Genomic DNA, 288,358 nt, shown 5'->3' on the forward strand with positions numbered 1-288,358 from the left:
ACAGGTGAAGCTGGGTCCCCAGGGCTCCCGGTGTATGGATAATGATGGTGGGTGCTGCAGCAAGAAACGTAGGACACAGGTTTGCAGTCTCTTTACCTGGTTTACTGATGAAGTCAGGCAGCCACAGTCCAGGGTACCAGATCACCGTGGTACAGGTGTGGTCTGGCCGGCTTGAAGTGAGTTGGGAGTCCCCCTTACCAGGTGGGGTTAGAAGCCTTCCCTATAGCGCTGTGGTGTAGTCCCTTGCTGCCATAGGCCTCTCACAAGGTCCTCATGTGTTCTCTCTGTCCTCCTTGCAGGTAGGACACTACCCGTACAACAGGTAGCTCGGGCCTTTTTACAGGGCCTCTATCACGACCCGGGCTCTATGCGCTACTGTGTCCTCAGGTTTCTATGTCAGACAGGTGACTTGTAATCCAGCTGTCCTGCCGGTTTCTGCTGTGAGACGTGGAGTCCGTCACAACCTCGGTCTTCCGGCTACCGGTATCTGCACTTTGTAGGAAGGTAGCTCAGTCGCAGCTAACCTCCCAGCTCTTCACTCTCCTGCTTTCCACTTCCCCTCCACGCTCTGTACAGCTTGTTCTGCCTTCCGTACAATCTCCTTCCAGTAGCTGCAGCACCCTCGTGGCTGCATTGCCCCTCACTTTCCTTTCTGCCCAGACTGCTCCAGTCTGCTGTCTGGCACTCACTGAATGACTGACCACTTTCCCTCCAGACCAGAATATATTTATAGGGGAGCCACCCACAAGCTGGATCAGAGCTCCCCCTTCTGGCCTGGAGTGTGAACATGTTGCATGCTTGTGGATACCTGATAAGAGAGATCCTTCCTCGCTTCCAAGCGTGACATCACTCTCCCCGTGAGGAAAGCAATGCCACTGACAACCAGGAACCTTGGGCATCACATTCACATGGACTATGCTCGCATCACAACACCCGTTCCAACCTCCAGGTCTCATAGGCAAATATTATGCAATTATCTGCTTAGATCAAGAGAGTTAGCCCAATAAATAGGTACACAAATATCTTAACACACCACTCAAGGAAAGAAAGTAAAAGAATAACAATTTTTTATTGAAATATAATTAATACACATATCACATATATGGAAAATCAATTATTAAGAGGAAAGAATTTTTACCCAAGCAAAGTGCACAAACAGGATGGAGGAAATAAGCATATTCAGGTTCATTCTCTGTCCTCCATAGTACACGCCTGCGCAAGGCAAGATTGCCTTGTGCAGGCATGTACTACGGAGGACAGAGAATGAACTTCAATCCCATATTGCAGCCAGCATGCAGCCAGCGGATAAGGAAAGGGTGAATCAAACACCTGAAAACCCCGCCCCTATGGCTAAAGATTGTTCCCTCCAAATTCAGGTGACAGTGTCCCTTTAATCTTTAAAGTGCATAGTGCAAAATTGCATGGAGAAAATTAGTCCAAAATTAACAACCAACACATACCCATATTGTCTGCCTGTCCTCGCTATCACTGACGTCCCGACGCGCGTTTCGCGTATCGCTTTATCAAGGGAAGATAAAGTTGTGCCTGTTTAGATCAAGAGAGCTGGTGGTCGTTGTGACATGAGTATGGTCCATATATCACAATGACACTGGACTAAGTAACATTAGTAATTATCCCCTCTACTCCTGCTTGGTCAGACTTCATCTGGACTGGATGCTGTTCCATATTTTATTTTGTAGTTACTACGTCCAATTGGGTCTGTGGACTTGGAGCGTGCATCTTTTTTTCTGATGTGCGGTCAGCTGTCTTTTTATTTGGAATACTGTGTCCAGTTCTGGGTACCACATATTAACAAAGACATTGAAAAACTGGATCAAGTCAAGAGATCTAGCAAGATGGTGAGCGAACTGCAAAGTATGTCCTATGAGGAACGTCTAAAGGATCTGGGAATGTTTAGCTTGCAAAAAAGAAGACTTAATAGCTGTCTACAAATATCTGAAGGGATGTCACAGTGTAGAGAGATCATTATTCTCATTTACACATGGAAACACAAAAAGCAATAGGATGAAACTGAATGGAAGAAGATACACATTAGATATTAGAAATAACTTTTTGACAGTGAGAGTGGTCAATGAGTGGAACAGGCTGCCACAAGAGGTGGCGAGTTCTCCTTCAATGGAAGTCTTCAAACAGAGGCTGGACAGACATCTGTCTGAGATGGTTTAGTGAATCCTGCATTGAGCAGCAGGTTGGACACAATGACGCTGGCGGTCCCTTCCATCTCTAACATTCTCATTCTATGATTTCCCTCACAATCAAGAGGATTTTTCAGGGCAAGAATTTTGTGCATTTTGCCTAACAGAGTCCATTACAACCATATGTGTCTGTATGTTAGCATTGTATAGCAGCATTTCATATACACAGGTTATGATCCTTTATTTAGAACTAGAGAGACACTTTATGTAGTAAAATACAGTATGTAGAAGAAGCTTCAGATTTATTCCTTTCCTCTCTGGCATCCAGTACATGGGCAGATACCCTGGCAGGCCTCTGTAGCCACTCATCCGCACAGTGGTCAGGCTGTAATGACCATTAATAAAACATTATACACATGACCTACTAAAGAGTAAAAATGAACAGGCGTCAAAAAGAAGGATTTGGTTATTGCTGCTGACGATGCTCTGCGATGACATATATGCAATTATAAGAGACATTACATAAAGTAAAATAGAATAATGATGAGGTGGTCTACTTGTGGAATCAAAAAGCAAACTACTATGGTCATTGCCTTTAAATGTGATGCTGAAGTTTATCCATTGTCGCCTCCTAGTGGAATATTCACATACTGCAGCAGTTCATTATTACACAGACCAGCCATATTAGGAAAATGGTAAAACTGAGGAAAAGTATACTAGGAACTAGTGATGAGCGAGTGTACTCATTGCTCGGGTTTTCTCGAGCACGCTCGGGTGACCTCCGAGTATTTGTTAGTGTTTGGAGATTTAGTTTTCATCACGGCAGCTGAATGATTTACAGCTACTAGCCTGCTAGATTACATGTGGGGGTTCCCTATCAACCAGGCAACCTCCACATGTACTCAGCCTGGTTGGTAGCTGTAAATCATTCAGCTGCCGGGATGAAAACGAAATCTCCGAGCAGTCATAAATACTCGGAGGTCACCCGAGCGTGCTCGAGAAAACCCAAGCAACGAGTATACTTGCTCATCACTACTAGCAACATATTGTGTGTGCACAGTGATAATTTATAAGAGTGCTTAGAAAGATCCTGAGAAATCCTGGCCAACATGCTCTTACAAGTTCTTCATGTTTAGTGCAAGCAGAATAAAGCTGGAGGCCAAGCTGTGCAGAGGATGGTGGAGGCAATATACAGTATTTACAGGAACTTCTCACTAAATTAGAATATCATCAAAAAGTTAATTTCAGTTCTTCAATACAAAAAGTAAAACTCATATATTATATAGTCACTACACACAGAGTGATCTATTTTAAGTTTATTTTTGTTACTGTTGATGATTATGGCTTACATCCAATGAAAACCCAAAAGTCATTATCTCAGTAAATTAGAATAATTAACAAAAAACACCTGGAAAGGCTTCCTAAGCGTTCAAAAAGGTCCCTTGGTCTGTTTCAGTAGCTTCCACAATCATGGGGAAGACTGCTATTTTGACAGATGTCCAGAAGGCAGTCATTGACACACTCCACAACTAGGGTAAGCCACAAAAGGTCATTGCTAAAGAAGCCGACTGTTCACAGAGTGCTGTATCCAAGCATAGTACTGGAAAGTTGAGTGGAAAGAAAAAGTGTGGTAGAAAAAGGTGCACAAGCAACCGGGATAATGGCAGCATTGACAAGATTGTTAGGAAAAGGCCATGCAAAAATTTTGGGGAAATTCACTAGGAGTGGACTGCTACTGGAGTCATTGCTTCAAGAGCCACCACACACAGACGTATCCAGGACATGGGCTACAAGTGTCACATTCATGTATGAAGCCACTCATGACCAATAGACAACGCCAGAAGCATCTTACCTGGGTCACGGAGAAAAAGAACTGGACTGTTGCTGAGTGCTCCAAGGTGTTGTTCTCAGATGAAAGTAAATTGTTCATTTCATCTGGAAATCAAGGTCCCAGAGTCTGGAGGAAGAGTGGAGAGGCCACAATCCAAGCTGCTTGAGGTCTAGTGTGAAGTATCCACAATCAGTGATGGTTTGGGGAGCCATGTCATCTGCTGGTGTAGGTTCACTGTGTTTTATCAAGACCAAAGTCAGCGCAGCCGTCTACCAGGAAATTTTAGAGCACTTCATGCTTCCCTCTACCGACAAGCTTTTTGGAGATGGAAATTTCATTCTCCAGCAGGACTTGGCACCAGTCCACACTGCCAAAACTACCAATACCTGGTTTCAAAACAACAGTATCACTGTGCTTGATTGGCCAGCAAACTCGCCTGACCTTAACCCTATAGAGAATCTATGGGGTATTGTCAAGAGGAAGATGAGAGACACCAGACACCACAATGCAGACAAGCTGAAGGCTGCTATCGAAGCAACCTAGGCTTCCATAACACCTCAGCAGTGCCAGAGGCTGATCGCCTCCATGCCATGCCGCATTGATGCAGTAATTGATGCTAAGTAGTGCATTTACTGAACATACATTTCAGTAGGCCAACATTTTGGATTTTAAAATAATTTTTCAAGCTGGTGTTATAAAGTATTCTAATTTACTGAGATAATTACTTCTGGGTTTTGATTGGCTGTAAGCCATAATCATCAACATTAACAGAAATAAACACTTGAAATAGATCCCTCTGTTTGTAATGACTATATAATATGAGATTTACTTTTTGTATTGAATAACTGAAATTAACTTTTTGATGATATTCTAATTTAGTGAGAAACACCTGTATATGGGAGCAGGACTGGTTTTGCACATGGATTTACGTCTCTTGACCTAAAAAAGAATGGGTGAATTGTATGAATTGTGACTGGCTGCCAGAGCGACTCCTCACAGCAAACTTTATATCTGTGAAAGAGCCTGATGTGACCAGACATCATGCCATGGAGTAGGGACCAGCTGAGGCAACTGGTGAAGAAAAGGCGGGATCTTAGTTATGTCTTTATTAGTGTTGAGCATTCCGATACCGCAAGTATCGGGTATCGGCCGATATTTGCGGTATCGGAATTCCGATACCGAGTTCCGATATTTTTGCGATATCAGGATGCATATTCATGTGTAAAATAAAGAATAAAAAATAGGGATATACTCACCCTCTGACGCGCCCTGGTTGTAACCGCTGCAACCGGCAGCCTCCGTTCCCAAGAATGAGCGAGTGAAGGACCTGCGATGACGTCGCGGTCTTGTGATTGGTTGCGTAACCGCTCACGCGACCAATCACAAGCCGCGACGTCATCGAAGGTCCTTCACTCGCTCATTCTTAGGAACGAAGGCTGCCGGTTGCAGCGGTTACAACCAGGGCGCGTCAGAGGGTGAGTATATCCCTATTTTTTATTTGTATTCTTTATTTTACACATGAATATGGATCCCAGGGCCTGAAGGAGAGTTTCCTCTCCTTCAGACCCTGGGAACCATCCAGGATCACTTCCGATATTTGTGTCCCATTGACTTGTATTGGTATCGGGTATCGGCGATATCCGATATTTTTCGGATATCGGCCGATACAATCCGATACCGATACTTTAAAATATCGGAAGGTATCGCTCAACACTAGTCTTTATGTCTGTGTTCTGCTGAAGTCTTCCCTGCAATTTCAGATGACCAATTAAATTCTGATTCTGGAGATTGTTTGTCTCCAGGGCTTGTTTCTGGTGTCCAAAGGCATACAGTGGATAAGTCTGATATTGTCTTTGCTGATTAGGCCAGAGATGTACCACTAAAGGAAGTCTGCAGAGTGCATGGAGGCCAGCAGAGCCAGCACCCAGGGCAGCTGAATAGCCTGGCACCCACAGCGTACACAGAGATGCAAGTCGTCCATGGTACTGGTCTCGGATGTGGACAGTCCTGTGCCCGGAGGTGGATGTTCTGTGCCCGGAGGTGGATGTCCTGTGCCCGAAAGAGGACTAGCATGTGCAACGATTGCAAACAGGTGGATATGGTGCCCGGCTGCTATCCGGAGGATATCCTGAACTGTGTACGACTGCGTGAGTAAAGAGTCTGTAAGAGACTTTGTCTTATTTGTACCCGGCTGCACTCCAGAGGATAAAGAGTGCAGTGCGCTGAGTGAGTACAGAGACTGTGATACAGCGATGCAGGACACCCACAGGAACTAGTCAGAGGAGGGCTGGCGTGAGTAGTGTCTGCAACATATGAGGCTGTGTGTATGGAGACGTATAGAGTCTGAGATGGCGTGCGGTCGCCCAGGGAAACTCGACAAGGGAAGTCTGGCCTGTTTAGGGACCGCAAATCTAAAGCCATGTGAAATGTATTGCATTGAACTGGTGTAAACTGGCCACTGAAGTTATATGCATTTATGTGAACTGGACTTTAATGCTGTGAAGAAACACATTAAAAGAGACTTTTCTGTTTGAATTTGTGGGTCACTGCTTCTTCACTGCGTACGATGCTACTACAGCTTTATACCTTGTATTATGACATCACTGTGTGTTATCCTTGTATTATGACATCACTGTGCGTTATCCTTGTATTGTGACATCACTGTATGCAATATCCTTGTATTGACATCACTGTGTGCTATCCTTGTATTATGACATCACTGTGCGTTATCCTTGTATTATCACATCACTTTGTGTATTATGACACCACTGAGTGTTATCCTTGTATTATGACATCACTTTGTGTATTATGACATCGCTGAGTGTTATCCTTGTATTATGACATCACTTTGTGTATTATGACATCACTGTTATCCTTGTATTATGACATCCATCACTGTGTTATCCTTGTATTATGACATCACTCTATGCAATATCCTTGTATTATGACATCACTGTGTGCTATCCTTTTGTTATGACATCACTGTGTGCTATCCTTTTGTTATGACATCACTGTGTGCTATCCTTTTGTTATGACATCACTGTGTGCTATCCTTGTATAATGATGCTGTTATGACATCTCTGTGGTCCTTGTGCCTATCGGTGTGCAAAAGATAAGTTAGCTGAATAAAGGTTCATCCGATCGTTCAGCTGACAGCCATCTCTCCCCACTCCTTTGTACACTGGTTCCTGTTTTCTATGACAGAGCCACTGCCAGACTCTGGTGGCAGCAGTTTATTTACCCGTGATCAAAAGTATTGGCAGTCCAAAATTGGGCATGCTGGATCCTGCACTCCCCTGCCATGATCTGTCAGGGGAAAGTCCAAAGGCCTCCATATGTATTAGACTATCTGCTGAGCCATCCGATATCGACAGGTTCGTCTGGCTTTAGTCTGATGTATATGCGGCCATTTTGCAGACCCCACTATACATTATGCCCATACTGTGACATGTCTTTGGACAATCACTCCTCCACATTATCTCTGCACTATGACATCACTATCTTTATTATGCTTGTGCAAGAATATGGCTGTATATACAGTACCTTAACATGACTGTGTTTAGTGTGGAGTGTTATATACAGTAGTCGAACATCAGTCAACTTATTAAGCTCTGCTCAGGGTGGGGAAATTCAGAAAATAACATTTGGAAATGATACATCATGGGAGATTACTAAACTAGTAAACTTTGTGTCTGTCAAGTAATAAAACGCACAATACAATGCAGTAACACATTTTATTATTGTACGCTCAATCTATATACAATTGAGAAAAGTAGTGAAACCAAAGAGCGGTATATTAACAGGATGGATACAAGATGCAGTAAGGCAGTGTTTCTCAACTCCAGTCCTCAAGACCCCACAACAGGTCATGTTTTCAGGATTTCCTGAATCAGTAAAAGGGGATCTAAATCAAATCACCTTTTGCTTTCAAAACATCAGCAATTGTTTTAGGTTCACTTGCACACCATTTTTTGAAGGAGCTCTGCAGGGAAGTTGTTCCAAACATCTTGGAGAATTACTACAGATCTGTGATAGGCTTGTACAAGCACTTCTGTCTCTTTATGTATTCCCACATTCATATTGTTGATCAGGGCTCCGTGGCATGGATATTATCACTTCCAGGGCTTTGTTCTTTTTTCATGTCACAGGTTATACACCATGGCATGGCTGAGCATAGCAACAAGACACAAGGTAGTCATAATGCATCTGTAAGGCTAGTTTCACACTAGCGTTTTGCTGAGTTGCGGAGGGCTGCGGACTTCCTCTGTGAAGTCCCACCCACGGCTGCACCTCCGCCGCTCAGCTCCGCCTACGTTCGCATGCGGCCTGCGTACCTATTTTTAACATTAGGTACGCAGGTCATGAGGATGCGTCGTTTTGACAATACGGCGACCTGTGTCTAACGCAGCTGGTTGGAATTTCTTTTTTTCTCTGCATCGTCAAAACGACGCATGTGGAGGCATCCGCCTACATCTGCACGACCTGCGTACCTAATGTTAAAGATAGGTACACAGGCCGCATGCGGACGTAGGCGGAGCTGAGCGGCGGAGGTGCGGCCATGGGCGGGGCTTCACGGAGGAAGTCCGCAGCCCTCCGCAGCTCAGCAAAATGCTAGTGTGAAACTAGCCTAAGGCGGCCAGGGTGGTAGTCGTGGCAACTGGCTGTATGGTTCCCACACCCTGGTGCCCCACAGATGAAATGTAATGACTCTCTTGCTGTGTGTGCAATGTGTGCACCAGAACACTTACGGTCACTGCCAGGTTCTTCTTAGGTGCTGTCACTCTGGCTTCACAAACGGTTCAGAGTCACAAGTCTTTTCAAACAACACAACTGTACTGGACAGCAAACACAGAGTCATCTTCATCTTTCCCTGCCGTCCTGACAGGCCCTATTCTCTCCTTCCGCTTCCTTTCCCCGACAAGCCCTGCCGAGTCCTTGGACAGTTCTTGTCCCATCTGTGCCTCTTTCGTCACCAGCTCCTTATCAGCCCCTTGTCCAGATTTTATACAATTTACGGTTTCTAAAAAAAATCTACATTTTACCATGAAAGTTGGCAGCACATATACTTTTCTACAGCCAAGTAAAACTCCTAATGTCTCCCTTATTTCCAAACATTTTGTAATTTGGCCATTAATGCAGAAAAAACATTAAACTCGCATTTAGAATTAATACATTTATTTACAGCATTTCTTGTAATAAAAGTGCAACATGCAATTGAATTAAAACAAGAGTATTTTAATGATCCAGTATTGCAGTGTTTGTACCGTGTGACACTGTAGTGTTGTAGAACAAATGAACAGCAAAAGCATCAATGAATTCCAACATGTTGAGTCCGGAGGTGAGGTATATATATATATATATATATATATATATATATATATATATATATATAGGTGATGGTATAATGCGGCAGACCTGTGCAGTCAGAGCTCGAGCTCGCCATTCCAGGGAGATCAATACATGAGTCTGTATGTGAGGAATGATAGCCAATCCAATAATTCAGATGTGTATGATAGCCTTTTATAATCTGAATATTTCAGGAGACGTTTTATTAAGTGTCATCGGTGGTGTCGAGCCAAGGCCTCATCCACACATCCGTGTTGCATACGTTTTTCGTCATGGAAACAACAGAAACCTATAAAACTCTATGGGGCTATTCACATTTTTTTCATGGACAATGTATCTGTACAAAACTCACAGATACAGGTGCTTTTCACATGTCTGCTTTTTTTCCGCCAGCATGGAGGAAAAGGGCCAAAACCGTTATATGACATATGACAAATGTAAATTAAGACTCCTCCATGCACCTTTGGGGTGGCCAAGGGCTCAGTGCACTGTTCCACTCACTTAACTAGCATCTTCCACACTTGTGGAGCCTTAATTCATTTCTTGGCCCTGCGTCCGTACTGACACTGCATAAGCCGAGTGCATGCATAGAGTGTCAGTGTGGGCATGCTCTCCTCCATCTCTCCTGTCTGCAGCAGCCACATGAAGCACACTGTATCACAGAGTCGCGGCAGCCGATGGTGACCTGAGTGGGGGATGAAAGCGTGCCAGCACTGACATTGTGTGTGTGTGCTCAGCTCCTGCATTGTCAGTGCCGGTGACCTCTCATCCCCTGCTCCTGTCAGAATCGGCAGCCTGCTACTGACATTTGCTGCAGACAGGAGAGCGTGATGAGAGCGCTCCCGCACCGACACTGTTTGTGCTCTCAGCTCCTGCAGGGTCAGTGGGTGCAGAGCTGGGGATTCAAGTCAGGCAGCAATCCTAAGCCAGCGCTGTCAATCAACATACGGTGAGGCGCGGTGGATTGTAATTGAGGGGGCAGAGCGGTGCGCTGAGCTCCTGGCTATGTCAATGGTGCACAAAGGACCACTCACCTATATATGAAATAAAACAGTTTCCATATAAATCGGCAGTAGTGAAATCTGTACTGCAGGTATGATATTTATAAGGGTAAGTCACCTGTATGAATGTGAAAGTGGTTTTGGTGCCAGACTCCCTTTAAGTAAATCTAGAGAAAACAAATTACATGTACAGGCTGTCAAACATGGGGACAACATTCCCAGTTCAAGTTAAAATGTCATCTATGGAGAAATGGTCTCTCGTTACAGCATAATTTCACTGTAAAACCCATGTCCTATAATTTATTACTAGTATTAACTCTTACTCCCTGTGGTTGTGCATTCTCCATGTTCTGCAGCCTCCATCCAGCTGCTAGTGACTTCCCCTATCTGTGACCACTATGTCTACACCCATAAAGGGGCTGTTTACTTGAAAAAATGGTTTTTAGATTTGTTTGACATAAGCTTAATACTATCTTTTATATTGTCCCAATCTTCAGATATCAGTGCCCTTCACATCAGCTCCATTGTGTTCAAGGTAGCAGAGCATTTACAGTGTTAACATGTCATAGATGTATGTGAAGGGGCTGGTTGACTGCACATTTCAATAGCTAAGCCAGCCCCCCTCTCTCTCAATGCATCATCTATGACAGAAAAGGGGATGGCTTAGCTGTTGAAATAAGCCGGTTAGACAGCCCTCTTCACACAAATGGCACAGGAAACTCTGCGTATAACAGGATAACTGGGTATAACAGAAGCCGGAGGTGGAGCTGCCGGGTCCCAGGACCGACGTTGACATCTAGAAATTGGGCCATAATATAGGCATGTGGCATCCAACAATGGTTTACTGAGAAATTTCTGTGTCCAAATGCAATTATGCTTTAAGGAGAAAGACTAAATATAGTGACACTGGTACTGAAATAAAATAGGATCCGCATGATAAGATTGGAAAAATCACAATCTTTATTCCGTCCGATAAAATAATTAGGATATCCGTAGCCCAATTAAGCCGTGTTCATCCTCTGATGCGTTTCTGGCCGAAGCTCTCAGTATATTATTTATTGTTATTAATTCTATGACTAAGGGCTTCGGCCAGAAACGCGTCAGAGAATGAACACTATTTTAGTTGGGCTATAGATATCCTAATATTTTCATCAGATGGAATAAAGATTATGATTTTTCCATTCTTACCAGGCAGATTCTTTTCTTTACCGATTACCAGTGGTCAACGGTTATTGGATCTACGCAAACCTAAGGACACAACCATACTTCATATTACACAATGAGGCTTTTTCCACTAACTTTTCCATTGAATCTGGCACTATTGTGCCTGCACCACATAGTCAAGAAAAGGCGAGGAGATTTACTAAAACTAGTGCAAAAGAAAAGTCGCATTTGTCTCACTACAGTTCTTGAGGACATGACTATTTATGACCAGAAGTGCTCATCAGGCCTCTGCCAACTTCCACTGTCCCTCATGAAACCTGCCAGGGTCACTAGAAAGTCATCACACGCCAGGAATCGCATGCATAAAACTAGGTACGTCACACATCTCATCTGTCTAGGTAGAAATACATCTTGTGCTCTATTATGGCAACTGCGCCCCTTATTGTGTCCTAAAGCTAAAAAAGAAAATCTCAATAGTATTATCATATTATTATATAGCGCCTGCAACGTTCAGTACATCAGGTAAATCTTCTTGATAATAACTTAACGTGTGTGAATCAACTTTTAATTCAATAAATATGTAAAAAATAGATTGTAATAAAACATGCCGTGTGTGAAATTCCCAAATAAAGATTATAATCAGTGCAAAATCCTAACAATATCCTGATGGGGGCGCCACCGTGTCTGTGGTCATGTCTAGCGCAGACCCTAAGTGAATATTGATGTAACAGCGGCATTTTATCTCAGCGTATCTCTGCCGCGGAAGCTCCGAAATAATTCTCGGAAGTGTTTCCTGGTGACAGAGGTCACACACGCGTAGTAGTCCTTCAAGCCATGCTTTGGTTTATCCTGGTGAGAAAGACACATAGGTTAGTGTCAAAAATATATGTAATAAAAATGGCATAAAATTCCGGTATTCATGCATATATATCCTATAATGGTGTATGGATGTCACAGGGAGGGGTACTCGTCCTCTGAAATACTAATATACTGATATGGCCCCCCATTCACATGTAGGAGTGTTTCTAGAAAAGGGAATGGATTAGATGCAGCAATTCCATTAAAGATAATCTATCACAAGTGGAACTGCCTCCCCTGGATGGATGGAGCCATGCCGTCCTGGCATTACTAGCCCTGGCATAACTAGCCAGCGCATTCCGGGGCCTGTGCACATAGAAGAGACAGTGAACGCCTTGAGACTCTTCATCAGTCACATACCACTTTGTTTGGCTAAATTTTACTTTATTTTTCAAGATCTCTTTCAGAGGGTAAGATCTTTAGAAGTTATTATCTCGAAGTCTAACACTATGGCGGTGCTGTGTACTTACTGCCACGTTCTCTTTCCAGACAGCAGTTTTTCTCGTACAAGCCCTATCGATGCTTTCCACAGACAGAACCCGTACCTATGATGGTCTATGAGGCTGTTCACGTGTCAATGCATTTTGTGGACTGAGTGGTCCACACAAGGTCACGGAGACATGTCCGATTTTGATCCCAGTCGCGGATGAATTTCGTCAGCACAAGTCTATGGACCGGTGACAAAATCGGACAACACTCAGATGCCATCCCCGTTCTGTCCTTTTTCCATGGCCTGTTTGATTTGGGAAACTTGAGAAAACTACAGCTTTTTATATGAGACTAAAAAATTTGACGGTAAAAACTGACCAAACGCTGATGAAAATCGGATCAACAACACAGATAAAACTCAGCGATTTTTGCATGTGAGAAAAATCTGTGACATCTGAATGAGCCCTTAGACATACACAGGGCATATAGAGGGACCGAGACCTGTGTCCCACCGCACTCAGCGACCCCTCCTAGTAATCCACTCTACCATCCATGCGGACAGAATGCTGATCACATAGAGATCCTTCCAGGGAGGTCACAGAGCACATTTCCCTGCTCTATAGAAATCCGATTCCAAATATTGGTGACATCTGATTGTGAAGAATGACTGGCAGACACATGCAGAGATAGCGGAGACGTACTTATCTGTTATAAAGCTGCTTCTTCAGACAGGCTCGGAAGGTGGTATATTTCTGGACAGTACTGTAGCCCTGTGAAGCAGAAGACAGACGTGTGCAGATGGTGGAGCAGGCGCAGAGTGTGCAAAGCCAAAAGAAAAGTGACGTTAGCTAGCTTTAAGGTGAAAAACAGTGCTCACTACAATGGCGGTCACATACCATAGTGCACAAAGCTGATGCCACCCATGGCCAGATGGTGCCAGGCTTCAGGTGATAAGCAAGAGTAGAGAAACTCCTTGTATTTCTTGTAACCCATTATATATATTGATTTTTATATAGATTTTTTAATCCAACAACAGGGGCAAGGGAGCTTCGAAAGGTCCCAACTGTGTTCTAATCATGGCATGTCCATCAGAAGGCATACTGAATCTTTACCTAAGGTGGAGGAAAGTCTATGCTCTGATCACAGACCTGGCACATTGCTTTGTCAGATGGCAGCTAAGGGGCATCCTATAACGTTGTCTTTTTTAGAGCAATACAGCATGAAACTAACTCCCAGTGACTACATGCACATATTCCAGGAGCTCTCCATTAAATGATGTGTTAAAGGGTTTGTTTCACCTTGAGTCTTCAGGAGCTCCCCACTCGCCTGCCTCCCAGCTCCCTAGTTTCCAGGGACAATGCGCTCCTGACGACTAACATTTCAGACCAGGTGTCCAAACAGCTTAGCCACTACAGCATCAGAGGAATGACGCACTGACGCTGGCTAGATCCAGTGCTCCGGCCAGCTTCAGAGCAGCACTTACAAGCTCTAGAGCAAAAAGCTTGCAAGTGCGTGCTCCTTGCCTAGAAGACCGGCAACCACTGATAATGATAGTCCAGAACGGCCAAAGAGCTGGAAATTGTGGGATACAGCACATAATAGCAACCACCCCCGCACAGCCTCTCAAGGTAAATGGTCTCTGCAACTTCCGATTGCAGACACTGAAGAATACAATGGTGGTACAGGGAGCGGTCAGTTCCCGCTCCATCATCCAGTGTGTGCGTCAGAGCATCAGGCGTGATGACCTCTTTAAACTCCACATGCTGAGCCTGTAGTCTCAGAGCATCGGAGATTGGGGGCTAAGTGAGAAGTTTTATTTTACATTTTTCTTGTCAATCAGTTCTTGACTTGGGCTAAGTTATTGTGTGGGGGGTTGTGTAGACATCATTCTGTGTGGGGACCTGTGGAGGCCATCATAATACGTATATTCTACTTCAATGGATGATCTTTGTTAACTGAATCAAGAGGAGTTTTGCTTGTTTGGTAAACCCTATAATAATGTGGTATTGTGAAGGGGCATTTCCTGGCAGATTTGTAAATCTCGGTAGGATGTTGAATAATTCAAGTATTTATCCGTGGTAAATTAATTCCATTAACTATCATGTACGACGAGTAAACGGATAGAGTTCATTGATCATTATTTAATAATCTCTTGACAAATTCTTAATCTTAGCTCATGGGCTGTGAGGGTATCATACTTTGTGGGGCTGTTGCGCCCACCATAACATGTGGGGAGCTGGGGGACTCTCATACTGTGTGTGTGTGTGTGTGTGTGTGTGTGTGTGTGTGTGTGTGTGTGTGTGTGTGTGTGTGTGTGTGTGTGTGTTGGGGGCATCATACTATGTGTGTGTGGGGATGTTGAGGATGATGTCATACTTTGTGTGGAAGGCTACGGAGGCATCATATGTGATGTAAGAGCTGTGCGGTATCATACTGTGTGTGTACAGTGGGAGTATCATATGTCCAAGAAAAATAAAGTTGATCGTCACATAAAAAAATAGATAAAATCTTACATTTTTACTCCATATCTGCCAAATAATTAAAATCCATTTTTCTGAGCTTAAGGCCTGTGGCAGATCGGCTCACTCAGCTGCACATGGACGTAGAGACAGGTACACTTTCTTTTTAAATCTTCTGCTGGTTTATTAGACATGTTGCATAAACCAACGCAAGTGAAAATAAACACGGCCCTCTGGGCAAAACAGGAAAAATACAAAATGGTATACATTCTCTGCAGCTGCGGGGATCCGCTCGCTCAGGATTTCACAACAAGGTTCAGTATAGTTAACATAAACATAAACCACTTCTCTGGAGCTGCCAGCTCCAGACCCACTGAACACTGAATGCCTCAGGAGGCTAATTATTTAAACCCCAGACCACACCCTAGGGTGGAGATAAGGTGGACAACCTCCCACCCACTCTATGGCTGTCCACACAAACTCAGCCCTTAAAATGGCCAATTAACACATAGTGTGCTGAAGCAAACTTCTGGGTTTCAATTCACTGTAGTAAATAGCCTTAGTAAAACGTATCTCCTCCAGCACTTTACCAGTGACCTTGTCACAGGGCCCACACAGCACCAGAAACCCTTATGAGTGTTGTTTTTCTATCACCAATATGAGGATTTTAATTGGTCAAATAATAAAATTTGAAGATTCTATCTATTTTTTTAACATACTGATCTACTTTATTTTTTTTGGACATATTTTCTTGTGGTCACCAGTATTTGAAATGGCACCCATCGCATTAATTGCATGGTGAGGGATTTATTCAATAATTTTTCTTGGGGTATCATACTGTGCGAGGGTGACTGGGGTCATCATATTGTGTGTAGAAGGCTGAGGCGGTATCATACTATATGGGGGTGACTGGGTCCATCATATTGTGTGTGGAAGGCTGTGGAGGTATCATACTGTTCAAGGGTGGCTGGAGGCAATATTATTGTGTATAGGAGACTATAGAGGTGTACTGTATGGGGGGGGGTAGCTGGGGCAATATTTTTCTGTGTAGAAGGCTGTGGAGGTATCATACTGTGTGCGGGTGGCTTGGGGCAATATTACTGTGTATAGATGGCTGTAGTGGTATCATACTGTGGGGGGGTGGTGGCTGGGGGCAATATTATTGTGTGTAGAAGGCTGTTGGGTACCATACTGTGGGGGGGTGGCTGGGGGCAATATTATTGTATGTAGAAGGCTATGGAGGTATCATACTGTGTGGGGGTGGCTTGGGGCAATATTACTGTGTATAGAAGGCTGTGGTGGTATCATCCTGTGTGGTTCTGATTCGCTGCTAATTGTAAAAACACACATTACAATAAGCCCTATCCCAACATATCTTAGTAGTAGCAGCAGCAGCGAGTTAGCATACTTAAGTCTGCTGATTATTAAGTGATAGAAATTAGTTATAAGAATAATAATATTGTGAACAATTAAGTTTGTCCTGTTGGTTTGGCCCTGCACAACAGTCAAGGTCAGTTATGTGGCCCCTAATGAAAGTGAATTGCCCACCCCTGCTTTCAATCATTATCATTTCCAGCACTGAGGTGCAATGGCCCCAGATTGGTCAGCAGGTGGCAGCAGAATGCAGCCAAGAACTCAAGTACAGCTCTAGTCATTAGCGACTGCTGTGAGGGGTAAAATAGTCCTAGAGGTGCAGGACTGTATGCACTCAATGTATGATCTCCGGTACTGCCTTTCTATAACATGCTATATACTATGCATACAGTATATATTAGTTTAACTATTGCATATATTTTTCTAGGTTCAGTACTGAAGAGGTTAACGGAGAACCTAGCTGTGATGTTAGTAGCAGTGAAATATTAGCAGATTGTAAATCGGAGCTTCTTACCCTGAACCCTCGATGTAGCCGGTCTTTCATAATACCAATAAATTCTTTATAACTTAATTGATCGTCTCTGTCGACATCAAAGATCTTGAACACAGTGTTCACTAGATGTGGAGACAACTTCAGGCCTGTAGCGACATACACGGCACGCTTGAACTCATCTGTGGAGGATCAAGACATCAAAAGAGTCAAACCAATCATTATGATAAGAGGGAAATCTCCCATCTTGTTTTGTCATTGCCTGTTCTTTAATGGGAATTGGTCATGGAGAAACGTGGCGACGCTTCAGGGTGGAGAAAACCCCAGGCTTGTCTTTAATGTGGTGGGTTGTGTGCTAACCCGGAGTTTAGTCCATGAGGACGTCATCGATTTTATAGAAAAACAACTTTTGTAACTTCATGAACTCATCGGCTGTCTTTACGTTGACCCAAGCTGCTGTTCATGGCGCCAGCTCTTCTGGACCTCTCCATTACTTTTGACGGTGCCGGCCCCTATCATAGGTATCGGTACTGGAGGACACGAGGACTACTGGCCAAAAGGCCACTGGAGGGAAACTATAGTCTGGCAACTATTCAGAAGCCAAACAGCCTGGTACAACTGGGAAATGCACGAGTTTTCTTACTGGGATGACTTACCTTGGCCAATAGATCGATTGGCAAAGTTGTACATTTGCATTGCAATGGCAAAATCTTCTAAATTGTTCAAAAACTGGAAGAAAGACCTAAATTCATCAAACGAGATTCCCTGAGAAGCAGAGCAGAAAGGCAGCGTTAGGTCCGCTATGATTTTAACTAGATAAGTAGATGAAAGTATCAGCAGGTGATGAATAAAGTCATTTAGAAGGTTACAATATGGAACGTGATACTTCCTTTACCAGTCAGACCCTTCTGAAGTGAGTGCTGCGGCCGCACCAGAGCTTAATGCACCAGAGACACGGGAATATGTAGCCTCCGAGACCATCCACAGCCGCCGGGGCAGGGGTCGTGCCACATGTACAGAATGTAATAATCGGGAAAAGATGGGCTGCACAGGACGCCTTCAGCCAATTTATCAGACTGCCCTACAGGTCCTGATCCTGGTCTACCTTATACCATGGGGCTGTGACTAAACAATAACCCAAAGTGCCCCGTTAGCCTAATATATGATAGATTACAGGGGTTGGACCCTCTAGATGTGCCAGAACACAGAGCCGCCTCTGGTGTCATGGACCCTCCCTACCTGTACATTATATCTCCACCATGTAATGCTACATTCCTTTTGAGAGGCCAGGAGCTGCAGAAGATGGGTCTGGCTACTAGCCAATACGTGCTTGTCCTTGTGGGGCATTGTTATTGCGATCTGTGTAATTTATTAGTAAATTCCAATAAGAATCTGACTCTTTGGAAACTAGTGGAATAGGTCATCAGTGTCAGGGGTCCGACTCCCAATATACCCGCCGATCAGTGAGCGTTGAGTTCCTTTCAGTGTCTACCATATATTACAGAGTGGCTTGGTCTGGTATTGCAGCTCACTGCAATCATTCTCAGTCTTATTCACGCAGAACAGTCCCTTTAATCAGCCGATTAGAACCGGATCATATATTAATGGTCTATACAAAGGATAGACTACCAATATCAGAGTAACATACGAGTATATAAAGGGGTTGTTTCATTACACACCTCCCTTTGTTCCAATGAATTGTTATTTGGCTTTCTATCATTAAAAGATTTGTAATTTCTTCTAACAAAGACACAATTCATTAATACTGCATCCTTTTAGCGTTAAATCAAACATATTTCTGGGCAAAGCTGCAGCCAGTCAGATATTTTCCCTGTGGTGACCTCTCCGAAGGAAATATAATATTACATGGCGGCCTGAGCTCTGCCTCTGGTTAGAGGATCCTGACTCCGAAGCTTCGGCGCTCGAGACCTCCCTCTATGCCCATATCCATATACCTCAACAGAACATATGAAAACCTCAAAGGTGTCATCCTATTAGGTTGACTGTTTTTTATATTATTACCATAATGGTGAGTGCTCTAAATATATCATGGGACTTTTTCCCCCACAAAGTGCATTATCTAAGTGTCCAAAAAAGGGGTTAATGGGGTAAGAAAAGAACGGATGTTTGACTGAGCAGGTATTTTCATCATTTATGAGCCAGGGAGAAAGAAGAATAAAACTTGAAAGGAAGCTTCAGTTTACTGACATGAAAGACACACTGGGTAAACATGCAAGCAAACACCTTCACATCCCAGCACTGGCAAACTGGTCTGACCAAGGAGATCGAGTCCAAAGTCATGGACAAAAAGGAAAATCTAGAATTAAGGAGCAGTGCTGCCACAACATCAGCTTAATTCTACATCAAAATGCCGACCGGAGAGCGTCAACTTGTGCTAACCCACTAACCACTGTGTCCAAGAGTAAAGACAATGGCTTCTAAGCAAAAGGAGGAACCAACTACCGTATATACTCGAGTATAAGCCGAGATTTTCAGCCCAAATTTTTGGGCTGAAAGTGCCCCTCTCGGCTTATACTCGAGTCATGATCGGCGGTGGGGTCGGCGGGTGAGGAGGAGAGAGGACTGTCGCATACTCACATAGTCCCGGCGCTCCTGGCGCTCCCCCTGCCCGTCCCACGGTCTTCGGTGCCGCAGCTCTTCCCCTGTTCAGCGGTTACGTGGGACTGCTCATTAAAGTTATGAATATGGACTCCACTCCCATAGGGGTGGAGCTGCATATTCATTTCTCTAATGAGCGGTAACGGTGACCGCTGACAGAGGAAGAGGCTGCGGCACCCGGAGACCAGCTGTCCGGGATAAGGAGCCAGGGATGCCAGGAGCAGGTGAGTATGTCATAGTTACCTGTCCACATTCCACACGCCGGGCGCCGCTCTGTCTTCCCGTCCTCTTGCAGTGACTGTGCAGGTCAGAGGGCGCGATGACGTACTAGTGTGCGCGCCGCCCTCTGCCTGAACAGTCAGTGCGGAGAGACGCCGAGACGGGACGCTGAGGAGCTGCAGGCAGCAAGAGAGGTGAGTATGTCATTTTTTTTTTATTGCAGCAGCAGCAGCATTATATATTGCACAGATTTATAAGGAGCATCTATGGGGCCATAATGAACGGTGCAGAGCATTATATATGGCACAGCTTTCTATGGAGCATCTATGGGGCCATACTGAACAGTGCAGAGCATTATATATGGCACAGGTTTCTATGGAGCATCTATGGGGCCATAATGAACGGTGCAGCTTTATATGGAGCATCTATGGGACCATAATGAACGGTGCAGAGCATTATATGTGGCACAGCTTTATGTGGAGCATCTATGGGACCATAATGAATGGTGCAGAGCATTATATATGGCACAGCTTTATGTGGAGCATCTATGGGGCCATAATGAACGGTGCAGAGCATTATATATGGCACAGCTTTATGTGGAGCATCTATGGGACCATACTGAACGGTGCAGAGCATTATATATGGCACAGCTTTATGTGGAGCATCTATGGGGCCATAATGAACGGTGCAGAGCATTATATGTGGCACAGCTTTATGTGGAGCATCTATGGGACCATAATGAACGGTGCAGAGCATTATATGTGGCACAGCTTTATATGGAGCATCTATGGGACCATAATGAATGGTGCAGAGCATTATATATGGCACAGCTTTATGTGGAGCATCTATGGGGCCATAATGAACGGTGCAGAGCATTATATATGGCACAGCTTTATGTGGAGCATCTATGGGACCATACTGAACGGTGCAGAGCATTATATATGGCACAGCTTTATGTGGAGCATCTATGGGGCCATAATGAACGGTGCAGAGCATTATATATGGCACAGCTTTCTATGGAGCATTTATGGGGCCATAATGAACGGTGCAGAGCATTATATATGGCACAGCTTTATGTGGAGCATCTATGGAACCATAATGAACGGTGCAGAGCATTATATATGGCACAGCTTTATGTGGAGCATCTATGGGACCATAATGAACGGTGCAGAGCATTATATATGGCACAGCTTTATGTGGAGCATCTATGGGACCATAATGAACGGTACAGAGCATTATATATGGCACAGCTTTCTATGGAGCATCTATGGGGCCATAATGAACGGTGCAGAGCATTATATGTGGCACAGCTTTATATGGAGCATCTATGGGGCCATAATGAACGGTATGGAGCATCTATTTTTATTTTTGAAATTCACCGGTAGCTGCTGCATTTCCCACCCTAGGCTTATACTCGAGTCAATAAGTTTTCCCGGTTTTTTGTTGCAAAATTAGGGGGGGTCGGCTTATACTCGGGTCGGCTTATACTCGAGTATATACGGTATGACTCCATTATCACTATCATGCAAAACCTCCAATCTACAAAGCCCCTTGGTGACCGGTCAAGATTTAGTATTGCGTTATGTGTGATTCATTTATCATTAATTGTAATGTTCATCTCAATTGTTGCATTTTTACCCTTTCAGTTTTTTTTTTTAAATAATTTGGGGCAAAGGACAGCTTTACTTCATTCGTTATAACATGTAATAATTATCCATTGAAAATAAAGCAATATTTATTTTAGAAAATTACATAGTAATCCTCTAAAGACATGACTAAATGAGATGCCTTCTAGATCAACAAAGGACATTTATACAATTTATAGAATTCTGCAAATACGGTTGTTTTATCTATACCGGCCTCACACTGTCATCTAAAGACTACGAGCAAGGGACAATGGTGCCACGACCCTGAAATATTTTTTAAAAGCATATTCCACGTTAAAGGAGAAGATACACACTCCTAACATCCTTAACTAAATTGTCTACTTAAAGCAAAACTGAAGTGTTGAAGCCACATCCATACTGTAGTCAGCCCAACTACATGCCCAAGGATACTGTTAGTTGGGTCACAAGTCAGTTCAGGACGAAGTACAGGTGAATATGGCTACTAACAATCATGTAAACTGTGCTTCTAATAACAGAAGAACTACTACAGCAATACCCGTACAATTGTACCACATGGTTCCACCATAGTTTTGCACTGATGTCTTCTCCTGTTACAGGAGCATACATATGTAGACAATCAGCAGGTCCTCGAATTCACCAACTTCTTCCAATGCCAATCTACACTCAAAGACCCAAAGAGTTCATCGGGCACAAGTGACCATGACTGTCTGGCTGAGTTCTGGACATTTGTTAGTTTTGGGTTGGGGAGAGGCTCACAATCTTTGTCGCTGAAAATGAACTCTCAGGACCTTCTCATAAATTAGGGACTTGATTGGCATTGTTCAAGCTGAGTCAGATGGAAAGAAGCCAGGGAGGAACCAGAAGACACCTATTTTGAGCTCACTACTTATCCTCCGAAATGTTACAGAGTAAGGCCTAATTCACACGTCTGCGTTGCACATATAATGGCAAGTAAAGGTTTGTTCACCCCCGGTGTTATTATGAACAGTTAACCAAGATGAAGATTAAATGATTGCTAAAAGGAATACAATTAAAGATGACACATTTCGTTCATATTTTAGGCACAAAAAAATAATATATACATTTTTTTTTCCATTTTAAAAATTACAAACAAGAAAATGGGACGATGTTAAAGTTTGGGCACCCTGGAGATTTGAGTACTCTGATAACTTTGACCAAGGTTTGAGACCTTAATTAGCCTATTAGGGTTATGACTTTTTCACTGTCATTGTTAGGAAAGGCCAGATTATGCAAATTTCCTAGCTTTATAAAAACCCAGGCTTTTCTAACCTTGTGCCAAAAATCAGCAGGCATGTGTTCCTTCTAAGCAGCTGCCTAGAGCTCTGAAAACGAAAATGGTAGAAGCCAAGAAAGCAGGAAAAGGCTATAAGAAAATAGCACAACCAAGCACAGTCCCATTGAAAATACATGGTTTGTGTGCTCAACTCCTGTTCCATCCAGACAGCGCTCTTCAGAGCCCCATTCGCAGGATTGAAGTGACTCCCAGCAGTCAGAACCCCTATGGATAGGGGATGACTTCTAAATGTGGCACAAACACCTTAAAGTGTTCAGCTTAGGCATTATTTTTTAGACCGAGACTAAAGGTACCTTCACACGAAACGACTTTGTAACGATATCGCTAGCGATCCATGACGTTGCAGTGTCCTGGCTAGCGATATCGTTGTGTTTGACACGCAGCAGCGATCAGGATCCTGCTGTGATGTCGCTGGTCGCTGAATAAAGTTCAGAACTTTATTTGGTCGTCCGATCGCCGTGTATCGTTGTGTTTGACAGCAAAAGCAACGATACCAGCGATATTTTACACTGGTAACCAGGGTAAACATCGGGTTACTAAGCGCAGGGCCGCGCTTAGTAACCCGATGTTTACCCTGGTTACCAGTGTAAAATGTAAAAAAAACAAACAGTACATACTTACATTCGCATCCCCCGCCGTCTGCTTCCCACACTGACTGAGCGCCGCAAAGTGAAAGTGAAAGCAGAGCGCAGCGGTGACGTCACCGCTGTGCCCTGCTACTGCCGGCGCTCAGTCAGTCAGTCAGTGCAGGAAGCGGACGCCGGGGGACGCGAATGTAAGTATGTACTGTTTGTTTTTTTTACATTTTACGCTGGTAGCCAGGGTAAACATCGGGTTACTAAGCGCGGCCCTGCGCTTAGCAACCCGATGTTTACCCTGGTTACCCGGGGACCTCGGCATCGTTGGTCGCTGGAGAGCGGTCTGTGTGACAGCTCTCCAGCGATCAAACAGCGACGCTGCAGCGATCGGCATCGTTGTCGCTATCGCTGCAGCGTCGTTTCGTGTGAAGGTACCTTAACACTAGTCACTGTGAAGACATCTGTAAAGTAAGCAACATCACAAGATAAATACTATACCAGGCAAGGACATAGTCTGCCACATATATAAGTGGTCAACGTTCAACCCTCAGTCATTGACATTTCAAGCACAACTCTTCTGCTTACATGACAACAATCAAGTAAGACAATGAGGTGTTAAACTGGAGGTGAAAGCCAATAAATACTATGTTTCACATACTTTCCTAAATTATACAACAATCCTTGCTTTTATATGGTGAGAAGAGATGAGAAACCATTTACACACTACTCAATTATGGGCCATTCAGCTTCTGACCAAGAGGCAAGATGAAAGTCGCCCTAACAATAGGTCTTGCACTAAGTACACTTTAGGTTTTCTGGTTCCTCAAGCTCCACTGTCAACACTGCCAAAGTGTAGCCATTTCAGGCAAAGACAAGCTGTTTGCAAGTTTTCCTTAGGAAGGATTAACCTGATCCCACCACAAATACAAACAGAAGAATACATCCAAAACATCCCATGCCTCAAGGACTACTTGTAACATCAGCTCTATTGGTTTCCACTCAGGCATTTTCATGCCAACAGCTCTTTCTATTAGCTGGGCACCAGGCTCACAATTCATCTTACACAAGAAGTCAAGCAGTCGGACACAAAAGCGTCTCGGCAATCGTTCATTCTCTGGAATCCCTTTGAGCTTGAAGCTTCAGATTTCCTTATATTTCTAGGGAAATTTACCCAAAATAATTCTGTCCCAAAGAATTAATAAATGTAGTCGGCATTTTCCTGTAGAAAATAATAATATACTTTTGTATAATATCAATATAAATGTGTGGGATTTATGTTTTTATGTACAGTTAAGTCCATATATATTTGGACAGAGACAACATTTTTCTAATTTTGGTTATAGACATTACCACAATGAATTTTAAACAAAACAATTCAGATCCAGTTGAAGTTCAGACTTTCAGCTTTCATTTGAGGGTATCCACATTAAAATTGGATGAAGGGTTTAGGAGTTTCAGCTCCTTAACTTGTGCCACCCTGTTTTTAAAGGGACCAAAAGTAATTGGACAGATTCAATGATTTTAAATAAAATGTTCATTTTTAGTACTTGGTTGAAAACCCTTTGTTAGCAATGACTGCCTGAAGTCTTCAACTCATGGACATCACCAGACGCTGTGTCTCCTCCTTTTTGATGCTCTGCCAGGCCTTCACTGCGGTGGTTTTCAGTTGCTGTTTGTTTGTGGGCCTTTCTGTCTGAAGTTTAGTCTTTAACAAGTGAAATGCTGCTCAGTTGGTTTGAGATCAGGTGACTGACTTGGCCATTCAAGAATATTCCACTTCTTTGCTTTAATAAACTCCTGGGTTGCTTTGTCTTTATGTTTTGGGTCATTGTCCATCTGTAGTATGAACCGACGACCAATCAGTTTGGCTGGATCTGAGCACACAGTATGGTGGCTCTGAAGACCTCAGAATTCATTCCTGTGTCACATCATCCATAAACACTAGTGACCCAGTGCCACTGGCAGCCATGCATGCCCAAGCCATCACACTGCCTCCGTTTTACAGATGATGTGGTATGCTTTGGATCATGAGCTGTACCGCGCCTTCGCCATACTTTTCTCTTTCCATCATTCTGGTAGAGGTTGATCTTGGTTTCATCTGTCCAAAGAATGTTCTTCCTGAACTGTGCTGGCTTTTTTAGATGTTTTTTAGCCTTTTTCTTCTTGATGCTTATGAGTGGCTTGCACCGTGCAGTGAACCCTCTGTATTTACTCTCATGCAGTCTTCTCTTCATGGTAGATTTGGATATTGATACGTCTACCTCCTGGGGAGTGTTGGTCACTTGGTTGGCTGTTGTGAAGGGGTTTCTCTTCCCTATGGAGATTATTCTGCGATCATCCACCACTGTTGTCTTCCGTGGGCGCTCAGGTCTTTTTGCATTGATGAGTTCACCAGTGCTTTCTTTCCTTCTCAGGATGTACCAAACTGTAGATTTTGCCACTCCTAATATTGTAGGAATTTCTCTGATGGGTTTTTTCTGTTTTCGCAGCTTAAGGATGGCTTGTTTCACCTACATGGAGAGCTCCTTTGACCGCATGTTTACTTCTCAGCAAAACCTTCCAAATGCAAGCACCACACCTCAAATCAACTCCAGGCCTTTTATCTGCTTAATTGAGAATGACATAACGAAGGGATTGCCCACGAAACAGCCTTGGAGTCAATTGTCCAATTACTTTTGGTCCCTTCAAAAACAGGGTGGCACATGGTAAGGAGCTGAAACTCCTAAACCCTTCATCCAATTTTAATGTGGATACCCTCAAATGAAAGCTGAAAGTCTGAACTTCAACTGCATCTGAATTGTTTTGTTTAAAATTCATTGTGGTAATGTCTATAACCAAAATTAGAAAATTGTTGTCTCTGTCCAAATATATATGGACTTAACTGTATGTAAACCTATTATATGTATATATATATATTATGCAGTAGATATAAAATGTCTGCTGCCCTTGTTTAAATGGCAGATTTTTGTCATGTAAAAAAATTATACCAAGAATCATTTCAGAACTTTCTCTATGTTTATGCTATCCATAATCTGTACAATTCAACTGAATAATCTGAACTAAAGAACTAAAATAATGTGGTTGCATGAATACTTTGTTGCAGTACCCTTTGAATTTATGGCAACATTCAGTCTTTTTTGGTAGGAGTCTATCAGCATGGCACATCCGTAATTGGCAATCTTTGTCGACTCTTCCTTGTAGTAGCTCCAAATCTGTCATACTACGAGGGCATCTACTGTGTACAGCGCCCTCTTCTGGTCACTCCACAGATTTTCAATTGGATTTAGGTCTGGGCTTTGACTGGGCCATTTCAAAACTTTCATCTTCTTCTGGAGAAGTCATTATTTTTCTTGATTTGGAGGAATGCTTAGGATCTTTTTGTACTGAAAGATAAAATTCCTCTTCATCTTCAGCTTTTTAGCAAAGACCTGAAGGTTTTTTGCAAAATTAACTGATATTTGGAGCTGTTCCTAATTCGCTCCACCTTGACTAAAGCCCGTTTCAGAAACCGAAAATCAGCTCCAAAGCATAATGCTACTTCCACCATAGTTTACTGTGGTATGGTATTATGTTGGTGGTGTGCAACGTTGGATTTGTGCCAAACATACCTTTTCGAATTAAGCAAAAATGTTCACCCTTGGTCTCATCAGACCACAAGAAGTTTTTACATATGCTTTTGGTAGCCTTCATGTAGATTTTTAGCAAAACATGCAAGGGGTTGCCACCCAAACCCCACAGGCTAAACATATGAAGAATACGAGAGCTTGCTGTCACATGCAGTACACAACCAGTAGTTGCCAGAAATTCCTGCAGCTCCTTTAATGTTGTTATAAGCCTCTTAGCAGCTTTCCAGACCAATTTTCTTCTTGTTTTTTTCCATCAATTTTTTAAGACATCCAGTTCTCTATCACTGTTGTGCCAAATTGAATCCACTTCTTGATGACTTTAAGTGTTCCATGGTATATCTAATGCCATGGACATTTTTTTATGGGCGAAAGTAAAGATGGAAAAAGTTCTGAAATGATTCTTCTCTGCATAATTTTTTACATGACAAAAACCTTTTAACATTAGCATTTTAACAGGAGGGTCTAAACTTTTTATGTCTCCTGTATATGGTGTGCTACCCCATGGCTATAGAGAGGGCCACATAGAGTGACGTTTACTCCTGAGTGAGTGAACAGTGCACCCGCCAACATTGTGAAAGTATCTATCTATCGCAATCAACGACCTCATGCTTTCCCCTGTACCCGAAGTCCGCTGCCTTGGAGTAACCTTCGACTCTGCCCTGTCCTTCAAACCGCACATCCAAGCTCTTTCCACCTCCTGTCGCCTCCAGCTCAAAAATATCTCCAGAATCCGTCCTTTCCTCAACCCTCAATCTACTAAAACGCTTGTGCATGCCCTCATCATCTCCCGCCTTGACTACTGCAACATCCTTTTCTGTGGCCTCCCTGCTAACACCCTTGCACCTCTCCAGTCCATCCTTAACTCTGCTGCCCGACTAATCCATCTCTCTCCTCGCTACTCCTCCACTTCCCCCTCTGCAAATCTCTTCACTGGCTCCCATTCCCTCAGCGTATCCAGTTCAAATTACTAATACTGACCTACAAAGCCATCCATAACCTGTCTCCTCCATATATCTCTGAACTAATCTCCCGATATCTTCCCTCACGTAATCTCCGGTCCTCCCAAGACCTCCTTCTCTCCTCCACACTTATTCGCTCCTCATCCAATCGCCTCCAAGACTTCTCCCGGATATCCCCCATCCTCTGGAACTCTCTGCCCCAACACGTCCGACTATCATCCACAGTCAGATCCTTCAGATGGAACCTGAAAACTCATCTCTTCAGGAAAGCCTACAGCCTGCACTGACCCTGCTGCCTCCTCATCACTACCGAAGCTACCGCCTCACCAACACTGGAGTTCCTGCAACCCCCAACCTACTGTCTCCTTCCCCATAATCCTGTAGAATGTAAGCCCGCAAGGGCAAGGTCCTCGCCCCTCTGTATCAGTCTGTCATTGTTAGTTTGTTTACTGTAAGTGATATCTGTAACCTGTATGTAACCCCTTCTCATGTACAGCACCATGGAATCAATGGTGCTATATAAATAAATAATAATAATAATAATAATAATAATCTGCCCAAAAGGGCCAAGAACACTGGTGCCTGGGTGTGAGGGATTGATACGTGATAACAAAAACAGTAGGCCATATGAGTGCCAAGACTGACAGACACGTTAGGCTGAGGAAAGGTGACTTAGAGGGGAAAGTTCTGAGGTATGCTGGGCTGCATTGAGAGTGACACATGGACAGTGCTAGTGCAAATCCTAATGTTTTTTAGAAATATCAACTGTTTATACCAAACGATTGCCTCTTGTAAGACTGCTTAAACCATCAAGCTTGTGGCCTTTTGTAAAACTCTTTAACCATCAAGCTTGTTTCATGTTCATGACTAAAGCGGATACAGAATTGTCCCCAATGTATGCCTGTATTCTTTTCACCATCCCTGATGGAAAAACAACTTTATCATCAAGAGCCACTTTAACCTGTATATCTAAAGAGATAAATAAGTTATGCCACTTTGGTGGAGTAACTTACGATGGATTTGAAGTGACCATATGGGCGTAGCTGGCCGGGATTGGCATGTAAACACCAAAACTCCTAATATTTTTGTGAAACTGTCGAGTTACGACTTATTAAGATTTCTGGTGTAAATACCCCCGCTGTGTTATAATAAGAATTGCATTTACTGTAATTGTAATTTCCAAAGTTTAAAAAAAACAAACTAATAAAGAAGCAATGGTTGTGTCAGTACACACAAATTATAGAACTTTTCTTAACAATTTAGAAATGTTGCTGTCACAATTAGAATTTTTTTATTAATTTTTTTCATTTACTTATGAATGGACCCGAACATTGTACAAAATTACCTTTTCTTCTGGAATCCTGAAGCGCACATTCTCCAAGTAGCTTGATGTGTTTTCGACATTTGTGTATCGTAAGAGAATGCGGGCAAAATCTTCTTCACTGATTGTACTCATGCCTTTAGAATAGGAAAGGAACTCAATTTCAAGTACCTCAGTCTGGAGGTTATCCATAAACCTATTAAAGATATAAAAAGGGTAAAACGGGTGCATTTCATTTTCTACATGTTTTGAAAAAGCTTGAAAGAATCGAAGGGTTGACTGGGTTGCACAATCGCAATTTTCATCCATATTTTAGCCATTGCAGGGCAAGTGAAAATTCAGACCTGCCAATGAAACAATCTCCATGCACCAAAAGTACTGTATGTCTGTTCTAAACATCAATATAAAGGGCCGATGCATGACTGTGCTTTTGTGAGAATTCTGGCATAAAACACCTTCAAATGTCACAAAATTGACTACTTGAAGATACACAGTGTATGACTTTTGGCTTTATTACACCCACCCATGACAGATTTGTTAAAATAAAAGGGGCTGGGGCCAGAGGGATCATGGCGAAGGCTCAACGGGGCATGGTGAAACCCACAGGGCAAAATTTTCAAAATTTACACCATTGCTGTGGCATAAATTATGCCAGAAATGTCCTCCAGTCCCTGAAAAGAGCAACATTTCTGGGAAAGCACGGCACTTATAACATGCGCCTAATTCATTAGGAGGCATGCACCTCTTCATAAATTCGAAGCATCATCGTCGGTATCTGCTTCCATGTTTGTTGTATGACCTGCGTGCCATATTTTGTGCATTAATAAGTTCACTTGTCCAGGTTTAGGTGTTGTGTTCCATTTTAGTTCTGTCAAGAATTCCTGCATCAATTATTTTTGTTGTGTTCCATTGTTTTGTCTATTTATTTTCATTTCCATGTTTTCACGTTGGTGTATCGTGGTCCATGGTTTTTTACATGTTACGTTTTTTAATGTTTTCTCTGTGTCCCATGATAAAGTGTTATACAATAACAGTTTATTGCTCTTGTGTTACATGCTTGTGGGATCTGCAGCTTGCTGTTTGTAGGTTGTGTATCTTATCTTTCGTCATAATCATATTTAGAAAATGTATTATGATTACAGGTGACTGAATGGTGGGGTTATTATTTAGGAAGAATACAGCTTTATGTGATTACATCAACATATAATTTAACTGCATATAATAATAGATATCAAAGTGACTTACCGATAAAAGTCTTCAAAGTTAAGTTCAATTTTTCCTTTCTTCCCAAAAAAGTGCACAAGCAGCGTAGTATGTATCATGGAACTGGTCAGCTCATCAGCACCCTTCATAGGGAAGATACATTACATTGTGTGAATGGCCAGAGCGAGAGGCACCATGCAATGTAAAATATATCGATTATACTCTGGCATGTAAAAGTTTGTGCACCCCTGGTCAAAATTATTGTTATTGCGAACAGTTAAGCAATTTGAAGATGAAATGTTCTCTAAAAGGGCTAATGTTAAAGATGACACATTTCCATTGCATCTTAGGCAAAAAATATATATTTTCATCTTGAACATTTTAAAAATTACAAAAAGCAAAATGGGCCAATGCAAAAGTTTTGTCACCCTGCATGATAAGTACCCAGTAGCAACCCCTTTTTCAAGTATCACAGCTTGTAAACGCTTTTTGTAGCCAGCCAAGAGTCTTTCAGTTCTTATTTGAAGGATTTTCATCTATTCTTCTTTGGAAAATTCTTCCAGTTCTGCGAGATTCCTGGGTCATCTTGCATACACTGCTATTTTGAAGTCTAGCCATAGATTTTCAATGATGTTCAGATCAGGGGACTGTGAGGGCCATTGTAAAACCTTCAGCTTGCGCCTTTTGAGGTAATCTATTGTGGATTTTGTCATGTGATTAGGATCATTATCCATTTGTAGAATCCATCCTCTTTTCAACTTCTGCTTTCTGCTTGAAGGTGTTGTTTGCATCCAGAATTTGTTTAAAATTCCATTTAATCCATTCGTCCCCGTGCCAGTAGATGCAACACAACTTCAAAGCATGAGTGATCCACTCCCATGCAAAATGGATGGTGAGATGTTCTTTCCTTGAAATTCTGTGCCCTTTTTTCTGCACACATACCTTTGATCATTGTGGCCAAATACCTCATTGGTCCACAGGACTTGATTCCAGAATTCATCAGGCTTGTTTAGATGTTGATTTGCATACTTCTGACACTGAATTTTATGGTGAGGAGCCAGGAGAGTTTATCTTCTGAGGACTCTTCTATGAAGGCCATAGGTGTGCAGGTGTCTCTTAATAGTAGAACAGTGTACCACATCTCCAGAGTATGCCAATATATTTTTTAAGGTCTTTGGCAGTCAAGCAGGGGTTCTGATTTGCCTCTCTAGCAATCCTATGAACAGCTCTCACTGAAATTTTGCTTGGCCTTCTGATCCTGAACAGTGATCATCTTGACCTTCACTGTTCCTCTTAACTGACATTTTTTAATTACATTTCCAACTGAGGAAAGGGCAAATTGAAAATACTTTGCTATTTTCTTATAACCTTTTCTTGCTTTGTGGGGCTCCTGTTATGACCCCAATGGCGAGGGTCTCAGAGATATCAGCAAGTCTGCGAAGTACAAAAATCCAGCTCATAGGGCAGTGGTAACTGGGTTGACCATATATCTACTCCTAACGCCAACACTAGAAGTAGCCGGGGAACATGCCTACGTTGGTCGCTAGATGTCTCGCGCCAGCCGGAGGACTAACTACCCCTAGAAGAGGAAAACAAAGACCTCTCTTGCCTCCAGAGAATAGACCCCAAAAGTTGGATACAAGCCCCCCACAAATAATAACGGTGAGGTAAGAGGAAATGACAAACACAGAGATGAACTAGGTTTAGCAAAGAGAGGCCCACTCACTAATAGCAGAATGTAGTAAGATAACTTATATGGTCAACGAAAACCCTAACAAAAATCCACACTGGAGATTCAAGAACCCCCGAACCGTCTAACGGCCCGGGGGGAGAACTCCAGCCTCCCTAGAGCTTCCAGCAAGGACAGGATACAGATTATGTACAAGCTGGACAAAAATGCAAACAAAATCAATAGCAAAAAAGCAAGAAAGCAGACTTAGCTTAATCAAGCAGGAACCAGGATCAGTACACAAGAGCACTACAGATTAGCTCTGATATCAACGTTGCCAGGCATTGAACTGAAGGTCCAGGGAGCTAATATAGCAACACCCCTGACCTAACGACCCAGGTGAGCATACAAGGGATGATAGACATACCCAGAGTAAAAACACTAGTAGCCACTAGAGGGAGCCAAAAGGTAAATTCACAACAGTACCCCCCCCCCCTTAGTGAGGGGTCACCGAACCCTCACCAAGACCACCAGGGTGATCAGGATGAGCGGCGTGAAAGGCGCGAACTAAATCGGCCGCATGCACATCAGAGGCGACCACCCAGGAATTATCCTCCTGACCATAGCCCTTCCACTTGACCAGGTACTGAAGCCTCCGCCTGGAGAGACGAGAATCTAAGATCTTCTCCACCACGTACTCCAACTCGCCCTCAACCAACACCGGAGCAGGAGGCTCAGCAGAAGGAACCACAGGCACAACGTACCGCCGCAACAAGGACCTATGAAATACGTTGTGAATGGCAAACGACACCGGAAGATCCAGGCGAAAGGATACAGGATTAAGGATCTCCAATATCTTGTAAGGACCAATGAATCGAGGCTTAAATTTGGGAGAGGAGACCTTCATAGGAACAAATCGAGAAGACAGCCATACCAAATCCCCAACACGAAGTCGGGGACCCACACCGCGGCGGCGATTGGCAAAACGCTGAGCCTTCTCCTGTGACAACTTCAAGTTGTCCACCACATGATTCCAGATCCGCTGCAACCTATCCACCACAGAATCCACTCCAGGACAGTCAGAAGGCTCCACATGTCCCGAGGAAAAACGAGGATGGAAACCGGAGTTGCAGAAAAATGGCGAAACCAAGGTAGCAGAACTAGCCCGATTATTAAGGGCAAATTCAGCCAACGGCAAGAAGGTCACCCAATCATCCTGATCAGAAGAGACAAAACACCTCAAATACGCCTCCAGAGTCTGATTAGTTCGTTCCGTTTGTCCGTTAGTCTGTGGATGAAAAGCGGACGAAAACGACAAATCAATGCCCATCCTACCACAAAAGGATCGCCAGAACCTGGAAACAAACTGGGATCCTCTGTCCGACACAATATTCTCAGGAATGCCGTGCAAACGAACCACGTTCTGGAAGAACACAGGAACCAGATCAGCAGAGGAAGGCAGCTTAGGCAAAGGAACCAGATGGACCATCTTGGAGAAACGATCACATATCACCCAGATGACAGACATGCCTTTAGACACCGGGAGATCCGAAATGAAATCCATAGAGATGTGTGTCCAAGGTCTCTTCGGGACAGGCAAGGGCAAGAGCAACCCGCTGGCACGAGAACAGCAAGGCTTAGCTCGAGCACAAGTACCGCAGGACTGCACAAATGACCGCACATCCCTTGACAAGGAAGGCCACCAAAAGGACCTGGCCACCAGATCTCTGGTGCCAAAAATTCCCGGGTGCCCTGCCAACACTGAGAAATGAACCTCGGAAATGACTCTGCTGGTCCATTTAGCAGGCACAAACAATCTGTCAGGTGGACAAGAGTCAGGCCTACCAGCCTGAAATCTCTGCAACACACGTCGCAGATCTGGAGAAATCGCTGACAAGATAACTCCTTCCTTAAGAATACCCTCAGGTTCAGCGACTCCAGGAGCATCAGGCACAAAGCTCCTAGACAGAGCATCGGCCTTCACATTCTTAGAACCTGGTAAATACGAGACCACAAAGTCAAAACGGGAGAAAAACAATGACCAGCGGGCCTGTCTAGGATTCAGGCGTTTAGCAGACTCGAGATACATCAAATTTTTGTGATCAGTCAAGACCACCACCCGATGCTTAGCACCCTCGAGCCAATGACGCCACTCCTCAAATGCCCACTTCATGGCCAATAACTCCCGATTGCCCACATCATAATTTCGCTCTGCCGGCGAAAACTTCCTAGAGAAAAAGGCACAAGGTCTCATAGTATAGCAACCAGGGCCTCTCTGCGACAAAACGGCCCCTGCCCCAATCTCCGAAGCATCCACCTCAACCTGAAAGGGAAGTGAGACGTCAGGCTGGCACAAAACAGGCGCCGAAGTAAACCGGCGTTTCAACTCCTGGAAAGCCTCCACGGCAGCAGGAGCCCAGTTAGCTACATCAGAGCCTTTCTTGGTCATATCCGTCAGCGGTTTAACAATGCTAGAGAAATTTGCGATAAAACGACGGTAGAAGTTAGCAAAACCCAAGAACTTCTGAAGACTCTTAACTGACGAGGGTTGAGTCCAATCATGAATGGCTCGGACCTTGACTGGATCCATCTCCACAGCAGAAGGGGAAAAAATGAACCCCAAAAAGGGAACCTTCTGTACACCAAAGAGACACTTTGAGCCTTTTACAAACAAAGAATTTTCACGCAAAATCTCAAAAACCATCCTGACCTGCTCCACATGCGAGTCCCAATCATCAGAAAAAACCAGAATATCATCCAGATAAACAATCAAAAATTTATCCAGATACTTCCGGAAAATGTCATGCATGAAGGACTGAAAAACTGAAGGTGCATTAGAGAGCCCAAATGGCATCACCAAGTACTCAAAATGACCTTCGGGCGTATTGAATGCGGTTTTCCATTCATCGCCCTGCCTAATGCGCACAAGGTTGTACGCACCACGAAGGTCTATCTTGGTGAACCACTTGGCACCTTTAATCCGGGCAAACAAATCTGACAACAACGGCAAAGGATACTGAAATTTGACAGTGATCTTATTTAAAAGCCGATAGTCAATACAAGGCCTCAAAGATCCGTCCTTTTTGGCCACAAAAAAGAATCCCGCACCAAGAGGGGAAGAAGAAGGATGGATATGCCCCTTCTCAAGAGACTCCTTGATATATGAACGCATCGCGGTATGTTCAGGTACCGACAGATTAAACAGTCTCCCCTTAGGAAACTTACTGCCAGGGATCAAATCTATTGCACAGTCACATTCCCTATGAGGAGGCAGTGCACTGGACTTAGACTCGCTGAAGACATCCTGATAATCAGACAAATACGCCGGAACTTCCGAAGGCGTAGAAGAAGCAATAGACAAGGGCAGGGAATCTCCATGAATTCCATGGCAGCCCCAACTTGACACTGACATAGCCTTCCAGTCCAAGACTGGATTATGGGTCTGTAACCATGGCAAACCCAAAACAACCAAATCATGCATTTTATGCAGAACAAGAAAACGTATTACCTCCCGATGTTCGGGAGTCATGCACATGGTAACCTGTGTCCAAAACTGCGGTTTATTTTTTGCCAATGGCGTAGAATCAATACCCCTAAGAGGGATAGGATTTTCCAATGGCTCAAGAACAAATCCGCAGCACTTGGCAAATGACAGATCCATAAGGCTCAGGGCCGCACCTGAGTCCACAAACACCATGACAGGATACGATGACAGTGAGCAAATCAAAGTTACAGATAGAATAAACTTAGGTTGCAAATTACCAATGACGACCGGACTAACAACCTTAGTAAGACGTTTAGAGCATGCTGAGATAACATGTGTAGAATCACCACAGTAGTAACACAAGCCATTCTGGGGTCTATGAATTTTCCGCTCATTTCTAGTCAGGATTCTATCACATTGCATTAATTCAGGTGCCTGTTCAGACAACACCATGAGGGAATTTGCGGTTTTGCGCTCCCGCAACCGCCGGTCGATTTGAATAGCCAGGGCCATAGAATCATTCAGACCTGTGGGAATGGGAAACCCCACCATCACATTCTTAATGGCTTCAGAAAGACCATTTCTAAAATTTGCAGCCAATGCACACTCGTTCCACTGGGTCAGCACGGACCATTTCCGAAATTTTTGGCAATACACTTCAGCCTCGTCCTGGCCCTGAGACATAGCCAGCAAGGCTTTTTCTGCCTGAATCTCAAGATTGGGTTCCTCATAAAGCAAACCGAGCGCCAGAAAAAACGCATCAATATCAGCCAATGCCGGATCTCCTGGCGCCAGCGAGAAAGCCCAATCCTGAGGGTCGCCCCGTAAAAAAGAAATAACAATTTTCACTTGCTGAGCGGAGTCTCCAGAGGAACAGGGTCTCAGGGACAAAAACAATTTACAATTATTCCTGAAATTTCTAAACTTAAATCGGTCTCCGGAAAACAGTTCAGGAATCGGTATCTTAGGTTCTGACATAGGATTTCTGGTAACATAATCTTGTATGCCCTGCACACGAGCAGCAAGCTGGCCCACACTTGTAATCAAGGTCTGGACATTCATGTCTGCAGCAATCACAAGCCACTCAGATGTAAAGGGGAAAAGAAAAAAAAAAATGAGAGAGAGAAAAAAAAACTCAGAACTTTCTTTCTTATAATCCCGCTTCTGCAATGCATTTAACATTTAATACCGGTCCTGGCAAACTGTTATGACCCCAATGGCGAGGGTCTCAGAGATATCAGCAAGTCTGCGAAGTACAAAAATCCAGCTCATAGGGCAGTGGTAACTGGCTTGACCATATATCTACTCCTAACGCCAACACTAGAAGTAGCCGGGGAACATGCCTACGTTGGTCGCTAGATGTCTCGCGCCAGCCGGAGGACTAACTACCCCTAGAAGAGGAAAACAAAGACCTCTCTTGCCTCCAGAGAATAGACCCCAAAAGTTGGATACAAGCCCCCCACAAATAATAACGGTGAGGTAAGAGGAAATGACAAACACAGAGATGAACTAGGATTAGCAAAGAGAGGCCCACTCACTAATAGCAGAATGTAGTAAGATAACTTATATGGTCAACGAAAACCCTAACAAAAATCCACACTGGAGATTCAAGAACCCCCGAACCGTCTAACGGCCCGGGGGGAGAACTCCAGCCTCCCTAGAGCTTCCAGCAAGGACAGGATACAGATTATGTACAAGCTGGACAAAAATGCAAACAAAATCAATAGCAAAAAAGCAAGAAAGCAGACTTAGCTTAATCAAGCAGGAACCAGGATCAGTAGACAAGAGCACTACAGATTAGCTCTGATATCAACGTTGCCAGGCATTGAACTGAAGGTCCAGGGAGCTAATATAGCAACACCCCTGACCTAACGACCCAGGTGAGCATACAAGGGATGATAGACATACCCAGAGTAAAAACACTAGTAGCCACTAGAGGGAGCCAAAAGGTAAATTCACAACAGGCTCCACCATTTTTATTTTCAGAGTGCTAGGCAACTGCTTAGAATAACCCATGGCTGCTGTTTTTTGGCACAAGGTTAAAGGAGGCTGGGTTTTTATAAAGCTAGGAAATTTGCATCACCTGGCCTTTCTGAACGATGATAGTGAAGAAGCCATAACTCTCCCAGGCTAATTAATGTCTGAAAGCTTGGTCAAAGTGATCTAAGCACACAAATCTCCAAGGTTACCCAAACCTTTACATTGGCATATTTTCCTTTTTGTAATTTTTAAAATGTAAAAAAATGACTATATATGTTTTTGACTACAATACAAAGGAAAGGTATCACCTTTTAAATTTAGCCTTTTTAGAGATAATTTCATCTTCAACTTGCTTAACTTTTCACAGTAACAGTAATTTTGAACAGGGGTGCCCAAACTTTTACATGCTACTGCAATATTGTAAAGCATCTAATAAAATAAATGCAAACAGGTGACCTGCAAATATAAGCTTATATATTATTAGAATGTGCCTTTATAAGGTGTTAATGGGGTATTCTCAAGTGTGTAAGTTATCGCCATTTATATACAGTGGCTTGTGAAATTATTCATCCCCTTGGCATTTTTTGTGTTTTGCTACCTCACAATCAGGAATTTCACTGTTTTTTTCAGGGTTTGGATCAGTTCATGTAAAGAACATGTCTACAACTGCGAACATCTGGTTTTCCTTTTTTGTGAAGCAAACAAGAAACAGGACAAAATAACTGAAAACTTCAGTAAGCATAACTGTTCACCTTCCTAAAGTCAGTACTTTGCAGAGCCCATTTACAGCTGCAAGTCAATGGGATTTTTGCCTAAAACTGCTCCAGATCCTTCAAGTTAGATGGTTTCCTCTGGTGAAAAGCAATCTTCAAGTCTGACCATAGATTCCCTAACTGAATTAAGGTCTTGTCTTTGACTAGGCCACGCCAAAACATTTACACATTTCCCCTTAAACCACTCGAGTGTTGCTTTAGCAGTATGCTTTGAGTCACTGTCTTTTTGGAAGGGTAACCTCTGTCCCAGTCTCAAATCACTGACAGACTGAACAGGTTTTGCCCAAGAATATCCCTGTATTTTAACACCATCCATCTTCCCCTTGACTGTAACTATTTTCCCTGTCTCTGCTGCTGAAAAACATCTCCATAGCATGAAGCTGCCATCACCATGTGAGGATGGTGTTCTTGGGGTGATGAGCTATGATAGTTTGGCAGGAGACATAGGGTTTACCTTGGTGGCCAAAAGGTTCAATTTGGTCTCATCTGACTACAGCACCTTTCTCCACGTCTTTGGGCAAACTAAAAATGCGGGTTACAGTTTTTGTGTGTAAGAAAAGGCTTTTTCTGCCCATTCTTCCATAAAGGTCACCTCTATGGAGTGTACGGCTTATGATAGTCATATGTACATATTCTCCAATCTCTGCTTGGGAACTCTGCAGCTCCTTTAGAGTCAGTGGCGTATATAGGGGGGGCAGCCGGGGCATGTGCCCCAGGCGCAGCTGGCAGGGGGGCGCAGTCGGGCCGCCTAATGCGGTGGTCCGCAGTGTCTCCCCCAGCAGCTGCATTCTGCCGCCCCCCGGACTGGAAGTCAGCTGTTCTCTGTGCTGTCAAGCTGATAGCCGGCACAGAGAAGCTGCAGCACGCCGGCTCCCAGTATTTAATTGCATAGCTCCCAACTGTCCCTCATTCTGCGGGACTGTCCCAGTTTTGAGCCTTTGCCCCGCACGGGATGCTCTGCTTCCCGCAGACAGAAGCAGCCGACACGCCCCCTTGTTTTAGGCCATGCCCCTTCCCCTTCCATATGCAGTGCAGTACAGCTGAGAGACAGAAAGGGAGAGGGGGCATTTGAGGTACATAACTGTAGTTAGTAACAGCTTACCTGCCGAACGGGTGCCAGTGTAAGCAGCAGTGGAGCTAATGCCTGGGTAAACCTGTGTGGAATGAGTGGGGCTGATCACGGTGGGATGGAGACTCATCACAGGCTTCCTCCTCTGTAACTGGCCTCGGCTGCTGAGTGCTGTGATTGCAGAGGGACTATCATCAGTAGTCGATGTCACAGTCCAGTGAATGCTGGAGGAGGAGCAGCAGCAGCTCCCTGGGAGAGCTAATTAATGTGGCTTGTTATTTTTCCCCACTGGCAGCCTCACCAATAATTCACATGCAATTGAGCCTCATTGGGTGCTGCAGCCTTGTAAAGCCTGACATTAAGCTAAGCCTGACACTGTCTGCTGGTTGTCATGGCGCTGGACGAGGGTAAGCATATGTGTGAGGTCAGGAGGTGTTTACAGTGTGGATGTAGCAGAGCCGTGTGTGTATGAGGTGTATGGATTGGAGCAGCGTGTGAAAGGTGTATGGAGCGGAGTCGTGTGTGTAAGAGGTGTACGGAGCCATGTGTATGAGGTGTACGGAGCGCAGCCGCGTGTACGAGGTCTACGGATCGCAGCAGCGTGTGAAAGGTGTATGGAGCGGAGCCGTGTGTGTAAGAGGTATACGGAGCGGAGCCGTGTGTGTAAGAGGTGTACGGATCGGAGCAGCGTGTGAAAGGTGTATGGAGCGGAGTTGTATGTGTACGAGGTGTATGGAGCGGAGCTGCGTGTGTACGAGGTGTACGGAGCTGAGCCATGTGTTTACGGAGCGGAGCCGTGTGTGCACAAGGTATACGGAGCGGAGCAGAGTGTGCAATGTGTATGGAGCGGAGTCATGTGTGTGTACAAGGTGTACGGAGCGAAGCCACGTATACGAGGTGTACGGAGCGGAGTCGTATGTGTACGAGGTGTACGGAGCGGAGCATCATGTGTGGCCATTATAAAGTATAGAACATCATGTGGGGCCATTATACAGTATGGAGCATCATGTGGAGCCATTATACAGTATGGAGCATCATGTGTGGCCATTATACAGTATGTAGCATCATGTGGGCCCATTATACTGTATGGAGCATCACGTGGGGCCAGTACACTTTACGCAGCATCATTTGGGGCCATTATACAGTATGGAGCATTATGTGTGGCATTATACAGTATGGAGCATCATGTGTAGCCATTATACAGTATGGAGCATCATGTGGGGCCATTATAGAGTATGGAGCATCATGTGTGGCCATTATACAGTATGGAGCACTGTGAGGCCAGATTTTTTTTTTGTTTATAATTATTGTTTATGAAACATTGTGATCAGCAGTGGTAAATGGGTGTGGTTGGGGCATGACTAGTTGTGAAATGGGTGTGGTCAGAGGCGTGCCCTAAAATTGGGGGGATGATGGGGGCCTGTGTGGGGAATGGGTGAGTGATGAGGGGCTGTGTGGGGAATGATGAGGGGCTGTGTGGGGAATGGGGGGAGGATGAGGGGCTGATGACAGGCTGTGGGGAATAGGGGGCTGTATGGGGAATGGGGGATGATGGGGGCCTGTGTGGAGAATGGGGGGAGTGATGAGGGGCTGTGTGGGGAATGGGGGGATGATGAGGGTCTGTGTGGGGGTGATGAGGGGCTGAGGGGGAGATGGGGTCGATGAGGGGCTGTGGGGGGTGATGAGGGGCTGAGGGGGAGATGGGGTTGATGAGGGGCTGTGGGGGATGAGGAGATGGGGGTGATGAGGGGCTGTGTGGGGAATGGGGGGATTTATTGTGTGGGGAGAATTGGAGTGGGAATGGGGGATTTAATGTGTGTGGGGAGATTTGGAGTGGAGATGTGGGGATTTAATGAACATTGAGAGCATTAGGGAGAGGAGCTCGTAGGTACATGGCAAAGTGTGCAAATCGCATGCGTGCTCGGGGGGGGGGGGGGGTGTGCGCCAAAATGAACTCTTGCCCTGGGTGTCAGAAACCCTAGATACACCTCTTACCTTTCATCTCTGTGCTACCGCTCTGATTAATGCCCTCCTTCCCCGGGCTGAGAGTTTTGTTGGGTGGCCCTCTCGTGGCAGGTTTGTTGTGGTACCTTGTTCTTTCTATTTGATGATAATGGATTTGATGGTGCTTTGGGGAATCATCAGAGATTGAACTATTTTTTTTTTATAACCCAACCCTGACTTGTACTTCTCCACAACTTTGTCAATAACTTGTTTTGAGAGCTTCTTGGTCTTCATGGTGTTGTTTGGTTTGTTGTGCCTCTTGCTCAATGGGGTTGCAGCCTCTGTTGGCCTTCAAAAAAAGTGTGTATATACCGACAAACCATGTGACAACCATTGCACACAGGTGGACATCCTTTCACTAAGCATGTGACTTATGAAAGTAATTACTTGCACCAGAATTTTGTAGGGGCTTCGTAGCAAAAGGGTTGAATACATTTACACATGCCAATTTTCACTTATTTTATCTAGTATATTTAATTTTTGCCTATATTTTTCTAATTTCTCTTCACAAACCTGGACTATTTACTGCTGATGCATCACACCCAAATCTAATAAAAACATTATTTAAACACAGGTTGTAATGTAAAAAGCCAAGGGGGGGGGACTTTTGCAAGCCACTGTAGTAGGGCATAACTTTCCGATTGTTGGGGGTCAGACTACCAGGAGCCCCATCAAGCCAAAGAACCAGGGCTCTGAATAGCCCCGTCTGAATGGAGTGGTGGTTGATCATGCAGATTGACGATCCATTGTTAATGATACTGCCGGAGATAGTTGAGTGTTGCACGCCGCTGGTCTTTGGCACTCCTGTACGAATAAATGGAATAGAAGTGCAAATGATCAACCTGCACTCCATTCACAAGGGTCTCTAAAGACCCCCATGTCTCATCCTCACATGTAACTTTGCACACACTGAGGCAGATTAATGTGTTCCTAAAGTTACAATTTAGAAGTCTATAGTTTAATCTGCTCCAAATTTATCACAATGATGTCTGCCGTAGACAGTTCTCTCCTTACACTATGTCCTGACTTCCGTAACGTACGCCACCATTGGCAATGTTGTGTGCTATTTATAAGGCTGCCACATTTCTAGCATATCCTTCTTTCCAGACACTTTTGAAAACTGTCAAAACTCTGGAGCATTTTGCTTAGCAAATCTTCCCCATTTCCTTATTATTTCCATTTATTCTATTAATGCCTTGATCACATGGTTAATTTTAATTAAGTTTTTCATGCGTTTTGCTTCAGCCAAATATTCTATTCACTTTTTATCTCATCAGGATCTAAACTTAAAGGGGTTTTCCTACAAGTTACATATTAATTCACAGTTCTTGGAATATTAATAGGCTCCACAATTGGATGCGTTAATAAAATACGTTCCTGTGCTGAGATAATCTCATAAATGTGCTCCTGCTATGTACTTTTAATTGCCGTGTCCGATCATGTACAGCTGCTCCAGTTCATGGTTGGCACATATTACAGCTCCTGGCCAGGGGAAGAAGCATAAGTCTCTTATGATAAGTTTGTATACAGAGAAAACAGAACAGGCTCACAACTGCTACCTTCTAAAACAACACATTTCCCTGCCTCTAAAATATTGCAGGTTTCTAATCACAGGAGTGAGGGTTTCTGCAGCGCCCCCAGTCCTGTGAGCTCATCATAAAATTAAGTCAGTGACATATATGCTCAGTGGCCCACTAGAGCTCCTTTATCACTGACTTGATTTATGAGCTTAGGGGGTCTGGAGACATCACAGAAACACTCCTGTGACAAAACAGGCAGGGAAATGTCCTTTCTCAGACAGGGAAATGTGTTACGTTAGAGAGCAGCAGATGTAAGCGCCTTCTGTTTCATCTATATACTCACTTATTATACTTGACTTATGCTCCCCCCGTGGACAGGAGCTGTTGTATGCACTTGGGCAACTCTGTATAAGCAGTCATTACACAGTAAAAAGGTGGGTCACATTTATTTAGATTATCTCAGCACAGGAACATTTAACACATCCAATTGTGTAACTTATAATTAATCCAAGATTTATTGATTAAAATGTACTTTATTCATGGGAACACCATTTTCATCTTACAATTAATATATAAAGATTATTAAATCTGACTTTTGCAAATCTTGAGATTTTTGTCACAGAATGTGAAAATACTTCAGAAGTTACCAAGAGAGGACATAGAATAGAAAAACAAAAAATAAATTAATGATAAATGCATTTAACAAACACACAGTGATTAAACGGATTCTATCCTTGAGTAATTCTATAAATACACTTTGTTACTTATATTGCACTGATCCTGAGCTACATATAATATTTAACATTCAGCTGAGATGAGATCTTTTAGTGCACTGGAAAAATAGTGTTTTCAAACATAAAGGTGGCCATGCCCGTTAGATTAAGGCCCCATTCACATTCTAGACCGTTGTTGGCCGAACCATTGTTCGGAAGGCAGCTACCTTGCCAGACTTTCCAATTAGTGATGAGCGAGTGTGCTCATTACTCGAGATTTCCGAGCATGCTCGGGTGTTCTCCGAGTATTCTGGGCGTGCTCGGAGATTATGTTTGAGTTGCCGCAGCTGCATGATTTGCGGCTGTTAGACAACCTGAACACATGCAGGGATTGCCTGTTTGTTAGGGAATCCCCACATGTATTCAGGCTGTCTAGCAGCCCAAAATACTTGGAGCATGCTCAGAAACCTCGAGTAACGAGCACACTTGTCCATCACTATTTTCAATACACGAGAGCAGTTGCTTTGCCAAGACCTTCTGTGTTCTCTATGAGAAAAGCTTCTGTCAGACATATCAGGCAGCTGTTTATATCATTAAGTGCAAAAGGTTCAGCAGTCCAAAATCAGACATGCCGAATTCTTGTCCAAAGCAATCACCTGTCAGGGGACCCCATACACATTAGACTGGCGGCTGAACCCTTAGATATTGGTGGGTTCTGGCGATATTAATTTAATGTTTATGGGGCCTTTACATGGGCTGAAAGCAGACAACCATCTAATATTTATGAATTGCTCGGCCAATGGTTGGTCTGTCAGGACAGTTGGACCTGTTGAATGCTGACATGATTGATTCTTCGCTGTCATGGGAGGTAAGCCACCACCATAGGTGTCTGTGTGAGGCTTTCTCCCCTCTCTCCATTAATAACGTACAGTAGCATTCATGCTTGGCCAAATAAAACATACTGGTTCAAAAGGAAATTGTTAGGACTATATCTGTCGGCCAAACAAGTACTCAGCCAACATCTATTAAAATGTATGGCCAACTTATATGTGATTCTTCAGAATTTCTTTTAGTCTTTGCCTGATGAAGAGACGTATGTAGTCTCGAAAGCTTGCAATTTGTTACCATCTTTTCAGTTAGCCATTAAAAGGTATCAACCACTGAGGACTCTCAATTCTAAATATTTTTCTATCTACTGGCTAACACGGTACCAAGATATATTTCTTTCCTGGCCAACTTAAGAAGCTGAAATCCATACGACACTTTCCAATATGCAATTGCTAGAGGAAACAGTGCAGGAATAGTCTGAGATGAAAGGTAGGGGGTTTCAGCTCTAAAGCCATCAAAATTGGGGCTACAGTTTTACATTTCAAGATTTCAACCTACATACGACTAAAGGAATGTATTCATAGAGTTACTCTATTTTTTGGACATGCCAGGTAATAATATGGACATTAGGAATCACATTCTGGAAGAATAACCATGAAGTCTAAATGGCAATATACTCTGGTTTCTATCAATGTGCAGAGTACACTAACCCCTGTGCTTGTACTCAGAGAGCTTAGTACTGGCGCATCTTCTGACCTCCTGGCATATAATTATGGCACAGACACAACACATATGAATACATCACATATACATGTAACAGAAAAGAAAAAGCAAGAGAAGGAGCCATCAGTGACATGCGTAACTAGCAATGAAGCAGAACTCAGATGATGCAGGTTAATGAAGGGCTAATGAGATGTAAGGTGTCTTGGACCAGAGGTTTATTTGTACCTCTGCAAGGTCTGAAAAGAGGGCTTGGCTTGTGCCACGTCTCAGAGTGTCCCAATAGCTTCTGGAGGCCTGATCTTGTGCATCTGTTCTATATACCTGCAGAGGTTGCAAGAAGATAAATACTTGGAAATACACACACTTAAGGAACGGTACAATATTTAAATGGGTTGTCCCATTAAAACAAATTATCGCCTACCAGCATAAGTGAAACCTTGCTGATCGGCAGGTGTCCCACTACTGAGACCCGCATCATTCGGCAGACTTACATTTTTATCCATTACAAAATGGCACAGCGAGTTGTTTTCCCTTTGGGGCTGGAAGAAGCCGAGCGGAGCATTCGGTAGCCCCATAGGGAGAGAATGGGGCAGAGGTCGAGTATGCAAACTGCTGCTCCATTCCAACGGAGGTAAAGGTGCTCTGTCCTGCCGACTGGTGCGGATCCCAGCGCTGGGACCTCCAACAATGAACTAGTTATCACCGATCCTGTGGATAGGTGATGATTTGCTTTGGCTGAACAATCATTTTAAGGATTAAAAATTAAATAATACTAAATTATCCTCACATTTAGTACCAAGTTATTAAACATGTACACTATATTCCTGTATTGACCAGTGTGGGATATATAATACAGTAATAGCAATGCTATAAATTTGTCAGGATAATATAATGTATGCATAACACAGGGGTAGCACGGTAGCTCAGTGGTTAGCACTGTTGCTTTGCAGCAATGTTGTCCTGGGTTCAAATCCCACCAAGGACAACATCTGTAAGGAGTTTGTATGTTCCCGTGTTTGCGTGGGTTTCTCCGAGTGTCCAACTTAACTTCCAAACCCCAAAGACATACTGATAGGGAATCTAAACTGTGGATAGGTGATCTCTGTAAAGTGCTGCAGGATATGTTAGTGTTATATATAAGCAGCAATGCAAAAAGTGGTGCTAATATATGCATAAACGGCCTATAATATTATTTATGGGTCACTCACGGAACAACAATACTGTACAATGCTGCAAAGTGATTTAGAAGGAGCGTTTTAAGGGGTTGTCTCATCAAAGACAATCTTTTGAAACAGAGCTGCCAGACCTGGAACAAGTTCTCTATACCTCATAGATGGGTGTTCCCCCCCACATGACGCCCATATGCTATCTCCATAGAAAATATCAGCTAGGGTAGTCCTGATCAAAAGACTTAATTGCTTGTTTAAAGAGAATATTTAACACTCAGTTTTTTACATGTTAATATATGATCACATCATGATAAAGCAGCTGAATATCTTAAAATATATTTTTCACTTCTTATCCCTGTTGCAGAGAAATTAGCTTGTAAAGTTTATATGCTAATTTCCCCTTCAACCTTGGGGGTGTTAGCAGAGATTTTGCTCTGAGGGTGTTTACTTTACCCCTTTTTAATGTCACCCTATCATAAATAGATAGTGTCATGCAGGGAAAAAAAGGAAAATGTTTTCAGAGACTCTTAGAACAGGCTTTCTCATTGAAATATGACGAGACTGATGTGTCTAACCACGTCACAAAAAGATCTCACAGATGGCAATTAATGCCAGTAGAAGTGCTAGGGGAGGAGAGGAGAGTTGTATGTTATTAAATACTGTACTTATTCTGCATCTACCCCAGGCATCAGGGTATAATGTTCTGGTACCAGGAATAGGTGCAGAACGGTGCATGTAACACACTGCAGCTCTCATCTCACAGCACTGTCATCTCTGATCTTCTCCCCCTGTATTTGAAATCACAACAGGTTCTGACAGTGAGATCTGTGTGACCTGGAGAGGGGAGCAGAGCTGTTTGTCATTAAATAATCTGATAAAACTAGCATATAAACTTTACAAGCTAATATTTCTGCAACAAAGATGAGAAATAAAAAAGTTTTGCTCAGATCTTTAGCCATATTTTCATGATATGTACAGTTTAGCATGTAAAAAATGTTGAAAGACCATCTTTAGAGGTTTAGCTGTCATTCAAAAATTGCTTGAATTTTAGTTTACAATTTTTTTATATGAACATTTGTAGTTCATACAGGTAGGGCCCATGAACTTGGCCATAGTTTAGATCTGTAGCAGGCTGCTATGAGACCACAGTATCCTGTGTGCTACAGTAATCATATTCCCTTGAAGATTTGCTTCTTGGGGAGAATATGCTGCTGAAAGAAAAAACTATGGAAATTGGTGGCAAAATGGTCAGCACCCATTGCCTTGACATATTTGTGGGCATTCTGATATCCCAACATTATTTAAAATGTATTTTTTCTAGAAATCCAAATTTTTAAATGTTTGGATTGTGGGACAAAATCCACACAAAAACGAGAAGAACAAAGAAGTCTGCAGAGCAACATGCCATAAGGTCCTCCTGTAGTATCTAAAGGGTCTCTACTCGTCTTGTCTACTAGACTACTACTCTTTTAGTACAAGAAAACATTTCAGTAGCCACAGGCACATCTTATTTTACAAGAATCTTTACATGGCTGTCTAAAACCTCATTGTAATAAAGTGTCTAGTTTTCTACACCAAATGTTTAATGCAAAGGGTCTCAACTTCAAATCCGGCAGAATGACTCACATTTTTAACAATGCTATGTAAATGCATTACATTATGCGACCCTGAGTAGTGGAATGGCCCCTATCGATGGATCTGTATGTAAAAACCGTAATGATGGATGGAAAGTCATATGAAATAGTCTTTTGTCTGATCGGTTATTTCCTCAGGTATCTCAAACATGAGAAGCTCCATGAAAATGTATGAAAAGTCGGCATTGTACTTTATTCCCTCCCGTACAAAAGAGAGAGAAGAACATGCACGTTATGTTAAAAGATTAGTGGAGCCTGGGAAACAAGTATGTGGAAACATAGCGAATGTGCTGCCGTCATTCCTGTGTTAGTGGGATTAGTAGCCGTAATTGTTAAGTCAGGTAAAATATCTCACAACAAAAGTGGGTTAAAAGAAAATGAAAAGGTTACCAGAAACAAACTTCTGCCACTTCTGGAATGGAGAATGTAATATTACTGAAGTCTGAGCAGACACGGCCTATGTACAGTATGGTGGAGGGCCTCCTGTGATGGTCCTATCACTACTCTATGGGTAGAGGGATTTTACTAATTGGAAATCAATGAAAGGTCTGGGAGGAAAGAAAGTTAAAGATGGAAAAGGCTTTCCTATGCTGAGATGAGGCCATGATGGTGTGAACCACCACTAGAACTAGGGTCTCATTTCGATTGTTCATAATTGCTCCTTATCTGCTATGTATACCATATCCCCCAAGATTTCATGTCTGCACTTCTTTTGTGTAGACCATGTTGTTATACTAGGTCAAAGTGAATGGAGTTAAAAAATGCTCTTTGTAAGTTTGTGTTCCTATCACCTTGATGGTCCCTTGAGATGCCCAGAGGTTCTTAGATAGCCCACACAAGAATAAAAGGATTAGGCATGAACTTAAACTGCCCAATCAATCCTTCTCTCTTCGATCAACTTTCAGAAGTCATGGGGATCTCATACACATTGTATGTTGGCTGGTTCCACCAAAATTGGTGGCTTTAGGCTACGTTAGTTTGAGGTGTAAGGAGGCTTTAGGGAGGGCTCGGTTCACATGACATATGAGCTTGGATATAAATGTTAGGAGTCCTACCTATGACAGAAAGCTCTGACATATCACACTGTGTAGGCATACAGTGGTATATGTCAACAAGAACTAAAAAATATATATTGGGCAGTGTAAGCTTTTTGTAGGATGCCTCAGTAAGCACAAAAGTCAACACTTTCCAGTAAAAAAAAAATCCAATGTTATATTGGTCTATCAGATTTAAAACACTTTTTTGGGGCACACTTTGGGTAAATAGGGCCTTAAGGATAAGTTTGGCATAAGCACTAGAAACTTTTCCGTTGAATATGGCAAAAGTACAGGTGAACTGTGATGTGGACAGAGGCTAGTGTACGTATCAACTCAGGCTATCAATATTCTATGCTAGAAGTGTTGGATATTAGGCTCTTGGTGCTAGGGCTGTGGAGTCCGAGTCGTGGAGTCAGATAATTTTTGCTGAAGTCAGAGTTAGTGGAAAGGTACCGACTCTGATTCGAGCTTTATAGAAAAAAACATTATCTGTTATTACTATTGTATAATTAATTTAGAAAACTTTAGAAACTTAATAATAATCATCACATTTAGATATATTTTATATATTTATTTTATGTTCTTCAAGCTAAAGCGCCTATCTTTCCAAAAACACAGGAATGATCAGGGTATTCTTGTGATGATAGAATCAGAGTTTGGAAAAATAGAGGTCCTAGACTTCGGCTTATAGATCACATGGTACCTTAAATGTAGCAAGAGTGACAAACTTTTTTTTAAAGCAGTCTTGTGACCAGGGGTGTAACTACAATAGGTGCAGGGGTTGCAATCGCACCTGACCCTGGAGCCTAAGGGGCCCAAAAAGTTCTTTTGACCTATATAAAAAGACCAATACTATTAAAGACTTGTAATAATCGGTGGCTCTGTTGGAGATTCTGCATTGGGGCCCATGAGCTTCGAGTTACACCAAAGCCCGTGACTCATGAAGTCTCCAAAGACTATAAGAAATAAGTATGTTTATGCACTTATTACAATAAGAAGACATGCAAGTTGTAGAAACTGAAGCTTCTGTCTAGTATTACAGTGCAATATAGTGCGCGGAGCTAAAGTCTTGGCTGGGATAAAGTTATATGACATCAGTAAAGAGAAGGCAGAAGTGAGCGGTATGGAAACAAAAGGCATTCACATTACGGCTCTGGCTTTCTGACAACTACATGATACGGTGGCACTGAACACCACTTTGTAGCTACTTACAAGCACTGGGAAAGTTGAAGTGTGCAATGTATCTTTGATCACAAAGAAGCCCATTCAATTGCTAATATAAAGGATTCCTTATGAGGGAGGCAGGTTCATGTTTTTCTCTGTTTGTAGCTAAACTAATGTATCTTACACTGTGATATTCTCCCGTTTCTGGATATCCATAATAACTATCCAAGTTGGACAAAGTTTTCTAAGCCCAAGACAAACTGTGCAGCTACAGTAAATTTAGTATATTTACTGGAATAGAACTTTCTAAAATAACTTCCAGTTCTTAATGGGAATCTGTCCCCCAGACGTCACCCCTCAAACTATTTATATTCTCATACAGCTCTTTAAAAGACAAGTCCAGCAATATCTTTATATGGCCAGTCCATTGCTCTGAGAAATCAGCTTTAGAACTGATATGCAAATGAGGCTGAAGGACTATACAGATCTGAAGCCTCTGCCACTCCAGCTCTATTCCCCACCCTGCTCCATCTCCTCTCTTGCTTAACTGACAGCTTCTATGTTGGGTGACTTCAGGCAAAGGAGCTGTCAATCAAGCAGGAGGAGGTGGCACTGGGCGACGAATAGAGCTGGAGTGATAGAGGCTTCAGATCTATCAGATCTACAAATAACTCTTAAGTCTCATTTGCATATCAATTCAAACGCTGATTTCTTCCTAAAGGAGGAACCAAGTAAAGGTATTGGTGGACTGGACTTTGAAAGAGCTACATGTGCATATAAGTAGTCTGGAGGGTGAAGTCATGGTGACAGATTTCCTTTACGATTTTTCGTTTCTGCAGTTCCATAGAAACTTTCAGTTCTGATTGCAGGGTGCATAGTTCATCATTACAGGTAACGTTTCTAGAAGTTGAACTGCAAAAAGCAGAGATCTTAACAATGGTGGATGTCATGGTCTCAATGGCAAGAGAACATAGCATAAGCATATATAGGAACTAGCTCTTGGAAGATGGGAACTGAGCTGACCATGAACTAAACCTAACGCACAACTAGCAGTGGCCGGGTAGCATGCCTACGTTGATTCTAGATGCCCAGCCCAGCCGGAGGACTAAATAAAGCTAGCAGAGGAAAATATTAGTCCTAGCTCACCTCTAGAGAAATACCCCGAAAGGAGACAGAGGCCCCCCACATGTATTGGCGGTGAGTAGAGATGAAATAACAAACGTAGTATGAAAATAGGTTTAGCAAATTTGAGGTCCACTTACTACATAGCAGAAGACAGAAAGGACACTTTCATGGTCAGCTGAAAACCCTATCAAAAAACACCATCCAGAAATTACTTTAAAACTCTGGCATTAACTCATAACACCAGAGTGGCAATTCCCGTTCACAAGAGCTTTCCAGACACAGTAACGAAACTACCGCTGTGAACTGGAACAAAATGCAAAAACAAACATGGACAAGAGTCCAACTTATCTAGTAGTTGTCTAGGAGCAGGAACAAGCACAGAGAGGCTTCTGATAACATTGTTGACCGGCAAGCAACTAACAGAGCAGCAAGGTTATATAGCGACTCCCACATCTTGATGGGAACAGGTGAACAGAGAAGATGAAGACACCAGTTCAATTCCACCAGTAGCCACCGGGGGAGCCCAGAATCCAAATTCACAACAGGTGGAGAATAAATATAAAATATGTTTTTCATCATTGAAGTACATTTTATGTGGTGAGGCATCTTTGTAGAAAGCTGGCAGGGTTTTTCTGCCTCTATGATGGTATTGCTTAAGTATTTAACTCAATCCGCGCCGCCTGACCCGACCTCCCTACTAATCTTGGGGAGTTGGGGACACCACTCTTTTCAACATGTTGACTATCATTCAGTTTCACGCTGAATGTCTGCACAAGTGTTTTAAGTTTGGATATAAACCGCCTTTATTTTTATTTTTGCATTGGCCTGGTATAAAGTAGTAATTCACTAGGAATGTGGATACTGTACCATAATCACAACATAAATAAAGATCCCTATGGAAAAAGCAAGGAGACAGACATGTCCTATTTTACTAATGTCATTCTGAATGAAGGAAAGCAAAAATAACAAGTAATTAGCAACAGTAAAAATATTGACATATCGTCATTAAATACCGATCTCAAAAACACTTAAAAGTGGACTGTAAGGAACGCTCCAGTGACAGGAGAAAAAGGAAAGAAAACAACACTAACTTTTGACACTGGGGAAACGTGCAGCGGCAGGCAGCGGGCATTTACACATGATCTCAGGGGGATTGTTACTACTGGGTTATAAGACGGGATTGGGGGACATTTCAGTTGGAATAAAGGGTGTGTGGCTTTAATAGGGATAAGTAATACTTGTAGCAAAATCAATAAAATAATCGGAATAGTTTGATCAGCCAGAGATTACGGTCTGAACCTGGAAACCCTGAATATTAAGTGTGAAAATGACAATGTTGCTAAGAGAAACATTTCATGTCTTCATATAGCCACCTTTTGTATATACATATATGGCGAGCGGCTGACCAACTGTTCTAGCTGAAGTGCAACAGAAAAAGAAGTAAGATTTACTAAAAAGAAGTTCTTTAAAGCCTCAGTGTAGCCCCATGGAGTTTATTTATAAGGAGAGACCAGTCAGTGTAGGAGAAGCTGCTGGGGACCCACCTTGCTCGAGTCATCCGAGCCGATCCATCAAAGCTTTTATTCCAAAAATCTGGTGTAAAAGCTTGGAAACGTTGCTACATTTTTGCATATCTTCCAGTTACTGAAAAATGTTGTGACATTTGTTGGTTTCACACTGAGAAGAAGCCAGGGTGGGATGTGGGTTTGGGTATGACTACCCGTTGTTGACTGGAGTAGCATTTCTTGCGTGGCGCATGGAGCCGCTCGCCACTCAGAAGAGCCACTAAATTCACTAAGTGAATAAATTTGGCGTCTTTCACCCCAGGAAGACTGGCGCAGCTCAGCAATGTGCTACATTGGTCTTGATGAGCTCAGCCATTTTCTCTAAGTATAATGTCTCTGAAATGCTGCAGCATTTTGTAGCAAAACAGGCACAGCTGCTTGGGATTCATGCTGCTGGTCGTTCGGTGGTATGAATTTGCTGATAGGTTCCCTTTAAATATTAAAAAAAAAAAAAATTTGCTGAATAACTTGGATATTAGACAACTAAACATTTATTTACTAATGTCAATGAAATCGTCGGAGATGCAGAATAGTACTGAGCACCCAGAGCAACCAGACTGTCGGATCTGACAATCCTAGAGTGCCAAGTCAGCCCGGCAGCAGTCAGACGATGGGGTTTTCCAGCTTTGGTGGTGATATTATTCTCATTATTTAAAAAACTGAATTTTAGAGGTGATATGACATGATCTAGAATGCCCTGTATCCATGGTGACTTCCATACCTGTGACTAGGAGAAATGAGCTGATGAATGGTGGGATAACCTATTTCTTGGTTTGGGCCTCCTGGGTATATATACTGGTGTACTGAAAGTTGCTGGCCACCGAGCTTTTATGGCTCACAACCTGGAACAGTTTGATAGCTTCTGATGAACTTATTACCATTAAGCCTGACACGTACAGTGGGGAAAAGAAGTATCTGATACACTGCTGATTTTACCAGTTTTTCCACCTACAAAGAATGGAGAGTTCTGTAATTTTTATCATAGGTACACTTCAACTGAAACACAGAATTTTAAAATAAAAAACAAAAAATCACATTATATGATTTTTTAAATAATTAAATTGCATTTTATTGCATGAAATAAGTATTTGATCAACTACTAACCAGCAGGAATTCTGGCTCTCATAGACCTGTTAGTTTTTCTTTAAGAAGCCCTCCTACTCTATACTCAATACCGGTATTAATTGCACCTGGGTGAAGTCATTACTGTACCTGTATTAAACACACCAGTCTACACACTCAATCACACTCCAACCTCTCCACCATGGTCAAGACCAAAGAGCTGTCTAAGGACACCAGGGACAATATTGTAGACCTGCAACAGGCTGGGATTGGCTACAGGACAATAGGCAAGCAGCCTGGGCAGAAGGCAACAACTGTTGGCAAAATTATTATAAGATTGAGGACACATAAAATGACTGTCAATGTTCCTCCATATGGGGCTGCATGCGAGATCTCGCCTCGTGGTGTAAGGAAGATTCTGAGAAAGGTCAGGAATCAGCCAAGAACTATACAGGAGACCTGGTCAATTACCTGAAGAGAGCTGGGACCACAGTCTCAAACATTACAGTTAGTAACACACTACCTCGTCAACCCCAAGAGCACTGTCCCAACTGGGAAGCATGGATACATCATACTTTGGGGATGCTTTCTGCAAAGGGTACAGGACAACTGCACCGTATTGAAGGGAGGATGGATGGTGTCATGTATTGCAAAATTTTGGTCAACAACCTCCTTCCCTCTGTAAGACCTGTAGATCTGGAGAAGATCTGTATGGAGGAGTGGGCCAAAATCCCTGCTGCAGTGTGTGCAAACTTGGTCAAGAACCACAGGAAACATTTGATCTCTGTAATTGCAAACAAAGGTTTCTGTACCAAATATTAAATTCTGCTTTTCTATTGTATCAAATACTTATTTCTTGCAATAAAATGCAACTTAATTATTTAAAAATCATACAATGTAATTTTCCATTTTTACATTCTGTCTCTTACAGTTGAAATGTACAATACCTACAATAAAAGTTACAGATCTCTCCATTATTTGTAGGTGGGAAAACTTGTAAAATCGTCAGTGTATCAAATACTTATTTTCCTCACTTTATTTTATACTGTTTATTTCTTTCTCATTTTCTTTTTGAGACTTAACAAACCTCATGTACCTACTGCTTAAAAGCATCTGCCTAGGAACATAAAAAAATGATTTATGGAATCAGCCCTTTAGAGTCACTTGTACATTGTATGTATATGCCTGTCATCTAGAAATTGGTATTAGTCCTAATGCATGCAAGTGACTAAATCTACCATACCCTATGGGTCATCACAGAACACGACATGTAACACTGGTAACGAGGTGAGTCTACCATAAGAACAGCAGCGGTTCTAGTAAGCAGTGACACATTGCATGTTAAGGTACATACACCGTTAGTTGTTGCAAGGTATCCATAAAGTTGTAGACGCTTACATACACCAACAAGGCCCAAGTGAAGTGTCACATTTCAGAGTCAAGTCGTGAACAGCAAGATAAAAGGGAAGAAGACAAACAGAATAGGTTAAGGCATGCACATCTTTCAGTATTTACAAGCCATAGAAAACAGACAAATGGAGCACAATTTACAACGTACAGGGGCAGAAACAATTTAAATTCTGATCATGACACAATTTCCCAAATATTTCAGAGTAGCCGTAATACAAAAAAAACACTAAACGTAACTTACCTTCTATAAAATAGCTTCAAACACACTAAAATAATATGTTCCAAGGCTTCATCACCTTGATTGTCCTGTATCATTCACCTTATCACGCAGGAGTTCTTCAAGGATGTAGAAATCGACATAATTGTGATACATAGCCCCCAACAGTGTTATGATGCCCATTAAATCATAATCTGAACTATCAACATATTATTCTATGTTTCTAATACATACGAATATGAAAAAGGCAAGTACAAATTGCCACTTTCCTCCATAAAATGGTCAGCCTTTTTCCAAAAAACAAGTAAGGTCTTTGACTTTTAAAAAATGAAGCTTTCTGCTTCCAAAGCATACAAATTAGATCAATGTTGAATGAAGGCTTCCTGGATGTCCCTGATGGAAAGACAAATCTGGAATGTTGCAATTCAACATGTCAGACCATTTGATGTAGGGGGGTGGTCTAATAGCAGCTTAACCCGTTCTCCCCCACAGAAAAAATTATGGGGGTGAATCATTGACTGACATTATGTCTTTGCACTTTTCACTTGTCCATTGTGGAGTTCATAACGTATTACCATTGAGAGTACTACTTTATGTGTCTCCATGGTTACAGACTACAAACACACACTGTGTAGTCAGGTCCTGCAGTCCATCTTTACTCTTCATCTTGCTAACATGAAATTAGCTTAGCCAAAAGTGGGGAAGAGATGAAAGTGAATATTACTGCAATGTCAGACTATACCAGGTAAGTTATTGTGGAAAACAAGCCTACTATAGTACTGTAAGAACCGTGGAAAGAAACAAAATGGTAGGACATCTTTAAAAATGAAAATAATAGCCTCCAAAAAAACTAAATTGCCAGCTCCCCAAAGATCTGCAATGAAAATGACTTCCTACAGGACGTCTAAATAGGTGCAAAGTGGGAAACAGATTTCCCACATAGCAGTCCTTGGCCTGTTTCTCATTCTTATGGCAAAGTTGTGTTGCCTGTGTGCTACATACCATGGATACACGTCTTCTGCAGTTATTAAGCATCCGCTAATTGTTGTAGGGCTCAGCTGGTTCACACATGCTGGGTGGTCCCAAACAGAAACCTCCACAGAAATCCACTTGGCAACAGCCAATAGCATGTGTACGGACTGGTTTTTCATGACATAGGTAACACTTTTGCGTGCATCATGAGCACTTGTGAGGCACTTAATCCTCTACAATAGAAATTTGGATTATTTTGTGTTTTACACGCAATCTACACAGGATAGCTAATATCAAGTGTCAGTTGTCTAGATTCCTATGTGATAAGGTAACATACATATATATGTAGTGGACCACTCTGATATCAGCATTTATAGGTGATAGGGTAAAGATATTCAGGCATGTAGGGTTCATACACAGGATCTGATAGGGGAAGGTCTAACATATATCAAAGTCCTTCATCCTTTGGAAGAATGGAGGTTGTGTGACATCAAGGCGGTTGTCAATAGCTGTTTTCTCATTGAAATCAGATCAATTGAAAGACACGCACAAAAAATGCAACCACTCTATTGATGCAAAACAAAAATCATTCCCCATCAGTTAATGGGGTTCATGTGTTCCTCAATTTTGGATTCCAGACATGGGAATCAAACGTATCCTAAAACGCTTTAGCACTGCAACCTCTCCATTGATTCAGTGGAAAGAATGATCACGAGCAGTTAGCGTGGTTCACGTGACCCTCAACTTCATAACAGTTGGGTACCAGACATGGCACGTGAAGGTATCCGACATTTATGGCATATCCTGTGGGTTCTGTCTTTCTTTGAATCTATGGATAATGCTACTGACCTTAAACACCTTTCTCTGTGGCAGAGTTACACAATTCTGTAAGCTCTGCCAACAGCATTCCCATCAAGTAGAAATATTTACTACATTTTTAAAGTATCTAGTGGATTTGCTCTAGAAAGACCTTCTAACGACATGTCAATATTTTATTTCTAACACTAAGAATGGAAGAAGAGCTCATGAAAAAATCTACAACCGCTTTCCTTCGGTTTAACCGGCATTCAGTGTTTGCTCCATCGAATGGAAAGTTTTTATTTGGCTTTTTCTACTGTACAAAATAACTGGAGCATAAATGCATCTGAGATAACACATCTGTCCTATTGTACATTAAGCAAACATTGGTTCAGAAAAACAATGCGCAACAAAAGGACCAAGTTTACTTAATGAATGCAGGCTTCCACATAATTGCAATGATGACGTACAATGCTAAGGAAGCAGCAGCCATGTATGCAATAGAAGTATCTCTGCCGTGCTGCCTAACATGTGGAATTTATAAAAAGGAAATTGTAAAATGAAATTAAAAACACTGCACAAAAAATGCATTTTAGTCAACAGATAAGTCTGGAGATTCAACAAACTCGGGGACCTCAACAAGCAACTAGTGGAAGTAGGAAGTCTGCCTTGACCTAGCAGACGTTGTTTCATTCAATTAGGTGGCACATTTTTTAATGTTATTTTTTAGCCAGGATTGGATCGAAATAGAAGAAGCATGAACGAAAGACTAAGGCTATGTGCACACGATGCGGATTTGCTGCGGATCCGCAGCGGATTTTACCGTGCAGAAACGCTGCAGAACCGTACTGTGATGTACAGTATAATGTTATTCAATGGCCAAAAAAAAAAGATGTGCAGATGGTGCGGAAAAATCAGTGCGGAATTGCTGTGGATTTCAAAGTGCATGTCACTTCTTTTGTGCAGATCTGCAGCGTTTCTGCACCCCTCCATGTTAAAATTCCGCAGTGGCAAAATCCGCAGAAAATCCGCACAAAATCCGCAGCAATTCCACATAAAAACCGCACAAAATCCACATAAAAACCGCGGCAAATCTGCTGCTGCGGATTCTGCCAGGAGATGCGGATTTTGTGCAGAAAATTCTGCACCTCTTTTCCTACGTGTGCGCATACCCTAATACTTCTCTCTTTTGTATCCGCTCCTGTGTTTGGTGCAAAAACTGCACGCGTGATTCCAAGTCTCAAGGTATATTCACATGTACCATATTGGCTGCCAAGATTTCTGCAACTGTCCCATTCAACCTGTGGAAATCCCTGTTTTGTACCTAGACAACCTGTGGATTATGGAACTGGCTTTTAGTAGCAGAAATCTACTAATTGGAAAGATACATGATACTCAATAGGAAGAAAAAGTCTACCATGTTAGGATTGCTTAATGGACACTTTTTTCAAAATTTGTTTTTTTTGTATGTAAAAAAGAGCATAAAATGCAGATGTTTCCCTTGCGTTTTTTGAGCAATTATGCATTTTTAATGAAGTTTTCCATGTTTTATAAAGAAGTCTATGGGAAATATGCCCAAAAATGCATACTTAAGGAATGTTGCATTTTTAAAAAAGATGCCATGGATTAACAAAAAATGCCACTAAAACACTACAAAAAAAGCAATGTTTATAGTGCATGTTATATTTCACTAAAATATCTAGTTGCCCCTAAAATGAGCCAAAACGTGGTGAAATCATTTGTCCTCCCTGCTACATTTTTCACAAAATCACGGTGTGTCGAAACTTAATTTTCTGGCAGGGTGACTTTCACCTTACATTCACTTCTGTCTCTGAGACAAACAACATCCATTGCAGATGTTCCTCATGATCAGCTTGGCAACTTGAGTTTCACCAGCCCCAGACAATTGCAGTATTTCCCTCTATAGTTGTGATGTGAGGTTAGAAACAGGAACTTCTCTGCGAGGTCATGTAATCGCGTACAATTTACCGGTACAATCCCTACTTATCGCAGACAATAAATAACAGCCGTGCTTCTGGTGACGATAAATGGACGGGTCGACTCTCCTGAGTCTTGTTCCATAAGTAACGGCACCGTATAACAGGAAGGGTCTGCTTGTGAGTGACGATAGACCACCGAGTCTACACACTCGTTCAGTTCTGCCCCTGTCTACTTGGACCTTCTACCCCGAATGATCGAAGGCACTCCGTGTCATCAACATTTGTGATATGAGGTTACTCCACCGACACCGAATAAAATGGGATACATGTGAATCAACATTACCCAATAATCCAATATATGAATACCCTTTTCCATCACTGGCAGCCTATTAATTACTATGTGAGCAGGAGCAATAATAAATACGTTACCAGCTGAGCACACTTTTCCTCTTCTCCTTTCCGTTCTTTCTTTTCATTTTTCTTTCTAAATATTTCCTGTAGCTGGAAATAAATAGAACAAAGAATAAGTTAGTTCTACCACCATATACTGTACGTTCTGATTATATTGGGACCAATGCTGGCCACTAACTGCAGGTCTGGAATTGACACACTTCAGGCAGATTTTGGAAGCGGACGGTATTATAATGGTATAATTATACTTGCTTTATGCCTGTACTGTCCGGGTAACACCCTGTGAAGCCTATAGTGATCACGCTGGTAACATTACGTTACACTCACGCACAATGTCTGTGTACAGGGCTGTGTATGGGCGTGACTTGTTTTTATCTACATATACACAAGACAAGTAGGTCAGAATTGGTATTCTGGAGGAAGCTGTGTTAATCTGGGGGAATACGCCACTGAGAAGCAGCAACTCGAGTATCATCTCTCCACACCGAGTCATTTGTCTGCACAGTAGGCACCAAGCAGACCTACAGATCTGTTTTCATACTGTCAGCACAATTCAATTAAATGATTAAGATTTTTTTGTACGTCCGTAAGATTCCTTTGTGGTGCTGTACAAATCATTACTTAATGGATATACAACTTTTAAAGGGGCTTTAATAAACAATAAATATGTTATAAAGCAAATCATACAGCAGTGTAATATCAGGACTACAAGAACCAAAATAATGGATTATACAACAGTGTAATATTTATTTTACTCACTTATACAGCGCCATTAATTCCACAGCGCTATCATCACTGTCCCTATTGGGGCTCACACATCTAGATTCCCTATGAATATGTCTTTGGGGTATGGGGGAAAAACGGAAAACACCCTCACTAACATGAGGAGAACATACAAACTCCTTACAGATGTTGTTCTTGGATGGATTTGAAGTGCAAACCACTGAGCCATCAGTGTAATATCAGGAATACAAAAAAAAACGGGAAAAATTGGTGTAAAGAATTGCTAGCACCCATATACAGTTTTAAAGTCTTTTATTTGAAATAAAAACAAAACACACTTTTCCATTTTTATTTAAAAACTAGCTGAAGAGCCCGGCGTTGCCCAGGCATAGTAACTGTGGTTAGTTATAACAAATTATAATGATTACATTGCACAAAAAAAATTTCACTTCATATATTCAACAGAGCTAAAAAGAAATTGTCGCTGTTGAACATAGCAACGCTCCCGCACTGGTACATGGAACACAACAGGCACCATTTTGTTGAAGCAAAAGTTTTTTTTTTAACACAATATTAACCCCTTAACGACTGCAGATAAAACGTTTAACAGCGGCAGTTAAGGGGCCTTATTCCTCCTGCACCTCATGCTCCTTTTTACACAGCCTCTTCCTGCACCTCACGCTCCTCCTTTATACACAGTGCTTTTCTGCAGCACAGCTTTTCTCCTTTATAGTCGCCTCCTCCGGCAGCACCTCACACTCCTCTTCCATATACAATTGGAAACACTTGATCCCGAGAGAAATTGCACAATAAAGCGTATCGTATACACAGCCTACATCTTCTGCAGCACCACACTTTTCTCCTTTAGACTTTGTTCACACGTTATTTGGTCAGTATTTTTACCTCAGTATTTGTAAGCTAAAACTTGGAGTAAAACAATCAGAGGAAAAGTATATTAGATACACGTCACCACTTCTGTATTTTTCTCCCACACGTGGTTTTGGCTTATAAATACTGAGATAAAATACTGACCAAATACTGAACGTGTGAATGTGGCCTTGTACACAGCCTCCACCTGCAGCAGCACCTCACTTCTCTCATCACGCTTCTCATTTTCCCCCTCACATCTGTCATTTTATCCCTCACATCTCTCATTTTCCCCCTCACACCTCTCATTTTCCCCCTCACTCCTCTCCTTTTCCCCTCACATCTGTCATTTTGACCTTACACCTGTCATTTTCCGATCACTCCACTATTTTTCCCTCACTCCTCTCATTTTCCACTCACACCTCTTCATTTTCCCTCACTCCTCTCCTTTTCCACTCACAACTCTTTATTTTCCCCTCAGACCTTTCATTTTCACCTCACACCTCTTTTTCCCCTCACTCCACTATTTTCCCCTCACTCCACTATTTTCCCCTCACTCCACTATTTTCCCCTCACTCCACTATTTTCCCCTCACTCCACTATTTTCCCCTCACTCCACTATTTTCCCCTCACTCCTCTCATTTTCCCCTCACTCCTCTCATTTTCTCCTCACTCCTCATTTTCTCCTCACTTCCTCTCTTCCCCTCACATGTGCACAGCAACTTCCTGTTATGAGCACAGCAGTGTAATCCATGAGGCTCCTCCCTTTCCCTTGACATCATGCCTCACAGGAGCAACTCCATTCTAGACACGACGGAGCTAGATGTTGTCTGTGCCTGCCTCGCACTGATACTCTGAAGGTGGCAGCCATGATTGTAGCTCGCAGCAGCTGGGACGTCGCAGCCGGTGAGTTTTGCAGGGTGGCTTTTGAGGTGAATGTGTCTCCGCCTGTGTGCGCTAACAACGTGGGCCGTGTGGACGGGGCTTTGCGTGTGGAGTGAGTGTGGCCATGTGGAGTAGGCGGGGCTCTGTGGAGTGGGCATGGCTTGATACATACATACACACACACACACATACACTCAGCTTTATATATATAGAGATATCAAACACAGTTATACTTACCTAATGCCATTTCATTGAAGCCCTCGTTTCCTGTAATAAAACAAAAATAAAAGAACAACCATATCCCTCACTTGTCCGATGTTCTGTCCCATGCCGTAATCCATGTCTGGGGATTAATAGTTTTCAATCTGGACGGTGCCAAGATGCAACTGTACAGGCTGAGAACCACTGATGAATGAGCTGCTGCTCAATCATATCAGTGAGCATCGGTGACATCATCAATATTTACAGAAATATTTTCCCTTTTTTTCTATGAGTACATATTTTCAAGGTGAAGTATCTGGAGTCATTGTGTGTAGTTTTCGTGCATCAATGTACTGTAGCTTATATGGTGGCTCAGAAAGCCAGTGAACCACTGGACCAATGTTCATGGTGTTCGAATATTAAAGGGATTTTCCCACAATGGACATTTATTATCTGTCCATAGGACAATTACATATGGTCTGATCATTGGGCGTCTCACCACTGGAACCCTTATTGATCACTAGAGTGAATGCCCTGAGCTCCCCGTTCCTCATCACTGCCCAGCACTGAATGGGGGAACAAAGTGCGTTATTCTCCTCTTTGCTGGTCATGTAGTGAGAATGAAGGGGATCTCCAGAAAATCATTCTAGTGATGGGTTGTGGTCTTGGAAGATCAGACAATTATCACCTATCCTGTGATTGGTGACTAATGTTCATTGTGGGATTACCTGTGTAAGTCAATATAAGGCGTCCTTGCACAAGGCAACATCTTTTTTTACACTGATGTAAAATTGTGATGGGGCTGTCATCGGAAATTAGCTGAAGAGTGCTGGCTGTTGGTTTAGCAAGTTTTTCTTGTCTCTCCATTTCTTCTAATATATACAACACACTCCAGGAATCCGATCATCTCATGCTCAGCTTGTAACATGATGAGGAACCGCTCTCTAAATTGCCATCTTCCATAAAAGAATGTTTCCTTTTCACATTTTCACATTCCTCACAAGCGTCATTATCCAACAGTCCCAAAGCAATGATCCTTTTCTTTTTTCAGAGTTCATTTGCTGCCATAGAACATTTTTGGATTTGTCAGCTTCCATGTCTGGTTCTTTGCTGCGAGTCATTCAGCTCCTGATAGCTGTCTCACCCTTGGCTCTCTAAAAGTCTTGTATTACAGACACCATGGACGGTGTGCGGTCACTGTCGGGTGACTTAGATGTAGCTAATTTAGTTCCATTCAGACATGGCCATTGTTGTTTTTACATACATTTCTTTCATGCATTATCTCTTCAAAGAAGATGATACAGATAACAAGGTGAGACTAAACTTGGAAGTCTTGCCATCGCCAGATTATGGTTTAACATCCACGTCAGTGTAAACTTAAGAGCCATAGGTTACAAACCTCGGCCTAGAGATTCTTCATAAAGGTGGCCACACACAGGCTGATCCTGTTTAGACTGCTAGGATTACTTTCATGTTGGCCACCTAGAAGAGATCTGAATACCTAGGTCTCTGTTCACATCCACAGTTGGGAATTCCTATTTCTGTTCTGTCATGGGAACAAAACTAAATGTATGCAAGAGCAGATTTGTTAATAGACAGACACAGGCACTGACTATAACGAATTCCATTGGGTTTCTGTTGTGGCATCCATCATTTTATTAGGAAAAATTCTGGTAAAAATGACAAAATCTGCATGGAAAAGATTATCACGATGTTCGAGCTGAACTCACGGAAAGGTTTTTTATTCACACCCATGCGTTTTGCCATCGGACATTTGAAAGGTTTCAGAAACAAATCAAGGAATCTGTTATATTATGAAAATATTCTACCCGAGCATCATTGATCATTTGGTGCCATACAGAAAGGAAGGACAAAGCAAGACATAGGAACCCACGTGCCTCAGAACAGCGTCTACTAGGCCTATGAGTGGCCATGGTATGACAAGAGTAATGTACAACTTATTATGACAGATAAGAAAGCCAATACAACTATTGATGTGTCTTTATACCAATTGTAACTGACTAAACAGAAGGAATAAGAAATGTCTCCAACCAAATTCAATGTGATGCTCTCTAATTGATTAATGGATTAATATAGCTGATGGTGGAGATACTAGTCATGAATATGAAAATATATAAATTAATTCATGAAGGGCAGGATGGACTGGGGAATACCCAAATTTTCCAATATTTTATTGTGCACTATAAAAAGGGCAATTCCTGGGTGCCAGCAGGTTCCTTAGGGCTCATTTCCACTGGCGAGGAAAACGGATGAGTGCAATCCGATAAAAAATCAGATTGCACTCGGACCAATGTTATTCAATAGGTGTCTTTTCATTTGCGATTTATTTCTCAGTCGAAATCGGACTGAGAAAAAAATCGCAGCATGCTGCGATTTGCTGCGAGTCTCGGACGAGACTCGCCAATGCAAGTCAATGGGTGCGAGAGAAAAAACGGACGGAATACGGACCATCCGTATTCCGTCCGTTTTTTACGGATACATCACCATTCTGTGGCCTAGAACACTGTCCATGGTCCTTTAAATGACTGTAGAAAAATAGTTGCAGAGAAATAAAACGGATTGCATACGGATGTCATACGGATGTAAAACGGATGGTGCGATTAAAAATCGCATTGCACTCGCATTACACTCGCATTACACTCGCATACGCTACATCCCTTTTTTCGGTCCAGATTACGGACCGATTTGTCTCTCACCAGTGGAAATGAGCCCTTAGTGTGGAAACGGTGGCAATGAAGTTTCAGCAGCTGTTTTACTGTATCTGTTGGACAAAAGGAACCATGAAATAGATATTTATGGAAGGAGCCAGCCATACAATGAGCCATGTTAATCAATATGTGGAAGTAAGAGGAGGGATTGACCTTTGGAGACTGGTTAATTAAGAATGCTCTCACTTTGGGGCAAAGAGTATTTGAGAATTTTACAGAATAAGTAATGCAGCAAACATTGCTTACAATCAAAACCTACTATTTTATGTATTCTAGTATCCTCGAGAACATGCAGCGCAATAGAATATAAAATAATAGCATTCTGTATGAAGATGCTATAACTAGAAAGAAAAGGATCTTTTACACTAAATGATGTGGTAATAAACAAAATATCGATCATCATCTTGTTTGGTGATCGGTGGTTGTTTAAAAGCCTGTTTACACAGGGAGACTGCTCTAACGAGGTGCAATGAACAATCAATAACGATCTCGGCAGCACAAGTCCTGTTTACACCTGATGTTGAGCTGTCAAGAACGAAGATCTTTAGTGCAGCACCAAACATAATTTTACCAGATGATTGAACGTTTTGCTCCTTCAATGAGTGATCATCAGTTTGTTTTAACTGCATGATCATCGTGAATGAACGTTCGCGATAATCGTGCAGTATAAATGGACCCTAAGGCTATGCTCATATTAAGATGTGGTTTGCGCTGAGCTCTGCCCAGGAGGAGGGTTATGTCTTTTAGCTGGAAAATATTACACTGACAAATAAAGTGATAATGAACATTTAGATGCCGCTTGACCTCTTTTCCAGTGGCTTTAGTTTTTTAATCGACTACACTATTGTGTCATTCAAAAACTTGCTTTGGACTCCGCTTGCCCTATTGTAAGAAATGAACAAGTCAGAGGTCACATCTTGATACTGTTTTCTGGTGAAAATACATAACTCCCTGATTGAGTGCTCATCACAGAGCACATCTTTACGATGAAGTTATCATTTCAGGCTTAGATTAGCTCCCATCTGCACTAATACTTTCTGATGCAGCAGAAATGTGGAAATAATGGCAGTGCTGAAAACCCACATAGCTGAAAACCTACATATTGCAGAAAGTAATGGCCCCATTTTGAAATTCCAACACTGAGAAGGACAAACCGAAAGGTTATGCAAATCGTAGAAGTAGCAAGTGTCGCTAAAATCTGCAAATTACCAAATTTTCAAACCCCTTTCTCCAATCTGAGGCATGTGGGAGGAGCATAAAAGTCACCTTAAAAGCAAATTTATTTTAGCCATATGAAACCTTAAAAAAATTTGGATAAAGTATTAGGGGATGATTGTGTGATGCTTCCTGTTTGTGGACATGTTGCAAATTGAGAGGGTTTATTACTCCAGCAGATCACAACATGCATAGGCCGAAATGTCAACATAGTTGAATGTTGCGTGTCCCAGTGGTTGGGAAAACAATGAAAAGCTAAACCTCTCCACCGTCGTATAGTGAGATTTGAAGAATGGCGCATAGTGATCCAATCAGTAGGAAAATTTAAAAATTGGACTTCACATACCAAGCCTAAAGGCATTAAGCGACGCTGCAGCGATAGCGACATTGATGCCGATCGCTGCAGCGTCGCTGTTTGATCGCTGGAGAGCTGTCACACAGACCGCTCTCCAGCGACCAACGATGCCGAGGTCCCCGGGTAACCAGGGTAAACATCGGGTTGCTAAGCGCAGAGCCGCGCTTAGTAACCCGATGTTTACCCTGGTTACCAGCGTAAAAGTAAAAAAAACAAACAGCACATACTTACATGCGTCCCCCAGCGTCTGCTTCCTGACACTGACTGAGCTCCGACCCTAACAGCACAGCCGTGACGTCACCACTGTACTTTCACTTTCACTTTTAGGGCCGGCGCTCAGTAAGTGTCAGGAAGCAGACGCTGGGGGACGCATGTAAGTATGTGCTGTTTGTTTTTTTTACTTTTACGCTGGTAACCAGGGTAAACATCGGGTTACTAAGCGCGGCCCTGCGCTTGGTAACCCGATGTTTACCCTGGTTACCAGTGTAAAACATCGCTGGTATCGTTGCTTTTGGTGTCAAACACAACGATACACGGCGATCGGACGACCAAATAAAGTTCTGGACTTTATTCAGCGACCAGCGACATCACAGCAGGATCCTGATCGCTGCTGCGTGTCAAACTAAACGATATCGCTAGCGAGGATGCTGCAACGTCACGGATCGCTAGCGATATCGTTTAGTGTGACGGTACCTTAAGGCTTCAACCAGTATCTACACAAACCATCAGAAGGCGTTTGCACGACATTGTGCTATGAGCTATTGACCTCACGCCAAAGTTATCATGGAGGACAGCAATGGAGACTGGAATGTAGGTCTGTCCTCTTCAGCAATGAGTTCTCTTTTGTCTAGACCGCAAAGATAGCTGGAGATGAGTCTGAAGACTAGATGGCCTTTACAAGAGAATGTCACACTAGTCCTACTCCCAAGATTATGTTTTTTCCAACAACATAGAAGATTATTCTTTACTGAAAGGGCAGTGAGAATCTGGAATTCCTTGCCTGAGGAGGTGGTGAGGTGGTGGCGAACTTGGACGAGGGGTTCAAGAGAGGCCTGAATGTCTTCCTGGAGCACAACAATATTGTATCTTACAGTTATTTGGTTCTTTAGAAGGACGTACAGTAGATCTGGGGATTTAGTCTGACGGAATATAGGCTGAACTGGATGACAAATGTCTTTTTTCGGCCTTGCTAATTATGTTACTATGCTAGCTACACCTCTCTTGTATTAATTCCAGGTATACTAACAGCTAGGCTTTAAATTGATTTGGTCATGGAACCAGTATTATGGCCATTTCTTCAAAGTGTTCAGGAAGCAGTTTTTCAACACATCAATCCAGTTTACATGTTACCTCTGATACTATGAGCAGCCTGCATGGCCTACACGTTACCATGGCCCACAGTGTCTCCGGACTTGTCTTTTATCGAGCATATTTGGGACGACATTGGTCAGCAATAGCAAACAGAGCTGTCAGCAGCGGATCTTGATGACTGACATTTCTAAGTACATTCAGCTTGGCAGAACATTCCTCAGGCAACCATTAATAATCTCACTGATGACATGCCAAGGCATGCAAGCGTAGGCACTTCTGCGTGTGGTGCTCACGCTTGATACTGAATAAATCGAGATTTAAACATTTTATTTCCATTTTTATTATCATTTGCATATTATTAACATCACCATGGAGCCTGTGAGTTCCATAATTCCATGATTGTTCCATCTTGGTGTTGCAGTTTCAGTGTTGAGGAGTTTATAAGGGCATTTGAAGGGTTTCTGTCATGGTTTCAGTCATTGTACAAACCAGGTTATAGCAGGAAACAGCACCATTTTGTGTACAGCACATGTGAACACAGCCTTATTTAGGCTATGTGTTTTAAAGGGCCACTGTCACCCCCTCCAGCCGTTATAAACTAAAAGAGCCACCTTGTGCAGCAGTAATGCTGCATTCTAACAAGGTGGCTCTTTTAGTTTTAGGTGCATGTATTCCCAAAATAAAGGGTTTGAGTGACGGCAATGTGGCGTTACAAGCAGGGGGGTGAGGACCTGCCTCCCTGGCTAAAGAAAGGTATTTTGGCGAAAATACAAAACCCTTTATTTTGGTAATACATGCACCTAAAACTAAAAGAGACACCTTGTTAGAATGCAGCATTACTGCTGCACAAGGTGGCTCTTTTAGTTTATAATGGCTGGAGGGGGTGACAGTGGCCCTTTAAAGGAAAACAGTCGGCATGCTTTTACATATGATAGTATTGGTATGGCTTTTCCATGAAATTAAAATTATACCTTTTGAAAACAGATCTGATATGCTGGTCATAAGAAATCTGGATCAGAAACCATTTGCAAGTGAAGATGAAGGTTCACTTGGTGCACTTCCAAGCTGTTTTGCATACAGCTTCTAAAATAGATTACTCATGACTGGCACATTGGATCTCTACCCCTTTTTAAATGTCCCTACGAGCTACGTATTTCAGAAGGATTAGTTTAGTAAGTCCCTGCAATCAGCTTTTATCAATAGAGGAAACGAATGCCGGTAATACATTTTGCATCATTGTTTACTTTGAGCAATATCAAAGAATATGAATCTAATCATCATGTCAATAAAATTGAAATATTTTTGTTATTTTTTTTTAACACTAAAAAGGCAAAAGTTGAAGAACGAACCATCTGAGGCTATGGTGCAACTATCCAGACTACCTTCAACCATGGTCCCTGGATTATTTGTTACAGCATGAGTCTATAAGCTTTCCTGGCTTTTGCTAGTCAACACACTTCTGTGTGGGAAGAATGCCAACATTAATCTGTTAACTATTCAGGAATTTCCACAGTCATGATACGACAAAAATATGAAGCTCGACACCAGTATATCCTCACTTGCCCACACTACACAGTTAACAGTTCTTAGCCACTGTGAAAAAATTATATTCAATTTATTCAATGTACCCAGGCTCAGAGTACAAGTCTGCAGTCACTGCATGTGACTTCAGACTTGTGAATCCTCACAGCGTGAGCACTGGCCACTGTGAGGATTTGCCAGGCGGGTCATGTGACTGCAAGTATGTGATCTACATACTTTCAGCCACAGTCCAACTAGACATATGTGGCCTCGCTCAGTTGAATCGTCTAGTCAGAACATAACCTCATGCATGCAGATCGCATACTTGTGGTCAGATGACCGCTATTCCCAGTGCCGGAGAATCCTCCGAATGCACAGTGCTCTGTGAGGATTCACAAGTCTGCAGACACATAGGGTACAAGTCTGCAGTCACTCTACAGCTGGACAACTCCATTATTGTAGATTGTAAGCTCTATTGTAGATTTTAAGCTCTCACGAGCAGGGTCGTCTTATTTTGCTTCAATTATTGTATTATTTTTAATGTTGTTACTTATGATTTGTGTATCAACTGTTAAACTCTAAAGCGCTGCGGAATATGTTGGCACTATATAAATAAAGATTATTATTATCATCATTATTATTGTTATTAAGGCTCGACTTAGTGAGTTATTGTTATTAAGGCTCGACTTCGTGAGCACTCCTGTGCTCGCTATGAGGGGGGCCGCTGCCACAAGCTTGTTACAAAGGTTTATCTTCCTGCCAAACAAAAGAATAGGGGAATTACATTATAAGTGTACTTTCCTTATATACTTGTCATGCTGGGTGAGGGAGAAGTAAGGTGTACAACAATGGGGAGAGGGAAAGGGAAGCCAAAACGCTAGGGAACCCCCTTCCCTAGCGTTTTGGCTTCCCTCTCCCCATTGTTGTGCACCTTACTTCTCCCACACCCAGCGTGACAAGTATATAAGGAAAGTACACTTATAATATAGCTCCCCTATTCTTTCTTTTGAGTGGAGACTCCTAGGCAGATCTAACAACACCCTGTCTGCCCTAAACGTCCCTAAATAGGTTCTGCACCTATCGCCAAGCAGGAACCTAATCCCTGCATGAACCTAGCAATAGGCCCTGGATAGGGAGGGGACAGGGTATGCACTAGTCAGCTCCCACTACAACTAAAGACAGAGAGGGTGGACAAATACACTTTTGATACACTTAGCTCGAGAAGACCTTGCCAGCAATCCTCCAAGAGGCTCCAAGAAGACACTAGCCGACTGCTAGTACTTCCACCAAGACAAATTAAGCTAACATCAGCTGCAGAAACTGAATGTATTTAAACCTTCAGCAAAGGTGTGTTAATTAGCAGCAGAAGGTGGAAGTAACTGCTGTATCCTAGAGCGAGAAGGAAATCAGTCCATAACAGAGATGCAAAAATCAAAGAGGTGCTTGTAGAGCTAACTGCAATGACCTTCTACAGCTCGATCCTGGATAACTGTCTGTCATATCTGACACACAGGACAATACTACCAACATAATCATAGAGAACAGACAGTTGACCAATCCCGCTAAAACATTTTTCTAATATGTATGGGGGCTTTAACTCACAGACCTCCAAGATGCATTGTACACATGGTACCCGTCTATAATATAGTGGTCGTAACGTATTCTACATGTTAACTTCCAGTTGAAGTGGCTCTTTCATGTGTGGACTCCTCAAAACTCCTATATCTATGGCTTTAGGACACTTGGGAGTAAATGGGATATGAAAGGGGGAGGGAGAAAATACTGGGAATAACTGCAAATATAAGTTTTATAAATTTAAGTGATAATGGACTTGTCAGACATGAAAAATCTTCTTTTTTCAAATGTAAGTAATGTGGATGCAAATTAAATGTCTAAACCATAATGTTTAATTCCTTTTTCTTCCAGAGTAACAACACTGTCTATTACTAATCTTCTGGTGAAGCTCAGTCCCTCCATTATATCATATACACTGCAGCTCTGCCTGTTCTGATTGACCACTATACATGAGCACAAGCTCTTCACAAGTAGGCAGGGCCTACAGAGCGGTTTTCTGTTGCAGCAAGGTTAATGAAGAAAAGACTACTACTAGTGATAAATGACCAAGCTAGGATAAGGTGCTCTCCGAGAATGCTCGTGTGCTAACTGAGTGTCTTTGGAGTGCTCAAAAAATATATTTGAGTCCCTGTGGCAACTATGTCTCACGGCTGTTCAACAGCCACAACACATGCAGGAATGTTTGCTCATCACTACTGGCTACTTCCAATATGCCTCATGGGGAAGTTGCTGTAAAGATATATGTCTACATAAGCAGCAAATGACAAATAAATATTTTATTAATTACTTCTCCCTCTTGTTAAGAGAATAATATCGATATTCGGATAATGCAGTCTAATACCAAGTTTTGGGCTACGTAGAACACTAAAAGTATGGAATATTACATGTCTATATCATCAAAATGTGCTCCCTGTAGTAAGAGATAATAAGATTGAGTCTTCAAGGTGAGGTTTCTACATAATACCCAGTAATTATCAGCCAAACAAAGAAGTTATTTTCATAGCTGGTGACATGTTCAATTCTAATAGACGTCACAGCATTATATATGTTCACGTAACCTTATATTTACTAAAATGGAGAATTCTCTGATCTTGTTCGGAAAGTCAAAGCAGCATTTCTTTTGATGTCAAAGTAAGGCAAGTTCTACACTTTGATTACAGACAATCCTGTTTGAAATACAGTTAAAAAAATTATCCATTGCGAAAAGGAAGCTGATAAAGAATGGCCAGTTTCCTGGTATGGCAAGTAAACATTAATCTGTCCTGCAACATCGGAACATGTGTGAAGACAAAGAGAAGGACGCCTATCCTTGTGTGGCAGGATGGCCTTTAATGTTCCTCCACTTACCTGTAATTAGCTTTCTTCACATCTGGGCAATTTAATCTGTCCTAGTTACTTACTGAAGACATATTTTATTTTCTTTTGATAGTAGAACTTATGATGTGGTTACGTTTAAAGAAGGAACAACTTTGATACTGAAAACGCTGTTGAAAAGCTGAAGCAAGAGTTGGCATCAACGGGGCAGGTGTAATCTTCTAATGTGGACTTAGGTAACAAGACACATCTGATTATATATCAATATTTCTGCCAAGTGCATAGCATAGCGTTCAAAATACACAATATGGTGTCGGAAGCATGAAACTTACCACCAAAAACTCCTCTCTGTCCACCATCTGATTCCCATCTGTATCAAACATATTGAACGCAATCTTGAATCCGGCATGAGGTTCTGGAGAGAGATTTAATGGGGTTTGTCAAAAAAATAACACATGATATATATTTCCACTTCATATAACTCTCCAAAATTTATATATTCTTCGAAGGGGTTCTCTTCCGTGAGCTCTTAATGGAGAAACTCTCAAATTCTCCTGTCAAAAGGTGGTCTTTGAACTACTCATGGTTTTTTGGAGAGTTTCTGCTCCAGAAACTCCTGAAAAAAACACCAGTATGAACACACTCCTGATGGTCAAAAAACAATACTTTACTCATCTGCCCACCAGTACTACTCCTCTGCAGTCTGTAATGCGAAGGTTCCCTGGTATCAACATCCAGCATGGAGATCACGTGCCCACTGCAGCTGATCAGTGGAAGTTCACATGACCACTGCAGCCTTCACATTTTGTCCAAACTGTTCATAGGAAATGTGAAGGCTGCGAAGGATCAGTATTCACTTGACACCCCTTTCAGATATTCACGCCAGAAGACCCTGTGGGAGGGGTGCACAACAGTAGCGTTGGTCTGATTGATAAGTATGTTTTTTTTTCTCACACTGCCCTGGGAGCATTAAGTTTAAGATTTATTGTACTAGAGAAACCCATAACATTCAATGTTTATTAATACATAGACCTCACATAAAGCTCCACTCATATCATGATCAAATCATGTATACATCATGAGAATTTCCAAATGTAAAGCTCTGATGGAAGGCTTTGATGTATTCCATTCTACAAGCAGTGCAAGGCATACATAGACCCAAGGTTTCCCTGTTATAAAAAAAAAGTATGCCTAGGCTTCTCATGACAAAAAATAAAGGGTATAGTAGTAGTTAAATTTGCGTTCTAAACACATACACCAAATGCATAGTGTAAATGCAGTGTGAACATAGTTTTAGACTATCACTAAGGAGCAGGAAATGGTCATCAATCTTGGTCACCAGCCAAAATAAGTCACTTAGTATCAAGCCAACTGTGGGGTACCAAACCTAAGACTTTCAAAAATCAGCTTTAACCACTAGAGGTCCTGCAAATTGATAAAGTGTTAAACTTTACCAACTAAAAGCTGCTGATGGTCCTATAAAACTGAGAACCATACTTGATATGGTTCCCTGTTCTGGCAAATCATAGGAGTTCTGGATTAGTGGATCACTTTTATCACTACGTAGAATTTAAAGAATGTTACATTCATCTAAATGGTGCTTGCAGGAATAATGTGCTCGCTGCCATTACAGCCCCATCTAGGTGACCAGACTGGATCTATCATTATAAAAAGTTCCATAGCAAATCGGCATATTCGATAAGTGGTCTACAGCTTTTTTTCTTATACATTTTTAAATGGCGTTTCTCTTTTACAGGATAAATTTTCTGTCCATTAGATACATCTATATGACACGCCAGTTGTAAGAGATTATAATGACGCAAGAATTTTAATTTTTTTTTTAAACCATCAAATTTTCTAAACATTTAAATTGGATCTGAAGTTCAGAGTGTAGACATGGAATTGTCTTTGCTGTCAGCTTTTAGCCAAAAGTTGCAGTTAATGAGGTGGATTATCTAACCCTTAAGAAGATGGTTAAATCTGCAGGTTCTTCATGGAGCACTGTTTGTACTGAGAGCTTTTCAATTAGCCATACAAGATTACTTCATGACAAGTGAGTTTAAAGAGACTGGGTATTAACACTTTTACACCTTAACAGGCTTAAATTTAGAATATGAAAAAAAACCTCCAGCAATTTTTTAATTATTATTATTTTTGGGGCAACAGCTAAGAACCTAATTTTTCTAAAATGATAATTATCAACTACTATATAAACACCACTTATAAAGCCCCGTACTTGTATCATTGCAGAGCCCAACACTGAAATATCACAAATAGAAACAAGCAAGCAGGGATCAATCTTAAAGAATAATTAATATTTATGATAGCAATGAAATGAAGGTATAAACATAAAAAATGATAAAATCACGCAGAAATAGGGTAAGTGTACACATACACAATGTTTTTTTTTTTTTCGGTAGTCAAAATCATCCGCTTTTCCAGCAAAAGATGCTGCAGGAATTGCTCCTTTTCTCTGAAGTTTAGTAAACCTCCACTGTCTTTTTGGGGTTTTATTTAGTTATTTCCTCAGCGCTTTTTCAGCTTTTTTATGCAAGCATTTTTCCAGTTTGTTGGCTGTCTTTTTATTGGCGTATATTAGACGTTTTTTCAAATCCAAAATATGGAAAGTGTTAAGAGCTTTTTGAAGAAAAAGGCGTCTTCTGGGCATCTTATTAGCCTTCCATTGACTTTGATTGTAAAAGTATTGGGCATCTTCATAGAGGAAAACACCAGGAAAATTCAATTGTTACTTCTTTTAAACGCTTGAACCTTTAAAAGATGTTCAAAAGCCAAGACACAAGAGCAGCAAATCGTTTCCCACACAATTTACTAGGACCATTCTTTTGATTATTTCGTTAGTGCTCTTATTTATATTTTTTTGAACGGATCCACTCAAAAACAATGGAAAAATATGCAATGTGAACATACCCTAAAAGCTGAGTCTGCACAGATAAAAAAAGGAGAACCCTTGTGTGGTGAAGTGAAGGAAAGTAAATCCAATGTAAAGTATAGCAGCAAAACAGAACTAAATTATCAATAGATTTAATAAATGAATATATATACGGTATGCAACAGAAAGTAGACAAAAATATAGTAGTGCCAATAAAAGTGCTAATAAAGCAGAACAAATTTTTATGGAAGTATAGAGATTGGACAATAGAGGACTGTGGTAAACTTATGTTCTCTAATGAAGCCCCTTCACACTGTTTAGGACAACCAGAATGATTGTCTGGAGGAGAAAAGGAGATCACTACCATGAGTCCTGCAAACAGTAAAGTATCCCAAGACCGTTCATATGTAGGGTTGATTTTCATCCAAGTGTTTACTCCCATCAATAAAGAATGGTATCTAAACATCCTCCAAGAGCAACTTCTCGCAATTTGGTGATGAACAAAGCTTTTCCAGCATGATGGGGCACCATGTCACTAAGTAAAAGTGATAACTAAGTGGCTCGGTGAATAAAAGTTTTTGGGTTCATGGCCAGGAAACTGCCCAGATCACAATCCCATCGAGAACCTGTGGTCGATCCTCAAAAAGATGGTGGAGAAAGAGAAACACAGGACTTAGCAGGGAAAATTAGCAGGAAAGTAATCGAGCGAGCATATCACCGAGTACAACATACGGTAATAAAGACATTTTTTTCTACAAACGGCATTATATAAAAATATCGCTGGGCAAATTTAATAATTATAAAAACAGCAGCGACAAAACGCACAGGTTTCTGGTACAGCTCTGTTCACATGGCCAGTTGTATTTAAAGAAAAACCCGGATCCATTACAAATGGAGCAAAAATGTAAAATGGAAACCAAAGTTTGTTCAGTTTAAATGATACTCAATACTGTCTAGTACTCCATAAAACTAATTCTTTTAAATTAATTATTGCTATGATTTCAGTCCTGGCACATATTTGTGTGCTTTGCGTTTTTCCGTTTCCGCAGTACCTTTTGGGACCACCTCTCTTTTCCACGGTTGAAATTTTGTATATTTTATTTGTTTTTTTGCCTGGACAAAAAAAAAATGTACAGATGTGATTGCAGCTGCAAAGGAGACAAACTGAAGACATTCTATCAAATAAATAGATCCTTTTTAGTGATGAGCGCGTGTACTCGTTGCTCGGGTTTTTCAGAGCATGCTTGGGCAGTCTCCGAGTATTTGTTAGTGTTCGGAGATTTAGTTTTCATCGATGCAGGGAATGTTTTTTTTGCGTGGCGAGCTGATATTTTTATTGAGAAAATTCGGGGTAGATACAACAATTTAATAGATTGTTTACATTGTTTGCTTTATTTTTAAATGCGCAGATTTGATTTTTTCATATTATGAAAATGTTTTTATTTTTTTACATTTTTTTTAATCTTCTTTCAGCGGTCACATGAGGACTACAAATAAACTGCAAATAAAAATCTGCACTGCAGGTCAACGTCTACCCACAACATGGTCCTAGAATGTGAATGTAAGAAATATGCATTTCTGATCTACTGAGATTTCCACCCAAAAATCCAGATGGAAAATCCATGGCATTTATGATAGGAGTGAACACAGCCTCCATTACTGGTATATGGCCTGCTTTGGCAGACCGACGAGTCTATAGGACCTCCAAGTACTCGTCAGTCTGCTGGTCCGAGCCAATGATCTTCCTAAAAATGTCAGAAAACTTCTTCCCAGTTCTGTTGATTTTCCGTGCTGGGTATTCTGATGTGCAATGTGTGTATATTTGTTCTGTAGCCTCTATAATAACATCGGCCATTCATGAAAGGATTCATGTTCACATAACAGAATGTCACACCAAGCAACAGTAGTTTTTATGCTATGTTACTTACATGATCAATGCGCATTTCAATGCCTGTTTATACAGGTAGACCGCTAAATGATGTGCACTGAACAATTACGGTAGTAATAGATCGTTCGGTGCACATAGGCTGCCATAATTCTCGGCAGCGTGAGTTCTGTTTACACAGGACAATGCGCTGCCGAGAGTGATGATTTTTAATAAAGCTTAAAAATAATTTAATCCGATGAATGAGCGTTATGCTCGTTCATTGGGTGATTGAAGCCTGTTTACACAGAATGATTATTTCTAATGATCATTCCTAGGACACTCGTTCACGATTATCTTTCAGTGCTAATGCACCTTGAGTCATAGAAACATTGGCATTAGGTTGCATCTTTTAGTAGTTCACCATTTAATTCTGCTCTTAAACATCATTTTTTAGATTGATCAGTCAATTTAACTATTTACATGGATATTTGCTGAATCCAAGGAGTTACATTTCTCTCCTTACTCCACAGTGGGTATGGATACACTGACTACCTTTATTGCAGAGATATTTTGTTGCTACATTCCATATAAAAGTGATTGAGGGATGCACTTACTTGTTAATATGCAGAGAAGGAACAGATACTCTGTGTAGGAAACCATGCCTAAAAAGGAAGAAAATGGAAACCGTAAAAACACGTTCTTTTAAGAGAGGCGCACTTTATAGATTCCAGCTTTTGTCCAGCGACAATTCTAAACCTTAAAAAAATATACATTTAAATAAAGGGATAAAAAAATTCCATTGATTCCTATTAAAACTTGTATGCTGTTTTTACGCCTCGCTCACAAGAGCGTATACATCAGACGAGTGCTTAGCGATGTTTTATTGGATAGCTCTCGGCCCAATGTTATACTGTGGGGCAGTGCTGATCAGAGTTTTCTTCTCACGCGGACTTGGCAGATGCTCCGCAAACCGGATCGCACTCACACATTCAAGTCTATAGGTGCGTGAACATATCGGACTGCACTCGGATTACATATAAGTGTGATCCAATTTCAACTGATTCATACAATGGAGAAGTTGGAGAAATCTTGGCCTCCATCTTTTCCACACCTGTGCTACCGATGATTTCATCACAGAGAATCCGCTCACACCAAGCTGACACTCGGCTCAGACTCTGATCAGAGTTTGATCCCAGTGTCACATAACATAATCAATCCGATTCTCTGCATGAGAGAATCTACAGTCATGTGACTGAGCCCTATAACACAACCATCATTATAGGCATAGACACAGTGCAAAATCATGTGATACACATAGGACATAGGATGACGAAGGGGTGCAACACAGGCTTAATGGAAGCTTTCAGCACATGCATATGGAAGGGCTGGTATGGCTGTGTAGGTGCTTGTCACCAATAAAAATAATAAAGATCTGATGTGCCAGTCACATGAAATCTAGTGTACAAACCATATGCCATCTAGGTTGGAAGTGCTCTAAAGTGTGTCTCGGAGAAGGGGGGAGGGGGTCTCTGGAGGTTTGTACATGAAGGTGTGTCCTTGGAGAGGTTTCTCTGGGAGTGTCTTCGGCGTTATTGGAGATGTTTATCTCTGGGGGATGTTTCTCTGGGGGCATGTCTATGGAATGGGGGGGGCAAGAATAAGTCTGCAGGGTGCATGGTAAGCTGTAAATTGCCCATAAGTTCATTCATGATAATACATGAACATATCAAGCAAATTACTAATATACAGATGTAAATATAAATATATACTGTATATATATATATATATATATATATACTAGATGGTGGCCCGATTCTAACGCATCGGGTATTCTAGAATCTGTATGTAGTTTATTTATGAAGATTTAAGAATAATGCGATGAATACAAAGGATTCGGCTGGACGGCGCAACCAATCAGCGAAGCGTGGTTCAAATCCAGCGCCAATTCGCGGCCGGACTGCGCCTGTCGCTGATTGATTGGTCACGCCCGGCCGGGCGCGACCATTCAGTGAAGCCAAGGCCAGCTCCAGGTTTTTGAGGGCCCCGGGTGAAAGAGTCTCAGTGGGCCCCTCCTTTAACACATACCACGATTCATTATGCACAGATACAGCAGAGAAATATAGCACAGCCATATAGCATATAACACAGCCCACGTAGTATATAACACAGCCACGTAGTATATAACACAGCCCACGTTGTATATAACACAGCCCACGTAGTATATAGCACAGCCACGTAGTGTATAACACAGCCCACGTAGTATATAACACAGCCACGTAGTATATTGCACAGCCACGTAGTATTTTGCACAGCCACGTAGTATATAGCACAGCCCATGTAGTATATAACACAGCCCACATAGCATATAACACAGCCCATGTAGCATATCACACAGCCCACGTAGCATATAACAGCACACGTAGCATATAACACAGCCCACGTAGTATATAGCAGTCACATAGTATATAGCACAGCCACGTAGTATATAACACAGCCACATAGTATATTGCACAGCCACGTAGTATATAGCACAGCCACGTAGTATATTGCACAGCCACATAGTATACAACACAGCCCATGTAGTATATAACACAGCCCACGTAGTATATAGCACAGCCCATGCAGTATATAGCACAGCCAAGTAGTATATAGCACAGCCCATGTAGTATATAGCACAGCCACATAGTATATAACACAGCCCACATAGTATATAACACAGCCCACATAGTATATAACACAGCTCACGTAGTATATAGCACAGTCCACGTAGTATATAACACAGCCCATGTAGTATATAGCACAGCCCACGCAGTATAACACAACCCACATAGTATATAACACAGCCCACGTAGTACATAGCACAGCCATGTAGTATATAACACAGCCACGTAGTATATAGCACAGCCCATGTAGTATATAGCACAGCCACATAGTATATAACACAGCCCACATAGTATATAACACAGCCCACATAGTATATAACACAGCTCACGTAGTATATAACACAGCCCATGTAGTATATAGCACAGCCCATGCAGTATATATCACAGCCACGTAGTATATAGCACAGCCCATGTAGTATATAGCACAGCCCACGTAGTACATAGCACAGCCCACGTAGTACATAGCACAGCCCACGTAATATATAGCACGGCTACGTAGTATATAGCACAGCCCACAGAGTATATAACACAGCCCACATAGTATAGAACACAGCCCACGTAGTATATACCACAGTTCACGCAGTATATAACACAGCCCACGCAGTATATAACACAACCCATGTAGTATATAACACAGCCCACGTAGTATATAACAGCCCACATAGTATATAGCACAGCCCACGTAGTACATAACACAGCCACGTATATATATATATATATATAGCAGTGTGGGCACCATATCCCTGTTAAAAAAAGAATTAAAATAAAAAATAGTTATATACTCACCTTCCGGCGGCCCCCAGATCCAGCCCAGGACTTTAGCGATGCTCCCGCCAGGTCCGTTCCCAGTGATGCTTTGCGGCAATAACCCGTGATGATGGACTGGTCTCGCGACACCGCTAAGTCACATGGGATCATTACCGCAAAGCATTACTGGGACCGGAGAATCGCAAGGAGCGGGAAAAGCTGCTGGGGACGCCGGAAGGTGAGAATATCACGTTTTTTTTTTTTAATTATTTTTAACATTATATGTTTTTACTATTGATGCTGCATAAGCAGCATCAATAGTAAAAAGTTGGTCACACTTATCAAAAGCGGTGGTGCAGGCAGCATTTTCGGGTCCTTCACAGAATGACGGCACATCGCTAGTGCATGCCCAGTATGGCATGCGTTGGCGATGCGCTCGGTAACAGTGTTAATGGCAGCGTTAATCGACTGCTAAAACGCTATGTGGGCGCTGACTGGAGGGGAGTATGGAGGGGGCACTGACTGGAGGGGAGTATGGAGGGGCCAATTCGCAGCTGGACTGTGCCTGTTGCTGATTGGTCGCGCCCAGCCAGCCGCGACCAATCAGCGACGCGGGATTTCCGTGACAGACAAACAGACGGAAGTGGACCTTAGATGATTATATATATAGATATACAGTCATGGTGAAAAGTGTTGGAACCCTTGAAATTGTTCCAGAAAATGAAGTATTTCTCCCAGAAAATTATTGCAATTACACATGTTTTCTTACCTTCGTCTGTGCTAAAAACTAAGGAAATGTGAAATATGTGAAATGTGAATAGCATACTGGCTTATGAACTTTATGAACAAACACATGAGATTTTTAGCACAAGATTTGCAAACGTTGTGAGCCCATTCACCAAAACGTCAAGGTAATCTCAGATCGAATGGGTAACTACACTGACTGTCTGGTGTGAACACTTACCTATGGTATCTGAGTTGACTGCCTAATGTGAACACTTACCTATGGCTAATAACAGGATAAAGCCTACTTATATAGGAGGCTCAGAACCAACTGTGTTGAGATGTAATTAAAACCTGGAGAAGGGCGGGACGTTCAAGTCAGAAAATAGTATATAGTAAAATAGATCAACTGACTGAACAATATATATATATATAAGTAATTTGTAGCCAAAAAAAGTCAAATACAAAAATAGATCAATGGCCACCTTCGTCTGTGCTAAAAACTAAGGAAATGTGAAATATGTGAAATGTGAATAGCATACTGGCTTATGAACTTTATGAACAAACACGAGATTTTTAGCACAAGATTTGCAAACGTTGTGAGCCCATTCACCAAAACGTCAAGGTAATCTCAGATCGAATGGGTAACTACACTGACTGCCTGGTGTGAACACTTACCTATGGTATCTGAGCTGACTGCCTAATGTGAACACTTACCTATGGCTAATAACAGGATAAAGCCTACTTATATAGGAGGCTCAGAACCAACTGTGTTGAGATGTAATTAAAACCTGGAGAAGGGCGGGACGTTCAAGTCAGAAAATAGTATATAGTAAAATAGATCAACTGACTGAACAATATATATATATATATATATATAAATAATTTGTAGCCAAAAAAAGTCAAATACAAAAATAGATCAATGGCCACCTTTGTCTGTGCTAAAGTGTTCACACCAGTCAGTGTAGTTACCCATTCGATCTGAGATTACCTTGACGTTTTGGTGAATGGGCTCACAACGTTTGCAAATCTTGTGCTAAAAATCTCATGTGTTTGTTCATAAAGTTCATAAGCCAGTATGCTATTCACATTTCACATATTTCACATTTCCTTAGTTTTTAGCACAGACGAAGGTGGCCATTGATCTATTTTTGTATTTGACTTTTTTTGGCTACAAATTATTTATATATATATATATATATATATTGTTCAGTCAGTTGATCTATTTTATTACATGTTTTGTTATACACATGTTTATTTCTTTTGCGTGTAGTGGAACAACAGGAAAAAAGGCAAATTGGACAGAATTTCATGCAAAACCCCAAACATTGGCAGAACAGCAGAACATGTGTAATTGCAATAATTTTCTGGGAGAAATACACTTTATTCTCTGGAACAATTTCAATGGTGCCAATACTTTAGGCCATGATATATATATATATATATATATATATATATATATATATATATATATATATATATATATATATATATATATACAGAGAGTATGAGTCAGAGACTGTTGCATGTAGGATGTTAAGAGGCCTGGCACTGATTACCTGTTAGCAGCTCTCTGGCTGTACACAGTGCAGAGTGGAGGTCCGCTGGCCCACACACTGTTTAGTGGCCACTCCCGGTTGCTGTATATCAGCACCTATAAAAATGAATAGGATCTGATCTGCAATACCTAAGGTCGGCCACTACACAGTGTACACAGTTTCTATATACTGTAGAACCACTGGCTGTGATAACAGCTGACTGGTGGGGGTGCTGGATGTTGACCCCCTATCAATCTTATATTGATGACCGATATCAAAATAGTGGAGAATCCCTTAAAGAATTATCAAAAACATAAGGTAAGGCTAGAATTGTGTGGCCCAGGGCATCTGCCCCCTTGGCCTGGTGGGATCTGCCCTTACAATGCTTTGTTCTTCAGCATCTTTTGCACAATGTTTCAGGTTTTCAGAGAGGATCATGTTGTCAGTCAATAATGTTACAACCGCTACACTAAGCTCACTGATCCTACCAAGGCTTTACACCTTAAATGGAAGGATTGTTTTCCAACAAACACAAACATACCACCTCCTCTATGTGGCCTTATGGCAGTGTATCACCTTGCAGTAACAGGGCATTAGCTACATAATTAGTCTGATAAATACTTAGAGGCCAAATGGGAAAAAAGCTTTGAGGCAGGATCTCCCTAGGATATCAGATACAGGAGCGTTTTGATAAAGTGGTGTGAGCCGAACGTTAAAATATGTTAAACCCATTTGTTTTATCGCTGATCCCTTTGTTTGATGCCACTCTCTTTGTTGGAAAACAAAGACAAGCTGAGCAACTGTCAGGCGGCATGTCAGCAGAAGAGAAGGCCGCTATCTAAGAGGTCCTGAAAGCATTCCCTCCTTTTGTTTGTTACCTTCAGAAAGAGATAGTTCTGCTTGACTTACCTGGATGTTATGGGAGAAAGACCCTGGAATGGTTATGGCTCAGTAGGCAAGTCCTCTGCATGGATGGGACTGAGGTCACAAAGGAGGGATTCCCCCCAAAAAAAGTACATAGCTTTAAGAAACATCAATTTCATCTTCTACAAACAATGATGGATATGTCTTATCACTTACATAGTGCGCACATGGCTGTTAGTGATACACGCGATTTTCTTGCAGCCCTATGGTCCATGGCTTCTGACCACACAGCAATGTCAGCGTGGAGTTTCTACACTCTTACTATCATGCTGCAAAAAATACGACCAGCTTCACCATAAACATATTTTCTTAAGAGTCTATATTCTTTACAATGTGAGAAACACTAAGGACAAGGACTATATGAGAAATGGTATTAAAGCTACCCTTACTCTGGTTGTTTGCCTACATCACAGAGAGGAATAAGTAGGTAAGTGCGTGCCAAATCCAAAAATATCTGCTGCATTCAAGCTAAAGAAGACAAATATGAATTGTATCACAGCCCCTGATCATCTCGTCAACAACAAAACCCACAATTATGGACCATAAGGCTGTTTTCACAAGGCCAATGAGGCAGTTTGCTCAGGTCAGGAGACTTTGAGGCCAGGTCTTCTAGCCCGAGTACAATCCATGTTTCATGGAAGTATGAAACCAGCCTAAGACCAATGTGTGTGGCTGCCCTCAGCTCTGAGAATTATTACCTTCAAGGAAAACTAAAGGAACAATTTAAGGACCACATATGCAGCCCTCCTCTAAAAGTTTCTTTACATAGCTCGATACGCAGTGTTGGACGATCACCAGTAGGCAGCATGCTTGCCGGTTGGTGGTGATTTACTAGCTTGCTTACGCAACCCAAACTGGTTTTAGATACGCACTCAATGATCTGTAACAGATTGTTCAGTGCACAGATACAGACATTGTTCTCAACAGCTGATTACATAGGATGATGTGCTGCTGAGAACGATGGTCATTTGTGCAGCACAAATTATCATCTCACCCAACGAATGGAGTGTTTTGCTCGTTCATCTACTAATCGGCAGCCTGTTTACACTGCAAGATTACCAGTCTGGAGAAAGTAACACAGATATTGAAGACGTCTACTCAGAATTAATTCATAAATCAAGCCTTAACACAACAAGGTCTATAGTGAACAACCATTTCTAGGAATTGTGCAGTGTAAATGCCCCTTACCTAACTAACAGAATTCACTCCAACTCATGCTACATTCTGCCATGTACTATGATGCATAGAGGCTGCTGAAACCATACGGTACAGCATTCTTTACTGAAACTCCACTGCAAAAATGCCCTTTGGATGAAAATACATGGATTTAAGTACACAAAAAAAACTCAACATCCTTTAAATATTCCACATTGACATGATTTTCTACATGACTTCTCTAAAAGGAACAAGCAGGTATAATCTTCACATCTTGCTCCAATACACATAGAGACTCTGCATTATGCTGGTAAATCCATGAATGATGGTGACGATCACTCTTTCTATTTTATAACAGATAATGTAAAAGTTGTATATACATTCCCTGGATAAGGATTGTCATTTTGCTCTAGAATGTCAGATGACCCAACCATCACAAATCTACAAAAAAACTAATACCACAAAGCTCAGCATGAAGCATCTTAACATTCTAGTGATAGAAATATCTTTTTAGGTATGTCCATGTGTGACATGCACATTAGATTTCTGCTCTCCTGGATGGAGAAATGATTGAACAAGTCAAGTGTATGTCAATACTAATCAATAGGATATGAGGTTATAAGCCCATGGAGAAGGAATGTGCTTTTTTTATGTCAGTCTGGAGAAAGTGACACAGATATTGAAGACGTCTACTCAGAATGAATTCATAAATCAAGCCTTAACACAACAAGGTCTATAGTAAATGACCACCCACACTCTTACCTCCCTCTCGGCTCCTTTCAGATACACAAAGTTCATTGTTTCCTGAGATACAATTCTTTCTAGTGGGATATAATGCCAGAAAATTATGTAACTTTTCTAGGGCTATACTGAAGTGAGAAATAAGAATGAAAGCAAAGTCTACATAATGCCGGCAATATTTACAATTATGTCCGCTGGTACAACAATGCCTCTTCCTTCCACTTATAACCGGAGACCTTATTAAAAAGCACCGTAATACAGAGAAGTGAGGAATTACACCTAAAGGAAAACATGCAGTCTGCCATACCTTCACTGTATCATCTGCATAACTGATTGCAGCTTTTACCCAAATTGTTCAACCCAATATTAGGACTTTCTGATCAAAAAACTGAAACTATGAAAGATCATTGATTGAAGATTCATATGATGATAATTCAAGTTAAAACTTACAGATTGTTGCAACACAGAGAAAACCATCCCCCCAACAATCTCATAAGCGTTTTAAACACAGTCCTTGTGTAAGGGGGTGCGCTATGAAGAATAAGGTTCCTCAGCGTTGTGAAGCATTTGTGACCGGAGACTTATACCTACTAACTAAACTGAACCCAGCGGAACTGAAAGAACGGAGAAGTGTTTCAGGATGGATGAATCAAAAGAAAGCACCGGGTCAGGTGACACCTGTGCCGCAGTTACCTGATGTAAAAAGCTGAAATGACAAGTCGGGAAGTCAGTTAACACCAACAAGTAAAACCAAAGAGACATCTGGGCAATTAAGTCACAGGATGCACTTGGAGAACGAGCAATGCGGGACGCCATGAGCCAGTGCGTGAGATCCATATGATGCAAGTCAAGCCCTGGGATCCAGACTATGCCAGTCAAGAACGGAGGCCCAGCCCTTATCCGACAAGGCCCGATAGTTGACCGTTGCAATTCGAGCACCTGTGGTGATCCGAAGGCGCAAGAAAGCTGGCCGTCACTTTCAACGCTGACATAAGGTACAGGGTTTTGTCCGGGGCTGTGCAGCAGATGGGACGGGGACCAGCCAGTGTGAGGAGGGCCCAGAGAGCATTACTTGACTTTGTGAGGAGGAATTGAGGTCTAGCGGAAATACCAGTGTCGGATATGATAGAGAATCCACACTGCAACTGTTCAAGTGTGTTTATTGTCATTTGTGCTAATATTATATTATTTAATATCCTGTATTTGAATAATTGATTCCTTTCAAAACTAACCCTTTCATTCCCGTGTTAAGAGAGTAAATAGTTTAGTTGGTTACTTCCGCCTTGTCCTTGTCTGCGTGTTGCATCCTAATAACCTGTTTACACTTGTTCACAGCAATAACTTGAAATGTAATCCAGATGCACTATAGCAATTTCATTAAAATCCAAACTTTTTCTATGTAAGTCCATAAAATTGTTATTGTACAGACAGGCAGACAACTTAGCAGAAGGGTGCCATAACCTGCGCCTTTCGAACTATTAGGTTCTTAGTAATGGTAAACTGTTGACTAACATGATAACACTCTTTTGAAAAGTTGAACACTAGTATAGACCTAATAGATTTACCAGACAAATCTTTGGTTTCCAGTCTACACTATTCTCTATGTGCTAAAGACATCAGTGCAAATCTCTCTGCTGTCCTTCGTTATTGTAAGGTTACCTACTAAGCTCTTCGCTTTAATATACATAACATACAAAATACCCATAAAAAAAAAACAACTTTTTGTAAAAAAATTTTTAGTTTTCAGAGCGAGGAGAATACAACAAAAAATCGGTCTAAAAGCAATAAATGTGCTGATAAATGGAAGTGGCATGCACAAGCAAACAGACCTACAAGACTCATAAAATACATATTCTAAATTAAGGAACAAATCAATTTTCAGTCTCTCACCATACATAAAATACATGGAATTGGGCACAAGCAAGACTAACAATCTAGAGCTGCTTTTAATAAGTTGTCCACATTTATATAACGTGTGAAAGAAAATTAGAAGAAATAAGGCTAGAAGAGGGTGAACATGGAAGCACTTATCTAAGTGTAGTGTTAGATATCACTATTTGAAATTACAGTGGACAAGATATATACTAACCTGACTGGGTTGTGCAAAATTTGAGCACATCATCAATGTTTTAATATTTGATAAACCATTTGCTACTCTTCAAAGAGTAATGACCCTCACTGAAACCAGCACAGGGCTAAGGGCAAGTCATCCTCCTCCTGTCTTACTCAGCTGTACCAATGGAGATGTCCCAAAGAAGACTCATTATGAGCGGAAACTCATATTGTGGATGCTCAACGAACAACGCTAACCATCAATGAAAGTCAAGCAGCACTAAGGGTAAGTTATCTGCATCTAATCTTACTTAGCTTGGAATGAAAGGAATAATGTGGATATTACCCACGCTGCTGAATAAAATTCCAATCCAGTCGAGATGAATGAAAGATGGTGGTTTATTTTACGCATTTCGAAGTATTCATTTACTTCTTCATCGGGAATTTACCGCTTGTATACAGAGACCAGGAAAAGTAGCTGTTTAAATAGTCTTACTGAGATATTTAAGGCTACGTTCACATTTGCGGTGTGCGCCGCAGCGTCGCCGCCGCAACGCACAGCGCAAATGTGAACACATGCACAACGCTGCTTTTTGCGCCGCATGCGTCCTTTTTTCCATTGATTTTGGACGCAGCAAAAATGCAACTTGCTGCGTCCTCTGCGCCCCGACGCGGGCGCCGCAGGGACGCATGCGGCGCAAAAAGCAAGTGCACCGCATGTCCATGCGCCCCCATGTTAAATATAGGGGCGCATGATGCATGCGGCGCCGCTGCGGTGCCCGACGCTGCGGCGCTAGCCGCGAATGTGAACGTAGCCTAAGAAGGTAATACAACAATGATTTAAGAAAAGTCAAGAGGCTGTATAAAATGGAAAGAAAATGAAAATGTAGTGATTTGGAAATAATTTATAGCCATATTTTATTCACAAGAGAACATAGAACACAGATCAGAAGGAGAAAGACATTTTTCCATTTTAGTTGAAAAAAATTACTCATTGAGAAATGGATTGTAACACATCTCAAAAAAGTTATGACATTATCATGTCTACTTTTGTGTAGAAGCCATTCTCCCTTTTGATAACAGTCTTATAATAGAGAGTAATGTTGTGCCATACTTGTCTGATGTAGACTTCTCTTCTTCTGTGAAGCCGTGGTGTTGTGATGGATGAAGTATGTGCTTCACCATTGTCTTGCTAAAATATGCAAGGTCTTCCCTGAAACAGACATTGTCTGGATGGGAGTATACGGTATGTTGTTCTAAAACTTTTCAACAGGTGGAAAGCTCAGCATGCCACAGGTAATAATACAACCTCATACCATCAGAGATGCAGTACGTTGGACTGTGCGCTGATAAGCTAGATAGTCATTCTCTCGTCTTGAATTTTCAGGATACGGCATCCGTGGTTTCCATATTCGTGGTTACCGGAAAGAATTTAAAATGTATTTTCGTCTGACTTGAGAACAGTTTTCCATTTTGCTTCAGGCCATTTTAAATTAACTTTTGTAAAAAAAAAAACAGCAGGAGTTTTGTATTGCGTTGTTATATAGCTTCTTTTTGCATGATAAAACTATAACTTGCATTTATGGATAGCACGACGAATGTGCTCACAATGATTTCTGGAAGTATTCCTGAGGCCATACATTGATTTGTACAACCGACTCAAGTTTGTTTTTAATGCAGTGGAACCTCAAGGCCCGTACACTATAAGCATCCTATTTTGACCCTTGTGCACATAGATTTCTTCAGAATTTTTTAATATTATGTACTGTAGATGGAGGAATATTCAAAGTCTTTACTATTTTAGGCTGAACAACATTTTTCTTGTATTGTTCCACAATTTTTAGACGTAGTTGTTCACAGATTGGTGATTCTCTGACCACCTTTGCTTCTGAGAGACTCTGCCTCTCTTACATTAATAGACCTGGAGCAGTTTGCAAAAGAAGACTGGTATACAGCATATAATCTATATAAAACATTACAGATGTTTTGTGTTTGTTGCTAATGGGATATTTACCACTTTAATTGATCTAGTAAAAGTTAAGTTTTAGATCCACATTATATTCTGTATACTCTCTGAGATTAGCAGATTTGGCACAGTGGGGACTGTAGAACAGACAATTCCCCTTTTTTGCTTTATACAAAAGAAGTGTGGTCCAAAATTCCAGGAGAGAGGTGTAAGAAATGTTGATGGTTATAGGAAGTGATTGATTGCAGTTATTTATTCCAAACGGGGGGCAACCAAATATTAAGTTGAGGGTGCCAACAATTTTGTCTGGCCCATTTTGTGTAAAATTATGTCCAATTTACCCTTTTTCTCATTTTTTTGTTTTGTTCTAATACACACAAAGGAAATAAGCATGTGTACGACAAAACAAATGTAATTGCAATAATTTTCTGGGAGAAATACTGCATTTTATGTAACAATTTAAAGGGTGCCAACACTTTCGGCTTTGACTGTGCGTCTAACTTTCAACTTCTGCTATGTTTTATATGTTCTCTTGGGAATAAAATATGCCTATTAATGATTTCTAAAATATCGCATTCTTGTTTTCATTACACTGTACACAATGTCCCATCTTTTTTGGAATGGGGTTGTATATAACATATTCGGTATATTGTCAAAACTGACACATGCCAAAATATTTCATATCACCTACTGGGAATATGATTCCTAATGCTACTAATGTGTTCCTATTTTCAGAAATAGTACTATTCTTGGTGTGTGGGCAATTCTTAAAAATGTAGAGAAAGCGCAAAGACCTTTTCTTTTTACGGATCAAAGGTACGCCACCACGGCGAAGTGTGCTAAGCCCAAAGCTCCCTAGCAGACCATAACACGGCTAGTATGTCTGCAATGCACATAATGCTTGTGCTTCAAGAGTTTTCCTTGTCAAGTGACTGACACGAGCATTTATGTATTAAAATGTTGTGAAAACATCCAGCCAGTTTGCTTATCCCAAAGTGTGATTAGTATCTCTAAGTATGACACAAAGCTTGCACTTACTTTATTATAATGGTATTGCTTTCTTTAGTGGTTCACGACCATGCACTGAATTGGATAGCTTTCCGCTTTGATGAGTGTGGCTCAGGCTTAAAAAACCAGAGTAAGAAAATGTTTTAAGGACAAAAAAGAAAAAAAAAAAGTTTGTTTCAAGAAATGAAATACAATGCCTCTCTCTGACTTAAATCTGTCTGTGATAATCAGGGGAATCACATACAACTGTCTATCTGTGTCCAAGAGGCTAAGGAGAATGTCAACATTTTTTCATACCTTTCTAAAGGCGCTTTGTTTTGGGGGAGCCTCCTCTGCTATTCTGTGGAGACTTGCTCTGGTTTGAAACTCAACACCAGGATTAACAGGTTCCATCCCAGCATAGGTATTTGGCCAGAGTACAGAAAGCTCCCTACCGCCTGAATACGCACGGGACATGGGGTTTACATCTTCAAAGATCTGAAAGTAGAGGAATCTGGATACACCAAATAAAGCACAGCGTGCTGATCACCTGAGCTCCACAACAAGCAAATTCCTTCTTGTTAATTTCTTTTGGTCCTTATACAGCTCCATTTATAAATATGCCAAAAAAATAATAATAAATAAAATGGAAACCTAATTTGGCTTCTGCATTTTTCAGGATCTATATTAAATATTGCTAAGATTCCTTATCAGGATGCACATCTATTATACAGAACTGAAAACCTAAAACAAATGAAATGGAGAACCTTCTGATTTCAGTGGGAACTGTGTAATGCTTGCTGCTAGATCCCAGCAAAGATTGCAGCTTAGTCTTAAGACATTACAATCAGTGGCATATATAGGGGAAGGCGAGCTATTTGCCCCGAGTGCAGCCGGCAGGGGTGTTGCCAGCCCGCCTGATGCCAAGTTTTGAGATGTCTACCAGGAGGCGGCATTTTGCTACCCCCTATACTGAGTTTTCGCCTTTCTCTGATCCAGTTGTCAAACTGACAAATGGCTCAGAGTAGTAAATTAAATTAGACAGTGAAATGTCAGCAGTGGAATGCGGTCAGCTAATAACACAGTTGACATTAGTCTCCTGCGTGGCAAAGGTAGTAAACATCAGTACGGTAAGCGCTAAAATGGAGCCAAATAAACTACACTTTTAATGTCATGGGGAATCTTGTGCGTGAACTATAGTGGGGAGGAGACAGTGTGGGTAGGGGAAAATATGTCGGAACACAGTATGGGGGGGAGGAAATGTGTAAGGAAACAGTATTGGGAGGGGCTGAGAATGTGTAAATGTACCATAAGAAGGTCAGTGCGGGTGTCACAATTTGTGCAGGGAGCACAGTGAGGGGCAATTATTTATCAAGGGGAAAAGTATAGGGCAGATTTTTTTTTATTGAAGAGCATTATAAAGACCCTGTTAATTTTTAAGGGCATAGTGCCGGGATTTGTTGCAGAGCACCGGAGAAGATGGAAGTCTGCAAAGATAGGCTGTGGATGTAAAAACTCATCATGGCGTCTGGATCAGATGGAGAAGAAAATAAATAAATCTGATCAGAGAACATGTAACCTATAAGGTACCTTGATATACACTGCGTGCAGAATTATTAGGCAAGTTGTATTTCAGAGGATTATTTTTATTATTGATCAACAACTATGTTCTCAATCAACCCAAAAGACTCATAAATATCAAAGCGTAATATTTTTGGAAGTAGGAGTGGGTTGTTTTTTTTTTAGATTTGGCTATCTTAGGAGGATATCTGTTTGTGCAGGTAACTATTACTGTGCAGAATTATTAGGCAACTTAATAAAAACCAAATATATTCCCATCTCACTTGTTTATTTTCACCAGGTAAACCAATGAAACTGCACAAAATTTAGAAATAAACATTTCTGACATGCAAAAACCAAACCCCAAAAAATTAGTGACCAATATAGCCCCCTTTCTTTATGATGACACTCAGCAGCCTTCCATCCATAGATTCTGTCAGTTGCTTGATCTGTTTACGATGAACATTGCGTGCAGCAGCCATCACAGCCTCCCAGACACTGTTCTGAGAGGTGTGCTGCTTTCCCTCCCTGTAGATCTCACATTTTATGAGGGACCACAGGTTCTCTATGGGGTTCAGATCAGGTGAACAAGGAGGCCATGTCATTATTTTTTCTTCTTTGAGACCTTTACTGGCCAGCCACGCTGTGGAGTAGTTGGAGGCATGTGATGGAGCATTGTCCTGCATGAAAATCATGTTTTTCTTGAACGATACCGACTTCTTCCTGTACCACTGCTTGAAGAAGTTGTCTTCCAGAAACTGGCAGTAGGTCCGGGAGATGAGCTTCACTCCATCCTCAACCTGAAAAGGTCCCACAAGTTCATCTTTGATGATACCAGCCCATACCAGTACCCCACCTCCACCTTGCTGGCGTCTGAGTCACCTGATTTACTTCATTTGTAGTTGGCTCTCAAGCCTGAACAGCTTGGAGTAGGACAACATGTATAAAAAGTATCATGTGATCCAAAAAACAACTTGCCTAATAATTCTGCACGCAGTGTAAATGTTTATTTGTGATACTGACTACATCTTAACAGTTCTGTGATTCTGTATCGTCTGCAGTGTGATGATGGCTGGTAACAACAACTCCCAGTACCAGTATTTCTTTACCATTGTTAAGGACATTACAACTGATTTCTGTACTAATCTGTATGATGTATTCCTGTGCTGAGGATGGTTCTGGTGATGTTTTCCCAAGCTGATGGTCGTTCTGGTGATATAGTCACGTACTGATGATGGTTCTAGTGATGTATTTCTGTATTGATTTTGGTTATGATGCTGTATTTCTGTACTGTTGTGAGTTCTGGTGATGTATTCTTGTGTTGTTATTGGTTTTGATCCTGCACATATGTAGCAATCCATAGTTTGTCTGATAAGATACATGTTAATAAAGTATTGTATAGTCTGACAAGTTAAGGGTTACTACATTTGTATTTGTGTTTGGAGCATTAAAGGGGTTGCCCAGGTTTGCGATGAAATTTGGCAGTCACTATGTGACTGCAGACTTCTGATTCCTCACAGCAGCGAAAGCGGGAGGTCACATGAGCATAAGAATGCAATTTGCATACATGTGGTCACGTGCCAACTAGATGTGTGTTGCCTCACTCAATTCACTTGTATTGAGTGTGGCCAAGCACATCTAGTGGGAATGTGGCAAGGACTATGCAAATTGCATACTTGCAGTCACATGGCCACTCTTGCTGTCGCCACCAGAGAATCCAAACAGCATATAGAGAGAATTCAAACCTGGACAACCCCTTTAATTAATAAAATTAAGCACTATAGCATGCCCAATCCTAACAGCGCGTAATATACTCACTGTCATGATTCGGTGCTGCTTGCAGATTCCAGCAGTCAGCACATGACCACACTTACAGTCACGTGACAACTAGCTTCTCTTCCTGCTTCTCTCAATGAAGCAGAGGCTGTAGTATCTCACTGAACACATCGAGAATTAGGAAGAGCAGTTTTTTGGCACACGACAGTAAGCATGAAAATCACATGCGAGAGGTCACATGATGACTACTCAATCCGCTTAAGCTGTGAATAGGAGGGGGCGCCAAACTGAATTTTTGTTTTCTGGAAAACCTAGCTTCGCCTATTATAACTTGTGATCAATTCATCGTTGGGTCACCATTTTGAGGTTGGCCATAGATATGAGATAACTGTTGGTTGAACAGCTACCCTCCAAAGAACGCAATCTTTCCCGACTTCATGTGTTTTCAACGGGGAGAAGGGAGAAAGTCTCCGTCAAAGTCATCTGGCAGCATCTTATCCACCCTGAAAACAAGTCAGCCATTGAAATTCTAATTGCCCAATCCTTCTGTAAAAGTCAGAAAACCACATATGCATCAGATGGTTGGCTGGTCCCACCAAAATCCATGAGTTTGTCCATCTTCCATCAAATGTTTATGGGGGCCTACAAAAAGGACTGTCAAAAGCTGGTAACTATTTTAATACAGAAAGATACATTGTGGTAAAGTCTTCCAGAGAAGGAGATCACTATGTGTCCATTTTTGAAATACCGTATGTCCCTCGCATGCGCTGCTACATACTGTATATAAAAAAAAGAATGAAGGCCAATAAAATATATTGCACAATGTTCTGACTCATAATTTTGTACTGTAACTGGAGATATGCTATCAGACTGACGGTTTAAGGCTACGTTCACATTAGGCATTTTTGTAGTGTTTTTTATGCATTTTTTAATGTAAATTTTCAGTTGCGTTTTACAGTACCAGCAAAGTCTATGAGATTGCAGAAATCTCATGCACACACCTTGTTTTTTTTGTCATCAGGATTTTGACCTGTGCATGGTATTTTGGCGCAATGGAGCATGTCACTACTTTCAGCTTTTTTCACCCATTGAAATGAATGGGTGAAAAAATGCTAAACCCTCCCCCCAAAAAAATGCAGGTATCAGGTTTTGCTGTGTTTTTATGTGCAAAAACCTGTTTATATAGAATGGGACTTTTTTTTTCAACAGTAAACTTTATCAGCATCCACAAGTGACAAATCTAGCATGCCAAAACCGCAGAAAAACTGCAAGAAAAAACAAGGAAAATATGATTTTTTTCTGCAGCTTCTTTCCTGCCAAGCTTTGCTGCAGAAAAAAAGCGCTGAGAAAACGCCTAGTGTGAACTTACCTTAAAGTTGAACATTTTCATTTTCACTTACCAAAACGTCATATTTCATGTGTTTCAAAGGCAATAAAATAAAAAGTCAAGAAACTTTGGAATGGTAATTAAATCACATTTATATAAATAGCTGCAGCAAAGTCTGTGTGATCTAAGAGTTTGTCACTAATTGTGTGACTGTCATCTTAGCTACGCTGTCCCCTGTATCCATAATCCAGCAGAAATGGTATTCAGCATTCCGTCTGAACAGTGTTAGTTAAAAAAAAAAAAGTACTTTAAGAGAGCAAAACATCTTGTCATTAAAAATCAAGATACAGATTGGGATAATTGTGGTCAATTTCTGTGCTGCTGAATCACTAGAATTCCAGAATTATTAGTACATGTGGCTTTATTATTCTACGCGTTTTAGAGTTCAAGACTCCATCATCGGGAAACACCACAGGAACAGATGTCTTGAACTCTGAAACGCGTAGAATAATAAAGCCACACGTACTAATAATTCTGGAATTCTAGTGATTCAGCAGCACAGAAATTGACCACAATTATCCCAATCTGTATCTAACGGCTGGTCCTTCCTGGACTCGTGGATCTGCTGCAGCGAATCCTTTTAATGCTTCAACTCAGCTACATCTGGTGAGTGCAATCCTATGGATTCATCTTTTAACCTTCTCTTTCCTTCAACAGTTTTCATAAAAATCAAGATAGGAACATCAAAGTACTTACAAAGTTGCTAAACTTTTTGTGTACTGTGTACGATGGCAAAATGGCATTCTATTTTTGCCTCCATTCCAACCAGCACAGGGCCATAATTCTAAAGCCTAATCCATACCTATACTGTGGGGCTGCACATTACTGTATTATTAAAGGGAACCTGTCACCCCCAAAATGGAAGATGAGCTAAGCCCACCAGCATCAGCGGCTTATCTACAGCATTCTGTAATGCTGTAGATAAGCCCCCAATGTATCCTGAAAGGTAAGAAAAACAGGTTAGATTATACTCACCCATGGGCGGTCAAGCTGCGATGGGCGTCGCGGTCTGGTCCGGGTCCTCCCATCTTCTTAGGATGACGTCCTCTTCTTGTCTTCCTGTCACGGCTCCGGCGCAGGCGTACTTTGTCTGCCCTGTTGAGGGCAGAGCAAAGTACTTCAGTGTCCAGGCGCGGGAAAGATCAGAGAGGCTTCTCCTGTCTCCTGCTCGACCACTAGAATATATTACATTGTCCAAAACTGGGATCACCAAAGATCCTCTGTTACTCTGGTGGGCCTGACCTGACTCTATATGCATTAGCCCCTTAGTGACCGAGCTAATTTTGACCTTAATGACCAAGCCAATTTTTACAATTCTGACCACTGTCACTTTATGTATTATAGCTCGGGAACAATTCACCAGATCCCGGTGACTCTGAGAATGTTTTTTCATGACATATTGTACTTCATGTTAATGGTAAAAAATTTTCGATATCACTTGCGTTTATTTATGAAAAAATTTAAATTTGGCAAAAATTTAGCAATTTTTAAACTTTTAATTTTTGTGCCCTTAAATCCAAGAGTCATGTCACACAAAACAGTTAATACACAACATTTCCCATAAGTCAACTGTACATCAGCACAATTTTGGAAACATTTTTTTTGTTAGGACGTTATAAGGGTTAAAAGTTGACCAGCGATTTCTCATTTTTCCAACAATATTTACAAAACCATTTTTTTAGTGACCACATCACATTTGAAGTGAGTTTGGGGGGTCAATATGACAGAAAATGCTCAAAAGTGACACCATTCTAAACATTGAAACCTTCAAGGTGCTCAAAACCACATTCAAGAAGTTTATTACCCCTTCAGATGCTTCACGAGAACTAAAGCAATGTGGAAGGAAAAAAATGAACATTTTACTTTTTTCACAAAAAATGTACTTTAGACCCAAACGTTTTTATTTTCACAAGGGTATCAGGAGAAAATGGACCCCGTATGTGGGGGAAAGCTACTGTTTGAGCATGGCTCAGAAGGGAGGGAGCATAGTTTGATTTTTTGAACGTAAAAGTGGCTGGAATCAATGGTGGGCACCAAGTCGCGTTTGGAGACCCCCTGATGTACTTAAACAGTGGAAACCCCACAATTCTAACTCCAACACTAACACAGCCCTAACCCTAATCCCAACCCTAACCCCAACACCACCCTAACCCTAATCCCAACCCTAACCCCAACACCACCCTAACCCCAACACCACACTAACCCAAACACCACAACCGTAACCCCAACACAACCCTAACCCTTACACCACAACCGTAACTCCAACACCACAACAGTAACCCCAACACAACCTTAACCCCAACACAACCCTAACCCCAACACCACCTTAACTCTAGTCCCAACCCCAACCCTAGCTCCAACTCTAACCCTAGCCCCAACCCTAACCCTAGCCCCAACCCTAACTCTAGCTCTAACCCCAACCCTAACCATAGTCTCAACCCTAACCCTAGCTGCAAAGAAGGGAAAAAAATAAATTTAATTTTTTTTTATTATTTTTACCTAAATAATGGGGTGACATCGAGGGTCTATCACAGTGATCAAAATTAACTAATAGGAAATAGTATTCAGACTCTTTGCTCAGTATTAAGTAGAAGCACCCTTTTGAGCTAGTACAGCCATGAGTCTTCTTGGGAATGATGCAACAAATTTTTCACACCTGGATTTGGGGATCCTCTGCCATTCTTCCTTGCAGATCCTCTCCAGTTCCGTCAGGTTGGATGGTGTACGTGTTAGAATCTGTTTTGTTTTTGACCATCCACGATCTTGTTGTGGTTTTCTGGCTGCTGGTCTTTTTCCCCTGGTGCTGGGTTGCCTTAGGTCAGGTGATTCTATCACCCTTTATTACCCAGCACCTGCCTCCCATTCCTTGCTGGACAACAGTGTTAATCGGCTACAGTTCTGGCAAGGTGCTTTGATAGTTCTCTGTGTTTGATATTGTGCAGTTCTGGGATGCAGTTCTGGCTTCCGGTCACACCATTCCACTGAAACTGCCCTAACTAAGGTCACCAACGACCTCTTAACCGCCAAGAGCAAGCGACACTACTCTGTCCTCCTCCTCCTCGACCTGTCGGCTGCCTTTGACACAGTGGACCATTCCCTATTATTACAGACCCTCTCATCCCTTGGCATCACAGACTTGGCCCTATCCTGGATCTCATCATACCTAACAGACCGGACATTCAGCGTCTCCCACTCACACACCACCTCCTCACCTCGCCCCCTATCTGTCGGAGTCCCGCAAGGTTCAGTCCTTGGGCCCCTGCTCTTCTCCATTTACACCTTTGGCCTGGGACAGCTCATAGAATCTCATGGCTTTCAGTATCACCTCTATGATGATGACACACAGATCTACATCTCTGGACCAGATATCACCTCCCTACTAACCAGAATCCCTCAATGTCTGTCCACTATTTCATCCTTCTTCTCCGCTAGATTTCTGAAACTTAACATGGACAAAACAGAATTCATCATCTTTCCCCCCATCTCACGCGACCCCCCCAATGAACCTAACCATTACAGTAAATGGCTGCCCACTCTCCCCAGTCCCACAAGCTCGCTGCCTCGGGGTAATCCTTGACGCTGATCTCTCCTTCAAACCACATATCCAAGCCCTTTCCACTTCCTGCCGACATCAACTCAAAAATATTTCACGAATCCGTTCATTCCTCAACCAAGAATCTGCAAAAACCCTAGTACATGCCCTCATCATCTCTCGCCTTGACTACTGCAACCTCCTGCTCTGTGGCCTCCCCTCGAACACTCTCGCACCCCTCCAATCTATTCTAAACTCTGCTGCCCGACTAATCCACCTGTCCCCCCGCTATTCCCCGGCCTCTCCCCTCTGTCAATCCCTTCACTGGCTCCCCATTGCCCAGAGACTCCAGTACAAAGCCCTAACCGTGACGTACAAAGCCATCCACAACCTGTCTCCTCCATACATCTGTGACCTCGTCTCCTGGTACTTACCTACACGCAACCTCCGATCCTCACAAGATCTCCTTCTCTACTCCCCTCTTATCTCCTCTTCCCACAATCGTATACAAGATTTCTCTCGCGTATCACCCCTACTCTGGAACCCTCTACCACAACACATCAGACTCTCGCCTACCATCGAAATCTTCAAAAAGAACCTGAAGACCCACCTCTTCCGACAAGCCTACAACCTGCAGTAACCACCGATCGACCAAACCGCTGCATGACCAGCTCTATCCTCACCTAGTGTATTCTCACCCATCCCTTGTAGATTGTGAGCCTTCGCGGGCAGGGTCCTCACTCCTCCTGTACCAGTTATGACTTGTATTGTTTAAGATTATTGTACTTGTTTTTATTATGTATACCCCTCCTCACATGTAAAGCGCCATGGAATAAATGGCGCTATAACAATAAATAATAATAATAATCTCTGGCTCTGCTATCTTTGGTTTCTGTTTTCAGTTGGTTTCTGCAGCCATCTCTGTATTTTCTATTAGGAGGTGACCTGTTTTTATACCCAGTCCTTAGATCTTTCAGGGACCTCCTTCCCCCCCATCTACAGGTCTTCGATGAGATTAACCTAAGATCGTCGGTGGGTCTATTCGCAAGGAATGGGTTGTCCACTCCATCGTAGGTATCAGCCTAGTCTCATTGCAGGGTCAGTTTTCCCCCTTCTATCCTAGTTCTGTGTTGCAGTTCTGTAACAGTACGTTGGACAGCCATTTTCAGGTCTTTCCAGAGATGCTTAATTGGGTTTAAGTCGGGGCTCTGGCTGGGCCAGTCAAGAATGGTCACAGTTGTTCTGAAGCCACTCCTTTGTTATTTTAGCTGTGTGCTTAGGGTCTTTATCTTGTTGTAAGGTGAACCTTTGGACAAGTCTAAGGTCCAGAGCACTCTGGAAGAGGTTTTCATCCAGGATATCTCTGTACTTGGCCGCATTCATGTTTCCTTCAATGGCAATCAGTCGTCCTATCCCAGCTGCTGAAAAACACTCCCATAGCATGATGCTGCCACCACGTTTCCCTGTTGGGATTGTATTGGACAGGTGATGAGCAGTGCCTGATTTTCTCCACACATACTGCTTAGAATTATCACCAAAAAGGTCTATCTTCATCTCATCAGACCAGAGAATCTTATTTCTCATAATCTGGGAGCACCCTTTCTAACATCTCCCTGCTGCATCTCTGAAGCTCAGCCACAGTGATCTTGGGGTTCTTCTTTACCTCTCTCACCAAGGCTCTTCTCCCACGATTACTCAGTTTGCCTGGATGGCCAGGTCTAGGAAGACTTCTGGTGGTCCCAAACTTCTTCTATTTAAGGATTATGGAGGACACTGTGCTCTTAGGAACCTTGAGTACTGTAGAAATTCTGTTGCAACCTTGGCCAGATCTGTGCCTTGCCACAATTCTGTCTCTGAGCTCCTTGGCCAGTTCCTTTCACCTCATGATTCTCATTTGGTCTGACATGCACTGTGAGCTGCAAGGTCTTATATAGACAGGTGTGTGCCTTTCCAAATCAAGTCCTATCAGTTTAATTAAACACAGCTGGACTCCAATGAAGGAGTAGAACTATTTTGTGGAGTCACCTGTCTTACCAGGTTCTCCCCGCTGTGGTTTAATAACAATTTACCGGAGTTTATGGCAATGGGATGTTTACTAGAATGGCAGGCCAGGGGGATACGATATGTCTATCATGTTCTACAGCGGCGAGAGCTGAAATCCTTTTCCCAGCTACAATTGGAATTTGGTATTAGGGCTTCTGGGGGGATATCAATATGAACAGGTGAGTGTCAGGACTCTGAACATTTTTTATTACCTTTTTGTGCATTACTGCCTTTTTCCAAGATGGCGTCTTTGGTCTCATGTGCACTGTGTCTTCCTGCTATAAAACTCCACCCCAGCCTTCAGTCTGTGCTAGAGTATTCTGCCTTGCATCCAGCTCCTGACCTCTGGTGACTCCCTGGCTATATACCTGCTCCGGTGAACCTGTGGGGTTATCCTGCTACTCTGCTCTGAGTTCCTGCTGCATACACCAGTTCCAGTAATCCTCCTTCATCTGCTGCTCGTGTTTGCTTCAATCTGCATTTGCTGGACATGTAAGCTGTTTCTGCTCTGCAAGAACCTGAGACTATTACCCAGACCTCTCTGGTTGAGCTAAGATATTATTTGAACTGCCTTATAAGCATATCTATCTGTGTTGTGGACTAAGCAAGGACTTATTCGTGTCAAGTATCCTCAAGAATAATTGTGCTTCATAGACTTTCTGCGTGATTGCATTTTCCTCTGAAGTTTCCTATAGACTGCTGAGCTGCATTTGATATTTGCACCAAGTGTTGTGGACTTGAGTTTCTCTCTGCACCTGTTTGAATCACCGTGTGATAATACAGACTTTACCACTTATAAAACTGTGTCCTGTAGTTGTCTTGTTCCACACAAAGAGTCTCCTGAGTTATCTCCTATAATTATTACAATGAGACATGCGTTTAATGCCCAGAACAGGGGAGACTGTTTTAAAATTCAAGGCGATTTAGTGTTGGAGTATGTGTGTGGAGAGGGGGCAAAGAGAGGGGTTATTTCCACCTTATACAGAGACCTACTACATACTCATTTACTGGGTTTCCCGATTGGCACTAGAACTAAATGGGAGAGAGAATTGGGCCATTTAGAGGATGAAACATGGATGTCTGTGTTAGAATGGATACCAAAACTGTCACTGAATGAACCGTACAGACTATCTCAGCTTTATATCCTACATAGAGTGTACAGATCTTCAGATGTCTTGTATAAGGCCGGATTGCGGTCTGACTCGGAGTGCCCTAAATGTAGGAATGACAATGCTGGATTGTTTCACATGCTCTGGACGTGTCCGAGGTTGGCTGCTTTCTGGTTGGTGTTATCAGTCGAATAGAGGGGGCTTATAGATGTGTGGTCCCAAGGGAACTCGTGGTGTGTTTGTTGGGATATGTAGAGGAGATAAGATTAGATAACAATTTGAAGATAGCAATTGCTAGAATATTGTACATGGCTCGGAAGGTCATAGCAAGAAACTGGATAAAAGAGGATCCACCTTCGAGAGGAGAATACCTTCAATATGTGAAACATGTTATTACTCTAGAAAAGGGGGTTTACCAGAAAAGAGGGAAAGTGGAGTTATATAATAAACTGTGGCCGCCTTGGCTGGAATTGGGGTAGGGGAGGGATGAGGGAAGAACGTTTTTTGAAGTTTTTTCCTGTTGTTTATAGGGGGACAGTAGGAGTCATCACATAATACTAAAGTATATGCCGGTATACGATATGCTAAGGGAAGAGCATGAGCTGTCTAAATGGGGAGAAGGGGAAGGGGGGGGGGGGTTTGGTAATGTTGGGATATATTGCGGCGGGGGGATATCTTTTCAAAATCCCTGTATTGTTGTAAAATGTTTATTGTGACTTTATGCTTAATAAAAATCTATTTGAGTAAAAAAAAAAGGAGTAGAACTATCGCAAGGAGGATCACAAGGAAATGGACAGCATGTGACTTAAATATGAATGTCTGAGCAAAGGGTCTTAATACTTATGACCATGTGATAGTTCAGCTTTTCTTTTAACTAAATATGCAAAAAATTCTGCATTTCTGTTTTTTTTTCAGTCAAGATGGGGTGCAGAGTGTACATTAATGAGAAAAAAATGAACTTTATTGAATTTACCAAATGGCTGCAATGAAACAAACAGTGTAAAATTTACCCACTGTATACTCACCCTCTGACATCTTCACCTTTTTTGCCGCCACTCCAGACCCGCGGCACCAACTTGTGATCAGAAGTCAGAAGTTACAAGCTCTCAATCTCAATGAAAGTCTAGGAGAGCCAGAACGAGGCTCTCATAGACTTGTAATGAGTTAAGACCTCCGTGCCACTCCATGAAACACCTGAGTGATCCTGCTGTTGCCACAAACTGTCGGAGACCAATGGGAGCAGAAGCAGTAAAAGGTGAAGATGACAGCAGATACGTATTGAGACTAGGGTCAGGGACCTTAAATTAGAAGCACCATTCCAGCGGTAATGTAAAAAAATTCTGGAGTGGTGCCTTAAAACATCCCTGCAGCCTCACATGTCGTAATCAGGACACACCAGCACAAAGTATTTTGAAGATAAAAAACAATATATTTTAGTCTGATCTGACCTCTTTAACCTATAAAGCATGCTGCAATCAGAAGCTGGCCCAAGCTGGAATGGGTATATGTACTGCGTGTACCCGCCAAGATGCTTAGCTGGCCGGTATTTTACAACCTATTAAAAACATGATGTTATAAAGCAGAGAGGAAATCAGTTTTTGAAATCTCCAAATTTAGATGGAGAATAGACAATGCTGTACTAATGCTGAGTAAATGTTATCCCATAATTATTCTTATTACTAGCTTAGCTGTTTAATACAAGGACATAAACTATTATATGGCCTGAAGTGTTCCCTAACGCTAAAATAAAAATAAAAGCAATCCAAGCCTGACAGCACCATATAGATAGTGGATATCTCCACAGGTTTGGACTTGCCCTGGCACAGGTGAGGAGTCATTTATCATGATCTGATAATACTAAAATTGGGTTGAAACTTGTAAGGATTTCTTAATTTTTCACAAATGCTAAATTACACAGAATACAAAGTGGACATGAGTCATGCCCAGGTAAAAAGGACAGTAATTGTAGAGAGAGGAAACCACGTAGTATGACATCACATTGTGTTCACAGAAAATTACCCTACTATCTGTGGAGGGATTTCACCGGAATCATTTATATCTTTAGGATTATGATATAATACAATTGATGTACAAGGGGAAATCGCACTTTAGTTTTGGTGACAATTCTTGAGTTTGAAAAATAGAAGCCTAAAATTACTTTAAAAAAAAAAAACACTGGAGCCCATGTTACAGGATATTTTGTGTTTGCCACTCTGTAACAATACTCAAATCTTTAAAAATAAACTAATAACCAAAAAAAGGACAAACAGAAATCAAATTAATGAGAAGCATGAGAACCCAACGTGTGAGGATACTCAGGAGAAGTGTCCATTCATCTGGCCCAGCACGCCATGGCCAAACCCTTGTTAGTCACAGACCATTTGGTCTTCTCAGCCAAACGTTAAGGTTTTCTAGGTATCATCTTAACACAGACTTGGCCCTCACACATACAGTATAGTGAATATTTAAGAAAACATCTTTTAACTGCTCCAGATTACAATTGCAGTGTGTGTTTCATGCCTCTCCATCCTAAATTTCACATTGACACGGTGACCTCAGGCTTGAATATAGACATTAATCCCTAGAAACCTAATTCACAAAGCTACAGGTGAGCAGTTCTCATGAAAAGGTTATTTCCAAGCACAATTAGGTGCTTAGTAGGGACTGATGCAACACAAAATTTCAAAGTAGCTGACAAATTTATAGCATAATGATGGGATATGCAATTTGTTTATGACTGACTGTGGGCCCTTCATTCTTGGAGAGTCGGGGTCCAAGAAGTTGGACCCTGTAGGCAGGTCAGTTCATGGATTATAACCCAAAACACAATACCTGACTCACGCAAAGGGCAGGTACTGATACGGACATGCCCAGTTGTCACCTGGAACAAGTGTTACTTGTGGCAACTCAGCATGGCGATTACAGTCTCCCAACGAGAGATGGAGTATCCCAGAGTGATAGAGAATGCCAGCAATAAGCCATCACTTTGTCAGATAGGAGTACTTCTTTTCCATTTAGTGGTCTGTGCTTGTGTGGCCTCTCACACTGCATCTGCTACTGCTCTTAGATGTAAGAACAGAAAGTTAATGGAAAGGTGGCACCATATTGTTCCATGTCTGATCCACTCTGTGCGGCATCTCATATGCTATTCATTGACTTTTTATTGGGCATGTTGCGGTGAATATCTAAAATCTATATCTGTAGTTGTTTGCGATGGAGAAAATTTGTGATATGTCTTTGAAATGAAAAGAAAAATATTTCACAGTTGAATCATCAGTTTCCGTGAATGATTGTCTCCAATGCCTCCACCTAGTGCCAGTCATTGCACTGGTTGTCCATCTGCTGCAGATGACTATAGAAACTTTTCTCTCTCAAACACAAAGCTCTCCACAGTTCTTCACCACCATAGATATCTTCCCTCATCGCTTTCTAAGGGCTCACTCACTCAAATCGGGAAGAATGGAGAAAAATCGAGAGAATCGGGGCACGGACAATCAGCTCAAATGCGCAGCGGAGTTTAATCCGAGGGTCATTAGCATATCACATCCGATCCAAAGTCCCTCCGGCATTACACCCCCCCCCCCCCAGCGCATTCTGTTCTGTAACTCATCTAAAAGAAAATCATAAATCCAATATTGCCTATAGGTCAAAAGGAATCAAGAGCATATAACAAGTGACCCAAAATCCTTTTTGATATAGTAGATAAAACATACCTTTAATCAATATCATTAAAACCATGGAAAACAACCACAAAAACACACATAACAAACAACCGTGCTCTCTAGATATAGCCCTGTAGCAAACCCTATTAATCACTACCTGACAGCGGAGGTTGGCACCCTAATATATATCGAGATTGGCGCCCCCGCTCACCGTAGGCTTACCCTAAATCTCCTGTTTAAACCCTAGGTTAGTGTACCACTTGGGCTATCAATTACTCAACAGGAATATTGATAGAGATAGGATAAAGCCAATTTTGGCTATAACTTACCCAAAGAGAGGGCAGTGTCAGGGTGAGAGACACAGTTAGAAAAGTGCAAAAAGTGCAAAAAATAGTGCAAAGTGAACATAGATACCTTGCTAGACTGCTCCCTGCTTCTCAAATGCCTGCCTAGCTGTGGGGGTCCTACTGTACAGCGGATATCGGATCATCAGGAGGCTAATGATATATGGATGCTTCATGGAGTCATCCACTCTATCCCACATATATAGATTTTTTCTAAACTTAGTAGGCGGTCTTAATTAGTGGACCTAGAGGAATAGCATTTCAGATCCACGTTTTGTCTCCACTAAGGAACCATTATCAGCACATATCAATTAGAAACCTCAGATAGTTCACCACTGAGCCTGCGCCATATTTCAATGGCGCTTAAAGACCCACATGCCTTTATTGTCTACCGGTAGATATTACCTCTAGTGCCCTCCTTCATCGGCGCTATTGCTGGCGTGCGTTCCAGCTGGAGCGCATATTGTCCCGCCTGCAGCAGTGCGCCTGACCGGAACTCCACCGTGCGCAACCGGAAATCCAAGCCCAGCAGAGTGCGCATGCCCGAAATTAACATAGCGCTTGCCAAAAATGGGGATTGCGCATGTCCGGACGTTCGGTTGCTATGTGACAGGCAACAGAAACCTATCTCTGTGCTGCACAGTGCGCATGCCCGAAAATCACATAGCGCTTGCCACATCTAGGGATTGCGCATGTCCGGACGTTCGGTTGCTATGCAACAGGCAACAAAAACCTATCTCTGCGCTGCATGGCCATCATTACTTGTAAAGCTGCGCGTATCAATATTAACCACAGCACCCTGTTATTGGCATGTCCGGACGCACCGTTGCTAAGCGACGGTCAACAAAAACTGGCACTGCGCCAAGATTAAAGTCTGCGTAGCAATCCTTGCTTATAAGATTGTGTATGTCCACGCTAACCACAGCGCCCTGTGATTGCCACATAAAAAATAAATTATGCATAACACATTTGATAAATATTATATATATGGGATTAATTAACATGTTCTGGCGCATATCAATAAAAACAAGGATCTACTCGCCACTTCTGTCTCTAATATGCGTCTGTTGATCATTACACCAACTGCTAGGCACAGCAATGAAAAGATGACACCGCCACTGAGCTCAACTGGCCACTGAGGGTTCCCAATGGACGTGATGATGGAACACTGCAGCCTGAAGTAAGTTTGGACTATACCTTTGTAAATGACGCTCTATAACATGGAAACTAACACATTCACTACAAACTATTCTAATGCTAAATTTCGCCCATGAACATTTTTGGATGCATTTCTTTAATGGGTTAATCACATACATTTGGCCTTGTAGGGTATGTATATGGTACAATCTGCAAATTCATTGTGTTTATATGGTTCCATTTCACATATATCCTAGATGTTTTGTCAGTGCAGGTAGGAATGGACACAAACAGTAAAGAGAAAAAGGCTTCTGGACTCGCCACGTACTGTATATTGCAATCTCTCCACTATTGAATGAATGGCACTTCTGGCTGGCATAACATACGAAAGGACAAAGAAAAAGAGCTGGCATTTCCAAGAACATTAAACATTCGGTTTCCTTTATTCGTGCACTTCTTTAACAGTTACACGCACGGCTCCATATTGCAGAAACTTACCAGCATCCTATAGAACCCATCTGTACACAGGAAATTAATATGCACCTAATTGTTTTTGGGAGTGAGTTATATTATGTGGTCTATCAGTTATATGTACTAAATGAGAGGTGAAGTAGTGGGGGTCCGACACCATGCACACCACCAATCAGCTGTTAGCGGCTCCAACGGTGACCTGATGTACACAGTGAGCAAAGCCGGAACAGCAAAGCTCCATATACTGAGCAGAGGAAGTTTTTCAATATTGTAGCTGAGTTCCAGTTGACTTAAACAGGAGCTGAGCTGCAGTACCCAAGTATGGCCACTATGCAGTGCACAGGGGCAGAACAGCACAGCTCCTTACACTGTGTAGTGGTTGTTCAGGGGTACTGCAGCTAAGCTCCTATTGAAGTAAATTGAAGTTCAGCTGCAGTACCCAAATACGGCCACACACAATTTGTGGAGCTGTTATGTTCTAACTCTGTACAGTGAGTACATCATGCCACCATAATAGGTGGGAATGCCGAGTGCTAGACCCAACACAAACCTGATATTGTTGACCTGTCCCAAGTCCTTGGTCTGTCAGAACCAGAGATCTGCCCCAACCAGGGCTGTTACCCAGACTTCATATCGAACTAGACTAGTTATACAGTCATACACATGATTTTATTGTCAACTGATATTTCAACAACGAGAACTTGTTTTACAAACTAATTTTTGTGTTAATTTTTGGAGAACAAGCCTTTAATCCACCTGTAAGGTTTCACGTACAGAGCCTGTAAGGCAGTACATGATGGCCATATCGGTGCTACTTAGTTGTACACACTTCATGTGCCGCTGTGTAGTGGGTCACTGCTCATGGCATTGTACACTACTCAAAAAAATAAAGGGAATACTAAAATACCACATCCAAAGGGTTGTCTTGCTAATTGGCCCTGACTCCAGAACTCTCTACCCCGGAAAACACATCAGACTCTCGCCTACCATAGAAACCTTCAAAAAGAACCTGAAGACCTTCCTCTTCCAATAAGCCTACAACCTGCAGTAACCACCAAACCGCTGCACGACCAGTTCTGCCCTCACCTACTGTATCCTCACCCATCCCTTGTAGATTGTGAGCCCTCGCGGGCAGGGTCCTCTCTCCTCCTGTACCAGACGTGACTTGTATCGTGTAAGATTACTGTACTTGTTTTTATTATGTATACCCCTCCTCACATGTAAAGCACCATGGTATAAATGGCGCTATAATAAAAAATAATACTACTGATAATAATAATTGCCTATTATTTCAACCAGTTTTCTGTTCCATTTGCACAACAGCAATTAAAAAGATGGCAATGGAAGGATAACCTGTCAAAACTTCAGCGATAAAAAGTGACTTTAGGAACACATGATAGTTGACGTGTTTCGAAATAAAAAAAAGACTCTTATTCATAACCAGTATAGGCTTTTTGGCTTTGAAATGCGTCAACTATTGTGTTATCCTAAAGGGACTTTTCATGCCTGAAGTTCTGACATACGGCAACGGAAGGATGGTGCTTTTAACTGCAAGAAAATAAAGCTTCCTGTTTTTAAGATGTGTTGGATCTCTTTCTTGGATTTTTCTACCTGCTGATCCCGTGCACTTTTCAGGACAGGTGAGCCGGATGCTCTATCTACTTATATATTACATGTGCCTAACATCAGTATTGCTGGAGTATACGAGATAAATCTAAACTATTTCCATATAGGCCAGTGTGGACAAGCCTCGTGCAGCATCATAATATGCCTCCTGAAGAAAGGCAAAAGCTAACAAGCTCGGAGTTCTCATCCCGAATGTGCAGCGAGGTTTACAGCCCAATCCATAGAAACAACCTAAAATAACAAAGGAAGCAATAACACGTTTTCTGGCAAGAAAATAAAGAAGGATCGTCTCAGGTGTTTGACTGGGAGTCAATGTGAGGTTCTTACCGGAGAGCCAGTAAGTGACAGATTAGAAACAGCAGTGATTGTTAACACATCTGGAGATCATGATGAAGGGATGGCTATCAGAGACCATTCATGTCAGAGCTGCCATATTTCTGGGTGTGTAGGGGATAAAATGACACAATACTGTATCCTATAATAACAGGTATTCTACCCATTCCTCTCTTGTAGATAATTCACTGTTATGAAAACAGAGCGGCACTTTAAACGTCCGGGCCGACAACCAGCTACATCAAAGGCCGGCAAGGTGTATGCTGGTATGTCTACAACACGCTTGGTACTGCTGTTATTGAGGCATGAAACGCACCAGATGTGTGCAAGGAAAGATCTCCTTCTAGATCAGCCCTGGGAAATTGGATTACATTGGGTCAGGGATACAGGGAATCACAACCTCCGATCCTCACAAGATCTCCTTCTATACTCCCCTCTTCCCACACATCCCCCTTATTCTGGAACTCTCTACCCCAACATATCAGATTATTGCCTACCATGGAAACTTGAAGTCCTACCTCTTCCGACAAGCCTACACCCTACAGCAACCCCCGATCCACCAAACTGCTGCACGACCAGCTCTGCCCTCATCTACTGTATCCTCACCCATCCCTTGTAGACTATAAGCAGGGTCTTCTCTCCTCCTGTACCAGTCGTGACCTGTGTTTTTTAAGATTACTGTACTTTTATTATTTATACCCCTCCTCACATGTAAAGCTCCATGGAATAAATGGCGCTATAATAATAAATAATAATAATAACCCCAGCTCCAAGTGTTCCTTGAGGGAACATTGCTAAGTATTGTGGTTGCGCAATGTATGCACTCTCTCATGCTGCAAGAACGTTGCCTGTGAGGCATTAGAAGAGAGCAGGGACTTATCTAATGATCCAACCTGCTTCAGAGCAGCGCTTGCAAGCTAGATAGCAAAGAGTTTGTAAGTGCTGTGCTCCTGGCCTAGGAGACCGGCCACCACTGACCGACTGCAGTAACCTAGGCAATGAGCAGAACTCAATAAAATTAAAAAATCTCTTCGATCTTGAGAATGGAGAGTATTGTTAATCACAAGTGAATTGCAAAGTTGCAATTTTACCCATTTAGTTGATGAGACAACCACTTTGAAGGGGTAACTAATAATTAGAAGACATTCTGTCAATACCAGTAGTGAGAGAGACCAGGATTTAACATGAGAGTGGAATATTTAGGACTTTTTGGTATTTTTAAACCTTCTGAGTTTTTGGGGCTGAGTAACCTCTTCAGAGCAGTTTTACATGAAACCGTTTGATTAAAATATATTTTGTGGCAGGATTTCATAGTACTTTTAATTTATTTTTGGCTGCTTCTTGTAGCGGTAAAATGCCATATTAAAGTCTATAGTCACATATAAAACGCAATACACACAATGCTTTTTACAGGTTTCAAGACTGTATTTTGTTTTGTTCTTTTAATGCATGCCACATGCTCGGGGCATTATGGTTTTCTGGCATATGTAATGTCCTATCAAGAAGCCTATTGAAAACAATGCATATAAATCATGTACAAAAGCCATCAGAAAATGGATGTAAAAACAGATGTAAAAATTGTCACAACACAGCTGCCAGGTGACCTGGGACCAAGGGCTCCTTCCCTGTCCCTAACACTAGGGGCGCCCTAGCTCGCTCTGCTGCCCGGTATACTTCAAATGGCCAAGATGAAGGGGCCTCCGCCCTTGCCTTATCTCCTAGCTTAGCCCTCCTTCTGTACTCTTCCCCCACCCAAGGAAGAGGGGGCGCTACTGTGCACCGTAGTACAGCAACCTGGCAACAGTCACAGATAACTCCTCCAACTCTCCATCTCATATGTGCTCCTCTCCCACAGATAGCCATGCAGCAAATGCTAGCTCTGACGAGGATTAGTAACAGAGCCCAGATTATAAAGGGGAAAGGAGTGGCTAACCGAGCTCAGCTGAGCACAGGGATTTCCAACATGGCCGATTAACCCCTGTTCTGTCAGAAGAAATAAATACATTTAAAATGAAGGAGAAGTTCTTCATCTCAGCGCCGGAGTAGGTGCAATCAGATGCTGCAGTCTTCTGGCTCCACACTGTTGCGGTAACCAAGTGACAAAAATAATTTAAAAAAAGTTACCACTTTTCACAAGGGATAAAAAAGGCTGACAAAAATAGTGTACGTATATCACATCAGACAAAAATAGTGTACGTAAATCACATCAAACGCAAATGTGTACCCACAACAAATGGTGTATAAGTGAGTGGTTCCTCTGATCCAAAATGAAAATGAAAAGCTGCACTAAAAGCCGATTTACAGACCACAACTTTTGCACAATCCAGTATTTCCCCATTTCTCATTTGCCTTTGGTGCTGAGATGTGAATAAGTGAGTTCAGGATGCAAATCTTACATAATAGAATAAAATCCAGAACAGTAGCTAAAATAATGCTTTTTACTTTACATATCATACCCTGGACATCTTTCTACAACACAAGCCATGCAAATAATAAGATTTACGCCGGGGTGTAACAATCATGGTCGCAGAGGGTGCGACAGGGCCAGTCTAGCTAGGGGGCGGCCAACACTAGTGCCGTGTTCAGTTGAATGTGCATCCTTAGAGGAACATTCTGCTAAAATACCACAGCTGGCGTCACTGCCATCCGCACGTGTCCGGAGCTAAGGGAAGAGGCGTGGCAGTGGGCGGGGCTTAACGGAGGTCCTCCGCAAAGCCCTCATCCGCAAACGTGAAACTAGTCTAAGGCTGCTGTCTACCATGCTACAGGGTGTGAGTTTGTATCCTGGGGTGGCAGAGTATACCTCATTCATATATATAATGAATAATATTCATTATTTAATAAAGGGGGGCCAAAAGTATGTAGGCACTATATGACTGCAGACTGCTGAATCATGACAGTGAGAAATGCATACGCTGTCACTATTCTCCAATATTACTGGTGCAAGCGGGCAGTCACGTGACCGTTCTATGCAATTTCTCTCAATATAAATGAATTAAGAGATGTATGAGTCTAGTCGGCGTGTGACCGCTAGTATGCAAATCGTATACATACAGTCACGTAATCACCTGCTCACATTGGCAATATTGGGAATCATGATAGAATGATTAGCGCACACTGTCAGGATTTAGCAGCCTGCAGTCACATGATCCTCCTTCAGACTTTCATCCCAAATCTGGACAACCCCTTTAATCCGTCGCATTTCCAACCATTTTTCATTTTTATGGTTTGCATCTTTTGCGTCCCTTCTTCGAAAAGCTACAGTATTTGTACACTTCCATCGACATAGCGGTAAAAGGGTATGTTTTTTGCAGGATAAGTTATAGTTTTGAATGACACCATACATTTTCCCATGTAATGTACTAAAAAATGGGAAAAAAATTCAAGTACAATGAAATGCTACAAAAATGCAATTTTTTGAGGTTTTGTTATTATAGTATGTGCTGTTTTTACAGTATTAACTTATCACTTTCTAACATTTTGTTTATCTGAACGTTGTAGATGAAATGGTAAATAGGTGTGATTAGGGGTGTGACTAAAGGTGTGACCTAAAGTTTTGGCTTGGACAGCAAGCTGTATAAACTATCCGTTTTTGCTTTTTGGACACTTGGGAGGTATGCATACATGAAAAACAAACGTCTGAATGAGGTCGTGTATTTATGCAAACTTACCTTTCTCTCCAAGAGTTCTAAAAAATCTGGATGAGCCCTTCCATACTGGTGGTGTATCTAACAGCAGCTGATTCAGGTCCTGGAATACAGAGAGATTGTTCAGGCCACAGGCATTAGAATAATCTGGAGAAACACATACAAAGATAACCAACGTCTCAGCTTTATAGTATTGAGGTGAGGGCTCGGTCATAAAAATATCCTCAGACGCAGCTTATTACTACCTACTGACTGTTTTATTCATTTTTTTCTCCATGAACCTGCAGTTTAGCAGCAATTTATTTGGAACATTTTCTCAATTTACATTGCACTTCCACATACAGGATTTTCAGAGATTTTGCACAATTTATGGCAAAAGATGAAAGAAAGGTATTCAAGGTAGTCTGAAATCAGACAGGACCAAGTGCATTACAGTGGGAGGGACGGGGTATTGCTCTTTTATCTTACACCAAAACATTTGCAGGATTTGCTCTGGATCAGGAGGTGATAAGCAACAAAATCCACAAACATTAGGATCTGACTACACATTTCTTATTCCCTGTTGACTTCAACTGGGAAAATCGGCAACAGAAATCCACACCGCAAGTCAGGTTCTCTGTGGTCAGTTTCTATAGTCTGTTATGGATTTTACATATGCAAATCCCTATATAAAATCTACAACATGACCGTGACATGTTAACCAGGACAACAGTTTTTTGTCCCGTATGAGGACGTAAGAATTCTGGTTGTGCCCCTATGAACTGGATAATCAGCTGGTCAATAACTGAGAATACAGTTGAGCAAAAAGATTTGCACCATGAAGTTAGCAGGAACTTGTTTTTCTGGTTTTGCTGCCATGGAGTACTGACACAAAGGAGTACTGTCACCATGGAGTACTGTCACCATGGAGTACTGCCACCATGGAGTACTGCCACCATGGAGTACTGTCACCATGGAGTACTGTCACCATGGAGTACTGCCACCATGGAGTACTGCCACCATGGAGTACTGCCACCATGGAGTACTGCCACCAAGGAATACTGCCACCATGGAGTACTGCCGCCATGGAGTACTGCCGCCATGGAGTACTGCCACCATAAAGTACTGCCACCATAAAGTACTGCCACCATGGAGTACTGCCACCATGGAGTACTGCCGCCATGGAGTACTGCCGCCATGGAGTACTGCCGCAATGGAGTACTGCCACCATGGAGTACTGCCGCCATGGAGTACTGCCACCATAAAGTACTGCCACCATGGAGTACTGCCACCATGGAGTACTGCCGCCATGGAGTACTGCCGCAATGGAGTACTGCCACCATGGAGTACTGCCGCCATGGAGTACTGCCGCCATGGAGTATTGCCACCATGGAGTACTGCCGCCATGGAGTACTGCCACCATGGAGTACTGCCGCCATGGAGTACTGCCACCATGGAGTACTGCCACCATGGAGTACTGCCGCCATGGAGTACTGCCACCATGGAGTACTGCCACCATGGAGTACTGCCGCCATGGAATACTGCCGCCATGGAGTACTGCCACCATGGAGTACTGCTGCCATGGAATACTGCCACCATGGAGTACTGCTGCCATGGAGTATTGCCGCAGTGGAATACTGCTAGTCCAGGGTCCTGGGAATCTTTTTGCTCATTTCTACAGTGGAATAAGGCCTCAGTGAGACTTCCTTTTTTGGGCTTAACAGGATTTTGCTATGTAATCTGAAGACAGCATGATGTAGGGGTTAAAACACAGATTTCAGCAATGCCTCTCTTTTCAAGCTCTGTGGTTTTGTTTGCTTGCAATGATTGTTTTAGCACCAAGAGCTTATCATTGCTGGGACACAGCAGCGCGAGTGTGCTAGTCTGGCACACCCCCTGCTGTGATAGGCAGCTCACTGTCTACAGACATTGTACTTGAAGAGCCTGGTGTAGGAATTATTGTATCAAAACTGCTGCACCCAGTAAACTAAGTGATACATCGTTGGATTCAACTTCTCTTTGCCTACATCAGGCTGCTCTCAGATGAGGTAACAAAAATCTGCTGATAGATTCCCTTTAAAAAACAGAATGTTTTAACCCAGTATTATGGATTTGATTTTCAACCATTTTTGGTCCATTTTTTATCATCCATATTACTATTATTATTTATTTATATAGCACCATTAATTCCGTGGTGCTGTACATGAGAAAAGGGGTTACGTACAGAGTTATAGATATTGTTGACAGTAAACAAATTTACAATGACAGACTGGTACAGAGGGGAGAGGACCCTGTCCTTGCGGACTTACATTCTATGGGATAATGGGGAAGAGACAGAAGGTTGGGGGTGCGGCAGCTCAGGTGGTGGTGAGCCGGCAGCTCTGGTGGTGGTGAGGCGGCAGCTCTGGTGGTGGTGAGGCGGCAGCTCGGGTGGTTGGTGAGGCGGCAGCTCGGGTGGTGGTGACGTGGCAGCTCGGGTGGTTGGTGAGGCGGCAGCTCGGGTGGTGGTGAGGCGGCAGAATGGTTATTGAAGGCTGTAGGCTTTCCTGAAGAGATGGGTTTTCAGGTTCCGTCTGAAGGATCCGAGGGTGGTGGATAACCGGACATGTTGAAGCGTGGAATTCCAGAGAATGGGGGATATTCGGGAGAAATCTTGGAGGCGGTTGGGTGAGGAACGAGTAAGTGTGGAGGAGAGTAGGAGGTCTTGGGAGGACGGGAGATTAAGTGATGGAAGATATTGGGAGATTAGTTCGGAGCTATAGGGAGGGGACAGGTTGTGGATGGCTTTGTAGATCAGTGTTAGTAGTTTGAACTGGATTCGTTGGGGAACTGGGAGCCAGTGGAGGGATTTGCAGAGGGGAGAAACAGGGGAGTAGCGAGGAGAGAGGTGGATTAGCCGGGCAGCAGAGTTGGGGACAGACTGGAGTGGTGCAAGAGAGTTAGCAGGGAGGCCACAGAGGAGGGTGTTGCAGTAGTCGAGGCGAGAGATGATGAGGGCATGCACAAGAGTTTTAGTAGATTGTGGGCTGAGGAAGGGATGGATTCTGGCATCTGTTATTCATATTTCCTACCCATTAAAAAGTTTGAGACAGACAGGACTAGTATGTCATTAATGTGTCCTTTTACTCTGGAACCCATAACTCGTATGATTTTTTTCTTTTTTCAGACACTCAGTCCTTGATTCATGAAAGTATTCTGGCATAAACTGAAAAGTCACCAAATTTTGTAACTTTTGGTGTTTTTTGGAGTTTCTCCCAACTCACTCAAAATGGACGAAGCTGGGCTTTGACAAGATCACAACGGTGGGTGTGACACCACAGCTCATCTAATTCATATCGCATTCTTTACACCAGAAATCTTACTCCAGTCAGGAATTGGAGTAAGATTTCTTCTGGCGTGCCGCATGGACGCCACTTGTCAGATGCAGACTTTCTCTACTACACAACAGGAACCCTAGACAATCCCAGGTGGATGGTCCAGTTCCCACACAGTTTTCTGATATATATAACTAAGGGCAGCTGCATAGAGTTTTTAACAATTATACATCTATTTTTAGGAGGAATCCAAGCATTTTCTCCAATATTGCTTTCCCTTCAGTATAATCCTGGTCTGCTATTTCCTGTCGATGGCAAATATAATAACGTACAGTCTAGAAACATCAGAATAACTCCTTCTGTACACGTCTGTCTTCTCTGCCCTGCAGAAATCACTCTTCCTATTGATTTACAGGACTGAGGACAGATGCGCTGTAGATAGAAGGCTCAAATCCCATCATCACCTCTTTCCAATTTGTCAGTCCATTCGCCTAGTAAATGGAAGGCAGTGATTTGCACAGTGACATTTTAGTATTATCAGATATATATGTATTATTCATTAGAGCCAATGTTCTGCACAAAAAATGAAAATGCCTCCTGCTGAATTATTCACCAACTCCCTTTTTGGTGATTGAAGAAGTTAAACCAGGATTATAAAGTCTTATTTCTTACATTTTATCTCAGAAATGTGCCACTTCTATTAAAATGCCTTAAGCCTCCATGAATAAAAATGGGAAAACAAGAATAACTAACACTGCTATAATTTTACAGCCAAGTCTGTATCAATAAGTTCTGCAAATAACGAAAATCAGTATTATAAAAATAAACAAGAAAGCCAGGTAATCACCCTCATATTTTGCTTTTTATGCTTTTTCTTTTCATCTTCACAAGAATTGCAACATTTCGAGTTTTCCTCCCACATACGGTAGCTTGTTTCTTTTTGCCAGTTTTACTATCTCAAATACTTATAGCATACCTGTAAGGTTTGCCATAAAATAGATAGATATGCGATAGATAGATAGATAAATAGATAGATAGATAGATAGATAGATAATAGATAGATGACAGATAATAGATGATAGATAGATAATAGATAGACATAGATAGATGATAGATAGACATAGATAGATGATAGATCTATAAATAGATAGATGGATGACAGATAATAGATAGATACATAATATATAGATAGATAATAGATATATGATAGATCTACAAATAGATAGATGATAGATAGACAGATAGATAAGTAGATAGATAGATAGATAGATAGATAGTAAGTTGGATAGATAGACAGATAATGTTAGTATATACACTTACTTGTCTTGACAGAGATCTCCACTTCTTAGAGTCTAAAAAACAATAAAGATATCAGTGCAATATCTGGTTACATGTTACTGCCAAATGGGGAGTTACTAAAGAAATCCCAAAACACAATCATAGTTATTGAAAATAATGGATAGTGTATATACAGTATACAAGTGCTGTTACTGGGACTGTAATAATTGTGTAAACTGACTCATCATGCCAGACAAAGGGGTCTTTAAAGGGGTATTAAAAAAAAACAAAGCTGGTAGCTAAAAATGTTATACAGTACATGCTCTCAAACAAAATCAAGTATCAAAAAGCAGCAATTTGTATTGAACTACATGCAAAAACACCAACAACAAGGTAAAAACACCAAGATGCACAGATCTGCAAACCCTGAGAGTTAACAGCAGTGACTGGAGATCCTCGGATGGCTGCTGTTACGGGTATACGCTGCCATATGTGGAGTGCCACATATCCACCATGGAACATTTATGGGTTCATATGTTTTCTTTTCAGCTTTATTTTTCATGTGTTATGACTTGGCAAAATATACGAGGCTTGGTCCGGGAGATGGCTGCTCACTAGGGTTTGTATTCTGTGCATTAACAGTATTAGTTTTCAGGCCGTCTATTGAGCGCAGGTGAATCCGCATGCGATCACTGAACCGTGTGGATTCACCACGTCCAACAAGTTCTATGGGTGAAAAGTCTCTTGTGGAGACTAGCGTCTGGAGAGACGCACCGCATGTCCGTCTCCACGGGTGAGCCACAGACGTCTCTGGATACCTATTGGGCATGGGATTTCTTGAAATCCCATCCACTATGCTGTAATATCTGGACGCTGTGGGCTGGACGCTGCTGAGGTACGCAGCATCCAACCCGCAGCGTTTACTGACCGTGTGCACCTACTCTTAAAGGTAACCTGTCATGTCCAGAAATGATATGCACCTGCCAATATTGGGTTAACCTGAATGTAAATAGTGTTAAAATAATGCTTGCTTCTGCGCCTGGAGCATCGGCTACAGGGAGAAAATAAAGTTTTGATTGAGAGCCTGCCCTGTGATTGTCAGCCTGCTCTGCAGCACGCATGTGCAGAAGAAACTGTCAATCATAGGGAGGGGAGCCATAACAGAAACCGCTCACAGTACAGTTACTGTATAGTTCCTTGCACCGCCCCGATGACTAAAGGCCAGTGGCTGCAGAGAGGATCTAAGTTGATTTTCTCCCTGTAGCTGCTCCAGTAAGGCAGGATTTTAACATTATTCACCTGCAGATTAACCCTATCTCTCTAGGTAAGTAATATTGCTGGTCATGACAAGTTCCCTTTAAATGTTTTTATTATTTTTTTCAGTATTTTACACTTACTCTTTGATATTGTTTGCGAGTATTTCATGCATTTTTCATAGACCACCCTTGTTTCTTGTGTTTATATATTGTTTTCAGGTGTTCAACATTTCTTGCCCCAGGCTACAATCTAGTGATTATCTCCACCTCCATCTTTTGATCTAGTCCTTATCTCAGACATTTAGGATACAGGATTTCTGTACCTAGAAGTAAATAAAATAGGATACGTGCATGTGTGCCCACCACTCCATCCACTCATTCTGGACATAGATGTGGAACACAATACTTATCCTGGGGACCAAACTGATGATACGACAATAATGGATGAATGCCGCAGCCCAACATCGCTTCCCTCTTGTGCATGCAGCAGTGTCTGGCGCTGATGTACCCCACAGCTCGGCCTCATTACTCAGAGGGGCTGAGCAGCAGTACCAGCCGCTGCCACATACACATGCATGGCGCTTAGTCACGTCCTATAGCACCGCTGCCTACTTATATTGATGGCCGTGGTGGTTCGGGGGGTTGTGTCCCCACCAATCACACACTGAGAACCTACTATAAGATATGGAGTATATTATTCTTACTACATACGAGATCTGCTCAATCCCAGCAGGTGTATAGTTTATATACAGTGCCGAAATCTGCCACTGCCTGTTTACAATGGGTGCAAGATTAATGATCTATTGGACTAAAGAAGGATGAGGAACACTTACGTCTCGGCTCATCAGTAGTCACGGATTCCAAGAAATCCCTTGGCGTCATGTACAGTTGTCCTTCAAATTCTAGAGAGGCAAATACACGAAACCTCTGCTCCCGGGAGCTAGCAAACATGTCCAGATCCTCAAAATCAGATTTTTCTGCTGAGCTCTGTAGGGAGAGAAAGCCATATTTATATAACTGCTGTATGCAAACACTTAGGGCTCATTCACACACGTCAGTATTTTTTTCTACATACGAGAAAATTGCCCGAATATTCTAATCATGGAGAGAGAAAAAGATAATTTCCCCACCTTCTCCCTTCTAACAGTCCGTGACGATTCGATTGCACTCTGATGTCATCCGAGTGCAGAACAATCTTTTCATGGACCCAAAGACTTGCATTGCTGATATTAATGCTACGCTCGGACCAAAATCTGACGTCTCTGATATTTTGGTTGAAGAAAAAAAAAATTTGAAATGTGCACAACCTCCTAAAATATCATAAGTATGAGTGCTATTCCTGAAAACCACTCATACAAGAAAATCGGACGTGTGAACAAGCTCTTAGGAGTTTTAGTTATACACTCTTTTCTACTGACGATGCACCAATAATTTTCGAGAGGTGTCCACGGCTTTACTACAGAAACTGAAACAATTAGAGGAAAAGTATAATAGAAACACGTCACCACTTCTGCATTTATCACCCACTCCTGGTTTTGGCTTACAAATACTAAGGTAAAATACTGACCAAATACTGCTAGTGTGACGACAGCCATACAGTGGGGGAAACAAGTATTTGATCCCTTGCTGATTTTGCAAGTCTATAATTTTAAGGGTAGGTTAATGTTAACATTGAGAGATAGAATATCAAAAATAAAATCCAGAAAATCACATTGTATAAATTATATAAATGTATTTGCATTTTGCAGTGAGAAATAAGTATTTGATCCCGTACCAGCCATTAAGAGTTCTGGCTCCTACAGACCCGTTAGATGTTCCTAATCAACTCGTTATTTCCATTAAAGACAGCTGTCTTAGACCGGTTTCACATTTGCGTTCGGGGGTTTTGCGGAGGGCTGCGTGCGTCCTCCGTTAAGTCCAGCCTACTTCCGCATATTTCTGCATGCGTCCTGCGTACCTATCTTTAAAATTGGGTAAGCAGGACATGAACTTGTTGTGCTCCTGTGCGGCCGGCAGGCGCGTCACAACAACGAATCCGCATACATCTGCATGTCCTGCATACCCAATGTCAAAGATAGGTACACAGGACGCATGCAGAAGTATGCAGAAGTTGGTGGGGCTTAACAGAGGACACACGCAGCCCTCTGCAAATGTGAACTTAGCCTTACATGGTCACCTTTATAAAAGACTCCTGTCCAGACTCAATCAGTCAGACTCTAACCTCTACAACATGGGCAAGACCATGTCACTGAATGCAAGCAGAGATCTTGAAAATGGTGGGAACTGAATCATGAAATTAAATAATAGTTAGGTTTTATTTAAATACAACCAAGAAAACCTTCAATAAGTGTCACTTCTTCTCGGCAGACCACGCTGGTGAACTCTTGGTAGCACTCAGGGCAGAGTTGTCCAGGCTAAGAATTAAGCAAACAGACGAGCTGTCATCCGTGCTTTAGTCACATCACAAATACATCGCTTAGTTTGTTTTGTAATCTAATTGATTTTGAAGCTATTGAATGAAAGGCAGCAATTAGAGGATCTTTGAACTACCGTCCATGCTTCCTTTTAAGCCAAGCGCAGAGAACGGCACAGAAGAAGTTTGTTGCTAGAGAGGAACCAAGACACGTTCAACAATGGAAACATGCTGAAAAGATATTTGCAGGCAGTGTCCAGCGGCAGATGACTATCTCACTAAAAATCCACCATCCAGACACTCTAGGGTGAAGGAAACCTACTCTGGATAATGGAAGCTGTAAGGGTGGTGTTACAAAATGTGGACTCTCTTAGTGAGGTGGATCCTCTAAGCCCAAGGTGTAGGGGGGTACACCGGCTATGGGAGTCAGTGCAGCAAGAAAGTAAGGCACGCAGGACACGGAAAGCAGATAAGAGACCTTTAACAGAGTTAATGAAGGCCGCAAACACATAACTCAGGGACTGGAAGCCGCAGGCAGACAGATGATGTCCTGGAGACTAAAGACATTTAGCAATGGTACTAAAATCCACTGGCAGATTGCAGAGTTACCAGAAATCGCAAGAAGATTGCAGAGTTCCTGAAGATCTCAGATGTATTTCAGAGTTACTGAAGAGCTCAAATAGATTGCAGAGTTACTGAAGACCGAAAGAAAACTGGAGACTCAAGGATTGGAAGACGCAGGCAGACAGGAGGTCTCATGGAGAACACAGACAGCTAGTAGACAAAACTGCGAAGTAACAAGGAAGTCTAAATACTATGGCAGCCGCAGGTGGCTAGGCGACGTCCTGGAAACCGCCAGACATGCAGCATAGGTCCTAGACGACAGGGAACAGGTAGCAGACAGAACTGCAGAGTAACTAGAAAGTCTGCAAACCATGGATGCAGAAGGCAGATAGGAGACATCCAGGAGAATCTAGCCAGTTAGCGGTGGTACTGAAAGCCGCAAACATGTAAATCAGGGACTGGAAACCAAGGTATTTTGGAGGCTGTGGATGGGAATAATACACAGACAAACTATAAGTCATGCAAGAAAGTATTTTTTCACGCTGGTATGTATCTTGGGAGGCCTTATAGGCTTAGGAAATAAACACATGGGAGCAGGCTGGGCCTGACATGGAGCACAAGAAAGTTTAGCGGACCAGAGCAGGTGCGTAACAGCGGGATCACATAGGGCCATTTCATTCAGTTTTTTATGCTTTTATTTTTGTCAAAGCTCAGAGTGGACCCAATAGGTGGAGAAATAAAAAGAATGATTAATACTTGAAGAATAACTGTATCCACCAAATTAAAAAAATACAAATTGTGCAATATGTAAAAATAATCTAATATTAAAGTGGACTTGTCGTCAGGTAAAAAGTGGCCAGTTTTTACCTGACTACAAGTCCTCTTTAATATTAGATTTTTCTTTATGTTATTTTATGCCTGCTGTTCCTGAGTATTCAGATTTTTTTTAAATCGTACATTTTTATTTAGTGCTAATTTTCATGGTCTTTGCCAAAGAGGCAGTGCTTGTAAGATCATCCGGAGGTTTGTCTTTAGGCTTCTCTGCATAAATACCCTGTGATCAACTCCCCCTTGATAAAGACCATAAAATTAGAACCAAAGACAAGGCCAATATCTCTGGAACCCTGTATTATTAGGCATCAAAGCAGCTGTGTCAGGATAGACACTGGTGGCATATTGTTAGAATAAGCCATCAGTGTCCGATCCTGCCAGTCACAACGAGAAAGAGTCTGAGCCAATAGAAAATAATTTGTTAAAGGGGATATCCGGAACGTTACAAAAAACAAAACATGTATTAAAGCATTAACAGGCAGGTAGGTGCTACTTACCTGCCTGTTGTGCATGGCGCTGTTCTCCCCAGGCACAGAGCGGTCACAGACGCACAGATGTATCTGCTGATGCAATTGGGCGGGACTTCCGAGGTCATTCTGACTGACAGCCAGTTCCCCCAGTTAGGCTACTTTCACACTAGTGTCGGTACGGGGACGTCGCCATGCGTCGGCCCGACGTTCCGACACATGCTGTGAAATAAAAGCACAACGGGGGCAGCGGATGCAGTTTTTCAACGCATCCGCTGCCCCATTGTAATGTCCGGGGAGGAGGGGGCGGAGTTCCCGCCGCGCATGCCCTGTCGGAAATGGCGGACACGACGCACAAAAAAAGTTACATGTAACGTTTTTTTGTACCGACGGTCCGCCAAAACACGACGCATTCGTCGCACGACGGATGCGACGTTTGGCCATACGTTGCAATGCGTCGCTAATGCAGGTCTATGGAGAAAAAACGCATTCTGCGGGCAACTTTGCAAGATGCGTTTTTTCTCCAAAACTACGCATTGCGACATACAGCAAGCGACGCTAGTGTGAAAGTAGCCTTAGGCAGCAAGGATCCGGCTGTCAGTCAGACTGCCTTCAGAAATCCAGCCCCGTCTACAGAGCGAGTCGGAAAAGAAGCCTCCGCTATGTATACGTGAAGTCAGCAGAGGCTTCTGAATCCCCGGCAGGAGTGTCTGTGACTGCTCTGTGCCGAGGAAGAAGGGCAGGAAAGTAGCAACTACCTGCAGATACATTTTTTGTTTTTTTGTAAAGTCCCGGACATCCCCTTTAATGAAAATCCAAAGTTTATGAGCAAAAGTTCACCAAATGTTTCATAATGGCAAGACTAAACAGAGAGCTCCAGTTACGCCAGCGACGTATAGCTCACAAATGTCACTTGTATGCTTTTTCCTTTATATGTTTCTAAGGGCGTATTCAGATCTCCACGCCAATCGGTGTGATCACGAACCGCTAATGCATGGACTGGCCACGGCGTTCTGGACCCAAACATGACACATTCGGGTTGGGAGACCCACGGCCAGGCCATGCATTGCAATCCGATCTCAGACTCCACAGTATCCTGGTTGGAAAATATTAATATACCCATACCCACTAATTTAATCACATCTTACATAATGGATTATAAATTGATCAGCTATTCTACTGGTATCATCAGGAAAGGGGTTTTCCAGGCTCTAATCACTTTTCTGCAGTTACTCTATGTGACTGCAGGTTGCCGAATCACACACTCTCACAATGTAGTCCCAGTTCAAGTGGTCAGTCATGTGCCGACTACACCATGTTCCAAATTATATGCAAATTACATTTTTCTCAGATTTTCCTAAATGGTTGGTGCAAATGACAGTCAGTCTAATAAAAGTCATCACCCGTTAGCGAATACATCGAATTTTACTGAAGAAACCTCCCAATGATAACAGTATAATCTCCAAAATGAATAAAACCTCAAAATGCATTGTTCCAAATTATTAGGCACAGTAGAATTTCTAAACATTTGAAGTCTAAGGGGTAACGTTTCTCCTTATGGAGAGTGACATACCATCTCTGGCTTGTCAAGGTAAGGAGGCTTATTTGCCGTACAATGCTCCTCTGGGAATTTAAATATGCAAATTGCCTCTTCTGAGAAAAAGAGGACTTAACTCTATAGCGCCACCTGTTGGAAGTAGCGATATAGATATATAGAGTTAAGTCCTCTTTTTCTCAGAAGATGCAATTTGCATATTTAAATTCCCAGAGGAGCATTGTACGGCAAATAAGCCTCCTTACCTTGAAAAGCCAGAGATGGTATGTCACTCTCCATAAGGAGAAACGATACCCCTTAGACCCCAGTCCAGAGCCTCTCACCTAGCCAAATCAGTTCTCATGCTTCGCACTGACGAGGGCCAACAGCCCGAAACACCGTGTCTGCGAATTGAGATACTGATTTGGCTTTTATCCTAAGTCATATTGCACGACTCGTTAAAGGGTTGATTGTGACTTGTAGGATCGCTACTTCCAACAGGTGGCACTATAGAGTTAAGTCCTCTTTTTCTCAGAAGAGGCAATTTGCATATTTAAACATTTGAAATGTTTTAAAGAACTGAAAATGCTCATTTGTGGAATTTGCAGCATTGGGAGGTCACATTCACTGAACAAAAAAGCTATTTAACTCCAAAACATCCTAACAGGCCAAGTTACATGTCAACATAGGAACTCTTCTTTGATATCACCTTCACAATTCTTGCATCCATTGAACTTGTGAGTTTTTGGAGAGCTCCTGCTTGTATTTCTTTGCATGAAGTCAGAATAGCCTCCCAGAGCTGCTGTTTTGATGTCAACTGCCTCCCACCCTCATAGATCTTTTGCTTGATGATACTCCAAAGGTTCTCTATAGGGTTGAGGTCAGGGGAAGATGGTGGCCACACCATGAGTTTATCTCCTTTTATGCCCATAGCAGCCTATGACTCAGAGGTATTCTTTGCAGCATGAGATGGTGAATTGTCATGCATGAAGATGATTTTGCTCCTCAAGGTACGTTTCTGCTTTTTATACCATGGAAGAAAGTTGTCAGTCAGAAACTCTATATACTTTGTAGAGGTCATTTTCACACCTTCAGGAACCTTAACGGGCCCTACCAGCTGTTTCCCAATGATTCCGGCCCAAAACATGACTCCTCCACCTCCTTGCTGACGTCGCAGCCTTGTTGGGACATGGTGGCCATCCACCAACCATCCACTACTCCATCCATCTGGACCATCCAGGGTTGCTCGACCCTCATCAGTAAACAAGACTGTTTGAAAATTTGTTTTCATGTATGTCTAAGCCCACTGCAACCGTTTCTGCTTGTGAACACTGTTCAGGGGTGGTCGAATAGTAGGTTTATGCACCACAGCAAGCCTTTGAAAGATTCTACACCTTGGGGTTCGAGTGACTCCAGAGGCACCAGCAGCTTCAAATAACTGTTTGCTGCTTTGCAATTGCATTTTGGTAGCTGCTCATTATGCCTTTATCTGCATGAACTCTGTCTGTGCTCTGTTTCAGTCACAAATCTCTTCACAGCATGATGATCACTCTTAAGTTTTCGTGAAATATCTAATGTTTTCATATCTTGTCCAAGGCATTGCACTATTTAACGTTTTTCAGCAGCAGAAAGATCCTTTTTATTTCCCATATTGGTTGAAACCTGTGGCCTGCTTAATAATGTGGAACATCATTTTTAAGTAGTTTTCCTTTAATTAGAATCACCTGGAAAACTAATTATCACATGTGTTTAAGATTGATTTCAGTGATCCATTGAGCCCTGAGACACAATACCATCCACGAGTATATTTGAAAAACACAACAATTAAATCTTTATGACACTTAAATCCAATTTGCACAATAATTTGGAACAAGGTGTAGATTCTCATCCGTTTCTCTCAATGTTCTATAAATCTCTTGTACTGTAAACTAAGATTGTCTAGTATAAGGCTGCACTTAGCCTGATCAAAATTGTTAATACAGTTGTGTGAAAAAGTGTTTGCCCCCTTCTGCATTTCCTCTTCTTTTGCATGTTTGCAAAATGTTTCACATCACCAAATTTAAATATTAGACAAAAATAACACAAGTAAACACAAAATGCAGTTTTTAAATGAAAGTCTTTATTATTAAGGGAAAGAGAAATCCAAAACTACAGGACCCTGTGTAAAAAAGTGATCACCCCCTAAACTTAACAACTGGTTGGGCCACCCTTAGCAGCCTCAACTGCAATCAAGAGTCTGTGATGACTGGCAATGAGTATTTAACAACGCTCTGGAGGAATTTTGTCCCACTCATCTTTGCAGAATTGTTGTAATTCAGCCACATTGGAGGGTTTCCAAACATGAACTGTCTTGCTGTGGCAGACTTCGGTAAAGAAGGGGGGCCTCAAACTGGCTCTGGAATTGGGACCTTTGGGACCTATTCCTATCTAGGGGGTAGTCTTAAAGGTAGAGAGGACCTAGTCTCCAGCCTTACTATGCTCCTGTTAATGTCCTAAGCTGTCGCCTCCTCCTCCCCCAGAAGGCCTGAGGCAGATATGTTAGTGTATATACACATAAGACAAACAAGGGTAACAAAAAGCACCTTACATACAAAAACACTCACCAAGGGTAGAGAGGAATAAAGTGAAGGATAGGGAGATACAAATCAAATGGGAATAGGATAAAGGAGAAACCATACACCCAAAAACAGCAGACAATAATCTCCAGCAGCAACTACGAACTCCAACTTCAGCACACTAACGCCAGCAAGTCAGGAAGCAAAACTTTCACAGGCAGGGATGAGAAGGTCTGGCCCGATTTTACAGAGAGAAAATTATCAGGTCAGGAGAAGCGAGAAGAGAGGTGAAAAGGAGCTGCATGTCTCTAACCAGCATACAAAAAAGAGTCATTAACCTCTTCAGCGCCAAAGGAAACAAAATCCATTTAATATGAAGAACAAAACAGATAGGCTAAATGGAAGATCTGCAATTAACAGTACGTAAAGATCGTCTAACCCCAGATCTACCAGGAAGATGTGACACACTTTTGACATGAACTACCTTTTTAAGGTCATGACATGTCATCTGCTGGTTGTTTTGAATCATTGTCCTGCTGCATAGCCCAAGTGCGCTTCAGCCTGAGGTCATGAACAGAAGGCCGGAAATTCTTCTTCAAATATTTTTGGTAGACAGCAGAATTCATGGTTCCATTTAGAACAGCAAGTCTTCCAGGCCCTGAAGCACGAAAACAGCCCCATACCATCGCTATGCCACCACCATATTTACTGTTGGTATGATGCTCCTTTTCAGAAATGCTGTGTTATTTCTATGCCAGATGTAATGGGATATACACCTTCCAAAAAGTTCAACTTTAGTCTTGTCAGTCCACAGAGTATTCTCCCAAAAGTCTTGGGGATCATCAAGATGTTTTCTGACAAAACTGAGACGAGCCTTTATGTTCTTATTGCTCAGCAGTGGTTTTCATCTTCGAACACTGCAGGCCATTTTTGCCCAGTCTCTTTCTTAAGGTGGAGTCATGAACACTAAACTTAACTGAGGCAAGTGAGGACTGCAGTTCTTTGGATGTTGCTGTGGAGTCTTTTGTGACCTCTTGGATGAGTAGTCGCAGCGCTTTTGGGGTAATTTTGGTTGGCCGGCCACTCCTGGGAAGGTTCATCACTGTTCCATGTTTTCGCATTTGTGGATAATGGCTCTCACTGTGGTTCACTGGAGTTCCAAAGCTTGAGAAATGGCTTTATAACATTTCCAGACAGATAAATCTCAATTACTTTGTTTTTTCATTTGTTCCAGGGTTTATTTGGATCATGCCATGTCTAGCTATTGAGGATCTTTTGGTCTACTTCACTTTGTCAGGCCGGTCCTATTTACGTGATTTTTTGATTGAGAACAGTTATGGCACTAATTAGGCCTGCGTTTTTCTAGGGAATTTGAACTCAGCTTACCAAACGTGATAAACCACAGTTAATTTATGTTTTAAGGGAGGGCAATCACTTTTTTCACACAGGGACCTGTAGGTTTGGATTTATTTTTCCCTTAATAAAGACTTTTATCTAAAAACTGCATTTTGTGTTTACTTGTGTTATCTTTATCTAATGCTTAAATTTGTTTGGTGAACCTGAAACATGAAAAATGCACGTGGTTGCAAATTAGTCAAGAGTTTTGGGCCCCTGAGGTAAAGAGGCCCCTACCCTGTATCCACCTCTACAATACTTTTTCAATTTATCAAAAGGCCAAATAGCATCAGGATACCAAACCTTGAGGTCTGCCCCCTTATTTGTGAGGTCAGTAAGAGGTTTAATAACATGAGAAATCCTCCTAATGAATTTCCTATAATATGTCACGCCGCAGCTATGTAGGTAGATGCAAGCTCCAATAGATGGCAGTAGAGTGGAGGGAAGGCTGCAACACTTTCCAGAGCAGACCTGCAGCGCTGCAGCAAGGCCACCAACAGGTGACAACAGGGTAGTCAAACAAGCCGTGTTAAAACCAGGAGAGTACGTAGTACAAAGGGGAAAATCAACTCAGAATCAGAGACGCGCCAGAGAGTCAATACCGGATGAAAGCAGAAGTACCAGGAGCAAAAGACAGTCAGGTCAGAGACAAAGCCGAGTCAAGTACCAGAGAGTCCAAACACAAAGGGAAAACACTGAGTGGGAATGGGGAAGGGTGTCATGGTTCCCAATGGCAAGGGAACGTAAGAACGAGCTCTCGGGTGATGGAAACTCGAGTTGACCGTGAGCTAAATCTACCACACAACTAATAGTAGCCAGGGAGCATACCTACGGCTTCCTAAATGCCACGCGCCAGCCGGAGGACTAATTAAGCCTGGTAGAGGAAGAAACAGACCTGGCTTACCTCTAGGGAAATACCCCAAAAGATGATAGCAGCCCCCCACATGTAATAACGGTGAAATAAGAGGAAAAGACATACACAGTATGAAAGTAGATTTAGCAAAGAGAGGTCCACTTACTAGATAGCAGAAGGATACAAAAGAGGACTTCACGGTCAACTGAAAACCCTTTCAAAAAACCATCCTGAAATTACTTTAAGACTCCTGTGTCAACTCATGACACAGGAGTGGCAATTTCAGCCCGCAAGAGCTTCCAGCTACAGAGAATTACAAAAACTGCAAACTGGACTAAAGATACAAAACAAAAGGACAAAGTCCACTTAGCTGATCAGCAGACTAGTAGCAGGAACATGCAACCGAAGGCTCTGGTTACAATGATGACCGGCAAGGAAATGACTGGAGAGCAAGGCTAAATAGGAAACTCCCAAACGCTGATGGAAGCAGGTGAACAGAAGCAGCAAAGTGCAAACAAGTCACCAGTACCACCAGCAACCACCAGGGGAGCCCAAAAAGCGGATACACAACAGTACCCTCCCCTTAAGGAGGGGGCACCGAACCCTCACAAGAACCGCCAGGGCGATCTGGATGAGCCCAATGAAAGGCACGAACCAAATCCGAGGCATGAACATCAGAGGCAGTTACCCAAGAATTATCTTCCTGACCATAGCCCTTCCATTTAACCAGATATTGAAGTCTCTGTCTGGAAATACGGGAGTCCAAGATCTTTTCTACCACGTACTCCAATTCACCCTCCACCAGCACAGGAGCAGGAGGTTCAGTAGAAGGAACCACCGGTACCTCATATCTCCGCAACAGCGACCGATGGAACACATTATGAATAGCGAAAGATGCCGGGAGGTCCAAACGAAAGGAGACAGGGTTAAGAATCTCCAAAATCCTATAAGGACCGATGAACCGAGGCTTAAATTTAGGAGAAGAAACCCTCATAGGGACAAAACGGGAAGACAACCACACCAAGTCCCCAACACGAAGGTGGGGGCCAACACGACGACGGCGGTTAGCAAACTGCTGAGTCCTCTCCTGGGACAATTCCAAATTATCCACCACTTGTCCCCAAATCTGATGCAACCGATCCACTACCGCATCCACTCCAGGACAATCCGAAGATTCAACCTGACCAGATGAAAAACGCGGATGAAACCCTGAATTGCAAAAGAAAGGAGAAACCAAAGTGGCAGAACTAGCCCGATTATTAAGAGCAAACTCCGCCAACGGCAGAAAGGCAACCCAATCATCCTGATCCGCAGACACAAAACACCTCAAATAAGTCTCCAAAGTTTGATTAGTTCGTTCCGTCTGGCCATTGGTCTGAGGATGGAATGCAGACGAAAAAGACAAATCAATGCCCAACCTGGCACAGACTGCCCGCCAAAATCTAGACACGAACTGGGTACCCCTGTCAGAAACGATGTTTTCCGGAATACCATGCAGGCGAACCACATTTTGAAAAAACAGAGGGACCAACTCAGATGAGGAAGGCAACTTAGGCAATGGCACCAAATGAACCATTTTAGAAAAACGGTCACACACCACCCAGATGACAGACATCTTCTGAGAAACAGGGAGGTCCGAGATAAAGTCCATAGAGATGTGCGTCCAAGGCCTCTTCGGAATAGGCAAGGGCAACAACAACCCACTAGCCCTAGAACAACAAGGCTTGGCCCGAGCACACACATCGCAAGACTGCACAAAAACACGCACATCTCGAGACAGGGAAGGCCACCAGAAGGATCTAGCCACCAAATCTCTGGTGCCAAAAATTCCCGGATGACCTGCCAGAGTAGAAGAATGAACTTCCGAGATGACTCTAGTGGTCCACTCGTCAGGAACAAACAGTCTACCAGACGGACAACGATCAGGTCTATCCGCCTGAAATTCTTGCAAAGCACGTCGCAAATCAGGAGAGACAGCAGACAAAACCACTCCATCCTTAAGGACACCAGCAGGTTCAGAATTCCCAGGAGAGTCAGGCTCAAAACTCCTAGAAAGAGCATCTGCCTTCACATTCCTAGAACCCGGTAAGTACGAGACCACAAAATTAAACCGGGAAAAGAACAACGACCAACGTGCCTGTCTAGGATTCAGGCGCCTGGCAGACTCCAAATAAATTAAATTCTTGTGATCAGTCAAAACTACCACCTGATGTTTGGCACCCTCAAGCCAATGACGCCACTCCTCAAATGCCCACTTCATGGCCAAAAGCTCCCGATTACCAACATCATAGTTTCGCTCGGCGGCCGAAAATTTTCGCGAAAAGAACGCACAAGGTCTCATCACTGAGCAGTCGGGACTTTTCTGCGACAAAACCGCCCCCGCTCCAATCTCGGAAGCATCGACCTCAACCTGAAAGGGAAGGGAAACATCAGGCTGGCGCAACACAGGGGCAGACAAAAAGCGGCGCTTAAGCTCCCGAAAGGCCTCCACGGCAGCAGGGGACCAATTGGCAACATCAGCACCCTTTTTAGTGAAATCCGTCAGAGGTTTAGCAACGCCAGAAAAACCAGCTATAAATCGACGATAAAAATTAGCAAAGCCCAAGAATTTCTGGAGACTCTTCAGAGAAGTAGGCTGCGTCCAGTCGTAAATAGCCCGAACCTTGACAGGGTCCATCTCAATAGAAGAAGGGGAAAAAATGTACCCCAAAAAGGAAATTTTTTGAACCCCAAAAACACACTTTGAACCCTTTACACACAAAGAATTCTCCCGCAAAACCTGAAAAACCCTCCTGACCTGCTGAACATGAGACTCCCAGTCATCAGAAAAAATCAAAATATCATCCAAGTACACTATCATAAATTTATCCAAATATTCACGGAAAATATCATGCATTAAGGACTGAAAGACAGAAGGTGCATTAGAAAGGCCGAAAGGCATTACCAAATACTCAAAATGGCCCTCAGGCGTATTAAATGCGGTTTTCCACTCATCCCCCTGCTTAATTCGCACCAAATTATACGCCCCACGAAGATCAATCTTAGAGAACCACTTAGCCCCCCTTATGCGAGCAAACAAATCAGTCAGCAAAGGCAACGGATACTGATATTTGACTGTAATTTTATTCAGGAGTCGATAATCAATACAAGGCCTCAGAGAGCCATCCTTTTTAGAGACAAAGAAAAAACCGGCTCCTAAAGGTGATGAAGAAGGACGAATATGTCCCTTTTCCAGGGACTCCTTAATATACTCGCGCATAGCAGCATGTTCAGGTACAGATAGGTTAAACAAATGACCCTTTGGAAATTTACTGCCAGGAATCAGATCTATGGCGCAATCACAATCCCTGTGAGGAGGGAGTGAACCAATCTTAGGCTCTTCAAAAATATCACGATAATCAGACAAAAATGCCGGAATCTCAGATGGAATAGATGACGAAATGGGCACCATAGGAGTGTCCCCATGAGCCCCCCGACATCCCCAGCTTAACACAGACATAGCTTTCCAGTCAAGGACTGGGTTATGAGACTGTAACCATGGTAATCCAAGCACCAAAACATCATGTAAATTGTACAACACAAGGAAGCGAATCACCTCCTGATGGTCTGGAGTCATACGCAGCATAGTCACTTGCGTCCAGAACTGTGGTTTATTACAAGCCAAAGGTGTAGAATCAATACCCTTCAGAGGTATAGGGACTTCCAGAGGCTCTAAATCAAACCCACAGCGCCTGGCAAAGGACCAGTCCATAAGACTCAGAGCGGCGCCAGAGTCCACATAGGCATCCACGGTAATAACTGATAATGAACAAATCAAGGTTACAGACAAAATAAATTTGGACTGTAAAGTGCCAATTGAAATAGACTTGTCAACCTTCCTAGTACGTTTAGAGCATGCCGATATAACATGAGCAGAATCACCACAATAGAAGCATAACCCATTTTTACGCCTATAATTCTGCCGCTCGCTTCTGGACATAATTCTGTCACATTGCATTTTCTCTGGCGTCTCTTCAGAAGATACCGCCAAATGGTGCACGGGTTTGCGCTCCCGCAAACGCCGATCAATCTGAATTGCCATTGTCATGGACTCATTCAGACCTGTAGGCGCAGGGAACCCGACCATAACATCTTTAACGGCATCAGAAAGGCCCTCTCTGAAATTTGCCGCTAAGGCGCACTCATTCCACTGAGTAAGCACAGACCATTTACGAAATTTTTGGCAGTATATCTCAGCTTCATCTTGCCCTTGAGATAGGGCTATCAAAGCTTTTTCAGCTTGAATCTCCAAATTAGGTTCCTCATAAAGCAACCCTAAAGTCAGGAAAAACGCATCCACATTGAGCAACGCAGGATCCCCTGGTGCCAATGAAAATGCCCAATTTTGAGGGTCACCTCGCAGCAAAGAAATTACAATCTTAACCTGCTGGACAGGATCTCCTGAGGAGTGAGGTCTGAGAGAAAGGAATAATTTACAATTATATTTGAAATTCAGAAACCGAGATCTATCTCCGGAAAACACCTCTGGTGTAGGGATATTAGGTTCAGAAATAGGAGTATGCATAACAAATTCTTGTAAATTTTGAACCTTCGTAGCAAGATTATTTAAACCTGCAGCCAAACTCTGAGGATCCATCTTTAAACAGGTGAGCTCAGAGCCATTCAAGGATTATAAGGAGAGAAAGGCAAAGGCAGTAATTAGAGCTGAAATACAACTGATCCAACTATGGAGCAAGCATAGGGAAGAAAAAAAAAAAAAATTACAGACTTCCTTTTTCTCTCCTTTCTTCTGCCCATAAGTTTAACACATGGCCGGTCATACTGTCATGGTTCCCAATGGCAAGGGAACGTAAGAAACATATAAATAACGAACGAGCTCTCGGGTGATGGAAACTCGAGTTGACCGTGAGCTAAATCTACCACACAACTAATAGTAGCCAGGGAGCATACCTACGGCTTCCTAAATGCCACGCGCCAGCCGGAGGACTAATTAAGCCTGGTAGAGGAAGAAACAGACCTGGCTTACCTCTAGGGAAATACCCCAAAAGATGATAGCAGCCCCCCACATGTAATAACGGTGAAATAAGAGGAAAAGACATACACAGTATGAAAGTAGATTTAGCAAAGAGAGGTCCACTTACTAGATAGCAGAAGGATACAAAAGAGGACTTCACGGTCAACTGAAAACCCTTTCAAAAAACCATCCTGAAATTACTTTAAGACTCCTGTGTCAACTCATGACACAGGAGTGGCAATTTCAGCCCGCAAGAGCTTCCAGCTACAGAGAATTACAAAAACTGCAAACTGGACTAAAGATACAAAACAAAAGGACAAAGTCCACTTAGCTGATCAGCAGACTAGTAGCAGGAACATGCAACCGAAGGCTCTGGTTACAATGATGACCGGCAAGGAAATGACTGGAGAGCAAGGCTAAATAGGAAACTCCCAAACGCTGATGGAAGCAGGTGAACAGAAGCAGCAAAGTGCAAACAAGTCACCAGTACCACCAGCAACCACCAGGGGAGCCCAAAAAGCGGATACACAACAGAAGGGGAATGAAAAGACACGGGAACAGTCAGGAATCGCAGCATGACAAATAAGGATATAAGTAGGGTCAGCTACTCATGCCGTTGGCAGAAGCTATAACTGACACCGCCTGCAGGATGGAGCGGAGCTACATAGCAAACCTGAGACCAGACTGAGGCTGAGAAAAGTTAACCCCTGACATGATCAGACCGGGAAAAGGGAAGACAGGACTCAAAACCCAGTCTGGATCATGACAGTACCCTCCTCTCAAGGGAGACCCCCAGGTCTCCCAGGATAACGTACATGAAACACACAAACCAATCGATGAGCTTGGACAGATTGCGCCGCGACCCACGATCGATCCTCAGGACCATAACCCCTCCAATGGACCAAATACTGAAGTGAACTGTAGACCATGCGAGAATCCACAATCATTTCCACTTCATACTCAGCCTGACCATCCACCGAGACAGGAGGCAGAGGGGATGGAGACCTAGCAGGTGACAGCACAAATGATTTAAGGGACTTATGGAACACATTGGGGATCCGAAGCAACGGAGGTAGGCATAAGCGGAAGGCAACTGGATTGACAACCTCAATGATCTCGTAAGGACTAATAAACCTGGGGACTAGCTTTTCAGAAGGAACTTTCAGACATATGTTCTTGGCAGACAACCACACTTTATCTCCTACCAGGTCCTACAGACCGTCGCTTATCAGTAAAATGTTTATGTTTGCCCTGAACCTCCCCAATGTTCTTCCCGACCTCCCTCCACACCTCCCCCAACCGTTGAACTGCCGAATCAGCCCCTGGACATCCAGAATCCAGCCTGGAAAATTCACCAAAATGAGGGTGAAAACCGTAATTACAGAAGAATGGAGAGGTGTCAGTGAACTGATTAATCTGATTATTAAAAGCAAACTCAGCCACGGGCAAAGAAGAACACCAATCATCCTGCTGAGAAGTAGCAAGACACCGCAAAATCTGTTCAAGTGACCTCTGGTCTCGGGATGGTAGACTGAGGAGAAGGTCAAGCAAATACCCAATCTTTTACAAAATGCCCTTCAAAATTTGGACACAAATTGTACCCCTCTATCAGAAACCACACTCAAAGGCATGCCATGCAACCGCACAGCGTGCTCAACAAACAACTTAGATAGTGTTTCTGCATTAAGGCAGTCCTGCCAAAGGTACAAAATGCGCCTGTTTACTGAATCTGGCAACCACTACCCAGATCACAGTTTTGCCATTGGAAGGAGGGAGATCAGTGATAAAATCCTAATGAAAATGAGTCCAAGGTCTATCCGGAATTGGCAATGGCACCAATTCCCTGGCCGGCCGGTTATGGGAGCCCTTAGCACGGGCACAGGTATCACAAGCAGTCACAAACACAGCGACATCAGAGGTCATGGAAGACCACCAAAACAGCCTAGCCATGGCTTTCCGGGTGGCTGAGATCCCTGGGTGTCCACTGAGAGCAGAATCATGGAACTCCCTGTGAACCCTCAACCAGTACTGAACCGGGACAAAGAGCTTATTGTCAGGTACAGACGGAGGATCAAGAGACTGAGCCTCACGAATTTCAAGCTCCAATTCAGGGGATACCCCAGCAACAACCAACCCGTGCTGAAGAATAGAGGAAGGAGGTTCAGGGGTGCTATCAGATCAAAACTGAGAGATAAGGCATCCACCTTGAATTTCTTGGAACCAGGCCGAAAGGTGATAGAAAAATGAAAACGAGAAAAAAAAAGCGACCACCTCGCCTGTCTAGGAGTTAACCGCTTGGCAGACTCAATGTAGGACAAGTTCTTGTGGTCCGTAATCACCGTGATCCGATGAACAGCCCCCTCCAAAAAGTGCCTTCATTCTTCAAAAGCCAATTTAATGGCCAATAACTCCCAGTTACCAACATCATAATTCCTCTCCGCAGAAGAAAACTTCCTGGAGAAAAAGGCACATGGCCTTAAATTGGTCAAAATAGCGGGTCCCTGAGACAAAACCGCCCCCACTCCCACCTCCGATGCATCCATCTCTACAATTAATGGTTCTGACGGATTGGGCTGAACCAATACAGGAGCAGACATAAAACACTTCTTTAATGTAGTAAATGCTTCAACTGCCAGAGGTGACCAGACTTTGAGATCAGCGAGTGAGATTGGTGAGTGGCTTGACAACCTGAGAAAACTTCTTGATGAATTTTCGATAATAATTGGCGAAACCCAGAAAACGCTGCAGACCCTTGAGGTCTCTGGGTTGCAACCAATCAACAACGGCCTGTACCTTTCTGGGATCCATCCGAAACCCATTGGCAGAAAGGATGAACCCCAGAAAGGAAAGCTACTGGACACAAAATGAACATGGAATTTCCCCGTAACCTATCAAGAACAGCGCGTAAAAGGCCAATGTGGGATTCCTTGTCAGGAGAGATATCATCCAGGTATACAACCATAAAGCACCTGATAAAATCAGAAAAAACATCATTCATGAAGTTCTGAAACACCGCAGGCGCGTTCGTGAGACCGAAAGGCATGACCAAATTTTCAAACAGACACTCGGAGGTGAGAAATGTTGTTTTCCACTCATCCCCTTCCCGAATGCAGATAAGGTTATATGCTCCCCTGAGGACAAGTTTGGAAAACCACTTAGCCCCAGACAATTGGTATAAAGATCTGGAATGAGTGGGAGAGGGTATTTCTCACCGTAATTTTATTTAGTTCCCGGAAATCGAGGCACGAGCGTAAGCCACCATCTTTTTTCTTAACAAAAATAATCCAGCGGCCACAGGAGAGACAGAGGGATGGATGTGACCTTTGCGTAGACTATCAAAGATATAGTTTTTCATAACGGTATGTTCTGGGCCAGAAAGATTGTACAAACGGGCCTTGGGCAATTTAGAACCTGGAATAAGATTAATAGTATAATCATAAGGACGATGTGGTGGCAAGACCTCAGCCAATTTTTCAGAGAACACGTCCCCAAAATCCTTCAGGTACTCCGGAATACCCTCCAGATTAATCAGATTAATGGCAGACACAAAAACTGCAGAAAGACAACCATTGGAACAATTAGGACCCCATTTAACAATATCACGAGATCCCCAGTCTATAACAGGATTATGCCTCTGTAACCAGGGGAACCCCAACAATAGTCCCACAGGAAGATTCAGAGACAAACTTAATAACATTTTGAGCCAACCTGAGACCAGACTGAGGCTGAGAAAAATGAACTCCGAGTCCTGACATGATCAGATCGGGAAAAGGGAAGACAGGACTCAAAACCCGGTCTGGATAAACATAATGGTTGGCAAATCCTAGAAAACGTTGCAACGCTTTTAGGTCACTAGGTTGGACCTAATCAATTATAACTTGTACCTTCCCAGTAGCCATTTTAAACCATTAGCTGACGAAATATATCCCAGATATTAAACCTCCTGAACAGAAAATATACATTTCTCAGTTTTCGCAAACCAAGAATTTTCCCTCAATCTTTGTAATACAATCTGGAAATGTTCCTGGTGAGAATCCAAATCAGACGAAAAAATTAAAATATCATCAAGCTAAATAACAACAAATCTTCTGCAATCAGAAAATATATCATTCACAAAGTTTTGAAACACTGCTGGTGCTTTGGTTAACCCAAAAGGCATGACAAGATTTTCGAATAGACCTTCCGACGTTAAAAATGCCGTTTTCTACTAATCACTAGTGTTGAGCGATATCTTCCGATATTCAAAAGTATCAGTATCGGATTGGATCGGCCGATATCCAAAAAATATCGAATATCGCCGATACCGATACCCGATACCAATACAAGTCAATGGGACACAAATATCGGAAGGTTTCCTGGATGGTTCCCAGGGTCTGAAGGAGAGGAAACTCTCCTTCAGGCCCTGGGATCCATATTCATGTAAAAAATAAAGAATAAAAATAAAAAATATGGATATACTCACCCCTCCGACGGACCCTGGACCTTAGCGGTGCAACCGGCAGCCTCCGTTCCTAAGAATGCAGTGAGTGAAGGACCTTCGATGACGTCGCGGTCACATGAGCGGTCACGCGACCAATCACAAGACCGCGACGTCATCGCAGGTCCTGTACACTCACTGCATTCTTAGGAACGGAGGCTGCCGGTTGCACCGCTAAGGTCCAGGGTCCGTCGGAGGGGTGAGTATATCCATATTTTTTATATTTATTCTTTATTTTTTACATGAATATGGATCCCAGGACCTGAAGGAGAGTCTCCTCTCCTCCAGACCCTGGGAACCATACACTGGGAACTTCCGATTCCGATTTCCGATATCACAAAAATATCGGAACTCGGTATCGGAATTCCGATACCGCAAATATCGGCCGATACCCGATACTTGCGGTATCGGAATGCTCAACACTACTCATCACCCTTCTGGATGCATATTAAATTGTAAGCTCCTCTAAGATCTAGTATAGAAAACCATTCAGCCCCAGTAAGCGGATTATAGAGGTCGGAGATGAGTGGAAGTGGGCATGTATTCTTAACTGTGATTTTGTTCAGTTCTCGGAAATCGAGGGAAGGGTGGAGACCCCATCTTTCATTTTTACAAAGAAAAATCCAGCAGTCACAGGCGAGGAGAAAGGATGGATACTGTATGACCCTTCTGTAAACCTTCGTTTACATAACTTTTCATGGCGGTATGTTCAGGCTCAGTAAAAAGGTGAGCTTTCGGTAATTTAGTACCATTGACAAAATTAATAGCACAGTCATAAGGACAATGGAGGGGTAAGATCTCTGCCTCTTTTTCCAAGAACATATCTCTGAAGTCTTTCAGGTACCCCTGAAAGATCATACTTCCACAGTGATTAGACATTTCTTATGAAATTTGGGTCTCTTAACAATTTCCTTCTGAAACCATTTAATAACAGGATTATGAATGAGCAACCGTGGAAGCCCCAATACCACCCAAGCAGGTAAATTATCCAAGACAAAACAGGAAATGGATTTTGAGTGAAGTGCTCCTTGCTGAAGGGTGATTAAAATTAATTAAAACTACGCGCTGGAGCTGTTTACATGCTGTGGTGTACACACGTGTGTTTGGTGCTTTGGATGCGGCCACGGATGTCCGGTCTAGGGGTGGAGCACACATGAGTGCGCGCTATGTAGTAAGTATACTGGTCTTCAGTGATGGGAATCAGGATTGGTTCTTAAACATCAGATGATAGCTTTGTGGATCTATTTGATTGGCTTCACAAGAGGATTTGTTATTGGCTGATTATGATGTGAGCCATTGTAAGATACGGGCTACAGCACTGGCTGATGACGTATATGGTTGCTATTACAGACCTAGTGATTGGACCTTGTATAACAGGAAGTGTTGGATTGTTTATATTCTGTAACTGTCCATGTGCTAATTACTCTTTACATGGGTGGTGTTATGGGGTTTGTTATACCAATGACAATGTGAATGATTTTAAACTCTGTATGTTATGCATGATGTGTATTTTGTATTATATGTTATTTGATTACTAAACACTGATATGTAAATTGTATGGGCAGTTCCTGATCTGGTGATTGGTGGGTTATTACCCCCTCTCCTATTTAAGGCTGCCATTTTGATTGTTTTGTATGCTTGAAAAAGACCTTAAAGGTTGAAACGTTGCATTTGGCACAATAAAGAGGAATTTTTTTCACCTGGATTGGATGCTGTCCTTCACTTCAATTTATGATTTAACTAGTGGGCATGAGTATATCAATAATTCCCAACCTTGATAATGTGGATTCCTGGGGTTTTCTGGAATTACAGGGGTTTACAAGCAGAAAGCTCCGTCATAGTCCCTTTTTAGAAATATCCTTCAGAAATGTGCATTGCACAAAACATTTCCTAAAATATTCATAGCTATATTAAGACTGGCATAAAATCCAATTCCTCACCCAAATCAGAAGCACAAACACATTTTATAGTAAGGAACAAATGTAAGAAAACAGACATGTGTCCTTTGGATTTGTAGCTTGAGGTAATAAAAGCTGTTTTGGAGGTGATCCAGCTTGAAAAAAATACGGAGCCTCAGACTTAGATGTGAACATATCAATATTTTCCCCATCTGGATACTGGTCATGAAGAGGTAAATATTAGAAGATGTCTGCTACAATCAGAATGGCTTTTTCTATGAACTGCTGCAAAGGTCAATTAGTATTTTAGTGTGAGAATGACACAAATCCATAAACAGAATAAATAGAAATTGTAGTTTATTTTTCTGAGTCCAACAGGATGAAACACAACAAGTTATTTTGCACCTTTCTCCATTGTCTTTCTGAAAGTGGTTTGTGGCGTTAGATAAGGGGGATTCTGAGACAGATCCATCTACCTGATTGTAGGAGCTCACTGGTTATGTTACTTCATTATCCTATAGGTAAGAAGAGAAAAGGTTCACCGCCAAGGCATTGTCTCACATTACGCTAGGTCAGTAATTCAAAAGTTTCACTCAGCGGGCAAAATATTTGGTTTTCCCATACAGACAAGATTAAATGCCAGATAAGGGATTCACTGGCTGACAGAGGATACTGATGTCTACAAGCTGATAATATACTAAACAGGTAAACTGAAACAATTATATCAGTTATCCCGGCCCTACACAATACCCCATCTTTCATCATCCCAGAGATACCTGCAAATGATCATCTAAGGGTTGGAAGGTGGGAAAGGTTTGAGGTCAATGTCTATATGATGGAACTGTATTACCGTTAATTGTTTGGCTGGTAATGAATTCTGCTCAATACAGCATCAGATGGTGATTCTTGCCTGCAACCGACACCCAATGTAGGGGAATGCACCCAAATACAGAAGCAAAATGTCTGATATGGTCCTCTCTTCACATCTAAACCTTCTGTCAGATGTAGAAGTCAGGAGAATTACCCACGACTAGGATACCTCAGCATAGAATAGCACAGGCTATGCTTTTTTACACAGCAAAAAAATTATATACCGATATATACCAGCTCAGGAAAGGCCAAAATGACAATGGATTTGGTTACATCCACGTCTATGCTTCCTACCTCCTCTTTTGCTGCGGGCAATGCTGGGTTACAGTGAAGCAGTTTAGATTCATTTCTGGGACTTCTGTTACCTTTTAAGCAGGGACCTTGGATTATCTCCTGAACTCATCTTATCAACTCCCTTCCGCGAGCTTTGGGATGGGCTCACACTATTTCAATCCCTGGTTTACTAGCTCTGGTTAGTTATAGGCTGTCTTATTCTGAGTCACTCCTGTTTCTAGCTAGTTTGATTCCTATGTCTCACCTCGTACTGTGTCCTCCTGTTCTGGCGCCTGTCGATTCTGTTTCAGTTCCTGACCTCATTGTATTGACTCTACTTTTTGATTATCCTCTGCCAACCAGCTCCACCAGTCAGCAGTCACTCTGTAGACACAGGAGCATTATGTCCAGATCCCTGGATTGGGAAGAAAGCATTAAGGCCCTTGGAATATACGATAGGTAGAGTACTTAGTGCTGTCTGTGGAATCCCTATTAAAGGCTGTTTTGACAGAATACTTTTAACAAGTAGTGAGTCAAGAACGTTCTTGGCATATAAAATAAATGTAAAGATCACAAATAGTGTGCACAGCACATTTCTTATGATAAAATGTTGAAAAAGTATATAAGCAGATGTGGGAATTCCATAAGTAAATGAAAAAGTGCCCTTTTTTTACTGTGATCCTACTATGTAGAGCCTAGTTATAGCTTCTGGAACCCAAAACTTGCCCTAGTATTACCATAATCGCAAGTTATCCCCTATTCATAGGATGTGAGATAACTTGATCGCTGGGGTGTATGACCTTAATCAATCCTGAGACGTACAGCCGGATACAGTGCTTGGTTATTTCCAGCAGTCCCAATGATAATAAATGGAGCAGAGACTGAGCATGAGCATTTCCTCTGAATTCAAGATGGGTGTTCTGAGGATCATAGGGAATTCCAGTGATTGGACCCACTCTATCCTATGTGTGTAAGCTGGTTACGGGATGCAGTGACAGAGACAGAGCAAGGGATAACACAAAATGTAATTTTTTACAATAACTACTCCTCTCAGGGAGAAAACACAACAGGGATAACAGGTCAGCAGAACACGGAATCAGGAGCAAGGAAAAAAATGGGCGTGGAGGGAAAAAAAAGAGAATAGGAAAAAAAATAGTTCCAGGGAAGAAAACAAAGGAAAACAAAAATAATTTCTTCAACTACCGTTGACTTCAGGAAACCGGTTCGTTACAGAGAGTTCGTTGGCGTCAAAACTGTGACGCTTAGATGTCTGTTACGATCCTCAGAATGACGTCTCTGATCCTGGCGGTGGTGTTAATCCCTCGGGATCTGGAGGACTTCTCTTAACGTTGACGTATATCCTCCTGACGGCGGTGGGGATTCCCCGGAGTATGGTCAGTGTACAATCGAGAGGGACGTGATGAGCAGGGTATCACACAATTTTTCTTTCCCTCAGCGTACCGGGATCTCGTGTCCCCTGTCTCCATTGTCACGGAAGAAATCTCCTCAAAGCCAAAATCTAATTTTCCCCGTCTAAGTGTGAGGGCCCTTAGGTCCTGCCTGTGATCTTTTCCTCACGGTACACAATGTCGGCACAAATCCGGTATGTTGTGGTCGGTAGTCTCTATCTTAAGGCAAGCGCGCAGCCCCCGCTATCTCTGTCAGTTTGGCACCCTGATGTAACAGGAGCCACATCAGTCCGGGGAGCTTTTTGTCCCCGTCCTGTCGGCACAACCTTCTCTCTGCCTGATGCGCGTCCTTCTTCCCGACCATTAACCAAACTCCGCCCCTTTTTCTCCCCAACCGCATGCTCTGCCTTCTGCCAAATCTTCCTGGTCTCTCGCGCGTTGCAGCCCTATTAGCTTGCCTCTGCTCCCTTCTTCCCTATATAACCTGGGTGACAGTCCCGTTGGTTCCAGACCCTTCACGGAAAATATACGCCTGGTTTGGGTCTTCTCCTTACAAGTGGTCATCAATATAGGTTATACATAATTTGCAGTTTATAAAAAATCCCTTTAAAATAGGGTTATCTATGTTGCTGCCTACTAGAATTGTATAGACACCACTTTTTCACTGTTTTTGTACAATAAAATCACTGATTCACCAAGTATTAAGTGTAGTGCTCTGCGCTGACCTTCCTCACAGGTTAGATGGTGTCATGAGCCCTGGATTCATAGTGCAGTGAAAGGTCAGGACACAAGCATGGAATACCCACAGCATGTATCTGGGTGATTAGGTTACCCTTGCCTTTTTATAACCCCAAGAGGATAAAGTGTTGTGCCTGCAGTGCACACTAGAAACAAGCATGGAAGACCAGCAGGTGCTGTATCTTGTGCGGAAAAGTCAGTCCCAGGAGCATCAATGAGATTTAGCAAGTGCTCGTGGCTTCAATAATCGAATCATTCAGGGACATATCATTTACAATGTGTAGATTTCAATGTTTTACTAACAAAAAATTAATCTAATCCAAAATGCCAAATTATATTTGACAGTCATAAAAAAATATTGAAAAGTATTTTGTAATGTTCCCTTTCACTGTGTCAGATACTGCATATATTTAACCCCTTAACCCCTGGAGCTTTTTTCGGTTTTGCGGGGGGGCGTTTCACTCCCCTCCTTCCCAGAGCCATAACTTTTTTATTCTTCCGTCAATATGGCCATGTGAGGGCTTATTTTTTGTGAGACGGGTTGGTTTTACCATGTCTTGTACTAGATGGGAAAAAATTCCAAGTGCGGTGAAATTGAAAAAAAAAGTGCAATCCCACACTTGTTTTTTGTTTGGCTTTTTTGCTAGGTTCACTAAATGCTAAAACTGACCTGCCATTATGATTCTACAGGTCATTACGAGTTCATAGACACCAAACATGTTTAGGTTCTTTTTTATCTAAGTGGTGAAAAAAATTCCAAACTTCGCTTAAAAAAAATAAATTGTCATTATGGTGCAGATACGTTCTTTTGATCGCCCATTATTGCATTTAATGCAATGTCAAAACAACCAAAAAAAATAATTCTGGTGTTTTTACTTTTTTTCTCGCTACGCTGTTTAACGATCAGGTTAGTCCTTTTTTTATTGATAGATCGGGCAATTCTGAATGCGGCGATACCAAATATGTGTAGGTTTGATTTCTTTTTTTATTGTTTTATTTTGAATGTGGCGAAAGGGGGGTGATTTAAACTTTTATATTTTTGTATTTTTTTCATATTTTTAAAAACATTTTTTTTTTGCATGCTTCAATAGCCTCCATGGGAGGCTAGAAGCTGCCATAACTCGATCACCTCTGATACATAGAGGCGATGCTCAGATCACCTCTATGTAGCAGAATTACAGCATTGCTATGAGTGCCGACCACAGGGTGGCGCTCATAGCAATCTGGCATTAACAACCATAGAGGTCTGCTGGAGAGCTATGGTTGTTATGCCGATGCACCGATGACCCCCCGATCATGTGACGGGGGTCACCGGTGTTCGCATTTCCAGCTGGATGGCCGGAAGCGCCTGTTAATACAGCGGCATTTAACTAGTTAATACGCGCGGGCAGATCGTGATTCCACAAGCGCCTTTTGCGGGCACATGTCAGCAGTTCAAAACAAATGACATGTCCCGGCTTTGATGCGGGCTGACCACCTGAGCCCGCATCAAAGTGGGGGTTCTGCCATCGGATGTACTATTCCATCCAAAGGCAGAAAGGGGTTAAAGGGGCTTTCTCACGAACAAAAGTTCATTTTAATCAATAGATCTTGGAATAATAATATGTTCCACAATTGGATGTGTTTTAAAAAAATGTTCCTGTGCTGAGATAATCTTACAAATGTGCCCCTGCTGTGTACTGTGTAATGGCTGTGTCTGACCGTGCAAGGGCATGGTCTGATCATACCACAGCTCCTGGGCAGGGGAGAAAACAAAAGAGAGTATACAGACGTCACAGTATGGGATCGCAGAGGATTCATTCTGTGAGGTAAAATATTTCCCTGCCTGTTTTTAAACAATGTTTTACCTCACAGAAAGAATCATCTGTGATCCCCTGCTGTAATGTCTGTATACTCTTTTGCTTCATCCTCTGCCCAGGAGATGTGATATGAGCAAACAGCATAAAGGGCTGGTTAGGCCGGAAATTTATAAAGGAATAGCGAACTGCTGATGATTTGGTGGGCATGGGAGTCATGTCAGGTTCCCTTTCAGACTGTCTAGTGTAACGCCCCTCATACACATTAGATACTGCAGCTGTTGATAGTTTGGCTAATGGTTTGGCCGGCAGCTCTCTCTCCTGACTCTCCCATACACAGGAGAGCCCGCTCAGCCAACAGCTTCTGTTTTTTCTATGAGAGAGCCACTGTCAGACATCACTGGTGGCGGCTTATCTCAGGGGGAGCAAAAGGATCGGCAGTCCAAAATCGGACATGTTATATACTTAACTCTTCAATCATCTATCACAGACCCCCATGCATATTAGATTGTCGGCGGAACCTATCGATATTGGCGAGTTAAGGCCAACATTACTCTAATGTGTATGGGGACCTTTTGGCTGCTTTTAGACAGTCTGATCGCAGCTGTTAAATAACTACTACATACAAGGCGATCTCGGTGGTTTTAGGCCGACTGCACATCTAGGCACACAGAACGATTGTTAGAACAATTGTTCTGTGTGCATAGAACATGTTATCTGCAGCATGTATCCTGTTTACACGGGACGATGTGCTGCTCCCAATGATGCACTTTGCTCATTCATCAGGTGTTTGGACAGGTCGATAATCGAGAGCCAGTGTTTATCACATGTGTAAATGGAACCCGAGTTTGGACCTCTGATTAGTTGGTGGATTTTTGGGATGATATTTTTTTATCTAGTGTTACTTTTTATCTTTACCAAGGTAGTGGTGCTCACAGGGTAATAATTCAGAGCAGCGTAAAAAGACACGACCCCAAACCCACATCCCTTTGTTATAGGCCATAAAATAAAAACAAATAATGTTCAATTTTGACCCGGCGACAGGATCTCTTTAAATTGTGGCAGAATTATGGCACACGTAGATATGTAAAGCTCCTCCACAGCTTGATACTCCTTTTTTGCTCAGTGTGCAAAGTATAGCAAGTTCTAGCTGTGGGAAAAAAATTTTCATGCAACTTCCTATAGGCTTAAAAAGTAAATAGAAATAAATCTGACAAAAAAGCCACATTTAAAAAAGTTTGTAAAAAATGTATTTTACATCCCAAAAAAGAACTCCACAAAAAACGTATCTGTGTGTGAAGGAAGATTTAGGGACCCCCAACTAAGTATTTCTATTCGGGGAAATGGGGGTCTAACACTACATGAAAAATGGGTGTGAAACTCCCCCCCACTAGAGTTTTAAATGTAACATGCATCTTGTGGGTTTTTTTTAATCAGTAATATTATTTTCATGTATTCAAGTCCTATAGAGAAGCTAATAGGTGACGTGCCAGACCCTGAGCATCCTGTCACTTCGCCCCAAAACTCCACAAAAACATCACAAACCAAAACGTACTGTATATAATAGGTTTTCTACCTCACTATTCACTGTTCAGAAAATCGCTGTTTGAAAAATCACCAAAAAGAAAAAAAGTCAAATTGTCCTAGAGGGGTAAAAAAGTTTATTTTTAATCTCGCTTCACACAACCGTCACTGGTCTCCTGCATGCCTGGTATTCTCACACCACTCTGTTGCCGGCTGATTAATAATCTGAGCCGACAACAGAGCGGATGCGGTCACAGAGCAGATCGCACTGCTCGCAGGGACAAACACAGCCCCTGAAACGAGCGCCACTGATGATGCTCCGAGTCAGGGAAGGTGCAGGGGCTGCAGCAGTGATCTCAGCCTCTGCTCCCTGATGATGATTTGTGTGAGTATCCCAGCATACACTGGCATTCTCAAAGCGTCATCACACAGGAGTTAGAAGTGTAGTTAGGGAACAGTAGGGGATTTTTAATACAAGGATACTACAAACTAGCTTAGATTATGCCACTAAATATATAGGCATTTCAAATTAAATTTACTTTGACTTCAGACCAGGAGTTTTCCCACGAACAAAGTACATTTTATTCAATACCGGTAGATCTTGGAATAATGATGTATTCTACAAATGGATGTTTTAAAAATAATGTTCCTGTGCTGAGATAATCTAATAAATGTGCCCCTGCTGTGTATTGTGTAATGGCTGTGTCTGACCTTGCAGAGGTGCTCCGGTTCACAGTCGGCACATAACCCAGTTCCTAGCCAATGGAGGAAGAATACACTACCATTCAAAAGTTTAGGGTCACTTAGAATTGTCCTTGTTTTTGAAAGAAAAGCACAGTTTTTTCCAATGAAGCTAATATTAAATGATTCAGAAATACACTCTACACATTGTTAATGTGGTAAATGACGATTCTAGCTGCAAAAGTCTGGTTTGTAATGCAATATCTTCATAGGTGTATAGAGGCCCATTTCCATCAACCATCACTCCAGTGTTCTTATAGTACTTTGTGTTTGCTAACTGTGTAAGAAGGCTAATGGATGGTTAGAATACCCTTGAAAACCCTTGTGCAAGTATGATAGCACAGCTGAAAACAGTTTGGCTGATTGGAGATCCTATAAACCTGACCTTCCTTTGAGCTAGTTGAGTATCTGGAGCATTACATTTGTTGGTTCCATTAAACTCTCAAAATGGCCAGAAAAAAAGAACTTTCATGTGAAACTCGACAGTCTATTCTTGTTCTTAGAAATGAAGGCTATTCCATGCAAGAAATTGCCAAGAAACTAAAGATTTCCTACAATGGTGTGTACTTAACCCTTCAGAGGAGAGCACAAACAGGCTCTAAAAGAGAGTAGAAAGAGAAGTGGGAGGCCCTGCTGCACAACTGAGCAACAAGACAAGTACATTAGAGTCTGTAGTTTGAGAAATCGACGCCTCACAGGTCCTCAACTGGCAGCTTCATTAAATAGTACACGGAAAACGCCAGTGTCAACGTCTACAGTGAAGAGGCTACTCCAGGATGCTGGCCTTTAGGGCAGAGTGGTAAAGAAAAAGCCATATCTGAGACTGGCTAATAAAAGGAAAAGATTAATATGGGCAAAAAAACACAGACATTGACCAGCTAGGAAGATTGGAAAAAAGTGTTATGGACAGACGAATCCAAGTTTGAGCTGTTTGGATCACACAGAAGAACATTTGTGAGACACAGAACAAGTGAAAAGATGCTGGAAGAGTGTATGATGCCATCTGTCAAGCATGGTGGAGGTAATGTGATGGTAATGTGATGGTCTGGGGTTGCTTTGGTGCTGGTAAAGTGGGAGATTTGTGCAAGGTAAAAGGGAAATTGAATAAGGAAGGCTATCACTCCATTTTGCAATGCCATGCCATAATCTGTGGACAGCGCTTGATTGGAGCCAATTTTATCCTACAACCGGACAATGAACCAAAGCACACCTCCAAATTATGCAAGAAGTATTTAGGGAAGAAGCAGGCAGCTGGTATTCTATCTGTAATGGAGTGGCCAGCACAGTCACCAGATCTCAACCCCATTGAGCAGTTGTGGGAGCAGCTTGCCCGTATGGTACTCAAAAAGTGCCCATCAAGCCAAGCCAACTTGTGGGAGGGGCTTCTGGAAGCATGGGGTGACATTTCTCCAGATTACCTCAGCAAATTAACTGCTAGAATGCCAAATGTCTGCAAAGCTGTAATTGCTGCAAAGGGAGCATTCTTTGATGAAAGCAAAGTTTAAAGGAGAAAATTATTATTTCAAATAAAAATTTTTTTTTGAACTTTGTCAATGTCTGGAATAGATTTTAAATTAATTTGGCAACTCATTAGATTAATAAAAGTATGAGTTTTCATGGAAAACACAAAATTGTCCGGGTGACCCTAAACTTTTAAACGGTAGTGTAGGTAATTATATAGATGATGTAGCAGTGGCTTGCAGCTTCTGCTTTTTGTGTGAGTTAAAACATTACTCTGTCTGTTTTATCACAGGAGTAAGTGTTTCTGCCAGGTATCCAGTCCCCTGAGCTCATCATAAATCAGGTCAGTGAGGTAGGAGCTCTGGCTGCTGCCGACCTTATTTGTCACTGACTTGATTTATGTTGAGCTCAGAGGACTGGAGATGAGGAAGAAACACTCACTCCTGTGATAAAACAGGCAGGGAGATAAAAAAAATAATCCGAGATCCCTTGCTGCCCTGTCTATATACCCTTTTCCTTCCTTTTCTGGCCAGGAGATGTGGAATGTGCCGACCGTATACTGGAGTAGCTCTGCATGGTCAGACACAGCCATTACACAGAGCACAACAGAGGCACATTTATAAGATTATCTCAGCAAAGGAACAATTTTTTAACACATCCAAATGTGGAACCTATTTTTTCCCCAAGATCTATTGATTAAAATGTACTTTGCTGGCGGGAAAACCCTTTTAATCTAACATAGGCATTTATGAGTCTTGCCTCAATTTACTGGTGCAAACTAGAATTTCGTTATTTTAGTAAAAATCTCAAACATCTGACACTACATTTACTATCGTAGAAAATGGATAATTTACTCATAAAACTTTGTATCCTTCTCCCTTTATAACATTGAAGATTCCATCTCTGCTCAGAAATACATTAAGACACGCAGTTGTAGGATTAGTACATACAATCACTTCCTACTTAGCAGTAAATTACTCATCTAGAATTAGTGTAAAGTTACTGTCCGGAATTGTGATCACAATTGAACACTGGCTGCTTTCTTCTGTTGCTAAAGCCAAGGTCACCCATGCGTTTGGGCACAGATTGCTTTCCTGAGCCCTTAACATTAGTAAAGCGGATAGATCAGTAATTGCAATACAAGAAAGATACCAGTATAGTTATACCTACAGCACACAACTCACTTTTCCGTGAATTTATGTAATTTGTGCCTTTCTAATACACAATTCCAATGTTTCTATCAATGTAGAAATCTTGTCCACAACTCTTAAAAAGTTTTCTGGTTTCAGAAAACCCCTCTCCCTGAGTGAAGCTTGTTTAAAAACAAACTGGGCCTTATTCCCCATCCCCAGGTCCAAAGCTAAGTCTCCCTCACTACTTCCAGTGTCTGTTATTGTAAGCAGTGCTGATGTCAACGCTGAAGCCAATAACTGAGCTTGGCATTACCCAAATTGTCGTCACGAGGTGCTCAGAGCCGCTGAGCAAGGAGACAGGGGTTTACCAAGCAGAAATACTGTTTTATTGACTATGGGACTCCTGCTCTATGGACCCCAGCGATCATATATTTACAGTGGAGAAAAGAAGTATTTGATACTCTGCCGATTTTGCAAGTTTTCCCACCTACAAAGAATAGAGAGGTCTGTAATTATTAGCGTAGATACATTTCAACTGCGAGAGACAGAATCTTAAAAAAATTCCAGAAAATCACATTGTAAGATTTTTACATAATTACCTGACATTTTATTGAGAGTGAGAAGGGGGACCTTGTGCGCCCTGCAGGATTTTAATTTATGATGGCGTAGTGTCTGAGACTGTGGTCCCAACTCTCTTCAGGTCATTGACCAGGTCCTCCCGTGTAGTTCTGGGCTCATTCCTGACCTTTATCAGATTCTTCCTTACCCACGAGGTGAGATCTTGCATTGAGCACCAGACTGAGGAAGATTGACAGTCATTGTAAATTGTGAGCACTCGCGGGCAGGATCATCTCTCCTACTGTACCATTCGGTGACTTGTTTTGTTCAAGAGTATTGTACTTGTTTTTTGTTATGTATACCCCTTTTCACATGTAAAGCGCCATGGAATAAATAAATAGTGCTATAATAATAATAATTTGGGGGTTTATCCATTTTCTAATAATTGTTCCAACAGTTGTCTTCCCTCTGAGCTGCTTGCCTATTCTGTATCTCATCCCAGCCTTGTGCAGGTCTACAATTTTGTCCCCGGTGTCCTAAGACAGCTATTTGGTCTTGGCCATGGAGGAGAGGTTGGAGTGTGATTGAGTGTGTGGACGGGTGTCTTTTATACAGGTAATGAGTTCACCCGGGTGCAATTAATACAGGTAATGAGTGCAGAGTAGGAGGGCTTCTTAGGGTATGTGCACACGTTGCGGATTCTCTGCGGATCTGCAGCGTTTTTTGCAGTGCAGAAACGCTGCAGATCCGCAATTGATTTACAGTACAATGTAAATCAATGAGAAAAAAAAATGCTGTGCACACTTTGAGGAAAATGCGCAGCGGAAACGCTGCGGTTTAAAAGAAGTAGCATGTCACTTCTTTTTTGTGAATTTGCACCATTTTTGTACCCATTCCATTATAGAAAACCGCGGGGGTAAAAAACGCAGCAAATCCGCAAGAAAACCGCAGCAAAACCGCACAAAAAACGCTGCGGAACCGCACAAAAAAAGCGACAAATCCGCAGGTGCGTTTTGTGCCAGGAGAGACAGAATCCACACCAGAAATTCCTAAGCCTAATCCGCAACGTGTGCACATAGCCTTAAACAAAAACTAACAGGTCTGTGAGGGCCAGAATTCCAGCTGGTTGGTAGGTGATCACTTATTTCACGCAATAAAATGCAAATGAAGTATGTAAAACTCATGCAATGTGATTTTCTGGCTTTTATTCTTAGGCTATGTTCACACGCTGCGGGTTTTGCTGCGGACCCGCAGCTGTTTTGCAGCTGCGGGTCCGCATCCTTTTTCCATGTAGGTTACAGTACAATGTAACCTAATGGAAAACAAAACCCGTTGTGCCGACGATCCTTTTTTTCTGTGGAAAATCCGCGCGGATTTTCTGCAGAAAAAAAGAAGGACCATGTCACTTCTTGGTGCAGAATCGCAGCGATTCTGCACCCATAGAAATGCATTGAACCGCTAACTTCCCGCATGGGGCTGTGCCCACGTTGCAGGAAGTTAAGCGGATAACGTGCGGGTGGTACCCGGGGTGGAGGAGAGGAGACTCTCCTCCAGGCCCTGGGAACCATATTTGGGTGTAAAAAAAAGAATTAAAATAAAAAATAATGCTATACTCACCTCTCAGCGCTGCCCGCGGCGTCCGGTCTCAGTTGCTGTGCCGAACAGGACCTGTGGTGACGTCGCGGTCACATGATCGTGATGACGCCGCAGTCACATGACCGTGACGTCACGAAGGTCCTTGTCGGCACAGCCGCTTGCAGCGCCAGGGAGATCGCGACGTCAGAGGGTGAGTATAGCCAATTTTTATTATTTTTTACATTACTATTGATGCTGCATATTGCTGCATATGCAGCATCAATAGTACAGCAGTAATCCCGCAGCGGAAACCGCGGAACAAACCGCAATAAATCTGCAGGGATAACCGCAGCGGTTTTGCCCTGCAGATTTTCAATTCCGCTGCGGGATAAACCCGCAGAGGAACCCGCAGCGTGTGAACGTGGCCTTAAGATTCTGTCTCTCACAGTTGAAGTGTACCTACGATAAAAAATATAGATGATCTCTCTATTCTTTGTAGGTGGGAAAACTTGCAAAATCAGCAGTGTATCAAATACTTCTTTTCCACACTGTATGAGTTATCTTACAAATAGGTGACAGGTTTCTTTAGTAGCAAACCCCTTTCAACTACTGTGTGTAGAGCGTCCCCTACAAGCTTTCTAAACCAGAGTGTGACATTGCTAGGAGACACTTACACTGAATTCTCAAGCATGTTCACACATGGCAGATTTCTGTTACAGTAATGTAGAGGTAAATAAAATACTTTTAGCAGCAAGCACATGGATTTCCGCAAGCCCAATACAGAAATTTCTCCAACAAATAAACTTTTAGCTGCTTTACAAATACTTTGTTACTTAGCTTTGTTTTTTACTCTGCATTTCCTTTATATAGACTCAGTACTGTTATAGAAAATTTGTGGTACCGTATATACTCGAGTATAAGCCGACCCGAGTATAATCCGACCCGAGTATAAGCCGACCCGAGTATAAGCCGACCCCCCTAATTTTGTCACAAAAAACTGGGAAACTTATTGACTCAAGTATAAGCCTATGGTGGGAAATGCAGCAGCTACCGGTAAAAAGTAAATGTCAAAAGTAAAAATAGATACCAATAAAAGTAACATTAATTGAGACATCAGTAGGTTAAGTGTTTTTGAATATCCATATTGAATCAGGAGCCCCATATAATGCTCCATAAAGTTTATGAAGGCCCCATAAAATGCTCCATATTAAAATATGCCCCATATAATCCTGCATAAAGGTTAATAATGGCCCCATAAGATGCTACTTAGACACATTTGCCCAATATAATGCTGCACAAATGTTGATTATGGCCGAATAAGATGCTCCATAAAGATATTTGCCCCATATAGTGCTGCACAAACCTTGATTATGGCCCCATAAGATGCTCCATACAGACACTTGCCCCATATAATGCTCCACAAACGTTAATTATGGCCCCATAAGATGCTCCATAAAGATATTTGCCCCATATAGTGCTGCACAAAAGTTATGGCCCTGTAAGATGCTCTATACAGACACTTGCCCCATATAGTGCTGCACAAAAGTTATGGCCCCGTAAGATGCTCTATACAGACACTTGCCCCATATAGTGCTGCACAAACGTTGATTATGGCCCCATACAGACATTTGCCCCATATAGTGCTGCACAAACGTTATGGCCCCATAAGATGCTCCATACAGACACTTGCCCCATTTGCTGTTGCTGCGATAAAAAAAAAATCACATACTCACCTCTCCATCGCTCAGGTCCCCGGCACTTTCAATATTCACCTGACTTCGTTCTGGCGCCGCTCCATCTTCAGCATCTTCTGCACTGACGTTCAGGCAGAGGGCGCGCACTAACCACAAAACTGCGCCCTCTGACCTGAACGTCACTGCAGAGGACACTGAAGACGGAGCGGCGCCGGAACGAGGAGCAGGTGAATATCGCGCAACGCTGCGCTCCCCCTCCCCATTATACTCACCTGCTCCTGGCGCGGTGCAGTCCCTGCTTCCCCGGCACCCCAGCTTCTTCCTGTACTGAGCGGTCACCGTTACCGCTCATTACAGTAATGAATATGCGGCTCCATCCCTATGGGAAGTGGAGCAGCATATTCATTACTGTAATGAGCGGTACCATGTGACCGCTCAGTACAGTAAGAAGCTGGGGCGCCGGGGAGCCAGGGACCTGCAGGGACCACGCCAGGAGCAGGTGAGTATAATTAGACAGCCCCCACTCCCCCTCCCCTGCCGACCCCTGGGTATGACTCGAGTATAAGCCGAGAGGGGGACTTTCAGCCCCCAAAAATGGGCTGAAAATCTTGGCTTATACTCGAGTATATACGGTAATTCCTTAAATCTCCAAAATAAAGTGAGATTTATACAGGGTAGATCACAGAAAGCAGCACCCTATGGCCCTTTTGCGGTATGTACAGGATAATGTGAGAACTGCGTGTTTATTATTACAAGTGGTCCTCTACAACCATACCATTAAAGGGAATCGGTCACCCAAAAATGGCCTATAAACTAAGGCCACCAGCATCAGGGGCTTATCTACAGCATTCTGTAATGCTGTAGATAAGCCCCCGATGTATCCTGAAAGATAAAACAGGTTATCTTTGCAGTGCGCAGGCGCTGGGCCTCTCTGACCTTTGCCGGCGCCTGCGCACTGCAGTACTTTGCTCTGCCCTCAACAGGGCAGACAAAGTACGCCTGCGCCAGAGCAGGAAGACAAGAAGAGGACGTCATCGTAAGAAGATGGGAGGCGCTGGACCCAAACCGCAAAGCCCATCGGACCGGACCGCAGCGGGACCGCCCCTGGGTGAGTATAATCTAACCTCTTTTTCTCATCTTTCAGGATACATCGGGGGCTTATCTACAGCATTACAGAATGCTGTGGATAAGCCCATGATGGCGGTGGCCTTAATTTATAGGCCATTTTTGGGGTGACAGATTCCCTTTAATCAATTGTAATGTGTCTTGCTTCTGACTATCCCCCTCCTTTGAGGCTGGGACTACATGTTGATTTTGGCTGTGACATACGTCGTATTGTCAAAGATCGGCGTCTGCTTTTACTGTATTGCAACATCATGAATTGAGCTGCAATGACATCCTACAAGGTACTGCCTCCACAAAAGGCACGTTTCAGAAAATCCAACTTTTTGCAACTTCCTTGTTGTGGTCACAATACTTTGCGAACTGCAATTCAACCTCAGTGACTTTCATTACGGTACAATGTAGCAGCAACATACAGTGATGATTGACCTGTGTTGGGTTTAAAGACGGGTGTCTGCATATGGCAGGTTATCTGTCCACGTGTTTCAGAGTCATATATGATATGTGTGGTTTGTCCTGATGAAGCTGGATGACTCTGAAAAGCGTTGACAAATAAACCGTATTGAATATTTTTTAGTCTCTTGGAACCGTCTTCCTTTCATCAGCAGCGCAGTTATTCCTGCTCTATTTTCATCTCTATCCCTCCTGAGCTTGCAGCAGCTGACATTTTATGCTTCTACAGTGACTGTTTCTCCCCCAACCCCATCAGATGAGCCCCTCTATGCACCATTAATGTTCTCACCAATCCTCGGATAAAACCCTCTTGCGCTTTTCGTTGTATCTCCAGCTTTCTTCTAGTTCTAGTTTTGCTGTTGGCCATGGACCCTGTGTTACGCGACTTTCGAACCAAACCTTGTACACTGCTTTTAGCTGGAATGGGAAAGTCAGAAAATAACAAGAAAACCAACATGTACATCATAACACTGGACTGGCGGGAAGGAGAAGATGGGCTTCATTCATTTCTTAAACTGCTCTGCTAAAACAAACGCTGATCTCTGGTGATTGGATCCTTTTAATACATTTGTCCATCACCACAATTGGGATTTATCAAGATTAAAAACAAATTTTATTGAAAAGGTTGAAATGATCCAATAGACATGATGAGAGGAGAAAATCGCTCCTTAGAAGGGAGATGTTCTGGATCTTCACACTTGACACTCGTTACCCTCGGGGGCCTAATTTAAGGAATGATTTGGCGCAGTTATATGAATCTCTGTTTTCTTTCCTATATACATAATGAATGACAGCAGGTTCCTTCTTGTAGATGTGTTTCCCTTTCTTATCCTTTGCATATAGCGAGTGCTGCTCATCCTCCTCCTGCATTTTCTTTTCTCTTCTCCATTTTTGGGTAAAAGGAGATGGGGGAGTTTGTCCAACAGACGGTGCCATAATTAAGACCATGAAGATAGAATAAATGTGTAGAATTGCTGGATATTAATGTCTGTATCACACGGGGGTTTATAAGATTAAGGAAGAAAGTTTATTTAAAACTATTTAAACTGGAGTATTTCATTTTGCAGAGGATTTTTCCTAAGAGTGCTTTCACATTGATTGTGTGTGTCTATCGGGGTATACGTGCCAAATCCTCGCACAATGAGGTCCGGACGTATGCGTAATGGTAACAGCGGAGTGAACGTGAGCTCTGCTGTGCACCTTTTTCTGGAATTCGGACATATGCCCCAACGGGAACACACAACGCAATGAGAAAGCAACCTAATGGGTGAGCAGATTAACCTGCCTTTGGTCATTAGGATAAGATGGGCCATATTTTTTTTTTTTTGTTAAGTTCCCACAATATTTGGTGACCTTTTGATATTACAGATATTCTGCAGCATTTTTGCACCTATCAGCTAATTTAGGTTACTTACACTTTTTTCATCGCTGCATTTTTGTCTATTCTTGGCATGTCATGTGTTAAGTAAAGTTGCTTTATTTTTTATACATCCTGGAATTTGGCTTTGGCAAAACTTTATTGATACAGTCATCTACATGTGCGGGTTACATGAGAGCGACTCAGTAGCAGAAATGCCCTAAAAATGTATATGGAGTGTTTACCTGCAGATTTTCCACATCTAATGCAAGTCTATGGGGAATATACGCAGGAGAAATTGACATGTTGCAGATTTCAGACAACACAGGTCAGATTATGCTGCATAAAAGACGCACGGGGTGGGAGATTTCTATAAATGAGGTCCATGCTGTCAGATTCTACGTCCCCTTCTCCATGCGAGTGGCGGTGGTGTATCGTCCTCCTGGCCCCTCTCACCAGTTCCTGGATCATTTTGCCACCTGGCTTCCACACTTTCTCTCTTATGACACCCCCACCCTCATCATGGGTGATTTCAATATCCCAATTGCTTCTCCCCTCTCCCCATCTGCTTCTCACCTTTTATCTCTAACCTCCTCTTTCGGCCTCTCGCAGCATACTAACTCTCCAACACATGATGATGGAAACTCCCTTGATTTGGTCTTCTCCCGGCTTTGCTCACTGGATGATTTCACAAACTCCCCTCTCCCGCTCTCTGACCACAACCTTCTTTCATTCTCTATCAAGAACTGCCATCCCGCTCAGGTCATCCCCACTTTCCACACTTATAGAAACATACAGGCCATTAACACCCAGAAACTTATGAAGAACTTGCAGTCTTCATTGGCCCCAATCTCCTCCATCTCTTGTCCTGATTCTGCTCTGAAGCATTACAATGAAACCCTGCAAAGTGCCCTGGAAGAAGCTGCACCTCCTATACATAGAACAACTCGGCACAGACGGCGACAACCGTGGCACACGCTGCAAACACGTTTCCTGCAGCGGTGCTCCAGGTGCGCCGAACGTCTGTGGAGAAAATCTAATCTGCCCGAAGATTTCATCCATTATAAGTTCATGTTAAAAACATACAACTCTGCCCTTCACCTCTCCAAACAAACCTATTTCAACACCCTCATCACCTCGCTGTCCAATAACCCTAAACGTCTCTTTGACACTTTCCGGTCCCTACTCAACCCAAGAGAGCAGGCCCCAACCACAGATCTCCACGCTGACGATCTGGCCAATTACTTCAAAGAAAAAATTGACCACATTCGACAGGAAATCATTTCCCAATCTCTTCATACCAAGCACTGTCCTCCCTCCCCCACTGCATCTAGTTCACTCTCTGACTTTGAACCAGTTACAGAAGAAGAAGTAAGCAGGCTCCTTGCATCTTCTCGCCCGACCACTTGCACCAGCGACCCCATTCCGTCGCATCTCCTCCAGTCCCTTTCCCCGGCTGTCACCTCTCACCTAACAAAAATATTCAACCTTTCCCTCACTTCCGGTATTTTTCCCTCCTCATTTAAGCATGCCATCATACATCCACTACTTAAAAAGCCCTCCCTCGATCAAAATTGTGCCGCTAATTATAGACCTGTCTCTAATCTTCCCTTCATCTCTAAACTCCTGGAACGCCTGGTCCACTCCCGTCTTACCCGCTATCTCTCAGATAATTCTCTTCTCGACCCTCTTCAATCTGGTTTCCGCTCTTTACACTCTACTGAAACTGCCCTCACTAAAGTCTCTAATGACCTACTAACAGCTAAATCTAATGGTCACTATTCCATGCTAATTCTCTTGGATCTCTCCGCAGCATTCGACACTGTGGATCATCAGCTCCTCCTCACTATGCTCCGCTCCATCGGCCTCAAGGACACCGTTCTCTCTTGGTTCTCCTCCTATCTCTCTGGCCGATCCTTCACTGTTTGTTTTGCTGGTTCCTCCTCCTCTCACCTTCCCCTTACTGTTGGGGTTCCTCAAGGATCAGTCCTAGGCCCCCTCCTCTTCTCTTTGTATACTGCCCCTATTGGACAAACAATCAGTAGATTTGGTTTCCAGTACCATCTCTATGCTGACGACACCCAATTATATACCTCTTCTCCTGTTATCACGCCGCCCTTTTTAGAAAACACCAGTGATTGTCTTACCGCTGTCTCTAACATCATGTCCTCCCTCTATCTGAAACTGAACCTGTCAAAAACTGAACTCCTCGTGTTCTCTCCCTCTACAAACCTACCTTTGCCCGACATTGCCATCTCTGTGTGCGGTTCCACCATTACTCCAAAGCAACATGCCCGCTGCCTTGGAGTCATCCTTGATTCCGAGCTTTCATTCACCCCCCACATCCGATCACTGGCTCGCTCTTCTTATCTGCATCTCAAAAACATTTCCAGAATTCGCCCTTTTCTTACTTTCGACTCTGCAAAAACTCTTACTGTCTCACTTATTCATTCTCGTCTGGACTATTGTAACTCTCTACTAATCGGCCTCCCTCTTACCAGACTCTCCCCGCTCCAATCTGTCCTGAATGCTGCTGCCAGGATCATATTCCTCGCCAACCGTTACACCGATGCCTCTACCTTGTGCCAGTCATTACACTGGCTACCCATCCAATCCAGAATCCAGTACAAAACTACTACCCTCATCCACAAAGCACTCCATGGCTCAGCACCACCCTACATCTCCTCTCTGGTCTCAGTCTACCAACCTACCCGTGCCCTCCGCTCCGCTAATGACGTCAGGTTAGCATCCTCAATAATCAGAACCTCCCACTCCCGTCTCCAAGACTTTACACGTGCGGCGCCGATTCTTTGGAATGCACTACCTAGGTTAATACAATTAATCCCCAATCCCCACAGTTTTAAGCGTGCACTAAAAACTCATTTGTTCAGATTGGCCTACCGCCTCAACGCATTAACCTAATTATCCCTGTGTGGCCTATTAATAAAAAACAACAACATAATCACGTTCCTCCATCATGTTCTCATACACTTTATGCAGTTAATAGCCTCTGTGTCTGTACTGTTACATACTTAGGCAGTTAACTGGTTCATGCAGCTTTACATGAACACCCGAGCCTTACACTATGGCTGGTCCAAATAACTAAAGCAATTGTTACCATCCACCTCTTGTGTCTCCCCTTTTCCTCATAGATTGTAAGCTTGCGAGCAGGGCCCTCATTCCTCCTGGTATCTCTTTTGAACTGTGATTTCTGTTATGCTGTAATGTCTATTGTCTGTATAAGTCCCCTCTATAAGTTGTAAAGCGCTGCGGAATATGTTGGCGCTATATAAATAAAATTATTATTATTATTATTATTATTATAAATGCCATCCACTTTGCTGGAATTGTAAGGGGCTGTGTTTTAGGCTGTGACTCTGGTACCATTTGTGTCCTACGTGATATCTGAAATGATTTGGGTCTTCACCCATGAGACTATCGTCAGCCTTTATCGACAGGCCCAGTCAATAGTTTAATGTGTCTGGGGACCCCTGACACATGATTGATGGGGATGCTACGTATCCACAATTTTCCAATTTCAGACTACTGATCCTTTCAATGTCTAAGAGATAAGCATTCGCCAGGGAAGTTTGGCAGCGGCTTTCTCATAGACAACAAAAGAGCACTCGACAAAGTCAGGCGAGATAGGTACCAGCCGAACCACTCTTTGGCCAACAGCTATAGGGTGCATGAGGGGCTTTAGTATTTCCGGAATCGTAGGGGATATCTGGAAGGGGGCAAACACTTATTCGGGGCCACTGCAGGTGCAGTAGGTCACATACAGCTAAGTGTCTGTTAGTTCATTGCTTGAATCAGTTAGTAAGAGGAGCAATTTAGCAATCAGTGCACAATCACCCAGGAAAGTGTGCTAATACAGATGATGTGTTTGTATGTATGTACGTTTGATTATCAGCACAGCAGTGTACAGACACACGAAGTCTGACACTCTGCTGTCACATCACAAGTGCTCATTCATTCTACAGCTTATCCACTGTCTATCAATGCACCCAATGCTTGATAAGGGATTGTCCCTGAAACACATCACAAGGCGCTAATACAAACTGCACACTACTGGGCTGGAATTAGGAGCCCATATTGCCTCTTCAGAGAGGACTTGAACTCTAGCGCCACCTACTGGAAGTAGCAATCCTACAAGCATCAACTCTTTAATGAGTCTTGCCACATAACTTGGGATAAAGGCCTAAATCAGATCTGTTGGTTGCATTGAAGAGGGGCAATCACCCCGAAACACGTTTCTGCAAATAGAATAGCTGGTTTGGCTTCTTATATGCGACAAGACTTTTATAATAACCTTTAGGATTGCTACTTCCAGCAGGATGTCACTCTCCACAAGGAGAGACGTTATCGCTTAGACTAGGAATTAGGAATCACACAGATTTTAAGATTTTATCTGTACATGTCAGAACATTGGTCAGATCTCCTCCTATGTTTCTGGTTTCTTAAAGGGGTTGGCACAAGAAAATGAATTATCTCCTATCCATACAGATGTACTCAGCTCCATATCAGTCCCATACACAGAAATGGAGCAGCAGTGTGTGACCATCAATCTATTCAAACAGGCGACACTGGACCCGAGTTGCCATGACAGGGAGATGTCCCAATCGTGATTTCCATGGAAAAATGCTTTCTGTAGGCCATCCCCTTTATAAGAGAATTTATGGTCGTTTCATACACATCTTTTGCTAAAATGGTGAGATTTTGTGGCACTTTTTTCTGGTATTTTTGCTACAAAACTGCTGCCAGATGACGCCTGTAAGTAAATAATAAAAATATAACACGCACTACAAATAATACGGAATTTATTGAATTTTGTCACACTTTTGATGTGTTTGTTGGGCCCCTATTGGTGTAATGAATGCTAAAACAGAAGAGATCCTCATAGATCTCACTTTATGGCTAAACCTAAAGTCACAGGGCAAATCACTGATTCGGATCGCACTGGGCCAAGCAAGTCAATGGGTCTGTCAAAAAAGTCAGACTGCACTTGGATGACATCTGGGAGCAGTCCAACAATCATGGACTGACAGAATGGAGAATTTTTATTTTCATCTTCTCCTCACTAGATCACAAAGTTTGATCAGAGCGTGATTGGTATCATTGGGCAATTCTCTCGGATGAGAGAAAATTACCCTAGCCATAGGATAGTTTATTAAAATCTGATGGGTGGAGGTGCAACATTTAACCACCCTGCCAATCTGCTGTTCCTGATGCTCAGTTGCGGGGGGAACTGCACATCCGCCCCTATTAATTCAAATAAGAGGTGGATGTCGAATACCCGACTGAGGCCACTGTACAGTTGATGGAGTTGTGTTGTGCAGTTCTGCAACTGAGCACATCCAGGTGTCGTTGCACCTCCATTGATCAGACTTGGAGGACCTATCCTAAGGGTAGGCCATCAATATAAATGCCCCTAACAACACCCTTTAATTTTGTAATATAGGGAAAGCTCTTAGCTGTCAGATATCGATGATAGACCATTAATATAAAAGTCTTGGACAACCCTTTTAAAGAAGGTGTCTACATAAAACAACACAGTTCTGAATTTATGGACTATGAAAGTGGTATGTTAGGGAGAAGAATATATGAAATTAATGCTAATTGCATAAAACAGGGATATCTACCATAAAATGAGGACATTTATGGGCTTTTTTTTTTTTTACACGTTTGAAGATTCTAATATAAAAAAAAAAAACAGTAAATCCCACTTCTCCTTTATGTTTCACAGATCTCGTGAATTGTTACACCTCTGGTGAAGGTCTGCATTCTAGCACTGATTTGTGTGCTCACCGGTTTGTCAGCTCCTCCTGTCCTGGGTCATTTGAAAATAAAAGTCATTGCAACAATTTGCACCATGGATAGCTACAAAAGAGTTCATGTGGATTTACAAACTGCTGGGGGCAATAAGCACTCCAACAATTGGTAGCAGGGTTTTCTCACCTTATATAAGGTTAGGAGATCCCAGCTGTTTGCCTTTCCTGAAGGTCAATATACAACCTGGAGACAATGTACAGGACTGGCTGAAGTCATTCCCTTTCAGCAAGTCTCTTACTGCAAGTACATTCCAAAAAGAAACAGATTCTGAAGCCACACAAAACAAATTAATGGTAATGTCAGGCTGCAGTTGAAAGCATTGCAGGATAATTCAATTAACCTCTCCACGAATATTCAGTACCCGAGATTGAATGGCAGACTCATTTGAAAGGTCAACTAGAAGCCATCCCTGTAGACCTGAGAAGAGGTTGAACATATATATATATGATATACAGTGGCTTGCAAAAACATTCACCCCCTTGGCATTTTTTTCATGTTTTGCTACTTCACAACCTGGAATTTCAGTTTTTTTCGTTGTTGAGGGTTTGCATCTGTTCATGTAAAGAATATGCCTACAGCTGTGAACATTTGGTTTTCCTTTTATTTTGAAGCAAATAACAAATAGGACAAAATAACTGAAAACTTCAGTGTGCATAACTATTCACCTCCCTAAAGTCAGTACTTTGTAGAGCCTCCTATTGAGGCAATTACAGCTGCAAGTCGCTTTGGCTAAGTCTCTATGAGCTTTATACATCTTTCCACTGGGGTTTTTGTCCTTTCCTCAATGCAAAACTGCTCCAGCTCCTTCAATCTATATGGTTTCCTCTGGTGAATAGCAATCATCAAGTCTGATCACAAATTCTAAATTGTATTAAGGTCTGGGCTTTGACTAGGTCTCTCCAAAACATTTACACGTTTCTTCTTGAACCACTCGAGTGTTGCTTTACCAGTTTGCTTTGGGTCATTGTCTTGTTGGAAGGTGAACTTCTGTCCAAGTCTCAAATCACGAACAGACTGAAACAGGTTTTGCTCAAGAATATCCCTGTATTTAGCACCAACGTCGGTTATTTTCCTTGTTCCTGCTGCAAAAAACATCCCAACAGCATGATGATGCCGTCACCATGTTTCACTGTAGAGATGATGTTATTGGCGTGAGGAGCGGTGTTGGTGTGGCGCCAGACCTTGGTGTACAAAAAGTGCAATTTTGGTCTCATTTGAAGACAGCACTTTCCTTCATACATTTGGGGCGTCTCCTGATGTCTTTTGGCAAACTCAAAACGAGTCTTACAGATTGGGTAAGTAAAGGCTTTCTTTAGCCCACTCTTCCATAAAGGCCACCAATGTGAAGTGCACGGCTTATTGTGGTCTTATGGACAGATACTCCAGTCTCTGCTTGGGAACTCTGCAGCTCCTTCAGGGTTACCTTTGATCTCTGTGCTGCCCCTCTGATTAATGGCCTCCTTGCCCGGGGCGAGAGTTTTGGTGGGCTGCTCTCACTTGGCAGGTTTGTTCTGGTGCCATATTCTTGCCATTTGATGATAATGGATTTGATGGTGCTCTGGGGGATCATCGGAGATTGGGATAATTTTTTATAACCCAACCCTGACTTGTACGTCACAACAACTTTGTCCCTGTCTTGTTTGCAGATCTCCTTGGTCTTCATGGTGTTTGGTCAGTGGTGCCTCTTGCTTTATGGTGTTGCAGCCACTGTGGCCTTTCAGAAAAGAAGTACATATACTGACAAGTGACATTTAGATGTGACACCTAGATTGTCCTGTCACTACTGATGTGACTTATGAACAGGGCCGTATTTAGAGTTTCTGCTGCCCTAGGCACTTTTAGCGCTGCCTCCCCCATTGGTGAGTATAACACTATCGGCAGTGACTTTGGCAAGAATCGCTGTTGTGAAAATAGCCTTTTGCAGCAGATCGGGGCAGTTTTTTCTGCATCTGCCGCATAACGGATCACTTACGGCAACACTGCGTTTGGCTTCATTCATTCCCTATGGGATTTGCGGCACTTGCTGTGATCTGGCAAATGCGGTACCATACTTCCCAACTCTTGAAGAAGGGAAAGAGGTATAAAGGTTGCGGCGCACGCAGTGCGGCGCGGCAAATAGTAGGCCACACCTCTGACCACACCCATTTCACAACTAGTCACACCCACATCCAAGTCCCAACCACACCCATTTAGCACTGCTGATCACACTGTTTCATATACAATAATTATAACAAAAAAAAAATATGGCCACACAGTGCTCCATACTGTATAATGGCCACACATGATGATCAATACTGTATAATGGCCACACATGATGATCAATACTGTATAATGACCCCACATGATGTTCAATACTGTATAATGGCCCCACATGATGCTCAATACTGTATAATTGCCACACATGATGCTCAATACTGTATAATGGCCACACATGATGCCCAATACTGTATAATTGCCACACATGATGCTCAATACTGTATAATTGCCACACACGATGCTCAATACTGTATAATGGCCACACACGATGCTCCATACTGTATAATGGCCACACATGATGCTCCATACTGTATAATTGCCACACATGATGCTCAATACTGTGTAATGGCCACACACGATGCTCAATACTGTATAATTGCCACACATGATGCTCAATACTGTATAATGGCCACACACGATGCTCCATACTTTATAATGGCCACACATGATGCTCCATGCATACTGTATAATGGCCCCCCCCTCCTGTATGCGTGGCTCATCTCCCCCTCCCTGTATGCATGGGTGGCTCTGGCTCATCTCCCATCCCCCCCCTATGCGTGGCTCATCTCCCCCTCCCTCCCTGTATGCATGGGTGGCTCAGGCTCATTTCCCATCCCCCCTGTATGCGTGGCTCATCTCCCCCTCCCTCCCTGTATGCATGAGTGGCTCAGTCAGACTCATCTCCCATCCCCCCAATGCGTGGCTCATCGGCTGCTTCACCGCTCCCCATCCACGGTCCTGCTTCATCCTCCCCGGCTCCCCCCGTCCTCCCTGGCTGTCATCATATCATACTCTCCTCACACCGCGCAGAAGAACGGAATCCCGGCTCCACCTCTGTCCCGACTCCCGGCAGCGGCGCAGCACCCTCGTCCTGTGTGAGCGCCGCGGTCAGGTGGTACCGCTCATTAAGTTCATGAATAAGCATGCATATTCATGAACCTTAATGAGCGGTACCATGTGACCGCTCACACAGGACGAGGCGAGGGCGTGCAGTCACTGAGAGCAGACCAGGCATCGCTGGAGCAGGTGAGGTGAGTATGAATCAATCATACCGTATCATGATGTCTTCAAAGGGGCAAGGAGGCAAGGAGGCAGCGGCGGGCGGGCGGGGGGGGGGATGTTTAAGGTGACCCCGGCTGGACCGGACTTAAAAAAAAAAAAAAAAACCACACACACCTGCTCAGGTGCCGCCCCCCCCCCACATCCCACCGCCCTAGGCATGTGCCCTCAAGTGACTAGTGGCAAATACGGCCCTGCTTATGAAGGCAATTGCTTCTACCAGAAATTTTTTAAGGGCTACCTAGTAAAAGGGTGAATACATATGTACATGCCAATTTTTAGCTATTTGATCTCATACATTTAATTAATGCCTGTACTTTTCTCACTTCACCATCTTAGGCTATTTAGTGCTGATGAACTGTATAAGTGTGCACAAAGTACTGGCTTTGGGGTGAATAGTTTTGCACACTGAAGTTTTCAGTTATTTTGTCCTATTTGTTGTCTGCTTCACAATAAGAAAAACAAAATGTTCACAGTTGTAGGCATGTTCTCTTCATGAACTAATGAGACCCCTCAAAAAAAACCCTGTTAAATTCCAGGTTGTGAGGTAGCAAAACAAGTACAGTAGATTTGATTTTCAAAAATGCCACCGGCTGTCCAGGCAACAGTACTATCAAACACAGGTCACATTGGCCTCTTTTGCCTCTAGCAAGCATATCAGTAGAGAGGAAGATGAGAGTGCTACGGAATATATAGCACATCACGCATTTCGGTAACAGCAGGATGATGATCCCTCTGACCGTCTTGAAATTATGTTTTGGATTCAAGATTTCCAAATTTCACAGAAACTAGCAGAATTTTGCGTCCTCTGTGAACTATTCCTAATTTGTAACTTCTATTTATTCTGCTTTTCCATTCATTAATTGTTGGATTGGTGTGACACAAGTTTTTCTTGTAGAGAGTTTTGATAAACTTGCTTTTTTGCCTTTAGCGGCCAACTAGAGCTCAGCTTTCATTTCTCAATCTGGTCTGGTAAAATGACAACAGGAATGTGATTGGTTGCTTTGAGCAACAAAACCAGCTTGTCCTCGTATGAAGTGAATACTTTACCATAAGTTTTAAAAGCCTGACGGCATTAAAGACATTTTCTTTTCACAAAAAGCTGTGTATGAATCAAAACTAAATGCAATGTTTCTTTTAAAAACATTGAGGGTAGAGTTGAGCAAGAAGAATTGCGTTGCCCTGCACCAGCGTCCAGTTTAGCCGCCCATGGCAGCCTTTATTTCTGGCTTTCTTGGCGGTTACTAGTCCGCGTGACGTCATATTGTTAAGTTGAGTGAGACATAGTGACTAGGCCTCACAGGATGCCATGATGTTGCGGGGCCTAGGGTAAGTCAAAGGCATAGAGGATGCAGTGTGAAGCATACCGGCAGCAGAAGTGAAGACCGACCTCCCCCGGCTGCCATAGTAGACCAGACTTGATGTCGGACCAAGGCTGCATAAACCTTTTTGATAAACTTTAAAAAAAAAGATTGTAGGTGTATGATTGTAGACCTCAACAATGTGTAAAGACTGCAATGCACATTGGATTAGCAGACTAATCTAAAGTTTGGTTGTGTGGCTAGACACTCTCTCAATGGCTGATGTTGGAGAACAGACTGTTGGATGTCAACATGCCCAATACTTATCTCTTCGGGAGATTTTAGCAGCTGCCAGAGGTATTTGGCAGAAGCTTACTTCCTCCATTAACCCCTTCCCGACCTGTGACACAGCGTATGCGTCATGAAAGTCGGTGCCAATCCGACCTGTGACGCATATGCTGTGTCACAGAATGATCGCGTCCCTGCAGATCGGGTGAAGGGGTTAACTCCCATTTTACCCGATCTGCAGAGACAGGGGAGTGGTACTTCAGCCCAGGGGGGGTGGCTTCACCCCCCCGTGGCTACGATCGCTCTGATTGGCTGTTGAAAGTGAAACTGCCAATCAGAGCGATTTGTAATATTTCACCTATGAAAATGGTGAAATATTACAATCCAGCCATGGCCGATGCTGCAATAGCATCTGCCATGGCTGGAGACCCCGATCAACCCCCACACCACCGCACCGATCACCTCCCCAGTCGTCCTTTTTGCCCCGATCTCCGTTCCGCTCCCCTCCTCCCTCCTGTCGGCTCCCCCGGTCCTCCTGTCCGCTCCCCAGGTCCTCCGATCCCCCCCACCCCCGTGTTCCAATCCCACCCCCCCATACTTACCTAGCTCCGATGTCCCTCCCGGTGTCCGGCCGTCTTCTTCATGGGCGCCGCCATCTTGGAAAATGGCGGGCGCATGCGCAGTGCGCCCGCCGAATCTGCCAGCCGGCAGATTCGTTCCTGCACATTTTGGTCGCTGTGATAAGTTCAATCACAGCGATCAAAATAAAAAAAATAGTAAATAAATCCCCCCCCTTTATCACCCCCATAATAAAATATAGAAAATATAATTATTTTTATTGTTTTTCCATTAGGGTTAGGGGTAGGGTTAGGGGTACGGTTAGGGGTAGGGTTAGGGGTAGGGTTAGGGGTAGGGTTGCACTTAGGGTTGCACTTAGGGCTAGGGTTGCACTTAGGGTTGCACTTAGGGCTAGGGTTGCACTTAGGGTTGCACTTAGGGCTAGGGTTGCACTTAGGGTTGCACTTAGGGCTAGGGTTGCACTTAGGGCTAGGGTTGCACTTAGGGTTGCACTTAGGGTTGCACTTAGGGTTGCACTTAGGGCTAGGGTTGCACTTAGGGCTAGGGTTGCACTTAGGGTTGCACTTAGGGCTAGGGTTGCACTTAGGGCAAGGGATGCACTTAGGGCTAGGGATGCACTTAGGGCTAGGGATGCACTTAGGGCTAGGGATGCACTTAGGGCTAGGGATGCACTTAGGGCTAGGGTTGCACTTAGGGCTTGGGTTACACTTAGGGCTAGGGTTGCACTTAGGGCTAGGGTTAGAATTAGGGTTAGAATTAGGGTTAGAATTAGGGTTAGGGTTGGAATTAGGGTTAGAATTAGGCTATGTGCACACGGTGCGGATTTGGCTGCGGATCCACAGCGGATTGGTCGCTGCGGATTCGTATCAGTTTTCCATCACGTTTACAGTACCACGTAAACCTATGGAAAACCAAATCCGCTGTGCCCATGGTGCGGAAAATACAGCGCGGAAATGCTGCGTTGTATTTTCCGCAGCATGTCAATTCTTTGTGCAATTCCGCAGCGTTTTACACCTGCTCCATAATAGGAATCCGCAAGTGAAATCCACAGAAAAAACACTGGAAATCCGGGGTAAATCAGCAGGTAAAGCGCAGTGCGTTTTACCTGCAGATTTTTCAAAAACTGCAGAAAAATCCACACAAATCCGCAACGTGAGCACATAGCCTTAGGGTTAGGGTTGGAATTAGAGGTAAGACTAGGGTTAGGGGTGTGTTGGGGTTAGGGTTGTGGTTAGGGTTGGGATTAGAGTTAGGGGTGTGTTGGGGTTAGTGTTGGAGTTAGAATTGAGGGGTTTCCACTTTTTAAGCACATCAGGGGGTCTCCAAACGCGACACGGCGCCACCATTGATTCCAGCCAATCTTGCGTTGAAAAAGTAAAATGGTGCTCTCTCCCTTCCGAGCCCCGACGTGTGCCCAAACAGTGGTTTACCCCCACATATGGGGTACCAGCGTACTCAGGAGAAACTGATCAACAACTTTTGGGGTCCAATTTCTCCTGTAACCCTTGGGAAAATAAAAAATTGCGAGCTAAAAAATTATTTTTGAGGAAAGAAAAATGATTTTTTATTTTCACGGCTCTGCGTTATAAACTTCTGTGAAGCACTTAGGGGTTCAAAGTGCTCACCACACATCTAGATAAGTTCCTTTGGGGGTCTAGTTTCCAAAATGGGGTCACTTGTGGGGGGTTTCTACTGTTTAGGCACATCAGGGGCTCTGCAAATGCAACGTGACGCCTGCAGAGCATTCCATCAAAGTCTGCATTTCAAAACGTCACTACTTCCCTTCCGAACCCCGATGTGTGCCCAAACAGTGGTTTACCCCCACATATGGGGTATCAGCGTACTCAGGAGAAACTGGACAACAACTCTTGGGGTCAAATTTCTCCTGTTACTCTTAGGAAAATAAAAAAATCAGGACTAAAAAAATGTTTTTTGAGGAAAGAAAACGTATTTATTATTTTCACGGCTCTGCGTTATAAACTTCTGTGAAGCACTTAGGGGTTCAAAGTGCTCACCACACATCTAGATAAGTTCCTTTGGGGGTCTAGTTTCCAAAATGGGGTCACTTGTGGGGGGTTTCTACTGTTTAGGCACATCAGGGGCTCTGCAAACGCAAAGTGACGCCCGCAGAGCATTCCATCAAAGTCTGCATTTCAAAACGTCACTACTTCCCTTCCGAACCCCGACGTGTGCCCAAACAGTGGTTTACCCCCACATATGGGGTATCAGCGTACTCAAGAGAAACTGGACAACAAATATTGGGGTCAAATTTCCCCTGTTACCCTTTGGAAAATAAAAAATTCAGGGCTAAAAAAAATTTTTTGAGAAAAGATTTTTTTTTTTTTATTTTCATGGCTTTGCGTTATAAACTTCTGTGAAGCACTTGGGGGTTCAAAGTGCTCACCACACATCTAGATTAGTTCCTTGGGAGGTCTAGTTTCCAAAATGGGGTCACTTATGGGGAAGCTCCAATGTTTAGGCACACAGGGGCTCTCCAAACGCGACATGGTGTCCGCTAATGATTGGAGCTAATTTTCCATTCAAAAAGCCAAATGGCGTGCCTTCCCTTCCAAGCCCTGCCGTGCACCCAAACAGTGGTTTACCCCCACATGAGGTATCATCGTACTCAGGACAAACTGGACAACAACATTTGGTGTCCAATTTCTCCTGTTACCCTTGGGAAAATAAAAAATTCTGGGCTAAAAATCATTTTTGAGGAAAGAAAAATTATTTTTTATTTTCACGGCTCTGCGTTATAAACTTCCGTGAAGCACTTGTTGGTTTAAAGTGCTCACTATGCATCTAGATAAGTTCCTTGGGGGGTCTAGTTTCCAAAATGGGGTCACTTGTGGGGGAGCTCCAATGTTTAGGCACACAGGGGCTCTCCAAACGCGACATGGTGTCCGCTAACGATTGGAGCTCATTTTCCATTCAAAAAGTCAAATGGCGCGCCTTCCCTTCCGAGCCTTGCCATGCGCCCAAACAGTGGTTTACCCCCACATATGAGGTATCGGCGTACTCAGGAGAAATTGCCCAACAAATTTTAGGATCCATTTTATCCTGTCGCCCATGTGAAAATTAAAAAATTGAGGCTAAAATAATTTTTTTGTGAAAAAAGTACTTTTTCATTTTTACGGATCAATTTGTGAAGCACCTGAGGGTTCAAAGTGCTCACTATGCATCTAGATAAGTTCCTTGGGGGGTCTCCTTTCCAAAATGGGGTCACTTGTGGGGAAGCTCCAATGTTTAGGCACACAGGGGCTCTCCAAACGCGACATGGTGTCCGCTAACGATGGAGATAATTTTTCATTCAAAAAGTCAAATGGCGCTCCTTCCCTTCCGAGCCTTACCTTGTGCCCAAACAGTGGTTTACCCCCACATGTGAGGTATCAGTGTACTCAGGAGAAATTGCCCAACAAATTTTAGGATCCATTTTATCCTGTTGCCCATGTGAAAATTAAAAAATTGAGGCTAAAATAATTTTTTTGTGAAAAAAAAGTACTTTTTCATTTTTACGGATCAATTTGTGAAGCACCTGGGGGTTTAAAGTGCTCACTATGCATCTAGATAAGTTCCTTGGGGCGTCTAGTTTCCAAAATGGGGTCACTTGTGGGGGAGCTCCAATGTTTAGGCACACGGGGGCTCTCCAAACGCGACATGGTGTCCGCTAAAGATTGGAGCCAATTTTTCATTCAAAAAGTCAAATGGCGCTCCTTCCCTTCCGAGTTCTGCCGTGCGCCCAAACAGTGGTTTACCCCCACATATGAGGTATCAGCGTACTCAGAACAAATTGGACAACAACTTTCGTGGTTCAGTTTCTCCTTTTACCCTTGGGAAAATAAAAAAATTGTTGCTAAAAGATCATTTTTGTGACTAAAAAGTTAAATGTTCATTTTTTCCTTCCATGTTGCTTCTGCTGCTGTGAAACACCTGAAGGGTTAATAAACTTCTTGAATGTGGTTTTGAGCACCTTGAGGGGTGCAGTTTTTAGAATGGTGTCACTTTTGGGTATTTTCAGCCATATAGAACCCTCAAATTGACTTCAAATGTGAGGTGGTCCCTAAAAAAAAATGGTTTTGTAAATTTTGTTGTAAAAATGAGAAATCACTGGTCAAATTTTAACCCTTATAACTTCCTAGCAAAAAAAAATGTTGTTTCCAAAATTGTGCTGATGTAAAGTAGACATGTGGGAAATGTTATTTATTAACTATTTTGTGTCACATAACTCTCTGGTTTAACAGAATAAAAATTCAAAATGTGAAAATTGCAAAATTTTCAAAATTTTCGCCAAATTTCCATTTTTTTCACAAATAAATGCAGAAATTATCGACCTAAATTTACCACTAACATGAAGCCCAATATGTCACGAAAAAACAGTCTCAGAATCGCTAGGATCCGTTGAAGCGTTCCCGAGTTATTACATCATAAAGGGACACTGGTCAGAATTGCAAAAAACGGCAAGGTCATTAAGGCCAAAATAGGCTGGGTCATGAAGGGGTTAATGTATGACGGGCCAGGGGATAGTCATCGTCTAAACAAGTGATTGACTAGCAGCTATTTAATTGTATGGCCAACTTTACAAGGTTTAAGGCTTTACTTTTTTTTGTATGTCAAAGAAGGACTGTTTTCATCAGTGTGGTAAATCAGATTTTTATTAATTTTGGACTGTTTTTCATTTTTAACATCAGTGTGGCATTCAATTTTATTGTATGCAAAGAAAACAAAAATTCCAACCTTCTCCTACCTCTTAAATAGCACATAGTGGACAGCACTTGCAGGATGCGTGGATGACATCCCTGTGCTGTGTTTTTCATGGACCACTGATTTGAATTTGTGACCCTGATTAAAAACGGACAGGTCTCAGTCCACAGAAATGCATGGAGATCTGAACAGCCCCATATGCTATAATGGGTACATGTTCCAACTTGTCTCTGCACGATCTACAGTAGGAGAAGTTACAGAAGCCACAAGTAGCTCGGTCAATACAGATTATATCGGAGGGTGATGGCACATTTGTAGTTAATGTGACGCAGATTATTATTGTAGCAGGAACAGAAGTGACAAATGAGACTGGCTATGCCTAGCTGTAGTACATGGAGTAGGTGTCTGACCAGACAGTACGGCTGTGATAAGAATACAACCACAATACAGACATGAGGCTCCCATTCACTAACCATCCAGCCCAACTTCCCAGCCAGACGAGCCTGATGTGTATTCGCACTAATTGGCACTTGGTTTGCAGCAATCGTGTTGATTAGATTTCCATATGTAATGAGGCTCCTACCAGGAGCTTCTGATCAGTAGAGATTTCCCCTGAATAAGTGTAACAACACTTGTAGATCAACACCTAGTGCTGAGAACAGAGAGGCCCTTCAAATTACAATCCTTAATTTATGGTAAATTGATGGAGAACTGATATTGGATGTAGATTAGACTTCCCGAAGTGAATGTTGTAAAGAAAGTGCTTGATTTACACCTGTAGAAAGCTGCAGGTGGATGAATGAAGAAATGTTTACCGTACTTTTTGTTCACCATTATTTCAAGCTTTCTTTTTTTTTCAGACCATTTACTTTCTAGTGGCATTGTTATCTTGATATACGGTATTTTGTACATGCATTTTTTTCTGATGTTTTCCAAGAAAAGACGACAGGAAAAATACCAGAAATATGTCAATCCACAGCTGGTTTGCAGTTTGAAAAAAAAAAACAACACTATTGGTGAGTTTTTGACACCGCAGAATTTTCGTTACCATTTTTGCACCTATTTTAAATTTCCGTACGTTACTTGCAATTTTTCATTGCTGTTTGTGTGAGTTTTTTTCACATGCGGTTTTAAAGCACTTTTTGTCTCTTTTTGGTATTTTGGTATATCATGCTTTAAATAAAGTTGCTTTACTTTTATACTTCCTAATATTTGACTTTATTTATATATTTAGGCCGGTGTCACACTTGCGAGTGCAATGTGAGAAACTCGAGCGAGTCTCTCGCATCAATTCCTAGCAAAGCCGCCGGCACGTGATTCCAATGTATTGTTACCTCCTTATGGTGCACCACCACATTATGGGTGTCAGGTCCGAGCATTCCTACATGAACAGTTTCCTGGAAAGTGGATCGGTCGTCGTGGGCCAGTTGAATGGCCACCAAGATCTCCCGATCTGACCCCCTTAGATTTTTATCTTTTGGGGTCATCTGAAGGCAATTGTCTATGCTGTGAAGATACGATATGTGCAGCATCTGAAACAGATACTGGAAGCTTGTGCTAGCATTTTTTCTGCGGTGTTGCTATCAGTGTGTCAAGAGTAGGAGAAGAGGGTTGCATTGACAATCCAACACAATGGGCAGCACTTTGAACACATTCTATAAGTGGTCATAAACTTGTAAATAACGCATGAAAGAATAAAGTTATGTTAAAACCAAGAACACCATTGTTTTTCTTGTGAAAATCTCAATAAGTTTGATGGGTCACATGACCCTCTTCCCATTGAAAAAAATAAAGCTGGATCCAAAACGGCCAACTTCAAAATGGCCACCATGGTCACAACCCATCTTGAAAAGTTTTCCCCCTCCCATATACTAATGTGCCACAAACAGGAAGTTGATATCACCAACCATTCCCACTTCATTTAGGTGTATCCATATACATGGCCCACTGTTGTGAACTATACTTTTTGGCTCCCTCTTGTGGTCACTAGTGATTTGGCACTTGGATTGTCTTTTACCAGGTTTGTGCTCACCTGCTTCGTTAGGCCTGGGGTGTTGCTATTTAAACTTCCTGGATTCTCAGTCCAGTGCCTGGCTTCGTTGTAATCAGTTCACTTCTGTTTGCTCCTGTCTTCAGGTCCTGGTTCTTTGCAAGATAAGCTAAGTCCTGCTTTCGTACTCTTGATCATTTGCATTGTTCATATTTTTTGTCCAGCTTGTACAATATGTGATTCCTGTTATTGCTGGAAGCTCTAGGGGGGCTGATATTCTCCCCCCACACCGTCAGTCGGTTTCGGGGTTCTTGGATATTCAGCGTGGATATTTTGCAGGGTTTTTTGCTGACCATATAGGTCTTCTTACTATATTCTGCTATTAGTCAGTGGGCCTCTCTTTGCTAAATCTAGTTCATTCTTACGTTTGTCCTTTCTTCTTACCTCACCGTTATTATTTGTTGGGGGCTTGTATTACTTTGGGGTCTTTTCTCTGGAGGCAAGAGAGGTCTTATTTTCCCTGATAGGGGTAGTTAGTTCTCCGGCTGGCGCGAGACGTCTAGAATCAACGTAGGCACGTTCCCCGGCTGCTGTTAGTGTTTGCGCTAGGATCAGGTATATGGTCAGCCTAGTTACCACTTCCCTATGAGCTGGTATTTATGTTTTGCAGACTTTGCTGTAATCTTTGAGGTCCCCTGCCATTGGCATCATAACAGCCCACTCTGTATAACAGCTATTAAAAAAATGAAGGAGGATTTCCTCAATACACATAACATTGCGGGTTATAGTTAATTTAGTGACAAAATGAACAAGAAACGTTGAACTTGATGAACCTGGGTCTTTTTTCAACCTATGTAACTATGTAACTAAGACATGAGGCGATTTGCTTTTTCAGCATTTCAGAAAAGGAACATTATACCAACAGTAAAATATGGTGGTGGTAGAGTGATGGTCTGTGATGGGTGTTTTGCTGCTTCAGGACCTGGGAGACTTGCTGTGGACAATGGAACCATGAATTCTGCTGTGTACCAAAAAATCCTGAAGGAGAATGTCTGGTCATCTGTTTGTGCCCTCAAGCTGAAGCGCACTTGGGTTATGCAGCAGGACAATGATCCACAACACACCAGCAAGTATACTTCTAAATGGCTTAAGAAAAACAAAATTAAGACTTTGGAATGGCCTAGTCAAAGTACAGACCTTAATCTGACTGAGATGCAATGGCATGACCTTAAAAAGGGCGGTTCATGCTCGGAAACCCTCCAATGTGGCTGAATTACAACAATTCTGCAAAGATGAGTGGGTCAAAATTACTCCTGAACGTTGTAAAAGACTCATTGCCAGTTATCGCAAATGCTTGATTGCAGTTGTTGCTGTTAAGGGTGGCCCAACCAGTTATTAGGTTTAGGGGGCAATCACTTTTTCACACAGGACCCTGTAGGTTTGGATGTCTTTTTCCTGGAATAATAAAGACTTTCATTTGAAACCTGCGTTTTGTGTTTACTTGTGTTATCTTTGTCCAATATTTACATTTGCTTGGCGATCTGAAACATTTAAGTGTGACAAACATAAAAAGAATAGGAAATCAGGAAGGGGGCAAACACTTTTTCACACAACTGTATGTCAAATGTCCCCATTTGCCCAGGGTATTATTTTTTGTTTAGCTGTGCAACAAAACTTTTTTTTTTAACATTTTCACCAATGGACGTGTGCCACATTATTTCTAGCATTGCATTCATGGACACACTGGATATCTTGCTGATGAGCAGTATGCTTCCAATGACGGCCTTGAGTGCAGTGTGCACAGAACGTTCTGCATCTCTTAAGTAATCCCAGCCCAGATCTGTACAGCCATGATTTAGCAGTGTGCACGAGCCACTAGCCTATTGAATAAACTCTGCAGAACTGTAAACTTTAGCTGTCCATCATGGAAACGTAAGAATTATTTATAGTGTGTTATGTGATCTTACCGGGGATTCTACCTCGGGTTCCCTTTCAGGTGCAACATTTCATGCCCACTATCTTATTACGTGACCTGTGTAATACAGACCCATGACCTCCAAGGACCGAAAATCATAACATAAGCTAATAAATAATAGAATCTGTTTATAAAGCTCAAGGATTACCCCCGGGATCGTCACTGTCCTGGAAGATCGGGGCCTGCGTTAACTAAATACTTCCAATATAGAACTCATAGATGTGACGCTGCCACCAGAAGAAGCTGTAAACAGGCGCAGAGCTGGGATTACTCCGAGTCACATATCACACGGTCAGCACAGACCCCAGCGGCCAGAAATCCTGTGCTGCGCTGTGCTGTGTTTATGTGCTCATCCCAATTGCATCCAATCATTATGATGAATGCCATGAATTAAATGTCGGCACGCGGAGATTTTACATTAGGATGTAAAGTTTCTTCTCTGATCTTAACCGTGACATTTGGCGGCCACTCTCTCCCATGCTCAGGATACAAAAAGGCACACAAAGCTATGTTCACACAAGAATATCTGAATTTCATCCAGAAAAATCGGATTATTTTTCTTTACTTGAATGGTTGAGACTCATCCGATTTCCGGAGGAAAATTGTGCACGCTGTGATTTTTTTTTCACATTTGTCCATATGCTGTCCGTTTTCTCATCACCAAAAATACGCCTATTGAAACCTACCCATATACTGATAACATTTCACACATCGCTTATCCGAGGATTTATGTAGTCTTCTGAAAATGAAAATGTAAAACATTTTGGATTATCTTAAACGTAGAAAATAAAATCTGGTGCCTTCTATGGCCTCTGTACTATACGGTCTATTTCTAGCTGCTGCATGAGTTAACTGAGTATCCGTCAGCGAGCTCACAATGACAGCAAGTTTGTAACTCTTTAGTATCTTTTTCTGAGTTCCTCATTTTATTCAACTCAATTGCAATAATTATTCGTAGCCCCAAATACATGCATTTACGCAAAAAACAATTGTCCTCAAAAGGTGGATGACCCCTTTAAAAAACAAGCTTTTTGTTCTTATTTTTCGTTGTCCCACTCAAAGAACAATACTTTAGCAATTTTTCCATCAATATTGTTGTGTGGGAGCTTGTTTTTTTTTTTATAAGTTGTATTTTTCAATGGCAGCTTTTGTCAGACACGTATAACTAATTCACAAACTTTTTTTTTTTTTACTATTTTTGGGGTAAAATAGGTAAATAACAGCAATTCTGGCACTGTATGTTGCATTACAGAATTTCCAACATGTTAGTTTTATTATGCAATTTATTACGATTATGTTAATACCATACCTGTACGATTTTTGTGTTTTATGACTTTTGTACAAGAAAAAGTTTTTGTCGAAGACAACTGTTTACTTTTATGTCGCCATTTTCTTACAGCTAAAATTTATATATTTTTTTCATCAAGAAAACTGTGTGACGGATTATATTTTTCGCGGTGTATTGAAGTCTTCATTGGTACATTTTGGGGTAGATATAATTTATTGACCACTTTTTTATTCTGTTATTTTTTTTTAGAAGGGGAAGGAATGTACAAAGACCAACAATTCTGCCACTGTTTTATCAGTTTGCCTGATGTGTTAACTGCAATCTGTATATACACTCACCGGCCACTTTATTAGGTACACCATGCTAGTAACGGGTTGGACCCCCTTTTGCCTTCAGAACTGCCTCAATTCTTCGTGGCATAGATTCAACAAGGTGCTGGAAGCATTCCTCAGAGATTTTGGTCCATATTGACATGATGGCATCACACAGTTGCCGCAGATTTGTCGGCTGCACATCCCAAAGATGCTCCATACAAGGCAGGATGGATCCATGCTTTCATGTTGTTTACGCCAAATTCTGACCCTACCATCCGAATGTCGCAGCAGAAATCGAGACTCATCAGACCAAGCAACGTTTTTCCAATCTTCTACTGTCCAATTTCGATGAGCTTGTACAAATTGTAGCCTCAGTTTCCTGTTCTTAGCTGAAAGGAGTGGTACCCGGTGTGGTCTTCTGCTGCTGTAGCCCATCTGCCTCAAAGTTCGACGCACTGTGCGTTCAGAGATGCTCTTAGGCCTACCTTGGTTGTAACGGGTGGCGATTTGAGTCACTGTTGCCTTTCTATCAGCTCGAACCAGTCTGCCCATTCTCCTCTGACCTCTGGCATCAACAAGGCATTTCCGCCCACAGAACTGCCGCTCACTGGATTTTTTTTCTTTTTCGGACCATTCTCTGTAAACCCTAGAGATGGTTGTGCGTGAAAATCCCAGTAGATCAGCAGTTTCTGAAATACTCAGACCAGCCCTTCTGGCACCAACAACCATGCCACGTTCAAAGGCACTCAAATCACCTTTCTTCCCCATACTGATGCTCGGTTTGAACTGCAGGAGATTGTCTTGACCATGTCTACATGCCTAAATGCACTGAGTTGCCGCCATGTGATTGGCTGATTAGAAATTAAGTGTTAACAAGAAGTTGGACAGGTGTACCTAATAAAGTGGCCAGTGAGTGTATATATATATATATATATATATATATATATATATATATATATATATATATATATAGTTACGTTAGTACAAAAGACCCCTAACATTTTCACTTTTCTGTCGATAGAGCTTGCAAGTGTTTTTTTTTTTTGCAGAACAAGCTTTTATTTGAGCCATGTTAAGGTCCATAGTATTTTTTCTGCAATTTTTAGAGAGTTTTTTAACAGGTAGACAGTAAAAAAAACACCAGTTTGGGTATTGTTTTTTTTTTTTTTTTTAATCTTTTTTTCTGGCTTTCAAAGTGCGAATTAGATGTGTTTATTCACAAGTAGTTGTGCCAATGACATGTAGATTTTTTTTAAATACTGCACTGTGCAAAAGTTTTAGGCAGGTGTGGAAAATGTTCTGCAAAGTAAAAAAGCTTTCATCAATATCAGTGGTAGTAGTTTATTTTTTTATCAGCTAACAAAATGCAAAGTAAGTGAAGAAAAGAAAAATCTAAATCAGATCAATATATGGTGTGGCAGCCATTTGCCTTAAAAACACCACCTGTTCCTCTAGGTATACTTACACAAAGTCAGAAATTTTGTAGGATTATAACAAGGCGTGTGAGTAACAAATTATATTAAAGAGGTAATATTCATTGTCATTTTCTTATGTAGGTTGAAAAACAGTCATTAACCAAAACAGAAACAGCTGTGTAGAAGGCTTAAAGCTGGGTGAGAAACAGCCAAGCTCTGCTATAGAGGTGAGGTTGTAGAAGAGAGTTCCATGTCACAAATCTTACACCATGGAAAGACTGAGATAAGGCACAAGGTAATTCTACTGCATCAGCAAGGTCTCTCTCAGGCGAAGACTTCAGAACAGAGTATGAGGTCAATAATATGCGGTTGAAAGTCTTTTAAAGACGCAACAATAAATGTTAAGGACAGTAGACACATTGGTCGGCCATGAAAACTTTGTGCAGGAGATGAAAGGTTCTTACTTCCCTTCGAAATTGGAAGATGTCCAGCACTGCCATCAGCTCAGAACTGGTCACAACCAGTGGGGCCCAGCAAGACCCATTTACTGTTCGGAGAAGTCTGGACAGAAGTGGTGTTTATGGAAGAATTGTGGCCAAAAAACAAATCTCTGACAAAGAAACCAGGCCAAGCGACTCAATTATAGACAAAAACACAATAAGGCTATGTGCACACGCTGCGGATTGGCCACTGTGGATTCGCAGCTGTTTTCCATGCGTTGTACAGTACCATGTAAACCTATGGAAAACAAAATCCGCAGTGCCCATGCTGCGGAAAAAAACGCGCGGAAACGCAGCGGTGTATTTTCTGCAGCATGTCAATTCTTTGTGCGGATTCTGTAGCATTTTACACCTGCTCTTCAATAGGAATCCACAGGTGTAAAATCGCAGGTGGAATCCGCACAAAAACCACGGAAAATCTGAGGCAAATCTGTGGGTAATCCGCAGTGTGGTTTACCTGCGGATTTTGTAAAAGCAGTGCGGAAAAATCCTCACACCAATACGCAATGTGTGTACATAGCCTAACTGGGGAGCAGACAAATAGCAGCAGGCGTTCTGGACTGATGGCAGCTTGTTGCTGAAGGGCCGGAGAGCGGCACAATAAGGGTATGTGTCCACCTTCAGGATGGCCGGCGGTTTGGTCGGAGCGGCAAACCCGCTCCGCCCCCTTCTGTGATGCGATGATGCCGGATGTGTTCATTGCACACATCTGGGATCATCGCACCCCACACATAGGGCCCTGTGTTATACCTTGTGGCGGCGCAGCATCGCCGCAAGGTACACGGACATGCTGCGATCTTAAAAGACGCGCAGCATGTCCGGAGTCGCAGGGCCGAAGGATGCGTGTTACCACGCATAGTGGAGACGGGATTTCATAAAATCCCCTCCACTATGCTGGAACATCTGGACGCTGCGTGTTTGACGCTGCGGCCCCACGCAGCGTCAAACACGTGGACACATACCCTAAGTGTCTGCAGGAACAGTAAAGCATGGTGGAGGCTCCTTGCAGGTTAGGGGCTGCATTTCAAGAAATGGAGTTGCAGATTTTGTGAAGATTGATGTGTCCTCAATGTTGAGAGATCCAGGCAGATAGTTATCCGTCATGGAACACAATCATGGAACCAAATTTATTCTGCAGCATGACACCAATCCCAAACATACAGCCAGTGTCATTAACCCCTTCACGACCTTGCAATTTTCCGTTTTCTTATTTTCTTTTTTTCCTCCCATAGCCATAACTTTTTTTCATTTTTGTCTTTTGCGGGATGAGGTGTACTTTTTAATGACACCCTCCATTTTATCATGTGATGTACTGGAAAGTGGGAAAAAAATCCAAGTGTGTTGACATTTCGAAAAAAAAAGTGCATATCCACAATTGGTTTTTTTTTTATTTACCATGTTCATACATGGAAAAACTGACAAAACAATATGATTCCCCAGGTCAGTACAAGTATGCAGACACTAAACAAGTATAGTTTTTTTTATTTAAGGGGTGAAGAAAAATGTGGAAATTTGTTAATTTTTTTTTTGCTTGTGTCGCCATTTTCCGAGACCCGTAACGTTTTCATTTTTTGGGATCTGGGTCTGTGTGAGGGTTTTTTCCCCCTGAGCTGACATTTCACCATTTTGGAGTAATATTGCAGTGGCCAAAAAAAGATAATTCTGGCGTTCTGATATTTTTTCTGCCTAGGCTGTTTACTGATCAAATTAATTTATTTTACATTTTGATAGATCGGAATTTATCAGAATTTTTTTATTGTTTTTTTTTTTTCACAGGGCAAAAGGGAGGTGATTTGAACTTTTTTTCATATTTTTAAAAACATTCTTTTCTCCATTTTTTTGTGTATTTTTAGTCGCCTTAGGGGATTTGCAGCTGCGATCATCTGATCGCTTGTGCTGTACATGTATAACCAAAATCACAATCTCCTATGAATGCTATCACGAGTGCGCCAATGGGAGCGTGCAATAATGCATCCCCTGTGGCGCATGTTAAATCCTGCAGTTAGAGATTGACAGCGATATTTAACAGATTAACAGCAGGGGTGGAGCTCCACTCCACCCGCGGCTGTTAAAGGAACATGATGGCTAATTAAATCAGCTGTTATGTGCAGGGGGGGAAAGATGCAGGCTCAGTAGAGCTACGATTTTTGACGTACAAGTATGTCAAAGGTCATTAAAGGTTTAAGAACAATTTTCACAATAAAGAAGAACAAAGAGTCTTGGAAGTGATAATATGGCCCCCACAAAGCCCTGAGCTTAACAGCAAATCTCTCTGGGGTCACATGAAGAGACAGAAGGAACTGCACAAGCGACATCCACAATAGATCTGTGGTTGGTTCTCCAAGATTTTTAGAACAACCTCCTGCTGAGTTCCTTCATAAACTGTGTACAAGCGACAAGTACCTAGAGAATTGCTGCTTTGATACAGTTTTGAAGACAAAAGGGTGTTCATGCCAAATATTGATCTGATTTGGATTTCTCTTTGGTTCATTCACTTTGCATTTTGTTAATTCATAAAAAAACTATTAACACTTCTATTTTTAAAGCGTTCTTACTTTAGCTTACTTAAAGCATTTTTTTTTTACACGTGAAACCAGTTTTTCATATTTTTTTTTTAAATGTTATTTATTTTTTCTTTATATTTTAGTCTCACTAGGGGACTTAAAGTGAACCAGGATATTGGTGGTACAGGCATTGTCAGGTTGGCAGTGATAAACTGATAAAAAGGATACCTAGGGTGAAGAAATCCGTCTTGTGGTTCTTGTTGCTGTAATCAGTTTTCAGTTAATGTGACGCCTCTGTGCTCCGGGACAGCCTGTAGGCAGGGTTCTATCTTCCTTCTCTAAGCCAGAGAAACCAAAGAAAGACCTGCCCACAGGCCACCACGAAGCACAAACAGTCTCTATGATGAGGAACACGTTTGTGCTTCTAATCAGTATAACAACGGCAACATGACAATGTCTGTAGTTTACTTAGAAAAATATTGCTGAAAGGCATTCTATTCGATCAGGCCTTAGGCAGGGTCTATTAGGGGCAGTAAGATGACAGACGGGGGAAACTATTAAGTAACAGGCTGTCATAGCAACATATCGGTACCTATGATTGTGAGATGGTGGTTGGGGTGATGGGTGACAGTGAGTGCCCTCCATCTATCTAATTATCCAGATACTGAGGTCGTTATTGATTGTGGCATGTAATAGGCTAAAATGCAGTATCAGCACTAGCACTAATCCACAGAAATGAGGTATGGAGAAAGCAATCCAACTAAGCTCCTACTACAGATCTTGTGGGGGCACTTACAGCCCCCGAGACATCAGCCTGATGTGCATGTATATTGCGGAATCTGTGGAGTACATTTTCGTTAGGTTTATTTTTTAAAGTGCTAATCTGTTCCAGTAAGAATTAGGTACGTTTTTGTTTAGCGCGGCATAAGTACTTTACGCCAGTCTTAATAAGAAGCACATCAGTTTACAATGCGCCTAAGTCTTCGTTACGTTGGGCACGTCTCTCACCGTGTGTGCGCCACTAGCGCTTTGCTCAATCATTTCCAGCATACATTATAGTAAGTCTGTTGGTCTGTAGATTACCCGTTCTAATCTGAGAAAGTCACCCCATTTTTAGGAGAAGCCCCTCCAATCAGCTGTGTCCAGCTCCGGCAGACGCCAGATGTAAACTGTGGATGGAGCCGAACATCACAGCGCCATACATTGCATAGTGGCCGTTCTCAGGTACTGCACATCGGCTCCCATTGAAGAGAATAGAAGCTGGGAAAGTCCACCAGAGAGTGATGGCACCTGTACTGTTTAGCTTGGCTGCCGCAGATGATTGATGGCAGCGCCGAGTGTCAGGCTCTCCGATCTGATGATGTATTGTACAGCTAAATGATGTATGGAGCTACAGTATTGTGTCTCCATGCAGCGCCTCAACGGAGAATATCAGCACACTGGCAATTTGTTGTCACGGTCACCAAATGAAAAGCCTCCATAAAATGAGGGGTAGACGGAGGCAGAGCCCATAGAGCTCCCATTACATCAGCAGGAACCGCAGCTGATCCGTCCTGAACGTCGGAGCAGATCATTGGGGTTTCCAGCTTACAAGCTGCTTTGTCGCCGGTATTTTTACCATTTCTTTTTCTACAGGCCAGAAAAAAGCAACCGGAAAAATGACATGGTATGTATAAGAGTAAGCGCCTGGCACATCCGGTGCCCCCCAGTAACAGGTGGCGGTATATAATGGCATGGTGCTGGGCTGTATATAGGGGTGATGCCCTCCCTAACATTATACACTGTCTGCAGCGGTGTGCGGCACATGAGGGCTATGTACACTGCCCTGCGGTATATAACGGCATGGTGCTGTATACAGGGGTGATGTCCTCCCCTGTATTATACACTGTCTGCAGCGGTGTGCGGTACATGAGGGGGATGTACACAGCCTGGCACATCCGTTGCCCCCCAGTGACAGGTGCAGCAGGTGGCGGTATATAACGGCATGGTGCTGTATACAGGGGTGATGCCCTCCCCTGTATTATACACTGTCTGCAGCGGTGTGTGGTACATGAGGGGGATGTACACAGCCTGGCACATCCGTTGCCCCCCAGTGACAGGTGCAGCAGGTGGCAGTATAGAATGGCATGGTGCTGTATACAGGGGTGATGCCCTCCCCTGTATTATACACTGTCTGCAGCGGTGTGCGGTACATGAGGGGCTATGTACACAGCCTGGCACATCCGGTGCCCCCCAGTGACAGGTGCAGCAGGTGGCAGTATAGAATGGCATGGTGCTGTATATAGGGGTGATGTCTTTCCCTGTATTATACAGTCTGCAGCGGTGTGCGGTACATGAGGGGGATGTACACAGCCTGGCACATCCGGTGCCCCCCAGTGACAGGTGCAGCAGGTGGCGGTATATAACGGCATGGTGCTGTATACAGGGGTGATGCCCTCCCCGGTATATACGGGTCCGGGCGGTGACAGAGCAGTGGCAGTATATAATGGCATGGTGCTGTATACAGAGGTGATGCCCTCCCCTGTATTATACACTGTCTGCAGCGGTGTGCGGTACATGAGGGGCTATGTACACAGCCTGGCACATCCCTTGCCCCCCAGTGACAGGTGCAGCAGGTGGCAGTATAGAATGGCATGGTGCTGTATACAGGGGTGATGCCCTCCCCTGTATTATACACTGTCTGCAGCGGTGTGTGGTACATGAGGGGCTATGTACACAGCCTGGCACATCCGGTGCCCCCCAGTGACAGGTGCAGCAGGTGGCGGTATATAACGGCATGGTGCTGTACACAGGGGTGATGCCCTCCCCGGTATATACGGGTCCGGGCGGTGACAGAGCAGTGGCAGTATATAATGGCATGGTGCTGTATACAGAGGTGATGCCCTCCCCTGTATTATACACTGTCTGCAGCGGTGTGCGGTACATGAGGGGCTATGTACACAGCCTGGCACATCCCTTGCCCCCCAGTGACAGGTGCAGCAGGTGGCAGTATAGAATGGCATGGTGCTGTATACAGGGGTGATGCCCTCCCCTGTATTATACACTGTCTGCAGCGGTGTGCGGTACATGAGGGGCTATGTACACAGCCTGGCACATCCGGTGCCCCCCAGTGACAGGTGCAGCAGGTGGCGGTATATAACGGCATGGTGCTGTATACAGGGGTGATGCCCTCCCCTGTATTATACAGTCTGCAGCGGTGTGTGTGGTACATGAGGGGCTATGTACACAGCCTGGCACATCCGGTGCCCCCCAGTGACAGGTGCAGCAGGTGGCGGTATATAACGGCATGGTGCTGTATACAGGGCTGATGCCCTCCCCGGTATATACGGGTCCGGGCGGTGACAGAGCAGTGGCAGTGCCCAGTGGGCAGGCTATACACCACCTCGCACCACCCCACATAGACATGTACACCCGGGTACCCGCCTCTTACCGTCTCCTTGGCGGCACTGACAGGCATCAGGATGCCGGCCCCTCTCAGACCTTCCCACGACCTCAGACCCATGTCGCGATGCAGTCGCTCTCTCCAGCTGTGAACGCCGCCGTCACGATAGATGGCATAGCACGTCAATGCCAATCCTGCCCCGGCTGCTCCGGACACCAGTAACAGCGCGGAGGAGCGGGAGGCAGAGCCCGGGCTGTGTACGGACATAAGCCGGGTGTGTGCCGGTGGGCATAGCTGGTGCTGGGCACGGAGGAGCCTGCGAAGAGCAGCCATCTGCGGGAGTGACAGCGGGGGAGGGGGCGAGATCGGAGCAAACATCGCGAGAGGAGCTGTCACCCGTGTAACTGCGCGACTGAGACCCAGCATAAGCCTCCTCAGCTGTATACATCATATATACTGACTATATACATATATACACTATCCACAGTGTCCTCAGCTGTATACATCATATACACTGACTATATATATATGTACACTATCCATAGTGTCCTCAGCTGTATACATCATATATACTGACTATATATATATGTACACTATCCATAGTGTCCTCAGCTGTATACATCATATATACTGACTATATCCATATATACACTGTCCATAGTGTCCTCTGCTGTATACATCATATATACATATATACACTATCCATAGTGCCCTCAGCTGTATACATCATATACACTGACTATATCCATATATGCACTATCCATAGTGTCCTCAGCTGTATACATCATATACACTGACTATATACATATATACACTATCCATAGTGTCCTCTGCTGTATACATCATATATACTGACTATATACATATATACACTATCCATAGTGTCCTCTGCTCTATAAACCATATATACTGACTATATACATATACACTATCCATAGTGTCCTCTGCTGTATACATCATATATACATATATACACTATCCATAGTGCCCTCAGCTGTATACATCATATACACTGACTATATCCATATATACACTGTCCATAGTGTCCTCTGCTGTATACATCATATATACATATATACACTATCCATAGTGCCCTCAGCTGTATACATCATATACACTGACTATATCCATATATACACTGTCCATAGTGTCCTCTGCTGTATACATCATATATACATATATACACTATCCATAGTGCCCTCAGCTGTATACATCATATATACTGACTATATACATATATGCACTATCCATAGTGTCCTCAGCTGTATACATCATATACACTGACTATATACATATATACACTATCCATAGTGTCCTCTGCTGTATACATCATATATACTGACTATATACATATATACACTATCCATAGTGTCCTCTGCTCTATAAACCATATATACTGACTATATACATATACACTATCCATAGTGTCCTCAGCTGTATACATCATATATACTGACTATATACATATACACTATCCATAGTGTCCTCTGCTGTATACATCATATATACATATATACACTATCCATAGTGCCCTCAGCTGTATACATCATATATACTGACTATATACATATATACACTATCCATAGTGTCCTCTGCTCTATAAACCATATATACTGACTATATACATATACACTATCCATAGTGTCCTCAGCTGTATACATCATATATACTGACTATATACATATACACTATCCATAGTGTCCTCAGCTGTATACATCATATATACTGACTATATACATATATACACTATCCATAGTGTCCTCTGCTGTATACATCATATATACATATATACACTATCCATAGTGCCCTCAGCTGTATACATCATATATACTGACTATATACATATATACACTATCCATAGTGTCCTCTGCTGTATACATCATATATACATATATACACTATCCATAGTGCCCTCAGCTGTATACATCATATATACTGACTATATACATATATACACTATCCATAGTGTCCTCAGCTGTATACATCATATATACATATATACACTATCCATAGTGTCCTCTGCTGTATACATCATATATACATATATACACTATCCATAGTGCCCTCAGCTGTATACATCATATATACTGACTATATACATATATACACTATCCATAGTGTCCTCAGCTGTATACATCATATATACTGACTATAGCCATATATACACTATCCATAGTGTCCTCTGCTGTATACATCATATACACTGACTATATACATATATACACTATCCATAGTGTCCTCATCTGTATACATCATATATACTGACTATATACATATACACTATCCATAGTGTCCTCAGCTGTATACATCATATATACTGACTATACATATATACACTATCCATAGTGTCCTCAGCTGTATACATCATATATACTGACTATATACATATATACACTATCCATAGTGTCCTCAGCTGTATACATCATATATACTGACTATATACATATATACACTATCCATAGTGTCCTCAGCTGTATACATCATATATACTGACTATATACATATATACACTATCCATAGTGTCCTCTGCTGTATACATCATATATACATATATACACTATCCATAGTGCCCTCAGCTGTATACATCATATATACTGACTATATACATATATACACTATCCATAGTGTCCTCAGCTGTATACATCATATATACTGACTATATACATATATACTATCCATAGTGTCCTCTGCTGTATACATCATATATACTGACTATATACATATATACACTATCCACAGTGTCCTCAGCTGTATACATCATATATACTGACTATAGCCATATATACACTATCCATAGTGTCCTCTGCTGTATACATCATATACACTGACTATATACATATATACACTATCCATAGTGTCCTCAGCTGTATACATCATATATACTGACTATATACATATACACTATCCATAGTGTCCTCAGCTGTATACATCATATATACTGACTATATACATATATACACTATCCATAGTGTCCTCAGCTGTATACATCATATATACTGACTATATACATATATACACTATCCATAGTGTCCTCTGCTGTATACATCATATATACTAACTATATACATATATACACTGTCCATGGTGTCCTCTGCTCTATACATCATATATACTGACTATATACATACATAAACTATCCATAGTGTCCTCTGCTCTATACATCATATACACTGACTATATACATATATACTATCCATAGTATCCTCTGGTCTATACATCATATATACTGACTACATATATACACTATAGTGTCCTCTGCTCTATACATCATATATACTGACTATATCCATATATACACTATCCATAGTGTCCTCAGCTGTATACATCATATACACTGACTATATACATATATACACTATCCATAGTGTCCTCAGCTGTATACATCATATATACTGACTATATACATATATACACTATCCATAGTGTCCTCTGCTGTATACATCATATATACTGACTATATACATATATACACTATCCATAGTGTCCTCAGCTGTATACATCATATACACTGACTATATACATATATACACTATCCATAGTGTCCTCAGCTGTATACATCATATATACTGACTATATACATATATACACTATCCATAGTGTCCTCTGCTGTATACATCGTATTCACTGACTATATACATATATACACTATCCATAGTGTCCTCAGCTGTATACATCATATACACTGACTATATACATATATACACTATCCATAGTGTCCTCAGCTGTATACATCATATACACTGACTATATACATATATACACTATCCATAGTGTCCTCAGCTGTATACATCATATATACTGACTATATACATATATACACTATCCATAGTGTCCTCTGCTGTATACATCATATACACTGACTATATACATATATACACTGTCCATGGTGTCCTCTGCTCTATACATCATATATACTGATTATATACATATATACACTATCCATAGTGTCCTCAGCTGTATACATCATATATACTGACTATATACATATATACACTATCCATAGTGTCCTCTGCTGTATACATCATATACACTGACTATATACATATATACTATCCATAGTATCATCTGGTCTATACATCATATATACTGACTACATATATACACTATAGTGTCCTCTGCTCTATACATCATATATACTGACTATATCCATATATACACTATCCATAGTGTCCTCAGCTGTATACATCATATATACTGACTATATACATATATACACTATCCATAGTGTCCTCAGCTGTATACATCATATACACTGACTATATACATATATACACTATCCATAGTGTCCTCAGCTGTATACATCATATATACTGACTATATACATATATACACTATCCATAGTGTCCTCTGCTCTATACATCATATATAGTTACTCTATACATATATACACTATCCATTGTGCCCTCAGCTGTATACATCATATATACTGACTATATACATATATACACTATCCATAGTGTCCTCAGCTGTATACATCATATATGCTGACTATATACATATATACACTATCCATAGTGTCCTCTGCTCTATACATCATATATGCTGACTATATACATATATACACTATCCATAGTGTCCTCTGCTCTATACATCATATATGCTGACTATATACATATATACACTATCCATAGTGTCCTCTGCTCTATACATCATATATGCTGACTATATACATATATACACTATCCATAGTGTCCTCTGCTGTATACATCATATACACTGACTATATACATATATACACTGTCCATGGTGTCCTCTGCTCTATACATCATATATACTGACTATATACATATATACACTATCCATAGTGTCCTCTGCTGTATACATCATATACACTGACTATGTACATATATACTATCCATAGTATCATCTGGTCTATACATCATATATACTGACTACATATATACACTATAGTGTCCTCTGCTTTATACATCATATATACTGACTATATCCATATATACACTATCCATAGTGTCCTCAGCTGTATACATCATATATACTGACTATATACATATATACACTATCCATAGTGTCCTCAGCTGTATACATCATATACACTGACTATATACATATATACACTATCCATAGTGTCCTCAGCTGTATACATCATATATACTGACTATATACATATATACACTATCCATAGTGTCCTCTGCTCTATACATCATATATAGTTACTCTATACATATATACACTATCCATTGTGCCCTCAGCTGTATACATAATATATACTGACTATATACATATATACACTATCCATAGTGTCCTCAGCTGTGTATATCATATATACTGACTATATACATATATACACTATCCATAGTGTCCTCAGCTGTATACATCATATATACTGACTATATACATATACACTATCCATAGTGTCCTCAGCTGTATACATCATATATGCTGACTATATACATATATACACACAGTGTCCATAGACTCTCACATCTCTTCCCGGACTTCATCACCATGAAGGAGGAAGAGAAGACATATATCCTGCTGGGAGAAGAAGAGAGAGCAGTGGACATAGCAGCGCGGTGTGTGAGCGAATGTCATAGACTGCGAGAAAGAGAACTATGATGCCATGGACTATAGCCCCCACAATGGATCTGCCCCCATCCACCTCCCCTATGCCATGGACTATAGCCCCCACCCTGGATCTGCCCCCATCCACCTCCCCTATGCCATGGACTATAGCCCCCACCCTGGATCTGCCCCCATCCACCTCCCCTACAGCTCCTACCCAACATCCCCACAGTCCCTATCCCTATTGCCTCTATACACTTGCTTTGGCAAAACTGATGTGCATTTGGTCCTGCCAATAAAGCTTCTTTGAATCTTTGAATCTTTGTGTCCTCTGCTCTATACATCATATATACTGACTATATATACACTATCCATAGTGTCATCTGCTCTATACATCATATACACTCACTGGCCACTTTATTAGGTACACCTGTCCAACTTCTTGTTAACACTTAATTTCTAATCAGCCAATCACATGGCGGCAACTCAGTGCATTTACCATGTAGACATGGTCAAGACAATCTCCTGCAGTTCAAACCGAGCATCAGTATGGGGAAGAAAGGTGATTTGAGTGCCTTTGAACGTGGCATGGTTGTTGGTGCCAGAAGGGCTGGTCTGAGTATTTCAGAAACTGCTGATCTACTGGGATTTTCACGCACAACCATCTCTAGGGTTTACAGAGAATGGTCCGAAAAAGAAAAAAAATCCAGTGAGCGGCAGTTCTGTGGGCGGAAATGCCTTGTTGATGCCAGAGGTCAGAGGAGAATGGGCAGACTGGTTCGAGCTGATAGAAAGGCAACAGTGACTCAAATCGCCACCCGTTACAACCAAGGTAGGCCTAAGAGCATCTCTGAACGCACAGTGCGTCGAACTTTGAGGCAGATGGGCTACAGCAGCAGAAGACCACACCGGGTACCACTCCTTTCAGCTAAGAACAAGAAACTGAGGCTACAATTTGTACAAGCTCATCGAAATTGGACAGTAGAAGATTGGAAAAAACGTTGCTTGGTCTGATGAGTCTCGATTTCTGCTGCGACATTCGGATGGTAGGGTCAGAATTTGGCGTAAACAACATGAAAGCATGGATCCATCCTGCCTTGTATGGAGCATCTTTGGGATGTGCAGCCGACAAATCTGCGGCAACTGTGTGATGCCATCATGTCAATATGGACCAAAATCTCTGAGGAATGCTTCCAGCACCTTGTTGAATCTATGCCACGAAGAATTGAGGCAGTTCTGAAGGCAAAAGGGGGTCCAACCCGTTACTAGCATGGTGTACCTAATAAAGTGGCTGGTGAGTGTATACTGACTATATACATATACAGTATACTATCCATAGTATCCTCTGGTCTATACACCATATATACTGACTACATATATACACTATAGTGTCCTCTACTCTATACATCATATATACTGACTATATACATATATACACTATCCATAGTGTCCTCTGCTCTATAAACCATATATACTGACTATATACATATACACTATCCACAGTGTCCTCTGATCTATACATCATATATGCTACTATATACATATATACACTATCCATAGTATCCTCTGTAGTGATGAGCGAATATCCTCGTTACTTGAGATTTCTCGAGCACGCTCTGGGGTCCTCCGAGTATTTTTTAGTGCTCGGAGATTTAGTTTTTCTTGCCGCAGCTGAATGATTTACATCTGTTAGCCAGCATAAGTACATGTGGGGGTTGCCTGGTTGCTAGGGAATCCCCACATGTACTTATGCTGGCTAACAGATGTAAATCATTCAGCTGCGGCAAGAAAAACTAAATCTCCGAGCACTAAAAAATACTCGGAGGACCCCAGAGCGTGCTCGAGAAATCTCAAGTAACGAGTATATTCGCTCATCACTAATCCTCTGCTCTTTACATTATATATACTGACTGCATACATATACACACTATCCATACTGTCCTCTGCTCTATACATCATATACAGTTAAGTCCATATATATTTGGACAGAGACAACATTTTTCTAATTTTGGTTATAGACATTACCACAATGAATTTCAAACAAAACAATTCAGATGCAGTTGAAGTTCAGACTTTCAGCTTTCATTTGAGGGTATCCACATTAAAATTGGATGAAGGGTTTAGGAGTTTCAGCTCCTTAACATGTGCCACCCTGTTTTTAAAGGAACCAAAAGTAATTGGACAGATTAAACAATTTTAAATAAAATGTTCATTGTGGTAATGTCTATAACCAAAATTAGAATAATGTTGTCTCTGTCCAAATATATATGGACTTAACTGTATACTGACTATATACACTATTTATAGTGTCCTTTTCTCTATACATCATATATAGTTACTATATACACTATCCATAGTGTCCTCTGCTCTATACATCATATATACTGACTATATACATATATACACTGTCCATACTGTCCTCTGCTCTATACATCATATAATCATATATACTGACTATATACAGTACATACAAGAGCTTCTCAGAAAATAAGAATATCATGAAAAAGTTAATTCATTTCAGTTCTTCATTATAAAAAGTGAAACATATTTTATATAGAGTAATTACAAACAGAGTGATCTATTTCAAGTGTTTATTTGTGTAAATATTGATGGTTATGGCTTACATCCAATGAAAACCCACAAGTCATTATCTCAGTAAATGTGAATAATTAACAAAAAACACCTGCAAAGGCTTACTAAGCATTTAAAAAGGTCCCTTCATCTGTTTCAGTGGGCTCCACAATCATGGGGAAGACTGCTGACTTAACAGATGTCCAGCAGGCAGTCATTGACACACTCCACAAGGAAAATTTTGCATTTCATTTGGAAATCAAGGTCCCAGAGTCTGGAGGAAGAGTGGAGGGGCCAGAATCAAAGCTGCTTGAGGTCTAGTGTGAAGTTTCCACAATCAGTGATGTTTTCGGGAGCCATGTCATCTGCTGGTGTAGGTCCACTGTGTTTGATGAAGACCAAAGTCAGCGCAGCCGTCTACCAGGAAATTTAAAGCACTTCATGCTTCCCTCTGCTGACAAGCTTTTTGGAGATGGAAATTTCATTCTCCAGCAGTACTTGGCACCAGTCCACACTGCCAAAAGTACCAGTACCCGGTTTAAAACAACAGTATCACTGTTCTTGATTGGCCTGACCTCAACCTCATAGAGATTCTATGTGGTAGTGTCAAGAGGAAGATGAGAGACACCAGACCCAACAATGCAGATGAGCTGAAGGCTGCTATCAAAGCAACCTGGGCTTCCATAACACCTCAGCAGTGCCACAGGCTGATCGCCTCCATGCCACACCGCATTGATGCAGTAATTGATGCAAAAGGAGACCCGACTAACTATTGAGTACATTTACTGAACATACATTTCAGTAGGCCAACATTTCAGATTTTAAAATCATTTTTCAAGCTGGTGTCATAAAGTATTCTAATTTACTGAGTTAATGACTTTTGGGTTTTCATTGGCTGTAAGCCATAATCATCAACATTAACAGAAAAAAAAACACTTGAAATAGATCACTCTGTAATTACTCTATATAATTTGAGTTTCACTTTTTGTATTGACAAACTTAAAGAAATTAACTTTTTGATGATATTCTAATTTTCTGAGAAGGACCTGTATGTATATAGTCAGTATATAAGATGTATAGAGCAGAGGACACTATGGATACTGTATATATGTATCTATAGTGTTCTCTGCTCTATACATAATATATACTGACCTGAGTATATACAGTGGGGAAAATGAGTATTTGATACACTGCTGATTTTGCAAGTTTTCCCACCTACAGAGAATGGAGAGGTCTATGATTTTTATCGTAGGTACACTTCAACTGTGAAAGCCTGAATCTAAAAATAAAATCCAGAAAATCAAATTGTATGATTTTTACATAACTAATTGTATTTTATTGCATGAAATAAGCATTTGATCACCTACCAACTAAGAAGAATTTTGGTTCTCACGGACCTGTTAGTTTTTCTTTAAGAAGCCCTCTTACTCTGCACTCATCATTACCTGTACTAATTGCACCTGTTTGAACTTGTTACCTGTATAAAAGACACCTGTCCACACAATCAATCACACTCCAACCTCTCCTCCATGGCCAAGACTAAAAAGCTGTCGAAGGACACCAGGGACAAAATTGAAGACCTGCACAAGGCTGGGATGGGCTACAGGCAGCGTCGGACTGGGGTGTCTGGGGCCCACCAGAGGAATGGACTCTAGGGGCCCACACTACAGCTATATGCAAATATCTGTCATTATAGTGGAGCATCGGCTGTAAAACACCGGCGGCTGCTGCACATCTACCGTGTGCCCCAATAACTGGGATGTATAATTACGGTAGTTTACATTAATGTGGTTCTTGGTAAAACAAGTTATCACTGATCCATGGGCTCCACAGGATAGGTGATCGCTTAGATCCGACCATTAGAAACTGGGGAAGTTTTATCCCTGACAGGACACTTTTATCACTATTTTAAAATGCAGCGGCAGGTGGGATTTCTGACCGCAGCTCCATTCATTCTCTTTGGGGCTTCCAGAAAAAAACAAGTGCAGCCACTGAGGGAATGAATGGATCAGTGATCTAGTCGGACATGCCACTCCAGTCAAATGGGGATAAAAAGTTCCACATTTTGCTGAGTGGGTCCAAGCAGTCAGACCCCCACCAATCAATACGTTATCACTTATCCTGTGGAGAGGTGATTTCTTTTTTCCACAGGAAACCCCCTGTAAGTGCCTCACCGCCGCTGTGTACAAAGCATTAAAACTCTAATGGAAATAAAGAATCTTCTCCTAATTAATATCAGAGAGAACAAATGACCGCCATACACAACACAATCCACTATACCAAGACCAATATTACCACATACAGGAAGAAATACCACCACACCATGACCAGACTACATAGTGACCGAATAATACTACATACAAGGGACAAATACCACCGCACCATGTCAAGACCACATATTACCACCACTTGGTGACCAAATAGCACATACAAGGGACAAATACCACAACACCATTTCCAGACCACATATTACCACCACATAGTGACTGAATACTACAATACTGATCAGAAATAAAAAAAAACAAAAAAAAACACAATACTATCACCATAAGGCTGCTGTCACACTAGCAGTATTTAGTCACTATTTTACATCAGTATTTGTAAGCCAAAACCAGGAGTGGAACAATCAGAGGCAAAGTATAATAGAAACATATGCACCACTTCTGTATTTATCACCCACTCCTGGGTTTGGCTTACAAATACTGATGTAAAATACTGACCAAATACTGAATGTGTGACGGCAGCCTAAGTGACATTATACACAGGAGATCTGTACTTAGTATGCAGTGTCTGTGTAGAGGTAATACAGAGATCACTGGTGGTATTATACACAGGAGCTCTGTATATAATGTATAGGTAATACAGTGATCACTGGTGACATTATACACAGGAGCTCTGTATATAGTATACAGTGTATAGTGTCAGTGTATAGGTAACACTGACTCACCAGTGACGTCTCTAGGTGAAGTCCTTCATCTTTCATCCAGCACAGACCGTCATCATTTCTTCCAGCCAGGACTCATTTCTGCAGGAAATAACACAGTTATCTCGAGCTCCGCTTGCAGAACACATTACTTAATTTTTCACAACTTCTACATTACACCACATGAAGAAAAAAAGGCGACAATAGTGTCACTCTACACAGTAACAGGATCGCCCCCCCCAATTAAAACAGTATACTCAAAAAATAAAATAAATACATCACTGCAGTAATAATATCCCTTAATTAGCCCCTATGGTAATAATATTCCCCACCCTGGCCCCGTTTATCTCATTCCTGGCTCCAGCCATATGTTCTCGCATCCTGCCCTCATGAGTATCCATTCTACCCCATATGATCTCCCCATCCTGCCCCATCTGTCTCCATCGTATCCATCCTGCCCCATGATTCAATCCTGCCCCATGTCTTTCATTCTGCCCCGTGTCTCCAATCATGCCCTGTATCTACATTCTGCCCATGCCTCCAGTCCTTCCCCCAGTGTGTCCAGCAATCTACCCCAGTGTGTCCAGCATATTACCCCCAGTATGTCCAGCATATTGTCCCAGTGTCCAGCAATCTGCCCCAGTGTGTCCAGCAATCTGCCCCAGTGTGTCCAGCAATCTGCCCCAGTATGTCAAGCATATTGCCCCAGTGTGTCCAGCATATTACCCCCAGTGTGTCCAACAATCTGCCCCCAGTGTGTCCAGCGTTCTGCCCCCAGTGTGTCCAGCGTTCTGCCCCCAGTGTGTCCAGCGTTCTGCCCCCAGTGTGTCCAGCGTTCTGCCCCCAGTGTGTCCAGCGTTCTGCCCCCAGTGTGTCCAGCGTTCTGCCCCCAGTGTGTCCAGCGTTCTGCCCCCAGTGTGTCCAGCGTTCTGCCCCCAGTGTGTCCAGCGTTCTGCCCCCAGTGTGTCCAGCGTTCTGCCCCCAGTGTGTCCAGCGTTCTGCCCCCAGTGTGTCCAGCGTTCTGCCCCCAGTGTGTCTCCAGCGTTCTGCCCCAGTGTGTCTCCAGCATTCTGCCCCAGTGTGTCTCCAGCAATCTGCCCCAGTGTGTCTCCAGCATTCTGCCCCAGTGTGTGTCCAGCAATCTGCCCCCAGTGTGTCTCCAGCATTCTGCCCCAGTGTGTCTCCAGCATTCTGCCCCAGCGTGTCTCCAGCATTCTGCCCCAGTGTGTCTCCAGCATTCTGCCCCAGTGTGTCTCCAGCATTCTGCCCCAGTGTGTGTCCAGCAATCTGCCCCCAGTGTGTGTCCAGCAATCTGCCCCAATGTGTCTCCAGCATTCTGCCCCAGTGTGTCTCCAGCATTCTGCCCCAGTGTGTCTCCAGCATTCTGCCCCAGTGTGTCTCCAGCATTCTGCCCCAGTGTGTGTCCAGCAATCTGCCCCAGTGTGTGTCCAGCATTCTGCCCCAGTGTGTCTCCAGCATTCTGCCCCAGTGTGTCTCCAGCATGCTGCCCCAGTGTGTGTCCAGCAATCTGCCCCCAGTGTGTGTCCAGCAATCTGCCCCCAGTGTGTGTCCAGCATTCTGCCCCAGTGTGTCTCCAGCAATCTGCCCCAGTGTGTCTCCAGCATTCTGCCCCAGTGTGTCTCCAGCATTCTGCCCCAGTGTGTCTCCAGCAATCTGCCCCCAGTGTGTGTCCAGCATTCTGCCCCAGTTTGTCTCCAGCATTCTGCCCCAGTGTGTCTCCAGCATTCTGCCCCAGTGTGTCTCCAGCATTCTGCCCCAGTGTGTGTCCAGCAATCTGCCCCAGTGTGTGTCCAGCATTCTGCCCCCCCAGTGTCCCCCACTGCTCCGGGGGCCCCCTGGCCGCCCCCCACCCACCCTCCTTGAAGACGATACTCACCCTGCTGCCTGCTCCAGCGATGGTCTCGGCGTCTGCTCTGCACTGCATCTTCTTCCTGCTTGTGCTTGTGCGGTCATGTGATACTGATTAAAGTCATGAATATTCATGACCTTAATGAAGCGGTACCACGTGACCGCACAAGCAGGAAGAAGATGCAGTGCAGAGCAGACGCCGAGACCATCGCTGGAGCAGGGTGAGTATCGTCTTCAAGGAGGGTGGGTGGGGGGCGGCCGTGGGGGCCCTGCCAGCAGGTGTCAGTGCCTGGGCCCACCGGAGGATCCTCCGGTTTTTCGGTGGGCCAGTCCGAGCCTGTATACATATATACACGTATTTCAGTGCCACGTATTTCAGTGCCACGTATTTCAGGTTAGGGTTAGGGGTAGGGTTTTTTGTTTTTTTCTTGTTTTCTTGTGTTTTTCTATAAAAACGCATGCGTCTAAAAAACGCATGCGTTTTACCGCGTTTACATGCGTTTTTTCACACATGCGTTTTTTTTTAAAAACGCATGCAGATAAAAACGCAAGTGTGAAACCAGCCTTACCCTTTATTTTACAAGCTACAGCGCCCAAATTTTGCACATACACACCACTAACAGTAGTGTGGAATATGCAAAAAAAAAAAGGGATATGAGATGGTTTACTGTATGTAATCATGTCTCATATCATGTCGGGTTTGGGAAGGAGAAATGAAAAGCCGGCAATTGAAATACCGGCTTTTCTGCTTGCTAGCGCTGTATGAAATATTAATATATGTGTGTCTCAATGACATATATATATATATATATATATATATACTTACTGTATATATGTTTTTACGAACATTTGAGCCCATGGATCCATTGACTGTCGGTTTTGCAAGCCTGCGAAAAAATCTCGCAGTACGGATGCCATACGGATTACATACGGAGGATGCCATGCGCAAAATACGCTGACACACCCTGCCTACGGATGACATACGGACCACTGTTTTGGGAACATTTCTGCGTATTAAGGCCGTAAAAAACGGACAGTATTTTCATATGCTGAGTGAGTGTGATGCCGGCCTGATGCACACACATGTCGGCGCCACATGTTTAATGCGGCTGTCAGAGATTGACAGTGGCATGGCATTTAACATGCGCCATACATGTAAGGCGGATGTTGTGAAGGGGTCAAATATCTGAGAGCGTCTTCCCCACTGTGTCACCTAATTTCATGAGGGCCCCCTTCCCCACTGTGTCACCTAATTTTCTGTGTGCCCCTTTCTCCACAGCGTCACCTAATTTCCTGAGGGCCCCCGGGCCCTTCCCCACTGTTTCATCTAATTTCCTGAGGGCCCCCTTCCCCAGAGGTGAAATGGTGGGAGAGGTGATCCACAGTAAATTAGGAGACAGTGGGGAAGGGGGAGGGGACCACAGGAAATTAGAAATTTTCTATGGGGGACCCCCACCTTGTGTCACCTTCAGATTGCAGGGGGGCCTCCCATAACTGACTCAGTGTCTCAAACTATGCTGGAGGCTGCCTGCAGGCATATTTTACTTACACCTTACTGACTGGCTGCGATCGTCATCCCTCACAGCTCCAGGCAGCCTCTCCAATCACAGTATTGGAGACAGTGCGCGCCTGTGTGCCTGTGCTGCTTGGGCAGGAGGACAGACGACCAATCACAGCACAGCTCATTGAGGTGTGCTGTGACCTGACCTGTGAGGTCACACAAAGAAAACTAATGCTGATTGGCTGCTCCTGCCTGCATCTGTCAGCCAATCAGCATTAGAAATGTACACCCTTAGTCCAGACTCCAGTCAGACCACAGAGTTTTACTGATGAAGAGGCGGAGTCGAGGGCGGGCAAAGGAACAATAAACAGGTCGGTGATGATGAACAGTGCAGACTGCAGACTCAGTGCAGACAGTGCGTGCATGTGCGTGTGTCCCTCCCTGTCTTCTCCTCTCTGACTCTGAGTCACACAGTCAGCTGTTTCCTCGGACTGTGCTGTGTCTGGCTGAAGTCAGTGAGGTGACGGTCGGCACTCGCGCTGCGCACGGGCCGCTCTAGACTGAGCCTCTGAGCACAGACTTGGCAGCAGGCCAGTGCGAGATGAGAGAGTGATCATTTCAGTTTCAGATGTGAAGGAGCGAGCAGCTGCCGTGCGGCTGCTTGCACAGCGCTGCACTTCACATTCTCTTCAGTACAGCATGTGCGCAGGCCGCCGGCTATACAATAATAAACTGTGCACCACCACATGCAGGGCAGGGACAAATGAAGGAGGCAGGGGCTGGGGGCGGGGCCCACCGGAGGATTCACCGGTGTCCCGGTGCCCCAGTCCGAGCCTGGCTACAGGGCAATTGGCAAGCAGCCTGGGGAGAAGGCAACAACTGTTGGCACAATTATTAGAAAATGGAATAAACACAAGAAGACTGTCAATCTTCCTCGGTCGGGGGCTCTAAGCAAGTCCTCGCCTCGTGGGGTAAGGATGTGGAGCACCCCCACGTCAGGGCAACGGGGTACTCGGTACCGGGTCCTTCTGTTCCCGATGGGGATGTCACGGTGGCCCGACCCGGCCCGTGGCCCTATGAGGGACGTCCAATAAAAGGCAGCGTTCGTATAGAATGGTAGTGTTCGTGACGCCACCTGTGGTATTCGGTCAGGGTGACCGACGCTGCTTAGAGGTCCGCTGGGGTGATGTTATGGCAGCCAGATGGTATACCTTCCCACAGGTGAAGTATATTCCCATTGCTTCCCAGAGTGAAGATGGTGAATGGTGTGAGGCGCAGTGAATAACGAGGACACAAGGTTGCAGTCTCTTTACCTTTACTGAAGGCTTCAGTATCCACAGTCCAGAGTACGAATCACGGGGCAGGCAGAGTCCGGCCGGTCTGAGGGCAATTCCAGAGTCTCCTTATCCAGGTGGAAATCAGTAGCCTTCCTCTAGCGCCTGTGTGTTGTAGTACCTCCCTTCTGAGCAACTCGGAAAGGTCCTCCCAACTATTGTAGATATTAAGTCTCTTCCTCTCTGTCCCCCTGACGGATAGGACAAACACGTATGACTGATGGCCTGAGGCTTTTTATAGGGACCCTAGAGACGCCCCAGCCTCCACAAATTGCCACCGTGCCTCCTGTGTATAAAGGTCGGACAGCCAACGTAGAATCAACTGTCCTGCCAGTCTCTGAAGTAAAGCGTAGAGATCCTTACTCCCTCGGTGTTCTGGCTACCGGTACTGCGCTTCAGAAGGAGGCAGCCTGCTTCTAGCTGGTCTCCCTCTGATGTTCCTCTCCTTTTGCTATGACTTCGTTTCTCACTCACTGCAACACACTTCTCTTCAATGTCTCCTTCTTGGGATGCTGCCGCATGGGATGCAGGCGCATCTCCGTGTACCCTCGCCTTCCGCAGGCCGCAGTCTGGAGCTGGCTGGAACTTACTCCAACCAACTTCTGCCAAACTCAGTCGGGACCGACTGTCTGATGCTCCCTGGGTGAAACCCAGCTCGCTTCTCCCCTCACCTACTATCCAACCCACCAGTTTTACCCAAGTGTGAGGAGTGCCCTAATAGATAGAAGCTTAGCTCCCCCTGGCGGCCTGGAGTGTGAAGTGTGTTGTGTGGTTGTGATACCTGGACAGGAGATCTCCTTCACTGCCATCAGACGTAATATCACTCCCCCTGGTGGAAGAATAACATTACTGCAACGACCAGGACTCTGGGGCGCTGCAGATTATTCTGAGAAAGGTCAGGAATTAGCTGTCATGGGTATGTCGGATGCTACAGTCGCTCTGCATCTGACTGCAGAAGGTCTCTGCATTTGGCATTGCAGTCGCCTTCTTAATCCTTCTGACTTTTAGACCCAGTGGCAACCTCCCTCCGGCTCTAATTGACACACCTTGACCTGGGTGTTTATAGACTCCCAGGCTGCTTCAGGGAGTCACAGCCGATGATATTCACATTTTCCCTTGCGAAGGCTTGGAGCTATAGCAGTTGGCTTACTTCCTCTCTGGTGCTGTTGAATGACGTTTGGTGTTACCTCTCCGAGTCTGCTCAAGATAAGTTGCTTCCCCCTTGTTTGTCTCCCTTCTCTTTTGTGTACAGTGGGGACTGACCAATGTTCACCCCCCAGGGCCTAGCTCCAGGGATATACAGAGCTTAGGTTTCTGCTTGGCAATTGGTGTGGAACTAATATAGGGATTGTGGGGGAGGCAGGGTGCTAGTAGATCTGCCACTCCTCCTTTCCCTAGCGTTTTGGCTTCCTTCAACTCTTCCCCTCGTGTTGCACTTAGTCTTCCCACACTGTGCGTGACATTAGCCCAGAACTACATGTGAGGACCTGGTCAATGATCTGAAGCGAGCCTGGACCACAATCTCAAACATTACCATTAGTAACACACTACACAGTCATGGATTAAAATCCTGCAGAGCATGCATCCATTTGCTCAGACCAGCATATGTCCAGACCCGTTTAAGGCATGAGAGAAGATCATGTGGTTGACATGGTACAGGACATGGTTCATGTCCTGCTCTCTCAGGGTTAATATTGCTGGCCCCACTTTGGATCTGGGAGGGGTATTTATACACACTCCAGACTAGGATTCCCTGTCAGCTACACTTTTGTTTAGTCTGTGTGTCTGACCCCTTGAGTGTGTGCTCGGTTTGCAATTGCTTGTTTGTTCTGCTGGCTTTCTGAACTTTGGCTTCCGTTTCTGACTATCCCTCCGTCTCACCCCTTGGTTACCTCGTTATCTCTTGGTTTTGATCTTGGCACACTTAACTACTCTTCGGTGTATATCGTCTCCTCTGCACCCCGGCGTCTGGCGCCTCCCTAGACCACCTCCTTTCCTGTCACATGGATCAGATCCTGTTTGCTACCCAATGAGTTCCCCGCCCCTTTGCTCTAAGCTCCCTTGCTGCAGCACGCAGCCCTCCCCGCAGCAGTAATACCCGGGAGTAGTGACAGTGGTCAGATGAGACCAAAATGGAACTTTTTGGCATCAATTTCACTTGTCGTGTTTGGAGGAAGGAGGATAAGTACAAGCGCAAGAACACTGTCCCATCTGTGAAGCATGATGGGGGAAACATACTTTGCGGCTGCTTTTCTGCAAAGGGGACAAGACGACTGCATCGTATCGAAGGGAGGATGGATGGGGCCATGTATCGCGAGATTTTGGCCAGCAACCTCCTTCCCTCAGTAAGAGCATTGAAGATGGATCATGGCTGGGTCTTCCAGCATGATAATGACCTGTAGAAGACAGCAGGGCAAATAAGGAGTGGCTCCATAAGAAGCATTTCATGGTCCTTGAGTGGCCTAACCAGTCTCCAGACCTGTAGCCAATAGAAAATCTTTGGACAGAGCTGAAAATTAATGTTGTCCAGCGATAGCCCCGAAAACCTGATTGATCTGGAAAAGATCTGCTTGGAGGAGTGGGCCAAAATCCCTGCTGCAGTGTCTGCAAACCAAATATTACATTCTGTTTTTCTATTGTATCAAATACTTATTTCATGCAATAAAATGAAAATTAATTATGTAAAAATCGTACAATGTGATTTTCGGCATTTTTTTTTAGATTCTGTCTCTCACAGTTGAAGTGTACCTACGATAAAAATTACAGACCTCTCCAAGCTTTGTAGGTGGGAAAATTTGCAAAATCGGCAATGTATCAAATACTTATTTTCCCCACTGTATACTGATTACATATCCACACTATCCATAGTCTCCTCTACTACAATAGCGACCAAAAGTGTAGCTTTTTTTTTTTTAAAGTGTGAGTACTTCTGTCTGGTTGTTGTGATGCCATTTTTCTGGTGATTTTAGTATACCAGAAGCAAATGGTTGTCAGATATAAGGATGAAAATTGTGTTTGACATTGTTTTATCCCTTTATGTGTTAGGTTTCTACATTCGCTGGGCAAATTTTTTTTGCAAATTTTGTCATGGGTAGCCGAATTTTGCCTAAATTGTTATTTTTTGTTTGTGTTTTTTGGTTAAAACATGGCAAAGCCAAAGCCAAATTTATCACTAGATGTCAAGAAGCTTATTATTCTGAGAGTGAAGTCATGCAAAAGCCAAAAAGAGGTAACTATGGAATTCAACTGCTCTCAGAGTCAAGTGTCAAGTATAATAAAGAAAGAAAAAGAAGGTTATGGAACAGCTGACAAACCTAGAAGTTGAGGACCATGGAAAACTTCCTCCAAAGTTGAATACATTATTAAGAAAATGTCTTGCATATACTATTTATTGATCACAACATAGAGAGTAATTCATTGTTTGTAATGCCATAACTTAGTATTTTGTAGCATAACCTATTGCTTTAATTACCTCACCACACCGACGGGACGTTGAAGCCACTCGGGTATTCAAGACATCCTGAGGGATCTTGCTCTATTCCTTTCGCAAAGCTGCAAACAATTCATCTGTATTGCTATGGTACAGGCCCCAACTCGTTGCCCTAACTCATCCTAAAGGATGTAGGGTGTAAATCAGGTGATTGGCTTGGCCATTGCAACAAGTGAACATTTGTTCTTTGCTAACCAATTTTTTTTATTAAATTGGATGTGTGGTTAGGATCATTGTCTTGCATAGTGAAGAGGTTGGGTTGTGATTGAATGTGTGGACAGGTGTCTTTTATACAGGCAAAGAGTTCAAACAGTTAATTAATACAGGTGATGAGTGCAGAGTAGGAGGGCTTCTTAAAGAAAACGAACAGGTCTGTGAGAGCCAGAATTCTTGCTGGTTGGTAGGTGATCAAATACTTATTTCATGCAATAACATGCAATTTAATTATGTAAAAATCATACAATGTGATCTTTTGGTTTTTATTTTTAGATTCTGTCTCTCACAGTTGAGGTGTGCCCATGCTAAAAATTCCAGACTTGTCTAGTCTTTGTAGGTGGGAAACATCAAGTTTTGACGACTGCACCATATTGAAGGGAGGATAGATGGGGTAATGTATCGCGCGTTTTTGTCCAACATCCTCCTCCCCTCAGTAAGAGCATTAAAGATGGGTCATGGCTGGGTCTTCCAGCATGAGATTGACCCGAAACACACAGCAACGGCAACTAAGGAGTGGTTTCGTAAGGCCGGGGTCACACTTATGGAAAATCGGTCCCAGTCTCCCTGCCGAGAGTCGCACAAGTGTTCTCTGTATGGTAATCCATGTGTAATGCGTTTGCAATGCGATGTTGCGATTTTCTCGCACCTATGCATCCGTATGGCATGCATATGGCTTTACATTTCTCACTGCTTTTCCCCATTGAATTTAATGGCTCAATGGGCTGAAATGAGGAGAATGTGTGTGTATTTCTCGCAAGTCACACGGATGGTCCGATTTTTTCTCGTTTGCATTGGCGAGACTCGGCCGATATACGAGTACAATCGCAGCATGCTGCAATTTCATTCACACACTGAATACGCAAGAGAAACAAAATGGTGATGGGAGCTGTACCAAAGATTAACACTGGTCCGAGTGCTATGCAATGTTTTCTCGCATAGCACTCATCCATATTCTACGCTAGTGTGATCCCGGCCTTAAGGTACCTTCACACTAAACGATATCGCTAGCGATCCGTGACGTTGCAGCATCCTGGCTAGCGATATCGTTTAGTTTGACACGCAGCAGCGATCAGGATCCTGCTGTGATATCGCTGGTCGTTGAACAAAGTTCAGAACTTTATTTGGTCGTCAGATCGCCGTGTATCGTCGTGTTTGACACCAAAAGCAACGATACCAGCGATGTTTTACACTGGTAACCAGGGTAAACATCGGGTTACTAAGCGCAGGGCCGCGCTTAGTAACCCGATGTTTACCCTGGTTACCAGTGTAAAATGTAAAAAAACAAACAGTACATACTCACCTTCGCGTCCCCCGGCGTCGGCTTCCCACACTGACTGAGCGCCGTAAAGTGAAAGTGAAAGTACAGCACAGCGGTGACGTCACCGCTCTGCTGTTAGGGCCGGGCTCAGTCAGTGCAGGAAGCGGACGCCGGGGGACGCGAATGTAAGTATGTACTGTTTGTTTTTTTTACATTTTACGCTGGTAACCAGGGTAAACATCGGGTTACTAAGCGCGGCCCTATCAGCAACCCGATGTTTACCCTGGTTACCCGGGGACCTCGGCATCGTTGGTCGCTGGAGAGCGGTCTGTGTGACAGCTCTCCAGAGATCAAACAGCGACGCTGCAGCGATCGGCATCGTTGTCGCTATCGCTGCAGCGTCGCTTAATGTGAAGGTACCTTAAGAAATATTTTAAGATCCTGGAGTGGCCTAGCCAGTCGTCAGACCTGAACCCAATAGAAAATCTTTGGAGGGAGGTTTCTGTACAAAATATTAATTTCTATTTTTCTATTGTATGAAATACTTATTTCATGCAACAAAACAAAAATTAAATACTTAAAAATCATACAATGTGATTTTCTGGATTTTTTTAAGAATCTGTCTCTCACAGTTGAAGTGTACCTACAATAAAAATTACAAACCTCTCCATACTTTGTAGGTGGGAAAACTTGCAAAGTCGGCAGTGTATCAAATACTTATTTTCCCCACTGTATATATACAGTGAGCACGAAAAGTATTCAGACCCCTTTAAATGTTTCACTCTTTGTTTCATTACAGCCATTTGGTAAATTCAAAAAAAAGTTCATTTTTTTCTTTTTATTGTACACTCTGCACCCCATCTTGTGTGAAAAAAAAACAGAAATGTAGAAATTTTTGCTAATTTATTAAAAAAGAAAAACTGAAATATCAAATGGTCATAAGTATTTAGACCATTTGCTCAGACACTCATACTTAGGTCACATGCTGTCCATTTCCTTGTGATCCTCCTTGAGATGGTTCTATTCCTTCATTAGAGTCCAGCTGTTTAATAAAACTGATAGGACTTGATTTGGAAAGGCACACACCTGTCTATATAAGACCTCACAGCTCACAGTGCATGTCAGACCAAATGAGAATCATGAGGTCAAAGTAACTGGCCAAGGAGACAGAATTGTAGCAAGGCACAGATCTGGCCAAGGTTACAAAAGAATTTCTGCAGTACTCAAGGTTCCTAGGAGCACAGTGGCCTCCATAATCCTTAAATGGAAGAAGTTTGGGACCACCAGAAGTCTTCCTAGACCTGGCCATCCAGCCAAACTGAGCAATCGTGGGAGAAGAGCCTTGGTGAGAGAGGTAAAGAAGAACCCCAAGATCACTGTGGCTGAGCTCCAGAGATGCAGTAAGGAGATGGGAGAAAGTTCCACAAATTCAACTATCACTGCAGCCATCCACCAGTCAGGTCTTTATGGCAGAGTGGCCCAATGGAAGCCTCTCCTCAGTGCAAGACATGAAAGCCCGCACAAAGATTGCTAAAAAACACATGAAGGACTCCCAGGCTATGAGAAACAAGATTCTCTGGTCTGATGAGATGAAGATAGACCTTTTTGGTGATAATTCTAACCAGTATATGTGGAGAAAACCAGTCACTGCTCATCACCTGCTCAATATAATCCCAACAGTGAAACATGCTGGTGGCAGCATCATGCTATGGGGGTGTTTTTCAGCTGCAGGGACAGGATGACTGGTTGCCATTGAAGGAAACATGAAGGCAGCCAAGTACAGAGATATCCTGGATGAAAACCTTTTCCAGAGTGCTCTGGACCTCAGACTTGGCCGAAGGCTTACCTTCCAACAAGACAATGACCCTAAGCACACAGCTAAAGTAACAAAGGCGTGGCTTCAGAACAACGCTGTGACCATTTTTGACTGGCCCAACCAGAGCCATGACCTAAACCCAAATGAGCATCTCTGGAGAGACCTGAAAATGACTGTCCACCAACGTTCACCATCCAACCTGACGGAACTGGAGAGGATCTGCAAGGAAGAATGGCAGAGGATCCCCAAATCCAAAACTTCTTGCATCATTCCCAAGAAGACTCATGGCTGTACTAGCTCAAAAGGGTGCTCCTACTCAATACTGAGCAAAGGGTCTGAATACTTATGACCATTTAATATTTCAGTTTTTCTTTTTTAATAAATTTGCAAAAATTTCTAGATTTATTTTTTTTTCAGAGTGTACATTAATGAGAGAAAAAAATTAACATTTTTTAATTTACCAAATGTCTGCAATCAAACAAAGAGTGAAAAATGTAAATGGGTCTCAATACTTTCCATATCCACTGTATATACTATCTATACTCTGCTTTATACATTACAGAGGCATGTAAACGTTTGTGCACCCCTGGTAAAAATTTCTGTTATTGTGAACAGTTAAGCAAGTTGAAGATGAAATGATCTCTAAAAGGGTAAAGTCGATTGTAACCTGATAGCTGCTAGGCATCAGAATGAAATCCGAAGACTCAAATTTTACACGGATGAAGTGGGCTCTGGTTAACCCCTTCACCCCCAAGGGTGGTTTCCTTGTTAATGACCGGGCCAATTTTTACAATTCTGACCACAGTCCCTTTATGAGGTTATAACTCTGGAATCCATCAACAGATCCCGGTGATTCCGACAATGTATTCTCGTGACATATTGTACTTCATGATAGTGGCAAAATTTCGCAATTTTCCAACTTAGAATTTTCATGCCCTTAAATCACAGAGATATGGCACACAAAATACTTAATAAGTAACATTTTCCATATGTCTACTTTACATCAGCACACTTTTGGAACCCACATTTTTTTTTGTTAGGGAGTTATAAGGGTAAAAAGTTGACCAGCAATTTCTCATTTTTACACCACCATTTTTTTTAGGGACCACATCACATTTGAAGTCACTTTGAAGGGTCTATATGATAGAAAATACCCAAGTGTGACACCATTCTAAAACTGCACCCCTCAAGGTGCTCAAAACCACATTCAGGAAGTTTTTTAACCCTTCAGGTGTTTCACAGGAATTTTTGGAATGTTTAAAAAAAAAATGAACACTTAACTTTTTTTCACAAAAAATTTACTTCTGATCGAATTTGTTTTATTTTACCAAGGGTAACAGGAGAAATTGGACCCCAAACGTTGTTGTGCAATTTCTCCTGAGTACGCTGATACTCCATACGTGGGGGTAAACCACTGTTTGGGCGCATGGCAGAGCTCAGAAGGGAAGAAGTGACATTTGACTTTTCAAAGCAAAATTGGCTGGAATTGAGATAGGACGCCATGTCTTGTTTGGAGAACCCCTGATGTGCCTAAACATTGAAATCTCCCACAAGTAACCCCATTTTGGAAAGTGGATCACCTAAGGAACTTATCTAGATGTGTGGCGAGCACTTTCAACCCCCAAGTGCTTCACAGAAGTTTATAATGTAGAGCCGTAAAAATAAAAAATCTTATTTTTTTCACAAAAATGATTTTTCGCTCTAAATTTTGTATTTTTCCAAGGGTAACAGGAGAAATTGGACCCCAAACGTTGTTGTGCAATTTGTCCTGAATACGGTGATACCCCTTATGTGGGGGTAAACCACTGTTTGGGCGCATGGCAGAGCTCAGAAGGGAAGAAGCGCAATTTGACTTTTCAATGCAAAAATTGTCTGGAATTGAGATGGGACGCCATGTCTCATTTGGAGAGCCCCTGATGTGCCTAAACAGTGGAAACTCCCCAAAAGTGACCCCATTTTGGAAAGTAGACCCCCTAAGGAACTTATCTATATGTGTGGTTAGCACTGTGAATTCCCAAGTGCTTTACAGAAGTTTATAATGTAGAGCTGTGAAAATTAAAAAATCTTTTTTCCACAAAAATGATCTTTTAGTCCCCAATTTTGTATTTTCCCAAAGGTATCTGGAGAAATTGGACCCCAAAAGTTGTTGTGCAATTTGCCCTGCGTACGCTGGAACCCAATATGTGGGAGAAAACTACTGTTTGGGCGCATGGCAGAGCTCGGAAGGGAAGAAGTGGCGTTTTGGAATGCAGATTTTGATGGAATGGTCTGCGGGCATCACATTGCAGGGCCCCTGATGTACCTAAACAGTTGAAACCCTCCACAAGTGATCCCATTTTGGAAACTACACCCCCCAAGGAACTTATCTAGATGTGTGGTGAGCACTTTGAACTCCCAAGTGTTTCACTAAAATTTATAACGCAGAGCCGTGAAAATAAAAAATCCTTTTTTTCCACAAAAATGATTTTTAGCCCCCAGTTTTGTATTTTCCCAAGGGTAAGAGGAGAAATTGGACCCCAAAAGTTGTTGTCCAATTTGTCCTGAGTACACTGATACCCCATATGTGGGGGTAAACCACTGTTTGGGCACACGGCAGAGCTCGGAAGGGAAGGAGCGCCGTTTTACTTTTTCAACGCAGAATTGTATGGATTGAGATCAGACGTCATTTTGCGTTTGCAGAGCCCCTGGTGTGCCTAAACAGTGGAAACCTCCCAATTCTAACTCCAACCCTAACCCCAACACACCCCTAAGCCTAATCCCAACCCTAACCACACCCCTAACCCCAACACACCCCTAACCCAACACACCCCTAACCCTAATCCCAACCCTAACTGTTGTGAATTTGGATTCTGGGCTCCCCCGGTGGCTACTGGTGGAATTGAACTTGTGACATCATCTTCCCTGTTCACCTGTTCTGATTAGATCTGGGTGTCGCTATATAACCTGGCTTCTCTGTTAGATGCTTGCCGGTCAACAATGTTATCAGAAGCCTCTCTGTGCTTGTTCCTGCTCCCAGACATCTACTAGATAAGTTGGACATTCGTCCATGTTTTGTTTTTGTATTTTGGTTCCAGTTCACAGCTGCAGTTTCGTTACTGTGTCTGGAAAGCTCTTGTTGATCAGGAATTGCCACTCTGGTATTATGAGTTAATGCCAGAGTCCTAAAGTAATTTCTGGATGTGTTTTGTTAGGGTTTTCTACTGACCATGAAAGTATGCTTTCTGTCTTCTGCTATCTAGAAAGCGGACCTCAAATTTGCTAAAACTATTTTCCTGCTGCGTTTGTTGTTTCATCTCATATCACCGCCAATATATGTGGGGGGCTTCTGTCTCCTTTTGGGCATTTCTCTAGAGGTGAGTCAGGTCTTATATTTCCCTCTGCTAGCATTATTTAGTTCTCCGGCCGGCGCTGGGCATATAGGGATAAAAAGTAGGACATGCTACCTGGCTACTTCTAGATGATGCGGTAGGTTTAGTTCATGGTCAGTACAGTTACATCTTCCAAGAGCTTGTTCCTATAGAGGCTTATGCTAGTTCTCTGGCCATGGAGATCATGACAGTTTGACCGGCCCACTAAAGGGTTAAAATCCTTGGCTGAGAAAGGAGAGAAATAAGAAGTCTGCTGAGAGTTTTTTTTTTTTTTTCCTCTGTGCTCTTAATTGGATCACTTGCCAGTCTGTCTATGCTGCAGTCTTTCTTTTTTTTCTCTCTCCTTATAATCTTTGAATGGCTTTGTGTTCACCTGTTAATAATGGATCTTCAGAGTGTAACTGCAGGTTTGAATAATCTCACCACGAAAGTACAAAATTTGCAAGATTTTATTATTCATGCTCCGGTATCTGAGCCGAGAATTCCTTTGCCGGAATTCTTCTCAGGGAATAGATCTAGCTTTCAGAATTTTAGAAATAATTGTAAGCTATTTTTGTCCCTGAAATCTCGTTCTGCTGGAGACTCTGCACAGCAGGTTGGGATTGTGATTTCCTTGCTCCGCGGCGACCCTCAAGACTGGGCTTTTGCATTGGCACCAGGGGATCCTGCGTTGCGCAATGTGGATGCGTTTTTTTTGGCCTTGGGCTTGCTGTATGAGGAACCTCATTTGGAACTTCAGGCAGAAAAAACTTTGATGTCCCTATCGCAGGGGCAAGATGAAGCTGAAATTTACTGCCAAAGATTCCGTAAATGGTCTGTGCTTACTCAGTGGAATGAGTGTGCCTTGGCGGCTACTTTCAGAGAGGGTCTCTCTGATGCCATTAAGGATGTTATGGTGGGGTTCCCTGTGCCTGCGGGTCTGAATGAGTCCATGACAATGGCCATTCAGATCGATAGGCGTCTGCGGGAGCGCAAACCTGTGCACCATCTGGCGGTGTCCACTGAGAAGACGCCAGAAAGCATGCAGTGTGATAGAATTCTGTCCAGAAGCGAGCGGCAGAATTTTAGACGGAAAAATGGGTTGTGTTTCTATTGTGGGGATTCTACTCATGTTATATCAGCGTGCTCTAAGCGTACTAAAAAGCTTGATAAATCCGTTTCCATTGGCACTTTACAGTCTAAATTTATTTTGTCTGTGACCCTGATTTGCTCTTTGTCATCTATTACTACTGACGCCTATATCGACTCTGGCGCCGCTTTGAGTCTTATGGATTGGTCCTTTGCCAATCGTTGTGGGTATGATTTAGAGCCTTTGGAAACTCTTATTCCTCTGAAGGGGATTGACTCCACCCCATTGGCTAATAATAAACCACAATACTGGACACAAGTGACTATGTGTATTAATCCGGATCACCAGGAGACTATTCGTTTTCTAGTGCTGTATAATCTACATGAGGATTTGGTGCTGGGATTGCCATGGCTGCAGTCTCACAACCCAGTCCTTGACTGGAGAGCTATGTCTGTGTTGAGCTGGGGATGTAAGGGGACTCATGGGGACGTACCTTTGGTGTCCATTTCATCATCTATTCCCTCTGAAATCCCTGAGTTCCTGTCTGATTATCGTGACGTCTTTGAAGAACCCAAGCTGGGTTCACTACCTCCGCACCGTGAGTGCGATTGTGCTATAGATTTAATTCCGGGTAGTAAATACCCAAAGGGTCGTTTATTTAATCTGTCTGTGCCTGAACATACTGCTATGCGAGAATATATAAAGGAGTCCTTGGAAAAGGGACATATTCGTCCATCGTCATCTCCCTTAGGAGCCGGTTTTTTCTTTGTGTCAAAAAAAGACGGCTCTTTGAGACCATGTATTGATTATCGGCTTTTGAATAAAATCACGGTTAAATATCAATACCCATTGCCGTTGCTGACTGATTTGTTTGCTCGCATAAAGGGGGCCAAGTGGTTCTCTAAGATTGATCTCCGTGGGGCGTATAATTTGGTGCGGATCAGGCAGGGGGATGAGTGGAAAACTGCATTTAATACGCCCGAGGGCCACTTTGAGTATTTGGTGATGCCTTTTGGTCTTTCTAATGCCCCTTCAGTCTTCCAGTCCTTTATGCATGATATTTTCCGCGATTTTTTGGATAAATTTATGATAGTGTATCTGGATGATATTCTGATTTTTTCGGATGACTGGGACTCTCATGTCCGGCAAGTTAAGAGGGTTTTTCAGGTTTTGCGGTCTAATTCTCTGTGTGTCAAGGGTTCTAAGTGCGTTTTTGGGGTTCAGAGAATTTCCTTTTTGGGATATATTTTTTCTCCCTCTTCCATTGAGATGGATCCTGTCAAGGTTCAAGCTATTTGTGATTGGACGCAGCCCTCTTCTCTTAAAAGTCTTCAGAAATTTTTGGGCTTTGCCAACTTTTATCGTCGATTTATTTCTGGTTTTTCGGATGTCGTTAAGCCATTGACCGATTTGACTAGACAGGGTGCTGATGTTGCTAATTGGTCCCCTGATGCTGTGGAGGCCTTTCAGGAGCTTAAGCGCCGTTTTTCTTCTGCCCCTGTGTTGCGTCAGCCTGATGTGACTCTTCCTTTTCAGGTTGAGGTCGACGCTTCTGAGATCGGAGCTGGGGCAGTGTTGTCGCAGAAAAGTTCTGACTGCGCCGTGATGAGGCCTTGTGCCTTCTTTTCCCGTAAATTTTCGCCCGCTGAGCGGAATTATGATGTTGGGAATCGGGAGCTTTTGGCCATGAAGTGGGCGTTTGAGGAGTGGCGCCATTGGCTCGAGGGGGCCAGACATCAGGTGGTGGTATTGACTGACCACAAAAATTTGATTTATCTTGAGACCGCCAGGCGCCTGAATCCTAGACAGGCGCGCTGGTCATTATTTTTTTCTCGGTTTAATTTTGTGGTATCGTACCTACCAGGTTCTAAGAATGTTAAGGCGGATGCCCTTTCTAGGAGTTTTGAGCCTGATTCACCTGGCAACTCTGACCCCACAGGTATTCTTAAGGAGGGAGTTATCTTGTCAGCTGTTTCTCCAGACCTGCGGCGGGCCTTGCAGGAGTTTCAGGCGGATAGACCGGATCGTTGTCCGCCTGATAGGCTGTTTGTTCCTGATGATTGGACCAGTAAAGTCATCTCTGAGGTGCATTCTTCTGCGTTGGCAGGTCATCCTGGAATTTTTGGTACCAGGGATTTGGTGGCAAGATCCTTCTGGTGGCCTTCCCTGTCACGAGATGTGCGAGGCTTTGTGCAGTCTTGTGACGTTTGTGCTCGGGCCAAGCCTTGTTGTTCTCGGGCTAGTGGATTATTGTTGCCCTTGCCTATTCCTAAGAGGCCTTGGACACACATCTCGATGGATTTTATTTCAGATCTGCCTGTTTCTCAGAAGATGTCTGTCATCTGGGTGGTGTGTGACCGTTTTTCTAAGATGGTTCATTTGGTTCCCCTGCCCAAATTGCCTTCTTCTTCCGAGTTGGTGCCCCTGTTTTTTCAAAATGTTGTTCGTTTGCATGGTATTCCTGAGAATATCGTTTCTGACAGAGGAACCCAATTTGTGTCTAGATTTTGGCGGGCATTTTGTGCTAGGATGGGCATAGATTTGTCTTTTTCGTCTGCTTTTCACCCTCAGACTAATGGCCAGACCGAGCGGACTAATCAGACCCTGGAGACATATCTGAGGTGTTTTGTGTCTGCTGACCAGGATGATTGGGTTGCTTTTTTGCCATTGGCGGAGTTCGCCCTCAATAATCGGGCCAGCTCTGCCACCTTGGTTTCCCCGTTTTTCTGTAATTCGGGGTTCCATCCTCGATTTTCCTCCGGTCAGATGGAATCCTCGGATTGTCCTGGAGTGGATGCGGTGGTGGAGAGATTGCATCATATCTGGGGGCAGGTGATGGACAATTTAAAGTTGTCCCAGGAGAAGACTCAGCTTTTTGCCAACCGTCACCGTCGTGTTGGTCCTCGGCTTTGTGTTGGAGATTTGGTGTGGTTGTCTTCTCGTTTTGTCCCTATGAGGGTCTCATCTCCTAAGTTTAAGCCTCGGTTCATCGGTCCGTATAAAATATTGGAGATTCTTAACCCTGTTTCCTTCCGTTTGGACCTCCCTGCATTCTTTTCTATTCATAACGTTTTTCATCGGTCGTTATTGCGCAGGTATGAGGCACCGGTTGTGCCTTCCGTTGAGCCTCCTGCTCCGGTGTTGGTTGAGGGTGAGTTGGAGTACGTTGTGGAAAAAATCCTAGACTCCCGTGTTTCCAGACGGAGACTCCAGTATCTGGTTAAGTGGAAGGGATACGGCCAGGAGGATAATTCTTGGGTCACTGCATCTGATGTTCATGCCTCTGATCTGGTTCGTGCCTTTCATAGGGCCCATCCTGATCGCCCTGGTGGTTCTGGTGAGGGTTCGGTGCCCCCTCCTTGAGGGGGGGGTACTGTTGTGAATTTGGATTCTGGGCTCCCCCGGTGGCTACTGGTGGAATTGAACTTGTGACATCATCTTCCCTGTTCACCTGTTCTGATTAGATCTGGGTGTCGCTATATAACCTGGCTTCTCTGTTAGATGCTTGCCGGTCAACAATGTTATCAGAAGCCTCTCTGTGCTTGTTCCTGCTCCCAGACATCTACTAGATAAGTTGGACATTCGTCCATGTTTTGTTTTTGTATTTTGGTTCCAGTTCACAGCTGCAGTTTCGTTACTGTGTCTGGAAAGCTCTTGTTGATCAGGAATTGCCACTCTGGTATTATGAGTTAATGCCAGAGTCCTAAAGTAATTTCTGGATGTGTTTTGTTAGGGTTTTCTACTGACCATGAAAGTATGCTTTCTGTCTTCTGCTATCTAGAAAGCGGACCTCAAATTTGCTAAAACTATTTTCCTGCTGCGTTTGTTGTTTCATCTCATATCACCGCCAATATATGTGGGGGGCTTCTGTCTCCTTTTGGGCATTTCTCTAGAGGTGAGTCAGGTCTTATATTTCCCTCTGCTAGCATTATTTAGTTCTCCGGCCGGCGCTGGGCATATAGGGATAAAAAGTAGGACATGCTACCTGGCTACTTCTAGATGATGCGGTAGGTTTAGTTCATGGTCAGTACAGTTACATCTTCCAAGAGCTTGTTCCTATAGAGGCTTATGCTAGTTCTCTGGCCATGGAGATCATGACACCTAACCATACACCTAACCCTGACACACCCCTAACCCAACCGTAAATGTAATCCAAACCCTAACCCCAATTCTAGCCCCAACCCTAACTTTATCCCCAACCCTAACCCTAACTTTAGCCCCAACCCTAACCCTAACTTTAGCCCTAACTGTTATGACCCCAATGGCAGAGGGTCTCAGAGGTTATTACCAAGTCTGCACACACAAAAAACCAGCTCATAGGGCAGTGGTAACTAGGCTGACCGTATAACTGATCCTAGCACAACAAATAGCAGTAGCCGGGGAACGTACCTACGTTGGTTCTAGACGTCTCGCGCCAGCCGGAGAACTAACTTACCCTAGAAGGGAAACAATAGACCTTTCTTGCCTCCAGAGAAAAGACCCCAAAAGTTGGATACAAGCCCCCAACAAATAATAACGGTGAGGTAAGAAGAAAAGACAAACGTAAGAATGAACTAGGTTTTAGCAAAGAGAGGCCCACTGACTAATAGCAGAATATAGGAAGATGACTTATACGGTCAGCAAAAACCCTATCAAAATTTCCACGCTGAATATTCAAGAACCCCCGAACCGTCTAACGGCACGGGGGGAGAATATCAGCCCCCTAGAGCTTCCAGCAATATCAGGAATCACATTTAGTACAAGCTGGACAAAAATAAGAGCAATGCAAATAACCAAAAAATAAGGAAGCAGGACTTAGCTTATTTTGCAAAGAACCAGGACCAGCAGACAGGAGCAAACAGAAAGGAACTGATTACAACGATGCCAGGCACCAGACTGAGAATCCAGGGAGTATAAATAGCAACACCCCTGGACTAACGAACCAGGTGGGTACCAAGCTGGGGAAAGAAAATCAAAGTGTCATGTCGCTAGTGACCACAAGAGGGAGCCAAAAAGTTCAATTCACAACACCTAACCCTAACTTTAGCCCCAACCCTAACCCTAACCCTAATGGGAAAATGGAAATAAATACATTTTTTATTTTATTATTTATCCCTAACTAAGGCGGTGATAATGGGGGGTTTGATTTACTATTTATAGCGGGTTTTTATGCTTGGCAGCCGTCACACACTAAAAGACGCTTTTTATTGCCAAAAATATTTTTTGCGTTACCACATTCTGAAAGCTATAATTTTTCCATATTTTGGTCCACAGATTCATGTGAGGTCTTGTTTTTTGCAGGACGAGTTGACAGTTTTATTGGTATCATTGTCGGGCACATGACATTTTTTGATCGCTTTTTATTCCGATTTTTCTTAGGCAGAATGAACAAAAACCAGCAATTCATGAATTTCTTTTGGGGGGCGTTTATACCGTTCTGTGTTTGGTAAAATTGATAAAGCAGTTTTATTCTTTGGGTCAGTACAATTACAGCGATACCTCATTTATATCTTTTTTTATGTTTTGGCGCTTTTGTACAATAAAAACTCTTTTATAGAAAAAAAATATTATTTTTGCATCGCTTTTTTCTGGGGGCTATAACTTTTTTATTTTTTCGCTAATGATGCTGACTGGCAGCTCGTTTTTTGCGGGACAAGATAACGTTTTCGGCGCTACAATGTTTATTTATATCCGTCATTTTGATCATGTGTTATTCCACTTTTTGTTCGGCGGTATAAAGATAAAGCATTGTTTTTTGCCAATTTTTTTTTTATTTACGGTGTTCACTGAAGGGGTTAACTAGTGGGACAGTTTTATAGGTCGGCTCGTTACGGACGCGGCGATACTAAATATGTGTACTTTTATTGTTCTTTTTATTTACATAAAGAAATGTATTTATTGGAACAATATTTTTTTTTAAATTTATTTATTTAGGATTTTTTTATTTTTTTTTTACACATGTAAATATTTTTTTTTTACTTTGTCCCAGTGTGGGACATCATGGTAAAGCACTGCAATGCAATGTGTCAGATCAGCGATCTGACAGGCAGTGCAGGAGGCTTGCTGATGCCTGCTCTGAGCGGGCGCTTGCAAGCCACCTCCCTGCAGGACCCGGAAGGAGCCCCGCGGCCATCTTGGATCTGGGGCCTGCAGGGAGGAGGACGGAGGAGATGCTCGGAGCAACGCGATCACATCATGTTTGATCGCAGTGTTCCGGGAGTTAATGTGTCAGGAGCGGTCCGTGACCGATCCTGGCACATAGTGCCGGATGTCAAATGTGATAGTCAGCTGACACCCGACCGCGATCGGCCGCGGTCCCACCATGAGCGTGGCTGATCGGGTTAGACGTACTATCACATCGGTGGTCATACGGGCCCATACCACCTCGACAGGATAGTACGTCTAATGTCAGAAAGGGGTTAAGGACAGCGTGGTCAGAGTGTTCAGGCATTGCATGAATGATGAAGGCATTGAAACCATTGAATGTCCATTATGTTACTCAGATCTGAACCTAATTGAGAACTTATGGGACTTTATTTATCAGTGCATCTGTCAATGACAAGTAGCACCACATACTGTCCAGAAGCTCACTGATGCCCTTATCCAGGTCTGGGAGGACATCCCCAGGACTCCATCCATCAATTCATTAGGAGCGCACAGAGACGTTGTAGAACAAGCATACGCGCACATTCGGGCCATGCACACTTCTCAGTCACATTATAAGTTGTCATGATAAAATTCACAAAAATTTGATTTGTCTGCAATTCCAATTTTTCCTGTGATTTTTTTTGTGCTGATTTAGAATCCCTCTCTCGGTTGGTTAATGATTTTGGCTACCACTGATCATAGATAAATCATATTTTCTCAATATATTATACAATTTATAGCATCAAAGATTTTTTTTAATCTTTTGTTCATCGAGATCCAATATGTGAGTTAAGAACTCTTATTAACAAGAGAAGTTTCCTAATTAGTGACGAGCGCGTGTACTCGTTGCTCGGGTTTTCCCAAGCCCCCTCGGGTGATCTCGGAGTATTTGTTAGTGTTCGGAGATTAAGTTTTCATCGCCTCAGCTGAATGATTTAAAGCTACTACCCAGCCTGAGTACATGTGGGGGTTGCCTGGTTGCTAGGGAATCCTCACATGTAAACAAGCTGTCTAGTAGCTGTAAATCATTCAGCTGAGGCGATGAAAACTTAATCTCCGAACACTAACAAATACTCTGAGATCACCCGAGGGGGCTCGAGAAAACCCGAGCAATGAGTACACTCGCTCATCACTATTCCTAATGTATTTGGCTGACTGTGGATAAATCTACTTAAGAACCACCTGTTTGGCCATAAATGAGAATGAGGAAAATATGCCATGGCTTCTGTCAAGTGAGCAGGTTGCTTGCTCTGGTGTCCCATTTATGGTCTTGTCAGGAAGAAGAGCAGACTCAACACATCTGCAGGCTCACACCGATGTGTGCTCACCAGTCTACTTTCGGTTGAAGAAGCAAATGGGTTTGGCACACGTCCTGGATGCATCCTAGAAATTGTTATAGCACCAAAGGGGATACACCTCTGACCTCCAAGGTCAATCTAAAGTAGCATAGCTGTTCCATTCAGTTACCACCATCATTGCCCAGTACTTAGAGCTCTCACCTTGATTTTTTTTATCTTAGTTAACACTGATTGTTCACACTTGGTTGCACATTTGAATGTTCACACCTGACTCATTCAATACTTAGTGTTCACACCAGGATTCACACAATACTGTGTGTTCACACTTAAGATGGGTTTTCACCACTGGAATAAATGAATGCTGATCCACTTGCTTGCTGATTGACGAACCTTTAATACCCTGTTTAGTCAGGAATTAATTTAATATGCACATAGATTAATCAGAAATAGATCGTTCCCAGTACTTAGACTTCCATTACTCTCGGCAGCGCAGGTCCTGTTTCTCAAAGATTATTTGAGCAAACAAAAAAATAGTTTCACCCAATGAAGGGCCTCCGCAATCAACTGACCTCAACCCAATTCAGATTAGTCTGCAGATATAAGCATACATTATATGTAGATATGAATACATATGTACAAGGAATGGTATCAACAGTCAAGTAAATGAAGAGACAACCTCAAAGATGTGTGTGGTCCCAAAGAAGGTTGCATCAACAACATATATGAGTAATAATGAAAGACAAAACATACATAACATGTGAATATCATACTAGTTGTTAAAAGGCTGCAGGATACACACATTTATTATGAGAGCACGTCAGTAGAGTGGCATCCACCCTGACGTGCTTTTCGGTATCCTGACAAAGGCGATAGCCAAAACGAAAGAGATAGCTGTCCAGAGTTATGGACTTTTTGGTTGGCTTGCATCTACAATGTGCGTATTCCAATAGGAGAAGGGAAAATTATTGTATGAACAGGTGTGTCTAAACTTTCGACTAGTACTGTAAATGTACATTTACTATAGCTTTAATTAAAGTTCATATAAGTTCACCTTGGAGCACTATGGATCCAAGGTGAGTATTGTCTTATATGAACTTTAATTAAAGCTACAGTAAATGTACATTTACAGTACTAGTCATAGTAACATAGTGAGAGTAAGACGTAGCATAGTAGGTAGCATGACATTCAGCTCACAATCGCAGCAGAGAAGTAGCCGAGGATCATTACCATATAGCATCTGATGCAAGAGCATCAGTAGGTAGCACGACTCTCGGCTCACGCTCACAGCAGAGGAGAGTCTCACATCGGATGCTATACGCTGGTGTGATTCCAGGCTTAGGGAGATATCTGCTCCATTTATTATGGTTCTGGTATATAATGTTTTGCATCCCATCAACTCAATAGCAGTTCCTTTCTCTGCTGGTAATTATTATGCTATACATAAGAAGGGGTTACAGGCAAAATATAAAAATAAAATACAATGAACATACTAGCAATGACAAACTGGTACAGACAGGAGAGGGCTCTGCCCTTGCAGGCTTACATTATATAGAATAATGAGAAAGAAGACAGTGGTCTGGGGGTTGCGGTAGCTTTGGTGGTGGTGAGGTGGCATGGGCTGATTATAGGCTGTAAACTTTCTTGAACAAGTGGGTTTTCAAGTTCCATCTGGAAGTTCGGATGTGTTGAGGCAAAGAATTCCAGATGATGAGGGACACTCGCGAGAGGTTTTGGAGGCTATTGGGTGAGGATCGTATGGGTGTGGAGGAGAGGAGGAGGTCTTGGGAGGACCAGAGGTTGTGTGTTGGCAGATATCAGGAGATTAATTTGGAGATATTCAGACAGATTATGGATGGTTTTGTAGATCATTGTTAGCAGTTTGAACTGTATACATTGGGAAATTGGGAGCCAATGGAGGGATTTGCAGAGGGGAGAAGCAGAGGAATAACGTGGAGATAGGTAAATTAGTTGGACAGCAAAGTTAAGGATGGACTGGAGAGGTGCGAAAATGTTAACAGATTGGCTACAGAGGAGAATATTGCAGTCATCTAAGGCTTCTTTCACACTAGTGTCAGCACAGGGCCGTCGCTATGCGTCGGCCCGTTGAGCCGACGCACATTGTGAAAGTAATGCCCGACATGGGCAGCGGAAGCAGTCTTACGACGCATCCGCTGCCCAGTGTGATGAGCGGGGAGGAGGAGCGGAGTCTCAGCTGCACATGCGCGGTCGAAAATGGCAGACTCGACGCACAAATAAAGTTCCATGTAACTTTTTTTGTGCCGACGGTCCGCCAAAACACAACGCATTTACATTAGCGACGGTTGCGACGTGTGGCCATGCGTCGCTAATGTAAATCTATGGGGAAAAAACGCATCCTGCAGACAACTTTGCAGGATGCGCTTTTTCTCCTAAACGACGCATTGCGACGTATGCAAAACGACGCTAGTGTGAAAGTAGCCTAAGCGGGAGATGTTGAAGGCATGCCCTAACATTTTAGTAGATTCAGGGTTGAGAAAAGGACTGATTTTGGAATTATTTTTGTTGAAGTTACAGGCAGCATGTGGTTATATTCTCTATGTGCAGCATTCCTATCCGGAGCTCTACCCGCTCGTTTGCAACATGAATGACTTTGGATAGAGCCCTCCCATAGACAAATTACACCATTAAAGAACTCTGAAGGCGTTGTACAGGAATCTGGTACTGATCTACCACTGCTAGCTGAATGAAGTTTCCTGCTGCACTGGAATCCAGGAAAACCGTCTCAAGGAACCGGGAACCTCTGCATGATACTGATGCGGTGGATCAAAATTACCTTACCGAGGGTAGCCTCTCCTACAAGCCGTAGGGACAAGAGCAGATAATGTGTCCCGCATTACAACAGTAGTAGCACAATCCCTTGGCTCAACAGATCTTCAGCTTAACACAGTTAAGTCACAGTCTGTATAGATTCATAAGAGACTGCTGCCATGGAAAGTTGGAGAATGGGTGGCCTCTGGAAGGACGGTGCCAGACGAAGCGGTTAACTCTCATGCACCGACTCTCTGGTGTGCTCCTGGGACATTAGGTCATCCAGAGTAGAAGTGTCTACCGGCCAGTTCGTCTTTAATTCTTCCGGACAATCCCTCCCAGAAAGCGGCTACCAGCACTTCTTTGTTCCAATTGAGTTCAGAAGAAGGGTGCAGAATCGGACTGCACATTGACCCACAGTGAATGCCCCCAGAAAGGCCTGCAGATCCGAGGTCACAAGATGCCCTCTCTCCCACAAGGGTTTGAGCCATGTGAGGGCCTCTTTTCTTAAGTGGGACATCAGAAATGCCACTTTGGTACAATCAGAAAGAAATTGGTGAGCGAGCAGTTCAAAGTGCAACAAGCACTGATTGATGAACCACAGCATTGCTTGGGATCTCCATCATATTGTGGTAGAGTTGACAAATGGGGACAAGCTACAGGTACATGGATTGCTGGCATGGTTGTTGGAACTTGGGCTGGAGCGGATGAAGCAGCTGACATCAGAACGTCCAAACGGGTGTTCACTGTCCGCAAACAAGACAAGATTTTATCCTGCTGATCTTTTTGGCGGGTCATCTCTTGTAACAACTCAGAGAGCAGAGGGGTAGTGGGTCCATGTCCTGTACTAACTGACATGCTGGTGGGTGTACACCCGCTGCGCTGCAGACCAGGGAGATCCTGGAGGGGCAGAACTTGTTGCAAAGGGAATTTGTCAGCAGGTTTTTGCTATCTAATCTGATAGTAACATAATATATGGGCAGAGAGCCTGATTCCTGGGATGTGTCACTTATTAGGCTATGTGCTGCAGTTTTAATACAATCAGTGTTTTATCTGCAGAAGATTACCACTGCAAGACTAGGTGTCATGTGCTCAGCAGTCCAGCTAATCTGTGTAACCCCACCACTGATTGGCAGCTTGCGGACAGGACTCACAGAAAAATCCCCAAGAAAAATGAAAAAATCTTTAAAATTATTCTTTATTATTATTTGTTAAAACCATAGTGTGCACCCACCAACACCATCACCAATAGATGCAAGCGTACTATAGAATAGGCCGGGTTAGTGCCAAACCCTACGCTTTCTCAGTGCTCCCTGCCTGCCTGCGGAGGTTGGCACCCTATTTTTTCTGCGCCGTGGCGCCCCCGCTCCTCGTCGACTGGCCCTGCTATCCCTATAATACCCTCATGGAATCAGGGGAGAAATCTCATATACACAATCAATTCAATATGGATAGCTTGAGGGGACATAAATATCAGTCAACTATCTAGCTAAAATCTAAGGGTCTCAACTGACTTGGTAGTCTGTGTCCCTTCTCTCTCAAAATACTATATTTTTAAGACCAAACACTGTAACAATAGGCAAAGATGCTACCAAGAGAAATAAAAGAGCGTGTATGATCTTGGTCTAGCTATACATTTATTACGGTCACCAGATACTACTGTGAAAATGGGGAGAATGTATTTGCTGTGGTGTCAAGCATTACCCACACAGCCCCAAACACCTCAGGCTACAGCCTGAATTTGAATAATAGACATAAAGATGATAACCATATATTATCCCCACATTTCATCTGTTCCGATCCTTGTGCTGACCAAGCTCCTAAATAACTTCCCAACTTATGCAGAAACAATTAAATAAATGTATCTATATACATCCCTTTACTACTCAACGCGTTTCTCCCCTTCTAATGAAAAGAGGTTCATCAGGAGTATATCCAAATAACAAAGGGTTACTTAGCTTGCATGTAAAATCAGCATATCAACATGGTAGACAGCTGCACCACCGGGCCGATCCCCTCATCATCATGGCGCCTGCGGACAGTGTACACAGGAAGTTGCCAATCACTGGTGTTGGTGGGGTTATACAGAACTCAGGAGTTCTATAGAAAGTACAGCAAGCAGCCCAATAAGTGATACATCACTGGAATCAGGGTCTCTGCCCCTACATCAAGCTGCTCTTAGACAACATTGCAAAAACCTGCTTAAGGATTCCATTTAAACCGTAAAGTAAATAGGTGTCATTCACCTATAAGAAACTACTAGCTGAAAAGCACATGCCATCCCCCACTTTGAACCCATATTATGGACTATACTTTTCTATTCTACCATCAAGGTTCGATCTGGTATGAATATGCTTCTATGTTCATTATATTGGCCAAGAAAAACAATTGTGATATACTACAAAATAGTTTGAGAATTCAATATCTTCTTCTACAGAGAAGCATAAAGAGCTGTGGGTATACCGAGTCCATGGAGACCCCACAATTAGCCCAGTGAGGCCAAATTGTAACAGTTCACACCTTCCCTTCCCATGTGAGTTCTTTGAACCATATTGATGCCAAACCATGGAATCCTTTAATGCTTGAATGGGTTAACATTTTAAAGGTTTTGATTTTTTCTGCTGTATTAATCATTGAGTTCAAACCTTATAAACATGTCAACAGTTCAATTTGATGGTTCTGCACCTGCGATGGCCTGACGTAAATTACCGCTCTGCACTGTTCCTGACAAACAGAAGCTTTTAGGACCTCAAACGTTTTATCTTTCCTGAGTATAATCTGAACCTGATGTGTTCTCACTAATGTGCTGTACGAACACCAAAGGTGTCCCAGGTAAGAAGTTGTAGGGTTTGCATCTGTGACTTCAGCAATGAGGTAGAGGATAGGATTATTATGGCAATTGGTATGCTTTGACATTACTGATTTTAAAAGCTTATTTTCAGAAATTAAAATGTACATACAAATGAAAATAAAAAGTATAAAAAATTTATAATTTAAAAACCAAAATTGTGTTCAAATGTGCAAAAATCAAACTATATTGTAATGTTGCTTTAAGCGCCCATCGGCGCCCTAGTGCATGCCTCATAAAGGAGTTGTCTGTAATTCCCTTTGGGTAGGTCATTGATGTCTGATCGGTTTGCAACACTAAGCACCTCCACCGATCAGCTGCAGGTAGTGGATGCACAGTGCTCGGCTGCGGCCACTATACCGTCTACGGATCTGTGCAGCTGCGCAACTGAGCAGTTCTGTCTGCCGCAGACAGCGGGAACAGCTGATCGGTTGTCACACCCCCACCGATCAATCACTGATGACATATTCTAAGGATAGGCTATCAATGTTAAAGTCCAGGACCACCCCTTTAATGAATCAGGCCAGGTGTGAAGGGGCACGTGTGTGCCTTGCCACAGCTCTTTTACTGCATTCCCTGTTGGAGTAAGGCTGGTTTCACATTTGCAGTTTGTGCCCCAATTTTCCACATGCGTCGTCTATTCCTATCTTTAACATTAGAGACGCAGATGCATGCGATTGGTTGCATTTTGCCGTGTTTGACGAGGCATGCGTGGTTTCGTCTGTGGTTTGACACTACATGTAGTAATTTCAGAGGCGTCAATTTGCCGCCTAGAAATGTATGCGGTTGTTAGCAGAAGGAATGTGGCAAAAAACACATTTAAGTCTATGTGAACGCATGCGGCCGCAAGCACATGCGTTTGCTTGTGTTTGTGAATGCATGCGTTGCACCACAGAAAAACCTGTCTAGACACTGATTAGCCACCAACCACATACAAAGTGATAGAAGGAAGGAGTGGGTATTTGCAGATCACTACACAGCAGACTGGGAAGCAGACCAGACGCAGGAAAGCGCCTTGGAGAAAACAAGACACTGAACAATGTGAGTATATCCTAGCCAATGTCTTTATTTTCTATTTTCTGTCTCTATATATCCTAATTTCTGGCATTTTTGTCTTTCTGCATTCATCAGAATGTCATCTTCTTCTTCTGAGGAGCAACGGCCTGGGCCTGCACAAGCTGAAAATGTCAGTGAAGTAAGCACTCACCTCTTCAGATTGGTAAGTATTCACTGTCACATCTACACATGAGACAATTGTTTTCCCCTTTTTTTAGAGCAGTTCTTCCACTGCGGCAGAGGCTGAGCAGGAGCAGCGGGGACACGGTCGTGTGGCAAGGTGGCAGCGTGTAAGTATACCTGGCTGACTGTTTATTGTATCCTGACTTTACTATTCTTGAATGTTCATTTCTTTACTTACCTCTTTCTTTACCTTTTTCTTCTTGACTCATTTTTTTCCTGACTCAATATTCATGCCTGTTTTCTGTCTCTGTTGTTGTTTTCTTTCTTTTCCTTATGTTAATGTCTCCAACATTAATGTCTTTATTTATTTTTTAAGTTCCAGAACGGGATGAGGACCTAATTGAAAATGACCTCCTACTCTCCCTTGTCCATGAGCGAGTCCCGCTGTGGGACACCCGAGTTCCGCAGCACTCGGACAACGTGACGATCCAGCGGCTATGGAATAAGGTGGCCAAAGCGATGTGGGATGGCTGGGACAATGCCCTGACTCTGTCCGAAATGCATTTTGTAAGTATTGCAATGCAGTGTGATGCAGCAGTGACCTTGGCCATGATCACACAACTGTGTGTGATGAGAGAAACTCTCAGGAGTTTCTCTCATCACACACAGTTGTGTGATCACGGTCAAAAGTGCATTGTCTAACCATTATTTATATTTTTCAACAGTGCTCAAAGTCAAAACACGTTGGCATTCGATGAAGGATAGCTTCAACAAGGACCTTCGACAAGAGAGCCGGGTTCCTAGTGGTTCTGGAGCAAGCATCTGCAAATATAAATATCACCGCATCCTTGCATTTTTGAGACCGGTCCTTGCCCAGAGAACGTAAGTATTTTTTGTGGTGTATTGGATTGTGTTGTATTGCCTAATCTGTATTTTTCTATTCCACAGGACTTGGTGCCTTTACTATTGTAAATGTTTGGTACTGTTTTTTTTTTTTTTTGTTTTTTTCACAGCACATGGAGCAGCACTCTTGACACTGGTTCTGGAGCGGTCCTTTGTCAAACAGCCACGGACCCGTCCCAGCCATCCAGCAGCGCTGCAGCAAGTGGGCCTGCAACACAGACTGGAGACCAGGAAGCTGGTCATCAGGTGTTCCCCTGTCCAAGTCCTCTGCCTCTTTTTTTTTTGGGCTCTTCCCGGCAGCGGCAGAGGGCCTCGGACAGGTCACTCATGCCCGAGTTTTTGCACTTGAGCTCGGTCTTTCATGATGGACTCAAGGCGATGGGTGACCGACTGGATAATGCCATAAACCATATGAATACACTTATCCAGGAGGTAACCAAAAGGCTTGACCAAGTAAAAGCCGACCTCCAGAGGCCAGCACATCATTTTTTCAATCAAATAGAGAAGGGCATATCGGAACACCTTACTCCTGATCTCCAGCTTAGTGTCATGCAGGCCTGCAATGCTGCTTACGTGCAGGCTATGCAGCAGAGTCAGTATTTTCAGCAGACAGTGGCGGCATATCCACCTGTGCCAACACTGTCACGCTTGACCTCAATGCCGAGCTCTGCTGCATACCACTGCACAGCCACCTCCATTCCAAGCAGTGTCGGACATCACTACAGCACCAACATGATGCCGAGTGCTGTTGGCAGCCCACCGCCACCACCATGACAACTGCTGCTCCTGCTTGGACCTCCTCCACTGCCACTACCATGCAGCAGCAGGACCCTGGCATGGCCTTCCATTCCACCACCACGATGCATCAGGACCCAGGCATGGCCTTCTCCACCACCATGCAGCAGCAGGACCCTGGCATGGCCTTCTGCTCCACCACCACCATGCAGCAGGACCCAGGCATGGCCTTCCCCACCACCATGCAGCAGCAGGACCCTGGCATGGCCTTCCGCTGCACCACCACAATGCAGCAGGACCCTGGCATGGCCTTCTGCTCCACCACCACCACAATGCAGCAGGACCCTGGCATGGCCTTCCGCTCTACAAGCACGATGCAGCAGGACTCTGGCATGGCTGTCCGCTCTACGAGCACAATGCAGCAGGACTCTGGCATGGCTGTCCGCTCTATGAGCACAATGCAACAGCAGCCGGACCCTGACAGGTCACCCACCATGACTAGGCCGCAACAAATGAGCCTACCGAGGCTCCCCAGACTACGTAGATCCCAAAAAGGGAAAAAAAATAAAAAGCAACGGACTATCTGTATTCCTCTCCCCTCACCTCCCAATGTGTCTGTAATGTCAAGTTTGTCTCACCCTTCCAGTGTGTCTCAGACCTCTCATGCGTCAAGCCCCATCCCTGAACTCCCAGACCCCAATACTTTAATTGCCCCTTTTCCTGCCACCCCTGCGTCGTCCACACTTAGCCAGGCCTCACAGCTACATACCCCACAGTTCCGTCACTCTACCCCAAGCAGGCGCAGTTAAATTTTGTTTTTTTGCTAAAAAATAAATAATGTTTTTTGCCCCCAATAATGTTTGGTTATTTATGTCTTTGCTGCCGGTAACACACACCGTGAGCCGAATAAAACACTGCGCCGTACACTTTATTTATTTGCCAACTCAAAGCTCCAGTAGTTATTAAGTACAACACTGCAGCTTTGCGTGTTTGGTATAGAGCTATGAGGTGGCAAAAAAAAATATTACTAGTATTTTCTCCATAATCTCTTTAGTCTGATTAATCTGTGTCGCAAACTGAAGAGAAAATGGCGGTAATACAAGGCAGAACTATACTCAACAGGTCATATTTAAAAAAAACTCATTTGTTATAACACCTGACCTGGGGAGTAGAGAACTGCCTTGTATTAACCTCCATTTTTCTTCAGTGTACGTAATCTATTTCACACAAACTGAAGAGACGATGGAGGTCATACAAGGCATATCTATACTCACCTGGACTTGTGTCAGAAATAGTGAATTAATGAGGCTGTTATTTGTGCATCATCAATTCAATATTTCTGACACCTGACTTGAAGAGTATAGATCTGCTTTGTATTATACCTCCATTGTCTCTTCAGTCTGCGTCCAATAGATACTGCAGAACAGAATCAGGACGTAATGACGTCAACTACCTTAATACTAGCAACCTAAGTGGTTTTTAGAGGAAATACAGTACATAGGAGACTCGGTCAAGATATACAAACACGTAGTTTATTAACAAAAAATATTACCAACTTTTAAAACATAACTGGTACAGACCCAAACCCAACAGGACATTTTACACAATATTGTCTTGCCATGCCACACGTCCAATATCAGAATCAAAATAGACAGCAAATTGGTCCCGCATGTGGCCAACTTCAACAGTTGATCGCAGCGGGTGATGCTGGTAATCTGGCAATGGGTTTGCAACTGGTTCATCCAGTTCAATGTTGGATCGCTCCTTAGCCATTATGTAATTGTGGAGAACCACACAGGCTTTGACCACCTCATCGACTGTCTCCATTTTTAGATTAGTGGCTGTCCCAAGAATGCGCCATTTTGAGACAAGAATCCCAAAGGTACACTCTACTGTTCTTCAGGCCCTGGTCAGTCTGTAGTTATAAATCCTCTTAGCGTGGTTCAAGTCCCGACTGGAATATGGCTTCAGTAGGTTTTCACACATCTGAAAGGCCTCATCCCCAACCAGAACAAATGGCATCGGGGGGCCTTGAGTGTTGGGGAGAGGTCGTGGCAGTGGAAAATTAAAATTTTCGCCATACACACGGCGGCCCATATCAGAGTTCTTGAAAGTCTGAGTCATTGCCATGGCCAAAAGCTCCAATGTCCACAGCGATGAAGTGACAGTCCGCATCTGCGATTGCCATGAGCACAACAGGAAAATATTTTTTGTAGTTGAAGTACTCCGATCCAGTTCTGGCGGGTTTGATAATGCGTATGTGCTTTCCATCCACTGCTCCCAAACAGTTGGGGAAATCACACACACTCCAGAATTTTACAGCAATTTCCATCGACATTTTCGCGCTGGGTAGAGGTATAAATTCATCCCAGAGAACGTTCCACAAAGCCCGGCAGGTGTCCGCAACTATTCCAGACAGGGTGGAAATTCCAAGCCGGTACTGAAAGTGGAGGGATGATAAGCTCTCTCCGGTAGCCAGGAATCTGAAATAAAATAAAAAAATAAAATTACAATCAATTCCATTTATGGTGGTGTTTAGCTAAAGACATAAAGGAAAATACAAATAATACATGGCAGACCAATAATAATTATGACTGGCATTTGTTTAGAATTATTACGTACCTTAATGTAACCAGGAGACGTTCCTCTGCAGGAATCGCTCTACGGAGCTGGGTGTCCTGTCTCCGGATGGCTCCTTGGACACGACCAAGCAAATACCGAAAAGAGTCTTGAGACATCCTGGTATATTCCGGGAATTTGTCCGGGTTGGCATTAAGCTCCACATATAGTGTGTGGTAGGCTCCACGGCTCTCACGTAGTTCGATAATGGGGTGTCTCCAAAAACGTTGACGCCATGTCCTTCTCTGTCGTTCTCTATTTCTTTGTTGCTCCCAAGCAAACGTGCAGGCAAGAAACAGCTTGATGCTTAAACCCAGGTTGAAATTAAAGCTCTCGATGCAAAGATCCATCATGACACAGGATACAGTAGCAAACTGTGAAGATTTCAGCAGTCCAAGGGTCTATATATAAATATCCCATAATACACGCCCACTGTAGTCCCATTGGCGGTGTCTGTTTATCTAGATTTTTCTCCTCTTAAATTTTCCACCATGCGCACAGAAAACGCATGCAAAACGCATGAAAAAGCGTTAAAACGCAGCTTTTTTTTTAACCGCATGAGTTACCATATGCGTAAAAAAAACGCTGCGGATTCTAACGCAAATGTGAAACTAGCCTAAGATTTGTGGTCTAGCGAATAGGGTTGAGCGAAACGGGTCGATCATTTTCAAAAGTCGCCGACTTTTGGCTAAGTCGGCGTCTCATGAAACCCGATCCGACCCCTGTGCTTGTCGGCCATGCGGTACGCGACTTTCGCGCCAAAGTCGCGTTTCAATGACGCGAAAAGCGCCATTTCTCAGCCAATGAAGGTGAACGCAGAGTGTGGGCAGCGTGATGACATAGATCCTGGTCCCCACCATCTTAGAGAAGGGCATTGCAGTGATTGGCTTGCTGTCTGCGGCGTCACAGGGGCTATAAAGGGGCGTTCCCGCCGACCGCCATCTTACTGCTGCTGATCTGAGCTTAGGGACAGGTTGCTGCCGCTTCGTCAGAAGCAGGGAGAGCGTTAGGCAGGGTCCACTAACCACCAAACCGCTTGTGCTGCAGCGATTTGCACTGTCCAACACCACCTTCGGTGTGCAGGGACTGTGGAAGCTATTTTTTTTTTTTTTTCCCCTCAGCGCTGTAGCTCATTGGGCTGCCCTAGAAGGCTCCGTGATAGCTGTATTGCTGTGTGTACGCCACTGTGCAAACCAACTGCTTTTTTCAAAGCACATATCCTCTTGTTCCTTCCTTTCTGCACAGCTATCTTTTTTGTTTGTCCACACTTTTTATTTAATTTGTGCATCAGTCCACTCCTATTGCTGCCTGCCATACCTGGCTTAGATTACTGCAGGGAGATAGTAATTGTAGGACAGTCCCTGTTTTTTTTTTGTTTTTTTTGTGGGAGATTAAGATTGGCATTTCTGCTACAGTGCCATCCCTGTGTGTGCCATCTCTCACTGAGTGGGCCATAGAAAGCCTATTTATTTTTTCCGTGATTTGTGTTCTAAATTCTACCTCAACACAAAAACACTACATCAATCAGTGGGAGAAAAATATTGGCCTCAGTCAGGGCTTGTGTGTCACTGCTGTGTGTGCTATCTCTCATTCAGTGGGCTATAGCAAGCCTATTTATTTTATTTTTTTTTTTAATATTATTTGGTTTCTAAAGTCTCCCTGAAAAAAAAAAAAAACCTAAAAAAACAGTGGGAGAGTAATATTGCCCTTTCAGCTTGTGTGCCAGTCTTGACTCCTGGGTGTGCCACCTCTCTCTCTCATTCAGTGGGCCATAGAAAGGCTATTTTTTTTTTTTTTTTTTTTAATATTATTTGGTTTCTAAAGTCTCCCTGAAAAAAAAAAACAAAACATAAAAAAACAGTGGGAGAGTAATATTGCCCTTTCAGCTTGTGTGCCAGTCTTGACTCCTGGGTGTGCCACCTCTCTCCCTCTCATTCAGTGGGCCATAGAAAGCCTATTTATTTTTTTTAAAAAATATTATTGGGTTTCTAAAGTCTCCCTTAAAAAACAAAAAATACATAAAAAAACAGTGGGAGAGTAATATTGCCCTTTCAGCTTGTGTGCCAGTCTTGACTCCTGGGTGTGCCACCTCTCTCCCTCTCATTCAGTGGGCCATAGAAAGCCTATTTATTTTTTTTTTTAAATATTATTGGGTTTCTAAAGTCTCCCTTAAAAAACAAAAAATACATAAAAAAACAGTGGGAGAGTAATATTGCCCTTTCAGCTTGTGTGCCAGTCTTGACTCCTGGGTGTGCCACCTCTCTCCCTCTCATTCAGTGGGCCATAGAAAGCCTATTTATTTTTTTTTTTAAATATTATTGGGTTTCTAAAGTCTCCCTTAAAAAACAAAAAATACATAAAAAAACAGTGGGAGAGTAATATTGCCCTTTCAGCTTGTGTGCCAGTCTTGACTCCTGGGTGTGCCACCTCTCTCTCTCATTCAGTGGGCCATAGAAAGGCTATTTTTTTTTTGTTTTTTTTAATATTATTTGGTTTCTAAAGTCTCCCTGAAAAAAAAAAAAAAAACATAAAAAAACAGTGGGAGAGTAATATTGCCCTTTCAGCTTGTGTGCCAGTCTTGACTCCTGGGTGTGCCACCTCTCTCCCTCTCATTCAGTGGGCCATAGAAAGCCTATTTATTTATTTTTTAAAATATTATTGGGTTTCTAAAGTCTCCCTTAAAAAACAAAAAATACATAAAAAAACAGTGGGAGAGTAATATTGCCCTTTCAGCTTGTGTGCCAGTCTTGACTCCTGGGTGTGCCACCTCTCTCCCTCTCATTCAGTGGGCCATAGAAAGCCTATTTATTTATTTTTTAAAATATTATTGGGTTTCTAAAGTCTCCCTTAAAAAACAAAAAATACATAAAAAAACAGTGGGAGAGTAATATTGCCCTTCCCTTTCAGCTTGTGTGCCAGTCTTGACTCCTGGGTGTGCCACCTCTCTCTCTCATTCAGTGGGCCATAGAAAGGCTATTTTTTTTTTTGGTTTTTTTAATATTATTTGGTTTCTAAAGTCTCCCTGAAAAAAAAAAAAAAAACATAAAAAAACAGTGGGAGAGTAATATTGCCCTTTCAGCTTGTGTGCCAGTCTTGACTCCTGGGTGTGCCACCTCTCTCTCTCATTCAGTGGGCCATAGAAAGGCTATTTTTTTTTTTTGGTTTTTTTAATATTATTTGGTTTCTAAAGTCTCCCTGAAAAAAACAAAAAAAACATAAAAAAACAGTGGGAGAGTAATATTGCCCTTTCAGCTTGTGCGCCAGTCTTGACTCCTGGGTGTGCCACCTCTCTCTCTCTAATTGTGGGCCATAGAAAGCCTTTTTTTTTTTTTTTTTTTTAATATTATTTGGTTTCTAAAGTCTCCCTGAGAAAAAAAAAAAAATAAATTAGGTGGGAGATTAATATTGACATTAGTGCTTGAGTGACAGTCCTGCGTGTGTGTCATCTCTGTGATTTTGTGCCACAGAAAACAGAGTGTGTAACATTGTGCCTGATTTTCCTTGTGGTCTCACCAACCTGTTAAGGGATATTGAAATCATACTGAAGTTATAGCTCACCGTGTAAGTTGTTTGACAGCAACAAATAAAGTTACTTTGGTTAAGATTTTAAAACAATGAGGAAGTCTGGTGCAAGAGGTCGTGGCCGTGGGCGTTCATTGTCAGCTGGTAATGATGGTAGTGGTAGTGGAGCATCAGGTGGTCGTGGGGATAAAAATATTCCACCTAAGTCTGGAGCTGTGGAGCCAGTTTCGTCGTCAGGCTACACAAGGCCTCGAACGCTCTCTTTTCTGGGAGTAGGAAAACCGCTTTTAAAGGCGGAGCAGCAACAGCAAGTTTTGGCTTACATTGCAGACTCAGCCTCTAGCTCTTTTGCCTCCTCTTCCGAAACTGGTAAATGTAAAAGCAGCGTGTCGCTTGTGGATGTTCACGGTCAGGGACAAGTCGCTTCCTTGTCCTCCTCAGCAAAAACTACAACAAGAGAGAAGGATGCAGCAGGCGACACAACGGGTCACTCCATGGAGCTCTTTACACATACCGTCCCTGGCTTAGAAAGTGAAACATTTAACAGGCCATGCCCATTACAAGTATATTCTGACATGGAGTGCACTGATGCACAGCCACAGCCAGAGTACTATGCTGCTCCTTTGACTCAGACCACCACATTGCCCTCTCAGGGTACAGATCCACAATCAGACCCTGATGAGACTATGTTGCCCCGCCACGAACGCTATACCACCGACCGACACAGTGACACAGACGAAGTTGCACACGAGCTCGAAGAGGAGGTAATAGATGACCCAGTTATTGACCCCGATTGGCAGCCATTGGGGGAACAGGGTGCAGGCGGCAGTAGTTCAGAAGCGGAGGTGGAGGAGGGGCCGCAGCAGGCATCAACATCGCAACAGGTTCCATCTGCCGGGCCCGTATCTGGCCCAAAACGCGTGTCAAAGCCAAAACCTGTTGGAGCACAGCGTTGCCATCCGGTTAAAGCTCAGTCTGCAATCCCTGAAGAGGGATCCGAGTCTAGGAAGAGTGCAGTCTGGCATTTTTTTAAACAACATCCAACAGATCAGCGCAAAGTCATTTGTCAAAAATGTTCAACTAGCTTAAGCAGAGGTCAGAATCTGAAAAGTCTAAATACTAGTTGCATGCATAGACACTTAACCACCATGCATTTTCAAGCCTGGACTAACTACCAAACGTCCCTCAAGGTTGTAGCACCCTCGGCCAATGAAGCTAGTCAGCAACGCAACATCCCTTCCGTCACTGTAAGGCCACCATTTTCTGCACCACCGGCAGTATCTGTGCAGGTTTCTTTGCCAGCCAAAAGCAGTCAGGGTCAGGGAACCACCAGTTTTGTAGGAGGAAATATTGCATCTAGGGCACCGGCGGAAACAATACCGTCTCCAACCGTCTCTCAGTCTGCCATGTACACCGGCACACCCGAAAGTTCCACGATCTCCAGCTCTCCAGTCCAGCTCACCCTACATGAGACTCTGGTTAGAAAAAGGAAGTACTTATCCTCGCATCCGCGTACACAGGGTTTTAACGCCCACATAGCTAGACTAATCTCGTTAGAGATGATGCCCTACCGGTTAGTTGAAAGCGAAGCTTTCAAAGCCCTGATGGAGTACGCTGAACCACGATACGAGCTACCCAGTCGACACTTTTTTTCCAGAAAAGCCATCCCAGCCCTGCACCAGCATGTTAAACAGCGCATCGTCCATGCACTCAGGCAATCTGTGAGTACAAAGGTGCACCTGACTACAGATGCATGGACCAGTAGGCATGGCCAGGGACGTTATGTGTCCATCACGGCACACTGGGTGAATGTGGTGGATGCAGGGTCCACAGGCGACATCAATTTAGGGACAGTTGTGCCTAGCCCACGGTCTAGGAAACAGTTGGCTGTAGGCGTTCGCACCCCCTCCTCCTCCTCCTCCTCGTCCTCCTGCAGAAGCTACAGCTCTTCCACAGAACGCAGTCTGCCAACCACTCCATCGGCAGATGACACTGTTGCACACCAGTTGTCCCATTATGGGCCAGCTACTGCCAAGCGTCAGCAGGCTGTATTGGCTATGAAGTGCTTGGGCGACAACAGACACACCGCGGAAGTTCTGTCCGAGTTCTTGCAACAAGAAACGCAGTCGTGGCTGGGCACAGTAGATCTTGAGGCAGGCAAAGTAGTGAGTGATAACGGAAGGAATTTCATGGCTGCCATCTCCCTTTCCCAACTGAAACACATTCCTTGCCTGGCTCACACCTTAAACCTGGTGGTGCAGTGCTTATTGAAAACTTATCCTGGGTTCTCCGACCTGCTCCTCAAAGTGCGTGCACTTTGCTCACATATCCGACGTTCGCCTGTACACGCCAGCTGTATGCAGACCTATCAGCGGTCTTTGAACCTTCCCCAGCATCGCCTAATCATAGACATTGCAACAAGGTGGAACTCAACACTGCACATGCTTCAGAGACTGTGCGAACAGAGGCGTGCTGTTATTTATTTGTGGGAGGATACACGGGCAGGCAGTAGGATGGCAGACATGGAGTTGTCAGGTGTGCAGTGGTCTAAGATACAAGACATGTGTCAAGTCCTTCAGTGTTTTGAGTAATGCACACGGCTGGTTAGTGCAGACAACGCCGTAATAAGCATGAGCATCCCCCTAATGCGTCTGCTGATGCAAAGTTTGACGCACATAAAGGAGCAGGCGTCTGCACCAGAGGAAGAGGAAAGCCTTGATGACAGTCAGCCATTGTCTGGTCAGGGCAGTGTACAGGACGAGGTAGCGGGCGAAGAGGAGGTGGAGGACGAGGAGGATGATGGGGATGAGTATATTTTTAATGCCGAACCTTTCCCGGGGGCACAGGAAATTGGTTGCGTGTCACGGCCGGGTTCTGGTTTTTTGAGGGACACAAGTGACGTAGATTTGCCTGCAACTGCCCCTCAACCAATCACAACCGGAGATTTGACAACTGGAACTTTGGCCCACATGGCGGATTATGCCTTACGTATCCTAAAAAGGGACACACGCATTACGAAAATGATGAACGATGACGATTACTGGTTGGCCTGCCTCCTTGATCCACGCTATAAAGGCAAATTGCAAAATATTATGCCACATGAGAACTTGGAACTAATATTAGCAACCAAACAATCAACTCTTGTTGACCGTTTGCTTCAGGCATTCCCAGCACACAGCGCACGTGATCGTTCTCACACGAGCTCCAGGGGGCAGCAGACTAGGAGTGTTAGGGGTGCACACATCAGAAGTGGCGTTGGACAGAGGGGTTTTCTGACCAGGTTGTGGAGTGATTTTGCTATGACCGCAGACAGGACAGGTACTGCTGCATCAATTGAAAGTGACAGGAGACAACATTTGTCCAGTATGGTTACTAACTATTTTTCATCCCTTATCGATGTTCTCCCTCAACCGTCATTCCCATTTGATTACTGGGCCTCCAAATTAGACACCTGGCCAGAATTGGCAGAATATGCATTGCAGGAGCTTGCTTGCCCGGCAGCAAGTGTCCTATCAGAAAGAGTATTCAGTGCTGCAGGTTCAATATTAACCGAAAAAAGGACTCGTCTGGCTACCCAAAATGTTGACGATCTAACATTCATTAAAATGAACCACAACTGGATTTCGAAATCTTTTGCCCCACCTTGCCCGGCCGACACCTAGCTTTCCTATGAAAGGCTCTTGCCTGTGAATTACTTTTCTAATGTCTAATTTGCTGCAGCTGATTGTACAGCATACGACATGTTTACACCTCCCTAAATGGCCAAACTCCCCACACGGGGCCGTGGTATCGCGACTTGGCGCAAGCACCCGTGAGACTGCTGTTTGTCTGAAGAGGTGGGTGTGCTCGCTTTTGGTTGACGGCATTGCTACTGGGTCCCTCATAGTACAATGTAGTGTCTCTGGCGGTGGTGGTGCGCACCCAACGTCAGACACACCGTTGTAACATGAGGGGCCCTGGGGCGGTCCCGCCGGTCTCTAGAGAGTTCCCCCCTACCCCAGCTCAAAATGTGCTCTACCACATGCAAAATTATGTCGCACAGCTCCACCAATCTTTAGTCTATTCGCTGACATCATTCAATGTCTGGCACTGACAATACACATTTGTAGACATCTATGATGCAACTTAAAGTAGTCTGTGTCTGTGTCCTATATTGGCACCATTAAATAGTTACTGCCAAATTACTATGTCAGAAACTCAGCAGATGAGCCCACCCCTGTACCTAAGTATGCCACCTTTTTTTTTGTTTTGGTTGTTTTGCGAGACATTAACATCTATTTATATTTTGGGAGTACTGGGACAGACACTCCTTGCACTACTCCTCCACTCACCACCAAGCTGCCCGTGTATCCATGTAACCGCTGTAAAACTGCCATGAGCCTATTGTTTGTTATTTTAGGCCTTTGAAGCCTGTCTGCGGTCCCTCCTTCCACTAGTCCTCCACTGACCAGACCACTGCTGCCCGTGTACCCCTGGAACCAATTATAAAGTGCCTACAGCCAGCCCATTTTTTTATGTTAGGCCTTTGAAGCCTGTCTGCGGTCCCTCCTTCCACTAGTCCTCCACTGACCAGACCACTGCTGCCCGTGTACCCCTGGAACCAATTATAAAGTGCCTACAGCCAGCCCATTTTTTTATGTTAGGCCTTTGAAGCCTGTCTGCGGTCCCTCCTTCCACTAGTCCTCCACTGACCAGACCACTGCTGCCCGTGTACCCCTGGAACCAATTATAAAGTGCCTACAGCCAGCCCATTTTTTTATGTTAGGCCTTTGAAGCCTGTCTGCGGTCCCTCCTTCCACTAATCCTCCACTGACCAGACCACTGCTGCCCGTGTACCCCTGGAACCAATTATAAAGTGCCTACAGCCAGCCCATTTTTTTATGTTAGGCCTTTGAAGCCTGTCTGCGGTCCCTCCTTCCACTAGTCCTCCACTGACCAGACCACTGCTGCCCGTGTACCCCTGGAACCAATTATAAAGTGCCTACAGCCAGCCCATTTTTTTATGTTAGGCCTTTGAAGCCTGTCTGCGGTCCCTCCTTCCACTAGTCCTCCACTGGCCAGACCACTGCTGCCCGTGTACCCCTGGAACCAATTATAAAGTGCCTACAGCCAGCCCATTTTTTTATGTTAGGCCTTTGAAGCCTGTCTGCGGTCCCTCCTTCCACTAGTCCTCCACTGGCCAGACCACTGCTGCCCGTGTACCCCTGGAACCAATTATAAAGTGCCTACAGCCAGCCCATTTTTTTATGTTAGGCCTTTGAAGCCTGTCTGCGGTCCCTCCTTCCACTAGTCCTCCACTGACCAGACCACTGCTGCCCGTGTACCCCTGGAACCAATTATAAAGTGCCTACAGCCAGCCCATTTTTTTATGTTAGGCCTTTGAAGCCTGTCTGCGGTCCCTCCTTCCACTAGTCCTCCACTGGCCAGACCACTGCTGCCCGTGTACCCCTGGAACCAATTATAAAGTGCCTACAGCCAGCCCATTTTTTTATGTTAGGCCTTTGAAGCCTGTCTGCGGTCCCTCCTTCCACTAGTCCTCCACTGGCCAGACCACTGCTGCCCGTGTACCCCTGGAACCAATTATAAAGTGCCTACAGCCAGCCCATTTTTTTATGTTAGGCCTTTGAAGCCTGTCTGCGGTCCCTCCTTCCACTAGTTCTCCACTGACCAGACCACTGCTGCCCGTGTACCCCTGGAACCAATTATAAAGTGCCTACAGCCAGCCCATTTTTTTATGTTAGGCCTTTGAAGCCTGTCTGCGGTCCCTCCTTCCACTAGTCCTCCACTGACCAGACCACTGCTGCCCGTGTACCCCTGGAACCAATTATAAAGTGCCTACAGCCAGCCCATTTTTTTATGTTAGGCCTTTGAAGCCTGTCTGCGGTCCCTCCTTCCACTAGTCCTCCACTGACCAGACCACTGCTGCCCGTGTACCCCTGGAACCAATTATAAAGTGCCTACAGCCAGCCCATTTTTTTATGTTAGGCCTTTGAAGCCTGTCTGCGGTCCCTCCTTCCACTAGTCCTCCACTGGCCAGACCACTGCTGCCCGTGTACCCCTGGAACCAATTATAAAGTGCCTACAGCCAGCCCATTTTCTTATGTTAGGCCTTTGAAGCCTGTCTGCGGTCCCTACTTGCAATACTCCTCCACTGACCACAATGCTGCCTGGAGTGCCTGCCTGTGTATCCATGTAACCGATGTAAAACTGCCATGACTGCCTACTGTTTGTTATTTTAGGCCTTTGATAGCCTGTCTGCGGCCCCTACTTGCAATACTCCTCCACTGACCACAATGCTGCCTGGATTGCCTGCCTGTGTATCCATGTAACCGATGTAAAACTGCCATGACTGCCTACTGTTTGTTATTTTAGGCCTTTGATAGCCTGTCTGCGGCCCCTACTTGCAATACTCCTCCACTGACCACAATGCTGCCTGGAGTGCCTGCCTGTGTATCCATGTAACCGATGTAAAACTGCCATGACTGCCTACTGTTTGTTATTTTAGGCCTTTGATAGCCTGTCTGCGGCCCCTACTTGCAATACTCCTCCACTGACCACAATGCTGCCTGGATTGCCTGCCTGTGTATCCATGTAACCGATGTAAAACTGCCATGACTGCCTACTGTTTGTTATTTTAGGCCTTTGATAGCCTGTCTGCGGCCCCTACTTGCAATACTCCTCCACTGACCACAATGCTGCCTGGAGTGCCTGCCTGTGTATCCATGTAACCGATGTAAAACTGCCATGACTGCCTACTGTTTGTTATTTTAGGCCTTTGATAGCCTGTCTGCGGCCCCTACTTGCAATACTCCTCCACTGACCACAATGCTGCCTGGATTGCCTGCCTGTGTATCCATGTAACCGATGTAAAACTGCCATGACTGCCTACTGTTTGTTATTTTAGGCCTTTGATAGCCTGTCTGCGGCCCCTACTTGCAATACTCCTCCACTGACCACAATGCTGCCTGGAGTGCCTGCCTGTGTATCCATGTAACCGATGTAAAACTGCCATGAGTGCCTACTGTTTGGTATTTTAGGCCTTTGATAGCCTGTCTGCAGCCCCTACTTGCAATACTCCTCCACTGACCACACCAATGCTGCCCGTGTACCCCTGGAACCTATTTAAAAGTTCATAGAGCCTAGTTATATATTTTATTTACTATTAATAAGGCCATGATGGACTACGCTGTACCACGCTACAAGCTAACCAGTCGACACTTCTTTTGCGAGAAAAGCCATCCCAACCCTCCACCAGCATGTAGAAGACCGCATTGTCCATGCACTCTGGCAATCTGTGAGTACAAAGGTGCACCTGACAACAGACGCATGGACCTGTAGGCATGGCCACGGAAGATTACGTGTCCATTACGGCGCAATGGGTTAATGTGTTGGATGCATGGTCCACAGGGGACAGCCTACTAAGTCTGTCTGCAGTCCCTAATTCAAATTGTCCTCCACTGTCTAAATCGGAGCTTCCACCTTCTGGCTTTCGGCCTATAGTATCAGAAATTAAACTGCATTTGGCCTTCAACTTTGGTTAGGGCCTACTAACGGCTTCTGCCCCTCCCTGGTGTTGCCCTCAACTAAATAAAGCTGAGCTTCAACCTTCTGCTCCAAATTACCATTTTAAAAAATGCAATAGGCTTTTCCGGCCTACTAAAGGTGTCTGTCTGTGTGCCCCTGCCTGGTGTTGTCCTCAACTAAATAAAGCTGAGCTTCAACCTTCTGCTCCAAATTACCATTTTAAAAAATGCAATAGGCTTTTCCGGCCTACTAAAGGTGTCTGTCTGTGTGCCCCTGCCTGGTGTTGCCCTCAACTAAATAAAGCTGAGCTTCAACCTTCTGCTCCAAATTACCATTTTAAAAAATGCAATAGGCTTTTCCGGCCTACTAAAGGTGTCTGTCTGTGTGCCCCTGCCTGGTGTTGTCCTCAACTAAATAAAGCTGAGCTTCAACCTTCTGCTCCAAATTACCATTTTAAAAAATGCAATAGGCTTTTCCGGCCTACTAAAGGTGTCTGTCTGTGTGCCCCTGCCTGGTGTTGTCCTCAACTGAATAAAGCTGAGCTTCAACCTTCCGGCTCTCATTAAGTGGTTTTTAAAAAACAAAATGGTGGTTAGGGCCTACTAACGGCTTCTGCCCCTCCCTGGTGTTGCCCTCAACTAAATAAAGCTGAGCTTCAACCTTCTGCTCCAAATTACCATTTTAAAAAATGCAATAGGCTTTTCCGGCCTACTAAAGGTGTCTGTCTGTGTGCCCCTGCCTGGTGTTGTCCTCAACTGAATAAAGCTGAGCTTCAACCTTCCGGCTCTCATTAAGTGGTTTTTAAAAAACAAAATGGTGGTTAGGGCCTACTAACGGCTTCTGCCCCTCCCTGGTGTTGCCCTCAACTAAATAAAGCTGAGCTTCAACCTTCTGCTCCAAATTACCATTTTAAAAAATGCAATAGGCTTTTCCGGCCTACTAAAGGTGTCTGTCTGTGTGCCCCTGCCTGGTGTTGTCCTCAACTGAATAAAGCTGAGCTTCAACCTTCCGGCTCTCATTAAGTGGTTTTTAAAAAACAAAATGGTGGTTAGGGCCTACTAACGGCTTCTGCCCCTCCCTGGTGTTGCCCTCAACTAAATAAAGCTGAGCTTCAACCTTCTGCTCCAAATTACCATTTTAAAAAATGCAATAGGCTTTTCCGGCCTACTAAAGGTGTCTGTCTGTGTGCCCCTGCCTGGTGTTGTCCTCAACTGAATAAAGCTGAGCTTCAACCTTCCGGCTCTCATTAAGTGGTTTTTAAAAAACAAAATGGTGGTTAGGGCCTACTAACGGCTTCTGCCCCTCCCTGGTGTTGCCCTCAACTAAATAAAGCTGAGCTTCAACCTTCTGCTCCAAATTACCATTTTAAAAAATGCAATAGGCTTTTCCGGCCTACTAAAGGTGTCTGTCTGTGTGCCCCTGCCTGGTGTTGTCCTCAACTGAATAAAGCTGAGCTTCAACCTTCCGGCTCTCATTAAGTGGTTTTTAAAAAACAAAATGGTGGTTAGGGCCTACTAACGGCTTCTGCCCCTCCCTGGTGTTGCCCTCAACTAAATAAAGCTGAGCTTCAACCTTCTGCTCCAAATTACCATTTTAAAAAATGCAATAGGCTTTTCCGGCCTACTAAAGGTGTCTGTCTGTGTGCCCCTGCCTGGTGTTGTCCTCAACTGAATAAAGCTGAGCTTCAACCTTCCGGCTCTCATTAAGTGGTTTTTAAAAAACAAAATGGTGGTTAGGGCCTACTAACGGCTTCTGCCCCTCCCTGGTGTTGCCCTCAACTAAATAAAGCTGAGCTTCAACCTTCTGCTCCAAATTACCATTTTAAAAAATGCAATAGGCTTTTCCGGCCTACTAAAGGTGTCTGTCTGTGTGCCCCTGCCTGGTGTTGTCCTCAACTGAATAAAGCTGAGCTTCAACCTTCCAGCTCTCATTAAGTGGTTTTTAAAAAACAAAATGGTGGTTAGGGCCTACTAACGGCTTCTGCCCCTCCCTGGTGTTGCCCTCAACTAAATAAAGCTGAGCTTCAACCTTCTGCTCCAAATTACCATTTTAAAAAATGCAATAGGCTTTTCCGGCCTACTAAAGGTGTCTGTCTGTGTGCCCCTGCCTGGTGTTGTCCTCAACTGAATAAAGCTGAGCTTCAACCTTCCGGCTCTCATTAAGTGGTTTTTAAAAAACAAAATGGTGGTTAGGGCCTACTAACGGCTTCTGCCCCTCCCTGGTGTTGCCCTCAACTAAATAAAGCTGAGCTTCAACCTTCTGCTCCAAATTACCATTTTAAAAAATGCAATAGGCTTTTCCGGCCTACTAAAGGTGTCTGTCTGTGTGCCCCTGCCTGGTGTTGTCCTCAACTGAATAAAGCTGAGCTTCAACCTTCCGGCTCTCATTAAGTGGTTTTTAAAAAACAAAATGGTGGTTAGGGCCTACTAACGGCTTCTGCCCCTCCCTGGTGTTGCCCTCAACTAAATAAAGCTGAGCTTCAACCTTCTGCTCCAAATTACCATTTTAAAAAATGCAATAGGCTTTTCCGGCCTACTAAAGGTGTCTGTCTGTGTGCCCCTGCCTGGTGTTGTCCTCAACTGAATAAAGCTGAGCTTCAACCTTCCGGCTCTCATTAAGTGGTTTTTAAAAAACAAAATGGTGGTTAGGGCCTACTAACGGCTTCTGCCCCTCCCTGGTGTTGCCCTCAACTAAATAAAGCTGAGCTTCAACCTTCTGCTCCAAATTACCATTTTAAAAAATGCAATAGGCTTTTCCGGCCTACTAAAGGTGTCTGTCTGTGTGCCCCTGCCTGGTGTTGTCCTCAACTGAATAAAGCTGAGCTTCAACCTTCCGGCTCTCATTAAGTGGTTTTTAAAAAACAAAATGGTGGTTAGGGCCTACTAACGGCTTCTACCCCTCCCTGGTGTTGCCCTCAACTAAATAAAGCTGAGCTTCAACCTTCTGCTCCAAATTACCATTTTAAAAAATGCAATAGGCTTTTCCGGCCTACTAAAGGTGTCTGTCTGTGTGCCCCTGCCTGGTGTTGTCCTCAACTGAATAAAGCTGAGCTTCAACCTTCCGGCTCTCATTAAGTGGTTTTTAAAAAACAAAATGGTGGTTAGGGCCTACTAACGGCTTCTGCCCCTCCCTGGTGTTGCCCTCAACTAAATAAAGCTGAGCTTCAACCTTCTGCTCCAAATTACCATTTTAAAAAATGCAATAGGCTTTTCCGGCCTACTAAAGGTGTCTGTCTGTGTGCCCCTGCCTGGTGTTGTCCTCAACTGAATAAAGCTGAGCTTCAACCTTCCGGCTCTCATTAAGTGGTTTTTAAAAAACAAAATGGTGGTTAGGGCCTACTAACGGCTTCTGCCCCTCCCTGGTGTTGCCCTCAACTAAATAAAGCTGAGCTTCAACCTTCTGCTCCAAATTACCATTTTAAAAAATGCAATAGGCTTTTCCGGCCTACTAAAGGTGTCTGTCTGTGTGCCCCTGCCTGGTGTTGTCCTCAACTGAATAAAGCTGAGCTTCAACCTTCCGGCTCTCATTAAGTGGTTTTTAAAAAACAAAATGGTGGTTAGGGCCTACTAACGGCTTCTGCCCCTCCCTGGTGTTGCCCTCAACTAAATAAAGCTGAGCTTCAACCTTCTGCTCCAAATTACCATTTTAAAAAATGCAATAGGCTTTTCCGGCCTACTAAAGGTGTCTGTCTGTGTGCCCCTGCCTGGTGTTGTCCTCAACTGAATAAAGCTGAGCTTCAACCTTCCGGCTCTCATTAAGTGGTTTTTAAAAAACAAAATGGTGGTTAGGGCCTACTAACGGCTTCTGCCCCTCCCTGGTGTTGCCCTCAACTAAATAAAGCTGAGCTTCAACCTTCTGCTCCAAATTACCATTTTAAAAAATGCAATAGGCTTTTCCGGCCTACTAAAGGTGTCTGTCTGTGTGCCCCTGCCTGGTGTTGTCCTCAACTGAATAAAGCTGAGCTTCAACCTTCCGGCTCTCATTAAGTGGTTTTTAAAAAACAAAATGGTGGTTAGGGCCTACTAACGGCTTCTGCCCCTCCCTGGTGTTGCCCTCAACTAAATAAAGCTGAGCTTCAACCTTCTGCTCCAAATTACCATTTTAAAAAATGCAATAGGCTTTTCCGGCCTACTAAAGGTGTCTGTCTGTGTGCCCCTGCCTGGTGTTGTCCTCAACTAAATAAAGCTGAGCTTCAACCTTCTGCTCCAAATTACCATTTAAAAAAATGCAATAGGCTTTTCCGGCCTACTAAAGGTGTCTGTCTGTGTGCCCCTGCCTGGTGTTGTCCTCAACTGAATAAAGCTGAGCTTCAACCTTCCGGCTCTCATTAAGTGGTTTTTAAAAAACAAAATGGTGGTTAGGGCCTACTAACTGCTTCTGCCCCTCCCTGGTGTTGCCCTCAACTAAATAAAGCTGAGCTGCAACCTTCTGCTCCAAATTACCATTTTAAAAAATGCAATAGGCTTTTCCGGCCTACTAAAGGTGTCTGTCTGTGTGCCCCTGCCTGGTGTTGTCCTCAACTAAATAAAGCTGAGCTTCAACCTTCTGCTCCAAATTACCATTTTAAAAAATGCAATAGGCTTTTCCGGCCTACTAAAGGTGTCTGTCTGTGTGCCCCTGCCTGGTGTTGTCCTCAACTAAATAAAGCTGAGCTTCAACCTTCTGCTCCAAATTACCATTTTAAAAAATGCAATAGGCTTTTCCGGCCTACTAAAGGTGTCTGCCCTTCCCTGGTGTTGTCCTCAACTGAACAAAGCTGAGCTTCCACATTCTGGCTTTCGCCCTATACTATCAGATATTAAACTGCATTTGGCCTACTAGTGTGGTTAGGCCCTTGAAACAGTGTCTGCTGCTCTTGGGTTTGCTACTCCACTGAACAAAGCAATGCCGCCTGTTTAGTCCTGTTACCAATTTTGAACTGCATTTAGCCTACTTTATTCTTTGGCCCTATATCTGTTTCCTCCTCATCCTGCCCATTGCCCAGCCACTGCTAAATGAGTCTGCTGGTACATTGACCTAGACCACTACATTCCCCTTGTACTCTACACAGCCAGAATCTGACCCTGCTGAAAGTAAGGTTCCCCTTCCCGCATGTTATACCACCTTACACAGGGACAAAGAGGAAGGTGCAGATGAAAGTGCAGGTTCCTTCATCAGGTGGGGGGGCATACTCGTTGGCGACGTCACTGGCACAGGGCCCCTCAGAGTACGCAAAAGTGTCGCTGCTGGTGGGAGGCGCCCCCGCCATGCAAACACACCGCCGTACTTTGAGGGGCCCTGTGCCAGTGCCAATGCGAACGAGTGGGCCCCCCCCTGCTTGCTCAGGATCACAGCACTTGCAACGTTTAAATACTTACCTTTCCCTGCAACACCGCCGTGACGTAGTCCGCATTTCCTGGGCCCACGAAAAACTTGAGCCAGCCCTACTCCCCCCACAACTTTCCCCCAATTCCCTATGCCCAACTATTATTATACAGTTAATTAAGATTGGCAAGCTTCAGAAACAAGAATGGATGTTTTTGGCATTAAAATGGGCACTGTAGGTGTTTTCCTGGCCTCCACTCACTGCCGACTATGCTTCCCCATTGACTTGCATTGGGTTTCGTGTTTCGGTCGATCCCCGACTTTTAGCGATAATCGGCCGACTGCACTCGACTCGACTCTGGACAAAATCGGGTTTCCCAAAACCCTACTCGATCTTAAAAAAATGAAAGTCGCTCAACCCTACTAGCGAATGCTGCTACATGAATTTGATGAGTGTGGATTGCGACATCCACTGTGTTGGAGCTGCAGGAAAATGGCATGAAGATGCCAAAAGATGCCAGATTTTTGCACAACCTCAAATAATGCAAAAGTTTTAGGACGTTTCAAAGCTTTTTATGTCAGAATACTGGAAGAAAGCTTTGATGAATCAGGCCCTATGTGTTTCCATATGGTGGTCACCATTTTCATCCATTGTACAATAAAAACTGACATACAGTTAGGTCCATATATATTTGGACAGAGACAACATTTTTCTAATTTTGGTTATAGACATTACCACAATGAATTTTAAACAAAACAATTCAGATGCAGTTGAAGTTCAGACTTTCAGCTTTCATTTGAGGGTATCCACATTAAAATTGGATGAAGGGTTTAGGAGTTTCAGCTCCTTAACATGTGCCACCCTGTTTTTAAAGGGACCAAAAGTAATTGGACAGTTTCAATAATTTTAAATAAAATGTTCATTTTTAGTACTTGGTTGAAAACCCTTTGTTGGCAATGGCTGCCTGAAGTCTTGAACTCATGGACATCACCAGACGCTGTGTTTCCTCCTTTTTGATACTCTGCCAGGCCTTCACTGCGGTGGTTTTCAGTTGCTGTTTGTTTGTGGGCCTTTCTGTCTGAAGTTTAGTCTTTATCAAGTGAAATGCATGCTCAATTGGGTTGAGATCAAGTGACTGACTTGGCCATTCAAGAATATTCCACTTCTTTGCTTTAATAAACTCCTGGGTTGCTTTGGCTTTATGTTTTGGGTCATTGTCCATCTGTAGTATGAAACGACGACCAATCAGTTTGGCTGCATTTGGCTGGATCTGAGCACACAGTATGGCTCTGAATACCTCAGAATTCATTCGGCTGCTTCTGTCCTGTGTCACATCATCAATAAACACTAGTGACCCAGTGCCACTGGCAGCCATGCATGCCCAAGCCATCACACTGCCTCCGCCGTGTTTTAGAGATGATGTGGTTTGCTTTGAGTCACGAGCTGTACCACGCCTTCGCCATACTTTTCTCTTTCCATCATTCTGGTAGAGGTGGATCTTGGTTTCATCTGTCCAAAAAATTTTCTTCCAGAACTGTGCTGGCTTTTTTAGATGTTTTTTAGCAAAGTCCAGTCTAGCCTTTTTATTCTTGATGCTTATGAGTGGCTTGCACCGTGCAGTGAACCCTCTGTATTTACTTTCATGCAGTCTTCTGTTTATGGTAGATTTGGATATTGATACGCCGACCTCCTGGAGAGTGTTGGTCACTTGGTTGGCTGTTGTGAAGGGGTTTCTCTTCACCATGGAGATTATTCTGTGATCATCCACCACTGTTGTCTTCCGTGGGCGCCCAGGTCTTTTTGCATTGATGAGTTCACCAGTGCTATCTTTCTTTCTCAGGATGTACCAAACTGTAGATTTTGACACTCCTAATATTGTAGCAATTTCTCGGATGGATTTTTTCTGTTTTCGCAGCTTAAGGATGGCTTGTTTCACCTGCATGGAGAGCTCCTTTGACCGCATGTTTACTTAACAGCAAAACCTTCCAAATGCAAGCACTACACCTCAAATCAACTCCAGGCCTTTTATCTGCTTAATTGAGAATTACATAATGAAGGGATTGCTCACACCTGTCCACACCTGCCTTGGAGTCAATTGTCCAATTACTTTTGGTCCCTTTAAAAACAGGGTGGCACAGGTTAAGGAGCTGAAACTCCTAAACCCTTCATCCAATTTTCATGTGGATACCCTCAAATGAAAGCTGAAAGTCTGAACTTCAACTGCATCTGAATTATTTTGTTTAAAAATCATTGTGGTAATGTCTATAACCAAAAGTAGAAAAATGTTGTCTTTGCCCAAATATATATGGACCTAACTGTAGCTCCATGGCTTCTCATAAAAAATAAAGAAATGTTGGTATCCTTCACTGAAAATCCATAAATTGGTTTTGGAAACCCCAGGGGTTAAATACGTGGTCACATGAGCAGCAGGGCAATTTTCCCATTGAAAATAACGATGCTCTTTTTGTAAGAGTATTTTCTGTGGATATTAGATTGGAAAATGTGCATTTCCTGTAGCAAAATCACAATAAAACATTAAAATTTGCAAATAAATTCCCAAGTGGTAGATGTGGATTTATTATGGATTTTGATTTGGTTTTGTCATGTATTAAAATCCGCACACAGCTGAGTGTCTGCTGCACTTTTATTTTCAGCAGCATGCGGATGAGATTTGGTAAAACATTTTGCTGCTACTGCCCCAATTCTATATAAAAAATGTAAAAGTTATGTAAAAAGAAGACGATTCTCCCACTATCACAGATGGATTGTCACTGTTATGGATTAGAAGGATCCTCTGGGCATATAAGGACTCCTGAATTCTACACGCCACATGAATAAGAAAATGACTAATGCTGCCTGAATGCCAATGACTAAAAGCCACGACTTTCTAAATGAGCGGATCTCAGGAGTGTAGACTAAAACCTGTCTGGAGACACACTAGCGATTATAAAATCGGTCCGATTTTGATGCAGGAGAGTCGGACGAGTGCAATGCACTGACAGCTTAGAATAAAAGATATAGAAAACATATATACACATAGAATACATACATACATATATATATATATATATATATATATATATATATACATATATATACATATTTACACTGCTCAAAAAAATAAAGGGAACACTAAAATACCACATCCTAGATATCACTGAATTAAATATTTCAGCTGCAAATCTTTATTCATTACATATTAGAATGTGCTGAGAACAATAAAACATAAAAATGATCAATGTAAATCAAAATTAATGCCCCATGGAGGTCTGGATTTGTAATGATACTCAAAATCAAAGTGGAAAATCAAATTACAGGCTGGTCCAACTTCAGTGGAAATGCCTCAAGACAAGGAAATGATGTTCTGTTGTGTGTGTGGCCTCCAGGTGCCTGTATGACCTCCCTATAATGCCTTGGCATGCTCCTTATGAGGCGGCAGATGGTCTCCTGAGGGATCTCCTCCCAGACCTGGACTAAAACATCCGCCAACTCCTGGACAGTCTGCGGTGCAACGTGACGTTGGTGGATGGAGTGAGACAAGATGTCCCAGATGTGTTCAATCGGATTCAGGTCTGGAGAACGGGCGGGCCAGTCCATAGCTTCAATGCCTTCATCTTGCAGGAACTGCTGACGGACTCCAGCCACATCAGGTCTGGCATTGTCCTGCATTAGGAGGAACCCAGGGCCAAACGCACCAGCATATGGTCTCACAAGGGGTCTGAGGATCTCATCTTGGTACCTAATGGCAGTCAGGCTACCTCTGGCGAGCACATGGAGGGCTGTGCAGCCCTCCAAAGAAATGCAGCCCCACACCATTACTGACCCACTGCCAAACATGCCATGCTGAAGGATGTTGCAGGCAGATCGCTCTCCATGGCGTCTCCAGACTCTGTCACATCTGTCACATGTGCTCAGTGTGAACATGCTTTCATCTGTGAAGAGCACAGATCACAGTGACAAATTGGCCAATCCTGGTGTTCTGCGGCAAATACCAAGTGTCTTGCATGGTATTGGGCTGTGAGCACAACCCCCATCTGTGGACGCCAGGCACTCAGACAATCCTCATGGAGTCGGTTTCTAACCATTTGTGCAGACACATGCACAATTGTGGCCTGCTGGAGGTCATTTTGCAGTGCTCCTCCTGTTCCTCCTTGCACAAACGCTGAGGTAGCGGTCCTGCTGCTGGCTTGCTGCCCTCCTACAGCCCCCTCCATGTCTCCTGGTGTACTGGCCTGTCTCCTGACAGATGGCCATTTCGCACAATTAGTGCTTCCACGGGTCGTGGAAGCACTAATTGTGCGAAACGGTCGTCGTCCAGCTCACTCTCCCCGCACCCTCGTCGTCTCCGCTTGTCTTTTATGCAAAGTCTGCACATGGATTAAAGACAGATTAAAGATATTCACTTCGCAACCTGGGTGAGTGCCGCATTTTTCTACTTTCTTGTGCAAAGTTTTACTGTGCTGTTATGGCTATTGATGCTGAGCACCATGCTCCAGTACTGCATGGATACCGCACGCTGTGGGTCTAAAGAGGTGTATTTGATTCAGCGCTCCCAATACTGCATTGTTGAATCCTGGTGCCGTTCGTCTCTTTGAACTTTTCAAGAAATGTAGAAATGTTTGCAAATTTATTAAAAAAGAAAAACTGAAATATCACACGGTCATAAGTATTCAGACCCTTTGCTCAGTATTGAGTAGAAGCACCCTTTTGAACTAGTACAGCCATGAGTCTTCTTGGGAATGATGCAACAAGTTTTTCACACCTGGATTTGGGGAACCTCTGACATTCTTCCTTGCAAATCCTCTCCAGTTCCGTCAGATTGGATGGTGAACTTTGGTGGACAGTCATTTTCAGGTCTCTCCAGAGATGCTCAATTGGGTTTACGTCAGGGCTCTGGCTGGGCCAGTCAAGAATGGTCACAGAGTTGTACTGAAGCCACTCCTTTGTTATTTTAGCTGTGTGCTTAGGGTCATTGTCTTGTTGGAAGGTGACCCTTCGGCCAAGTCTGAGGTCCAGAGCACTCTGGAAGAGGTTTTCATCCAGGATATCTCTGTACTTGGCTGCATTCATGTTTCCTTCAATGGCAACCAGTCATCCTGTCCCTGCAGCTGAAAAACATCCCCATAGCATGATGCCGCCACCAACTTTCATCGTTGGGATTGTATTGGGCAGGTGATGAGCAGTGCCTGGTTTTCTCCACACATACGCTTAGAATTATCACCAATAAGGTCTATCTTCCTCTCATCAGACAAGAGAATCTTATTTCTCATAGTCTGGGAGTCCTTAATGTGTTTTTTAGCAAACTCTATGCAGGCTTTCATATGTTTTGCACTGAGGAGAGGCTTCCGTTGGGCCACTCTGCCATAAAGGCCCGACTGGTGGAGGGCTTCAGTGATAGTTGACTTTGTGGAACTTTCTCCCATCTCCCTACTGCATCTCTGGAGCTCAGCCAAGTGATCTTGGGGTTCTTCTTTACCTCTCTCACCAAGGCTTCTCCCACGATTGCTCAGTTTGGCTGGATGGCCAGGTCTAGGAAGACTTCTGGTGGTCCCAAACTTCTTCCATTTAAGGATTATGGAGGCCACTGTGCTCTTAGGAACATTGAGTACTGCAGAAATTCTTTTGTAACCTTGGCCAGATCTGTGCCTTGCCTCTCTGAGCTCCTTGGCCAGTTCCATTTGACATGTAGCTTACCCTCTTGAATACTGCAGAATATGAAGGTACACCTTAAAGAGAGTCCCAATCCTGTTGAGACCCCCAATAATCTGATGTAAATGGCAGGAGAAGAAAGTGTTTATTTCTCCAAAGTTCTATTATATGGACATTTGCAGTATAAGGCTTTATTCACATGTCAGTATTTTATCACTATCTGTATGGCAAAACCTGCAGTGGAACTAACAAAGAAAATCTATAATTAAAAGCTTTACACCTATTCTGCCTTTTGAAACCAATTCTGGTTTTGTACTATAGATGCTGATGAAATGCTGCCCCAAAATACAAGTGTGAATAAGGTCCTAACAGTGACTACCGAAATCAATGAACAGTCCCTATCCTGCATAGACAAACTAGTTTCTCTTAGATACCCTTTGTAGACCCTCACTTCTACTTATTAAAGAAAGTCCTAAATAAAGTTCTCCCTCTGTTAACAAGCTTGTTGAAGATGAATTTTCTAACTCAAACTAGCCCTTGAGATTTTACCAAGTGTACAAGTTATCCCCTACCAATGGGACATGTGCTAACTTTCTGATTGGTTGGGGTCCGACCGTTGTGACTTCCGACGATTTGAGAGCAGGGTTTATGTGGAGCCATGAATAAGAACTGAAGTCGACTGCTCTTGTACAGGGGTCTCTTCTGTCTGAGTCCACCAGTGGTCTCAGTGCTCAGACTTCCAATGATCAGAAAGTTTCCCCTATCTTTTGGATAGGAGAAAACGTCCATAATTAGCACAAACCCTTTAACAATCTAAACAGAACTTCTAATTTATGTTAAAAATTGTCATATGTTGCGTAATTGCAGAAATATTGCTAGGAAATGTCATCTTTGACAAGCCTTCATAGATGGCCAACCTTAGGGTAAGTGTTTATTGTGCACACATGTTTGGAAGACCCTCCTTCTCTTTAGGCAAGGGGTCCTTAATGCCCATAAATAATCCAGTAGCTTATTGAAGTGGTGTGAAGACTTATTTTTTTCTTTTTTTATTTGGAGCTAGATCAATAAAAATTCCTTAGTGCGAGTTATAAACTGCTACCAATCTAGCCTTCTCTATTCACTTGGATACAAAAGCGCTGGAGGAACTTTGATCTGCGTGTCTTTGAATTAACAGAGCAATTAAGCAGATTTTGTTCAAAGCCCGAACTCATTGGCCGCAGATTTACACTGATGTGATAATGTTGACACAGATGTGCTTTGAAATCACAACTATACTGTATGGCCGATCCCTGCACATGACAGAATCCTGTCATTTGCAAGGTAAATAGCGTAACATATACCCGTTACAGCTATTTCATTGACAACCCAAAACTTTTTTTTTCAGAGGGGTGGTTTATCTGTTTACAACTTTGTTGCTGACCCGGTTTAAGCCAAGTGAATTGCTGCTTTAAAGGAGCGAGTTTATAGTTCAGGTGCACTATTGAGCATTGAAAGGATGGGAAGGTGTAATGTTACCTGCTCCGAAACATCTGCCATTGAATTACTCCCAACACTTCATACAGCTCTGTAATGAACGTCTATTTGATCTCTCTGATCTAGCATTACACAGCGGGGTTGTGGATGGATAGATTGATAGATATGCCCATTTAAAAGCAATGATTGACATGCTGGAACTTGTAGTTCTACAATGATTACCTTATTGACATGACACAATTATAGAATATTGCAATTTGGTAAGCATTATAATAAGATTATATTTCTTGAATACTGTATGTACTTGAAGATAAATACATTGCTATCTGGTCTATCTCCTACTTACTTGATCCGTGATAAATAGCATTTTGTATTAAATATGTATATTTTATATTGATAAAAATTATATTTGATTTTTAATAATTGTGAGTGGTTTGTGAATACTCTTTGGTGCTCATGTGTAGGCTATAATTATATTAGTGTAATCCACCCTATAATCTTTGTGAACTTATATTATGATGTCCCTAGCCAAAGGAAGAATATTTATGTGTTATACGAATATTTTTGTAGTTAGATAATTAAAAGGGTGTTTCTGTGAAAACAAGTTAAAACATAGACACAGGATAGGTGATAACTTGTTGATATGTGGGGGTCCCACTGCTGGGTCCTGGCGGGGGACCAACCGCTGGGTCCCGATGGGGCTCCAAATGCTGGGACACGAACTGACCGGCAGATTGGGGCAGTTTTATCCCCATTAGAATGGAGCGGCACTGCACATGCTCCATTCATTCTCTATGGGGCTGTCAAATGCTGCACTTGTGGGGGTTTTTTTGTCAGTCCCATAGTGAAACGAAAAAAAGTGGTTTGGTACCGTGTTAGCCAGTAGAAAAAAATATATAGTGTGCTGTCAGTCTGAGAGACAAAATAGGACTCTTGTGGGTGTGATACCTTTTAATGGCTAACAAAATATAGTGAATGATGTTACAAAGCAAGCTTTCGACACGGCTTGCATCTCTTCATCAGGCTGGTATCGTATAGTGAATGAATGCAGCAGCTGTTCGATATCTGACCAGGTGCTTCATTATAAAATGTCAAAGGGATTAAAAGTTCCCCATTTTGCTGATTATTGCAGGCCCCAGTGGTGGAACCACTGATCAATAAGTTGTCACCTATCCTTAGGGTGGGTGATAACTGTCTTTTACCGGAGTGTCCAATTTATTATTTTTATAGAGAAAGCTGTGATTAATGGGCCTATAGAAAACCCTACAATTAAGGGTAATATTAAACAATTAGATGTTACAAGTATGGTTGTATTACTAAGGCCTGTATTTGACATCATAGGTAGACCACAACTATGAGAGTCAAAATGAGAAAACAAATCCAGAAAATCACCTTGTCTTATTTGGCAAGATTTATTTTGCAAATTATGGTGGAAAATAAGTATTTGGTCACCTAAAAACATGCAAGATTTCTGCTTTCAAATTACTGATTTTGACTGGTGGCATGATATTCCATGGCTATTTCCACCTTTTTCTGCATGTGTTCAATACTTTTTCCCTGTGTCATTTCTCATTATGACACATAACTTCATTTACGGACATCGATTGTTTGATATCTTTGCCTTTGTGGATTGGATGTGTAGTTTCCGACATCTGGTGAGAATTTCATGTAAATATCACAGTTAGAAATATATTTACTTAGAAAATTGTTGATGTGTTCAATACTTATTTCACCCACTGCATGCCAGATTGGGGGACATATACATCGGAAAGGGGGACATATATACCAGATGGTCCCAGGATGAGAAACATATATACCAGGATGAGGGACATATATACCAAGAAGAGGGACATATGTACCAAGAGGGGGGCATATATACCAGGATTGGTTACATATATACTAGGATGGAAGACATATATGCCAAAATAGGGGAAATATATGCCTGAACGGGGCCCATGATGAGGGACAATAATACCAGGAAGGGGCCTAGGATGGAGGACATACAGTGAGGCAAAAAAGTATTTAGTCAGCCACCAATTATGCAAGATCTCCCACTTAAAAAGATGAGAGAGGCCTGTAATTTACATCATAGGTAGACCACAACTATGAGAGTCAAAATGAGAAAAGAAATCCAGAAAATCACCTTGTCTGATTTGACAAGATTTATTTTGGAAATTATGGTGGAAAATAAGCATTTGGTCATTAACAAAAGTTCATCTCAATATTTTGTTATGTATCTTTTGTTGGCAATGAGAGGTCAAACGTTCTCTGTATGTCTTCACAATGTTGGCACACACTGTTGGTGGTATGTTGGCCCATTCCTCCATGGAGATCTCCTCTAGAGCAGTGATGTTTTGGGCCTATCGCTGGGCAACACGGACTTTCAACTCCCTCCAAAGGTTTTCTATGGGGTTGAGATCTGGAGACTGGCTAGGCCACTCCAGGACCTTCATATGCTTCTTACAAAGCCACTCCTTCATTGCCCTGGGAGTGTGCTTGGGATCATTATCATGCTGAAAGACCATGCACATTTCATCTTCAATACCCTTGCTAATGGAAGGAGGTTTGCACTCAAAATCTCACGATTCATGGCCCCATTCAATCTTTCATGTACACGAATGAGTCATCCTGGTCCCTTTGCAGAGAAACAGCCCCAAAGCATGATGTTGCCGCCCCCATGCTTCACTGTAGGCATGGTGTTCTTTAGATGTAACTCAGCATTCTGTTTCCTCCAAACACGAGTTTTGTTTCTACCAAACAGTTCTACTTTGGTTTCATCAGACCATATGACATCAATACTATTCTGATAATCCATATGCTCTCTAGCAAACTTTAGGCAGGCCCGAACATGTACTGGCTTAAGCAGGCGGGCACGTCTGGCACTGCAGGACTTGCATCCCTGGCGGCGTAGTGTGTTGCTGATGGTAACCTTTGTTACGGTGTTCCCAGCTCTATGCAGGTCATTCACTAGGTCCCCCCTTGTGGTTCTGGGATTTTTGCTCACCGATCTTGTGATAATTTCCACCCCACGCAGTGAGATCTTGCGTGGAGCCCCAGATGCATGCTGAATTGAACAAGCATCAACAGAATATCCGAAATGGCTTTCTCCTGCACAGCCTTTCTCAACATTTTTTAACTGTGCAAAGAAATCTCAAAACTTTGAAACTAACGATTATTGACTAGTGTTGAGCGATACCGTCCGATACTTGAAAGTATCGGTATCGGAAAGTATCGGCCGATACCGGCAAAGTATCGGATCCAATCCGATACCGATACCCGATACCAATACAAGTCAATGGGACTCAAGTATCGGACGGTATTCCTGATGGTTCCCAGGGTCTGAAGGAGAGGAAACTCTCCTTCAGGCCCTGGGAACCATATAAATGTGTAAAAGAAAGAATTAAAATAAAAAATATCGCTATACTTTACCTCTCCGACGCAGCCGGGACCTCAGCGCAGGAACCGGCAGCGTTGTTTGTTTAAAATTCCCGCTTTTACATGGTTACGCGAACTCCCGGCTTGTGATTGGTCAGGGCGCCCATGTTGCCGGGCCGCGGACCAATCACAGCAAGCCGTGACGAAAATACGTCACGGCTTGCTGTGATTGGTCCGCGTCCCGGCAACATGGCCGCCATTAACCAATCACAAGCCGTGACGTCACGGGAGGCTGGACTTGCGCGCTTTTGAAAAAGCGCGCGTGTCCAGCCTCCAGTGACGTCCCGGCTTATGATTGGTCACGGCGCCATGTTGCCGGGACGCGGACCAATCACAGCAAGCCGTGACGAAAATACGTCACGGCTTGCTGTGATTGGTCCGCGGCCCGGCAACATGGCCGCCATTAACCAATCACAAGCCGTGACGTCACGGGAGGCAGGACAAGCGCGCATTTTAAAATTGCGCGCGTGTCCAGCCTCCCGGCTTGTGATTGGTTGATCGCGGCGCAACCAATCATAAGCCGGGACGTCACTGGAGGCTGGACACGCGCGCTTTTTCAAAAGCGCGCAAGTCCAGCCTCCCGTGACGTCACGGCTTGTGATTGGTTAATGGCGGCCATGTTGCCGGGACGCGGACCAATCACAGCAAGCCGTGACGTATTTTCGTCACGGCTTGCTGTGATTGGTCCGCGGCCCGGCAACATGGGCGCCCTGACCAATCACAAGCCGGGAGTTCGTGTAACCATGTAAAAGCGGGAATTTTAAACAAACAACGCTGCCGGTTCCTGCGCTGAGGTCCCGGCTGCGTCGGACAGGTGAGTATAGCGATATTTTTTATTTTAATTCTCTCTTTTACACATTTTAACAATGTTAAAATGTGTAAAAGAGAGAATTAAAATAAAATGTTGTTCCGATACCCGATACCCGATACCACAAGAGTATCGGAATCCCGGTATCGGAATTCCGATACAGCAAGTATCGGCCGATACCCGATACTTGCAGCATCGGAATGCTCAACACTATTATTGACCACATACCTGATATCGTGGCTGATCGCCTCAACAGTCCAATCAATAAAGCTTTTGGATATTCAAGCTTGGTACGCTTGCCCCTGAAGGTCTGAATTTAACGATTGACAAAGTGACCAGATAACCTTATTTGTCTTTTTTTATCATCTATCCGTTTCATCTATGTGCTTTTGGTCTTTTTATTTTGTCTACTAACCTGTTAACATTTTATATCTGTTTATTTTAGTGCTTTTAGCATATTTTATATATTTAAAACATGGTTAATTCATGTTTTTTTTTAATTTTTTTGTTTTTTTATTATCTTATGTTTCATATGAAATGGTTGCTTTTTCCCCCTTTTTTTTTCTCCTCTTTGATTATAATTTATGTCGTCATCTTAACATGTGACTATGATTATATCATGTGACTGTTTTGACTGTTGTGAATGGCTGCTTCCCGTTTAAATACCTCATCCCTTTTGTTATTAATAAACACTCACCTGATGAAGACGGATCCTCCATCGAAACGCATTGTGGTTTAACCCCATCTCTCGTCTGTGTCTCTTTCCTGCGCTCCTCAGACCGTTTAACATTGTCTCCTTGCTCCCATCCTCCATTGGAGGTTCTCGGCTGGAGCTGCGGTGGAGACCGGACATCCTGTCCACTAATAAACCTAAAAAGAGCCCTAAGAGCTACCAAAGGGCAACCCCCGTCAGCCAATACATACAAACCGGAAAAAAGCCAACCAACCACTGAGTGCGGCACTGGATACTATATATGACTAAACAAATGAAACAACAATTGTAACCATATACGTAAGATCCAAACCAGACGGGGATAGATTTGAATATAAATTTTATTGAAAATACTAAATATAAATAATACAAATGCAAACAGGACAAAAGTAATAAAGCAAAAGACAGCTAAAAAACACAGCACATCAGATGTGACCTCACTTGGAGGGATGCGCTGAAAGACTGCACAAAAAACACCACTGCTGCACAGTCAGCACCTGAAGGCATAGATGCCAGAGAGTAAACAATGGTGCCCGCAAATAATCAGTGTAACACCTCATAGGGGATAAAAAGTAAAGGGGCGAGCTATAAGGTGCCAGCACTGCACACCCAAAATTTTGGGTTGCAGGACTACACCATATGACACAAGGTAAGCCAAATAAGGCATAAAGTGAAAGTAGATTAGCAAGTACTCCTGTCCACCCCTGGGCTGCTTCCTAAGCGCTTCTATATGACCGCTCATCACTGACTCTCATTGTTTGAGGTTGTGGACAGGTGTCTTTTATACTGTTATGTATAACATGTTCAAACAGGTGCCATTACTACAGGTAATGAGTGGAGGACAGAGGAGCCTCTTAAAGAAGAAGTTACAGGTCTGTGAGATACAGAAATCTTGCATGTTTTTAAGTGACCTAATACTTATTTTCCACCATAATTTGCAAAATAAATCTTGCCAAATCAGACAAGGTGATTTTATGGATTTCTTTTCTCATTTTGACTCTCATAGTTGTGGTCTACCTATGATGTAAATTACAGGCCTCTCTCATCTTTTTAAGTGGGAGATCTTGCATAATTGGTGGCTGACTAAATACTTTTTTTTTCCTCACTGTATGTCCTCCATCCTAGGCCCCTTCCTAGTATTATTGTCCCTCATCATGAGCCCCATTCTGGCATAAATTTCCCCTATTTTGGCATATATGTCTTCCATCCTAGTATATATGTAACCAATCCTGGTATATATGCCCCCCTCTTGGTACATATGTCCCTCTTCTTGGTATATATGTCCCTCATCCTGGTATATATGTTTCTCATCCTGGGACCATCTGGTATATATGTCCCCCTTTCTGATGTATATGTCCCCCAATCTGGCATGCTGTGGGTGAAATAAGTATTGAACACATCAACAATTTTCTAGGTAAATATATTTCTAACTGTGATATTTACATGAAATTCTCACCAGATGTCGGAAACTACACATCCAATCCACAAAGGCAAAGATCAAACAATAGATGTCCGTAAATAAAGTTGTGTCATAATGAGAAATGACACAGGGAAAAAGTATTGAACACATGCAGAAAAAGGTGGAAATAGCCATGGAATGTCATGCCACCAGTCGAAATCTATCAGTAATTTGAAAGCAATCCTAGCACTTACTATTTTTTACTATCAGCTGGTTCAAGTTATGTTGTGTTAAAAGGTGTCTCATTACCAAGGTGCCACACAAGAAACATCTCATGATAGGTATAACCAGTGAAATGTCTCAAGACTTTTGCAACCTTATTGCTGCAAAACACACTGATAGGACTGGTTAAAGAAGAGTTTCTAAACTACTGAAGGTTTCAGGGAGCACTGTTGGGGCCATAATCCAGAAGTGGAACATCATTTCACCATAAAGCGGCCACTTCCAGGTGCTCCACGCAAGATTTCACAGATAGTGAAAAGAATTGTAAGAAGAGTTGTCCAAGAGCCAAGAACCACATGCGGAGATCTACAGAAAGACCTGGAATCAGCAGGTACAATTGTTTCAAAGAAACCTATAAGTAATGGACTCAATCTCTATGTTCTGTATGCAAAACAACCATGCAAGACTCCTTTGCTGAACAAAAACCATATTCAAGTGCGTTTAAAGTTTGCTCAACAACGTTTAGATAAACCTGTGAAGTACTGGGAGAATTTAGTCTAGTCAAATGAGATGAAAATTGAAGTCTTTGGATGCCATGATACACACCATGTTTCGAGCCCAAAAGACACTGTATATCACCCCCAAAACACCATAACAACAGTAAAATTTGGTGTGAACCTTATGGTGTGGGGTTGTTTTTCAGCATAGGGCACTGGCAAACATCATATACAGGTGCTTCTCACAAAATTAGAATATCATCAAAAAGTTAATTTATTTCAGTTCTTCAATACAAAAAGTGAAACATATATTATATAGAACCATTACAAACAGAGTGATCTATTTCAGGTGTCTATTTCTGTTAATGTTGATGATTATGGCTTACAGCCAATGAAAACCCAAAAGTCATTATCACAGTAAATTAGAATACTTTATAACACTAGCTGGAATTGATTTTAAAATCCAAAATGTTGGCCTACTGAAATATATGTTCAGTAAATGCATTCAATACTTGGTCAGGGCTCCTTTTGCATCAATTACTGCATGAATGTGGCGTGGAATGGAGGCGATCAGCCTGTGGCACTCAAGAGGTGTTATGGAAGCCCACGTTGCTTTGATAGCAGCCTTCAGCTCATCTGCATTGTTGGGTCTGGGGTCTCTCATTTTTCCTCTTGAACCCTATGGGGTTAAAGTCAGGTGAGTTTGCTGGCCAATCAAGCACAGTGATAATGTTGTTTTCAAACCAGATATTGGTACTTTTGGCAGTGTGGACAGGTGCCAAATCCTGCTGGAGAATGAAATTTCCATCTCCAAAAACCTTGTCGGCAGAGGGAAGCATGAAGTGCTCTAAAATTTCTTGGTAGACGGCTGTGCTGAATTTGATCTTGATAAAACACAGTGGACTTACACCAGCAGATGACATGGCTCTCCAAACCATCACTGATTGTGGAAACTTCACACTAGACCTTAAGCAGCTTGGATTGTGGTCTCTCCACTCTTCCTCCAGACTCTGGGACCTTGATTTCCAAATTAAATGGTAAATTTACTTTCATCTGAGAACAACACTTTGGACCACTGAGCAACAGTCCAGTTCTTTTTCTCCTTGGCCCAGGTAAGACGCTTCTGGCGTTGTCTATTGGTCATGAGTGACTTGACACAAGGATTGCGACACTTATAGCCCATGTCCTGGATACATCTGTGAGTGGTGGCTCTTGAAGTAATTACTCCAGCAGCAGTCCACTCCTTGTGAATCTCCCTCAAATTTTTGAATGGCCTTTTCTTAAAAATCCTTTCAAGACTGCAACTATCCCGGTTGCTTGTGCACCTTTTTCTAACACACTTTTTCCTTCCACTCAACTTTCCATTAATATGCTTGGATACAGCACCTTTTGTGGCTTACCCTTCTTGTGGAGTGTGTCAATGATATTCTAATTTTGAAAGAAGCACCTGTAATTAAAAGGTGAATGGTCAAATACACTAATGAGTAAAAGGATAACAATGTTTTATAGATCCATCTAAATAGAAAAAAATCAGGCAGCACTCCAGTTCACGAAAAATTGTGGACTTTAATCCAGCACCAAATGGTGCAACGTTTCGACCTCACAACACGGTCTTTGTCAAGCACCTATCTATAGATCTATCTATAGATCGATCTATCGATCTAAAGACCTATCTATCTATAGACCTATCTATTTAATATCTATCTATCTGTCTATCTGTGTGTAAACATTATTCTTCAATGGAGTATGTAAATGAAGAAGTTAGACAAGAAATGACATCACAATTTATTTTTTTGTTCAATAATAGATCTTTATTTAGCTTTCAAAAACGCATACAAATCTGCATTAAAAAAACGCATGAAAACACGCATCAAATCCGCACCTGCGTTTTCTGCCAAGAGAGGAGAATCTGCACAGAAAATTTCACAGGCAAATCTGCAATGTGTGCACATACCCTAAAGCATGTCTCAACTGAAATCTGATCCAAGGTCTCTTCTACACATTCCCAAAGTTGGTGCATACTGGTCGATTCACTTGGGTATGTATACAGCTTTTTCTTCAACTATATTCAAAAGTGTTGAATTAGATTGAAGTCTGAGGACTGTGGGGGTCAATCCAGCATCTCTATTTCATTGTCCTGGAACCATTTCTTCGTGAATCTCGACGTATGCTTTGGGTTTTTGTCCACCAGGAACACTATGTCATTATTTTCATATCCATAGTATTCAAGTGTAAGAAGTAACTAGTGTTGTAGGATACTCACATATAGCTCAGCATTGAGACCACTATCGATTCTTGTCAAGTATCCAACACCATTGGCTGTGAAACAATACCATATCATCAGGCTTCCTCCACAGAACTTGACATTTCCTTCAATTTTTTGAATCGTCATTCGTCAGCCCTTTTTCCCTTATTTCTTCCAGACCCATTTGCAAACATCAGAGCCTAGTCTATTGGCTTTCGTCTCATCGCTCCAAATCACCTGCTTCCAATCTTCTACTGTCCCCTTTTCGTACTTTTTTGCAGAGTCAAGTCAACGGCTCTTATGATGATATTGAAGTCAAGGCTTCATCACCTTTTTTCGAGCCACCATTCCAGACTTTTGTAATATGCGTCTCACTATGTTTGCATGGACGTCTGTGATTTCACAATTACGTAGCATGCCAATAACCTCCACTGCCGTGTTTGTTGCACAAGAACTGATAGACCTTGTGACGATCTGACTAGTTGACTCCGATATTTTGCCTGGATGTCCACCTCTTTGCTTTTGCATGGATGGACAGTCTTCATTTTGCATTCTTCCAACTGTCATGGCACTCACATAATGCAGTTTGGTAATTTTCTTGACCGAGAGATCACTATCGATGAGCTGGATGATATGGTTTCTCTTTTCTTAGGAAATCTTCGTCATAGCTGCTCCTCGATTAAAACCAGTGACCTTGGCCCTTCCGAATCCCTGGATCTATTTTTTGCCAGCGCAGGGTCAGCAGATGAGAAGTTGGAGAGAGGTGAATGGACTGGGCTCGGTTCAACGGATTTTGGTCTGGTTAGTGGGAAGGGACCCATTGGTTCAGGGATTGGACGTAGGGGGATTCAGGAAGTTTGGAACAGCTTATCCTACCTTGACATTGATTCAAAAGGTACGGGAGACAATTAAAAAGACAAGGGGAGTGGGACTTTTAACAAATCTCTCCCCAATATGGCACAATGAAATATTACCTGAATTTATTAAAATGGGGGAATTCAAAAATTGGAAAGCATTGGGTATTCAATATATGGCTCAGATTCAGGACGCACAAGGACTGTTATCCTTTGAGGATAGTTACGGGTTGCAGGAGACCTGTAGGTTTCAATATGGACAGTTGAGACATGCCTATCATAGCAAAACGGTTGATATGGGAATTTATAGAGATATTCTGGTAGACTATGTCTGCGCAACCAGAGGAAAGAAAGGGGTAGTCTCGGATATTTATAGGGATTTGTTATATACCTTTCTTAATAGATTCCATATTCAAGCAAAAGAGAAATGGGAGGAAGAGCTTGGAAGGATAGAGGAGGATAAATGGTAGGATATCATGCAGTATATTCCCCAATTATCATTAAGTGAGCCGGGTAGACTTTCGCAATTATATGTACTTCACAGAGTATATAGAACTCCAGATAGACTATATAAGGCAGGGCTGAGATAGACCTCCGAGTGTCCTAGGTGTCAATCCGAGGGGTCAGGGATTCTACACATTATGGCAATGTACGAGATTGAATTCATACTGGTTGGATGTGGGAGAAGCAATTGGAAAATCGTATGGCTGTGCATTTGAAAGAGATCCTGTGATATATATTTTGGGATATGTGGAAGAGATCCGAGTTCCAAATCATCATAAAGTAGCCATAGCTAGATTATTGTATGTTGCGCGAAAGCTAATTGCCAGGCACTGGTTGAGTGAGGTACCGCCGACTCTGCAGGAATTTTATAGAGTCTGATATGGTTATTAATATGGAAAAGGGTATTTATGAAAAAAGGGAAAGTGTGAAAACCTTTGAAACACTTTGGAAACCGTGGATGGAGAGGAACTGATTCCAAGGGAATGTGGCTTTATTATGTAGGCAACGTACGTTATTGTCCTATTCTTGTTTATAGGGGCTTTAAGGGAGGGGGGAGGTAAGGGGGGGGAACTGGGGGACTGTTTCAAAAACTTTTTGTAAACATGTTTATTCTCCTTTTTTGTCTGTCAACTTGACTACTGTTAATAAAAAAATTATCTGATTTAAAAAAAACAAAACAGTGACCTTTCGCTTAGGAATCAACCTAATAACACGCTGAGCCATTAGGGAATGTGAGAACAGGTTGTATTTTGTAGTATATAGAAAGAAAAAGATTATTCCATAAGCAAGAGCAAAACAGTAACAATGCAGTGACATGACAAGAATCTGCATAGCTAATCATATGCTGAATAGTTGCAAGTCTAATTTATATATGAGATAGCCAAGATGATTGTAAAATTATGGTAGTCTCACATTCAAAGCAGTAGTGAGTGGTGAGATATGGAACCTGAAACTCAAAACTTCAAAACATTGTTACCCTTTTGCTCATCAGTGTATCCTTAGACATTCTTGATAAAAATATGCTGCCATCTTACCAGGATGATGATGATGAAACAAGGGTGGATCCCAAACACACAGCCAAGGAAACTCTCAATTGGTTTCATAGAAAGAAAATAAAGCTGATAGAATGGCACAGTCAATCACCCGACCTGAATCCAATAAAAAAATCTATGGAAACAACTAAAGGTCACAGTTCATAGAAGGAGCCCACAGAACCTTCAGGATTTGAAGATTGTTTGTGTGGAAAAATGGGCCAAAATCACATCGGAGAAATGTATGCAACTAAGTTATATATACAGGAGGCGTGTTGAAGCTGTCATCATCATGAAAAAACTTTGTACAAAGTATTAAATAAATTTCAGTAAGCGTCTTCAATACTTTTTCCCTGTCATTTCTCATTATTACACATAACCTCATTTATGGACATCTATGGTTTGATTTATTTACCTGTGTGAATTGGATGAGTTGTTATCAACATATGGTGAGAATTTCATGCAATAACACCTTTAGAAATATATTTACTTAGAAAATTGTTGCTGTGTTCAATACTTATTTCACCTGCTGTATAAGTTCCCCATCTTTGTACATATGTCCTGCATCCTGCTATATATGTCCCCCATCCTGGTATATATGTCTCTCATCCTGGGCCCATCCTGCTATATATATCCCCCATATTGGTATATATTTCTCTATCCTGGGCCCATCCTGGTATATATGCCCCCCATCGTGGGTCCATCTTTGTACATATCTCCCCCATCCTGCTATATATTTCCCACATCCTGCTATATATGTCCCCCATCCTGGTATATATGTCTCTCATCCTGGGCCCATCCTGCTATATATATCCCCCATATTGGTATATATTTCTCTATCCTGGGCCCATCCTGGTATATATGCCCCCCATCGTGGGCCCATCTTTGTACATATCTCCCCCATCCTGCTATATATTTCCCACATCCTGGTATATATGTTCTCCATCCTAGTATATTTGTCACCCATCATGGTATATATGCCCCCCATCGTGGTATTTATGTTGCCCATCCTGGTATGTATGTCTCCCATACTGGGCCCCTTTCTGGTATATGTATTCCCCATTCCGCATAAAAAAAACAAACATATTGTTATCACTTCCTCCATTTCCTCGACGTGCGGAGTTCTCTTCCGGACTCCAGCAACTACTTCAACTGGATGTACGTCCGAGGATGCACATCCAAGTGTATTGCAGCGCCATCAGAGGTGTGCCAGGCATTGACATCCCATGGCAATGACATCACGCTGATGTCAGCTGCCGGCCTCTGATTGGCCAGTGGTCTGTATTGCAGCGCAGTGAGTCAGCGGGCCCCAGTGGTGCAAGACACTTCAGCTGGATGTGCGTCCTCGGACGCATATCCAGCTGAAGTAGACACTAGGGTTGGTGGGCCCCCCGATCCTCATGGGCCCACCAACCACTCACGGTCCCACTGAATATGTGTAAGAGGCTGTGGGGACATCATAATAAATAATAATAATTTTATTTCTATAGCCACCATCATATTCCGAAGCACTTTACAATTTAGAGGAGACAAGTACAGACAATAAAAGACATTACAGAGTAACACATAATTTAACACATAGGCAAGAAGAGTTAGGGCCCTGCTTGCAAGCTTATAATCTATGAGGAAATAGTGGAGGCACAAAAGGTAAATGGTTAAATGACTTGTCATGTATGATCCAGCCACCAATATAATAAAAAGCTATTCAAATTATGTTGCCTGAACTAGTCACCAGACAGTATTTCTACAATTACAAATACAAATTGGTATTAACCTCTTAACCCATTTACTCCCGAGGGTGGTTTGCACGTTAATGACTGGGCCAATTTTTACAATTCTGACCACTGTCCCTTTATGAGGTTATAACTCTGGAACACTTCAATGGATTCTGGCGATTCTGACACTATTTTCTCTTGACATATTGTACTTCATGACAGTGGTAAAATTTCTTTGATATGACTTGTGTTTATTTGTGAAAAAAAAACGGAAATTTGGCAAAAATTTTGAAAATTTCACAATTTTCCAACTTTGAATTTTCATGCCCTTAAATCACACAGATATGTCACACAAAATACATAATAAGTAGTAACATTTCCCACATGTCTACTTTACATCAGCACAATTTTGGAATCAAAATTTTTTTTTGTTAGGGAGTTATAAGTTGACAAGCGATTTCTCATTTTTTTTTTAGGGTCCACATTGCATTTGAAGTAATTTTGAGGGGTCTATATGATAGAAAATATAAAAAAAGATACCATTCTAAAAACTGCTCCCCTCAAGGTGCTCAAAACCACATTCAAGAAGTTTATTAATCGATCAGGTGCTTCACAGGAATTTTTGAAATGTTTAAAAAAAATGAACATTTAACTTTTTTCACAAACAAATTATTTCAGATCAAATTTGTTTTATTTTGCCAAGGGTAACAGGAGAAATTGGACCCCAAGAGTTGTTGTACAATTTGTCTTGAGTACGCTGATACCCCATATGAGGGGGTAAACCACACCCCACTGATTTTTGGCACCTTGACTGACAGGACCGACTGGTCTGTTTGATTGGAGATACCTCGACTATATTTGGGGATTCTCACACCTGACACATATGAGTACGGAGCTCCTTGTTCTATGTATGCCTTGGCTGTGATAACCCTGATTAGTATTGGTGCTCTACTATGATCCTGTATGCAGCTTATTGCAGTTCTTTGTGAATGAGGTAATTCAGGGGGGATAAGATCTTACATTAATGTCAGCTGGACAATTCTCTTGCTCTTATGTTGGTGATTACCTTATTATGTCTTGAAGGAATATGTTATGGTGGTGACCCTCTAGTATTATAATTACTCTGTATAACCTGTTAATAATTACTATTATACTAATTGTTTTTTGGAAGGTTTTTTACCCCTTTTCTCTTCTCAGGTGCCAAAACACATCTTAGTCTGTGGGGTATGTTCTCCCCTTTTGTCATTGTGGGTATTTGTTTGCCTTTTAACTGTTTTTAATGTTTATGCTTGCTCATTGTTCTCTAATAAAATTTATATTTGGTACTTTATCATTGTCCCGTTGATCTCCATTACAACATGTCTTTTTCTATTGTTTTGGTCTGTGGTTTTTCATGTTGAGGTAGATCCGGGACTCTATTGATATATTAGTGGTGGTGCCCTCCATCCTTTTGATAATGGGTAAACCACTGTTTGGGCGCATGGCAGAGCTTGGAAGCAGAGGCGTAGCTAGGGTTTTGGTACGGGTGGGGGGAAGCTTCTGAGTGGGCCCCTAACCAGGTAGCCTTGATTACAACTCGATGACGCGCCCTAATAGTGGAGGAGAACCTCAGCAGATGACCGCGCTGTTACTGAAGATAATCTCTATATAAAGACCAATATGGATATTACCGTCAGTGGTAGATACCAGTCCTACAGAACATATAAGAGATCACAGCACAGTTACAGATAATGACTTACCGCTGACGTCCTTTCTGATGGAATTGTTCATTTTTCCCGTCTTTTCCATCTGGCCCAGACCGAAATGACAACTTCTTCCAGCAACGACTCACCTGCAGAGAATGCAACAAAGACACATTTCACTTCTCATATTCCAGCCCCATCACCATCTATTCCCAACCTGCACAAACTCCTCATCCTGCTGATACCCCAATACTGAGCCGCTGCTGCCGTATGTGTCCCTATTACTGCCCCTGATACCCCAATACTGAGCCGCTGCTGCCGTATGTGTCCCTATTACTGCCCCTGATACCCCAATACTGAGCCGCTGCTGCCATATGTGACCCTATTACTGCCCCTGATACTCCAATACTGAGCCGCTGCTGCCGTATGTGTCCTTATTACTGCATCTGATACCCCAATACTGAGCCGCTGCTGCCGTATGTGTCCCTATTACTGCATCTGATACCCCAATACTGAGCCGCTGCTGCCGTATGTGTCCCTATTACTGCCCCGATACCCCAATACTGAGCCGCTGCTGCCATATGGGTCCCTATTACTGCCCCTGATACCCCAATACTGAGCCGCTGCTGCCATATGTGTCTCTATTACTGCACCTGATACCCCAATACTGAGCCGCTGCTGCCATGTGTCCCTATTACTGCCCCTGATACCCCAATGCTGAGCCGCTGCTGCTGTATGTGTCCCTATTACTGCACCTGATACCCCAATGCTGAGCCGCTGCTGCTGTATGTGTCCCTATTACTGCCCCTGATACCCCAATGCTGAGCCGCTGCTGCCGTATGTGTCCCTATTACTGCACCTGATACCCCGATACTGAGCCGCTGCTGCCGTATGTGTCCCTATTACTGCACCTGATACCCCGATACTGAGCCGCTGCTGCCGTATGTGTCCCTATTACTGCACCTGCTGTGTGGTTCTCTGTGCCCTCTAAATTCTAAAGCAACTCTCTACAATATAGTAATACTTGGTGCAAGTGCCCTAGAAAACAGTGCCCATATTTTGCCCCTAGAAAGTAATAATGCCCTGTGTGCCCCTTTGATAGCCACAGTAACCTGAGTTCCCCTATAACAATAAGTGCCCACTTTACATTTAATAAAGTCCTGAGTCTCCCCCTGTACAGCTCCTTTTTACACAGCATGATGCTCTCTTATACACAGTATAATGCACCCACACAGTATACAGACCCCTTAGTAGCCCCCAAACTGTTTGATGGCTCCAACAATGTGTAATGACCCCCACACTGTAATCTCCATACTGTATGATGGCCCCCTAGATAGCCTCCATATACAGTAGCATAATGCACCAAATAGTCCACAATATAGTATAATGCACTCCCCATAGGCAGACTATAGCATACGACAGCCCCCATAGGCAGACACTGTAATAAGGCAGCACCCCCATATAGGCAGATCCTGTAATAAGGCAGTACCCCCATAGGCAGACTCTGTAGTATAAGGCAGCATGCCCATAGGCAGACCCTGTAATAAGGCAGCACCCCCACAGTCAGACTCTGTAATAAGGCAGCTCCCATAGTCAGACCCTGTAATAAGGCAGCACCCATATAGGCAGGCCCTGTAATAAGGCGGCAGACCCTGTAATAAGGCAGCACCCCTATAGTCAGACCCTGTAATAAGGCAGCCCCCATAGTCAGACCCTGTAATAAGGCAGCCCCCTTAGTCAGACCCTGTAATAAGGCAGCACCCCCATAGGCAGACCCTGTAATAAGGCAGCACCCCCATAGTCAGATCCTGTAGTAAGGCAGCACCCCTGTAGGCAGACCCTGTAATAAGGCAGCACCGCTATAGGCAGACCCTGTAATAAGGCAGCACCCCCATGGTCAGACCCTGTAATGAGGAAGCACCCCTATAGTCAGACCCTATAATAAGGCAGCCCCCACAGTCAGACCCTGTAATAAGGCAGCCCCCCCATAGTCAGACCCTGTAATAAGGCAGCACCCCTATAGGCAGACCCTTTAATAAGGCAGCACCCCTATAGGCAGACCTTGTAATAAGGCAGCCCCCACAGTCAGACCCTGTAATAAGGCAGCCCCCCCATAGGCAGACCCTGTAACAAGGCAGCCCCCACAGTCAGACCCTGTAATAAGGCAGCACCCCCATAGTCAGACCCTGTAATAAGGCAGCCCCCCCATAGGCAGACCCTGTAATAAGGCAGCAGCACCCATTAAAAAAATAAAAATAAATACATCTCTTCTTCCTGGTTCCTGCGCTGCTCCCGCTGATCTCCTGACAGCGGGCGCCGGGCAGTGACGTCATCGCGCCCGCTGTCAGTGTTGGTGACATCAGACGCTGACACTGACAGGGGGATGATGGGAGGAGCGCAGCGCTCCTTCTCCCATCAATGAGATCAGCTGTATCGGCTAAATACACGCGCCGATACAGTTACAGTAGCGTAGTTCCGGGTGGGCCCCCTCAGAGCATCAGGCCCGGGGCGCCCGCACCCTCTGCCCCCCCCCCAGTATCTACGCTACTGCTTGGAAGGGATGGAGCGCCGTTTGACTTTTCAGTGCAAAATTGGCTGAAATTCAGATCGGACACCATGTCGTGTTTGGAGAGCCCCTGATGTGCCTAAACAGTGGAAACCCACCACAAGTGACACCATTATGGAATGTAGACCCCCTAAGGAACTTATCTACTCCCAAGTGTTTCACTAAAATTTATCATGCAGAGCCGTGAAAATAAAAAATCTTTTTTTTTTCACAAATATGATTTTTTAGCCCCCAATTTTGTATTTTTCCAAGGGTAACAGATGACATTGGACCCCAAAAGTTGTTGTCCTATTTATCCTGAGTATACTGATAACCCATATGTGGGAGAAAACTACTGTTTGGGCACACGTCGGGGCTCAGAAGGGAAGTAGTGATGTTTTGGAATGCAGACTTTGATGGAATGGTCTGCGGGCATCATGTTCCGTTTGCAGAGCCCCTTATGTGCCTAAACAGTAAAAAAAAAACCCACAAGTGACATTATTTTGGAAACTACAACCCCACAAGGAACTTATCTAGATGTGTTGTGAGAACCTTAAACCCCCAAGTGTTTCACTAAAGTTTATAACGAAGAGCCGTGAAAATCAAAAATCACTTTTTTCCAACAAAAATTATTTTTAGCCCCCAAATTTGTATTTTCCCAAGGGTATCAGGAGAAATTGGACCACAAAAGTTGCTGTGCAATTTGTCCTGAGTATGCTGATACCTCATATGTGGGTTTAAACCACTGTTTGGGCGCACGGCAGAGCTCAGAAGGAAGGAGCACCGTTTTACTTTTTCAAGAATTGGCTGGAATTGAGACACCATGTCACGTTTGGAGAGCCCCTGATGTGTCTAAACAGTGGAAACCCCCAATTCTAACTCCAACCCTAACCCACCATTAACCCTAATTCCAACCCTAACCATAACCACACCCCTAACCCCAACCCTAACCACAACCCTAACTCCAACACACCCCTAACCCCAACACACTCCTAACCCTAACCCAACCATAACCCCCACACCCCTAACCCTAACACACCCCTAACGCTAATCCCAAACCTAACCCTAATGCCAACCGTAAACGTAATCCAAACCCTAACCCACAACTCTAGCCCCAACCCTAACTTTAGCCCCAACCCTAACCCTAACTTTAGCCCCAACCCTAACACTAACTTTAGCCCTAACCCTAACTTTAGCCGAAACCCTAACCCTTACCCTATTGGGAAAATGGAAATAAATACATTTTTTATTTTATTATTTTTCCCTAACTAAGGCGGTGATAAGGTGGGGTTTGATTTACTATTTATAGCTGATTTTTATGTTTGGCAGCTGTCAAACGCTAAAAGACGCTTTTTATTGCAAAAAATAGTTTTTGCATCACCACATTTTGAGAGCTATAATTTTTCGATATTTTGGTTCAGAGTCATGTGAGGTCTTGTTTTTTGCGGGACGAGTTGATGTTTTTATTGGTACCATTTTCAGGCACATGACATTTTTTGATCGCTTTTTATAACGATTTTTGGGAGGCTGTTATGACCCCAATGGCGAGGGTCTCAGAGGAACGTGGAAGTCTGCAGAATACAAAAATCCAGCTCATAGGGCAGTGGTAACTGGGTTGACCATATATCTACTCCTAACGCCAACACTAGAAGTAGCCGGGGATCATTCCTACGTTGATTCTAGATGACACGCGCCAGCCGGAGAATCTAGCTACCCCTAGTAGAGGAAAACAAAGACCTTTCTTGCCTCCAGAGAAGGGGACCCCAAAGCTGGATAGAAGCCCCCCACAAATAATGACGGTGAGGTAAGAGGAAATGACAAACACAGAAATGAACCAGGTTTAGCACAGAGAGGCCCGCTTACTGATAGCAGAATAAAGAAAGGTAACTTATATGGTCAACAAAAACCCTATCAAAATCCACACTGGAAATTCAAGAACCCCCGAACCGTCTAACGGTCCGGGGGGAGAACACCAGCCCCCCTAGAGCTTCCAGCAAAGGTCAGGATATAGTTTTGGAACAAGCTGGACAAAAATACAAAACCAAAACAAATAGCAAAAAGCAAAAGGCAGACTTAGCTGATATAACTGGAACCAGGATCAGTAGACAAGAGCACAGCAGACTAGCTCTGATAACTACGTTGCCAGGCATTGAACTGAAGGTCCAGGGAGCTTATATAGCAACACCCCTAACTAACGACCCAGGTGCGGATAAAAGGAATGACAGAAAAACCAGAGTCAAAAAACTAGTAACCACTAGAGGGAGCAAAAAGCAAATTCACAACAGTACCCCCCCCTTAGTGAGGGGTCACCGAACCCTCACCACGACCACCAGGGCGATCAGGATGAGCGGCATGAAAGGCACGAACTAAATCGGCCGCATGAACATCAGAGGCGACCACCCAGGAATTATCCTCCTGACCATAGCCCTTCCACTTGACCAGGTACTGAAGCCTCCGCCTGGAGAGGCGAGAATCCAAGATCTTCTCCACCACGTACTCCAACTCGCCCTCAACCAACACCGGAGCAGGAGGCTCAGCAGAAGGAACTACAGGCACAATGTACCGCCGCAACAAGGACCTATGAAATACATTGTGAATAGCAAACGACACAGGAAGATCCAGACGAAAAGATACAGGATTAAGGATTTCCAATATCTTGTAAGGCCCAATAAAACGAGGTTTAAATTTGGGAGAGGAGACCTTCATAGGAACAAAGCGGGAAGAAAGCCATACCAAATCCCCAACGTGTAGTCGGGGACCCACACCGCGGCGGCGGTTGGCAAAGCGCTGAGCCTTCTCCTGTGACAACTTCAAGTTGTCCACCACATGATTCCAGATCTGCTGCAACCTATCCACCACAGAATCCACCCCAGGACAGTCAGAAGGCTCCACATGACCCGAAGAAAAGCGAGGATGGAAACCAGAGTTGCAGAAAAAAGGTGAAACCAAGGTGGCGGAACTAGCCCGATTATTAAGGGCAAACTCAGCCAACGGCAAGAATGTCACCCAATCGTCCTGATCAGCAGAGACAAAACACCTCAAATAAGCCTCCAAAGTCTGATTGGTTCGCTCCGTCTGTCCATTAGTCTGAGGATGGAAAGCAGACGAAAACGACAAATCAATGCCCATCCTACTACAAAAGGATCGCCAGAACCTGGAAACGAACTGGGATCCTCTGTCAGACACAATATTCTCAGGGATGCCGTGCAAACGAACCACGTTCTGGAAAAACACAGGAACCAGATCGGAAGAGGAAGGCAGCTTAGGCAAAGGAACCAAATGGACCATCTTGGAGAAGCGATCACATATCACCCAGATAACGGACATGCCCTGAGATAGCGGAAGATCAGAAATGAAATCCATGGAGATATGTGTCCAAGGTCTCTTCGGGACAGGCAAGGGCAAGAGCAAACCGCTGGCACGAGAACAGCAAGGCTTAGCTCGAGCACAAGTCCCACAGGACTGCACAAATGACCGCACATCCCTTGACAAGGAAGGCCACCAAAAGGACCTGGCCACCAGATCTCTGGTGCCAAAAATTCCCGGGTGACCTGCCAACACCGAGGAATGAACCTCGGAAATGACTCTGCTGGTCCACTTATCCGGGACAAACAGTCTGTCAGGTGGACAAGACTCAGGCCTATCAGCCTGAAATCTCTGCAACACACGTCGCAGATCCGGAGAAATAGCTGACAAGATAACTCCATCTTTAAGAATACCAACAGGATCAGCGACTCCAGGAGCATCAGGCACAAAGCTCCTAGAAAGAGCATCGGCCTTCACATTCTTTGAACCAGGTAAATACGAGACAACAAAATCAAAGCGGGAGAAAAACAATGACCAGCGGGCCTGTCTCGGATTAAGGCGTTTAGCAGACTCGAGATACATCAGATTTTTGTGATCAGTCAAGACCACCACACGATGCTTAGCACCCTCGAGCCAATGACGCCACTCCTCAAATGCCCATTTCATGGCCAACAACTCCCGATTGCCCACATCATAATTTCGCTCGGCAGGCGAAAACTTCCTAGAGAAAAAGGCACAAGGTTTCATAACAGAGCAACCAGGGCCTCTCTGCGACAAAACGGCCCCTGCCCCAATCTCCGAAGCATCCACCTCAACCTGAAAGGGAAGTGAGACGTCAGGCTGGCACAAAACAGGCGCCGAAGTAAACCGGCGTTTCAACTCCTGGAAAGCCTCCACGGCAGCAGGAGCCCAGTTAGCTACATCGGAGCCCTTCTTGGTCATATCCGTCAAAGGTTTCACAATGCTAGAAAAATTAGCGATAAAACGACGGTAGAAGTTAGCGAAGCCCAAGAACTTCTGAAGACTCTTAACTGACGAGGGCTGAGTCCAATCAAGAATAGCTCGGACCTTGACTGGGTCCATCTCCACAGCAGAAGGGGAAAAAATGAACCCCAAAAAGGGAACCTTCTGTACACCAAAGAGACACTTTGAGCCCTTGACAAACAAAGAATTTTCACGCAAAATTTTAAAGACCAACCTGACCTGCTCCACATGCGAATCCCAATTATCAGAAAAAACCAAAATATCATCCAGATAAACAATCAAAAATTTATCCAGATACTTCCGGAAAATGTCATGCATAAAAGACTGAAAAACTGAAGGCGCATTGGAGAGACCAAAAGGCATCACCAAGTACTCAAAATGACCTTCGGGCGTATTGAATGCGGTTTTCCATTCATCACCTTGCTTAATGCGCACAAGGTTGTACGCACCACGAAGGTCTATCTTGGTGAACCACTTGGCACCCTTAATCCGGGCAAACAAGTCAGACAACAGCGGTAAAGGATACTGAAATTTGACAGTGATCTTATTTAAAAGCCGATAATCAATACAAGGTCTCAAAGATCCGTCCTTTTTTGCCACAAAAAAGAATCCCGCACCAAGAGGGGAAGAAGACGGACGAATATGTCCTTTCTCCAGAGACTCCTTGATATATGAACGCATAGCGGTATGTTCAGGTACCGACAGATTAAACAGTCTTCCCTTAGGAAATTTACTGCCTGGGATCAAATCTATAGCACAGTCACAGTCCCTATGAGGAGGCAGTGCACTGGACTCAGACTCACTGAAGACGTCCTGATAATCAGACAAATACTCCGGAACTTCCGAAGGCGTAGAAGAAGCAATAGACACAGGCAGGGAATCCCCATGAATACCACGACAGCCCCAACTTGAGACTGACATAGCCTTCCAGTCCAGGACTGGATTATGGGTCTGTAACCATGGCAGCCCTAAAACAACCAAATCATGCATTTTATGTAAAACCAGGAAACGTATCACCTCGCGGTGTTCAGGAGTCATGCACATGGTAACCTGTGTCCAATACTGCGGTTTATTTGCAGCCAATGGTGTAGCATCAATACCCCTAAGAGGAATAGGATTTTCTAATGGTTCAAGAGTAAAACCACAGCGCTTAGCAAATGAGAGATCCATGAGACTCAGGGCAGCACCTGAATCTACAAATGCCATGACAGGATAAGATGACAGTGAGCAAATCAAAGTTATAGACAGAATAAATTTAGGTTGCAAATTACCAACGGTGACAGGACTAACAACCTTAGCTATACGTTTAGAGCATGCTGAGATAACATGTGTAGAATCACCACAGTAGTAGCACAAGCCATTCCGGCGTCTATGAATTTTCCGCTCATTTCTAGTCAGGATTCTATCACATTGCATTAAATCAGGTGTCTGTTCAGACAACACCATGAGGGAATTTGCGGTTTTTCTATCACATTGCACCGAATTAGGTGTCTGTTCAGACAACACCATGAGGGAATTTGCGGTTTTGCGCTCCCGCAACCGCCGGTCAATTTGAATAGCCAGTGCCATAGTATCATTCAGACCTGTGGGAATGGGAAAACCCACCATAACATTCTTAATGGCTTCAGAAAGGCCATTTCTAAAATTAGCGGCCAGTGCACACTCGTTCCAATGTGTCAGCACGGACCATTTCCGAAATTTTTGGCAATACACTTCAGCCTCGTCCTGCCCCTGAGACATAGCCAGCAAGGCCTTTTCTGCCTGAATCTCAAGATTGGGTTCCTCATAAAGTAAACCGAGCGCCAGAAAAAACGCATCAAGATCAGCCAATGCCGGATCTCCTGGCGCCAGCGAAAAAGCCCAATCCTGAGGGTCGCCCCGTAAGAACGAAATAACAATTTTTACTTGCTGAGCAGAATCTCCAGATGAACAGGGTCTCAGGGACAAAAACAATTTACAATTATTCACGAAATTCCTAAACTTAAACCTGTCTCCGGAAAACAGTTCAGGAATCGGTATTTTAGGTTCTGACCTAGGATTTCTGATAACATAGTCTTGTATGCCCTGCACACGAGTAGCCAGCTGGTCCACACTTGTAATCAAGGTCTGGACATTCATGTCTGCAGCAAGCATAGCCACTCTGAGGTAAAGGGGAAGAAGAAAAAAAAAAAAAACTCAGAATCTTCTTTCTTATAATCCCTCTTCTGCAATGCATTAAACATTTAATACTGGCCTGGCAAACTGTTATGACCCCAATGGCGAGGGTCTCAGAGGAACGTGGAAGTCTGCAGAATACAAAAATCCAGCTCATAGGGCAGTGGTAACTGGGTTGACCATATATCTACTCCTAACGCCAACACTAGAAGTAGCCGGGGATCATTCCTACGTTGATTCTAGATGACACGCGCCAGCCGGAGAATCTAGCTACCCCTAGTAGAGGAAAACAAAGACCTTTCTTGCCTCCAGAGAAGGGGACCCCAAAGCTGGATAGAAGCCCCCCACAAATAATGACGGTGAGGTAAGAGGAAATGACAAACACAGAAATGAACCAGGTTTAGCACAGAGAGGCCCGCTTACTGATAGCAGAATAAAGAAAGGTAACTTATATGGTCAACAAAAACCCTATCAAAATCCACACTGGAAATTCAAGAACCCCCGAACCGTCTAACGGTCCGGGGGGAGAACACCAGCCCCCCTAGAGCTTCCAGCAAAGGTCAGGATATAGTTTTGGAACAAGCTGGACAAAAATACAAAACCAAAACAAATAGCAAAAAGCAAAAGGCAGACTTAGCTGATATAACTGGAACCAGGATCAGTAGACAAGAGCACAGCAGACTAGCTCTGATAACTACGTTGCCAGGCATTGAACTGAAGGTCCAGGGAGCTTATATAGCAACACCCCTAACTAACGACCCAGGTGCGGATAAAAGGAATGACAGAAAAACCAGAGTCAAAAAACTAGTAACCACTAGAGGGAGCAAAAAGCAAATTCACAACAGGAGGCAGAATGAACAAAAAACAGCAATTCATGAATTTCTTTTGGGTGGGGCATTTATACCGTTCCGCGTGTGGTAAAATTGATAAGGCCGTTTTTTTTATTCTTTGGGTCAGTACCAAAACAGTGATACCTCATTTATATATATTTTTATGTTTTGGCCCTTTTTATGCACTATAAAGGCTGACACTTGGCCATTATCGGCCGCACTCCCCCTGTGAGCGCGGCTGATCGCGTATGATGTACTATCCAGTCGATGGTCATACGGGCCCAGGTCACCTTTATTGGGATAGTACGTCTGATGCCAGAAAGGGGTTAAGGACCAAGTCACTTTGTAGGATAATGATCGTGTCTCATTTTTTAAACCTGACAATTTTCATTTTATAAAGTAATAACTCTGGAACGCTTCCACGGATCCCACTGATTCGGACAACGTTTCGTCAAGACATATTGTACCTCATGATAGTGGTTGAATTTGTTCGATATGACTTGCGCTTATTTGTGAAAATATTGGAAACTTGGCGAAAATATTGAGAATTTCACAATTTTCAAAATTTTTATTCTTATGGCCTTAAACCAGATAGTTATGTCACACAAAATAGTTAATAACATTTCCTACATGTCTCATTTACATCTGCATCATTTTTTAAATATAATTTATTTTTGCTGGGAAGTTAGAAGGGTGAAAAATTAATCAGCGATTTCTCATTCTTACAATAAAACTATTTTTAGGGACATCACATTTGAAGTGACTTTGGGGGGCCTATATGACAAAAAATACCCAAAAGTGACACCATTCTAAAAACTGATATCTTTAAACTCCTCAAAACATTCAAAAAATTTACTAAACCTTCAGGTGTTTCACAGGAATTAATGGAATGTGAAAGGAAAAATATACATTTAACTTTTATTTTAGCCTAAATAGTTTTATTTTTACAAGGGTAACAGGAGAAAATAGTTTGTGTGATTTCTCCTGAGTAAACTGATGCCCCATATGTGGGTAAAAACTACTGTTTGGGTGCATGGCAGTGCTCAGAAGGGAAGTAGCACTGTGTGACTTTTCGAACGCAAAAATGGCTGGAATTGTAAGTGGATGCATGTCACGTTTGCAGTGCCCCTGATGTGCCTAAACAGTGGAAACCCCCTACGAGTGACCCCATTTTGGATACTAGACCCCTTAAGAAATATATATAGATGTGTGGTGAGCACCTTGAACCCAAGGGTGCTTCACAGAAGTTTATAACGTATAGCCCTGAAAATAAAAAAATCACATTTTCCTCACAAATTTTTTGTTTTAGCACAATTGCATTTTCACAAGGGTAACAGGAGAAAATAGAGCCCAAAATTTGTTATGCAATTTCTCCTGAGTGCTCTGACACCCCATATGTGGTCAAAAACTACTTATGAGACACAGTGCAAAGTTCCGAAGGGAAGAGGCGCCATATTGGAGTTCAGATTTGTCTGGAATGGTTTGAGGGTGCCATGTGAACTCATTTTACAAACTACACTCCCCAATGAATTATTTTAAGGGTGAAGTGAGCATATTGACACCACTTGTGCCTCACAGAAATTTATACCATTGGGCAATGAAGAAAGAATGATTACATTTTTATCGCTGAAATGATTTGACCCCAAATTTTCAACTTTTACAAGGGCTAACGGGAAATAATAGACTTCTCAGTTTGTTGTGCAATTTCTCTTGTTTGCGCCAATACCCTACATGTAATTGGGAACTACTTTTGCGGTACAGTGCAAAGCTCAGAAGGGAAGGAGCGCCATATTATAGGGAAGATTTTACTGTTATGGTTTGAAGGTACCATGACCCCCTGGAAGAACCTCAGAGGTGCCACAGCAGCAGAAGCTACCAGCTGTTTGGCGTTGCATTTGGATTTGGGAGCGCAGAATTTGTTGAATTTCTTTTGGGGACGAGAAGCCACATTTTCAGAGGCTTTGTACTACCAGTAACATAGAACACATTTCCGTTAACAGATGACGGACCTGAGTGGGGAATTGTTTTTTTTTGTGGATTGCGTTGAAGCTTTTATTGGGAACATTTGATATAACTTTAGGCAAAGCGCAGAGTGATATTTTCAGCTCCTCCTGCGTGATCGTGCTGTGATCGGTCAGTCTCACTGACAGTGATCTGACTGCAGGGACCAATGACATGGGTCCACGCACCTCTTCCCATGCCGGTCTGCTGTCACTGACAGCTGTGGGCACTGGACTGTCACTGCATGTTTACATGCAGTGACAGTTCAAAGTCATGACGGGCATAGCACGTCATAGTGCGGGAATTAACACCCACTCATGATCTGCTATGTCCATCATTTGACATAAAGGGGTTAAGAGCATGGAGGGCGGATAAACAGATGATACAAGGCACCAGACAAATAGGAAAATGTTGGATGTTGGAAGGGTAAAATGGGAATAGTTAGATAAGTGAGGTGATAGACCAGTCTAAAGAAATGTGTTTTTAGGGCACGCTTAAAAATGTGGGTAGTGGGAATTACCGGTAATCAAATTATTTTACTGTCTGAGGGAAAGTGTGGGTCCATCATACTGTGTGTGGAAAGGTTTGGGGCATCATACTGTGTAAAGGAGATTGTGTAATTTTTCATACTTTGTATGGGGGAGTGTTGAGGCAGCAGACTGTATGAAGGGTGGTTGTGGGGGGCATAATAACATGATTTTTTTTGGCTGTGGAGGCACTGATGGGATATAATACTGTTTGGGGGTAACTGGGGACATCATACTATGGACGTGGAGCTGTTGATGAAGGTACATCTATATTTATCAAATATACTTAGGGCTGAACAACAGGAGCAATATAATTTACTGATTTTAATAAACTAGATAAAAAGCTGTAAATTACATGGTTTTGATTAGGTGATACTAGTACAGTAATTGCGCATATCCTGTATGGAGGCATTTGTGGTACAGTGAGTGCCCACAGTCTGTATGGAGGTATGTGTGGTACAGTGAGTGCCCACACTCTGTATGGAGGCATGTGTGGTACAGTGAGTGCCCACAGTCTGTATGGAGGCATGTGTGGTACAGTGAGTGCCCACAGTCTGTATGGAGGTGTGTGTGGTACAGTGAGTGCCCACAGTCTGTATGGAGGTGTGTGTGGTACAGTGAGTGCCCACACTCTGTATGGAGGCATGTGAGGTACAGTGTGCCCACACTCTGTATGGAGGCATGTGTAGTACAGTGAGTGCCCACACTCTGTATGGAGGCATGTGTGGTACAGTGAGTGCCCACAGTCTGTATGGAGGCATGTGTGGTACAGTGAGTGCCCACAGTCTGTATGGAGGTGTGTGTGGTACAGTGAGTGCCCACACTCTGTATGGAGGCATGTGAGGTACAGTGTGCCCACACTCTGTATGGAGGCATGTGTGGTACAGTGAGTGCCCATAGTCTGCATGGAGGCATGTGTGGTACAGTGAGTGCCCACAGTCTGTATGGAGGTGTGTGTAGTACAGTGAGTGCCCACAGTCTATATGGAGGCATGTGTGGTACAGTAAGTGCCCACAGCCTGTATGGAGGTATGTGTGGTACAGTGAGTGCCCACAGTCTGTTTAGAGGTATGTGTGATACAGTGAATGCCCACAGTCTGGAGGCATGTGTGGTACAGTGAATGCCCACAGCCTGTATGGAGGCATGTGTGGTACAGTGAATGCCCATAGCCTGTTTGGAGGTATGTGTGGTACAGTGAGTGCCCACAGTCTGTATGGAGGCATGTGTGGTACAGTGAATGCCCACAGTCTGTATGGAGGTATGTGTGGTACAGTGAATGCCCACAGTCTGTATGGAGGCATGTGTGGTACAGTGAATGCCCACAGCCTGTATGGAGGCATGTGTGGTACAGTGAATGCCCATAGCCTGTTTGGAGGTATGTGTGGTACAGTGAGTGCCCACAGTCTGTATGGAGGCATGTGTGGTACAGTGAGTGCCCACAGTCTGTATGGAGGTGTGTGTGGTACAGTGAGTGCCCACACTCTGTATGGAGGCATGTGAGGTACAGTGTGCCCACACTCTGTATGGAGGCATGTGTGGTACAGTGAGTGCCCATAGTCTGCATGGAGGCATGTGTGGTACAGTGAGTGCCCACAGTCTGTATGGAGGTGTGTGTAGTACAGTGAGTGCCCACAGTCTATATGGAGGCATGTGTGGTACAGTAAGTGCCCACAGCCTGTATGGAGGTATGTGTGGTACAGTGAGTGCCCACAGTCTGTTTAGAGGTATGTGTGATACAGTGAATGCCCACAGTCTGGAGGCATGTGTGGTACAGTGAATGCCCACAGCCTGTATGGAGGCATGTGTGGTACAGTGAATGCCCATAGCCTGTTTGGAGGTATGTGTGGTACAGTGAGTGCCCACAGTCTGTATGGAGGCATGTGTGGTACAGTGAATGCCCACAGTCTGTATGGAGGTATGTGTGGTACAGTGAATGCCCACAGTCTGTATGGAGGCATGTGTGGTACAGTGAATGCCCACAGCCTGTATGGAGGCATGTGTGGTACAGTGAATGCCCATAGCCTGTTTGGAGGTATGTGTGGTACAGTGAGTGCCCACAGTCTGTATGGAGGCATGTGTGGTACAGTGAATGCCCACAGTCTGTATGGAGGTATGTGTGGTACAGTGAGTGCCCACAGTCTGCATGGAGGCATGTGTGGTACAGTGAGTGCCCACACTCTGTATGGAGGCATGTGAGGTACAGTGAGTGCCCACAGCCTGTATGGAGGCATGTGTGGTACAGTGAGTGCCCACAGTCTGTATGGAGGCGTGTGTGGTACAGTGAGCGCCCAGTCTGTATGGAGGCATGTGTGGTACAGTGAGCGCCCACAGTCTGTATGGAGGCATGTGTGTGGTACAGTGAGTGCCCACAGTCTGTATGGAGGTGTGTGTGGTACAGTGAGCGCCCACAGTCTGTATGGAGACGTGTGGTACAGTGAGTGCCCACATTCTGTATGGAGGCATGTGTGGTACAGTGAGTGCCCACACTCTGTATGGAGGCATGTGTGGTACAGTGAGTGCCTATAGTCTGTATGGAGGCATGTGTGGTACAGTGAATGCCCACAGTCTGTATGGAGGCATGTGTGGTACAGTGAATGCCCACAGTCTGTATGGAGGTATGTGTGGTACAGTGAATGCCCACAGTCTGTATGGAGGCATGTGTGGTACAGTGAGTGTCCACACTCTGTATGGAGGCATGTGAGGTACAGTGAGTGCCCACAGTCTGTATGGAGGCATGTGTGGTACAGTGAGTGCCCACAGGCTGCATGGAGGCATGTGTGGTACAGTGAGTGCCCACAGTCTGCATGGAGGCATGTGTGGTACAGTGAGTGCCCACAGTCTGCATGGAGGCATGTGAGGTACAGTGAGTGCCCACAGCATGTATGGAGGCATGTGTGGTACAGTGAGTGCCCACAGTCTGTATGGAGGCATGTGTGGTACAGTGAGTGCCCACAGTCTGTATGGAGGCATGTGTGGTGCAGTGAGTGCCCACACTCTGTATGGAGGCATGTGAGGTACAGTGAGTGCCCACAGTCTGTATGGAGGCATGTGTGGTACAGTGAGTGCCCACAGTCTGTATGGAGGCATGTGTGGTACAGTGAGTGCCCACAGCCTGTATGGAGGCATGTGTGGTGCAGTGAGTGCCCACACTCTGTATGGAGGCATGTGAGGTACAGTGAGTGCCCACAGTCTGTATGGAGGCATGTGTGGTACAGTGAGTGCCCACAGTCTGCATGGAGGCATGTGTGGTACAGTGAGTGCCCACAGTCTGCATGGAGGCATGTGTGGTACAGTGAGTGCCCACAGTCTGCATGGAGGCATGTGAGGTACAGTGAGTGTCCACAGTCTGCATGGAGGTGTGTGTGCTACAGTGAGCGCCCACAGTCTGTATGGAGGCATGTGTGGTACAGTGAGTGCCCACAGCATGTATGGAGGCATGTGTGGTACAGTGAGTGCCCACAGTCTGTATGGAGGCATGTGTGGTACAGTGAATGCCCACAGTCTGTATGGAGGCATGTGTGGTACAGTGAATGCCCACAGCCTGTATGGAGGCATGTGTGGTACAGTGAATGCCCACAGTCTGTATGGAGGCATGTGTGGTACAGTGAATGCCCACAGCCTGTATGGAGGCATGTGTGGTACAGTGAATGCCCACAGTCTGTATGGAGGCATGTGTGGTACAGTGAGTGCCCACACTCTGTATGGAGGCATGTGAGGTACAGTGAGTGCCCACAGCCTGTATGGAGACGTGTGGTGCAGTGAGTGCCCACAGTCTGTATGGAGGCATGTGTGGTACAGTGAGCGCCCACACTCTGTATGGAGGCATGTGTAGTACAGTGAGTGCCCACAGTCTGTATGGAGGTGTGTGAGGTACAGTGAGTGCCCACACTCTGTATGGAGACGTGTGGTACAGTGAGTGCCCACAGTCTGTATGGAGGCATGTGTGGTACAGTGAGCGCCCACACTCTGTATGGAGGCATGTGTAGTACAGTGAGTGCCCACAGTCTGTATGGAGACATGTGTGGTACGGTGAGTGCCCACAGCCTGTATGGAGGCATGTGTGGTACAGTGAGTGCCCACAGTCTGTATGGAGGCATGTGTGGTACAGTGAGCGCCCACACTCTGTATGGAGGCATGTGTGGTACAGTGAGTGCCCTCAGTCTGTATGGAGACATGTGTGGTAAAGTGAGTGCCCACAGCCTGTATGGAGGCATGTGTGGTACAGTGAGTGCCCACAGCCTGTATGAAGGTATGTGTGGTACAGTGAGTGCCCACAGTCTGTTTGGAGGTATGTGTGATACAGTGAATGCCCACAGTCTGTTTGGAGGCATGTGTGGTACAGTGAATGCCCACAGCCTGTATGGAGGCATGTGTGGTACAGTGAGTGCCCACAGCCTGTATGGAGGCATGTGTGGTACAGAGAGTGCCCACAGTCTGTATGGAGGTGTGTGTGGTACAGTGAATGCCCACAGTCTGTATGGAGGTGTGTGAGGTACAGTGAGTGCCCACACTCTGTATGGAGGCATGTGTGGTACAGTGAGTGCCCACAGTCTGTATGGAGGTGTGTGAGGTACAGTGAGTGCCCACACTCTGTATGGAGGCATGTGTGGTACAGTGAGTGCCCACAGTCTGTATGGAGGCATGTGTGGTACAGTGAGCGTCCACA

The 288,358-nt window shown here is 43.2% G+C and overlaps 1 protein-coding gene across 10 annotated transcripts; it reads right to left on the reverse strand.

Annotated features, from left to right (window-relative positions):
• Nucleotides 1–8,585: 8,585 nt before the first annotated feature.
• MICU3 (mitochondrial calcium uptake 3) lies at nt 8,586–198,427 on the reverse strand. 10 transcript variants are annotated; one of them, XM_077279703.1, is made up of 15 exons: nt 187,384–187,678; nt 120,080–120,233; nt 118,033–118,064; nt 113,444–113,522; nt 77,911–77,958; nt 72,872–72,954; nt 59,862–59,933; nt 55,450–55,488; nt 45,565–45,660; nt 30,619–30,719; nt 29,398–29,569; nt 17,765–17,873; nt 17,133–17,290; nt 13,487–13,555; nt 8,586–12,347 (listed from the first exon to the last, which is right to left on the reverse strand). In XM_077279703.1, exons 1-14 carry the CDS (start codon nt 187,666–187,668, stop codon nt 13,487–13,489), a joined length of 1,497 nt encoding a protein of 498 aa, XP_077135818.1. In that variant the 5' UTR covers nt 187,669–187,678; the 3' UTR covers nt 8,586–12,347. The 10 variants fall into 10 exon arrangements, with proteins under 10 accessions (XP_077135818.1, XP_077135816.1, XP_077135817.1 ...); XM_077279701.1 differs by lacking the exon at nt 13,487–13,555 and adding an exon at nt 156,884–157,011 and having other exon boundaries at nt 187,384–187,522; XM_077279702.1 differs by lacking the exons at nt 13,487–13,555; nt 187,384–187,678 and adding an exon at nt 198,377–198,427.
• Nucleotides 198,428–288,358: the final 89,931 nt, after the last annotated feature.

The sequence above is a fragment of the Ranitomeya variabilis genome, chromosome 1 (genome assembly GCF_051348905.1).
Source record: "Ranitomeya variabilis isolate aRanVar5 chromosome 1, aRanVar5.hap1, whole genome shotgun sequence".
Classification (NCBI taxonomy): Eukaryota; Metazoa; Chordata; class Amphibia; order Anura; family Dendrobatidae; genus Ranitomeya; species Ranitomeya variabilis.

What these genes read in the sequence shown, in the direction of transcription:
- MICU3 (XM_077279694.1), bottom strand. Translation starts at nt 187,713, where the DNA reads ATGTTTGCTCCGATCTCGCCCCCTCCCCCGCTGTCACTCCCGCAGATG. An exon ending in GACTACTGATGAGCCGAGAC is followed by an intron (nt 118,065 to 120,079) that starts GTAAGTGTTCCT and finishes ATTGTTTTTTAG; the next exon opens with ACTCTAAGAAGTGGAGATCT. An exon ending in TCAGGATTCCAGAAGAAAAG is followed by an intron (nt 17,874 to 29,397) that starts GTAATTTTGTAC and finishes TCTGCTTCTCAG; the next exon opens with GGAATCTCGTTTGATGAATT.